The following is a 263,810-nucleotide window of genomic DNA, read 5'->3' as shown; positions in this document are numbered from 1 at the left end:
CTTTTGCCTGCTTTGTTATATGGAAGTGACAGTTTGGTATGTCAGGAGAAATATAAAAATTGAATGCAATGCACTTCAATGGTACTTAAGAAGTGTTTGTGGACAAAGAACAAGGAATAGGGCCAAGAAGGAGTGAGTGCTGAATGAGTGCTCACTAGTGCAAAATAAATACTCTGACAAAATTTAGTCATGTAGAATGAATGACGAGTGAATCATGACCCAAATGTACGAAGGAAGAGTGAATGAGTCAAGAGGAAAGGTAAGGCAAAGAAAATTGTGGTTAGATGGAATTCATGAGATCCTGAAAAAGAGAGAGGAGAGAAGCTTGAAGAACAGAAGGCAATCTAACGTATGAACATTGGCTTCAATGTCTGAAGAAAAAAAGTAATGAGAATGGACATGTGGAAGCAAGGATGGTCTGCAAGCATGGAGAGGTATTCCGAATAGTTCAGAGTAAATTAGTTTTACCTAAATTTCCTTCTCCTTTTCTTATGTCATAATTTCTTTGTCTTACTGTTTCTTATTTTTTTTCCCATTTGCATAGAATGGCTTACTCCAGAAAGGAATATTGTGGCGTATAGGAATGAACATATGTGTACAATTAGGCTTTCCACAGTTGTGAATATTTCTTGATCGTTAATCCTCTGACTTTGCTACTCTTTACATAATAAAATGAATTCTAAAACCAAAGCATTAGAATAATGCTAATGGAGAAAATAAAGGAGAAATTAGAGAAAGCACAAAACCTAACTAGCCCAGAGAAAAACAGTTTTGTAAGGCAAGAATCTAGAATATGAGTAGTAATCCTTCAAATAGACAACAATCCATAATCATAGGACCAGATGGTGTCTGTCAGCCATCATAGATTCCTGCCTTAAAGCTAGACCATTTCAATCAGTAGTAAATCCAGCCACACCCAGTTGATCCTTCAAACTATACATTGTGAACACTGAAAGCAAACTAGTGGAAACCCCATTATGAGAAAATGGAATAACTGCTGCTTCTTTTGATTATCTCTATCCTGACCTTTCTTTCAGCCTCTTAAGGTATTATTTATCTGAGACAAATATCATCTATATTGAATTTGGACACAGCAACCAACTAGCTTTGCCTTTTTTTTTTTTTTGCTGCTATAGTTCATGGCATTCCTCCCTCCTTTCTCGTTTAATCTTCTTTTCCTCTTCAGTAAAGGCCACTAGATTTGCCTCCTGCTGCCAGTTGAATAAATAAGTTCCAGCTGTCATAGTCAATCATAAAAGTTGCTTGACTTCCTTTCTTTACATTATTCAGCCAGTGTAATTCAAATTAGTCTGAAAAGAGTGTGCATAAGATATAGTGCTTTCTTCTTGTACACAGGGAAATGATTCTGTAAAAAGCAGCAGCGGTCATTCTTTTGATCAGATGCTTCATTCACTTCTCTCCCATCTACAAAGATAATTGATAAAAAGTTCACATTGTGCAGAATTTGCAGAAGAGACAGTAATGAAAAACATGTGGCATCTGGTCTGGGGCTTCAATTAAATAACCGTTTCTCTCTAATCTGGCAAAATGATATTCTTACTACAACACTCAAAAATTAGCCATTCATTGAAGAAAATGTGTTCAGTGTAAGATTGTCCTCCATAGCCACATAAATATATCCTTTCTTAAATTATCAGATTTCCAATCCAGATAGCAGGATTGACATAGTAGTCAGTGGCAAGAGAAACAAGTCATCCTTGTGGATCCTTATTACTGACTGAAGCTACTATTCATCTGGGGACCAGCTGAACTAAATGAAGTTTGCAGTCTTTTTACATACAATTCCAGTTATTCCAGCATTCTTCTTTTCAGCAATATAATTTGTAGTAGAACTAAAACTCTTTGCTGATGTACTGCAAATTCTTCAGTAGGAGAATCATGTTAGTCTACGGCAGCAAAGAATCAGAAGGAGGTGCTACCAGACTCACTCATAAACCTACTAAAAGATTCATACATTTCTTCTGTCTCTCCCTGCTCTATCTAAAAGCTATGCTTGAAGGCATCTTCTGTTTTTGTTTGTTTGGGGGGGGGGTTGCTTTTTGTTTTGGTCAAAGTCTTTTTTTTAGAGAGAAGACATCCAAAGTCTAGTTTAATATTAGAAATGATCAGGTGGATTGATATTTTTCCATCCTCCAGTTCTCATGCATTCCTGTTTCCTAGGCCATTGCAGTGGAAGAAAGGGATGCCGCAGGGCTCAAATATACAGAGAATTATAAAAAGACCCCCCCCTTAGGAGTGATCTCTGGCAATATACATGATGTCTGAAGCAAACAGTGGGTGAACCTGAACCTAGAGTGGGAAGTTTTCTGTATGATGCTCCCTTCTTTCCATCTTGCAGACACTCTTTTAAGCAGTAAGTTACAAAAAAAGGACAAATAGTTCTTCCAAGAGTACTATCATGTATAGGCCCCAATAGGTTGCCCACCCATCCTATGCTTCAAGAGCTGACTGATGTCTGTTTTAGAGGTAAATAATTACAGGTCAGGGCCTTACAGTTGCCTGTCAATAGTTAGCAAGACAGAGTGAGAAGACCCACAGAAAGACTGCAAACCACAATGGAAAAACAAGATATAGTTACACATATTCTTTGTCCACCGTGATATTTATACACCCACCCACACAAGTAGAGAAGTTTAGTATAGTGGTTAAGGACATGGGCTGTAAAAGGGGTTAAAACAATTTGGTAGAAATGGAAAGAGTGCAAGGAGAATTGCCCAGATGGAGCAGCTGAATTCATTTTCTATAGCAACTTGTATGCTGGGCCACCAGAAAGTAGAACTGCAACTAGCACATTGCCCCAGCAACTATAGATTTTGACTGCTGAATAATTATACTTATCTGGCCTGTAAATCCCATGTACAACTAGATAGAAGAAATCGGTTTTTTTATATCTCTTTGCTAATATCTAGAGACCATCTGGATTTTTATAGTATAGACATCGTAGCCCTACTATTGAAGAATGAGAAATGAAAGCTGGCATGGGAAAAGATTGGGGGTGGGAGCGTAAGGATTTGAGAAGAAGGGAGAACAAACAGTGGTGCAAGTAGAGACAGTATGGGAGCTCACGTAAAGGAAAGGTTAAAAAGCTGTTGACAGAACAGAGAAAAAGGGGAGGGCCAGACTATATGTCCCATTAAACATATATCAAATAAACAACCTGGTTGTTTTTATTTGGAAGAAAAGCATTTCAAAGGCTCCAAACTGGAATATGCCCGTAATACAGACTGGGGGACCTGTCCAGGCGTGTACAATATTGCCAACTTGCTAACAAAGGGTTATCAAGCCACAGATGGCAGGGTGGGGTGAGAAAGTCCATACTTAGTGCCCCCCAAAAAACAAAGACATCCTCTTCCTCTACCTTTCTCATTCCTACTGTTTGTCTATAACCAAATTAGTTGAGAGGGATCAGAATGATTAATGCGGTCAGGTAACAGTGCATCAGCCCATCCTTTCTCAGTTCTTCCTCAAGCGTCTTCTGTCCAGCATCCCTAACACAAATTGAGCTGCAACGCTTGCAGAGTCTACCTTATCCCTTTCCTCCAGTGGATGTGACACAGCTGCTGTCAGTGGATCCTTCCCTGGTGACTCCCTCCATGTTATCTCCCTACCCTCCATGATTGCAATGTCAAATTTTATCAACCTTATTTTTTTAATAAGGAATTCTGATAATCCCTCCAAATTTAACAAGAGGCTCCTGCAAACCCCCTCCAGCAGACCCTCAAACTGTCCCAACATTCTGCTGAAAATCACCCTCTACCAGGCTGCTGTTTTTGTGAGGAGGGGACTTGATAGATGACATCAGGATATACAAGGAAAAAAGAACTTGGGAAGGAAACATTTTCAGTAGAAAAGCACCAAGATCACTTTGATTCAGATCAGGACTCCGCAGCTGTTTTTCTTTCAAAATAAAACCATTTTCTTTGATTGCTTCTTTACATGTGCGTTTAACAGGCTCTGTAATTTGGGCCTGGGAAGTTGAATGGAAACTTGGAAGTAAAACCCAAACTGTTTGAAGAAAGTCAGGCTGGATTAGACAATAGATAGAAAAAATAGTGTAGACTGGTCAAAGAAAACAGGAAATCAAAGAATAACTTTACAAAAAGAGCTAAACACCCTCAATATTTAATCTAGTGCTGCCCAGAAAAATTCTCCTTCAATCTTTTCTACCATTCAGTCTGGTGGGGCAAAGTGCTTTTAAATTCTCTTTCAAAGGAGATGGGGACATTGGTGAAATTCTTGTATTAATCTTTTTTTCTTGCACATATCTGTTATCTTGCACATAACAAATGCTGATGAATGAATGTCTTGACTTTCATTGTACAGGTAGTCCTCGCTTAGCGACTGCCTCGGATAGTGACCATTCACAGTTACAACAGTGATGAAAAAGTAACTTTGCGTCCAATCCTCACATTTACAACCTTCGCAGTTCTGTAAAGCAAAGGAAAGCTGCTGAAAGACAATAAGCACAGTCGTGGTTTCACTTAGCAACTGCTTCACTTAACAACTGAGTTGCTGGTCCCAATTGTGGTCGCTAAACAAGAACTACCTGTATTACTTCCCATGCTTCAACTAAATCCTGCGGGAAGCCAATGTGAGGGAATTCCTTCCAGGGGCTTCTTCCAGACAGAGAAATATAAGCAGCAGGGGAGGCCTCACACAGTAGAAAAATAGGTATCAACAAGCAACAAAGTAAGTTTCACAAGGTTGAGGAAGGTTGTTCTAATCACTATACCAGTTCGCAAATAAACGATACTGCCAAAACAGAAGAACCAGATAGGGGAGTTTGGGAGAGTGCTTATATAAAAGAGGCCAGAGGAAATATTGATTGCAGGTGTCTTTCAGTAGCTATAGGTCTGCATTATGTAGAGTTCCTTTTAAGTTTTTGATTGTAGACCCCACCACCACCTTATCTGCAAAGGAACTGATTAAATATTTAATTAATCTTACATATATGCAAATAGCTGCAGAATTCTCCAACAGTCCCAGCATTCCTTTTGCCAAAATGTAATTGCTTGCCAGAGGGCTGGAGTAGGGAAGATCAGATACGCAATTAAAGAAACAACCGAAAATTCTCTCTGCATAGAAGATAAAGGAAGCACACATGGGCTAGGAGTTTTTCACCCCATCATAGGCATTCAAGCACCGCATATACAGGGGGAATCAGAAGGTCAAGATGGTGGCCACATGTGAAAAAAGGAGCAGGTCTTTGATTGTGTGGCTGCCATTTTGACTTTTTGGACCTCCCTGTGAACGTTTCTGCATTCAGGTTTGAATAACCACATAATGGATGATTTTTTGTTAAACATTCAAAACAAGGCTACTCAAAAACTAATTGAGAAAAAACATCTGCATAAATGATTGCATCGAAGCAAATATAAAAGCAGAAGACAAATGTCTAACTCAGTGTTTCTCAACCTTGGCAGCTTTAAGATGTGTGAACTTCAATTCCCAGAATTCCCCAGCCAGCATGCTGGCTGGGGAATTCTGGGAGTTGAAGTCCACGCATCTTAAAACTGCCAAGGCTGAGAAACACTGGTCTAAATAGTAAAAAAAGGCAAAACTAATCACTGCAACATCTCAGAAAGTATTCAGAAAACACATTTTACGTGGCTATTCCTAGCCAGAGCGATCATCTAATACAGAAGAGAAATCAACATTCACTTTTTATGTAATTGTCACTAGGTATCTTCAAACATAGCCATAACCATTTAGATATAAAGGGATTATGAAGAAACACTCCAAAGCTGAAAACAGAGGAGACAATGTTGTCTAAGCTTGTCATTATAGTAGTACTAATAAATGCAATTTCTTTTACTTACCGTTAGAAACCTGATCTGGCTATCACCGACCATACCAAGCGGAGCTAAAATGTAAACTAAATGAATTTTACTTGGTTAAGGTAATTTTAAAATGTTAATGGTTGTATTTCTAGAAGAAAGGAAATCCAAATATATTTACTATGGAGTGATAGAGGGCAATGACTGAAACGGCTGTCCAATGGGCTCAGAGAATAAGTTGCTATTACGATGGGTTGACCTAAATTTAAATATGCTAGTAGACCGAGTGAAACCAACTGGGCCAAAGAAGTCAAACCTAGCTGAAATCCCACCGTTTACATTGTCAGCCCCAAGCATGAGTAAGCCTGGACCGAACTCGACCCACTGATTATTGTTCATCTAGTTATATCTTGCTTGCTGACCAGTCCATGCATTTCCCTGCAATAAAATATGTAAAAACCAAGTATAATAAAATAGTGACAATGGAAATTTTGCAGTGAACTGACTGGACCCACATCTCCCAACTGAATAAATGAATCAAAATGAAATTGTTCTTCAGATTTCATGCATCAAGTTATGATATGCTACTAACTCCAGACATATTTAATGTGTCTTAAATGGCACATTTTAGGGTACAATATTTTAAAGGTTCAAACACTAAAATAAATTGCCATTGTGAATTTTATGAAGCAATAGGTTCAAAACTAGGCATTTAAGGGTGTATATGTATGCATGAGGCGGATTTTTTAAAACTGCAAATTCATACAGAAATACCACAAAATAAATGTATGAACACATGTGAAATTTAACATTAATCTGAAACAGACTCATACATCTCTATAGCTAAAAACCTCACAATTTAAGAAGTATAAAAAGAGATTCTACAATCCAACCTTCTCCAATATAATTTTCTCTAGATCTTTTGGACTTGAATGTATATAATCCTCTAAGCAGCATGGCCAAAAAGCCTTATATAGACATGGAGGCTTCCTATATTTATAATCATTACATTAGAATCTTATGCTTCATAAATTAAATTAAATTAAATTAAATTAAATTAAATTAAATTCTATTTCATAAATCTTATTCCCCACAGAATTGCCCCAATTTTGGGGTGGGGGGCTTATACGAGGTTTAATAAAATATAAGCATTTCTAAGATACTTGTGTCAGTTAATGTCTTAGGATGTTTTTTAGATAGATATAGTTGGTAAGAGAAAATATCTATAATTAAGATTATGTTATAGTGTTTCTTACCAGTTAATATTAGCCAATTAAGATAGTCATTTAGACAATATTATTAAGCAGACAATGCATCACTCAAGGATTTGCATAAACTTGTGGTTTATAAATCATGGCTTATTGCTTACTTTGTTGTATGATCTCAGCCAACTGTGGTTAATCAATCATGGTACAATGTGAACCCGGCCACTCATGCTTCTTTACATTTCAGCCAGAACTAGACAAGATATTTCTTTAATGTAAGATGTCTTTAAATTAAGACTGTACTCCATAAAGCAGCTTATGTCTATCTTTTTAGCCAATGTTCATGAACATTTCCTTTCATGGACAGATAATGTTATTATGTTATTCTCTTCTATTGGTATAATGTTATTAGTACATCTCTCTCCTTCATAAACGGATAGAAGATATTTCGGTCCTTCCTTTTAACTGAAAGTAATTTGCTACAAAAAAATCAAGGAATACCCCAGAGTTCTTATTCAATATAGTACAACTTGTGGCCATAGATCTTTCTTCCCATTAAAAATAGGAAAAGTAGGCTGTTCCATGTTACTTTCTAGGTGATTCAGCTCTCTCCCTCTCTAGCTTATGGAATTTTAAAAATTATCTTGCACATCTTGGTCACACTCATAAATGTAATTACATTCACATCTGGTTTAGCTTTAGTGTACATCCATTGGTAATAAATAAATGCAAAAAGAACAAGAAAGGCAATTTATTATTTAGAAAGTCAAGTCTGGAATGCATGTGTTTCATAAACACAAAAGCATTTAAAGGTGTTCTAAAGGACATCAAATATATGTTTACTAGGTAATGACCCTCCATATTTTCATTGTTCACCAAGTGGTTATAATGCAACTGCTCTTAATGCAGTTGGCTGATAACAGTTCTTCTTATCTGTTGTCTAGAATCATGGCATCCTTACTGCCATTGTTGTCTGTAGTGACTTATAGGTCCTTACACAGGGTAGAAGTTACAGATTAGAAGCCAGTGAACATGAGCAACTTTTGCTGTAGTCATCCACAGAATATCATATTTGATCTTAGTAGATTGTGCTTCCACATACATAGAATTTCAGTCTAAACCTGGAAATCCCTAAGAGTGAAAGAACCCCAAGTGAGGTGACCCTCAGCAGTATTAAAAAGATATCTACAAGTCAGGCAAGAACTCTTGGGAACTCCTTCCCAGAACAGCTGCCTTAGAGAGGTCCTGATCAAGTTTTTCCTTTCATCTGAAAGGTGTTTTTTTTCCTTTCTCTTATTCTCTCTGTAATATTGCAAACTTTAGGTTGTTTAATTACTTCCAACAAGGGGGAGGCCGCTATCTCCTGAAGCAATCTCTTTCATTGTTGAACAGCTCTTATTATTAGAAAATTTGTCCAGCCAAAAACTTCTTTATTGTCATTTAAACCCATTGGTTCTTATCCTGTATTCTGAAATAACTCTCAACATTTTTCTCCCATCACTTGCATGATAGTCTTTCAGATACTTGAAGACAGCTATCATGTCTTCCCACAGTCTTCCTTCTGGAGGTTAAACATATTCAGTGAATCTGACCGTTTCAATAAATTGTCCTAACCAGGCGCTCTTTTTATCTTGGCTGCTGTCCTCTGGACATGCTCCAGTTTGTCAGTCTCCTTCCTAAAATGTGGTACACAGCATTGGACACAATATTCAAGGTGAGGGGCAACAGAGAGAGGTGCAGGACAGAGAGGAACAGAAACACCCTGCACTTCTCTGCTATAGTGAGAAAATGTAAGCCCTTCTGACTGAAAGGTAACTCTCCAAGCTTTAGGGGAGAGACTCTTACCTGGTCCACTGATCCCTTTTTCTGTGTGCTGTGATCTGGGCACTGATAGGAGGTGGGTAGCTGAGGTTGCTGTTTTCAATATCAAAATGCAGGCACAATTAATAAAGTATACAGTTAACCTAAGATACCATTTAACTTTAAACTCTGCTGCCCAAAACCCTCTTTTAATTTTTTTAGAGATGCTATATCATTTTTTGGAAAGGGCCCTGACATTTGAATGTTCAGCTGCAATCACACTGTCATAGCCACCTTTTTGACTTACCTTACCTTGAACATGCCCCTGTCCTGACAGAATGATAATACCACCTAAACCAAACTGCTTTATATCAGCTTATAAAGTACAGTACCATAATTTATAGTTTATAATTCTGATGGTGATCATATGTAATTAATTTGATTTTTTATTAAAAAGTAGAAAATATATGCACAAATATTTAGCAGATTAGCTCCAGATAAGCTGATCTGATGATGATCATCATCATCATCATCATGAAGAAGAAGAAAAAGAATGGTTGAGGGAAAAAGAGAAAAAAAGCAAAGTTTCACAGCACACTCTTCACCTATACTGCCAACCCAGATTCTCATGATAGATCTACCTTACTCTTTAACTGAATACTTGTTCGGCCATCAGTCTTGTTCCCCACTACCATCCACCATATTTCAGGAACATTTTACTCTTTCAGCATATAAGAGTTGTCTAGTCCAAGCATGGTTCATGGTTAAACAAATGTAAGAAGTAAGAACTGAGATCTTGAACATACGCTCTATTTCACATCCAATTTGAGCTTGAAGGGTTATCCCATCCAAGTCCAATTTAAGAACAGTAAACCATTAATAAGGAGAATCCGAAAGACCTCGAAATCAACTGTGAACACCTGAACAGCCACACAAGCCATCTTGTGTTACTGCATTTTCATTTATATGAATTATTTCCAGATTAAATAGAAATATATAAATGAGTGAAATATATTTTAATTTTTTGTTCTTTTTATTTGTTCTCTTTTTCGGTGATGTGGTCATCCTAAAAACCATATCTTTAGATATGATTCTTGACTTGTTTCTTGGCTTCTAAAATGGCTTCAATATAATGCCAGGTTTTCTTGTCTCCTTTCTCATAGCGGCATATTGCTCAGACCTTACATTCATCCACCTTCACAGAATGTAGCTCTTACACAAAGCTTGTACTTAAAAAGCAAGAAAAATGATATTAAATATGAATTCTGTGTCTGCTTTCATTTGACAAAGAAAAATAGATGCTTAATAAGTGGTCTTCCAAGCCCCCCGGCAATTTTTCTGTGGTCAGGGTGGGAGGAAAGAAATCAAGAACCGTTGTTTTGGGAGATTTATGGCCCAACCTGAGAGGGCAGGACATCTGATTGTTGTATTTAATCACCTGCCTCCCTTTCTCAAAATGTAGAGAAGAAAAATCTTATTCAGAGCAAAACTTGCTCACAGGCCAGATGTCAAGGGAACCACCTAGATGACCTGAGGTCAACATATTTAAGATGGTAAACAGCAGGAGAAGAAAGGCCTTTTCTAACAGAACAGAAGGGGAGCATTTAATACTGTGAAGGATCTAACATCTGCTCCTTTCCTTGAAATATTGACTGAAAGGGTAAGATAATAGCAGGAGAAGCCTGATTGTGCAGCTCCCGCTAAAGAATCTAGTTCAATGCCTACGGAGAGGAAAATATACTTGATCTTCATAGAATTATAGCTCCCGAATAAAAGAAAAGAGTTGAATGAATTGGAGCAAACGTTGATTGAAACCTATGCTCTGTATTTGTGTCTCTGTCTGTGTGTGTGTGAGAGAGAGATGCTTTTCAAGTGATTTTGTTTTGTTTTTGCCTTAATTATATTTCTTCACATGTAACTGTAACAAAACTCAATAAACATAATGTGCTTTGGCTGCTGCTTTTAAAGGTTATTCAATTCTCTCAAGCTGATCCATTAAAACAGATATTTTAACATGATACATTGAACATTTTTATATGACAAAGGAGAAAATGATTAAATGTATGATAGAGAACAATCTTATTAACTATATTTAATTAAACATAAATCAAATCAAATCAAATTTCATTTTTGTCCTGGCTCTGTTCACTGTTTTTTGAAATATAGCCTCCAACGCACAACTTTGGAGTGTAGCCCTTGTTCCAGAAATAGTTTCATAATTCAGGTCTAAAGTTACCCAGATTGACAGAATTTGAGTAGTCAGGTCTTGTGAAATAAAACATATGGGACCCATGACTAATTGGATGTCATTTGTGCAATTAGCAGGTGTATGAATTTTGCTTTTTAATTGGATTAAATATCAAGTTCAGAGGCGATCTAGATACTGCCTTAGTAGGGAAGAAGGTTACAGGCTTCAATCATTTTCTTTCCTCTACTCTGATTCCAGTCCAGATTGTTCCACTGTAATATTTATTTGCATTCGGGAAAAAATCTATTGGTATATAAATTGGTATATAAATATATAAAAACAGCACGCACACTCATAGACACACTGCATTTATGTGAGAAACACAAAGAGCAGCCTAGCAAATAGAATTCAGGAACAGCAATCAATACAGCATAACTTCATAATGAGGTAGTAAGAAAATGTTAACATTTGGTAACACCAAAATGGTTCTCAAAATGCATGGGAAATGAAAAAGTGTGAATTAATTAAATGTAAGAAATTTATATGGGTGTTCAACTTGAACATTGCAACTCTGGGTCGCTTATTTAAAAAAACTCAGAAAAAAACAAAAATGGATCAACAACTCCATTAAAATAAAAACAAATCCTTCACAGGCACTTGATAAGGAACTTGTTGAACAGGTGATCTGGAAAAGCCCTTATTGTCTGCACCAGGCAAATCTGCCTGGGCACAGCCTTCCAAAGAAAGGACATCACCATCAATAAGTCCTTTTTTCTGGTAGCCACTTTGCCTCCTTCAGTGGGGGTACCTAAAGAAGACCCTCGGGTGAAGACCTTTGGATCCTAATAAGCAATTATAGAAAAAGATTCTCCTTTGGATACTTTGCAATCATGAGTTAGATGTTATCTTCCTGTCCCCCAGGGTAGCACTGCAGAAATTTCGTAGCAAAATGGCCAAATATTAGCAGTATGATGTTCTAGTATTTCATTGAGAAGTCTGGGATTGGAAGCAGGCAGCCTTCAGATCAAAAAATGGCCGTTTTTTAGGATGCGGGGTTAAGGGTAGGGAGCAGTTAGTCTCACATAGGCTTTCTACTCCTATCTCTGTCCTTAAAACATGAAAAATATGAAACAAAATAAGAAATGCCCCTTCTGGTGACTCTACCACAACACTGGAGAGTCTCCCGCAGCTCTCTGAAAACTCACAAAATTGAGATGAAGCTCCAACCTCTCATGACAGTATTGCCCATTTCCTGCTTTATAGCTTAAGGCTAAGACTTTGAATCAAGTTCAGAACCTGTATATCAGTGTTGTCCAAACTTGGCCACTTTAAGATGAGTGGACTTCAACTCCCAGAATTCCCCAGCCAGCCATGCTGGCTGGGGAATTCTGGGAGTTGAAGTCCACTCATCTTAAAGTGGCCAAGTTTGGACAACACTGCTGTATATTAAACTACATTGTCCACCAGTGACTTTGCTATTTTTCCAGATATTGCCCATATTCAGGCATTACGGAAGGAAGCCGCATTGCTGGGCTAATCCACCATGGCTTTGGGTAGACTTACCCATTAGCTCTTCCCCCCGATATCTGCACGCCAAGACAGGAATCATTCTGCATTTGCATAATCAGAAGGGGGCTATTCATTCAACACAGCCCAACTCCCCGGCTGCCCAGCCAGGAGCCTTAATGTCTGCGGGTTCAGATGTTATAGATCAGTGTTTCTTACCCTCAGAGCCTTTAAGATGTGTGGACTTCAACTCCCAGAATTCCCCAGCCAGCAGGCTGGCTGCGGACTTCTGGGAGTTCAAGTCCACACATCTTAAAGCCACTGAGTTTGAGAAACACTGTTATAGAAGTTACAGATAAACCAGGGTTAAAATAGTAAGCAATAGAAAGCCACTTGTACATTGATGGTCTCTTTAAGGCAACTCCCCCTCCCCTTCTATCTTAAGTGCAAAGCTTTCTTTCTTTCTTTCTTTCTTTCTTTCTTTCTTTCTTTCTTTCTTTCTTTCTTTCTTTCTTTCTTTCTTTCTTTTTTTCATTTCCTTCCTGTAGTGGCCTGGGTTTTATACTCGAACATAATGTATAACCACAAAAAGCAGCAATGAATGGCAATGAACTTTTTTTTCACAAGTGTTTCTCACAAGGGTTAGCAATGGAATAGTGATTTTGCTTCTCGACTTTAGAAGCAAACCATTTTTTAAAAAAAGATGGGATTATATATTTATGTATGGAGAGAAAACAAGACATGGAAAGTTCTCATTCTTTCGTCAGCTTTTTGAAAGCCAAATCCATCCTGATTAAGTTGCAAAACTGCTTCAGAAAAGGAGCTGGAGTGGGCGGGGGGGGGGGGACAGATGGGTGCAGTTTTGTGACACATCCACCCTGGCCAGTCAGTGCTATGCAAAGCTGTCTTGCTACTCAAAACTACACAACTAGTTTCAAGTTGAGGAATCTAAAAGATAATGTTCATCTACTGGAACAGTGTTACTCAACCTTGGCAACTTTAAGAAATCTGGACTTCCACTCCCATAATTCCCCAGCCAGAATGGTAGCTGGGGAATTCTGGGAGTTGAAGTCCAGACAACTTAAAGTTGTTAAGGTTGAGAAACACTTCAGTAGAATAATCTTCAGTATTTTATTCCTACCCAGCCAGAAAACCAGATCTAACCAAACCTATCACTAAACACAGAAGTGCACATTTTGTGAGAAGCTGGCTTCTAGATTGTATAGCTTGTGACTGAGGTTGCTTATTTTCTAGGTCAGTTGAGTAGGAACCAAAATGTTGGGTGTCTGAACACTATGGTTCCCCACAAATGGCCTCAAGGCAAGTCTAATTAACAAATCTAGGTCACTTGCCTGAAGCATGAGATCTCCAGGGATTTCAAATTTGACCAACACTCTGCTAATGAAATTTGGTGTTTTTACTACACGCACACACACATCCATGTCCTCATGGAATTGAGGACAAATTCCATGCTGAGTTTGTTTTTTGTATCTTTAAAATATACTATAGAGTATCTGTAAGCTTTCTTCCAATATACAGTATAATGTTAATTTTATCACCACATATAATAAATACATGACATTAATCCTGAAATCAAAAATCCTTGCTTGTATGCAAGGAAGATGATGTCCTTTTGTCTTATTTAATGTCTCTTAAAAATACACAAATGAGTAAAGCATTTATACCTGAAAGAGTTCAATCTTCCAATTACTGGAGTACAGTGTAGTACTGTAGTACTGTCATGGCACCATTCCTCCTGGACCCCACCCTGTCATCCTTAAATAAGCACTTAAAACCTGGCTCTATCCCCTGGCTTTGGGTTGTAGTTGATCAGTGTTTCTCAACCTCAGCAACTTTTAAGATGTGTGGACTAACTCCCAGAATTCCCCAGCCATGCTGGCTAGGGAATTCTGGGAGCTGAAGTCCACACAACCTAAAGTTGCTGAGGTTGAGAAACCCTGGAGTAGATGATGGTTTTTGTGATGTTGCCATAACAGATTGGGTGGCCTATACCCTTCATAAATAAATATAAATAAATGCATTGCCCATTTCACTACAGAATGGACATGTTGGCATGGCACACCAAAACCCAGACTTGCCCATTGCATTTTAACCTATTATGTTGAACAACGTCAGCTTGTGTGGGGAGTTTATGGTTCAGTGTATTGTGTGAATTAGGACATTTCATTAATTGAATAAGCCACAGTTCAGTAATTTTGTGGCTGGGTCAAGAGCATACATATGAAACTGGTGTATGTATTTATATGGCACAATTTATATTCTGCTCTCAGCTGCCCTTTAATTTATTCACCCTGAATTAACTGACCTGATGAAAAACTGGTCATGCATTCTCTATCAGATCAAGTAGGGCATTTCATGAATCACTATCTAGCTGCTATCTGCACCAAAGCTCACCTTGCTGATTGTGTTACCTAAAATGGATAAACTGGATCTTGCCACTGTTGTTTTATTTCTGTCTTATAGAACAAGCCAAGAAGTCAAACTGACTACAGTAGAGAGAGATGAATTCATTGTCATTTAGTTATTTGTCTTATTCCTAAGCAGGTACATAAATATTATAAGAGGCAAATTCACAAAGGGCAATACCGAAGAGATCAAATGTTTAGATGAGTTACATTCTGCCATATGAAACATGACTGAACTGCCTAACATAGTCACATATAAGACTGAAAACCTCGGTCCATCTTGCTCAACAGCAGTAACAAATCTCCAGGGTTTCAAATGGGAAACATTTGCAGCACTACCCAGAGATACTAGTATAGGAATGTTGAAATTGTACATGCAAATGTAGTCTATGAATGAGCTACAGCCCTTGCGGCATCTTCTGAGGAGGAACAGACATTTATTCTGAAATAAGCACCAAAAGGTTTACACCCCCTGCCCAAAAAATCCAACACCCAACCTGACCGCATGGCAATAGGAACTAGTAAGGGTAACTTTAATCTGTGAAATGGAATGATTTGAAGATAGAGAATGAACATGATGTAGGCCTTGGGGAAGAGATCCCAGAATTAGAGGGCTTTGAAAAGATGGGAGAGCAGGGAAGTCATAATGTTGCAGCAGAACCTAGAGAGAGGCTCCAAGAGCTACCTAGCCATGTAGAACACTACCCAGAAGAGATGGCCTGTCCTTCTTTTTCATGCTTCTTTACTTTTAAAGCTGCTCCATGAAGCATACCAACCTGTGAGTGAGCTGTATGGCCTATAGCAAGATTTATTTCTAGGTAGGTAAGTAAAGAATCCATGCCCAGCTTGCTTTGTGAGCAGGTATATAGGCCATAAATTCCATGCCAGGGAAATGCCATTGTTCTCACACTTCTAAAATAAATTTGTATCCCCATTTATTCTTCTGGGAGTGGCTGTGAAAAAAACTCTCCAATCTTTTGGGTCTTCCGTGCTACAGTACGTTCAAAGCTGCCTTCTGCCTTCCTTTGTGCATCTTCCAATGCAATCAGCTTTCAACTCATGCCTTCAAGAATGACACTCAGAATTCAGCACTTTCAAAAGTGAAAGTGCAATTTGCAAGCCCAGCTATTATTGTGAAAAGCAGCCATTTAGAAATAAATGTTCCTTCAGGCATTGTGTCCATTTCTCTGTGTGAGAGGGTTGCTTTCAGAAAGACTAGGACTAGAAAGTCTCTTTCCTGCCTTCCAGTGGTGCAAAGGGTTTTGCAGCCCAGATCTTGTAGCTGTAGAAAAGTGCCTCAAGGCTGAATGTTTAGATTAGATGAGGTTTTACATGGAAATCAGTATTTGCTTGCCTAATACTTGTGGCTGTATTTGCACAAACACTCGTTACTGAATTAAACCATTTTCTACACAATGGGTTGCAATGAACCATGAACAACCAAATAGACTGGGTTCACCGAGTACCAAACTAACCTAGGTTAATACTACCCAAATTTAGTGTGTTGTTGTGTAAATATATGTGCTAGGACTTGACCTGATTAAGCACATTGTGTGAATACAGCCTATTAGTAAAAGATGGAATAAAAAGTATGCAAACACCCTGTGCAATTTAATGCTAACGTTGTGATTAGGACTAGTTAATTGGTCAGAAGATACTTCCAGAAAGGATATTTAAAGTCTCCTTTTAATGTCAGGCTATGTGTAGTTTTGAAATGCTACCAATGGTGAATTAAGTCCATCTTACACAACACCAGGTTTATTTTAGACTCATTACCAAAATGATTTTAATAATTCAGTTTGGTAAAAGATGGTGAAGTCCAATCATTCCAAATTATGAGTGTAACAAAGAAACTGGTTGCTGTTGACATCATCCCACAAGCACTAGCAGAGTCTTCTTTCAATGTTCAGCCTTGTCAATCATTCAAGCTAGAAGAGCAATCTTCCAGAAGAGCTTCCACAGCCTGTTTGACAGCAAGCCCTGACTGCAGACGCTTCCCATGCACATCAAAGTCCTTCCTGTTAATATGACAATGACACAGTACTACTTCGGAGCTTTTAAGTGTCATCACAGCAGAGTCGTTACTTAGTTAAGTGTACAACATGCAGGGATCTGTTCTCAAGGTCATATTCTGTTTTGAAGAAATAGCTTTCCTTAACACAAAGGATGCATAAAATTATTTAGCATACTGTTATTGTGCTTTTTTCCCAAAGAGCGTAAGGCAGCATAAGTCTCCTCTTCTACTACATATCCTCACAACAGGTCTTTGATGTAAATAGGTCAGAGAAACCATGACTATGTTTGCATGACACTTACCTGTGGTTAATATAACAATACCTTACGCAATCACAATTTTCTGGACTTGCATGATGTTCTAAAACATAAGCTATTATTTATTTATTTATTTTATTTATTTTTTTATTATTTATTTATAATAATAATAATAATTATTATTATTTAGCTATTAGGCTAAATTCACACAATATGTTGGGTTATGTCTAGTTGATTAGTTTGTGTCTAAATGTGTTGCGTGAACGTTAGTGACAAGTACAATACTATCTGGTAGACTAACTAGGAATCTGAACCTCAAAATTCATAGTCACCCCAATCTAAGCACTATACTAGAGGTGGGAAATCTGTGGTCTTTGGGCTCTATCTAACCCTCCAGCCTCCTCCCTGCTTTCTTGTGGTCCCTGGGGCTTTCCAAGACCCCATGGTCAAAATCTGGCAGCAACCATCAAAATGTAGAAGCATCCTTTTTCAGACTTTTTAAAAGAGGTAGATGACATGAAATAGATTTAGGCATCTGCTGTGTTTATTTAAAAGGAGAAAAAATGAGAAACAAAAAGAGAGTGAAAATTTCAACCTGCTCTTCTGGTCTCTTTGCCTGAGGCCCTTGAAGGACAATGTACAGTATCACCCAGCTAGTTTCTTCCCCCCCCCCCAAGTTCCAAGTTAGTATGTCTACCGCTCTTGCTGCAGTTAGTAGAATTTGCTGCTTGTGGAGTTAATCTGTGCTGAATTCATCTGTACTCATCTTGTTGATTTCTAAATAACTCAGATGCCAAAGAAATGCCATACGTTGCCTCCAGATATTTCATTCTTCCAAAAGAAACCAAAACTATGCAATCACTTTGGGAAGGGTCAAAAGGTGTTTCCCCACCCCTGAAGCTATGCTGCCCATTTGATTTCTCAAATCTGTGGACATTGGTCAGCTTCTGGAATCAACACACCTTGCTGGTATTTGGGATGGGAAAGACCAGCAGGGAATTCATACTGATTAGCTCCTAACTGATATTCTCCGTGGGCTTATCTGGGAATGCGTTGAATGCTATCAGGGCAAGACTTGGGGGCAGAAATTCAGATCTTGATTGTACAGCATCTTTGCTTACTTAAGTGGAGTGACATACAGTATATAATTGGTATAATTGAAGTGACATATAAGCCTAGTTAATAAATATCACATTTTGATATTAATGAAGAAGCAGTTCCAAGGAGCACAGGGGCATTCAGAGTCTAAAATTGTTGAATGTACAACTACAAAGAACAAAATCGGGGGCTTAAGGGCCTGTGTGATTTCTTCTGATAGAACATCGGATAAGTTAAAACAGGAAGTGCTAGTAGAGGTGCTGTTCTCTGCTGCCGTAGCAAGTCCATCAGAGGTAGATCCAGTTCAGTTCCGTCTTACCTAATCGTCACTCAGTCTCCCTCTTGGCTTACCTAGATTGTTTTCCACACTGAAAGTTGATTTTTATAAAAGAAACTACCCAAGCCTAATCATACTCTTTGTTCCCTGGGGAAAAACAAATAAACAATGTACATTATGAAGATCTAAGTTATATCTCATCAAGTATGAAATCATTTCAGGAATATGGGTTACTTTGGCAACTTGCCCCCCATCTTGTTCCCATGGGATGATAATATTATCACCCACCTTCACATAATTTTCAGAATCCCCTCTGGAGATTGCACCCCCAAAATCTCTATCATTTACCAAATATGTCAAAAAGATGGGATCATCCTCTTGCTAAACTAAAAGGCGTGGCCTCTAAACCTTTTCAAAACCTCCCTGTTTTTCTAAAAGTTCCAGGGAAAAAAATAGTTCAAATACAGGTGAACAATCATGTCAAATGTATTTAATTTACTTATCAGTTCATTTAAATGAAATTAAAACATTTATTAATTAAAAATGAATTGGTTGAATTAATTAATTAATTAATTAAACCTCCTACTTTTTAGAGGACTGCCCCAAGTATTCCATTCTAAGGCTGTGTGGCCAATAAGGGCCTTGGAAAAAGTTGTCAATGTCTCTGATAAATCGTAGCAATGAGACTCCCTGTTTTCCTCACAATCTGATATACTTTCTGTATCATCAAAGCTGACATAATGTAGGACTGCCAGAAATCCAAAACATGCTACGTTTGAAGCATAGCCTTCACTTAGCCAAGCAGCAAAACCAGAGTCCAATAAAGAGCATCACTGCAACCCCCATATTCACAAAAATTCAACCTTTATTTCAGGCATAACTGGTTGTACACCAAGGATCATCAAGCAGTATCCTATCTGAGCTGAGTGTAGCCCCAGCACCCCATTTGCAGTGCTCAACCACCCTAAGATTATGCCACCAAAATTCAATTTCAAAATTTCAGCAGCAGAGATTTGGGATTCTTGTTGTTATTCTTGTTGTTGTTTTGGTCTAAAATGTAAGGGTGAAAGTGGTAGTAGTATGCCTCTGGGAGGCAAACTATCCTATCACCCTCTTTAAAGCTCCCAGGCCCCCTCAATATGGGCCCAAATTGGTTTGAAATTTTGTGATTTGGGACCATTTGGGAGACGAGTTGAGGTGGTTTTATTAGGGAGATGGCAGTGATTTGCTTTCCAGAGGCCTCCCATTCTCCTTACCTGGAAGCCCCCCAAGTCAATAAAAGGTCCAAGATGTTGGTCCTATCCTTTCCAGTGGTATCACCACTTTACCACCTCTCACAGCCCAGATCTTTGGAAGATCAAAGGGGCAAATTGTTATCTCAGCCCCTCAAGCATTGCTCACCTCTGCCCTGTCTAGACTCATGGATCTAGACTACCAACAACAAAATATTGGCCTCTTTATGGGTACCACGGAGTGTAACTCAGTAGAAGTTGCAGAGTAAGAATAATGTCATGGGAAATGGTTCTGCTAAATACCGTTCTGGTGTTTTGTAAACAGGTGCCCACAACAGCAAGGAAGGATTTTGGAGTACTGTCTGGATCTCCAATTACAAAGACAAACTATAGACTCAAACAAGCACTATTGCTGGGTTTTCTTACCAGTTCTAACTTAATTTGATAAAGGGAATTGTCTTAAAAATTATTTCACAAGAAATTATAATTTTGGAGGAATTCTCATGAGCTATGTGGCAGCCTTGCATTTATTTCTTGTTTAACTGATTGATTTGTTCCCCCTTTTTTATACTCTGGCAAGCACTCAGGGCAACTAACCAAATTTAAGCCAAAATAAAAAAGATTAAAAATAAAGATTACCCCTTCATTTCCAAAGACCAATCTGCTGGCAGAAGAAGCAAGGGGCAACTGAAATAAGAATGTTTTCCCTCTCCTCATAGTTCCTTGCAGGTTATCACTCACTAAAATAGATTTCCAGCAGCATCAGTGAATTGGAAACACTATCAAGATCAGTCCTGTGTAGCTGTGAAGAAGGAATTCCATGCTGGGGATTATTAGGAAAGGGATAAAAAATAAGACAACTAAATTACAAAGCCTTTGGGTAAATCTGTTTGCTTAGGACATTGTTGGAACTGGTCAACAGAAGCAAGGTCCAAGGGTCAAGACTGACAAGGAAACAGGCAGCTGAGTAAGCAAGGTCAACCAAACTGAAAACTGGTAAACAAGCATTGTTTCAGGAACTGGCCTTTTGATGCCCAGCACTTTTAAAGCTGAGCTTGGAGAACCCCAGTCAACACTCAGCTGCAGACTATTGCCTAGGTTCATTTCAATTCCTGCAAAGGACCTAATAGCTTGTTACATATGAGACATTCTGCTTTTCAAAGTGATGTCCCTTCACCTGGCCATGAGTCAGCTTGTATCCTCCTCTGCGACTTCTGCTCCTTAGTTCTCAGTGGGCAATTTGTAATCCAGAATCAGTCTGGTCCTTTAGTACCCTCTAGTGTCCATTTGCAACCTTCATCAAGCCCCAGTTCCTAATATGGGTTTAGTTCTGTTTCAGTCGTTTCCCACGAGTATATTATTTAATTATATACTTGTTTTTCAAATCTTACAGCAAAAATAACCAATAATCCAAATCTCTCTGGACTCCCAATCCATTTAAAACTTTCTTAAATCAAAATCCTTTTTTTTTTTTTTTTGCTTTTTGCCTATTGTATATTATTTTAAATTCTTACGCCTCTGTTTAAAATTTCTTAAATCCAAAGAAGGTAAAACTCACCAGATGTCAAATTAAGCTTGCCATTTTGAAGGTCTCTAATATCCATAAAATAGTTAGACTGAACATTCCAAACAAGATGAGAAAGTGAGTTCAGCTGTCTTAGTGTTCTTGGCTTGGCGGCTGTTAAGAGCAAAGATGTTGGCTCCCTTGGCTTGTGGTGCTCAAACCTGCAGGAGACCACTATTTTACAGTCTCCTTGAGAGGAGCTGCCATTCAGAGCACTCGTGGGCGATATCCCTCTCTCTCCTTCTCCAGAGAGATTCGAAGGACCAGTCTAGTTGCTGGTCTAGACCACAGTGGTCATTATCAGTGACAGAACTCTGTATCTTGAGGAAAGAAGTCTGAGAGTGTTTTCCCTAGTTGTCTGCAGGAGTAACATACTGCTTGCAATCTGTTGTTAACTCTGGGAGTCTAAGCCTTTCTCCTAAAAGAAATCCTCTAGAGGGCATGTAGTAACATCTATAGTACAATTACTTATGGAGTAATGTTTATGGTGATACCCAGTGTGGTCCAGATGTTGGACTAGATTGAAGGAGATCCAGGTCCAACTTCATCTTCGGCCATGAAAACTCACTAAGTGACTTTGGGCCTGCTCTGATTTCTGTTCTACCCATAGGATTTTATTATGGGGAAAACTCGAGACTCTTAGAGAAAAGGTAGGATATAACTCTAAATAAGGAGAGCATAATGGTTCTGTGTTTCAAAAAACTACAGCATAGAGCAGAGCGAGAAAAGAACCATAATAATAAAAATTATAATCACAATAATGAAAAATGTATAGCAGAATAGGGGAGGGTAATGTTTGGAGGGATCTACAGCTGAGCATTTTAACCATAAGGAGGCTGCAAAGCCTGCTTGGCAAAATACCTGCTACTCACTAGCTACTTTGGACTCCCAATTTCCCAACTGATCTCCATGAGCCAATGCTGGTTGGGATTGATGGGAATTACTCCAAAATAAGGGCATCAGGGCGCCTCTTCCCAAGAGAGCACAGTGATGGATCCTATACTGTTCTCATGCTGCCATAGATGTGAGGCCACTAATAATATACAATGTCAATATGGACACTTGATCATCACAGACTGAAACTGATTCATTTCACATTGCAACACAGCCCACTGTTGATATAGTTTGATTTGTGGCCTTATCCAAAATTGCTCCCAGGGAATGGATTATGGGTGTATATGTCAATCATTCTCCTACATTTTGCACTGAAATTTGTATTATTTTAAACGCACTTCTCTCCAAATGTGGATTTTTTTCAGTTCTGCCTAAGATGCCCCCCCCTTTTACCTTAATGTATATTTTGAAACATAAACTAATTCCAGATTGTGTATTAGTTCATAAATGCAAAAGTTCACAAGCTGACATTCATATACAACTTTCCTCCATCCCTAAAACAAATGCTCCAAATCTGGCATTGTTTTTGACAACTGCTAGCATGTTACTGAGTTATGTGAGATATTATGCTACTATAAATAAATATACATAATTTTTATTTCATTTTGCTTCCACTTAATTTGAATAGTCTAAATTCACCTAATAGTTTGCACAGGACAATGATCCAAAAACACACTGGAGTCAATGGCTGTGTACAACTTCATTCAGCAGAATCAAGAATATTCTGTTGGAAAAAATCATAAACTGGGATTGATTGATGATTGATTATATGCAATCAAGTTGTTTTCATCTCCTAGTGACCGCATAGATACATTTTATGCATGACAATCTATCCCTAAACTGTTCTTTCAAATCTCCCAACAGTGCACTCATCAGCACCGTAACTAAGTTCATCCACCTTGCTGCTGGTCTCCCTCTTCTCTTTTTTTCCACCTTTCCCAGCTGGGTCTTCACATAAAGTGTCTGCAGCAAGATAATTTGAGCCTGGTCATTTGTGCCTCAAGTGAGAACTCTGGGTTGATTTGTTTGATGATCCATCAGTTTGTTTTTTTGACTGTCCACAGTATTCTCAGGACTCTTCTCCAACGCCAAAGTTCAAAGGCATCAATACTCTTCCCATCCTGCTTCTTTATAGTCCAACTTTCACTTCCATAGAGTGTTACGGGGAATACTGTGGCTTGCACAATTCTGATCTTTGTAGGTGTAGACACATCACAGCATTTGAATATCTTTTTCAAGGGCTTCGTGGCTGCTCTATCAAGAGCTAGTCATGTAAAAATATGTCACATGCACAATTTAATATGTGTGTGTGTGTGTGTCTTTAGGATTGGTTTCAGTTGGAGTTGGTAACTTTAGGTTGACAAAATGAGAAGCTAAGACTCCGCAGGATTTTTGTTTGTGTTATTTTTCTACATTTTTAAGGTCTTGGGTCAATGAACCTAGATGATTAGAAAGATGCGACCCTAGATGAGGAAGATGAACAGTACAACTACTGTTTATTTACAACTGCTGTCATATTCAAGTAAAAAGATGCTAGTCTACCAACAATGGAGTTCTCTTGATATTTGGCATTCTTTTTTATATCTTCTGATGTGCAAAGGACAATGAAACAATGTCTGTTCTTTTCATTCACTCTGTTTTAACATTTTGTTTCACCTGGAGTTTTGCATATATATCTCTTTGTCTGAATGTGTTAATGCTTTGCCTGAATGTGTTAATGCTTGTTCTTTGCCTCTAAGATTGTCATCTCTGGTATCCCACCCAAAAGCTAAATATGGCCCTTGGGTTGACAAAAATTGTCCACCCTATTTTAAACTTACATACAAATCATGCAACTACATCTATAACCTTTACATTACACTAGTGCATGTGGATGCCATGAAACAGCAATGAACCATCAGTATTCTATGATATAATTTCTTAGAACAGTTATACAAAGCAGATAAAGTTATTGCTTGTCAAGGAACTAATTCAATGTGATTGGCATTCAATTAATTGCACAGCTAAGGTCATTTGGCCAATACAATTATTTCCCAAATAGCTGCACAATTTTTCCCAGAGACAAGAATCCTGTAAAACCCTTAGACCATGGCTGAGCATGTTGAATTCATCTATTTTAGGACAGAGATTTAATGGGAAAAGCAAAATGCAAAGTTTTCACCTAATGAAAGTAATGGAAATTGTATGCTGAGTGAATGCAGTATTGAGTTTATATATAGATTTTTTTATAGACATGGTCATCAAGAGTAGGAAGAACAATTTTAGAGGGCACATAATAAACAAATGCCATTGTCAAGAACGTACTTTTCACATTTCTGGGCTTTCTTCATAGACATGCCAATCCTTTTGCAGCAGAACCATGTCAGAACAATATCATCAGTAAGAATTTATTTCAGATTTTCCAGTGTGATGTCCTCTAGAGATGTGGGTTTACAATTCCAGGAATGAGAAACTGAGGAAAGGTAAAACAGTTGCAGACATAAGAACCAAAGTGCTTTGAAGAATTTTTAGGTCTATATTTAAAGCTAGAGTAAGCTCAGAATGTTAGAAAACTACCCTGCAATGTTTAGCAATTAAGGTCAGTAGGGCTTCAGGGCTCCCATATACCCCTTGGGTTGCAGGTTACCCATCCCTGCATTCTAAAATGCAGAAACATGCTATGGATATGAAATAATTCCGTTATGAATTTCCCCCAGAGTGATTGGGGGAGGTTCAGCTATGACAACAATCCCTGTGGAACAGCATTTGCTACATAACAAACAGGCACCCCTAAGCTAATCGGCTTATAGTCATACATAATTGTCTGGCACAATTACTAGAGACCTTGTGGTTCAAGCAATGAGCCGCAATCTAGTCTTTTTTTTTATACTCCCAAAGAAATAGACCAGCTGTACTGGGAAAATACCACCAACAAAATTCTTTTCAGCTACAAAATCAACAGATTCTATTTCCAGAAAGAATGTCAGAGACTGTTTCAAATCTACAGCTCAGAGAAAAATAATACATCCATTTCTCAAGCTGGTCTTCCAGCCCAAGCAGAATCAATTGGCCGGAACGCATAAAGTCATTTAAGAACTGAAGCTGTAGAAAAGAAAAATGCATCCTGCCTTGAAACCAGGCAGATTTAGATTTCACGCTTTGCAAAAAACCAATAATATTTGCACTGCAAAAACACAGCAATTCAGTAAAGACAATATATTGTTCAAGAGTTGGTTTTATAAAGAGACCTGTCAAGTCTTGAATACTATCTAAGCAGAGCTTTCTTTCGCTCTATATAAGCATCATATGCGCAACTGGATTTGTAAAATCTTGAGCAGCAACTGGCCACAATGGAAGCTCCTAGACATAAGAAAAATTAAAAGCAGGGATTTGGCAGGTAGAAAAACAGTGAAGAAGAGACCACGATTGTCCTCCAACAATACATCATGCCACATGGAATGAACTCCAAGACATTTCAACAGTTAGCTATCACAGGCAAAAGAAAGACAAAGAATCAACTGAACCCCACTGAACCCAACCTTTTGGTCATCAAGAGTTCATCAATTAGATTTTATGGATGACTAAAGAGCAAAGACTCCAAAATGCAACAGGATTAAATGTTATATCATGTTCAACTCTCTTGTTGGGGAAAAAAGCACCCCAAAAAACTATTCATTTATGAAATTTATACTCTGCCCCAATTCAGTTGGACTATAGGCAGTTTACAATATACATAATAAAATACAACTGTAGAAATATAGTACAATTAAATCTCTAGAAGCAATTCCCAAAAGAGCCTCTGGAAAAGGCAGGTCTTTATAACTTTCCAGAAGAATATAAAAGTGGGGACCATCTTTGCCTCAGAGGGTAAACTATTCCATAGGAGGGAAGCCCTTACACCCACCTCTGGGACCCCCTTGTACCTCCATGTAGGTGAGGGCCCTGAGCAGACATTTTGTGATTGTCTAGGATGGAAAGGAAGATTTTACCAGGGAAAGGGGTCTCTTAGATATTGTTCAATATATGCACTTTGGTCCCAGATTACTTTCCCAAAAGATAGCGCTTGGATACTAATGGTGGACCACATCATTTGTTAGCAGCTTTCATTCACCTTACTAGCAGCTGATGCTTGCCCAGCTATGAAAGCAATACATTTTCATAGCTGTACCAAAATAATCTAATTAATTTGACAAAATGCTCTGGAAATAACAGAAAGGAAATTGCTCTACTCTATGATTCATCAAGTGCTGCCAGTGAAAATAATAATACAATGATATTATTTCAGGTGAAAACTTCAGATGAAAGTATATCAGTAAAGAACTGACAGAATGCAGATGTTAATATACAGATTTGGGCCATTTTAGCAGCTTCTTTCTTTTTAGGAACTTTCAGAAAACTGGATCTTGGTGGGTAACACACTGATGATTTTAAGATAAAGATGCCCTCAAGTAAAACATGACATGGCGACTATACAACAAATTGACATTGTTTTCGTTGACAACAGTATTTCACTGATTTCTTCCATGATGTTGTCTACCTTACAATCCTGGAACACCATGGTGGTTTCCCATATGAGTCTGCTTAGCATGGCTTAGCATGGCTGGCTGGGGAATTCTGGGAGTTGAAGTCCACCTGTCTTAAAGTTGCCAAGGTTGAGAAACACTGTAATAGACATTATTTTAAATTAGCCCATTTGTTTTTGTGGTGAGTTCTTTCAGCTGTTTAGTAAAGCCAGTGGTTTTGACAAAAAGATTTTTAAAGTAAAATCTAGACCAAATAATGGAGGAAGATAAATCAGAACAATAGGATTGCTATAATGAATGAGACTGTGAAGGTCACATTCAACACAGTGGCACACCAATAGAGCAAGTGCAGTGTAACTGTTTTTTGGTTTTTTGTTGTGTGTTTTTTTTGTGCCTTCAAATCAGTGTTGAGTCTTGGTGACTGCCTGGACTAGTCCCTGCAGTTTTTTTGGCAAGACCTCAGAAGTGGTTTGCCCTTGCCTTCTTCCTAGAGCTGAGAGAGAGTGACTGGTCCAAGGTCACCCAGCTGGCTTTGTGCCTAAGGCTGGACTAGAACTCACAGTCTCCCAGTTACTAGTCTGATGCCTTAGCCACTACACCAAACTGGCTCTCTAATGTAACTATTAACGGTGCTGAAATGCAGTTCACTTGGAGGTTTTGGATTTGTTTGTTCATCCTATGCATTGTTTACTTAACTTTAATATGCATTTTTCTCAAAACACAGACTCCATTGGAGGCTTGTTCCCAAGTAAATGCCCATAGGATTGCATTATAAAGTCACTTTAAGAATTCTGCAGCCCTTTCCTAAGATATTCAGATTGTCGTGAACTGGAGTATTGAAATTCAACAGCCAGCTTAATTTATGCAGAGAAGTTTTATATATATATATATACACATACATACATACATACACACACACACACACATACATACACACACACATCACAATCATGTGCCCTACATTATTTGCACTGCTGAACTGCACATGGCAACTGAAGAAATGCTTGCATAACTGAAAGTTGTAGGTGGAAGCATAATGTGAATTGTACACTGGAAAGCACTTGAGTCAAAGATACCCCACTTACAAAATCACAAGTTTGCTTTCATCAGGCTACAATGTTCTTCCCCTTAGTTACTCATTGACAATTACCATATTGATCACTTAGTTTAGAGAGGTGTTACAAGCAGTGTTCAAAGTGGGCAAAATGGGATGAAGTGGGTATCTTCCAAAGTGGGAGGGTAAAAAACAAAAATGTAGAAGAACAGACTTAGTTATATCAATTTATGAAGTGGGGACATAAATATTCCTGAAAATAAATGGGCCTCATTCAGCTGGCAGCACAGACAAAATGGATTACTGAAAAAACTGGAGGTCAATACTGAGACTATACTATCCTTGGAGTAGCTCCTTTTTTGTCCACATTTTGTTTTTGTTTTTCCTTATTTTCAGTCTCTCGAGATGACCAGGGGCCATGGTAACATGGTGATATCATAGGAGTGGGTGGAGTTGGATCTGCTGGAGGTAGCACTGAGGATATGCAAAACTGCCATCTGGGGAACTACAGCGCTGGGTCTTTCTGCCATTACACTCTTCTACATAACAAGAGCTCGGCATTGAGGTAATTCAAGCTCCTGAGTGGTTCTTTGCTTTGATTGTTGACTTTTGCCTCTTGTCTATGCTCAGCTTTCTGGATCTGGCTCAGAACTGTTCATGACTTCCATGTGATATTGGAATATCACACGGGAAAGTGACTGGAAAACATCAAGACTTCAAATCACGTTTTGCTGAAAGACAGACTAATATCAACAGGCCAACAGTTTTGTTTTCTATTCAGGGCATCTCAGCATAGTTGGAAGACTATAACTTGGTTCACATGTCTCATCAGCATTGTTTGTTAAGCCATGGTTTCTTGACTATGCCACAGTGAGTTGGATTCACACATAATGCTAAACCATACACCAGAATAGACAAACCAGAATAGCCTGGAGCTTGGTTAACTCTAGGTCACATCTAAACACACCACAAGCAGTAAATTCTGAGAGGGTAATGGTTACTGTCCAGGGCTAAGTGTGAAGAGGCGTCTATCCTCCCTTCTCAGAAATGGTTACCTGTGAGCAGGACATGTTGTCCAATTCATTGTTTATAGGATACCATCCAGGAAAGTTTGTCACCTGCCAGCCCTTCTGAGTACTGTAAAGTGGGATTATGTGGCCACCATAAGCCGCATGAGTGAAATATTTCCATTTAAAATTAGTGGATTTAAATGAAATTAATTTAGGGCTGATTTCTGCCCGGAGTTTGTACAGTTTTCATGGTACAGTACTACCAATAGAAGCCAACACTTAGGCATGTTTAACTGAGATCCAGAGCACATTTTTAATTCTACAACTCTACAAATCTAAAAAAATAATTTAAAACTCTCTGAAAAAAACATAATTAAAGTCTACATGCAATAATGATAAATTGTCCCTTTCAACAGCTTTCCTACCAATTCAACAAATTGGGTATTTAAACTTCAGAAAGTCTGAGCATGCCAGATAATTCCTGGGTGGGAGTTCTGAGAGCTGCAGTCCCAGAACCTGGTGAGTGCCAGGCTGGGGAAAATGGCCTTACAGAATCCCTTCTTCAGTTTGTAATTATTAGATTTCTATCAGTAGTGCTATTAGTATGGCTGCCCACAAGCAAAGCCTTTGCATGACTTGAGAGAGATTAGCCAGTCTTATTTTTATACCACCCACAAAGACCTCAGGGAAAGGATATTGCAGAAACAAAACAAATTTAAATCCACATACCTCCATACACATTTTCCTATCAATGCTAAGTACCATATTTTAAGAAGGTTTCAGAGAACCTGGAAAGAAATCAGAGAAGTAAATAAGCAAATAAATTTATTGTTATAAATGCAGGTCATAACAATGATGTATAGCATAACATATAATAAAACAAAATAACAATAAAATAAAAAATAATTTAAAAATATGGATGCAAATTGGTTGAAACAAAATAAAGCCAGGGCTTAAACATTTATTTTTAAGTTTAAATGACAACAAAACCAAAGTAGGAACCTAACTTCTAACAGTGGGAAACACCTGCAAGACAATAATTCAATTGTTTGAGTTCCGAGCCCTTGAACTTGGCCTTGAGCTCATCGTAAATGGGGCAGTGGAAGACATAGTGAATAATGTCATTTCAGAGGTGAGGAATGTAGATGATTTGTGGACTGTAAACTTCTACTAAGAGAGACTGAGGGAGCCTTGGAGTGCTTAGTCTTGAGAAAAGATCAGTCTTCCTCAACTGCTTGAAGGGTGGTCACACAAAAAAGGGCCGTGACCATTCTCTATCAGTCTAGAATACTGGATACAAAATAATACTGAACCTGGTCTTGAGTTATAGAAAAAAGTGAGCAGCACATATGCAAATGTGAATGGAAATAAAAGCCAGAAAAATGACCCTACTTTGTTCTCAGTTATTCATTTTTAACGGAAATTTGTAGGGTAATAATTAATGTGGGTTGTTGTTTTTTTTATTTATTCTGACTGTGAGCCACCAAGAGTCACCCTCTGGGGGAGATGGGCGGCATACAAATTTAATAAATAAATAAATAAATCATACATAATCCTTTAGATATGTTATCCTCTTCCCAACTATTCAGCCTATGTATCAGACATCTAAATATCCAATTTGTAAGAGATGTATTAGTTCAACATCTATTTAACCAATATCTCAAATTGAATTTTACCAGTCAAAAAGACTTTTAAAAAGATAAGAAACCAGGCAAATTGTTAGCTTATCAATTATGGAATGAACAGAATAAAAGATTGATTACTTCTATTGAAGATGGAATTGATTATGTTTTTACAATGCAAGATGTTACACAGCAATTTATTAGTTATTTTTCAAAATCGTACAATAAACAGCAGTCTGATCCAGTAAAAATTGAAGAATATTTGAATGGAATATTACTTACAAAATTTACTGGCCGACAAAAAGAGGTTCTTAATCAACCCATAACAGAAGATGAAACTAGAGAAGCAATTAAAGGATTAAAAATGAATAAAATTCCAGGACCTGATGATATTTCTGCAATATATTACATGGCTTTTCAAGAAATCCTGTCTAAACCTTTAACCTAAGTAATGAATGAGATTTAGGTACATGAAAAACTCCTGCCATCATGGAAAGAGGCTTTTATCTCCTTGAGTTATAAAGAAGGAAAGGATTTGACCCATTCTGAACCATATAGAACTATTTCATTACGGAATGTGGATTATAAGTTCTTCACAGCAATTCTTGCTAAGAGGCTAAATTAAAAAAAAAACAACAACACGGAGATAATACATCCTGACCAAACTGGCTTTGTCCCAAAGAGATAAATGAGAGATAGTATCAGATATATTTTAAATGCTATTGATAAAATAAACCAAAAAGACCAAAGATTGGCCATGATTTTTCTTGATGCTGAAAAAGCCTTTGACAGTCTCGAACAACTCCTTTTGCTGGCAGTTCTTGAAAAAAATGGACTGTGGCCTAATTTTTTTTTTTTTTTTTAACATGGATACAGAGTAGTTATAAAAAACAGGAAGCTAAAATTATCTTGAATGGTCTTATTTCATAGAAATGCACTATACAGAATGGAACAAGGTGTCCTGTCTCCTTTTTTACTTTTATTAGCATTAGAACTATTGGAAATAATGTCAAAAAATATGTCAGGCGGATAGAATCCTAGGTGTTAAATTAGCTGCACAAGGACATAAATTGAAATTATTTGCTGATGATATTATACTAACAGTTGCTCAGTCTAGAGCCTCTTTAACAACATTGGTGGAATATATACAATAATATGGTTTGGTATCAGACTACCACATCAATAAAGAGAAGACTCAGATGTTGATATCGAACTTGGCAGAAGATGAAAAGCAACTTGTGTATCAACTAACAGACTTTATATTACTGCTTTAAAAAGTCAAATATCTATGAATCATTTTGATAAAAAAAAATAAGAAAAAATATTTAACAATCTGGAAACATATAACAATAGATATCTCTGGATGGTAGAAATTAAATTTACCTTGGTTAGGAAGAATTGCAGCAGTTAAAATGAGTATTTTGTCAATACAAAATTTTCTATTTCAAATTATTCCAATTTCCATTGAAAATAAGGTATTAAAAGACTGGCCCAGACAAGTAATGAATTATGTATAGTCTAACAAAAGGGTAACTATTAAATTTAAGAATTTGCAAGATTCAGAAGAATGAGATAGCCTAGTGGCTCCAAATCTCTTGCCAGTTGCCTGAGATGGATCTCAGGAGGGATTATATTTTCTTATATTTCCATCACCTCAATGGAAGTGTGGCAGGCCTTTTACAGGGGCTACATAGATATATCTCAGTTGGCACACAGAGAAATAAAAATGTTCAAAAGACTTCATAATATTAAGTAACTTATTAAAGGTTTGGGATATATATAGGAAAAGAGTACATTGAGATTTTTTCCCCCTCCTGCTTCTTTTATTGAATATCTGTTTTTATGATGAGGAAAGTACCAAGAAATGTGTTCAGTGGAGGGATAAAAAAATGTTTAGATTACAAGCTTTTATTATTAACAGGACAAAATTAAGACCTTTTGAGTCTTCTTCAACCCAGTGCTCTTCCACTCTTAATTGTTTTCAGTACTCTCAAATAAGCAGTGTAGAAACAAAAGAATTAGGAAAACAAGGGAGAATAGTGAGAAATGTGAACGAATCTGAAAATCTTACAACTCATAATACTGAACTTTTACTGGATGCAATTTATAATTTATTAATAAATACAACTCAGAAGGTGAACAAGTCAAAGATCATATGATAAAATGGACGCAAAGTTTGAATACAGTCACAGAGATAGAACAGTGGGAATTTCAATGGAAAAAAATATTATTAAATTTACCCCTAACATTATACTTAGAGAGAATTACATATAAGATGTTTTACCATTGGTACATAACTCTAGTCATGATTGCTAAAATGAGTAATTCCTTCTCTATGAAATGCTGGAAACGCAATGAATAGATTGGATCCTTCTTCCATATGTTACGGCAATGCTGCAGAGCTCAACAATATTGGAAAATGATTCATTGTAAAATGGAACAAATCTTGAAAGTCATAATTCCATTTTGTGCTGAGATATTTTTGTTAAACTTACTTTTAAAAGTATGGTTAAACCATACTTTTCTTCAAAATATACTGAACTGGCCTTATATATGTTATACAGCTGCAAGGATTTTATATGCTTCTTACTGGGAAAGATATTCTACCCCTTCTATGGAAGAATGGTTAAGTAAAGTATGGTAATATGGATATCTAGAATAACCTCATATTTGAAAAATAAATCTGATATATAATTCAGTCTTATTTGGAAACCATTTCTAGGCTAGAGTTCAGTAAAGGGAATTGTGCCACATTGAAAATTTGGGTTCTAGAGCTGATATTTTAATTTGACATATAGTCTATATATTCCAGTATTATTTGAATGTTCTGATTATTATTTTATAGCTTTTATTTTTCCTGCTGTGTATTAACCAAATGCTCTTACAATTCAACAGAGACATGTTTTGACTAGAACTGAGTATGAAATGTTTTGAGTACTCTAAGTTTTTAATGGTGTATTGCAATATATTGCCCACATGATGTTTTAGATTAGCTTGAGATTTGTTGCTTGTCCACCTGTATTTTATTGCTTATACTGGGTATATATTCCCTAACACAGTATGTATATTTCTATCAGTATTGTTTCCTTCTCCTTTTTCTTTGAAAATTCTTATAAAAACTCATTAAAAGTTAATTTAAAAACCAGTTTTCCAGAACCATCTAGATCGGAGGCTAAAAAAAAATCTCACTGAAATTAAAAACAGAGGGTCACATTTTGATCTAGACCAATGTGAAAATTAAGTCTGCAATATAGCAGCTGGGCAGCAAAATGAAGCCTACTCCCTCCCAGCATTAATAGCTACACACTCTAGATGCAGCAATTTCCATACATTGGCTGGGTTCACACAATGTACTAAATTCAGGTTAACAAAGCATAACTGCTGTGTTTTTGTAGCATACTATGACCAAATAAAGAAACTATGTTATGGCTTAATGTGACAACCTGGTTCACACAATATATGAAGACAGTGAGCTGCACAAGTTGAGCATAAATGGCCCATGCCTTGCCACCATTCATCCAAGATACAGCACATTTAAGTCTCACCACTTTCGGTGGATGAGATGAACACATGCTTGAGCTTTTCGTATTAAAATGAATGGGAACCAGAGTTGACTTTAGCTAAAATATTGGTTAAAATACATTTAAAAGATAATTAGACAACCCTTGGCCAAAAAAAAAAAAAAAAAATCCACCTCTTCCTGTGATTCTCGATTCGTGAAAATCACTTTCATTGTCTGAGGATATATACTCATTGCAAGCAAGGGAAAAAAACTCCACTTCTTGGTAATTATCTTGCCTTAACACTGTCAATCACTGGAGTTTATGCAGCTCCAGTTTTAACTGCACAACTATAAAAATCCACATAGCATATTGGATATCTTTTTTTCCTTATCAACACACACCCCATTTTCATAGACTACTCTTTATGTTAAATCCTTTCAATTACACTGAAAAGCTTAACTAGGTCGACTTTGCAGGAAGACAGATGAAAGAAACAACCCCTTCAGATACACAGAGAGCAGAGAAAGAGAGAGGTACAAACCAGCTTTTGCGTCATCTAGTAGGTGAAGTAGCATATCTGATTTCCACCAAAAATGTGATTGTGGCTGCCTTCTCTTCTGCTCTGTTTCAGAAATGACTTCAAGCTTGAGGACACCCTGGCAAAAGCAATATTATTTGGGGGGGAGGGCAGATCTTGATGGCCTTCCCTGGTCAAGAGCACCAACAGCAGCAGTTGGAGGACTACCTTTAAAAATCCCCAGGATGCCTCAGAGTGATGCTCCATTGTGAAAAAAATCTAAACATCAGCTAGATTCAGCTGACCACTGCTGTCTGGAGTCCTGAATGAGCAAAACTAATAATGATTATTTGAAGGGTGGATGTGAACAGTGAGCCCTACTCACTCTCTGCTAGGGCTCAAAGAAAGTGACATCCTCTGTTTTTCTTCTTTACTGTAAATAAATGCAAACTGACTCTAGTGATCTTTCCTCCAAATGATGTAAACCAGGTAAATGCCATCTTTTGAAATTCCTGAAGCAAAGACGGGTGGGGTAAACTGCACTGCATAATGTCAATAGTAACTAAGCATCTTATAGACCTGGCAGGTTCTGTCTTTGCTGTTTTAAGACTGCACTGCATTGCAACATTGCAGTCCTGAAATCCATCTACTGTTCAGTCTACTTTGCTGTAGGGCAGTATTGTCCAAACTTGGCCACTTTAAGATGAGTGGACTTCAACTCCCAGAATTCCCCAGCCAGCATGGGGAATTCTGGGAGTTGAAGTCCACTCATCTTAAAGTGGCCAAGTTTGGACAACACTCCTGTAGGGTTTTTGCTTTATTTTTGATTTTGGAGGTTACATTTGTAGTCTGACAGATTTTTATTTAAACATTCCCAAGGCAGTTTGTGAACCGTTCATAAAATAGTGGCTATCCGAATGGTATGTACAGTCCAGAGAGATAACGGATGTTATATTATGTCAATGATATTTTGCCTTTCCTCAATTTCTCATTCTGGGAATTGTAGGCCCATACCTGTAGAGGGCATCCTACTGGAAAATTACCAGTTTCATCCTTATTGGAAATCATCAGACATGGGCAGCCAAATGGTATTCTATGGGGTACAAACCCTCTCCTGGAAATTGAACTCATAGACTCATTAGCTTTAGGGCCTATCCAGATCCTGGTGCTCAGTACTGTTGTGGGAAGGGATATATAGAGGCTATCTGAATCGTCTATGCCAGTGTTTCTCAACCTTGGCCACTTGAAGATGTGTGGACTTCAACTCCCAGAATTCCCCAGCCACCATGGTGGTTTCCCATAGGAGTCTGCTTAGCATGGCTGGCTGGGGAATTCTGGGAGTTGAAGTCCACACATCTTCAAGTGGCCAAGGTTGAGAAACACTGGTATAGACAGTCCACCTTCCCCTAAGCATTCACAGCAGAGAGATAATAGATGTTACATTATGCCATGCCCCCGTGTACAGGGTTTTATGATGTTATTGTTTATTATTATTGTTGTTGTTGTTGTTGTTGTTGTTATTATTATTATTATTATTATTATTATACTTGTATGCTGCCCAGCAACTCTGGGAGACATACAAGTTTAATAAATTATTATTAATTTATTAATAATGCCACTCCTTTCAGATAGTGTCAAAGAAAGAAAGCTATTTTTGTATTGCCCAATATGATAACATGGAGGACTGATTTAAAGAAATGAAAAGCAAAAGGTATTTTTTATTTTTGGGCATGGGCAAATAATAAAAAACAAGGGAACAAGAAAAAATGTTAGAGAAACAAACATATATATTTATACCCATAAATTATTTGGAAGTAATATTCACAAATTTTCCACCTTAAATGGTTTCTGGCAGTTTATATCAATTTGCAATCCTGAGGTTCAGGACTACAATTCCCACTAATATTCCAGCAGAGAATTATGGAAATTGTAATCCAACAAACTGGGACCTCATCAAGCTGGGAGGCATGGGTATGTACATTAGAGTTTTTCCATTTATTTTTTGTATTAACCAGAATAACAACACTGGAATTTTTATCGTTTTTCTTTTTAAAAATAAAATGAGACATTTTCTTGAAGGTCATGTTGATAATTATTGCCAAGATGCCAAAACAGCATGTAATTATTGCAAAATGCCACCTGGAAGAAAAATGGCTTCTGCTCAAACATTTCAAGTACAGATAAGAAGCTGTAATTCTCATTTCTGAATGAAAAATTAGGAGCAAGGCGGTGGCATCTGCAAGGGTTTTTCCTACAAGAGTTTTGTTGTCTTCCAAAACAGTGTAATTTAATTCTGCAAATGAATTCCTCCGTCCTCAGGTCCTCTAGTTAAACATCATTACAAAGTTGCTTGCTATAAAGGTACATTCTGCCTTTTTCAATTAGATTTCACACTGAGACAATTACTGCATCTCCTTTCAAAAAGTACTTTAGCATTTGTCAAAAAGGTTAACAATATTGGATTAAAGAGTGTATTTACGCCCTTTACGCATGCAGAGACCTAGCAACTTGGTAGGAAGCTACATTCATCTGGGGCATGTGGATTATAATCCTAATTCAGTCCTCCTAGAATGGCCAGAGATCTCAAATTACACCAGACAGTCCACATTTTTAGAAATTTGCCATCTGTCCCACCTGCATCCCTGGTGGGCTCATTTTTCATCCACTTGCTCATCTGGTCTTTGATCCCCTTTCTCATAGTTATAATACCAGGACAACCACTAGATCAGTGTTGTCCAAACGTGGCCACTTTAAGATGAGTGGACTTCAACTCCCAGAATTCTCCATGCTGGCTGGGGAATTCTGGGAGTTGAAGTCCACTCATCTTAAAGTGGCCAAGTTTGGACAACACTGCACTAGATGATAGGAAAGAGTTACATTTTTCTGTATTTCTAAACTACCATGTGATGTCCATCCATATTTTTGCAGCTGAAATATGGTAACCCTAGCTAAAACAAACCTGGGTTAACATGAGGGGTGAACCCAGCTACTACTTCTATCATGCCAACTTACAGCTGGCTGCCACTGGCTCCCTTGTAGGTGCTCATCCTGGGATCAGGCTACAGAATGGTATCATTCCAACCTGTCTTATTTCAGTGGTAATGAATTCAAGGGTTACAAAGATCTGCAAGGAGTATTTGCACAACTTTTACCACTACATCATTTAAAAAAATCAACACCTCACCCTCAGTGATGTTGCAATTGTAGATTATAGCATGCTGCCATTAAAACCTTGCCTGCTTTTACCCTCTTTTCTCCTGCATAATCTCCTGTTTCTGATTTCTAGCCTAAAACTGTTCTGGAAGCATGACAACCTGAGATTCAGACAGGAAAAGAAAATGCATTTTCAACAACATGATCTCACAGCTCTGTAGGACCAGAAGTAAATATGAGTGCACCAACTATAATTTCCTGGTAGAATCATGCTATTTGCAAATAGCCATAGCAAAAGCCTACCAATACTTTTTTTGTGGGGGGATTTATAAGTGACTTTCAAAAGCAATGGGAATATTAAACAAGAAGGGCATCTTACGAATGTCTTGGATGACCAGAGAACTGCAGTGTGCAATATGGGGGGAGAAAGAAAAGGCAGGAACAGAAGTGAAGAATGTTATGTGCAGAAAAAAATGCCATCCCTTCGGATCCACTGCTGTGAAACTACAGAAGAGATATAATTACACTCATTTGTTCTTCTTTGGGCAATCAGCCATCCTTGCATAACAGCTCCAACAAGTCATCTACAGAATCTGCTATGGCAATAAACAGGAATGACTAAGGAACACCTAACATCTCCTATGTCCAAAGAGACAACTAAACAGAAGTAAATTCCTAAACAGAAATAGGCAATGTATTGTTTTCATTATAGGGTAAACAGGGGCAGATTTCTGTATGCTTGAAACGAGATGAGAGATCTATCATTAACCAAGGGCTAAAACATTGTTGATAAACAGAGCCCAGGGAGTAAAATGTAGGCTTTGCATGCAAGAAGGTTGGAGCAGCCAGAGAACAATAGGCACACTTCTAAAATATACTGAGGTTTGGGGTTTTCTTTTGTTCTGGCATAGAGTTAGTTAGAAAAGATATCCTGGGTTCGGTTCTGCTCACAGTGCTATGGTGAAGGTGCCAAAAAATGAAAACAGCTCAAAGCTTGTGAGATTTCAGGATATGCATATGATCTTACATGAAAAAAAAAATCTTAGAAGTTCTCAGGGTACTTGCTGATATCTCATCAGAATTCTGGTGAGAATATAGAACTCTCATGAGATTTGGCACTCTCATAAGATTTTGCCCATTTTTATTTCCATTTTTGTGGACATTTTGTTTAATGTTGAGGTTTAATGTAGTGTTTAAGTGATTTGGTACCCACAGAATCATGTGACTGATCTGTCTGTATAATTATGTCACTCAGTGCCCTTTTCTGCCATAAGTATTTCTGTCAATGAAAGGAGCTCTGATTCAGTGATACCCAGTATCAGGACAGAAAAATGCTTCCTTTCCCTGCCCCTTAATGTGCCATTCCTAATGCTATTTGGCAGGCCAGGGGTCCAAAGCATTTTTCCTTTGAAGAAAGGGACTATTCCCTGACTCATGATTAAATTTCAAGATTGGTAGGAATCATGAACCAATCAATGTGCACCCTCTCTTCACTCAGCCAACCAGTAGGGAATACAAAGAACGTCATCCAATCAAAGTCCCATTCTCTGAACTACCACAATAACAAGGTTCCCCTCACAAAAAATACTGAAAAGGAAATAAATAGCTAGTGTCCTTCTCAATCCATATTTTCATGGAGGTTGCTACAATGGGAATCTTAATAAGAGAAGGATGATTTTAAAAACCCAGAATGTAAACAGAAGTATTGATATTCTCTAAGGGTATTGTGAATATAAATGATACCATGTTAGCACATTTGCAACCAGTCACTTTTTCCAATGTCTGTGACAGTGGTTGCTTTTTGCTATAGCAACTGGCCTGGGGGAATGAATCCAGGACACTGAACTTTTAAATGGGAAGGAGATGGTCATGGTTGACTTGAGCCCAGGAACCAGATGAAGCAAAGGTTTCTGCCAATGGGAAAACGGACCGCCCACCAAATCTGCAGAGCCACTGAGATTAAAACAACAATTATTTAACTTTTATTTTCTGATAAACTGAAGAAGTTAGAAAAGAAGCATCAACAGCATGAAATTAAACAAATCCAGATCACAAATTGGTGCAAAATATTGATATAGTTTGCCCTGGGTCAAATAGGAAAACCACCAGATTGCTATCACCGCAGCTCTGCTGTTGGTTAAAGTGATGGCCACATTGGATACCATATCTAAATACAAATCTGTATCTTTTTTGTCCTTTTTCATTTGATAGTGGCATTGCTCTATGCCAAATTTAAGTGAGAAAAACAATTTGGTTAGAGCTATTGTTTTTTATGAGCCAGAAATTGCTGCCAGTCTTCTGAAAATCACCGAAGATATATCAGCAAGTCCTGAACTGAATTGGGTCAACTCCTGAATCAGTCACTGAGCAGGACAGAATTTGAGTCAGTTCTAGAACCTGCCAGACCTCATCCTGGCAATAGGAAGAGGACTTATACGTATCAGATAAGGACTGCAGTAGATTGGTGTCAGGGACTGCATGACAGAATGGCGAAGGTAAACATCATTTGCCATCCTGTCATGTGACATCCCAGACATAAAACGATACATGTGAATGATAACCTAAGTCTGGGAATCTAAGGGGGATTTATACACACAGAAATTTACACAGGGAGAGGAGTAGAAATGGACTAAGAGACTGCAGGAAATTGGCTGTGAGGAAGTTGGAGAGGAACAGGAAGAAAGAATATGGCTAGCAAGCAAAGGGGGAATTATAGAGTTTCAGGCTGATTAAGAAACGCAAGTTCCAAGGTGACTCAAAACCATCAGAGGAATCGGCATAAGGATTGCTAGGCAAGGAGGACAATGCAGTGTAGGATCTACCTCCCCTGCACAGATATCTAGAGAGAGAAGAGGATCTGAAGACATGAGAAAAAAGATCCAGGTTTTGCTAGCATGAGCTATTTTAACTGGAGCCCTTGATTAACTCTTTGGGGAATTTAGTAGCAGCTACATTTGGGGACAGGTAAATTGTCATTTTCTCAGAGGCCTTATGGGAGATAGTTAATCTCAGAATGGTAGAGCAATCAGGCTATCAAGAAAATGCCTACATGCCAACCTCCTTTGAAGGGGGGAAGCAAAGAAGAACTGTAGGTCTGTTTGTATATTTTGGTTGCTTGCTTAAGTATCTTACTGGATAAGTCAATAAGTCAATGTAAAGAAACAGATGTCTTTCTACCCATGTTGTGCTAAGAATAAAGGAAAAGGTGATATGGTACCCAAGAAGGCTCTTGTGTTTTGCAAGAGTGTTTGTGTGTGTGTGTGTGTGTGTGTGTGTTTTGTGTGCATTTATCAATCTTGAGAACTCACAACCAGCATGTCTTACTGAGACTCAAATTTGATGTGATGTTAAATGTGTCTTTGTACTTAAATTTGCATGTAGCATCACTTTGAAAGTACTTCCATATCACTCCCTGATGGTGTCAAATAAAAGGAACAACCAAAATAAAACTGTCAGATCATCTTGTGAAGATGTGTGACTTCAGAACATGGAGGCTTAACGCTACAGCTAGAGAAAGGAGCCAAGAAATGGGTGTACAATAAGAGTTCCCATCACTGGGAAATCAGAGGCGGAAGCAGGTAGGAAATCCTGCCAGTGAGGAAAGGGACTGTCCTGAATGTCTGGAGAGCTCAAGCACTTCAAGAAAAAGGAAGAGCTGTGCTGCAGCTTCATACTTCACAGCAGAGCTGGTCATTAAATGGTGATCACTTCTTTCCATCATGATGAGAATCAGCAGGTTCAGAGCTGACTTCAGACTGTCACTATCTGAAAGCACCCTGGTTCAATCTTTGGTCACGTATTCTTTTAAATGAAATTAGCATCACTGGAAGATGGCAGATAAGTAATGGGTTACAGCCAGGATGGAAGGGGAGTTTAGTGTTTTCATCAGAAGAAATCCTGCCTTTTGAAGTTCTGTTTGCTTTGGGCTATAATAATAAAATTTCATATGCATTTCACATCACTGAGATGAAAAAAAAAATTTGCATCTCTATGGCAACACACTGTGAACAGTATATAAACTATCTCCATTGATAGAAAGCTGTGTCCTTCTAGCATAATTTTGATTTTTTTTTTTTTTACAATCAGCTTATACATACATTTTAAATATTTCTTGGTAAGGAAAAAGGAAGAATGTTAAATTTTATGACAATTCAGTTCTGCATATTCCCACTGGTGGACATAACATTCAAATCCTTTTCAAAAGCTATTGTTTTGTTTAAATGAAGAATCCTAATTTTGTCCTCACACCCATCCTTTTCAGTGCTCTTACATGCTTCATGGTTTGCAGTCACAAACAGCTGCACAGCATTCAGTGCTCATTTTTGTGAATTTAGAATAACAAAGAAATGTTTTTATGGCCAAATCAATCACATCACGTAATGTACATATACTTTCCCTGTAGAGCAGATAGTAATTTTGGACAATGGAGCAACTCAAGGTGAGCCTCAGTCTGGAAAACAAGGGCTGTCCCCATAGTCTGCCAGTGAAGATGACCAAGGAACAGCTGATGATAGAGGAAGCAGCAAATGTGACCAACATCAGCAGCTAAACCAATAACCACCACGGGCTGTTAAGGCTAGTGCTAATTGGTCAACATTCTTTTTTCTTATTTTAAAAAAAAATTACATCAGGCTTGATTGGCTGATTTTGGATACCCATTTGGATATTCATTTATTTATTTTCTTCAAAAAGATATGCTTTTCTACAAAAAACTAGTAGTTTTAGCCATATGGATCCATAGAAAATAATTCAAACTGTGTAGGTGGCAATACCTTTTGTTAGGATTAACCAAAACCACTTTCCATTTCTTCAGAACTCTTCATCAGATAGTAAGAAGGGAAGAAAAGTCATCAGATGACGCTAGATGTTATTAAGGCTTGAGGTTTGGAGATCCAAGTCAATCTCTAGACAAAGTTCATGGAACAAACTGCATTTTTTTAACAACAAAATAATGCTTAATTCCAAATTAGCTCTGTGATTTACAAATGAAGTAATAACATTTAAAAGGAGCCCCTATTAAGTCTATTAAATGGAAAGCCTAAAATGATCTACGCTCTGGAAGTTTGGGGAGATTTAAATTGGAAAAAAGAAAAAAGGGGCAAACAGAATTAGTGTCCTCTCTCCACCACTGTGATAGCCATCTATTCAACTTCCTTGCTTGACTTCTCAAAAAATATGTAGACTAGGCATGTGGGAGAAATGGAGAACCAACCTGGGGAAAAATGTTTTTTGTTAGGGTTTTTTTGCACAAAAATTGCAAGCAAAGGTGAATATAGAAGCACAAAACCCTTGATTACAAAAGTTCCCAGTGCAGGTCTGGTGGAAAAAGCTAATGATAATATTCATAATTTGGAGATGGACAGGTTTCAGCCATGTGAGAGTCTACTTACAGCTGCAATCCTACAGGTTCAAAACTGGGGTTCAGGCCAATGGATATATGTGAAAATTTAAGGAAGAGATTATCTCTGAGTACATGTTTAGCACAACAATTTGTGTCTGGTACCAGAACCAAAATTATAGGCCCTTTTACTCATTCAGTCCATCCATCCATTCGTCCCTCCCCCTTCCGCAAGTGATTGTTTTTAGCAACCTGATTAAGTTGGGGCTCCCTTATTTGGTTCTGCAACATTCCATGTGACCACAAGATGACAGAAAAGAGTTAACATTTTTTGTCTTTGTTGCCAACAGGGCTTGTGGAAGGAACTTGGGGGCCCAGTGTGACACTCTACACAAAGCCTTAGATTAACACTGCAGCGAATTCCTGTAAACTGAGGAGGAAGAGAAGAAGCAGATATGTGCTTTAAAGCAAATAGCCTTTTGCACTGACAAAATGACCTGACCAAGAATAGTATCATTCCCACTTTGCAAAATCCTCCTTAGGAGATAGGTTCCACCATCCTGATCTTCCTGTTTGCTAACACCAACCAGAGGCAAACACAAGGTGCTCTTCAATAGTGATATTGAGTGATAAAGCCATGGCCTCTTCATTTGCACATTTCCAGATTACTTTCTTATAGCCTAGTTCTGCCTGCCAGTTTTGGGGGGCCTACTTTTTAGGGTCCCAATGGAGCTGCTTATGTTGCAGGCCTGTTAGAACCAGCCCTGGTTCCGCTCAAGCAAACTCAGGAACAAGAACCACTTGGATTTCTGAAAGATCTTCATGCTTGTTGTCTTCAAAATGAAAGGAACATGTTGTGATCACCATAAGCCAATCACTACTCCCTCCACCTGGCCAAAAGGAGAGTGCATAAAATATCAGTCAGTGCCCTACCTGCGAGCTTTCACGAGAAACAAAAATCCTTCCTCCTCCATCCATCAACCCTAATGCCCAAGAGAACTGCCTGTACAGTAATGTATTCATGCTGTAGCTTAGGGGTGAGGAACCTTTTCTGGTCAACAGCCACATTAGAAAAACAAAGTCTCTTTAAGAGTTTCCAGAAGACATGCTAATGGCTTAGTAATGTAACTAATGTGGTAAGGACAAAAAGTTTTGATCCATTTTTTTTCTTTTTTGGAGGTTTGTGGAGGATTAAACCACCAATATCAACTGGGCTTTATGTGAAAAATGATTTTAGAAGTATTCCGCTAAAATTCCCTGTTTTCTGCTGAAGTTTTACAGACAGTTGAGAAGCTCCAGGACTCACACAACCCTTCTATGGGTACCACAGTCTGTGTATTGCCTATCCCTGTGTATTGCTACAACAATATATAAAGCAATCTTGTCTTGCAACCTCTGAGCCAATTACTGTAGCTATCAGTCCACATTGGCATTTGGATGACATATTATGTGGAAAAAACTTGGCCAAACTTTATATGCCCAATCTGATTTAAAAATTTGCTATCATTATTCCAACTAGAAGAATAATAACCATTCTGCTACAGCCAAAGAATATCTCCAGTAAGATAAGAGTATTAATATTAATTAATTAATAATGTAGTCATTCACCAATCATTTGGTTGGAAGTCCATGATGCCTACAACCCAGAGAAAATAACAACAACTTGCTATTAAACTTCTGTTTAAAGTAAACTCAGGGAAATATCTTTGGAATTATGGTTCAAAACATTATTTAGTGAATGATCCATAATTAATTTGCTCATGAAGCTAATCAGACACCTTAGGCATTTCCAGGCTACTAACCTTTCCATCACCCAGCTTCTCTCATTCCACAATTAAATAGCATCCAGGACTGACTGAACTGTCGACTATTTCTACATACCAGGACACAATGGAATTGGGCATATTTATTATTATTATTGTGTTGGAAAATATATTTTGCACACAGAGAACCAATAGCTAATCAGAACTTGCTGCTCCTGAACAACAGATGAGCATAAAGATATCTCCTCTGTTAGCCAATAACTGGACCTCATTTTGCTCCCTCAGCTTTGTGATAAAATCCCTTCGTTCACTGTAAGAAAAGAAAGAGAAGTGTTTGATCTGCTGAAAAATGGGTGGCACACCACTAAGCTATGTACCCTGTTGTATCTGGGCCCTGTTCTGATATCCTACCACTATTATGTATGGACAGGAGCTACAAGATGAGACGAGGCAGGCACCCCCTCCTATGGGACACAGGATCAATGGGTCAACATTGCATGAGGCAGAGCAATCGTAAAAGTTTGGGAGGTCCTGTTATAGAGGTTGCAGTGCAACGCTCTCCAAATAAGATAAATACCCCACACACATGTTAGACAAAGATTCTTGTGCAAGATCTCATCCTTGTCAGAACTGCTTCTATCACCCCATCCATGGCATATTCTGCTAGCACTGATGTAGATAAGACGATATCATACCTGACCATATAGGATTTTTTAACTTACTTAATTTGTTCATAGGGTTAGGCAGTAAATGAAAAACATTATTATTCAGAAGATCCTGCAAGACAAATGGGAGAACCAGGGAAAGATGCAACATTTCAGAACAGGTTCAATGAGCAGAGCATCTTCTAGGCTTAGGGTTTTGTTTAAAAGGACTAATGTGGCTGTTTATTGTTATCATCCTTCCACCAACTCATGTCAGCTGCTTTGGGCTCTACATAAAAGAGGGGTGGGAATTAGATTCAACTTCAAAAGCATATAACAGAGTATCCTGTGAATCTGCTTTAAAGCAACCAGATAGTACAGTGTTGGAGCGCAGAGTCTAATAAGACAAGGCAAAATGTGGCTGAAAACAACTCTACCCAACTAATGAGCCATTAAGTTGAACACGGTTCTTCAATCATATTGGCTCACCTAGGAAGAGAAAACAGAGGTCAGGGAAAGTGCTGAACCCCTGAATGACAATTAGATATGAGTGATAGCCTATATTCAGTATGGTGGCAAGGCATTGCATTGATCCACAGAGGCTTTTCATAAGCTCAGTTCTGCCTTCTTCTCAGCGACAGAGTCCCATAACAAGTTGAAGGAAAAAAGTTTCTCAAAAAAATTTTTTTTGTATGCCTATCTAACATAGAAGAACCATAATTCAATGTGTACAACACTAGCAATCTCTGCTTTATTAATCGAATTTACCAACAGAAAAAAGGTTTAAAAATTCAGGAGTCCAGCAAGGTTTTAAATTGCCACCTTCTCCTTTGAGATTTGTAACAGCTCATTAATTGCTAAGTCCTGATACCTGGAGGCATATCACACAGCATATGGCCTCATTGATTTGTTTTTCCCCAAACAGATCCCACCAAAATCCAATAATACTCCCATCATATTGCTCTTTCATCTCCACAAATGTGATTTAAAAGAGATTTAAAAGAGGGACGAAGAGAAGCAGACACAACATAAAAGGCATCCTGTACCTTTTATGTATTAATGAGAACATTAATTAGTTCCTTCAACTGTTAATTGTTTTAGTTACGGTAGATTGACTAGGTAATATATGGTTCTACCAATTTCCTTCTTCAACAGAGCACAAAATTAGACAAGTTGAAGCAAGAGACTAATCAATGTGGAAAATTATTATTTTCAGAAAGAAGCCTGGCACCAGGAGAATTAAATGTGTGTGACATCAAGAGGGAATATTAAAGTCATCATCTCAGCTAAATCCATTTGTATGCCTGACAGTAGCCATCACAAGGTGATTCATTGTGTCCCTCATGATTTTTCAGGTGGCAGCAAAACAGACAAAGGCAGGCCTCACACTGTGTGTGTGTGTGTGTTGTCTATGTGTGTGTGTGCACGCACATGCAGAGGCATCCATAAGGAGCAGTAGAAAATAGATATAATAATGTTTCAGCTCCCCAAAGAGAACGACTGTGTGAAGCAGGTTGAGTCAATTAGATAAGTTCTTTTGTGATTTAAGTTTTATTCATATGTTCAGACAAAACTAACTTAGCATTTAAAAAAAAAAAGACCAGGATACACTGATAAATTTACATAAATTACATACTTGTAGCAGAGTCACCAAAGTGACATAAACAGAATTCTGCTATTCAGCAATGAGGATCCATCAAGAACACTGCATCTTCATTCAACTCAGGATGATTTACACAAAAGGTTTAAGGTTTGGTTACGATGGTTTTACTTGCTCTCATTGTTTGTTATCTAAGTAGTTTATTTACTTCATTTGCAATCTCTTAGTACATCCCAGTCTAAGTTCTGGCATACTGTTGTTTATCTCGCTAAGCCTGTCTTCTTAAAAATGAATATTGATGCATTTTATTGTGGGCACTGCTACATTTCAGAGGATTTTTGAGTGAAAAAAAGAGAGAGGAGCAATCTGTCAAAAATGATAGGAATAAACCTCAACACCACATCTGTTCTTCTTGTAATATTCTACAACAAGAGGTCATCATTTCTTGTAATTCAGCTGCTCTCAAGGAAATACAGATCGTCATACCTGCACTGTTAGAACAGCAACTCTGGCAAATTGTTGTCAGTTGAACAATTCGTCTCTGGGTTGCCTGCAGAGATGTACCAGAAACGGTTGTCACAATTTTCAAATTATCAGAAAAACTGACACAAGAAGGGTTCATATGGCAATAGCTACAATCTTCTGAATCAGCCTTTTGCAATGTAGATCCTCCAGATGTGTAATCCCACAATCCTCAAGATAGATATTCCTCAGAATCTTGAGAATAATGCCTTTCCAATATTTGATTTATCCAGCCAAATACAATCTTCTAGCCATACATGTGCAAAGAAAGGACTCCTTGGAAAAACCCTGATGCTGGGAAAGATTGAAGGCAAAAGGAGAAGAGGACGGCAGAGGATGAGATGGTTAGATAGCATCACTGAAGCAGTGAGCATGAAACTGAGCAAACTCAGGGAGGCAGTGAAGGACAGGAAGGCCTGGCGCAATATGGTTCATGGGGTCACGAAGAGTCGGACACAACTTAACGACTGAACAACAAAAAGCCATACATGATCGTTCAACAAACATTTGATAAATTCACCTGATTTTTCTGCTTATTTGAGACTAAAAACATTATATAATATTGAGCGGTAGATTGCACTCAGCTTGGTAGTTTAAATAGTGTGCAGGTCTGTTTTAAAACAAGAGATTTCAAAGGACCAGTTAACATACTATCAAACAGATAGCTACACCATGAATAGACTAGCATGAATAGAAAATGACTAAAATCATATATCAAGCTAAGCCAGAATTCCCTAACTCTGGGGGGGACTGGTGGACATATTTTGCATGTTGAGAACATGTCGTGAGCACTCTCACCAAATGACTGTTGGAAGATACAAACAGGTAGAAAATATCAATCTATCACTATGCTACTTTCCACCATTCTAGACCACCCTCCACACGGTGTTTCCTACGACTCCTACTAACCTTTACTCTTTTTCATGGCACATGAACATACTTCCAAGCTAAACATTGGGCTACAGCTGTTCATCATTTTTATTGTTCTGAAATAGCTTCTGGGGGGTTCCAGAGGGATTCTTGAAAAGCAGTTTATGCTGGAGGTTGGCCCCTTGCTTTGCAGGATGTCTTTTCCCATTTTTATTCTTTCCAACCCAAGATCAGGTTTGAAAGATTATGACACAGGCTTCAGCACTCTGCCCATCTGTGTGATAATCAGTTTATCCTACAAACTAATGTCCAGCAGCCAATGAAGAAATTGAAGCTGAAAAGAGATTGGATATTTCAGCAAGACTAACAATCTAAAATATACCTTCAAATTAGCAGTGAAGCAGTTACAGGAAAGAAAGATAAATGTTATGGAATTTATAAGCCCCAAGACTAGAATATCACTGAAAATTTGTGGGGAAATCTCAGACATGCAGGGCATGCAAGGAGATCCAAGAATACTACTGAGCTAGAAGAGTTCTGTAAGGAAAAACGGGAAAAAATCCAAAAGCAAGAATAAAAGAACTGTTAGCTGGCTGCAGGAAATCTTTGAAAGCTGTTATTTCTGCCAAGCGACGTTTTACGAAGTACTAAATAAAAAGATATCAAAACTTCTGTACCTTCCAGATTCACTGTTTTCTTATTTATATTTTTCAAACAATTGCACTTAAATAGTAAGTGTACATTCAAATTTGCAGAAAGATGTCATGTTTAACTTTGTACCATATAGAGAATATATCATCTTCTGTTCACTCAAATATTCACTGAAACTTACAATTTGACCAGGGATGCCTTTTCGCATGCAACTTTACACAGAAGCCAGCTGGTGGAGTTTTTCACAGTATAGAATTAAATATGTCAATTCATCTGCTGATTAATGCAGCTCAAAACACTCTTAAAAGATCTGGGTCAAAAGTTAGAAACCATATTTGAAAAAAATAATAGACTACAGTATATTATGTGAATTGAAACCAGATTCATATTTTAATGTAGATGGGAGGGATTGTTCAAAAGTACAAGTGTGCAGTTTCTCTAAACGCTCTGCTATAAATCTATACCATTCTTCATTTTTAAGGGCCACAAGCACATATTGTGTTCTCATTCAACCCATTCACGCAATGCTGCCTGACCATTAAAACAGCACCATGCTGCGTTAGACAGGCTCTTAGGGAAAGTAATATTGCTCTGCTCAAAAGCAGCATGCAGAGAAAAGAAAGGAATCAGAGAGCTTGATGAAAAGAGGAAGGAAAAAAAACCTTTCTGGTTCATAAAGCAAAAATTAGGAGAGAAAAAGATAAATATTTTACTTAATGCCGAAGAAACAATGATTTTACTAATCAGTCCAGTAATTGGTAGGTTATTCTGGGCCAAATGGAAGAGTTCTGAAATTGGCCAATACCGCAAAGGGTATACGTTTTGGCACAGCTGCCTATGATTGGCTGTCTAGTTAGATCACTCACTGCATATGGATCATAAAATTCAGTGACCAGATTCTCTGCACGCACAAAAAAACCCATCCCATTATCTTCAATGCATTCAGTCAGCTTGATAGTCCAATCAAGACAACTAGGTTATCACATCCTCCTGTTATGGGGCAGCATATGGAAGTAACTCATCAGTATGCAAGTGATATATGTACTTCACATACAGTATCATTTTAAATTAATTCCTGATGTCTTCTGTCTCATCATGCTTAGATGGGAGTCTTGAAGCAGAAATATTACACACACCTCCCTTAAACCAACCCTCACCTAGTTGAACAGTGGAAGTGTTCAGTTGTCTTCAGAAGCCATAGAATGCAGAAGGTTAGAAGTCAATAATTTGTAGAGGGTTAGAAAGGAAAAATGGAAGCATGATTTAGCTTATAATTTTTCAGAAAAGAACATGCTCTAAATTTGAACTGTCTTGGTATAGTGCATTGTTTTGATGGAAATTTCACATGCATAGAATATTATTATCCAACTCTTTAGTCTATAGAATGTTAAGCTCATTTGGGGGAATATTTAATTAACCCCTTTAAAAAGTCTATGCAGTGATACAAATAATTCTGACAAGAATCCTTTATTTTCTACTATAGGAATACAGTGAAGTATTAATTTGGGGCTATCTAATTAAGATAGGTAGGTAGCATTAGGTGAAAAATGTCATGCTCCTATTTGAAAGTCCCTTTTATTTATTAAAGTGCCTGGTTCCACTGTGTACCTTAGGTTAGAAGTAGCTGAGACTGAGAAAGCCAGAATAGAAAAACAAAAGAAGTGTCTATGTTTTCAGAGAAAGAGCAATATGTAAATGTATAAAGTTTATAAATTGGAAAGAAGTTACAATACAGAAATATCTTTGCAGTGACTTTGTAACATGTGGAATCAACCTGGATAAATGTGTCGTCTTTTAAAAGAAACCTGTGTTTTGCTTTATATAGGGCCTTCAGGTGGATGGCTCAACATTTATAGTGATTGGATTGATATATCTCTCCATGAAATGACAGGAATCTCTATTTCATCCATAAATCGTAACTGTGCGCATCAAGTTCTATTAAAAACGAACCAATGGAAGTTAAATTCTGCATTAAATGCTAATGCCCCAGTATTTTCAATACAATTAGAACAGCTAACTCCAAAACTCATATTCTTCCTACTCTCCCTAGAGAAGCTGGTTGTCCAGAAAGCCTAGAGCACGGTTCTGTCAGGTCTATGGCTTTGTCCATGCTCCACCAGATACATTCTGGGCTTACCTTCTTGTTTTGCCTGGACAAGGAGGACAATGGTGAGGTTCTGGGTTTATGGCACTGATGTGCGCAAACCCATGTTCACCAACTAGACCGAACCAGTTAATAACAACCCTGTACATGGAAGTGTTTAGAGCTGTTCCACTGTTGCCACATCATGATAATGGAATATTTAACCCAAAGAAAGGTACCTTATAAGGAATTATCAAAAGGGAGAAGGTTAAATCACCAGGGAATTCCAAGGCAGGAGACCAAACCAGGAAATCAAGAAAATGTTTATGGAAGCACCAGAGCTGAGTTCAGTTTTAGGTCAACTTTATATTTTTAGTCCCAATACATCCAGAAGACAACAGACTGAGGAAGGCTGAGCTAAGACACAGAGAGTTTAAAATTTCATGTGTGTGGCTGAAACTATTCATCTTCATCTGTCGTCAGTCCAGCTCAGTCGATGTTCTTCCAGAAATGTTCTCTCAATTAGAGTCAACAAACTACTGAAAACTACTTTACGGATGATATATTAAAATTTCATGTTATCCACTGATTTTATGAATATGTTATGTTGTACGTGCTCCTAATACTTGGATAGTTTTATTCTACAGGATTTAACTTCATGGTGATTCTGTCATGTAGGCAAATCTTCCTTGGCTAATAATCCCTTGCTTTTTAAAAAGTATCCTAATTCTTACAGATATTCCAAAATATTACATTTATTTTATCTTATACGGCTGCTTGAAGGTAAAATAGCTGTAATAGCTTTTCTCAACTTGTCGCCCTCCAGAGGAGTCAGAACTAGCATTCTGAGAATTTCTAGCCAATACTGCCATTGTGGATTTTTGAAGCTCCAACTAAGCGGTAGCCCCTAGCTAATCTTGGCTGATGCTAAGTGGGATTTTGCCTAATTAGTACCTGGATGGAAGAGCATCAAGAAATAGCAGGACTGTAGGCTGGTTTGGGAAATGATAAAAAACATTCTGAAAGCAGGGGATGACCTATTTCTTTTGCAATGCTTAATTCTCAGATCATCTGCCATACCAGTCATGCTGCAGTGCTGGTTTTATTCCTTTTTCTCTATTAGTTGTTCTCCCAAGCCTATTCTGGTAGAAGACATTTTTTACTAATGGACTAAAAATGAGCTTTTTCTCAATGGAAGTAACTTTTGTGAGCTTTCTGGTGTTATCAGTAGCTAGACCATAATATAGAGCTTACACTTCAGTTTCTTCGAAAATTTCTACACTGCTGCTGGACGTTCTTGCACAATCCAAGTTAATGTACAAGTCTGAACCTGCCTTTTATTTATTCTAAATTAGAAGTAAGTAGTAGTGACAGAATCACTTCCGAGCCCATGAAAAATAGAGTTAGCATGTCAAGTTAGCTACTTAGTTCATTTTCTTCTGTGAGCCAGTTTGGGATTATTTAAACCTGTGCTCACGTGCTCAAATATATGCCAATATCACAAATTCACATATAACTCATTGACTCAATTCATGTACCACAGTGAACCATGGTTTGCTTTAACTTTGGCTTATTAAACAAACTTCATTGGTATTGTCGAAGGCTTTCATGGCCGGAATACGATGGCTGGTGTGGGTCTTCCGGGCTGTGTGGCCGTGTTCTGGAAGTTTTGTTTCCTAACGTTTCTCCAGCATCTGTGACCGGCATCTTCAGAGAGCAGGAGCACAGACAGGAGCAGTTCTCTCTGTGCCCAGGATGATGTGACCCTTTTGTGGGTATTTATAGAGATCTGAGGGGGGATTGGGGTGTGTGGTGGGGGGTTAGGGTATGTGTGTGGGGGATGTGGGGTTTGGGTTAACGAGTGGCTGCTTGTTTTGGTGTCAAAATATGTGTATCTTCCTGGGGATTAGGCAGGGTTTTTTCAACTCAATAGAAGAAAAAACCCAGCCTAATCCCCAGGAAGATACACACATATTTTGATACCAAAACAAGCAGCCACTCGTTAACCCAAACCCCACATCCCCCCACACACACACCCTAACCCCCCCACCACACACCCCCAATCCCCCCCCCAGATCTCTATAAATACCCACAACAGGGTCACATCATCCTGGGCACAGAGAGAACTGCTCCTGTCTGTGCTCCTGCTCTCTGAAGATGCCGGTCACAGATGCTGGAGAAACGTTAGGAAACAAAACTTCCAGAACACAGCCACACAGCCCGGAAGACCCACACCAGCCAAACTACACTGGCTTGATTCATATACAATAATGCTCACCCTTAAAGCTGGCCAGTTAATATTTGTCCCTCATCTGCAGTATAGATCCCCCATCTGTGCATATAGAGATGGCACTGACCCCCTCCCCCAAAAAATCATCTTTCACATGCCTGCCATAGAGTGCCCTAAAAACATCTTGCCCCTATTGCTAAATATACCTATAACTATCATAATACCCATTATGTGGGATTAGATTGCTAAGTATGTCTAGGAAGGTGTTTGGCAGAATGCTGATTGAAAGGGTATAAGAGGTAGCAATGAGCAAAATTTGGGAAGTGCAATGTGATTAGTTGCCAGGAAGGGGGTGTCCAGATTAGGATATGAATGTATGTACGTATTTTACTTTTCAAGAGGTCACAGAGAAATATATGAATATGAGGAAATTCATGAACATTTGTTGATTCAGATAAAGTGAATGATAACATTGAATAGGCCTCAATTAGGAAATGTTTTGCACAAATATTGGTTGCCGAATGCACTAAGTTGTGTCAACACTTGTGAGGTTTGTATGAGTAAAAATGGAATGCTTAGCAAATTATTCAGCACTCAGCAGGGAGAAAGACAAGGATGTGTGATGTTTCCTTGGTTGTGTGATGTGTTTATGTATACGGAATGTTTGTGGGGACACCAGAGGAAGGCTGGTTAGAGACTGGAATATATTTTTACATGAAGATGATTCCATGTTGTTGGTTGACGACCCAACAAATTATTTGCAGTGAAGGTTAGACAGATTGTATGATGCAACAAGGAATATGGATCTGAGAAAGACCTATGCTGTTATTCTTGAAAGAGACATGAAGCGAATGATTTAAAGTTTTACGTAAATGGTGAAAAATTAGAGCCAAGAGATGAGAGGATGAGTGATGATGACGATGACGATGATGATGATTTAGAGGCTGTCCAATTCCAGAAAGACTCCAGGAGGCTTACACTTAAAATAGAAAAACAATTTAAAAACAACCTAGAACAACAAAAAAGAACCTAAGTGTCCAGACAAACAGTGCATCAAACTTTGGTGCCTTGGCAAAATAAAAAGGTGGTGAAGTGGGTGGAGATATTTTAACATGTGCAAATGCTGGCAGAAGGATAGTAACCTGTTGCAAGAAATGTTTGCTGAAAGAAGCTACAAGGGCAGTGTATAAGAGTGTGCTTTTGCCTACTTTGTTACACAGAAATGAGACCTGGGCGTGCAGGAAAAAATACTGCATTGAGTTGATTGCAGTGTGACGACGTTGCTTTTATGGTAAAGAAGATAGGGTCAGGAATGAGCGGCTGCTGACTGAACGTTGATTCAATGCCAAATGAAGAAACCCGTATGAAATAAACTCTTATTCATAGTGGTTTTGGTAATACAGAGAGAATGAATGAGAAATTAATTGCAAAACAAATACATGAAGGAAGAATGAATGAGTTGGGAGGAAGGGAATGATTGAGGCAGGATGGAGTTGATGAGATCCTCAGAGAGAGAGAACTGAGAAGTTGAAAGAACAAATTGGAAATACATGAAGTAGTGTATGGAAGTGGTTGGAGTTAGGATGGTTTGCAAGGATAGAAAGGTTTGGAGAAGTATAAATGATAATAGTGTAAACCTCACCCTAGGAAAATGTCACAAATTTGGAAAATGTGTGCATTAACTCATTTCTGACTTTATGAGAGAGGTTTTTAAAAGATCAAAATCAGCATAAGGCTGTTTAAAACATGGCCCGGAAATTAGTGTCATGTAATCCAAGAGGAACATCAGGATCGTATATCAGGAAGGAGGGTGGAACATCAGGAAGAAGGAAGGCGCTTGCCAGAAAGCAGCCTTTGCTCTCACAAAATGATCTGGAAAGAGATTATCACCTTCTACCACAGAGTCATATCCTGCTTTGGCCCAATCTGCCTGTTGGTTAACATGCAGCCGTGTTAACTTACGGGTGGACCTAGACTGCTGAAGACCCCCCTCAGCCCAACTTCTCCATTAGCAAATGCAGAGCTGCGTTTGGTAGACCGGCCCACTTCAAAACCCTGTTGATGTGATCTACCCATTGTCAAGGACTGACCTACCCACTTGAAAACCCTGTCAGTTACAGGTGAATCTGAGCCAGTCACTCCTGGAGGTGGAGCAACAGATGCAGGCAGCCACAGCCTCAGATCACTCACTATTGTCTTACCTGCCTGGCATTCTGCCTGGGAGGAGAAGCCATTTTCTGTGGCCCAATGCAGCTATACGTGCTGGGAACCTTTTAACTTGGACTGTATATATTCTGCAGAAGAACTGATGCCATTCATCACTAGAAAGAGCCACATTAGTCCTTTTCCAATGGATTCCTTCTCCACATAAGCAGTTGCTACGTTGCAGTTGCCATAGGGATGTTGGGTGCTTGCTAAGTGTTGAAGGAAGCCATCTACACCGTGGGGGAAAAAAGACAGGGGAAATGTCGTCAAGAAAACGTCTCTAGAAGGACATGTCTTTGAAACCACCTGGCAAATCTGACCTGTCTGCAGCTAATTGAAGTCTATAGTAAATTGCCTCTTTGTTTTTCACAAATAAGGATGGAAAGTTATAGTCTGACAAAGCCCTTGAAGGAAGAGGGCACAGAGTTTAAAAAAAAGATGCAAAGTTCATATTAGTCTGATCAAAGAAAGCCTTAAAGCAGAGATTTTGGTTTGGAGAAGGGACAATTTTCAGTAGTCACCAATATCATGTCCATATAGGTAGAATGCCTACAAACTATATCCAGTGGTATAATGGCGAGGGCTTCCAAATCTCTAATTTTTTCTTCATGACTGCTTCACAAGTTCCAAGAACATCTGTTTTCCAGATGTAATTTAAGCTGGCTTCTGCTTCATCATGGAAGTTTACCAGAAACCCTATGACTAAACATGCATGCAGACCATAATCCATCTAAGGTTTTGAACTTCTTTCTTGCCACATTAGCTTGTCAATCAATCATTGTTTTATTCATCAACTTCAACTTTCCATCACCAATTAGAAATTGAATTTACCAGACCCATATTAATCCATATTGTCAAACAAGGATAATTATGTAAGAAGAAGATGGAGATGGATAGTTGTGCAATATTGTTTCACCTGCAGGGTGAATGCAGGTATAGAAAGCAACCTGTTTGAACAAGCTTGTTTCCCACAAGACATGCATTTCATAGTTCTGTAAAGAAAATTCCCCAACCACCATCTCAGTCATACCAAATTGGAGATGTTTGCCATATGTGTTCAAACATACATGTGTAAACTCTGTCCATGTATTCAACTGAAAGAAGGAATACCATTTGAGAATAAGGAAAGGCGGTGGGGTGGGGGGGCTGATTTTGAAAAGCTAAGTAGAGTCATTTGTGATTAGTACTTGGATAGAAGACCACTAGGAAATCACAGGGGCACAGATTAAGAAGTCAAAAGAAATTCCTGGAACAAGGCAGTAACCAACCACTTCCTATTGTTGCCCAGAAAACAGTATAAACATGTCCATGAAGTAACTAGATATTGACTTCAATTTGAAGGAGACTTTATCTTTAAGAGAGGGGAAGCAACAGACATACTCTTATACAGCATATTAGAAACCAACTGGGACCATTTATTGTCCCGTGCAAATCTTGACTGAAAATATGCTAGACTTGCAATGGGAGTTTTAAAAATGGTTTCCAACCTATACCACCTTTTAGGGCAGAAGACTGTAGCTATTTAGCCAAAACATCATTTGCATCTCAAGAAGAAATGAGCACTGTACTTAAATTGTGGCAAGTGGAAAATAAACACTGTTCATTGGTGTATAAATCCCTCCTGAACTCAAACGTTCTGACATTCCAAACCGCAAACTCTAAGTCCTGCTACTGGATATTATTCCTTTCACTCATTTTTTTTTTTCCTTGCGGTACTCGGGGAACTGGATTTGGCCTTGGGAATGGCAGAACACCATTCTGGTGCATGCGGGGGGAGAGTTTATATTAAAATGCACCATATTTTCAAGTTGCCTCACCAAGGTCGTCTTTTCTTTCGGCTTTTAACAAAGGGTCATTTCCTCTCTTCTCTGACCGTTCTAGTTCTTGCAACATCACATCCTATTTCAGAGCCTCCAAATATACTTCAGTCTAATCCCCAAGTGTTACCAACATAAATGAATGCCCAATCCAAGTCAACATTAAGGCTCTTCCTTATCAGCTTTACCATTTCAGCTGCATTTGTATTTTTATCCAAAGTGGGCTGCTTTGAGCTTGAAACTAAAAGCAAACCAGAATGTAGCTGCAGGAACTCTCAGGAATTTATCCGCTATAAAATGAGCCTCTGGGCAAGAGAGTTGCTTCCTCACGATGGAAAGTGTGCAGGTGCCTAGCAACAGCCTAGAGCATCCAGTGCTCAACTGGCATTGATTATAAAGAGTCTGTCAAATATGGTAATCTCTTGTCAGAGAAGTGGAGGTGGGTTCAATTAACAAACAATTCCAGGCTTGTTGAAAACACAGCATATCCAAAAATAGCCTTCCCAGAGAAGATCAAAAGTCCCGTAAAATAATTACCTCCAGTGTTCCTTTGCAGTTCTGGATAGCCCCTTTTTCAACAGTTTATAATCTAACTGTAAATAGCTCCTGAATCCATCTCGAATACCTTCGCCATCCTTCAGGCAATTCTAATTCTCTCCTTTCCCTCTGCAGCTCTGCAAACACTTCTGGTCTGAATTCATCTCGAGGAACTCTTGTGGCACCGACTGCGTTAAGGGAAAAGGCAAAAGGCAGATTGGGGTTTGACAGCAATTTTCTTCAGCTGGGAGAGCACTGAAGTACAATGCCCAGAATTCCCAGCCACTGTACTTGTAGATCAACAAGAGTTTATCACCCCATTAATAGCTTGACTAGCAAGCTCAAAAAAGCCTTCCCCCCTCTTTAAATTAAGCAACTGTAGTCACAGAATTGCAGATGTAATTCCAGAATATGATTTTGTGGCTGTGTTCACAAGAGGTATCTGAGTCCAAGGTGGAGCAAATGTTGTAACCCAGTTTGATAAATTAGAGAGCGTTCAGTCTAAACCAGTGTTTTTCAAACTTGGCAATCTTAAGATGTGTGGACTTCAACTCCCAGAATTCCTCAGCCAGCATGGGTTTCAAACTTGCAAGATTGATGTTAGCCTTGTGAGGTAGTCCAGACAAGAAGCACACCAAGGAGTCCTAGCTCTAACTTTATTGTCCCTCCTGAGACTCTTTCGCCTCCTCTCCTCCTTCAGACTCACATTGCGTTTATCCAACCATTGTCTCTTCTTCCTCTCCCAAGATCATTCCCACAAACCATTACAGATTGTAAAAAATGTTGCCTGTTATTATGAGTGTTGTAGCACGTAGTTGCACACGTATCATAATACGTATTAGACAGGCCCACAGTGTCACTGATAATGCAACCTCCATATGTACTGTATATTTTCCCATTGTTCAAAACTTTCTACAACCTTTCAAATGCTTTTTTCTTTCAACAAGAATTTTAGATTTTAAAAAGCCAAGCTCTCTTCTTCAGCCAGTTGTTGACAGCCATAATGACATTTGCTTAATGATCTTTTATTCATTCCAATATACTTGGCAGCTGAAAGAGTGTGCTCTTTTGCAAATGCAGGTACTGTGGGGGGAAAAAACAAGCACAATAAATCCAAGCTGCAAAACTGATGATGAACTGTCACTTGTTTGCTTTAGAGGATTTAGGAAACCCTGGAAAACATGAATCTTGTTTGAAGGGCTGCAACATCAGGCTGAACTGTATTTTCAGATGTTGCTGTACTGTATAGTATTGTGTGTGTCTTCCTCCTACTGTATTACGATGTCTGTCGTATGGGAAAGACCATGATCAGTTTCACCCACCTTTGGGCAACAATCATACATATTGTCCAGCGGGGTGAGAGTGGTTGACTTGGTCTTCATGCCCTTGGCTTGGTGCAATGAAGATTAGTGTAATGAAGACCTCTTGGAAATATGAATCCAGGAAATTTCACAGCAACTGGGTTTATTGAATAAACCACAGTTGGTTGTGTTTATGGCAAACTAAGCCTTTCATGATGGCTTTAAAAAGCTTATTGTTTGAGTTCACGCCCTTTGTCAGAACTATACAATGTACATGTTACATGAACTTGGCCAGAGAGCATTACCAACCAATGTACCAAGCTGCCATTTAAAAGTCTACCCCATGACTCCATGCATAGATGGGCAAATGTTCTGCTCTAACCCCATCAGTTTTTTGCAACACTTTCCAATGATGCACATATGAGAATCAAACTAAACCATAGTTAATTTTCACTATGGTCTGTTGAATAAGCCATTATGTCTGAGTTCACGCAATGCACTAAAACATAAGTAACAATTGGCTGGATTTACAAAACATGCTAAGATGAAAATAAACCAACCATATAGTATCTTAGCATGACATGTGAATCTGACGTATTTTTAAGCAAGATCTCTGAAATTACCTGTAATCTGTACATTAAATGCTATAAAATACATATCCTAATGCTGGCAAAATGTTAGGAAACAAAACTTCCAGAACACGGTCACACAGCCCGGAAGACCCACACCAGCCAACATATCCTAATGGTTTACCATAAATATAAAGTTAATAAATTCTAGACAATAAATTAATGTTTTAGAAGTTACAGTACATATCCATAATCTAAGGAGTGGTAAGGGAAGACATATCTTTTCAAGTAGACATATAGTCTACAATTATTAAAGGTAGAAACCCTTTGTTGGAAAGAAAGTCAGAAATTGTCTTACTACAGTTAATATCCCCTTCATGGATCACTGCCTTGTCGTGGCGAAGGGGCTTGCGTAACTCAGTGAAGCCATGAGCTATACCGTGCAGGGCCACCCAAGACGGACAGGTCATGACAGAGAGTTCTGACAAAATGTGGTCCACTGGAGAAGGAAATGGCAACCCACTCCAGTATCCTTGCCAAGAAAACCCCATGGACAATGTTAAAAGGCTAAAAGATATGATGCCGGAAGATGAGCCCCTCAGGTCGGAAGGTGTCCAATATGCTACTGGGGAAGAGCGGAGGGCATTTCCAAGTAGCTCCAGAAAGAGTGAAGCGGCTGGGCCAAAGCCGAAAGGACGTTCAGCTGTGGATGTATCTGGAAGCGAAAAGAAGGTCCGATGCTGTAAAGAACAATATTATATAGGTACCTGGAATGTAAGATCTATGAACCAAGGCAAGCTGGATGTGGTCAAACATGAGATGACAAGATTGAACGTCGACATCTTGGGAATCAGCGAACTGAAATGGATGGGAATGGGTGAATTTAATTCGGGTGACCATTATATCTACTACTGTGGGCAAGAAACCCTTAGAAGAAATGGAGTTGCACTCATAGTGAATAAGAGAGTGGGAAAGGCAGTAATGGGGTACAACCTCAAAAACGACAGAATGATCTCAGTGTGTATCCAAGGCAAACCATTCAATATCACAGTCATCCAAGTCTATGCCCCAACCACTGATGCTGAAGAAGCTGACGTTGACCGCTTCTATGAAGACCTACAACACCTTCTAGAACTAGCACCAAAAAAAGATGTCCTTTTCATTATAGGGGATTGGAATGCTAAAGTAGGAAGTCAAGGAGTAATCGGAATAACAGGCAAGTTTGGCCTTGGAGTACAAAATGAAGCAGGGCAAAGGCTAATAGAGTTCTGTCAAGAGAACAAGCTAGTCATAGCAAACACTCTTTTCCAACAACACAAGAGACGACTCTACACATGGACATCACCAGATGGTCAATACCGAAACCAGATTGATTATATACTTTGCAGCCAAAGATGGAGAAGCTCTATACAGACAGCAAAAACAAGACCAGGAGCTGACTGTGGCTCAGATCATGAGCTTCTTACTGCAAAATTTAGGCTTAAATTGAAGAATGTAGGGAAAACCACTAGACCACTCAGGTATGACTTAGATCATATTCCTTGTGAGTACACAGTGAAGGTGATGAATAGATTTAGAGGATTAGATTTGGTAGACAGAGTGCCTGAAGAACTATGGACAGAGGTCCGTAACATTGTACAGGAGGCAGCAACTAAAACCATCCCAAAGAAAAAGAAATGCAAGAAAGCAAAATGGCTGTCTGATGAGGCTTTACAAATAGCTGTGGAAAGAAGGAATGCGAAAAGCAAGGGTGAAAGGGAAAGATATAAGCAACTGAATGCAGATTTCCAGAGAATAGCCAGGAGAGATAAGAAGGCCTTCTTAAATGAACAATGCAAAGAAATTGAGGAAAACAATAGAATGGGGAAGACTAGAGATCTCTACAAGAAAATTGGAGATATGAAAGGAACCTTTAGTGCAAAGATGGGCATGATAAAGGACAAAAAAGGCAGGGACCTAACAGAAGCAGAAGAGATTAAGAAGAGGTGGCAAGAATACACAGAAGAACTATACAAGAAAGATCTTAATGTCCCTGATGTCCACGCTGGTGTGATCACTGACCTTGAGCCAGACATCCTAGAGAGGATGTCTTCATTCCAAAGAAGGGCAACGCCAAAGAATGCTCAAACTATCGCACAATTGCACTCATTTCACATGCTAGCAAGGTTATGCTCAAAATCCTACAAGCTAGGCTTCAGCAATACATGAACCGAGAACTACCGGATGTACAAGCTGGGTTTCGAAGAGGCAGAGGAACTAGAGATCAAATCGCCAACATTCGCTGGATCATGGAGAAAGCACGAGAGTTCCAGAAAAATATCTACTTCTGCTTCATTGACTATGCAAAAGCCTTTGATTGTGTGGATCACAACAAACTGTGGCAAATTCTTAAAGAGATGGGAATACCAGACCACCTTACCTGTCTCCTGAGAAATCTGTATGCGGGCCAAGAAGCAACAGTTAGAACCGGTCATGGAACAACCGATTGGTTCAAAATAGGGAAAGGTGTACGACAAGGCTGTATACTGTCACCCTGCTTATTTAACCTATATGCAGAGTACATCATGAGAAATGCCAGGCTGGAAGAATCACAAGCCGGAATTAAGATTGCAGGGAGAATCATCAACAACCTCAGATATGCGGACGATACCACCCTAATGGCAGAAAGTGAAGAAGAACTAAAGAGCCTCTTGATGAGGGTGAAAGAGGAGAGTGCAAAAGCTGGCTTGAAACTCAACATTAAAAAAACTAAGATCATGGCATCTGGACCCATCAATTCCTGGCAAATAGAAGGGGTAGAAATGGAAGCAGTAACAGACTTCATTTATTTGGGCTCCAAGATCACCGCAGATGGAGACTGCAGCCATGAAATTAAAAGATGCTTGCTCCTTGGGAGGAAAGCTATGGCAAGCCTAGATAGCATATTAAAAAGCAGAGACGTCACCTTGCCGACAAAGATCCGCATAGTCAAAGCTATGGTTTTTCCAGTAGTAATGTATGGCTGTGAGAGCTGGACCATAAAAAGGCCGAGCGCCGAAGAATTGATGCCTTTGAACTGTGGTGCTGGAGAAGACTCTTGAGAGTCCCCTGGACTGCTAGGAGGTCAAACCAGTCAATCTTAAAGGAAATCAACCCTGATTGCTCATTGGAAGGATCAATAATGAAGCTCAAGCTCAGATATTTTGGTCACCTAATGCGAAGAGAGATCTCTTTGGAGAAGACCCTGATGCTGGGAAAGATTGAAGGCAAAAGGAGAAGAGGACGGCAGAGGATGAGATGGTTAGATAGCATCACTGAAGCAATGAGCATGAAACTGAGCAAACTCAGGGAGGCAGTGAAGGACAGGAAGGCCTGGCGCAATATGGTTCATGGGGTCACGAAGAGTCGGACACGACTTAATGACTAAACAACAACAACAGTTAATATCTTCAGAAGAAGAAGTTATTTTGGTAGGTTTCTTCTTAATTGGTGGATATAACACATAACCAAGAAGTTTAAATTTGAAGGGATCTTGCAGATCATCTAACTATATTTTGGGGACTGCAAAACCTATAGCAGGTTTTGGGCTGATGTGTGGGGAGACATACTGCCAAACAGTTGGGAGATGAGATAAAAATATATATTTTAAAATGTGTTTAATTTAATTACATGAATTAATATGGTTTCTTCCCATATATTTAATAATTTCTCCATCATGCTGAAAATTGCAATTTGATGATAACCTCTGGATGGATTCTAAGGGCCACATTCAAATAGCTTAGGGTTTGGTTCTAGTAGTAGTCAATGATCATGTCCACCAGCATTCAACCAACAATTTCAAAAGGAAAACAGCTTTCCAAAATGAGCTTCAAGAATTCCTCATTTTAATGGAAAAGATTGTCATGACGGGTCTGCCATGCAAAACTGCTCACTAATATTGCTTAATACATGACATGAAAACACACAAAAAAAGCATGTAAGAGAATCCCTCCTGATGATTTTGGGCTCCAGTTCTTCTCAGCTACAGCCAAGTTGGCCAACGGTCATGGAATGGTGGAAGCTCAAGTCTATCAAGGGCACTGTAGGGCATACCAAGAAAAGCTTTAATAAGGACAGGAAACTAATATGGATAACATATGCTAAGAAAGATGTTAAAAAGTTTGACTGACTCCCCCTTACCCCCAAGGCAGGTAGCAAGTGCAATCAGCATTAATTTCTTAATTAAATTAAATTAAAAGAAAGTTGTCGCTGGATTTGTGGTAGCTTAGGCTGACAATTTCTCAGCAAGTGACAGAACCTGGTGAACCGTGTCTGGGCTTGGAAGCCAGCCAGCGTCATGCCTGGTTAATCCTTGGTTTGGGAGACTGGAAGAAGGCAGTGGCAAACCACTTCTGTACAGCAGCCAGAAAAATGGCATAGGAGTGTCTACATAGCCAGCAGTCAAGCTATTTTTTTAAACTGACATCATCATCAAGGCCTCACCTGGTTAGGCAATTACCTAGTCCTACAAGACGTCCTGCCTCACTGACTCCAAAATTTTAGTTGGTACAATCATACTAGTCTGTGCATCATGCTTAAACATGTTTGTAATTATGGTTTGTTTAAAAAGCTGTAGGTGCTTGGTTTCCATTTAATGCTAAACCATGAACCACAATAGCTGAGGCCACCCAGCACATTAGGCCACAGTATGGCTTGCTTGAGTTTTCTTAGTGAATCAACAAAGCATGGTTAAAAATCATGACATTGTGTGATCCCAGGGTAAGTGTCAATGCAATCCACAAGCTGAACATGTACTCTTGTGCACAAGTTTGCATTAGTGTATAATTCAAAAAGTAATCTTTTCATTTGTGCACATTACTGTTTTCTACATTTATTCTGCCCTTCCTTCAGAGAGATCAAAAAAGTCTAAAGGAGACAAAGTTTGCCCTGTGCTGAGATAGAGTTGCACTTTATGCCCTCAAGCAGTCTTTGATTATGCCACATTTCTAAGAAAAAACTGTCAGGCCACCCAGATTTTGAAAATACCACATCTTTTGATGAGCTCCCCCTGTGTATATTACTGTATATATATTTTAATATATAATGCATTGAGCCTGAGTCTATTCAGAAGCCATCCATGATCTTACCTTAACCAGCTGTTTCAGTAGCTTTTAGTCATCAGCAAAACTTCACCTTGAAAAATGAACAAGGAGGAAGTTCTGTATGATATACAGGAAATGCCTTCATTTGGTGCTACTAAAATTACTTCCAAGTGAGCATCTGCAAATGACTTTTCCAGCTGCACTTTCTCTGCTAGCTGATGAGTCCTGTCCCCTTGAGTGTGAATTCTAAATGAATGCTGTCTCCATGCCTGAGGAATTTGTCTTATAGCATCTCCACTATGACTAGTCCTTAAGGCTATAAGGCTTCTGTTATTCATATTAGTATAAATTAATAAGAGGGATTTATTTACTAACCACAGTAAGTTAAAATGTGACTTCCTCCTCCATCCTTCCAAGGTTCAGCCGTATCCCCACTAAACTAACTATACTGGTATTAAATGCAAGATTTTTTTTAAAGCCATCTCACCAAAAAAAACCTCAACCGGAGTTGACATTTAATAAATTTTTCTATACTACTTGACTGACCTAGAAATGCTGGCCTGACACACAACTTATGGCCTGACACACAACTACTCCAAGGAACAATTTTAACTAGTATAACTTTTATTCTGCTCAGAACAGTCATCTTTCCAAAGGGTTTATATTTCAAATGGCATTCCCCTTGGCTAACATCTGAGCGCTGTGGAAGAATATTGTTGCTTAATGATGGAGTTGGAGAAGTTCCAACTTGACATACCTCACTAAGCCATTGTGGGCAATAGATGCTCCCAGCCCCCAGAGCAGCTGGTTTCTTTTTTTTCCCAAAAAGCTAACGGCATCTTCCAAGTTTGGGGGTTTTTTTAGGAGCCCCTGTAAAGTTTAATCCACCAACTTGACCCTGAATAGTTCCCAAATCCAAAAACAAAACTAAAAAAGGGCCTGAAGATTCTGCCCTCATCCTCTGATGATGTCACAACTCACTGGCCATGCCCTCTGCAGCCCTCCTCCCCAAAGACAGGAAGTCATAGTTGTGGCTCCAAGCAGAACAAGTTCACCTACTGCATGGTTTGACCTAGCCAGGATTTAACATGATTTGGTTTTGTCTTGGTTGTACCCTTGCTATATGTGAACAGACAAAAATTCATTAATTTTTAAAACAGCCTTCCCCTAACCCATCGTCCTCCAGATGAGTAGAAAGCTAACATCGTACAGCTGAAAATCTCAGCTGATGGAAACCAGACACAAGCAATATGTTTACCAGCATCCTGATGCCATTGCGAGAGATTCCTGAGAATTTCTTTGAGAGCCCACTCATATGCCATGTTAAGCCACAAAGTTTGGTTAATGGGAATGCACACGCTGCCTGTTTAATCCCATTGTACGCAGTTCCCTAGCCATTACTGGGAGTGTCCCTGAAGTTTAGTAGGCCAGCTGACAGTAAGCACTAACTGGAAATGGTGGCCACGCCAAGCTGGGATGATATACTAAACCTCAAGGAAACCATCCATGAAGATTAAGGATCCATGGAGGATGGATCTAAAAAGGCAATGCACACTTTCATGTTAGCCATCTGCTGAGATGTGTGTATTGAATGTATATGCTCTGAATGCAGCTAGTATAAAACTGGTACAAACCCTGCTTGCCAATCATCTAGAAATAAAACAAAGCAATTTCTTAAGCACTTTTACCATCCCTTTACCCCTGCCCCTTGATGGCTGGATTCACAAAAGCTGCTAAGCCATATGTTTTTGGCTTATCATTGTGTATGAACTTAATCATTGAGGGTATTCAACTAACCATATTCCACAACTCTTGATTGCGACAACCAAAATCTCAACTAGCCTATAGAGGTTTTCTACCTTGCTCTTTATGGCCAGAGCTGAGTAACTTGCGCCCCTATGAATTTTGCTAGACTGTGATCCCATCACTCACTCATCATGTTAACTAAGTTGATTGGAATTGAGTTCTCAAAATACCTGGAGGACCACAAGTTCCCCATTCCTGTCCGAAGCAGCACTGAAATGACATGGCCCCTAATGCAATATTATAGTTGATTAGGATTCACCCATGAAGATCACTAGGTAAACATAAGCCAGGCATCGTCTCTCACCTTAATCTATCTCACTGGATTGTTTGGAGGGTAAAATAGTGGCAGATAAAAATGTATACTGTCTCATGACCAATGGAAAAATTGAATTAAAATTTAAGAATAGCAGTCAGCCGAAGAAATTTCAACACTTGAAGATGGACTGTTGGAACCTGACAGCTGAATGATTAGGTTCAGGGATAAAACATTCCCCAGAGAAGGTTCAGGAATCTGAAAATATGCAACTATTTGGAGACACTTTGTCCTAAATGGCAGATGTTTAAAAGAACAAAAAGTTGTGATGCTATCTTTATCTCAGAGAATCTTTAAACCACTTACTTGCCTAAAGTTAATTGGGTTCTTTGTCTTGCTTTGAAAAGGCAGAGGAGACTCTTAATGAATCAGATTCTTCATTAAGCTTCCAGTCCAGCTATACTGTTTGTTATCTCACTCCTGCCACTTAAATGTTTTTCCCTTTTCCTACCAAAACATTCCATCATTCCATGGCATTTTAATTAGATCTATCTTACACATCAAATTAATATTTTGTTCCTCCCCGCTCGACCTCCAAAAAAAGTGCGGGTTTCAATATTTCACAGTATATTAGTGTATTTTTTATATTTACAAATTACTTCTTAGCCTTTGTTCCAAAAATCAATATTTTCTAACTGGTAACTCATTTAAACACTACTGGCTAGCAATATGATGCATAGTAATAATTTAAACTGGTCTCAAAATATGAGATCCCTTCATTATTCCTGGGTTTCCAAACACCCAACATCCATGCCAAAACATTAGTCATTCCATCTTCTTGCGTTCAGTGTCACTGGATCAGTCAATGTATCAATGGACCTCCTTCCATATCAGCAGTGCAGACTGATCATAGCAGCTCAGCTGGAACTTAGTTGGATGAATACATTGAGTATTCTGTAGATCTGTACCAACTACATGCAGACTTATTAAGTAAGTTCACACATTGTGCTAAACCCACATTGTCTCATGCTTTATAAATGCCTTACATCATTCTATTTACAGATGATGACAAATTTCACACATGCTGCTTAGAAAAGACGTGGAGTATTCAGTCTCACATATTTCACTAAGCCAAAATGCAGTTCCTTTGGGTTTTGACTTAACGTGCTTTCTGAGCCTAATGGTATATAAACTATGATTTGTACCTTCACACAATGTGTGAACTCCACCTCTGTGGTTTACATAATACGCCACATAATAAATCATGGATTTTTTTTTTTAATAGTATTTTATTGAAATTTTAAAGTTACAAAGTTAAAAGTTAGAAATGAAAAAGAAAATTGAAAATACAAATTATAAAGAAAAGGAAAAGGAAAAGTGAGATAAAGTAAAAGAAAAAGAAAAAAGATATGAAAAATAGATAACTTCCAATCTATCTCTGGTCTTAGGAATAATAAGAGTATCATACTGTAAGTGCTAGTTTTTAATGCATTAACTAGGAATAATTCTTTGTCAAAACATATCCCATTACATTTATAATCTAATCTTCAAATCCCCATGTAAGCTTCACCCCACCTGCATTTTACAAATAGTTCATCAATGGTTTCCATTCTTTAAGGTAATAATTATTTGAGTTTTCTTTTAATAAGCAAGTCAGTTTATCATTTTCTGCCATTTCCATCAGTTTTAACAACCATTCTTGTATTGATGGTAGTGTCTGGGTTTTCCAAAATTGTGCATAAAGAAGTCTTGCTGCGGTAATCATGTATTGAGTAATTCTAATAAGATGTTTTTCTATTTGAAAATCCATTATCCCTAGCAGGAATAATTCTGGTTTAAATGGAATCTGTATTTGTAGTATGCTCTGCATCAAGGTTTATATTTGAATCCAGAATTTCTTTGCAATTTTGCATGTCCACCACATATGGTAAAATGACCCTTCTTGTTGGTTACATTTCCAACAAACGTTGGAAATTGTCCCATGCCTCTTTGATAGTCTTTGGGGTGTCATATACCATCAATACAGCATTTTATAAAAATTTTCTTTCAAATTATAACAAAGTAAATTTTAATCCTTTAGACCTCATATAAATCATGGATTGATGTGATATGCCAGCCCAGCCACACCAGGCTCTGCAAAATGAAAGCAATAGTTTTCTTCCTCTGAATATTCAGCGTAATGCTTCTGTGATGACCACTGGCAGGGCGTGAAGAATATCCCCCTCATGTCATTGCCGTTCCCTCTGCTCTCAGAAATTGCATATGGCCATCACAGGGCACGCTGCCCAGAGTCGCTTTGTGTGAGATGGGCGGCTATATAAATGTGATATGTAAATAAATAAAAATAAAAACCTTCGTCATAAATTCATCAGATTTCTCATCTCAGGTGAAACTCATACAATAGCTGAATCCACAGATCACTCAAAGCTAAAATGTGGTTTAGTGTGTTCTATGAATCTAGCCATTATGATTTGTTAGCAATCCTCTATGGCAGTGTTTCTCAACCTTAGCAACTTTAAGATATGTGGACTTCAACTCAGCCGGCTGGGGAATTCTGGGAGTTGAAGTCCACATATCTTAAAGTTGCTAAAGTTGTGAAACACCATAAAGCATAGTTTTGTATATTGCAGCTGTGGGACTCACATTGAAAGCTACAGTTTCCAGAGCAAGAATGCTGGTTAGGTCAGCTGTCAGCTGCCTCCTAGCACCAACTCTGAGAAGCAGAAAGCGAGGTGTCCCTTATGCCATGGAAAGGCAGAGAAAGAGAAGCTTTAAACTCTAGAGAGCAGTCAATTGCTTAAAGTAACTTCATCCTCATATGTAATAAAGATTATTTTCCAGTCATGCTGTGTTGAGTGTCCGGGTAGCTTTTGCTGAAATTTGAGCCCAAGAACCAGGAAACAGCCACTTGCTGGTTTTCTTAGTGGACCCCAGAGGCATTCTCACACATAAGGAGGATATTAGAGATTGGGGCTTGGCTTGGTAGTATTGCACCACAAAACATGTCTGAGCTTGGCATCCAAGCCAAAAGACATCCCAACACAAGGTGCAGAAAAATTTGCTTTTATTAAGGTACCAGAACAAAAGGACTCCAGCCTGTAAGCCAGCTAGGGCCCTGAACACAGTTTGGTTACAGTTTTTATACTTCCCCAATCCTCTTCTCCAGCCCCCATTGGCCAGATGCTAAGGGACTTTTAACCTGTCAGATACACCAAATACAATCCCTGGATGTCCCACCTTAGTTTACATCTCCCACTCCTCTGTTTTAAAGCCCCCTCGCCCCTATTTACAATTGCCCGTATTTGGTTTTCCCTCCTCCCTTCTTACGTGCCATCCCAAAAGTTGCTGTCCGCTGCAGTTCCCCAGATAGCCATAGTCTTGCGGTTAGACTATCTATCTTCTTCCCCTTTCCTATGGGTGTAAGCTGGTTCAAGCTTATCGCTGAATTTCACACACCCTGTTTTTCCCAGGTTGTGGGCCTTCTTGCAAGCATTTCAGCATGTCGCCCCCCCCCCTTTCCTTACCAGCTGCCTCAGCGACTTATGTCTCCCCTCGGTATGGTCTCATATCCACATAGGAGCCTGTATTGGGGTTACCCCCCCCTTTGCTGACCCTTCATTAGCTTGCCAATTCCTATTTTTCTAATACTGAAATAAATTAAAAATAACAAATGTACAAGATGCAAAGAGGCTGATGAGCAGCAGAAGAGATGCGCAAAGGCATCAGGATGCAAAGCAATAAATGCGGCCTTCGTCTCTACAGTTCCAAGTCGCCTGACAGTTGTTTCCTCCAGCCAGAAAACTGGAGCCAGCTCTTTGCAGTTGTTCCTTCTCTGGCCAGTGGGTAGATCCACTGGACTCCCGCTTGGGATGCAGGAACTGCGGTCTCCCCAGGACTTCTGATATGATAGAAATTAAACACAGGGCTGTAATTGCATTAACATGTAACATTTACACTAGTAAAAAGGAAAAGTTTAAGATATTACAAGTTTGGGGGGGAAAGTTGGAATTAACAAAGTCAAGCAACCATTTTAGTGACGAAGAGTTCTGCTTGATGACTAGACTTATGTAAGCACGCTTCCCATGCTGGTGGGCTGACAGCAATGAATTGTATACAGTATAATCCTGTCTCCAATGTCAAAAGTGTAAATCTGAATAGTGTGTAGGATGAAGTGTGATAGAAAGTTCTGTATTGGTTTGGACTGAAGAAATCTCACAGCTGTGGGGGTGCAAATCTATGCAAGCAACAAAATGCTTTATGCATTTCTACGATTACTGTAGAAATGTGATTTCTATAACTTCCCGCAGTGCATTAATGAAGAGAACTTGAAAATGGCGCTTTCCCCTGTAATAACTTTAGCGCTTCTTAACAACGGCTGTCCTCACTGAGTTGCAAACATCCTCTGAGAATGAAAGAAAAGCAACATGTCAAGCCATTGTCCTCAATATACACAAGTGACAATGTTAGATAAGAGCAAACGGTTTTGTAAAAATGAGTATAAAATGAAATATATAGAATGGCCTTTATAATTAATCTAAGGTAGTTGCCCCATTCTCAAAATCAACGTATTTCCTTCTACATCAAATTCTCACTTTATTTTTCTTGCTTTGACAAATTATAAAGATTTTCTCCCTTTGAAACCATGTTTGCCTGATTAATATTGATTGACAAATGCTGAGTTTCTCATCTAGACAAAAATGCTGCCTTTGCCTGTGTTTCTTGGTTTATCTGTATAGTTTTCACATATACAGTAATCTAAAAATGGGTTGTCCACTGTTCTTCAAGCTTCAAGTTAACCTTCTGCAACGTGGTCCCCACTGCATATGTCCAGACTGCAGTTCCCAGAATTCTGAGTCAAAATACTGGTTGGGAATTTCCAGTATTTGTTGACTAAAAGACTGTTCAGAGTCACATATTATACTAAGCCTTAAACCATGGCTAGCTTCATATAACAGGCTGAGTGATGGTTACCAAACATACTGAGTTCATTCAACATGCTAACTCAAAACTAAACATAGTGACTTGCTTTTTAGTCAAAACACATCTTGAAAACCCAAATGTACAGCATCTGTCAACTTATCCACAATGATCAGTGTCAGCTCTTAATGTAGATCCACTAAATCTTCCAAGCCTAAGCTATGAATTGCCTGCCTTTCTGATTGCTCAAAATAAAGGTCAAATCTCCTTCAGCTTGAGCTCAACTCCTTGTGAATTCATGGACTTGCCCAGGCAATTTCTTGACAATAGTATGGAAGTGATTTGTCCTTGCTTTCTTTCAGGATGCTTTTCAATTTCCCAATGCAGCCTCCAGACCTATTTTCTCTTGGCAGTTTTTCCAAGTACCAACAAGGCCTGACCCTGGTTAACTTCCAAGCTGAAATTGGCCACCTACTGCCATCTGCTATGACCCGCAAGGAGCAGGTTGTATGGATCCCTTTTTCCCTTTGAACATACAAGATGTACCTGGGTAGAAAGGGTTACTGGCAGCAATAGGTGGATAAAAAGTTAGCATGTTTTGTGGATGCCGCTATAAATCACTCTCACCTGTGAGCCTTTTAGCTGCATCCCTACTTGTAACAATTAAGATAAAGACAACACAATCTCCCTAATGTAACATCTGCTAAGGGGACAGGAGCAATGTTTCCCATAGAAATACTCTCAGCAAAGGGTCACTTATCTAAGTTCCTAAGTTATTGCCCAAATACAACTTCTGACCTTCTCCGGATGTTGTCTGCTATAAACAGTGTATTATCTTTGGCAGAGGGTCAATGGTCTGAGTTCCTAGTTTAGTGACCACAGATGTCATCAGACCATCCCCAGGTGGTATCTACTAAGGATCCTAAAAATATCCCTAGCTCACTGTTTCAAGTTATAACCAAGTCACTGATAAGATGTGCTACCAAACCATCTTCAGGAGTAAGTGTTCATATTTCCCATCTCTTAAGAAAAGTATAAAAAGGTGGCAGGAGCCTGTAGATATTTCAAATTTCAGGGTAGACTTAAAGTCCAGGGAAGAAGAGGTGCTGCACAACCATTTCTAGGGAAAGCTGAAGACATGGGAATGAGTACACTTTCCCCCATGACTCTCTTAATATTTATTTAATAAACTCCTTCTTGGGATTTCACCCTGGTCTGAACCTATTGTCTTGGAGTCTTAAAGAATCTGTTGTCTCCTGGGTAGCAACACAATCTGTCCCACACAAGTATTTTAATTTGGTTATTGAAGTTACCATGTTTTGGATTTGCATATTACATTAATCATAAATTAACAAATAGGCTGGATTTGTTCAATACATTAATTCATTTTATTTGTTAATTTTATATCCTGCCTTTCCTTCAGGAGCTCAAGATCTATATGAACACTCCCACCTATTTTTCCCACAAAACTTCTCTGTGAGGTAGATTGGGCCAAGAGAGAATGATTGGCCCAAAGTTACTCAGGAAGCTTCTATGGCTGAGGATGGACTTAAACCTGGGTCTTTCTGTTCCAATCTAACCACTATATAATGCTGGCTCTCACTGATCACCCCCTACAAAATAATCTAAGTTTAAAACTAAGCAAGCTTAACAAGCCACATAACTATGTTTTATCTGGCTGAGCATGTTGTATAAACACAGAGGATACTTCAGCATCTAATTAACTATTAGATGCTGAATAATTTCCCTTACATTTCAGATCTCCTTAACAATTTACCTATGCATTAATTCAGTTTTCCTTATTTTCAGTGATGAAAACCTACAATTGTATAGCTTCCTGCAGAAGTTCATCAACATACTCAATCTTCTCTTAAATTGTAACTCCAGCTTTATATGGCTAAACCAACCAGTTCATGGAGGTTATATATGGGTTTGTTTATGAGTGTATATGTATGTGCGTTCATATGTATTTGACAAAGGAACTCCGAACAATTTCCTGGTAAAAACAGAAGAAACCAGAGGTTAATCAAATAATTGAAGCGATTGCAACTAAACATTGTGAAAGAGCAGCCTCAGTGGACATGTCCTGTACCTCCAACAATGGTTGCACACAGGTGGCTTCTGCAAAGTATTTGCATTTGAGAGATGTGGCCTCTCACGGTCTTCTGACTTGACACAAGCAGCTTCAACATAAGAAAAATAGCAGTTGTATCCCAGGCAATAGAACTCAGTTTTGTGGCTACTGAGATTTTTCTTTTCTTTTTTCAGAGGAATAACAACAGGACAAATTTGAGTTTATTCGACTCTTACCTTTAGGTGGTTTGCTCCAAAGATTCCTCTTTCCCATGCAAGCCTTTTTTTTTTTTTTTAAGTGCCTACAAAACTTATGTGGTTATTTACAATGATATTACAATTGGTATATTTCTGTTTATACCAACTTCAAAGCTAAGCTTCTCCTTCACCCTCTTGGGCCTGCATCTTATCTCTTCTTCAACTTCTGTATCTGGGATCAGATGACATGCAGACTGGGGTTCCCAATAGTCCTTCCAGAAAGAAATTCATTTTGTGGAACCCTTGATCCCCGGTCTGGAGTATCTTCCCCAAATGCAGTTTGCACAGGAAAAACTAGCTCTGTCAGGAACCATCTGACATGATCTCTAATGCTAAACTGAGGGGGATCTTATACCCACACCTGGTCCTTTTCCTATAGGAGAGAAGAGTTGAATATGAGCAAAGTGGGCCAGATACATCTGCACTCCTTGAAGGTCATTGAGATCAATGGGGAAGGGAAATGGAGGGCACAGGGCAGAGCCTCATTCAGGACCCCTGCAGACTAGTTGGGCCAGACTGGTGAGCTGGGTTATGTCTGCTGATTGGAGATCCCTGCTCTAGGACACCTTAAAAAGGAATGCAGCCTTACAAAATACTTAATACAGTACTTATTGATTTCAGGATTCATAAGCAATGCCTTTAGAGTTGGTTTACAGCTGTATGTGATGGAGGAATCTGCTTTTACTTCCATGTGTGCAATTGCTTTCAGCCAGAAAATGAAGGCATTGCTCCTCCTCTTCAGGTTCAAGCTAATATTAATTGTTTATACTGCCGTCAAAATCCTCCAATAAGCAGATAAGATCCCATAATAACCAAATGCACAGAACACAATTACAGTGACAAAAAAGCAAGAACTGAGCCTGGGAAAAGGATTTATTGTTGGCTGATCAATTCAAATAGATGCAATTGTGTACAGTGCTCATTTCAAAGTGATGCATTTTCCTGCACTTAATTTACTTACATTTGTTTTCACTCCGCAAAGGAGCCGCTGGCAGACAAGCCACAGCAGTAACTAACAATGATGTATCTTATGAGCATCTTCCAGCATATAAAAATTTGATCAATGCCTGAGTTGAACTAATCCAATTCTTCTTATTACAGAGTCAAGAAAATAAATCAGGAATGCGATAGTCTATTTATGACAGGTATTCAAGCACAACATATGTAAGAATCAACCACTGAACTGCAGTTTAACAGACCATTTCATCATATCCTGAAGCCAATGAAATGTTCACGTAAAAGAGCACAAATCAAGGACTGTAACATGGACAGATCCATATATTTCAACCACTTTCTCATTTGCTGCCTCCTTTTTTTGGAGTTGCACTTAATTGGCCCCAATTCTGTTGGGATGGAAGCAACTACTCTGCATTGGCTGCCAGTTTGCTTCCAGGTCCAATTCAAGGTGCTGGTTTTGACCTTTAAAGCCCTCCATGGCATGGGGATGCATTATCTGAGGGACTGCCTCTCCCCGATCACATCAGCCCGTCCCATTAGATTCAGCAGGGAAGGTATGTTAGGTGTTCCATCGGCCAGGGACTTGCATTTGGTGGGTCCCAAGAGGTGGGCTTTCTCTGCCGTGGTTCCCTCCTTGTGGAACATTCTCCCCCCTGAAGTGAGGCTTGCCCCTTCCCTGCTCTCCTTTAGGAAGTCCCTCAAGACCTGGTTGTGTCATCAGGCCTGGGGGTCTTTGGGAACCGGAGACATTCTTAGATGGCTCCACTGTAACTGATATTCTGCTCTCTTCATGGGGTTTGTATATTTTAAAATGTAAAAATATTAAACTTTTGGATGACGTATTTTAATAATCACTTTTTTATCTTTTGTCATGATTGTTTTTATCTATTTGTTATTTTATTTAATTGTTGTACGCCATCCAGAGTCACTTTGTGCGAGATGGGTGGCTATATAAATGTTACATATAAATAAATAAATAAAATAAAGTACTCAAAACCTGGCTTTCATGGTGGATATGGTATGATACTGGTCTTTTTTGTGGTGGGACCTTCTGTTGAATGGAATTCTAATTGTTCTTGGTGTAATGTGGGTGCTTGTAATTTGTTATGATCTGGTTGTTATTTTTTTAATCTTATTTATGGATGTTGGGTATATAAGCTGCTTAGAGTCAATAACAACTATAACAGCATAGAAGGCCAGGAAATATATAAATATCTCTAAAAGTCTCTTCTTTCTCTCCCCGCCAAAAAAACCCCACAGCCTCAATCTCCCTGGGCCAGGCAGCACCGTGATGTTTATTAAATACTCCTGTTGCTGATCAGCCTGCTTCTTCTCAAAACAGTATGATTTATTAGTACAGACTCCAGATTGCAAGACCAAATGACTGAGCAACTAAGCCAACTAGGTAATACCCTTGGCCTGTTCTCCTATGTTTATGTCAACTAATCTTCAATGTATCATTACACAGCTTTGCCAACAGTCTTATTGACATAAGGGTAAAACAGTTCATGAAATAATCAGCTGGTTAAAGAGCCCTCCTATGAGAAGAGACAAAGAACAAAAGACCATCCACCCCTCTCCATTTCAGATACAGAAGTCAAAGGGTTTTGCTGCTGGAACTTCCTTCAACACTGAGAGTGGAGTGGATATGATTCTATCTGGATGTAGGTGCTCTACAGTGCAGGAAAATATATTTATTTTACTTATTTTATTTTATTAATCAAATTTATACCCTTCCCATCTCAGTAAACAAGTAACTCCAGGCAGCTTACAAGTAAATATATTAGGAAAGCTACATGCAAAATAGGAATATTAATAAAAAATTCACATAAGCGAATTATACATAAAAATACTTCTCATTTATAAGAAGACTTTTACAAAAATCCAGAAACAGGAGTTTAAGACTGGAAAAATTACAACTTAGCAAAACTGAAGTTGTCCAATTCATCCATTTTTAAGCTTATATAGTATTCCAGTATGATAGCCTGTCAACTTTATGATAACCTCAGTTGGACTTCCGGGGAAGAAATGGTGGGTTGAAGATGGCTCCGCTAAAAGCAGAGCTGACGACTGCAGTGGAATGAAGACCTGACGAGTAAACCAGCAATTCAATAATTCCTCTCCGGACAAGGAGAGGACTTGAGATTGCCCACAAGTGCTCCAGACAGTTGCTCCTCACGAGGAGACCACACGATAGCAGTCTCCACTGGGTTTAGTGCTCTGGAAGATGAGGGAATAACCATCTTGCTTAAACTGTGGTCAGTGCCTTTGAAAGGACACTACTGTAAGTTCACTTACTTCCTTTTCTAATCACCTTCAGATGAAAGTTAATTGTTTATTAACTGCTTTTCAGGTATTAGGAACCTCTGGATCAACAAGTTTTAGAGTATTGGTTGAGTTTCCTTCAATCCTTAGTGAAAGACTTTTTAAGTACAAGTTTAAGAACTTAAAAAAATTTTTGGGGGGGAATAATGGCAAAACGATGATTAAAACTTTGATTTTAGAAAGTTACAAATGGACTAAGGGTCCAGATAAATTTGAAATAAGATTTTGGAATTAATTATAAAGAATTGTTCCTGTGGGAAAATGCTTTCGTTTTGAATTTAAAAAAAAAAATAATAAGATTTTAAAAATTGGACACTAGACAGAACTAGAGGGAACTAAAGATTACAATTAAAGGAGCAGAACATTCAAATTCGACTTAGAATTACATAATGAAGCAAAATATTTTAACACTGGACATACTGAAGGATATTTTTGAACAACGGACCCAGAAGTTAATTTTAATAGTGTCAGCCTCTATGGATAAACTGTATCTTGAAGATTTTATGAAAGAGGAACAAGGAATAACAACATCCTCAAAGGAATAAAATTCACTACAGAAGAAGAAAACAACAACACACTATCCTTCCTGGGTATCCACATCAGCAGAGGAAATGACAGCAAATTAGAAACACAAGTCTATCAAAAAACAACCCACACTAACTAAACACTCCATTACCAAAGTAACAACCCTACCTCCCATAAAAAGAGCTGTGTAAGAACATTATTCAAATGAGTGCAAATGCACTGCAGCAACCCAGAACAGCAGAAAAAGGAAACAGACCACCTATATAATATTTTCCAACAAAATAGATATCCATGCAATTTTATCAAGAAGTGCCTGACCACTCAACCTACTATAGCACAACCAACACAAGCTATGAAAAGAATAACACTGCCATACATCAGAAACATCTCAGAAACAACCAAAAGACTATTACAACCACATGGCATCTCTGTAGCACACAAACCAACTAAAGCTCTCCAAAACATCTTAAGTAAACCAAAAGACCAAATAGCCCAAGAAGAAAAAATAGGAGTCATCTACAACATACAGTGTAAGGACTGTAACAACCACTATGTAGGACTGACAGGCAGACAAATAGCAGAGCACATCCATTAACACCAACTAGCAGTCAGAAGACACAATGAAAACTCCTTAACCTCACAACACATGGACAGACTTAACCATAGTTTCAACTGGGATACTGTCAGCATCTTAGACCAAGCTAAATCCAAAACTGTGAGGGAATTCCTGGAAGCTTGGCATTCAGACAAGTCAGGCACATAGAGATAAATAACATCTACACACTATTCAAAAGAGACAATAAAAAGGAAACAAAAAGAGCAGAACACCTCCTCACCAGCAATCAACATCCAAAGAAGCAGAGATTAACACCAGGATTACCATCAGACAAACAATCAAGCAGTAAACAACAGCCTAATCAAGGGACTACCAAGGAGAAAACAACACCCCCACCAACACCGACAGGGCAAGCTACTGTATATAAACAGAGAGTAAAACCCACTCCCTTCTAGAATTGAAGATGTTACCTAGCCAGGTAATGAAACGTCTGCAAGAAAACAACCAAGCTCAAAGAGCCCCAAGGACTCCACAAGAGGAACAAGTTCTACCTGACAAGATTGAGTTGAAAGTGGATTTAAAACTTTATCCAGTTATGTCCCTGGTTAATCAGCCTATTAATGGCATGCTTTATAAACCTGATCTAATAATCTTCAGAAGATCAATTTCATGAAAGACTTGCTTCTCAAAGCAATCTTGAGCATGCTTACTTGGGAATAAAACCTGAAGAACAGAAAGAGATTTTCTTCTGCATAAATGAGCACAATCTATAAATGACATCATTACTAGCATACAGAAACAGAGTATAAGTTGTGTTGCCTTCTTTAAATATGCTGATGTAGTGAGACACACCTTTCTCTATTTATATTTTACATTTATAGCATGCCTTTCATCCAGGACCTCAAGGCAACATATATGCCATTCCCTTTCTTCTCCAACTTTTCTCCACAGAAGCAAACCTGGGAGGTCGATTGTGCTGAGAGAGAGCAATTGGCCCAAAATTAAACAGTTTCAATGGCTGAAGGTAAGGTGAACCTGGATTTCACCAATACTAGCCCAACACACAATATCAATTGGGGCAGGTATTCATAAGCAAATGCATATGAATTTAGTGGTAAGACAATTACTCTTATTGTTTGAGTATGTTTATGCAAAGTAGGAATAAAGAGGTCAAAAGAAATCAACTTTTTATTCTTTCAGGAAATAAACCCCCAAAGCACTCAGTTTAGACAAAGGAAAAGTAATCAAAATCAAAACAATTACTGACTAGCTGTAACATCTCATGAAGCCCAAGCTTCATTTGTTTGGTTAAGAAAACCATGACCCAACACAATGTATGAACCAGCCGGTCTGTTTATTTAGCTCATCTCATCTCTGTTCTGCTGGTATCCCACCATAGTAGGATACTGGCATGTTTAGGAAAGGAACCCAAATACAAAAATGTTAATATGCCAGCATTAAGAATCCAGAAGGCAATAGAACTTTGGGGTCTCAGAAGCAGAGAGGAACAGTAAACATTTATGCTCATCTATTTTTGTAAAGGAGAAAATTGTGCTTAGCCATGGACCTGAGAGGGAGGGACAAGCACTCTGTCTGTGACTGGCAGGTGAACACTGAATGACTTGGAGTTCTCTGTGCTCGGCCAAAAATATCAGCAAGTGTTGACTGGATGATAGTTCTCTGTGTGTTCCTTACTTGTGAACATATGACCGTGCTTACAGCATCCCGATGTCTGAATAGATCAGAAAATAGTCAAATATCCCACATTAATCTGGGGTGCATTTTACAGTGGATTCAGAAGGATTGGGAGATGGACAGACTGTCAAAAGGAGAGAATATGTAGCTCCAGCCATTCTAGACTTTGATCCTTTCAGCCCACCCAAAAATTGGCATGGAGCCTCCACAAGAAGCGATTCCTAAGAGAATGAGGATTGCAAAAAAAAAAAAAAAGGTTGCCCATGCCTGTAACATAGGGGAGACAGGAGACATTACACATTTGGAAGATGGGCAGAATACTTTAGATAATATTCATTTCTATGCTTATACAAAAAAGTTTTAGTACACCTTTTCATATACAGGGAGACAGATCCAACATGACTAAAAAAGCTGGGAAACATTCTAATTTGCATATGAACTCCAAAAAGAAACATCATAAGACATACCATTTGCAGAAACACCTACTTTGCATTTAGATGTGTTTTTCCTTTAGTGCAGTATGGTGTACAAACAGTTCTTTACAATTCATTAAAGATGCACAAATCACTTCCAGAAGAAAGGGACAACAATATCTGGAATATCTCAGAAGTGTTTTAAATACCTCAGTATCATTTTCTCCCTGGGGAAAGGCTACAGCTGAGTGACAGAGAACAATCTTGGCTCATAGAAACAATGTATTTTCCCAGGAACACAATGTTGCTCTGCTATGCAGTCCTGGAAAAGATAAGAAGTTGCAGACTGGTCTCTCATCCAAGTGATGACCAGGCCCAATCCTACTTAGCTTTTGAACCTAGACAGGACTGGGCAGATGCAACAACATGTTGAGTGCCTTTTCAAATAAGATTATGGAATTCTTGGATAAATCAAATTCTCTTTTACAGTGGATTAACATTTGGGTGCTGAGAAGAGGGGAAAGGAAAGGAAAATAATAGCATGTTGCTATCAGGTATTTGTGCATCCTTTAGAAGTGAGAGACTGCATTTAAAAAACTGACAATTCACAACCTTGAAGACAATAATCCTTTCAGTATTCTGTGTAACTTTACCTCTGCTCCGTCCATGTGGATTCCTGTGGATGAAATGATTTCCTATAACTAAGTCAACATGACACATTTACTTATGGTTAACTGAATGCAACCCAATGTTCTAGTTTTGAATGACACACAGAGAACATCACTGAGCCACAATTTAGTCAATGCATTTTAGCTGAACAGCTATGCAAATTCAGTGTCCATGATAGCTGGAAGTGTGATCAAGAAATAAGTCAGGAATGCTCACAAAAGTGATAACAAAAAGAGGAAAAACAAACACAGCTCTCAGATCCAGAAGTCAAATAGCCATTATCTAACACAAAAACAAACTCAAACATTAATCCATCAATGACTACTAAAAACTGAGGGGTTTGAAGCCAGAGAAACTCCAGAACCACACCCAGGTTCCAGCTGCATATAGTCAAGACAATTCCTTCACTGAAGAGGGCCTTATCTCATGTAGGTCTTTATTCATCAGATGGTCTGAGTCTCAACCAAGTACTTCTCCAGGGGGTCTAAAATTTCACCTGCCCTGTACTTTCTGTGGCTAATTAGTGCTCTTCTATTTTTATCCTCTGAATCAAAAATGGGGTCCTTGGTCACGTGAAGATCTGAGCTCAGAATAATGGCTTTTAGAGTCCTGAATCTCCAGGATGTAGTTCAGAATTTGCCCTCCCAAAGAAGAGACTTCGTCATTTCTAGCAGAGTCATAACACTATGTTATATACTATACAATAGCTCCATAAAACAACAGCAACCTGAAGCTTGAAACCTTTCCAAGACTTTTGGGAAACATTTGGAAGGGACACAATTCAAACATTGTCTAACTAGGGGAAAAAATTGAAGAATTGGGAGCCAAAATGTAAGAAGAGGAAATGGTAGCTGCTTCTGTGCAGAACATAAAAAGGAACAGCTGCAGGGAAGGCATCAAGTTCCATGCCACTCTGAATTTTCAAAAGAAAGAAAAACTATTCTGAAACATTCATGGAAGTGTGCTATTTCTTTTAAAAGAATAGAACCTGTTGGAAACAGGTTGCTATTTTACCTCAAGTCAAGTTTTCAAAGGGAAATCAGCCAGTTATTCTAAACCTTGCTTCAATCTCTAGCAGAGAAACTGAAATGTAATGACATTTTTCCCTGCACCATCTGCGCCTTTAGAGAGAAGGAGGCTGATGCCGGGGCCTTCCAACTGGAGGAGGCAGATTTGATTTATTAAATCTCTGGATAAAAGGCAAGATAATAGGAAATGATCTGAAGCTAAAAGCTGCCCAAAATAAACACAAAAACACCACAAAAGTGTGAGATTTGATTAGTTGCCATAGGCCCCTTACTTTTGTAAAAATCAGATATATGATAGGTTTTACTGCCATCTCGTGGGTAGTATTGAAACATCTGGTCTACTAAAACCAAATCTGTTATTTAATCTTCTGGGCATTAGAGTTTGTTTTGTTTTAGCCATATTCAAGATCAAGGTTTGGAGAGTGTTATCTGTGTGCTGTTGCAGATTGTGTAGGAATTGTGCATTCCTTTGCATGCTGGCTGAGGAATTCTGGGAGTTGAAGTCCACACATTTTAAAGCTGCAGAGGTTGAGACTAGCAAAATCAGGAACGATCTAGTGTCAGAAGCTGAAGACTCTATTTACCCTATTTCACTTGCATGGCTTTCCCCTTTACTTCTGGTCTAGCACTACTGCCCTAACCTGGCACAGGAGGCACCATGACTTTTACACATTCTTGGGGTATCCAGGAGTCTGTCTGTGACAAATCCTCTTCACTGTAACATATCTAATCAATCGTTAAAAGGAGTCCTTTGGTGCATGCCACAAAATACTGACAGCTTCCAGCCACCCTATAAAATGAACCTTCTCTGTAGTGGTGCCAGAAGTCTGGAAGGGTCTCTATCCTGACCTTAGAAAAGTACCTAGTCAGTTTTAAGCGACTGTTGAAGGCCACCCAGCCTTTCCAGTGAAAACAGTATGAAGTTTTATTTTTCTTGTCTCTCACCCCCTCCATATTAACATGTTTCTAAACTTTTTAAATTCTGTATTAATAATTTTGAGATCAGATTTGTATGGAAAGAAATTGAGAACTGTAGCTCTACTTCACAAGCTGCATTGATTACCAGTCAGTTTCCAGGTGCTCCTTTGTGGCATCCTCTGGGACATCTTTCTCCAACCATTTCTGCCCAACCCGTAAGATCTGGAAGACACGTGTGCTCTGGGTCCTTTCAACAAACCACCATCTTGCGAGCCTCTGGGAGTGTGCCCTCACTGCTCCTGCTGGTCCTGCTTTCTGGAATAACATTTCCTGCAAGGCCCTTTAGGCCCAACCTGTTAGCTTCTAGGAAAGCATTACAACTTGGCTTTTCTGCCAGGCTCTGGGTCAGACAATTTGTGAACTCACTTGAAGGGTTGTTAACTAAATTTTGAGTGAATTCACAAATGTGCTATCATTGTATTTGATCCTGCACTATTTAATTACGTCTTTAACAAGTATGCTGCAGAAATTAGCCAACCGTATTTTAGGCATGAGTGTAGTTAAACCCAGGCAGTGTACTTAGGCTGTGTTCGGAGCATCATGTGAACTTAAGCAGCCAGGTTAATTCAGTAAGCATGCTAGACTAAAAAAATGGTTGGATAATTTCTGCCTCAGTGTTAATAGGGTGTGTAAATAATTTCAAATGCATGTTCAGAGTGCCCCATTTGAGTGCAAAACAGCTATTTTGGGCATCAGATGGACTGTATCACTTCGGAAATGTTTTGTACTTCAACAGCTGTTTCATTTTCAAAATGCTCTGTTTTGATCCTGGAACGTTTCCAAAATGATTAAACCAGCCCATCTGACACTCAAAACAGCTGTTTCACTCTTGCAAACTTGAAACAGGACATTCCAAGGTCAACATGGACTGAATTTGAGACGTTCTGCATAAGCCTAATTCTTCTACTGTCTCTGGCATCTTGGGAATTGAATCTGGGCTTGGGGCATATGTTTCCACACTCAGCTTTAGAGTGTGGCTAAGAGCTTTGTGCAAATTGTGGCATGCTATCTACTCAATGGGTACAAACAGAAAACTCACAAATGAAGACCATAGAGTTTGTTCTCTCAATTTTTATTTAAATAATCTTGTATTTTTCTAAAAAGTATGAGTAACAAACTAAGAAGCATTCTTTACGTTATCCATTCTAGTTCATATTTATGACATTTTACTGGTGAAAAAAATAAATAATAAACTCAACAACTGAAAAGATTTTACAAGGCTTAATGTAAGTTTTATAAGGCAACTGGGCAAATTCATTAATAAAACAACTAAATCAGAGTCTTATGCATGAAAGAAGCTATCTTTGAAAAAACTTTAAAATACACCGAACAAAATATCTCATCATGTACTTCCCTGTCTTGGTTCAAAAGGCCTGTTTCCTTCACTTCAATGTAGACAGCATTCAAGACCAAATACATTTGCACATACCAAGAAAGAGAAAGCTTTATAAACTTCAAATCTTTAACATGTAGTGTTTAAGGAGTCACACTGACAGTACAATCGTAGACATATTTACCTTAATGTAAAACTTGCTGAGTTTAGTGGTAACTGACTTTCTAACATTTTTTTTTTCATATTCCAGTTTTTGGAAAAGGAATATTGCAGCTATTTCAGATTCAAAGCTACAGTAGGTTCAAATAATACACTATTCAGTAACCCACAATTAACTGTGATCAAACATCACAAACACACCTTATAATAGCTTAGCACAATGTGTCAAAACCCATCAATTCCTAACAATATTAGGGTGTGATTTATTTCATCCTTGTGATATGTTTCACCCTCAAATTGTGATTCCATTTGGACTGGAACAGTTATGAATAACAATCTATAACCTGAGGATTAAGGGAACTGAAGTCCAAGATATCTGGAGGTTACTAGGTATAAACCTCCAGTAGAAGACACAATGATATCCTGAGCCCCATTACATTATCTCTGCCTCCCACCCACCCCATTTACTGGATGTCCATACACCAAGCTCGACCAAATTGGGTTTTCCAATTCATCTGTTTTTCATTGCTTACATGCTAAATAAGGAACAGAAGCTTAAACTTTATCCTACTATATACATTGTAGCTAAGTTCATATGACATCATTATGCATGAATTATTAAATTACCCCAGTTTTCTAGGTTCATATGACACACTAAACCAAAAACTAATGGTAAGGTCTGGGTTTGTGCAATACACTAACTTAAAATGCCCTGGATAGTTTTTGAATCAGTGTGTCATATAAACACAGATACCGTTCACACATTACATCAAGGAATGATTTGCTGACTAAATCAAAACAGCTACATTTGCATAACAAAAACAAGCTATATTGGTTCATCATGCTGAATAAGCCAAACCTTTACATAAAGGAATCAGTTCTATGCTATGTGAGTTGCTGCAGTCACGTTTATAGCCAAAAGTATTCAGGCCAAATGAAAAATCCCTCCAAAACATTTTATGTCAGATGTTGTGCTATTTTGACTAACCAAAATGAATGATGGTATAAAGTGCTAGTGTCATCTTATTCATTATCCCAAGCACAGATTGTTCTTACGTAAAAAAAAAGTCTCTCTCAAGTCAACTTCGATACCTGCTGATTACATGGTTGTGTCTACGTCGCTGTCTTTGAAACAATACAGAAGTAGTTTGCCACTGCCTAGGATGTTTTCCAAATCTAGTTTACAGTCTTAAGCTTCTCTGGTGGCCTCCCATCCAAGCTTTAACCAAGTCTTATGCTGGAACATCCCTTTAAGTACAAAGGAATATGTCCTTCAACTCAGTTCAATTCAAGAACTAAGCTAGGAAGAAACCTTATAGTGTAATCATTCTCCTCATCATAAAACCTTTCCACTCTAATAATGGGATTGGATTTTAACAAAATGATCAGCAGCCGAACTTTGTTCTACGTCACAATATAGTTTTATAAAAGTTGCATGATTTTACAGAACAAATTGTTGTTAAGACGGTATGCACACAACTTGTAATATATTTATAGAAACTTTTCTATCAACCATCAATAGTTAAGATATTCCTAGAATACCCTACTTGGATTACAAGAAGCAGAAGCTTCTTGTAGTAATTGATGGTGAATGTGTAGGTTGGCTTTGTCAGTCTTCCAAGAAGGCAGCATCAGAAGTCAGCATCTAAAGTAAATACCTTATTATTTGCTTTAGCCATAACTGCAAAACGTTGATACTCTGAAACCCTCCTCTCAAAGAAATTGGTTTTTCCTTCCAGTGAAATGTTCTCCATGAAGTCAAAAGGGTTTTCTGCTTGAAAGACCTAAGAAAACCAAACTTATTATTAAAACACAGCTACTGAATGAGGCACTCCAAGGACAAATCAGTCTTTGGTGATTGCTAGAGAGCATTTCCACTTAACCTCCCTCAAAAGTTTGGTTTCTTCATCTTTGACTGATAAGGATGACCAGGAACAAGCCAAGATTTTTCAAGTTTTTTACAAGCCTTCAATCTGTAAGGATTGACAGATCTTTCTACTTTGCCTTCTATATTCACATTTTTTCAAGCACCACTTGTTCTATCACATTTCCATGTCAGTTTGCATTTTTAAAAAAATACATGAAAATTCATAATGTTTTTAAATGCACAAACATTTGTATACTTTTGTGTGCATTTATCTCTACTAAGCATTTGTATATTATCTTTGTCTTCAATTCTCTTTCATTCCTTGTATTGTATTGTATTCAGTTTTGAACAAAGAATACTGTGAAATTCAAAGAAATGCAAATTAAGTTGGTTGGTATTAAACTGCAAACAAAACAAATTTTGCCCCACCTCTACTTATCTGTCTCTATGGTTGCTCCTTAATCAATATTATTTCCCCTGCACAGTTGCTGCCTATCTATTTTCAAAACTTTTATAAAACATATGAAAAACCTGGAATCAAAATCCCAATATAGTACTGGATTTTATATAATACCGTATTCATAATGTAGACATAACACCAAACCCCACATTAGCTGTCAATCTCTCTTTCTCCTGCATTGCAATTTTCCTTTTATTTCTGCTGCTTCCCAAAAAACGCTCATTTGCATTAGACAAACCAGATGGGAACAAACTCTACAATGCCAACAAGAATTGTCAATCACTTCAAGCCTGCTTTGGATGAAACAGTAAATAATTGTTTGCCAAGAGCATGGAAGTAAAAGTAGGATATGGAAGGAGTTAATATGTGAGCCCAAGTTTTCTAACGGCTCGCTGACATAGTGCCAATATTGACTTCTTTCTACCGTTGTTTCAAACAAGCTTATATTGTACCACACGTGTTCTGAAGGATGAACATGGATGTGTCATAGCCACTAACATTTACCCAGTTCAACATATTAAAATTATTATTATTAATAATATACTGCCTGATTCCCAACAACTCCTGGCAGTTACAAGTAAAAACATTAAAAACGAGAGAAAAGTACAATCTTTTACATCTCTATGTAACAATTAACATCTCTATGGCATTTTTCTGTGATCACAACCGAGTTGTGGGGTATCTATCTTCTGAAAGCCTCTTTGGTACCTTCTCTAACTTTTATTCTATAGCTAAGCTTTGTTTAAATCAGACAAGGTACTAATTTATATGATAAGCTTTAATGATCAATATTTTGTTCGGTTTTTATTTATTGCTGTTATTTTTCAAAATTTATCTTTGCCCGTTTTGTTCTTTCCAATTCAACAGAATGATGCAAAAGTAATTATGTAAAGGGGGCGGGGGCTTGTTCATTAGCCCATCAGCTCCAAAACTGGACAGAATAGGACCAAATTTGCTATGGAAGGGAGCAATCAGTCCAAATACTGGCTGTACCTGGACAGGGTCAGCACGGAAAAAATCCCCCCCCCATTGTTCTAAGCCCCCTTCCCTCTTCCCTCCTGGTCACGTGGAACAGAATAGATCCTATGCCCATCCCGTGCTTCCTAGCACACACGTATACACTGCCACCACATGAGGGGAGAAAAGAGACACACACAGATGCAACAAGTTCCTTCACTACAGTACACAAAATAAAATACAGATGCCTGTTATGGCTATAAATGGAAAGGCACTGGAGAAAACTCCAGACGCTGTGCTTTGCACCCTTTCCCTATCACGATAAAACTACTTTTAAATTACTTAGGCCAGCCTTCCCAAAAAAAAGTGCCTTTCAGATGCCCTTCAACTCAGAATTCCCGTGAAAAGTCATGTTGGTTGAGAATTCCAAGCCGATGTCTTAGATAGAGGCAGTCCTCGGGTTAAGAACGTCTGATTTACAAACAGCTCGTAACAGGCTGCCTATCGCTGCCGATGAACCACTGAAGGCATGTAATGTTTTCATGAACCGCTGAAGCCGCACATTTTTAATATACAGCCTGTTTACAGCGGCTTTCAGTGGTTTGTGAAAACATTGTGTGGCTTCAGTGGTTCATCGGCTTAAGGAAGGAGAACACTGTCTGTCATTTTTAGTAATTGGCAACCTGTTCGTAAGTACGAGTTCCGATTTACATACAAATTCAAGTTAAAGACAAACTTAGGAACAGATCTTGTTCTTAACCTGCGGACTGCCTGTACCTCAAGATACCAAGCTTGATATAGGCCATTGTGAAGTTTGGCTTTTCCACCTGTGGAAAATCGGGATGTAAGCGTTTTAAAATAAAATGGTGTTAAGCTTGTAAGTATGCAGTAAATTGCAAGAAAATATGATAAATGAAATAGGCATTAGCTTTACTTACAGATACACATACTACTCATACACAAATGCAGAACAAATATTATTTTTGTTGCAAGACAAAGTTCAGACACTACCTTGAAACAGATTTAGGCAAAGTTCTCTTCACAGACCAAAGTTCAGTGCAAATACTTTCCTGAGTTACTTTACCTTAGGGAAACCCAGTTCCAGGAGTAACCTATCAGCCACAAATTCAATGTATTGTTTCATCAGAGTGCAATTCATTCCAATCAATCTGACAGGCAAAGCCTCTGTCAAGAACTCCTGCAATATTAGGAAAAAGTGAAATTATTTCAGAGGAATACAAGAATAATTTCCTAGTTTGATTCACATGTGTAACATAAAATAGAAGCTATTATACCATCAGAATTCTGGAACTGTGAGTCATTGTGATGTAGTGCTTAATGTTGAACAAGGACCAGTGAGATCTGGGTTCTACTTCCATAAAGCCACAAATTTTATTTGGCCATTATGAAAAGTTTCCACCAGGGAAACCTACATATATCCTACCAAAGCCTTAGGAGCAGCCCCAGAAACCTCTAAAAGTTGCCACAAATTATAATTAAAATTAATTACAAATTATTGTTAAAATTAAAAATTAATCACTTTAATTGTGGCTTATAAACCATGGTTTACGGTTTAGGATATTGTGTGAACTCAGCCAATTGTGCCTTATTCATCAACCAGTGGCTTGACCTTTATACAGTGCACTTTGGAATAATCACAGCAGCAAACCACAATGGATATAAAACTTCAGCAGGGCTGTTGTTTGCATAACACACTAAATCACAACTAGTCCACCACATTTTAACCTATAGGATTTGTCACATTATGGTGTATGTTGTGCAAATTCAGATTTGTACATCATATTTAAGTTCATCATGGGGCAAATGATTTTGCAAACACAGCCTACATTATTTTGAGGTTGACCACAACTTTGTCCTGGCACAGATGTCTGATCTCCTCACCTTTTCAATTTCGACTGCATTGACAATTATCTCTTTCACCCTTCCCTCCAAAGGTTTATTCACTAAATACTGAAAAATCAGGCAAGCAAAGTCACAGTGAAGCCCCTTAAAGAAATAAACAGGACAGAAACATAAGAAATTGACTTATCTCTTTTGAAAAAAGAGAGCCACAGTTTTCATGTGAGAACTCCTTTAAGGGTTTAGAGCTTATTTTTAAAAGTTAAAATAATCCATCAACAATGCACATTAACAGCAATGATTTAAAATGTTTTTTTAAACTTAACATAAAATAAGATATACATTAATTAATCTTATCTACATCTAAGATGTCTCAAGATTGACATCCCTTGCCTAATTCACAAATATGCTTTTCACACCCATGGAAATCTACTCCTTGTAACTACAGTTTATACCATTTCTGATTCAGAAGTCATATTTATTCCCCACCCAATATCTTAAATACAAGAGCAATATGTTCTAGACTGGGAAAACTCAATTCCCATCCTACCAAAAATATTAGTAGGATTGGGAAGTACGTGTTTTCCCAGTCTAGAATATATTGCTGTTCTAAAAAATATTGGTAGGATTAACAATATTCTTGTTAAGCAGCATCCTACTGTGGTTTTCATTTTAGATTTCAATGATGTATGAATCATCATCATCATGGTAATAATAAATTACACTTGCAGGCTGTCCGACTCTCAACAAATAAGAGAGTCTATGGGTAATACTGCTTCTCTGAAAGCATCAGATTTAATCTTACTTAAAACATTTTTGCCCCACACCTTACTTCATCTCTGCTAATAAGTTCATTGGAGAAAGTAAGGCCTGGCATTAACCCTCTCTTCTTGAGCCAAAATATTGCTGCAAAAGCACCAGAAAAGAAGATTCCTTCGACAGCAGCAAACGCAACCACTCTTTCACCTGTTTCAAAAAGATAAGAAATTTTCTAGTTATCAGACAATGAATGAACCTTCTCCAAATTGTAGAAAAGAAGAAAACAGTCTTCTTGAACATATGAATGAACATTTGCAGGTGTCAGGATTCAGTCTGGGATGGAAGTCAAACTCCCTGACTTACAACGCTTGTTGTCTGTCGCTAAATGCGTGTTCGTTGATTATACTTGTTCCTGGGGTAGGACATATTCATATGCTTAGAGGAACTGTCTGTAGCTTCAGGGAGAAAGATACAGGAAACAACAGTTTCTAACAACAGCATGGGACCATCTTTTGAAGGGGTGTATGTGTGTGTGTAAGTCAAAGTCCAGCAATCAACAGCTGGCTTCTCATCTACTGAATCTGACCTTTTGCAGATTACAATAAGAGCAGGATCCTTCCAGTTATTATGGCATCCTTGACTTTTCAAACAAGGACAGCAAAGAGGGAAACGAAGCCTCTGTTCACACAACACACATACCCACAATTAACTGAACTACTGTTTAGTCAATTAACCCAACTTCATGGGTTCACATAACACACTGAACTATGAACTAATCACAGAGGCTGAGTCAACATAATGCACTAGAATTATAGTTTGTGGTTCAATGTGTGTCATATGGATACAGTTCATACTTATTAACATGTTCCAGTCTTTCCTCTTTCTTCAAATGAGAGGGGACTGGGGGAAGTAAAAAAATTCAAGATGGTGGCCACGACTGCACAATCAGAGCCCTACCTCTTTTATATTTATGTGTGACGTTGCTGCATGTACAAAAAGGGCAGAGCTCTGAGTACACAGGCAAGGCCACCATCTTGACTTTTCTGAATCCCTTCCTATGGACGCTTCTGCTCTGCTCTCCTCAAGTCTGGAAGGCAAGGAAAGTAAACATAGCAGATGAGAAAATATAGATGCTTTCCTCCAGTCTTTCTTTTCCAGCAGAAAGTCTAAGATTAAAATCATCCTGGAAAAGGGAATTGTCCTCTTCAATTGCACTCTTAGCCTTTTCCACTTAGCATATGACTGGGTTCCTGCAGTCCACTTTCCTATCGCTAGAATATCCATTCCTCAGAATTTCCCAAAGCTAATGTTCAAAGCCCAGTGAATCCCATTCTGATCCACAGCAGCTTCCCCCACCCCCACCTCATGAAGAACACATACAACAGAGGCACCTACCAAAAGTGGCCTCCCTGTCTGTTATCCACCTGAGTGCCCAGTCTGCTTTCTTCCTGACACACGGCATTGTTTCAATAGCATTAAATAAAAAGTCCCTGGGGAGGGGGAGGGAATGGGGGGAAACCAAAAGATAACAAATCTGAGCAGTGAGACTGACACAAAAGCATATACCAATTGCTCTGAAGAATTAGGTTACATCCAAGGGTAGCAAGAGTGCTTTCAACACAGCACCTGCATTTCCCACAGATACATGATACAATGATCTTCTGAAACTACACAAGCATATGGTAGAAATCTCTTCTGCAGTTTGAGCAAAGGTTAAAAACCAAACATTTTCCAGGAATTGCTATTGCTGTCTAAACACAAGAAGATCTCTATATACTTCACCGTGGAAGTGACTCACCACATGAGTGACACGACTATTTTAGTTCTGAACGTTAAAGCGATTTTTCCATTTGCTTCTTTTCCATTTCTCCAGAAGAAATTAAAAGCATCTGCTTCCACTTCTAATGACAGCAGTTGGGCCCATTATAATTAGTAAGAATAAGCCAAGATCTGAAACTGCAATTTACTATTCATAATTTAATTTTGATTTCTTGAATTTGGATGTTACAGGAAATACTGGTTTGCTTAAAATCAAGTAGAGACTCTCCTTCTCATAAGTGTAAAAAATACAAGTTTCCAGTGATATAAGTTCTTGCAGTGGTAAACCATGGCCTCCCATTATACCTGGACCAGACCATACATGAAAATTTCACAAAGAAACAAATATATAAGTCCTCTACATAGTGGCAATACTTACAGTAATTACCTTTTCTCGGGATCTTTGATGTAAGTGTCTATTAGCAAACTATACATCTCGGAGTGAACATTTTCTATTGCTATCTGGAAGCCATAGAAACAGCGAGCTTCTGGGATCTGTACTTCTTGGCTAAAACGTTCTACCTGCCAATGAAAGAAGGTCAGATCTCTAAATGTTCTTCCGGGACCAGGTTCACACCCTGCACTAGGCCATGATGTCTTATATAAACCACTGTTCTCCCCCAAAGCTTCCAGAAGAGCATCTCTGGATAAACTGAATATGCTATATACCTGTATGAGAATCCCAGTGTGATTAGTACAAACTTCATGAAAGGTAAGTACTCACAGGAGTATACACGAATGCTCCCCGTGACAGACAACAGGTATGTCTGCTGTGTTCTGCAATGGCACGTCAGTACCATGGACTAGTTTATAAAGCTTTTATAACCATCATGCTAAGCATTTATTAATCTTATGGGCAAACATTTGTCAGCTAAACTATGTGAAAAACAGGTTTATCAGTGGAATACCTTTCCTGTGAAATCTGCAGTGTGTGTACAGGCATTATCTCATCATGCATACCTAGATAACAGTTTGTGCTTTGATTTCCTACTTTTTACACTAAAGTTCATGTAGTGATTAAACATGGCTTCAGCCTGATTCAGTGTATACAACCATGCATCATGCTAAACCAAAATCACAATTTATAAACCACAATAATGGGATTCACAGAACAAGCTAAGCCCAAACCTCCTCAAAACTGAAATGAAAGTCAGTATGGCTGGAACAGTTAAAAGAATATTCTGCACTTCCATCTGTTATCTATAATAATATCTCCCAAGCTTTCCTATGTTCTAATTCCTCTAGGTTGTTGCTTCTTAAACTTTTTTCTCTCAGGACCCCTTCCCACATTTAAGAATTATGGAGGACCCCAAAAGAGCTTTTGTTTGTATGGGTTATATTTATCAATATTTACCATATTAAAAATTAAAATTGATGCATTTGCTGCCACTACTGCTTCTCATGATTGTTTGATGGGATTTTAATATTGTATTATTTTTCAGCATAGGCTGGCAAATAATTTTGATTTCGAGGGAGGATCCCCAGGAGTCCTAGGACCACACTTTAAGAAACACTGCTCTAGATGTTCAACAAGCACATGCAAAGCACAATTACAAACAGATGTTTGATTGCATGCAATGAAAAAGAACCACAGCATCAAAGTATTACAAAATACATCACAGGAAGCATCTCACCAAGTTTTCATTTACAATTCCATCACTGGCAGCAAAAAAAGCCAGGATATGTGAAATAAAGTATTTCTCTTCTGGTTTTAGGTTGTCCCAGTGAGGAAGATCCTTTGACAAGTCAACCTTTACAAGAAAGAAGAAACATAGATTACATACTTGATATTGTCATTGTTCACTGATCACTCTGAAACACAAAATAAATGCCTATGGGAATGTAATCCCTATAGCTTCAAACAGGGGCATCCACAGGGGGAGCGGTTTTGATAAAGTTGGCAGCTGTGACCTCATCATCAAAGCCCCACCCCTTTTTACACATCTCAAAATGCAGATTAAAAAGGGGCGGGGCATCAGCCACACACTCTTGCTGCCATCTTGACTTGCTTTTAATTCCCTTTGCAGATTCCCCTGGCTTCTAGCCGCCTTCCCCCATGGGGCATCTCCTAAATGTAATGGATTAGTATCCTCATCATCCTCTGCCAGGACGGTCTGGGGATAACTGGAGTTGCATCCTAATCATCCGGTGGGCGTACACTAGTTTACTAGAGACTTCTCTGCCTAAGTTTACAGATGACCTACTACTACCAGAGAGGGAAAGGCAGTGAACAGACACACTACTCATTGTACGATTTATTTCAGGAATCCCTTCTACCCCTGAACAATATCGCTGCCCTGCTACAAAACAAAAACAAGTAAACACAACCCTCATACATTTCACTCCTCGTGCAAGCAGGTGGTGTAGTTGGTTGTTTGCATGCAATGGTGGCTGCCAATTTATAATGGGAAGTGACTCGTCCTTGAAAGCATGTTACACTGAATGCAAAGGAACTGTGTGTACTAGAATACCAGGCCAGTGAACAGAATTGCTTCTGCGCCTTTGCTTCTGCTGCTTGGCTGCCTTACAGGCTAAATAGCCAAGGGCTGGCAGTCTTTAAGGCTTGAAGGATCTACTGTAGGGTTTGAGTTTCGCCACATGGACCAAGGCGCAAAGTACTTTTTCCGCCAAGATGGAAATAAAGGAATGGACTACTTATGCTCTGGCTAGAAACCTGTGATCGCTACTAGATATTGATCACACTCCTTGCACAAAAAAACTTTTTCACTCCGGTATTCAAGCCCTTTTCCTGTTGCTAGTGTTAGGCTAGGGGTGGGCGATCCACATGCAGCTTCCAGCATCCCATCCGCAACCCCCATAAAAGTTACGGTTGAACATTTCAAGCCTTTACTTTTAAGGTTAGGGGCTAAGGAACAAACTGAATGTTTAAGTCTTGCAGACATCATGGTATCATTGTTCACACCCTGATGGCCCCAAGATAGGACAGAAAGAGGAAATGGAGCCCCCAGACTGACAATGTGGCCCACCCTTGTGTTAGGCCACTGGTCACCTGCTGCAGCTAGCCGTCCATACAACTCACCTCTTCTGCTGTCCAGAAGGAAGCCTGAGCCTGCTTGTACATTTTCCATATATCAGGGTACTGGATTGGGAAGATGACAAATCGATGGGGGTTTTTTCTTAAGAGAGGTTCCTCATTCGATTTTAAGCTATTTTCATCTGAGGACAATTGCTAAAGAAAAAGCAAGAAATCATATATGTGCCATTTTCAACAATACCACAGACCTTCTTTAGCTTTCATCTAAGGAAAACAAGTGGATCCTATCATTCTAAACTTCATAATGATATTAATCTTTCCTTTCTCAATCCAGAAGCTATCCCTGCATGGACTTTCTGAGCTGGTCACATATGGATTCGCTGCAAGACTGTCTTCATGGGGACAATTTAGAACGAGTACTGGAATACAGCTTTCAGGAATTCACTGAGTGTATGCATTGCAGACAAGGATAACAATACCAACAACACTCACCCACAGACTCTGTTGTACGCTTTTAGCATGAGCTTTCTTGTAGCACACTTTGAGGGGACCCTCTTATGTTGCACTGTTAATCCAGGCTTTGCAATCACAACTACCACAGCTTAAAGCATTTGGGGAAATCAAGTCAAACCCAGGTATCTTTGATGCCAGGCTGTCCCATCTAAAAGTTGGAAGCCAGTAATATAGATATACAGAAGATAGCAGCTCTTCTTGGCCATCCAGCTTAGAACAATGTTAACAATCTAAAGCCTAAATAAGCCTCAAACCCCTCAGAGATCATTTCCAGGCTACAGATCTGTAATGTCTTTTATATTCATCCAACCATTGTTGTGCAAAATAACAGTAATGTGGAGAAGCTTTTATGTCATTTCAGTGAAGGCTGGGTGATGCTCTGAAGACATGGGAAGTTGCTACTGCCTGTTGACTTTATACTACTTGTATACCTAACTGTACTGTGTTTTACTTGCAGGCTTACAAATTGCCTACCCACCACAGAATCAGAATTTAAGATTCAGGTGCCTAGCTTTGGGCTAGGCTGGTTGGAGCTCCTTGTTGGGTGTATGATATGTTTGTTATTAGATGGATTTGCCATTTTTCTTACTGTTATCTATATACTACTAAAACTCTCTTTGTGTTTATCTGTTTGCCTGTTTGTACCCTCAAGTTAGCCCAACAGTGCATTATACCACAACAATTTTTGAATCAAGGTACCTAAAATCCGCTAACTTAAAAAAGGTGTAAAAATTCTGGGACCCATTACCCTTGTGGAATTGAAATGTCCACAATGTTCAGAGCAGTTTTATTCACAAAATTTTGTCCGTTGCAGCTTCCTTGGGGTTACGTGATCGTGATTTCTGATGCTCCCTGCCAGCTTCCCACAAGCAAAGTCAATGGGGAAGCCAGCAGAAATCAGAAGTCACTCCTGCTCCCACTGTTTTGCCTGCCCGTGGTCATTCTGTTCATCTGTTGACTTATAATATTGACTTACTACTGAGGTTCACGGGATTGTCCAGCATTGTGCTAAAAAAAATAGGGTCAACATAATATTTAATGTTCATTCTGGTCACATGGTTGCACCACCTTTCTCTCCAAGGAGGACTCATTGGGTCACAAGGCTGTCTAGTTTGCTCTATTTTTTATTGTGTGTTTTGTTTTACACTGTGAGCTGCCCACAGTCAATTTGAGTCAGGTGGTGTCTAAATAAATAAATAAAATATTTCCGATGCCCTTTTTAAATAAAATATGGGACAAATGCATAGCCAATCTCTGACAACGGTGGTATCACACAGCATACCAAAAGACAGGGGAAAAAAACACAATTTGGGCAAAGTTCAGCTGCTTCGACTTGGTCAAACATTTTAATTTTTATGCCACCTCTGTAACAATGAAGGAGCATACAGAGATTTGCCAAGTACCTATACAATAACGATGCCTGTTGAAGCAAGATCAATAACCGCTAAATGCTTGACAAACTATAAAAAGTAAGTCTTGACAGCTTTTGTGAACCCGAGCGGATGGAGGCCGCGCAACGTCAGGAAACCATCTTCCCACGAATTGCGCACAGAGGCTCTCAAGGAGGGAGCGGGAATCCCACGCACGCCGGCCACTTTCTCCAACGTGGAGCCCGCCCCACGTGTGGCTGGCCCGATCCCACGCGCTGCATTCAGAAGCGCCACAATGAGCCGATCCCGCCGCAGCTTTGGCCCCGCCTGATCCGACGCGCCTTTACGCCTCGCAAGTTTGTGCCGAAGGAGGCGCCCTCCAAAGGACCTCCGCCGGGCTGCGGGGCTCCCGCTTACCTCGCTGCCTCCCGGCCCAGCTGGCCCGCACGACCCAGGGAAGCAGCCGCGGCGCTCGCCCATGGCGTCCGGCCCGGCTCCTTCCGGCGCCCAGAAGCCAGCGGCGGAGAGGGGCGGGCGCGGAGAGCTCGCCGTTCCTCCGCCTCTTCTCCGCCTCCTCCCGGGGCGAGACTGTGGGCGGCTGCGGAGAGCACGGCGGGAACTGCGCAGTAGATCCAAATTAGAGCCGAGCGAGGCCTATTCCCCAGCCAACTTCCTTGCTTCGGCCTTGCTTCGGAACTTGGTCTCGTTCTTCCCCGCGCGGGCGCTGTGCTGCGTCTCGACGCGACAGCGCATCTGGCGCGTGCCTGGGGGTGTGTGTGTGGCACGAGGATGTCTGCGGGGCTGAGCCTGCTGTTGATGTAGTAGTGGGGGCGGCCTTGCAAGATGGGGTGGGGTGGAGGTGGGAGTTGCCCATTCATAAAATGGCTGCCAGAGACCCATAACCAGATACAGAACAGTGCTTTATCAGCATCCTGCTTGATGCTCCGTCAGGCCCCCTGCCCTGGACTCTCCCACTATCCTCTTCCAGGACACCAGCTTCTAAACCAAGCTGTGGTTTGCAATTACCCAGAATTTTACTTTTTTTAAAGAAGGGGTATCAGGCCCATTTGTGGCCCAGAGCTGCTGTTCTTGGAAATCACCATACTAGTGGAATCTCGTGCTTTGCTTGCACTATGCCAGCTTTCTCTTTTGTTTTATTTTGAATTAAAACTTGTTCAATGTAAAAAGTAAGATGGGGCAGGGACTTTAGTGGGAGCTGAGTGTCAGAAAACGACAGACACGGGTTCGGTTATCCAGTAGACAGAAGTTTTTATTGGGCACGTTTGCAAAGGTGGGTCCCTCCCGCAGCAATGGAGGAACCCCGAAGCAAGGTCTGACAGGTTTTTATACCCCCTATCTGTCCTCCCCCTCCTACGAGGGCTTGGCTCACAATCTCACCTTTTTTACCGCCCCGGAGCGCTGCTAATTAACCGCAAAACCGCAGACATTCCACTTTCCGAATCCAATCAGCGCAATACACATTCCAATCCCCACTTGACCCGACAGCCGCCCCCTGCCGTTTCTCTTCACTCTGGTGCGAACGTGCCTCTTGCCTGCAGTCTTTCCTCCCTCCTGCCGTCCCTCTCCACTCTGGTGCGAGTGTGCCTTCTGCCCATCCTCCCTCCTGCCACCCCCCCAAGGCTGCCCCATGGTGCACAGCGCTCTCCCCTAGCAAACATGGTTCGTTTGAGGCCCTCACTTCTCCCTGCCTTCTCACAATCCCCCCTTTTTCTTTTCACGCCTCTGTTGGGCCTCAAACCTGGCTAACAGGTTTGCTCCCTCGTCCTGGACCCGGGGCTTCACACACTGGGACAGGTAATTCCCACAAGCAGGGAGGCATTGCATTAAGCAACATACTAGGACCAGTAAGGCAATGAAGCCAATGGCTAGTACAGAAAGTTGTTTTAACCAAGCAAAGTTAGGTAACCAACTAGTGAGCCACGACCAATTCCATCCCTCTGGATCCTCGGATATGCGAGAGGCTAAGGTCTTCAACTTGGCTAGTTTTGCTTCAATATAATTCTCATTGTTGGTTAGGTTAAAGCAACAAAGACCTTGAAAAGATTCACAGCCTTGTCCTGCCCTTAATAGGAGATAGTCTATAGCTATCCGATTTTGAATGACCGCCCTCCTGATCTCAGTGACTTCTTCAGTGAGGGCTGCAATGAGAGAGGATGTAAGGTTGACACTTTTAGCCAGGAGGCAGGCCACCTTCCTTAGGTCCAGATAAGTTCTTCCGCTCAGTGCAGGAACCCCTACTAAGGAGAGGGCCAGAGCCATGGCTTCTGTTTTGGACAAGAGTCACATCACTCTCACAATCAGATGGCAGCTCCCTTTTTCTTTTTTTCTTTTGATGGGTGCGCTTGCATTGGAGGCAGGGCATATAGAGAGGTCAGGCGCCCTATGGCACAAGGGCCCCCTGAACTATAGGCTGGAACATAGGTGCAAGCTTCATGTCCACATAACAAAAAGAAACCTTTAGGTAGGTATAGAGGGGTTGAGGCGTAAGGGATATTATAGACCCCTCCACAAGTGAAAGCAGGACCTTTTGAGGGCAATGGGGGGTACGGTTCTGGGTATTGTTGAAATATACACATTGAGTTGCATTGGTTATCCCCAAGAGATTTAGAGCCATTTGCCTTTGATTAGTCCAGGGTCTTGGTATGGGAGAAGACCCAAAATGATAGAACATCCCCCCCCGGGGATCATCCCCAGTGATCAAAGCTGTCTGTGCCAATTCTACGCCTTTATGTTGGTCATCTCCTCCCCTGCCTTAGTTCAGTTCCTTTTAAGTTTTACTTTGAGTCCGTCTCCCGGTTGGGCAGTCCATGGTCGGGGGTCGGGAGCTCGCTTAACCCGATGGTAGTGGGTCCAACCCCCTGTCAGGTCCGAACCGCTGATTCAGTTGTCAGGAGAACTTGGTATGGTCCCTCCCAAGACGGCTTCAGCTTCTCATCCTTCCACGTCTTTATCAGGACCCAATCCTTTGGCTTGTGGGGGTGTTGGTCTTTCAGCAAGCGGGTCCATTGAGCGAGGAGTCCCTGTTTTCTTAGAGACAAGAGAGATTGTGACAGTACCAAGAGATACTTTCTCAGGAAGGCATCCTTTAGCTCGGGGATAGGCTCTCCCATTGGAGCCAGGAAAGGTCTTCCCATCATCAGCTCGAATGGGGAGACCCCCACATCCTTGCGAGGGGCTGTCCGCATTCGAAGCAGGGCAACCGGAAGTGTCTTTGTCCAAGGTAGCCCTGTTTCCAATCCCAGTTTGGTGAGATGTTGCTTCAACACCCCGTTGGCCCTTCCCACTTTCCCACTGGAGTCAGGATGCCAAGGGGTGTGGAGTTCCCATCGAACCCCCAGGCTCCAGTACCACGGCTTTACAGTGTCTATCAAAGCCTGCACCCCCAGTGAGACCCTTCGTGCAGTTTCTCCACCATCCCCCTCATGTCAGCACGGCTCACTACTGGGGTCCCCTCAATTGTAACCCAATGACCTGCTTCCTCCCTGCAACCTTCCCTTTCCAGCAGCTGTGAGTAAACCCCGTTCCAGCCAAATTTTCCCGAAAGTGTGCACTACTCCCCAGGCGTATCGCGAGTCTGTGTACACAGTGAGGGACACTCCCTTTCCCAACTCTAGTGCCCGTTTCAAAGCGTGCACTTCACACAGCTGAGCCGACCAGTCCGCTGGTAGTGCCCCCTTCTCTATTGTCTCTCCCTCCGCCGTCACTATCGCATATCCTGACTTCCTTTGTCCCTGCTCTACTCGGCTAGACCCATCCACAAACCAGACCTCACCCTCCTCCAGCGGGACCTCCTGCAGGTCCTCCCGGGTCTTTGTTTGCAGCTGCAACAGGGTGGAGCACTCGTGCTCCGCCGGCTCCCATTCTTTCCGCTCCCCCGCAAGAAATTCCGCTGGGTTCAAATTCCTGTCTGTTCCTACCACCACATCAGGACTTATCCGGAGAACTGTCTCATATTTCAACATCCTTCCTTCTGTCATCCAAGCAGCCGCCTGCTGACTAAGCACACTTAAGATCTGATGGGTTGAATGGACAATCACGGGGCTCCCAAAAGTGAGTTTTTTCCCTTCTGTCACTAGCACAGCAGCGGCAGCCACTGCCTGCACACAAGTCGGCCATCCCCTCACCACTGGTTCTAGGGCTTTGCTCAGGAAGGCCACTGGTTGATATTTCCCAGCCCGTCTCTGAGTCAGCACTCCAATGGCAGTTCCCCCATGGGCTGTAACGTATAGGTGAAAGGGGGGGCCAAGTTCGGTAGAGCCAGAGCCGGGGCCGTCACCAGGCTCCTTCGTAATTCTCCCCACTTCTCTGTGTCCCCGTCTGTCCATTCTACCCTGTCAGATGATCCTTTCAACTTCTCATACAGAAACTGAGCCTTGCTCATGTACTCATCTATCCATAGCCGGCAATATCCTACTAGACCCAGAAACCGCCGCACCTCCGTTTTAGTATGAGGGGGCTTCAACTGCATTATCCCCTGTATCCGAGAAGGATCAATCAACTTCTCGCCCTTCCGGAGTACATGTTCTAAATACTTGACCTCCCTTTCCACAAATTGGACCTTCCCTTTTGACACCTTCAATCCTTCCTCAGCCAACCAGTTCAATAAAGCCACTGAGTCTTCTCTCACCTTTACTTCCTTCTCTCCAGACACCAACAAATCATCCACATACTGCAGCACCCGAGAACCCCCAGGGGCCCGGAACCCCTGGAGTTTCTCTTCCAATGCCTGTCCAAACAAGAGGGGCTCTCGGTGTACCTCTGGGGCAGCACCGTCCATCTCAGTTGTTGCTTCAGCCCACGCCTCCCATCCCGGGACAGCGGGTATTGGGCTTGCCACAAACCCGTCACCCCTGGTTTCAAGGGGATGCTAATTGGGGCGATGCGAAACCGACCCGCCCCCCCCTCCCCTGCCCATACCTCAGGGTTCACAACCTCCACGTCCGCCTCTCGCAACAAACACATCCTTTCTGCCTGTTCCACATTCCACAGCTCCACTACTAGACTACCCATTAGATCCCTTCCCAGCAAGTTCACTCTCGCCTGTGGGATCAGTAACACATCTGCAGTTACCTCCTTCCCATTCCACTCCAGTCTCACTCCCTCCAGTACGTCTGCCTTGACCGGAGAGCCTCCCACCCCCATCACCGATACCGACGTGCCCCGGGATTTTCGCAATCCCTGGGATCGGTTGGCACAGCGATGTTCGAGAGGCTCCGGTGTCCACGAGGAACTGCTGTTCCTCGCCAGTGGGACCCACCGTGATGTTTACCAAGGGTTCCCCGTGGGTCCCGGTTGGGGAACCATGACCCCCTAGTCGTACAGGGGGAAACTCCTCTCATGTTCTCCCGATGTTCAGCATTATTGGGATCCCAATTTGGGTCTGCCAGAGGGAATTTAGTATCTGCGGCCGGGGCATTTGGGACATTTGCATTCCTTTGCTCCCAAGCCCCGAGCGCAGCTCGCCAAATCTGGCCCCTCTCTTCTGGCGTATAGAGGTGGGCTAAAATGTAATTCAGTTCCCCCAGGAGTATTCCACCGGGCCGAGAAAAAGTTCCAATTGTTCGGCGGCGGTATGGGCGTTCTCTTGCATACGAGGGAGGGTCTTTTTTTTTTTTAATTCCCTCAACTCACTGGGTTTGATGGGAACCGTTACGTAACTGGTGACGGTCACCCCCTGTGCGTTCGTTCCGTTCGGGACTTCCCGGACAGGGAAGGCACTGGCCGACCTTAGAATAAAGGGCAAGTTCTGAATGTCTTGGTTCAGCTGGTCCAGCTCTTTCCGCAGCCCGGGATAGGGTGGGGGTGCCGGAGGGGGAGCGGTAGGAAGAGGAGGAGGAGGAGGAGGTGGCGGCCCCCATTGAGGTCCAGTCAGCCAGAGGTCCTCCTCATCTTCCTGTTCTTTTTGGACAAAAATTTTGGCTAACTTGGGTCGAGGCCCCTCCCAATGAACATGGAACCAGACTTCCACATAGGGTTCCTGTGTTAACATTTTATGCTCCACAATGTAGTTTTTTTTTTTTTTTTTTTAGTTGGGTCACCCAGTAATTACTGGGGATTCCAAGAGTATCCCAATGGTAGGGGAATTCGGGGTCCACTAGTGGATATTTTGGCCATTCTTTAGTGCACAAAGTTATCATGGTCGGTTTTTCCAGACCCCTGGTGAATGGACACAACCAGGGTGTCTCCCATTGTTGCAACAATTGTCCTAATGGAGAATCCGTGGGGATTCCCCCTACTGCGTTTTTCCCACTGGCCCCTGGCCTTACACTCTTACTCTGCGCCTTACCCATCCTTCCTGACTACGTTTCCCACCTTACAGAAGGTCCCGGACTCTTCTGTCCCCTTGCGGCGTCCAACGCCTCGTAACCACGCTAATCTCCCCGAGATTATGGGTAGGCTGTACTCACCAGACCTCCCGGAGGTCCCCTCGTCGGCCGACTTCCTCTTTACTTCTGTCTGACTGGCGATTGGAGTCCCGTCCTGGACCCGACTCCGGGGAAAACGGGAGACACCTCAACGGGGTGTTACGGCCGATTACTCACCGGTTCCCCACAGTCCGGTCCACGTCGAGGACTCCTGGCTGGCTCGCCAATTTTGTCAGAAAACGACAGACACGGGTTCGGTTATCCAGTAGACAGAAGTTTTTATTGGGCACGTTTGCAAAGGTGGGTCCCTCCCGCAGCAATGGAGGAACCCCGAAGCAAGGTCTGACAGGTTTTTATACCCCCTATCTGTCCTCCCCCTCCTACGAGGGCTTGGCTCACAATCTCACCTTTTTACCGCCCCGGAGCGCTGCTAATTAACCGCAAAACCGCAGACATTCCACTTTCCGAATCCAATCAGCGCAATACACATTCCAATCCCCACTTGACCCAACAGCCGCCCCCTGCCGTTTCTCTTCACTCTGGAGCGAACGTGCCTCTTGCCTGCAGTCTTTCCTCCCTCCTGCCGTCCCTCTCCACTCTGGTGCGAGTGTGCCTTCTGCCCATCCTCCCTCCTGCCACCCCCCCAAGGCTGCCCCATGGTGCACAGCGCTCTCCCCTAGCAAACATGGTTCGTTTGAGGCCCTCACTTCTCCCTGCCTTCTCACATGAGGGAGGCAGTGGTGGGCATGTTGATGCCCGGGAGTGTTGCGCTGTAGGGCTTCACTACCAGCATCAATTGAGATTGAGTCACCAGTCCCACTGCAAAGCCTTAATCTTCATATCAGGCAGCAGAAAGTCTTGGCTTGACTAGGGGGCTCAGACAGCTGATTTAGGGTGTTGAGAAATGATAGAAGATGGTTCTTTAATTTATTCTTGTATTTTGACAGAAAGCATCTGGGATTTACTGCTTCAACTATACAGTAGCTCTAAGAAGCAGTGTGCCTCTGAATACTATTTACTGGGGAACATAGTGCCTGCTTGTTACATCCCATAGGCTTTGTGATGGTTTATTCAGCTTTTCCATTGCAGATGTCTGTTATGAAATTTCCACTGGATCTGGGATAGTCTGAGTTCTTGGGTCATGAATTGTATCTATTATCCAACACATGTAAAGTGGTGCTTGCAAGCATTTAAGAATCAGTCAACAGTTTCACTAAAATTCAAATCCTTTATTTAAACCAGATTACTTTTACCACTACATTCTCTATGTCTTGACACATCTGACTATATACTGTTGTAGTGAGAACTATTGTCTGTTGTGTTCTAACCCTTCTAACCCTTCTCTAGAGTTCATCATGTACAAGACTACCCTAGACTTCAGCACTACCTACCTTCAGGTAGGTACCTTCAGCACCTACCCTACCCTAGACTTCAGCACTCTCTATGGAAAGCATGTCTGCCACTGCATTAATTCCCTTCCCTATCATTCATTTACCTGATAATGTCTCATATTTTTACAAAAAGTAGACAAAGTAGCTGTAGAGGGCAGAGGGAACAACCTTCAAGATCAGGAGGAAAAGCCACTACCGAGGCAAAAATCATACAAGCGTAGCATGAGCCCATTCCAAGAAATTTATTTGAGCAAACGTCTCAGATGGACCCCTCCCTAAGTCACATGAAGATGAAGTGAGGGATGAGGGAAGCACATTCAGACTTGAAAGATTATATTACTATGGTGGTTACAATAAAAGTACCTCTAGTCCTGTATGGCATTGGTTTTTTAGTCTGGTCTACCTTATAGGTAGCTCATCATGAAATCATCAGCTCATCATGAAATCCATGCACATAATATAAGATTTAAATATAACATAAATTTTAAAAAGCAATTAAAAATAAACAGTAATGCACCAGATTAAGGTTTTATAAAGGCATGTTGTTGTTTATTAAAACAAAACTAGAGAGTAAGGAGGATGGCCTTGACACAGAGAGGGGAGATTCCAGAGCAATGAGAAGTAAAACTGCTTAAGTCCAAACAAAGGAGGAATGTGAAAATGTCCCAGGCAGGTTTCTTGCTCTGATACACATCTTAGGGCTCACATAAGCATAGAATATGGTCCTGGATCTATTTCAGTGGAAGGCCCTGGAAAAGAAAGAGTTTTCAAAGGAAGCATATCAAGATGTGCAGACCTTCCCTTCAATTAGATATGGCAGTTGGTATGATGGGGTTGAGAGCCAGTTTGATGTAGAGGTTAAGACACCAGGCTAGAAACGTGAGTTCTTGTTCCACGTTAGGCATGAAGCCACCTGGGTGACCGCATCAGTCACACTCTCAGCCCTAGGAAGCAGGCAATGGCAAGCCTCTTCTGCAATCTTGCCAAAGAAACTGCAGGGACTTGTCCAGGTGGTCACCAGGAGTCACACTGACTTGAAGGCACCAAAAAAAAATAAATGATGAGGTTGGTTAGATGTTCCTTCTCAGATGGAGGTTATAGTGCAATCCTGTGGGTATTTACTCTGGTCAATTCCTGCTTTTCTTGCTAAGGCTCGCTTCCTAAAAGTGCATCTGGAATTTGCTCCTATCAGATAGTGATACCCAGCCATTTAGATGGTTTTAAAGGGAAATTGGACAAGTTAATGGACAACTGGGCCATCAGTTATTAATCTTGATGACTGTTTACCTGACCTCAAAAGGCCTTTAAATACCAGCTACTAGAGAGCAATAATAGGGGGGGGGGAGATAATCTCTGCTTCTTAAATTTCCAGAATGCATTTTGTTGACTACTATTGGATACAAAGTACTGACAGACTCTTGGCCTGATCTAGAATAGCTCTTTTTATGTGCTTAGATTCATTAGGACAACAAATAAATTGTCCAAACAATGTATTTCAAGGATATGCCAAATTACTTAGAATCATATTGTTGGAAGGGACTTTAGAGGGCATCCAGGTTCTGGTTGAAAACTTCCAGTGAAAGAGGACTCTCCACTTCATGTGATGGCAGCTTGTACAGCCAGGAAGCTCCACCTGAACTAGCTTTCTGGTAGTTTTAATACATATATTCTAGTCTTACCATCTGGAGTGGTAGAGAATAAGACAACTCCCACTTCTGTGTGACAACCCTTCTGTGTAGATTGCTATCATAACTCTCTTCAGTCTTCTTTTCTGAGGCTAAATATACCCAAATCCTTTAGTTCTTCCTCGAGCTTGGTTTTCAGGCTCTTCACAATCTTGGTAACATTCCTCTGAAGTTTCTCCAATTTGTCACTGTCCTTTTTGAAGAACGCTGCCCCAAACTCCACAGAATAATCCAAATGGAGCCTGTCTAGGGCAGAATAGAGTGGAACAATTACTTCCTGAGCTCTAGACTTCATGTTTTTTTATGCTGGCTTTGTTTTCTGAGCTGCCCAAGATTGTGGTTCATAATATGGGTGGCTTTATATGTCCTTTAAAATAAAGTTACATTCCTGTTAACTGCCCATAGTTGCTGGCAGCTGGGTGGCATATCAATTTAATATATTATTATTGTTGGGCACACAGTTGTTGGACCCAAAACAGGGTTCTTGCCTGAAGACGACTGCCAATAACTTTGCCAGACACAAGAAACCTTTAGAAGTTTCCTTTATTGTTGTGCAGCAGTAAAGGGGCTACCTCTGTCAAAAGAGGCACACCGAACACAAGGAACTTGGATTTTTTATACACTGAGTTCAAGAAAACAGAGTCAAAAGGAAGGACAATGATTGGTTAGGAGCCTCTTTATGACCTTGTGCATCTGGCATCCCGTTATCAGGGAAGGGTCTCTAAGTTAGTTTGCATATATCTCTTTCTCACTAAAGGGAAGGGTACCGATTCTCTCTCTCCTAGCAAAGGGAGAGGCAAAAGAAAAGGGAAATTACAAGCTAATTCCTTTGTGCCTTGGGAGGTTTTAGATATGGGCTGCCACATGCCTGCCCTAAAGACAGATGGGTCACTAAGATCAAAAGATCCATTATAGGTTATGGCTGGGAGGTTCTTGCTTTTCCACAAGAATCACACGTACAGTACTTCCCCATTTTGTGCCCCTCACAGCCAAATGTTTAGACTGGATTTGGCATTTTTATCCACCTATCGAGTCCTTCCCAAGGACCTGGGATAGGCAGATGTTGTTTGATGGTGTTAAAGGTATCGTCGCAGGATATAAGCTGTTCCAAATAAAGCTGCCGTTTGCAATTGACTAATGGTGATTTTGTCAGTGCCGATGGTCTTCAAGTGGCAGTTCTTTGCTTTCTTTTGCCATAGTTGTTCTATTTCTATTTGCAGGTCTTTGTATTTTGTGATTTTCTCCAGTTCTTTCTCTTCTATTCTGCTGTCTCCAGGTATTGCAATGTCCACTATCCAGACTTTTTTGTCTCTCTTATCAACAATTGTTAATTCTGGGGTGTTGTGTGGCAGGTGCTTGTCTGTTTGAATTCTAAAGTCCCAGAGCATTTTAGCTTCTTCCTTTTTTATTACTTTATCTGTTTTGTGGTTCCACCAGTTCTTGCTTGCAGGCAAATGGTGTTTCTTGCAGATATTCCAATGCGCCATTGTTGCTACTTTGTTATGCCATTGTTTGTAATCAGTCTTTGCAATCTTCTTGCAGCAGCTAACTAGGTGGTCCACTGTTTCTTCAGCTTCTTTGCAGAGGTGGCATTTGCTGTCTCTTGCTGTCTTCTCAATGCTGTCTTTGTATGCATTTGTTCTTAAGGCTTGGTCTTGTGCAGCCAGAATTACCCCCTCTGTCTGTTTCTTCAACTTTCCTGCTCTTAGCCATTCCCAGGTCGTCTTGTTATCTGCTTTGCCTGCTAGGTTTGTGTGTGTGTGTGTGTAATACTTTGCCTTGCCATGTCTCTCTTTATTCTTCATTTGGTCTTTCTTGTAGGCCAGTTTGGTCTCTTCAGTATTCAGTAAGCCTTCATGGTGTACTAGCTTCAGTGCATCTTCTTCACTGTCCTTCAGATATTCTTCTAATGCCCTTTTTTCTTCTTCAACTGTGTGGTGTACTTGCAACATTCCATGCCCACCTATGCTCTTTGGTAAGTAGGGTCTGTCAACATCGCTGCATAGAAAAAGGGCATGATTCATTGTCATTTTTCTGGTCTTCTTATCCAGGTCTTCTAGTTCTGCTTGAGTCCAGTTCACTATTTCAGCTGTGCATCATTAGACTGGAATTGCCCAAGTGTTAATTGCCTTGCTGGTATTTCCTCCACTGAGTTTGGACTTTAAGATCTTCTTCATTCTCATGATGTATTCACTACTAACCTTCTTCTTGGCTTCAATGTATTGTCGTTGGTCACACAGTCAGCCAGTTTCGACTGGATTTGGCATTTTTATCCACCTATCAGGTCCTTCCCAAGGAGCTGGGATAGGCTGATGTTGTTTGATGGTGTTAAAGGATTATTATTATTATTATTATTATTATTATTATTATTATTATTATTATTATTCACACAGTCAACCAGATGTTTAGACTGGATTTGGCATTTTTATCCTATTATTATTATTATTATTATTATTATTATTATTATTATTAAACCAGGTTTCCCCTACCCTATACCTGTGCCCTGCATTTTTCTTACCCACATGCAGAACTTTACATTTCTCCCTGATAAATTCTATCTCATTAATTTTAGTCTACTACTCAAGCTTTTCTAGATCTTTTTGAATATTCTTTCATCTGTATCTGCAAAGTTTGTCAGTGTCCCCTCAACTCTTTCACCCGTGTCATTGATAAAATACTGAACAGCATTGGGCCAGGCAGAACCCAATGGTACTCCACTTGATTATATCCCTCCAAATTGAAAACAGTCATTAATGAGAACTGGTTGAGTGCAGTCATTCAGCCAACTGTGGGTCCATCTAACAGTATCATCTAACCTATATTTTACCCTTTTATTAAGGAAAATATGATAGGGCACTCAGTTGAAGGCTTTGCTGAGGTACAGGTACACTACGTCTATGGTATTCTTACTAAGGAAGTAAGCCTATCAAAGGAAGGAGGTAGTTAATCCAACACAGTTTGTGTTCAATCCATACTGTCTCCTTTAATTGTAACATGCTTATCCAAGTCTACAAACATGCTGCATAATAATCTTTGAGGCTCTTGCCCAGCAAAGATGTCAAGCTGAAATGTCTGTAGTTTTCTGGATCTTTTCCTTCTTTTTGAAGATGGAAATGACAGCTGCTCTCTTCCATCTTCTAGGAGTTTTCCAAGATTCCTGAAAAGGTTTCTACAATCAGTCCCGTTCATTCCTTCAGTACCCTGGGATGTAATCCATCTGGCCCTAGAAATATGAATTTGTTTAAATTAGCCAAATTCTCTCCTTGTCTAACCTAAGATGCAGTTTCCTGTTTACCCAGTGGCATAACAATAACCACCTAGGGCTTCATTTCTCTTCTGAGAGAAGACAGATGTAAAATAAGAATGAAGAAGTTAGATTTGTTCTCACCACCCTCCATTACAGCTTCACCACTTCCTTCTTGCAATGGATTTAAGCCTTTTTCGGCTTTTCTTTTATTTCCAACATACCTTTTAATTTATTTATTGTTGTTTTTGTTATCTTTTGCAAGACTCTGTTCTTTCTGAACTTCAGCCTCGTTACAATTTAGCTTGGTTTAATAGACAGCTGGACTTTTTTGATTTCCTGTATTGATACAATACAATTTCTTGCTGGGAATTACCAACTCCACATATCTGGAGGGCATCAGCTTGGAAAAATCCTGGTAAGTAAGGTGTTTTGTTTTGTTTTTAAGCCAGATAGAGAACAAAGGTAAACTTTAGAACTAAAGATCAACAGCAGGCAGTTGTCCTTGCTGTAATGCCCAAATCTCTTTTCTGGGTGATATGCCTAAGTAAGTAGTTATAGAAAAATAGTTGATGGTAGATGTTATAGTAGCCAGTTTTCTAAGATATTAAAACTGGAATAGTGTTCTCAAATTAGGATTTGCTAAATCTTATTAAATAACTCTCCAGCAGTGAGGCAACTAACTTGTAAAAGTGCTGGCAAATTAATCCTGTTTATATCTTCTTATATATGGATGTACGATGCTGTAGCATATCGTTTTTCAAATGACTATCATACAAGTAACTTGTGCTGTGTGCTCAAGGAAGTTTTAGAAATCTCCAAAACCTGTTTGTGCTATCTAAAACTGATTACTATATGTGGGTTGATTTTCTGAGAAGCACAGGTATTTATTAAAAATGCTTCCAACCTACAGAATATTCTGTTAACAAGTGCCACCATGCTATGAATTCCCACTGAGATAATTAACTATTAAACTAAGAAAGGAAGGATTAGTACAGTGTCTCTTGGGTGTGCTCTGAAGTCTGGTTCTATTCCTTGATGCTTCAGTAGTAAGTAACTGTGCCAGAAGCATCAATCTGTATCACCCATGTTTTTTCCTAGTGGTGCCCATTCTTGAGAAGCACTCTGAACACTTCGATATACGGCCCAATGGTTACTTCTGGATTTGACTGTTACAATCTCCTTTATGTGAGTCTGTCTCAGCATTGGACTCACCCACTTTTCCGTCTGGGAGGGGCATCCTTTAATTTTTTTTAAAAAACATGCACATTTGGCCTTGAGGGACATAGCCTATGATGTACAGTCATCACAACAGGGCGCAGGGCTGAAATGTTATACCCATTTTACAATTTTTCTAATGCAAATCGTGGTATTCATCCCAATTTACCTAAAAGAAAAAGCTATTGGATTTTAAATTATTTAATTAAAATTAATTTTAAATCTAAAAAATCCTGTGCAATTGTCCTTTACCTTCCACACTTTGGCGACTCAAATCTCCTTGGAGATTTCTCTTCCCCTCAAAATGTGTGCGTGTGAGACATTGTATACATGTGCCAGAAGCCACTCTCCAAAAAAGATTGAAGCTAGATTAAAAATCACCATTGAGTAATTGCAGATTAAATTTGTCTGTAAGATAATGTACATCTTCTATAAAATGTATTGATCCCTGGCTCACAGTCAGTCAGGGAGCTTCCATGATTGAGGGTGGACTAGAACCTCAGTCTGCTCCAGGTCCAGTATCTTCACCATTACACACAGGGGCTCATATAGAATTGTGCTAAATATTTGAAGATAGTGCTTTGCAAAAGCTTTTATGGCACTAAACTGAGTTGGTGGTCGTTAATGCACTAGCACTAGTAAGTGGTATTACTTGCCTCAGGAGACAGCCTATGATTTGGAGACCTGTAGGCTAGACTAGATACTTTGGGCACCTAATGAGAAGAGAGGACTCTTTGGAAAAGACCCTGATGCTGGGAAAGATGGAAGGCAAAAGGAAAAGGGGATGGCAGAGGATAAGTTGGTTAGATAGCATCACTGAAGCAATGAACATGAAACTGAGCAAACTCTGGGAGCAATGAAGGACAGGAAGGCCTGGCGTGATATGGTTCATGGGGTCACAAAGAGTCAGACACGACTTAACGACTGAACAACAACAGGCTAGACTGGGAGGTTAAAAAAAAGAGATTGAAAAGGCAATGGCAAAGCACTTCTGTATTGTTGCCAAGAAAATTACATGGATGTGTTCATGAAGTTCACCAGGAGCCAAACTTGACTTGAAAGGGACTTAACTTAGTTCAACATGTTTCTGCGTGAGATGTTGTATGAAGAAGTTCTCCAAAGATATGCTACTGATCCTAAGTTTTTTAAAAAAGTTTTTTACAAAGGTAAAAAAGCTTAACCACTTTAAATGCATGTTATTAGTTTCACTGCTTTTGCAATAGAGTATCTAAACAGAATAAACAGATTGTTTCAAATTGAGAATTACAAGAAATTTTCAATTGAAGATGACCACATTTTAGGGTTTGCAATAAAAGTTGTACAATATCAAAATGCTGCACAATTGCCAACAGGTCCTAGAAATGTTAGTGGTAAGGCTTCAATGTAGAACTTACATCTCTCAAATCCATTTCTCCATGTTTATCTTTAAAAACACTTTATGACTTTGTGGTTGCTAATGTTTAATGGTCCTTGAGTAAAACCTGAGGCATTTAAGTCTGGGTAGTAACCACACTGAAAGCCACCAGAAAAAAAATGAAATTGCAGAATTACCATCACTGCAAAACGTTCAGTCCCTCTCTGCCCTTGAGTAGACGTTCTGCATGATTTCTGACAATTCATTTTTATTCCATTAGACGTTTCTCCTGCCTTTCTAGGAGCCCAAGGCAGCTTGCAGGACTGTCTCTATTTTATCCCCATAGGATCCTGTGAGGTTGGTTGGGTTGAGCAAGAGTGACCGGCGCAGTTATCCAGTGAATTTCCACGGGGGATTTAAACCTAGATATCTCCAGTCTTAGCCCGACACTTTAATCACTACATCATGCTGGCTGAGAGCCCAGACAGGCACTTTTAAAAAAAATTCAATAATAAGTTTAAAGTATAAGAACATAGAACAGCTATCAACCCTGATACAGGTCTGCAGTGTAGATGTCTTAGATATACAGTGGTACTTCGGGTTACGAACGCCTCTGTTAACGAACTTTTCGGGTTACGACCAGCTCCAGCTGCAAAAATGTACCTCGGTTTGCGAACTCCGCCTCGGGGTACGAGCAGGATACATGGCCATTTTCCCTCCCGTGACACGGTCCGCGGCCATTTTCCGCCCGACATGTGGTCTGCGGCCATTTTTCCGCCCGACATGTGGTCCACAGCCATTTTTCCACCGACACGTGTCCGCGGCCATTTTCCGCCCGACACATGGTCGTAGGGAGGGGGACTCTCCCTCCAAGCAATAGCCGCCTCCCTGTCCTCCACGCCAGAACGGATTAATGGTAATTACATTGAACCTTATGGGGAAATTTCCTTCGGGTTGCGACCAATTCGGGTTGCAGCCAGAATCACAGAACGAATTAAGTTCATAAACCGAGGTTCCACTGTACTCCTGCCTGCAAGCTCTAAAGTTACAACTGATCAGACCAATGTTTCTCAACCTTGGCGGCTTTCAGATGGGTGGACTTCCAACTCCCAGAATTCTCCAGCCAGCCTTTCTGGGAGAATTCTGGGAGTTGCAACTCCACCCATCTGAAAGCTGCCAAGGTTGAGAAACACTGTATCAGACAGTTCTTGCAACTTTTATTCCCTATCTCACTCATAATATATTCACCTTTTCCTTTTTTTTAAACAAAACCCTTTTCTTATTGTAATGAAACACAGAATATAGAAATTCCAAATTATAACTGTAGAAGATATGAGTCTCTTGCTACGATTAAGTGCTTTCAAAGGCTTAAACACCTTATTCTGCTAATCTGGTCAGTCTATTTCTATTTGGATTCCTTAGAAAACTGGGAGTAAAACATTTATTTTTATCCATGCTCTCTCTACGGGTATTGATATCACTTAGGGGAAAATGATAAAGAAATCCAACAGACTAAAAGAACTAGTTGGACTAAGTAAATTAGATAGGCTACTGATGAATAAGTACAGTTCAACTAGCATACAACCACTAAACTGTTTGACTAGGAATTGGAAGATAACACAAATTTCTTCAGCAATAACATGCTTTATTGGTGCCTGGCCTGCTGCTTTGAACAATTCAAGTATTGATTTATCTATAAAGCATAACAAAACTTAGGATATAGTATCTAAAGGATTACCCACACACTAGCTTGATGGTTGATCTTCAGCTGCCTCCATCTTCTGAACTGCACATGTGACAGGAACTGAATGGCAGCGCTCATGCTATCCCTGACAGGTAGTAATATTGACACACATGCTCAGTTATACATACATAGCGCTAGCAACCAGATTAAATGAGGCTTCTTAATTGTTTACAGATCTGCATAGGTTTCACCATTTCATATTTTGTTTATCTGATTCTTGCAAAAACAAAAAGCTGGTCTGATCAAAAGACAGTGGCCCTAATTAACAGATGTACAGACTAACTTGACTTTGCCTCAAATTAACATTAGTCTGAAATGCTAAAATGTGGGCAACATACAGTAAAACATTCTGAATGTGCAACAGTTCATTGGGACACATAAGCGGTAGTGCTTAATCATTTCTTGTGCTTTCTGTTTGCATTGGTTTCAGAAGGAATGACTTCCAGCTACTAAAGTACATCTTGTTACAAAACCAAGGATCCATGGATCAAGAGAGTCCCAAAGGACTTCACAGGGTTATCATGTCAACTCAATTGTCATAATTTCACCAAGCCCAATTGGCTCAGTAGCGTCTGAGGGAAAAAAGTAAACCAAATTCTAGCTGTTAAAAAGAACAGGATTATCAAAAGTGAGGTGAAATTCAACACAATATTGGAAAGCTTTCCTATCACTTTTCTTGCCATATATTTAAAATAAACTAATTTAAGCCACACAGTAATGCGGTGTACAATTTTAATAAGCATTTCTTATTAAAAGCTTGATAATGTTCAAATATACAGAGAAAAGCTATTTATATAGCTACATATACATCTTGAGTCAAAGACTACAACATAAATCATTCTAGCTTTCCCCTTGGCATTAGAGTATCAGCAAAGTGTTGTATGTGTGTGTTTGTGTGTAGATATATATATAGATATATATAGAGAGATATATGTGTAGCTATATCTACACACACACACACAGACATATATATAAGCTACTGTATAGGCCTTGTGAACTTCTGTAATTTATTCTGCTGTGACTGTTGTAAAACAATTGTGTTATATACAGAGCTATACATATAACATAGGGATATGCTAGATATACACAGGTTATATATAACAATATTTTACAATATACACAGCCTTTCCTAAAAGGGCTTTGGAGAATATTAACTTTATTATGCCTCAACTCTTCTGTGAGGTAGGTAGCTCTTTTCTTTTTTTTTTAATTACAGAATGCAAGAGGCTCAGACATTAAGAAACGTGTTATAAGCCACTAGCAAATTCAAAAACAGAACCTGAATTCTATGCCAAACATGAAAAACTCCATCCTTATCCTTAAAAGGGCTGTCATTGGGGAATAATGATTTCATCAAAATGTGCAAGGGGAAAAATGGAAGCACCTGCTGTTTAATTTTTTAAATTGAGTAAGCCTGGCACAGTCAGCTTTTAAGAGAACAGTCTTCAGTCTCTCTACTACAGTGTTGTCCAAACTTGGCCACTTTAAGATGAGTGGACATGGCTGGCTGGGGAATTCTGGGAGTTGAAGTCCACTCATCTTAAAATGGCCAAGTTTGGACAACACTGCTCTACTACAAGGAGGTTTCAGTCGGGATTTTCACTGCCAAAACGATAGATGCTCTATAGAAGCAGGGTGCTGTTTTCAAGCTAAGGCAGAAAGAGGCATGAAAGTTGTTGGCATAGAGAAGAGGTGGTCCACTTTGGCAGAAATTCAGGCAAGTTCTTAATGATGTGCAATTTCCCCCCTGCCAAAACCCCACAGAAAAAAATACTTAAATTAACAAATCATTATAAAGAATTCCTGACTAATATCTAGTATGAGATGGAAAGTGTGAAATAACAAAGAATCTTCCTCTTTCCTACAATATGTTAGTACTCAACGAAATTGGATCTTAATATACTGAAATATTATTCACTAAAAATGCTTTAATAAAAAAAGCATTCTGTATGTGCACCACAATGCATTTGGCAAACTTTTTTATGCTAACTGAACAAGCTATATCTGATGAAAAGATTATATTTTGTGGGACCAGGCCATCTTAAATTTTCTGCTAACTGTAAAATGCAGGCTGAACTGCTTCTGTTTTAACTGAAGAGGAAGAGAAGTTTTATTCACTTACAAGGAACTTAATTGATAACTGTGGTGTGCAGTGGCAACTAAAAATATACAGGTCACATAAATAAAAACTATTTTTTCAGTATGACTTTGTAATTTATTAAAAACTGTAACAAGATACTTAAAAAAGGCTAGATACAAAAGTAGTTAAGCTGCTCACGAACATTAAATTTCTTCAAAATGTACCTTCAAATAATCATGATCTTATAAACATTTTACAGTTACCTGGTAGTGCCCAGGCTGAAAATTTAACCAGCTTGAGACACAGCAGAACAAGTGTCCAGATTTGAGCTGGAGGTGTAAACCTCCTGACTGACTGCTCAAAGAAAGAGGGATACAAAATGTTGATTGTAAACGATTAAATACTGTGCATTGGCTTCCTTCTTACGTACAAAAAAATTCTCACTAAGGTTATACAGACTACATGCAAAACATTAATGGTGGTATTTATTGTGCCAGAGTCCAGTGCAAGCAGACAAAATTGCAATGGCAGTGGTTTTTGTAAGCAAATGTGAATGATTTCAACTCTTAGCTCTAACTGGCAAGAACTTTTTACAAGTTCAATATACATGATGCACAACTGCAGCCAACCACAAACTTAAACACCATTAAAAAAAAAAAGTTAAAATAAACCACAGAACATACTTCATCTTTTATTTTGAAATTTCCTATTCCCTCTATACAAGCACCTTTGCTGAAACACTTTCCACAAAGGCAGCAGTGAATTTTTTAAAAAGAACATTTGACATATTTTCACCCCTTTTGCAAAAAGCTAAATCACAGTGTAATTTTCATATTGTTCTGCTGTCATCTTTGGCTGGGATTTGGCCAAGACGTTCATGACTAGCAAACGATCACAATCTAACATTGCCAGCGCTTCTTCAGCCCTTGGGTTGCAAACTTTGCTTGGGAATGTTGCATTTCATCATTGCAGTACCAGCAACAGGGAGCATGACAGCATTAACTTTCATAAACTTTTATAGACAAATGGAAACTCTACAAAAAATCTAGCTAGTAATAATTATACAGCAATACACACTTTTTTTAATAGTCTACACAAAACCAAAATTTTTGGTCTTAATGGCGAGTAGCAACTTCTGTTTAAGAATCTGTTTAGAAGAATAAAGTGGAACATAAAGGCGAGATATACATGTGTTTGCTGTAGGAAGGTGTTGATCATCTGGTGGTCTTATTGTGATGGATGGCATTGGCTGAAATCCTTCTTCACTAGCAGGTAATGATGGGCTAGATGTCCAAAAGTAAACCTAAGGGCCATAAAAAAACCCTGTTAACCCTTGAACAAACAAACTCATACACACTTCTGATATTAATCATGCTACACCCTGTAACAAATATAAAAAGAAAGAGAGCATCTTGAAAACAGCACTCAGATTTTTATATGGACAGCTTTTCATCTATCTCACTTTCTGTCCATATGATTTCCTTCCTAAGTGTCTGTAACTCCAAAATCTGTATACAGTGACATTAAAATGAATACCTATCAATTTCTTAAAGTGCTTAATTTTTAACAAAGATTTATGTCAATTAAATCTTTGTCTTAAAGAAAACTCCTTTGCTGGTGAACATTCAACTCAATTACACAGGTAATATTCAGGTGAAAACGCCACAGTTGCGCTGGGTGTGTTCTTCCCATTGTGTTTTTTATGTTGATTAGAGGTTTCATGGGTATTTAGGACTCTTACCAGCCTTACACATTTCCATAATTTAAGTTAAATGTACTTCAGATTGGAACTATAGGAACTATATTAGGAATGAGACACATCATTTCAACAAAGCTCCTTAGGATCTGATTCTTAACATTACTTTTGATTTCCACAAATAAGGGAATTTGTGTTCATATGGTGAATGCAGCACACTCTAGCAAATTTATTGCCATACTCTACTATTAATTTTATGTGAGCAACAAAAAGTAATCATCTCTAGAGACTTGGCCTGGGCTAAATACAAAAATGGGAATCAAAATACCTCCTTTCTAAGTATTTTCAAGGACTAGATGATTGTTCTGTATACTTTTTTCATTTTCCATGGAAAATTCCATGTCATATCACAAAGTGCTTTTCAAATTCCCTCATTTTGAAAAGAATTTGTAATGCCTCATATTGAAGAAATCCCAAATCTAAAGTCATTTGAGTGTATGGGATACAGGCCAAAATAAGAAAAAAATCTGGATAATAATAAGTGGGGATTGTATTTTTTTTAATTTTTCAAAGGATTTAAGGAATTTAACAATTAGATACTCAAAAGGTATGAATTATCCCCAAGGAAAATAAGTAATACTTACTAGATCTTGCCTTTCAGTCATACTCATCTTCTCTACTATGGACCAAAACCAACGTTTAAACTGCAAAAGTTTCTCAGCATTTTCTCCTATTAAAAATGAAATAAACTAATATTAAAAGCAGATAGCGCGTAGCATTACTTTAAAAAGTGAACTTATGGAAATACTTGAAATATACTAACCATGTATTAAATGCTACAGAAATAGTTTGATTCAATAGCAGTACTTTTTAGTTGGTTAGTAATACAATGTTCACTATAAAATTACATTTTTGCATTAAGCAAGTGATCAAGTCTCAATTAATTTTTAAAAAATCCAAAAATCATACCTGAAAAAAATAACCTGAACTATCATTTTTTAATTTGTGAAGAAGCTTCTTAGTAGGCACAGGATAAATACAACCAAGAAGCACTGGTGTATGGATTATACACAACTGTTTCCATTTCCCAGAAGAACAGACACTACTGACAGAACATGTTCCCACTAGGTCCCTTTCACATCTGCTCCAGAGGAATGAGATAAGCCTGCTTATGCAATATTGGATAACCCTACATACCTTATAAAACATTTTATTTTTTAATCAGTATGCAAATAAGCTGATAGGAATTTTATTATGGGGCAACTTGTAATCAAAACTACATTATACCTGACTCATCATTGAAAGAAGTAAAGCTGATTAGCATTTGCACGTTAACTTCACCACAGCCATTGACTAGAAGCCTGAAATCTTCTGCTGTCAAGTCTTCTAATGAATTCTTTGGGAGTACATCCAAAAGCCCCTTCCTCATTGCCTGAAAAAGCCACAATAAATACAACTTTAGCACTCAAATGCAAACTGGCGGGTTACAACACAACTGAAGATTTCTTGCTGTGATGCACAAGTCTTGCCATGTTCTTGCCATGTTCCAAGAACTGGAGCAACATCATCCCAGAACAATCCCTTGCTTCATCTCATCCAAACCTGGAGGTAAAATGGATGGGGTGACTTCCTCTGCATACTTATATAAAGATATTATTTTATGTTTCTGAATCAAGGGAACAAACTTGAAATTGTCCCGAGCCTTGGCAGAGCTACTCTGTGAAGTTTGGCTCATAAGAGAACCAGAATATTAGCTATCACAAGCTTTGGTTCAGCAATAAAAATTTAACTAAAAATGGATACATTTTTTGGTGCAAACTTTTTGCAGAAACAGAACAGCACAAAAATTAAGCAGAATCAAATGAGAAACTGAGTGAAACCAAAACTGATTGATAGATTTGCTCACCCTTATTCATAACCAGATCAGGAGGAACAACAGTGTTTGCTAATTCTAAATTTCACACAGGGCTAATGATTCTGATCCTGAGAAAAGTATTTCTGTCAAACATTTTCTGAATATACTACGAAACGTAGTATTTCATGGATGGCTTGAAAGTTGTTATCTATCCATTCCACAAGATATTTCTTTACAGATTATAGAACAGTACTAAGAAAACATTGTAAAAGCTCAGTGTCTTTCCAATGTAGCAAATTCCAAGAAGAATTTCACACCACTTACATGTAGAGGTTGTTCTGCAACTACTAACATTCTGTGTTCTGCATATTTACGGACATATTCATATACATTTTGAGGAGTGACTGGTATATTTACACCGTTGGAAATAAGTTCAACCTAGAAAAATGATGCAACACAGAATTATTTTTTAAATCTTATTAAAGGCTTCACAACCATCTCTTAACAATGACTCCTCTTATTCTTGCTTTTCATTACATTTACCACTGAAATTACTGAAGTATCTACTGATGTTCAGTTCACATTAAAAGAGATTCTGAGTAAGCAACATTGAACACAGCAATCTGCGCCTACCTGTCCTCCACCTTCCTCTTTGCACAAGTCTATTGCAAAAGCCAAGTCCATTGCTGCAAAAACAGCATCAGCATCTGTACTTTGGGAAGCGAGGATGAGTTGCCGTAAACTCTCATACATAACCGGATCAAAAAAGGCAAAATCATGCCAATTAACCTGAAAATAAAAAACAATCATGAAACTTTTACACGTGTTTCACTGTACAGGTAGTACAGTGAAGTTTATTGTTGGGAATTTTACAAGATTCTACAACTAGCATTCTTATATCTATTTTACGAGCAATAGTGTGCTCACATTTCCACTATTTGATCAAGAAAAGTTTGGCCTAGTTCACACACTATAATCTATAGTTAATATTCATGATTTAATGGACATTACAATGAGTATTATGCTTGCACAATCCATATTTGGCCTTCATAATGGTTTAAATTATAAATTCCTGTTACATCCCAACTAAAAAAAACATGTTTTAAATAAACCACAATATGAGCACAGAAGTTGACGGGAGTATACAAGCACGGGTGGGTTCTCAGGCTGATCCTTACATCTGATCTGGGCTTATGTCCAAAGTTTGTGACTTCCAGCAAACCAAAATAGGAATTCTAGTTTGTTTTGAAGATAGCGGCTTATTTTAGTTATTTGATGAAATTGCTGTTTAGAGGATTAGGAATGAAAGGATTAGGAGACAGCCTACAATGATCACACAAAAAATCACTTGATAACTTATTTGTAGGCTAGCATTATACCCAGAATGGAGCTTTTTGAAATATTCTTACCTTTTCTGGATAGATCTGACAATAAAGAAGGGACCAAACATTTTAAACAGAAGAGTGGAGGCCATGGGGGCAATGCCCATTTTGGCAGGCCCTACATTTTTAACTGAGCACAAATTTCATCAAATAATGCAGCAGCCCTATGCTTAATCACTAACATGTGCTTACCTTTCTGCCAAGAAGAACTTTTATTACATGTCGATTTAATGTGATCGGACATAGTTCATTTTGCAGCAAGCACAACCCTAGAATTCTGAAATCAGTAGAAAGCAGTTAATAGTTTAACTAATATTTTTAATATTAATATTTTAACAATATCAAAATAGGAGTATTAAGAAACAAAAGAACCATAACATTTTCAACATTTGGTTGAAAATCCCAATCTTCTTACAGTTATTGTTATATATACATTCTAAATTGTTTTTCTCTCACAAAACAATTCACTTATCTAGAGGACATTTTTACCTGCCAATATTTCTGAAACAATTCAGCCTGGCTTCTGTATTTTTGCCTGGCCTTGGTGTATAAAAACCACGTTTTCCAGGTTGATAAAAGAGTGGTGCATTGTCATCACCATCATCTGTATCATCTAATTCCATGTCCACAACGCTACGACTGGAACCATGTCGTTTTCTATTTTCCTTTTTTAAAAAGAAACACACAATACAGATAAAAACATTGTTTGCTATTTCCCTGTTAACAACTGACTTCTTTAGTACTGAACTGTGTATTAAAAATGTACCATTCAAAAAAGTGATGTAAACAAAGGCTAATGCTAATTTAATAACATACATCTATGCAATTGTCTAACAGTTTCTAAAACACGGACTCTGCTTTAGCTTTGTGTGTGTCATCCCTTAAAGCAAATAAAATAAAAAGTTGAAAAAATAATCTCTAACTAGATATCCAGATGTGCAAAGAAGAGTTTAGGCTTATGTGCTCTTATCAATCCAAAAGAAGGAAAGAACAAATGAACCAACAATAATTTGTAAGGAGGCAGCATACAAAATATTCTCTGGAATGAAACTAAGAAGAAAAATATTGTCTGAATGAGTTCACTACATGTCAACCCACAGACTTCATCGTAACACAGAATAGAGTTAATCTTATACCACCTCTTTCTTAGGTATAAAACTAAGATGAGTAAATGCTCGGGACAGAGACCATTTCTGGGCACAGGAACTTGTTACAGGTACCCCTCATTTAGTGACCACAATTGGGACCAGCAACTCAATTGTTAAGTGAAGTAGTCACTAAGTGAAACTGTGACTGTGCTTATAATCTTATTTCAGCTTTCCTTTGCTTTACAGACCTGTGAAGGTTATAAATGGGAGGACTGGTCGTAAAGTTACTTCTTCATCACTGTTGTAACTGTGAATGGTTGCTAAATGAGGCAGTTGCTAAACAAGGACTACATGTATGATCAATTTCCAGGGCAAAATTGAGACTGTAAATTACAAGAGCAAGTTGCAACAAGTGTGAAGGAATGGTTGGATGAAGGCCGCACTCAAGGAGATAAGCATTCCCTTAGCCCTCAACAGGAGCGTGGGAAGTTTAAGAAGATGAGACTGGCACCACCCTAAGGAATTCACGGTGTTTTGGCTTGCTGGCTTGGGAAGTTAGATTCAGTCTGGAGAGGTTTCTGTCTTGAGGTAGAAGCTAATAAATGCAACAGAACTGTATCTGCACTGTCTCAGGGAGTTCTTTGGGCTGAATCTGACAACAAGATGCTGCAATGTAGTGTCTCCTGTTCAGAATTCCAACTGCCATGCCCTCATGGAATTTGAGAGATTCTTTTATTGTTGTTAATTAATTTGTTAACTATGGGGATCCATATGATTTGTGGTCTCATGTATGTTACTAAAGGAATCTTTTTGGTAAATCGATTTCTCTATTTTAGATATTTCAGACATTTTTAAACAGTAAACTAATAAAGGCATTGTCTATAGAAGTTTCTTACTTGTACTTTATCAGAAGAATCCAACAAGCCAAGGTCTAGAATGCTGTCAGCTCCATTTTCCCTTTGAAAAAAACAAAAACCAATCACATTGAGCCAATATAATTTTTACAAATAGAGGACAGATGCTGCTGCTGCTGCTGCTGAAAAGCAGCAATCAGTGGAAGCTGCACTATTCATATTCCACCTAGAATGCATTGAGATCTCTTGGATTCCAACCCATTACTTATCACATCTACAGTATATTCTCCATTTCTTGCAGAAATTTCAAAGACCATACTTAGAATCTCTAAACACAGCACCACTATACAAACTGGTGGGCATAGGCACTGGGGGAAGGCAGGAGGACAATAAAACATATATTGGGAACAAATGTTGCTCTTTCTGTACTTGTGTTATAACACTGCACCAAGTACATAATGGAAAGAGCTTGTGTCATAATGTCACAACACACATTTCATCATTTTTGCTTGCTGTGGACTCTCCTTATGACAGAATAAGAGAGCCCCCTCCACCATCAAAAAAAGATTCAAAATTTTGAGTAATATCAGATGTCTTGTCCAAAATTTAGGGTGAGTTTTCATCCATTTGTTTATAAATAAGGGGGCGGCAGTCTAGATACCTTGGCTCCTATAGGTGTTCTGGAGCCAATCGTTACCATAGCTGAAATTAAAATGCACACTTTAATTCTCATTAATATTAATTTACCTTCCATGTGCAATGATGAGTTCCATAGCCTCATCCACTCTTGCTCGAAGAGAATCTTCACTTGCTAATAACAAAAGCAGCTGTGCAGGTGACAATTCCAATAGCATGCCTGTAATCTTGCTTGCAAATGCCTGAAAATATATAGGCTTTATCTTATTTTCCAACGTTTACATTCTTTTCCTTCTACCTAATTATTATCCTAGATAGGCAGAAAAAAATTCTGCTATCTGTGTGCTTCCCAATATATTAAAATTATGGGTAGAGAACCAGAGGTAAATGGGATGGATCTGGGTCCTGGAAACTTCTCTTCCAGACAAAGAGAAGGGCAAATCCAGATAGTGAAATATAATAGTGAAATCATGTGGAAATTGTGGAAAGATTCTTTTTCAGGGGTGCATTCCAATCACCAAGAGCACTCCAGTAAGTAAATCAGATTGGACTCAGAACAAATTCTATTCCAGCCTTAGATTTTTTTCTGGTTATTATTTTTTCTATCAGTGCTTCTATGTTTAGATTTGTTTTGTTTCCAGTTTCAGTTCACAGCCATCCTTCTCAGCCCTTCTGAATTTTTGTGCAGCAATAATTAAACAATTCCCTTCAACTTTCCAACCAGAGCCTTTCTGAGTATACATGCCACAAAGAGTGACAATGCTAGTTAAGATCCTACCTAAGGCAGGCCATTTTCTCTTCTTATGCACTGCAATGTTTACAAGATCCATGCTAACCCAGAAATTAGCTTTAATAGGAGGCTTTTTCAAGCCTAATGGCCATTAACTTGGCATACAAAAGAAAGAATAGCAGGTAAGTTGTGTGGGTGTGAGTGTGCCTAATCACTGTGGTTGGGCCTTGCCCAGAGGAAGCATGCGATCCCTGGATGTAACTTATACGATAACATAGTCATTGCACTGAATGCTGTACTCATCATTAATAGATGAGGCTCCTCCAAATGTAGATCTTTTTTTCATACATAGAAATTGCTTTGTTTAGCAGAAAGAGTAGGTCTAGAATGTATTATTTATATTGCAGCTATATGCATTAAATAAATAAATAAATTCTGCTGCAAATTGTGGCATGAAAGTAACATCTTCAAGACCGATGGCAGTAAATAGATTACAAAATATTCAAGGAAAAAGCAAGACAAAGAGTATAAAATCCCCAAATAGAGCATGTTAGAGTATTTTGTAGAAGAAAAACAATGTCCTCCCCGCCCCCAAGTAAAGAAACCCATAGACTAGGCTCACAGGTTGCATTGCTTGTACACGGGGGTAAAGTCTTTCACCGAGGGCCTGTCGATGTGCTGGAAGAGGATCAGGATCGTCACTAGGATTCCCTTCAGATGCAGGTCGAAAAGGTCTGGTGTCAATAGACAGCTGCCTTCTGAAATCCCTTTTAAAAGACACACACACTTTATCAGAAGTTATTGTTGTTCTGTATATGACCAAGACAGCATTTTGTGGGACTGTGTTGCAGAATAAAAAAAGGGACTTCTGTTCTATTAAAGCATACTGGCTAGGGAATTCTGGGAGTTGAAGTCCACACATCTTCAAGATGCTAAGGTTGAGAAACACTGTATTAGAGGGATAGGAAGTCAGCCTCTGTTACACCTTTTGTTTGTATCCCAATATAAGGCAGTACTTCCTGTTTATTTTTTTTCTTTAAATTGTTTTGAGTCCTTGATTCTGTAAAATATCTTAGAGATGTACATCCTGTTCTCAAGTATGATTCCCTATAACTAGACATTTGCACCAGAAAATTCTCTGAATAAAATTTGTATATTAGTGGAACAACTTACCTGTCTCTGTCTCTTCGAGAACCAGTTCGCAATCCACTACTGTTTCTCCTCATTTCTCTCTCCCGCTCCCTTTCCCGATCCCTCTCCCCTCTGTTCCGTAATCTCTGCATTAGACCTGAAGAGACAGTCAACGTTTGCACAAAATTTTTCAGATAACTATTACAAAGAGTCATGAATTGTGAGCTATATCAGTGAGGAAGCAGAATACAAAATTTAAGTTTGGAATCTCACTTTTACAAAAGATTTAAGAACTGATGCAACCACACTTTTTCATCCAATTTTACCTCCCCACTCCAACCAACATTTTAGAGTCCTCATTCAAAAAATATAATATACTGCAGGAACAAAATGTGAAGTTATGCCAACCCTATTCATGAATCCTTCTGTGCTTCAAACTGGTATGGAGTCTCAGGCCTTTACAATAGGACCAAATACATGTAATTGAAATAAAATATTCATCACCTAAATTCATCACCTCTTTTTTCCTTATTCTTCCTCTGGTGTTTCCTCTATGCTGAATTTTACTAATAAATCTCTTAATAGCAGACATGCACCCCTTTTATTCCATAACAATACATATGAAAGTGAAGAAAAATTCTGACAATTTCTTCTTATTTTCTCTATTTAGTAACTATCTTCTATAACTGGTTGTGCAGAAATCTGCATTCCATTCTATAATGTTCTATGCAGGTTTCTGTTTTCTTGTGCATACAGAACAATTACATCAAGCGTGCAAAACAATATTGCTTACATAATTTAGCATCCTTAATTTGACCATTAAAAAGGCAAAATTATTGTCTTTTTAGATTACAGCATAACCTCTTGTCCTTCTCTTTGCCAAATGCTTAAATCTTTAACACTATACAAAACACGTTCTTTCGGATACGTACTTGTATGTGTCCCCTTGTTGGCATTTTGAATACAATCTAGATTTGGCAGTTTCTCATTTGACAAAAAGGCCTGTGCAATAGCAGTGTAAAAGCTTCGTGCCACACCACTGCCTTCTCCTGGTTCATCCTTAAATGTCACCTTTACCCTGTGGACAGCCATTGGAGTGGTAGCACATCTTCGACCAAAGTGATTGTTGAGCTGTCTCATTGTTTGCTGAATTAGAAGGTCTCTATCCCGATCAACCTAGCAGACATATCAGAACAAGAGCTTAAACTTCTGAAGAAAAAGGCAAACAAACATTAGTGTTATATGGCTACACTGCCTCTCAAAGTCTGCCCAATAATATATCTTAGCAGAAGCTTTTAACCAGTTATTCAGAAAGCTGATATGAGTCTGACTATAGTTAGAATGACCAGCTGTCTATGAGCTGTATCAGTAAAAAGATCACAGGAACATGGGCTGGAAGACTCCTAAGGTAATATCAGATTCAAAATGATATTAAAACTGTAACATTAGTACTGTTTCATTATTCTTCCTTAACATAAAAAAGTCATATAGTGTAATAATAAACAAACATCATCATGTCAAGAAATTATATTTTAAAAGAATAGAAATCAGCACTGTTAAGGCTGAACAACAGATTTCCTTAGCCTAGTATCTTCCAGAGATAACATTTTAGCAAAATCAATAAAGGAAATATAATGAAAAAGGACCATAAAAACTCCATTTTGAAATACCCCAAATCCATCTAACTTACTCTCAGCTGAGACCATCATATATTGATTAAGTTACTCTGAGTTACTATGTACATGTAGTTTGAACTCTTTGGTTGGCCTGGTCCTTCCAGCATCTATAACTGAGAATCAATTACAATTCTCAGCAGATCTGAAATCTGCAAGTAGCATAGAATAAAGTGGCTCAGCTACTATAGAGAATACCATACAGAAAATATGTTACACTAGTTTTACCTAAACTATTCTGGTTTCCAATAGAATACTGGTCCATTCCAAGGTGTTAGCAATGACATTTAAAGTTCTAAATAATTTGGGATCTTGATATTCAAGGGAGCAATATATATAGAGAATATTCTCTCTATATATAGAGACAATATACCTGACTCAGTAGGTGGTCAAGTTAAGCTCTCCTTTGCTTCTCACTATTGGGAGTTATATGTATTATATGGAAATGGGAGAGAGCGACTTCTTAACTGTGGCATTCTTGTTCTAGAAGGTCCAGCCTAGTCCTGATATTGGCTGTGTTACACCACCTGGCAACTTAGCCAGTCTTTGGGTATCACTGATGGTAGCTTAATGATGTTTTGATGTTGTTGTTGACTGGTGTTTCTTCACACTTCATACAGTCTGATGAATTGCAGAATATGGTTTGATAACTTTCTGCTGATTTGTTTTATTTCCTGTCCAGCTTCCTCAGACTTTCCTATTTAATTAACATCCCAGCCAATTGTTAGTACTGTGCAGAATACACACACATATATACACACACACATCTCAACAAAACCAGAACTCAGCTAGTCTCAGTGGCATTACCATCAGCAGCTTATCAATCCACTGATTTAAACTGGCTTTCAGCTTTATTTCTGATGACTGGATAACTGGTTTACTATCCTCTATTATAGAACAGTATTTTAGTCCATCAAGTTTTTATTTTAATTTTTTTTTAATCTGCAGCTGTTTTTATTGGTAACTTTTCCTGACATACAGAACTTTTGTATATCTGTGTAATTCGCATTGTAAATTCCCCCAAATTCTTCTTTTGAATACAATGTTTCCTTTCGTTAGTTTGTTTTAATGTTGACTCTGTGTGTGCATGTGCAGATTATTTACTGCAAAAAAGTACGTTTGTGGACTCCATTCAGTACCACTTTCCATAATGTGGCAGTATCTGTTTTGGCTGATCCTGCTAATCAACTCATAGAGAACTCTGTGGCTTTTACCTCCCTAGTATCCTGAAATCTATTTTGTCACTTGCTCTGGAACAATTTCTAATGGTTAGGCCAATTTTATATCCTAAATGCTGAAATGAAAAACAGGATATTCCACTACATGCCATCTTTTAAATTAAACTAAAATAAGAAAGATCAATTTCATTACCTCTAATGTTAAATCCCTAGACTGCTGATTTCTCAGCTTTTCCATTTCTCTGCGGAATTTTGATTCCTTCACTTCAAAACCACCTAATTCAGTCAAGATCTACAAAGATAATGTATGCATTAATAGAAGGAAAAATCCCGCAATACAACCAAGTGGTCCTTCAATTAACAAAACAAAAACATACCGATCCAGGTTCTGCTCCTACATCTTCCATGAATACTCTCCCAAATAACTCTAGAGAAAGACGCCAACGTCCAAGCAGCATATCATGAGAAATTACCATTCCCATGAAGCTACATTGTGGCCTGTGAAACAAACATACAAACAAATTGAGGCGGCAATCACTTTTATATACCAAAGAAGTCTTGCCTTTCTAGCACAATAATGAAACACCTTCCTGCAATCCAGATCAAGGAGTGTTTTAACCCAGACAAGAAACTGAGTAATATTCAAGAAATTAGTATCCCTGCTACCCAATTCCATGGCAAACTGTAAGCAAAGCAGCCGCAACTCAAAACTGCTTGCAAATCAAACCCAAACTGCGAGGAGTCTCTTGCTGAAAATTCAGCCAGTTCTTTCAACTTTTGCTGCTGATGCCCATTCTAACTACTGCGTTCTGAGCACTACCTCTGACCAAGGAAGAGAAATGACTAATCACGTAGACAGGAAAGAGAGCAAACTGGGCAGGGAGTCTGTTTTATATTGATGATTATCTGTTGGCAGCTGATAATAAAGCAGCTGCCTCTCTTCCTCTCACGCAATCTTTCCTTCCTTTCCATACACCCACAGATATACAATATGCGTATGCATCCCACGGCTTCTCTCAATCTCAAGATTCCGCTATCCTCATATTTGCCATAAGTCTCAAATTCCCTGATGCTGGGGGAGGTCTTTTTTTCTTTTGAAATGCCTCATTTCAGCTGGGAAGAAAACTTATTGTTTTCTATTCCTCCCAAGCCCAGACTGTGTGCTGCGGCAGAAAGATATGAGCCTCTTCTCCGTGCAGGATCTACAACTTGCCAACAGGCACAGAGAGACGTCTCTATTATCATCCTGAAACTACACACTGGACTGTATAGGGACACCCAGAAGCAGTAGCTGCCACTTGTTCGTTCCTTCTTTTCTTGTTATCTAACTCAGACTTCAACTCCCGGAATTCCCCAGCCAGCAATTCTGGGAGTTGGAAGTCCACACAGCTTAAAGTTGCTGAGGCTGAGAAACACTGATCTAAATGAAAGATGGAGCAAGCAATCAAAGAATAAGCAAGTAATCAGAAATGCAGTAAGATAGTTACAGTGGAAGGAAATATGGCAATGAACTGCAGGATGCCCTAGAAAGTGTAAGGAAAAGTATAGAGAATTCCAGTAACCCCACTGAAAGTCACATGCATCTTGCCCACTTTGGGAATTACTTTTTCTTTAAACAATGGTACCTGAAGGATGTTAGAGGAGGTCCTTCACTTTCAGTTAGCCCAATCTCTGCCAGTAAACTGCTTTTCAGTTGTGCTGCAAGATCATGTGCTGACGGACCTGGCTTTGAACCCTCTGATTCTTCTGATGGCACATTTTGTTCTTCTTCTTTCTTCTGCCGATACTGCATGCTCATCACATTTTTTAAATTGGCTGCATAGGACATCTTGGTTGGAAGAACCTAAATGAAAAGGACATTAAAGTACTTTTGAAATAATATCAGATACTTTCAGGACACATTCTTCAATGTGGTTCTGAGAAGTCCAATTTAGCCAGAGTACTGAATTTCCAAAGAAATCTACGGGATCAGAAAAACGTTTTGCCTATACAGGTAGTCCTCGCTTACCAATCACAACTGGAACCAGCAATTCCATCACTAAGTGACGCAGTCATAAAGTGAAACATCATGTGACCACGCCCACCTTACGACACCAGTTCAGCAGTTCCAGCTGTAGTCGTTAAGCACAACATCCCAAGACAGAGACTTGTGACTTCCTGATGGCTTCCCCACTGACTTTGCTAGTTGGAAGCCAGCTGTAAAGATTGCAAATGGCAATCGTGTGACTGCGGGATGCTGCAACCATTGTAAATGCGCGCCAGTTGCCAAGGACTCGAATCATGGTCATGTGACCACTGGGATACTTTGATGGCCAACTTCAAGGACCACTTGTAAATCGCCTTTTTCGACACCATCATAACTTTGAACGGTCATTGAATGAGCAGTCAGTAAGCAAGGACAACCTGTACATTTTCACTGAAAAAGCAGCAAGCTTTTTTTCAGCAAAAAACCCCAAAAAAACAAATGGATCATTGATCAAATCAACCCAGAGTTCTCACTCGAGGCACAAATCACCAGGCTCAAATTATCTTACTTTGGACACATTATGCAAAGACCTAGCTCTCTGGAAAAGATTCTAATGCTAGGAAAGATAGAAGGAAATAGAAGAGGATGACCAGCAGCGAGGTGGATGAACTCAGTTACAGTGGCAATGAGTGCACCATTAGAAGACATGAAAGACCAGGTTAGGGACAGATCATTATGGAGAAAATCTATCTATGTGATCACTAAGAGTCGACAACAACTTGATGATACGTAATCAATCACAATGGCATATTTCAAAATAGCATTTTGGAACCTACCGAAACTAATGTTGGATGATGGAAAGCATTTTTTTCTTTTGCAAATCTCATGTCACCACATATATTTTGTACATACAGATGACTCTGAATTCACAGAAATATTCTAAAAGTTGTGAAAGTATTTTAACAGCCCCATTTCTAAAACACCAAAGCATTTTTATTCACAGATATATTTTAAAAATTGTTAATGTATTTTAAAATCACCCATTTCTAAAATACCAAAGCATTTTTTAATCATTCACATCATTCAGTATTTGGAATCAAAATCCGGAGGAAGAAATGGCAAACTACAGCTTGCAGAGCCGATGACCATGATGAAGAACAAAGAGCCAGTGAGTAGACCAGCTCTTCGAACCTCTCTGGACAAAGAGAGGGCAGGGGATCGGCCACAAGTGCTCCTTGTTTTTCCTCACGAGGAGACCATAAAATAGCGGTCTCCAGCAGGTTTTGAGCACTGGGAGATGAGGAAATAGCCATCCTACTCAAACTGCGGTTGGCACCTTTAAAATGACACTAAGTTCACATACTTCCTTTTCTAATCACATTTGGAAATTGCTTATTAACTACTTTTCAGCTATTAGAAACCTTTAGATTGACAAGTCTGAAAACACCGGGTAAGTCTGCCTTCAATCCTTAATGAATGAAAATTTTAACTACAAGCCTAAGAACTTAATTTTTTTTTTAAATAAACAGCAAAAAAGCTAATTAAGACTTTGATTTTAGAAAGTTATAAATGGATTAAGGGCCCAGATAAATCTGAAATGAGATTTTGGAATTAATTACAAAGAATCCTTCTTGTGGGAAAGTCGACTTGTTTTGAATTTTTTTAAGACGTAAAAGAGATTTTAAAAAATTTAAATTCAACACTAGAGGGAACTAAAGATTTTAATTAAAGGAAAATACATAAACCTGATTAACTGCTACAGAATGATGCAAAATATTATAACATTGGAAATACTGAAGGATACTTTTGAAAAATGGAACCAGAAGTTAATATCAACATTGTCAATAGTGATGTTTGCTTCTATGGATAGACTTCCAAAAGATGCTTTGGAAGAAATTGCAAAAGAGGAACAAGTTTTATCTGACAAGACAGAGACTGAGTTGGCACTGAAAGTGGATCTACAAATGACAGGCTATGACATGGAAAAAGATATTGCATTGGACATACAAAAGAAATTGGTTGATGCTTTAAAAATCAAAAAGGAATCACATATAATAAACCAAGAGAGTGACCTGGATAATTCTTTTGTAAAGTAATTACAAAAGAGGTTTGTTAAAGCTTGGAGGAATCTTGTGAGAAGGGGTAAAAAAGAAATGAAAAGAAGTTCTACGACATTATTTGAATGGACTAAAGATTAAGATGCTTACAAGTAAAAGGAAGGAATATAAACTTGGTTTATTTGATCAAGGTTAAAGTAGATATGTTGTTATTTCTGGCAATCCTTAATGGACTTTTGCTGACACCAGGAGTGAAATGACAATGTTTTATGGATTTGTTTATAGTTAAGACATGGGACATGGGATCAACAGATTATTGGTTGTAAATTAAGAGGTGAAAAGCTACTAAAATTGTTTATACTTGTGATGAAAGTTGGAAGTCACTTCTTTATGTACTTTTCTTTTTCTTTCTCTACTTTTTTTCTTTGCACTTTTTACTCTTCTTTCTTTCTTTTAGTTTGCATTAGTTTTTACTATTGCAATTATAATCTTTAACAAAAATTATTTTTTTTAAAAAAGGAATCAAAATCAACAAGGTAAAAACAAGACAGTGGCAACTACATAAGAGTAACAATTTTGTCTTCCAATCCCATAAATCAAAGCAAGAGTCTCACAAGCTCAGGAAGTTCACAGAGAGTGGAGGATAGAGGAAAGCATAGGCACTGTTATATTTACCTTTCTGACAGAATAGCAATGGTAAGAGGAAATAGAGGAAAGGAAAGGAAGGAAGGTTATGGATTATAATGCAAGTAACAAATTCATACCTCAAGGCAGTTTCTATCCATGGTCACTTCTAGTAAACACTTCCCACTATTGGCAGATGATGAATAGAGACCTTGACTTGGCCGACCAAACAAATCTTCTTTTCTAGCATTTGGCTGAAAAAACAATTTATCCAGGAATAGCAATATTAGTGCTAACAGTGAGACAAATGTAATGTTGATCACTTAAACATGTGGGGTACGGACATATCTATCTTCCTTCTATTAAGAATTTCCCCTATACTATTCTGCTTTGCTCCATGGCTGAGGCATAAATCAGAACCAATATTAAGGACAAATAAGTTGGATTTCAAACTACAGTTTGAGGCCAGCTTCATAGCCCTAGTTAATTATAAGTTCTGGTTGACATTAATCACAAGTAATGTGAGACATGCAATTGTAGTCTGGATTCCCTATATATCTGAATGCTTCCCAGAAAGTAGGGGAATAAATTAGATGGAAGATATTACAACCACTAAATGAAACTCAATCTGGAAGATACTCCACACGGGTTTATTCAATCCCTGTACAGTTAGTCCTTGACTTACGACCACAATTGGGACCAGAATTTCCATCACTAAGCAATGCAGTCGTAAAGTGTGACATCACATAATCGCTTCACTTAGTGATGGCAATCCTGGACAGCCCCGGTTGCTGTTCTAACTCCAAGACACACGGGTTGTTAAGCTGGAAGAGGTTGGAGTCCCAGGTAAGTAGCATGGGGGTGCCATGGGGAGGTTGGTGGAGGCCTGGGAGGGCTGGCACAGGCTGCTCACAAGTTGGAGGAAGGGATGCTGCAGTGCAGCGCGAGCTCAGGAAGGCCAGGGAAAGAATACGCTGTGGCTCAGGGGCTTCTTGGGGAGCCGCGGCTCTGGGGCTACAAGCTTTTCGCAGTCCCAGAGCTGCAGCACACCAGAAGCCCCTTTGCACTGTGCTGCTGGGCTAGGCTTGGCTAGGCTGCGCTTCCCGCAATGCAAAGGGGTTTCCTAGCATGCTGCGGCTCTGGGGCTTTTTGTAGCCCCAGAGCCGCAGCATGCCAGGAAGCCCCTTTGCACCACATGAAGTGCAGCCCCAGCCCCAGCCCAGCCCAGCCACGTGGTGCCAAGGGGCTTCCTGGCACACCGCAGCTCTGGGGATTTTTGCAGCCCCAGAGCCACAATGCACCAGGAAGTCCCTTTGCACCATGCAAAGCGCAGCCCAGCCCAGCCCAGCAATGCGGTGCAAAGGGGCTTCCTGGCGCACCATAGCTCTGGGGCTTTTTGCAGCCCCAGAGCTGTGACATGTCAGGAAGCTGCTTTGCACCACATGAAGCCCAGTCCTAGTCTGGCCCAGCAGCACAGCACAAAGCCAGGCCAGGCATGCTTGGTCAGCAGCAGGAGCAAGAAAACGGTAAAGGTCAGCTAGGGCAGCAGGGGCTGTGGAGTACAGGGGGCCAAATGGGCATAGATGGGGCAGGAGATAGGTGGGTGGGGGGAATTGAAACGCCCCTGTGGTACTAAGTGTGGGCAGGCTGCCAAGTGCCCAAATTTTGATCACATGACTGTGGGGGCACTGCAAACAGCCATAACTTCAGGGACCAGTCATAAGTTCCTTTGTTCAACACTGTCGTAACTTCAAACAGTCACTGAATGAATGGTCATAAGTCGAGGACTACCTGTATCATCTGAGTTGCAGTGGGATTCTGCCACCATTCTTTTATGACTCCCCCATTCTCCTTCAATCATACCACCATGGCCTAATTATCTTCAGACATGACCAGTTATGAGGTTGCTGGGTCCCAGGTCTTGACCAAGCTGGATTAAACAGGATGTGTTGGCTCTGAAGCTGCAGGTATACACTGCACACAAACATTTTGTGTGGAAATGATGCTCTGGCTAGCCACAGATCACAAAACCCAGATACAAGGGGAAAAAACACCATTCTTCCCCACTCATGTCATTGCCTAACTGCCTGGAAGATAAGCTGCCAATATTTCTTGCAAAGATTTTTGTAAAGTTGGATGCAGATGGGTTAATGTGTGTGACCTCCAAAAGGAACGTAGACAGAATGCTGGAGATAGCATTAAAAATGTGATTGTGCACACACATAACTATTCTACTTACATTCACACAGAAGTGATGTAAATTTAAAAAGCACTGTACGTTGGTTTGTTTGGCCTGCTGCTGAGATATCTGTGTATGCTTGATTTCTGTTGCTTTTGAGAACACCTGAGTGGTGTTCCATGCTTCAACAAAAATACTACTGAAATGATAGAAGACCTCTGTTGACTGGTGTGGGTCTTCCAGGCTGCGTGGCCGTGTTCTGGAAGTTTTGTTTCCTAACGTTTCGCCAGCACCTGTGACCGGCATCTTCAGAGAACTGCTCCTGTCTGTGCTCCTGCACTCTGAAGATGCCTGTCACAGGTGCTGGCGAAACGTTAGGAAACAAAACTTCCAGAACACGGCCACACAGCCCGGAAGACCCACACCAGTCATCGTATGCCGGCCATGAAAGCCTTCAACAATACATAGAAGACCTCTACTTGGAAAAAAAATAGGACGTTTTTAAGTCACCTGATATGGTCCTGATCTCTCAACCTGAAGGGGCCAGAATAGCGATACACACGCCAAATAAATGTTCTTAGTCAATGTCACCTGTAACAAATGCGGCTGGTCTGCCAGAGGGATGGCCTCTGCTAGAGGAACTTCAAAAGGATTAGGTGGAATACAGCCCAAGAATGTCATAGAATCTGATCGCCGGAAGAATGGATGATTTTGGCCTGTTTCAGCTGGAAGGGAGTCATCATCCTTGTCATTAAGTGTAGTGCCTGGAAGGCAGAAATGTGAAGGAGGGAAATCAGGAAACCATTCAATTTTGGAATACCTGGAAATATCTAATTATTAATATTATGTAATCACCTATCAATGATAATATATTACTATTTTGATACAAATATTATACAAATATATTATCACTGATAGATTGCTTTGCCAATAACGTCAGTTCTTTAATTGTCTTCCTATCAAATAAATTGGTAATGAGAATTAAATCATAGTAAATGAAGGCTGAATTCATTCACACTGCATGCCACACTTGCTAACATTTAATATTCAGAAAAGGATAGTATTGCCATTTATTAATGGCTGGAGAAAATAAACTGATTAAAATCCCACTAAAATTCATTGTGAGAGAAAAGAAAAATAAGCTCAGGCATTTGGAATTGGTTGAAGTTGTTTCTTTTATATATATCATATTATGGAAGGCATCCTTCTATCTATACAAACCATAATGATAATGATAGTGAACTTTATAAATAGCAAATACCATTATCCCAAATTAAAAATGCAAAAATAAGCAGACATGTTTATCTATCTGCAATCTTTAACATTACTGAGTTCAATTATAGAGATTGCTACAGTTCAGTTCTTCCTTTCTCCTCTGTCTTCTCCAAGTTCTCTTTCTTCTTGCATTTCCTTACCATTTCCCCCCAAAGGAACTTCGGTTATCCATAAATTCCTTCCAGTTAATTTCCAAGGGAGGTTTGAACACACAACAGCATCACCAGCAGGCATAGCTATGAAGATCTCATTTCTTTTCATACTGAATACTTATCTCTCAGGTGACAATCTTAATAATATTATTATTTCTAGCAACTGAGCTCCTCAAATTCTGTGTCCCTAAAAGGTGAGAGGCTGCATTAAGAATATGAAGGTAGTTCACATAGGAAGACCTTGGAATTCACATAAAGCTGTGAACATTGGAGTCTGGGAAATTGAATTTCCAAAGCCTTCTGACTTAATCCACCAGAAATTCCATTTCCCAGTATTTTTAGGTGAAGAAACACTTTGCATGAGCAACCAGAACTTAACCCTAAGGTTGTTCCCATCCTGCTCTGCAAAATTAATTTTCTGAAAGAGGGACAAGTGAAGGAGCACAGTAAGCCACTCATCCCTGCACACTAATATTATTCTTTCCAAGAGGGAAAAATCCAAACAAATAAGTGAGGATGTAGGAGACAACAATCCTTCATTACTACTATAAAGCCAAATATCTGGAAGTTACTAAGTGATGAACGGGGTAGTTTGCATTTGCTTAAAACGTCCCATATAGAATTGCTTAATGTACTCTTTCACTAAAAAGTGTTTTATTTTCCTTTACTGAAATACCATAGTTTGCTTCATTAGATCAGTTATACTATGTCTCAGTAATTATGCAAAAATGACAATACATTACGAGATGACTGATTTTATTTTTGAACTGTAATTCTACTATGCTAAATTGAATACTTAAATGATTTCTTAAAATATCTATTAATAAAAAGATTCTTAATCCCCAAAACCCATATTAGGCATATGAGGCATAATTAGGTTTCCATTCAGTTTCATTTCTCCCCAAGCCATATTAATACTAACTTTGATTTGTGTCATCATCATTTTCATGTTCTGAATCCTCATTGTCCAGACCAAGTTCCAAGAGTTCTCGAGTCCTCAAAAAAATGAACAAAGATTCCATTTTAGATACCCAACTGTAAAACTCAGCAAGACTTCTCTTGTAGCAACTTAGAACGGGAGCAATTAATCCAAAAATCAGAAATTTTAGAGCTGTGATTAATCATAGTTATTAGAAAATGGATTACAGTTACCACCTAAGAATCCCAGCAAGTATTCTACTTTCAAATGAAAAACCTATATGTAGGCAATTTAAGATGGTACGGTTCTGATTGGTTTTCTCAAGCTTTTTTGATATAAAGGGAAAGAGACTTGCCTTATTTGTGAAGGTGGCTGTCTGCTGCACCTGTTAATTTTCTGAGAAATGTCTACTAGACTTCCTGTTGTGAAAATCAGCTCTCAGAGTAACCTCTAAGAAAATTTAATTTTAAAAACTGCATTGCTTATTCCACTTTCTCACATGAAATAATCAAATACTTGGCTATATAATCCTTTAACGATACCATACAGCCGGCTTCCAGGGGAGGTATGGCAAACTGAAGACATCTCAGCGAAAGCAGAGCCAATGACCATGGCAAAGATAGAGGAACCAGTAGTAGACCAGTTCCTCGGAACTTCTCCAGACAAGGAGAGGATGGGAGATCACCCACATGTGCTTTGGATGGCTGCTCCTCACGAGGACACTGCAGGACAGCGGTTTTCCAAGGGTTTGAGTGCCAGGAGACGAACTGATCAGCCATCTTGCTTGCAACTGCACTGGAGCCTTTTAAAGGATATTAATTTCTCAAGCCTCCCTTTCTAATCATGTTTGGAAATTGCCTATTAACCATCTTAAAGCTATTAGAGACCTTCGGAATGACAAATTTGAAAATGCTATAAAGTCAGAATGCTTTCAAAGATATATATTGTAATTGGCTGGTGTGGGTCTTCCGGGCTGTGTGGCCGTGTTCTGGAAGTTTTGTTTCCTAACGTTTCGCCAGCACCTGTGACCGGCATCTTCAGAGAGTAGGAGCACAGACATACCCACCCATAATCACCCCCAGCAGCCCCTCGTTAACAATTCAATAGAAGAAAAAACCCTGCCTAATCCCCAGGAAGATACACACATATTCTGACACCAAAACAAGCAGCCACTCAGTAACCCCCCCAATCCCCCCCTTCCCCCCCGCAGATCTCTATAAATACCCACAAAAGGGTCACATCACCCTGGGCACAGAGAGAACTGCTCCTGTCTGTGCTCCTGCACTCTGAAGATGCCGGTCACAGGTGCTGGGGAAACGTTAGGAAACAAAACTTCCAGAACACGGCCACACAGCCCGGAAGACCCACACCAGCCATCGTATGCCAGCCATGAAAGCCTTCGACAATATATATATTGTAATTGTTTATGTTTATCAATTTACAAAATGCAAAGTGAGTGAACAGAAGAAAAATCTAAATCAAATCATTATTTGGTGTGACTACCCTTTGGCTTCAAACCAGCATCAATTCTTACACTTGCACACTTTGTACACTTGCACAAAGTCAAGGATCTTGTACGATTAGAGTCAGGTGTATGATTAATCAATTATACCAAGCACGTGCTAATGATCATCAATTTCATATGCAAGTTGAAACACAGTCATGTTCTTCTTCAGTCATTAACTGAAACAGAAACAGCTGTGTAGGCGGCTTAAAACTCGGTGAGGAACAACCAAACTCTGCTATTACGGTGAGATTGTGGAAGACAGTTTCATGTCACAGGTCATACACCATGGTGAGATTGAGTACAGCAACAAGACACAAGGTAGTCAGACTGCATCAGCAAGGTCTCTCCCAGGCAAAAATTTCAAAGCAGACTGGGGTTTCAAGATGTGCTGTTCAAGCTCTTTTGAAGAAGCACAAAGAAACGGACAACCTTGAGGACCGCAGATGCAGTGATCAGCCAAGGAAACGTAATGCAGCAGATGAAAGACACATCATGCTTACTTCCCTTTGACATTGGGAGATGTCCAGCAGTGCCATCAGCACAGAACTGGCAGAAACCAGTGGGACCCAGGTACACCCATCTACTGTCTGGAGAAGTCTGGCCAGAAGTGGTCTTCATGAAAGAACTGCAGCCAAAAAGCCATACCTCCGACGTGGAAACAAGGCTAAGTGACTCAACTATGCACAAAAACATAGGAACTGGGGTGCAGAAAAATGACAGCAGGTGCTCTGGACTGGTGAGTCAAAATTGGAAATCTTTGGCTATAGCAGGAGGCAGTTTGTTTGCTGAAGGGCCGGAGAGCGGTACGATAATGAGTGTCTGCAGGCAACAGTGAAGCATGGTGGAGGTTCCTTGCAAGTTTGGGGCTGCATTTCTGCAAATAGAGTTGAGATTTGGTCAGGATCAGTGGTGTCCTCAGTGCTGAGAAATACAAGCAGATACTTATCCATCATGCCATACCATCAGGGAGGTGTGTGATTGACCCCAAATTTATTCTGCAGCAGGATGACCCCAAACATACAGCCAATGTCATTAAGACCTATCTTCAGCATAAAGAACAAGGAGTCCTGGAAGTGATGGTTTGGCCCCCACAGAGCCCTGATCTCAACATCATTGAGTCTGTCTGGGATTACATGAACAGACAGAAGGATATGAGGCAGCCTACATCCACAGGAGATCTGTGGTTAGCTCTCCAAGATGTTTGGAACAACCTACCTGCCGAGTTCCTTCAAAAACTGTGTGCAAGTGTACCTAGAAGAAGTGATGCTGTTTTGAAGGCAAAGGGTGGTCACACCAAATATTGATTTGATTTGGATTTCTCTTCTGTTTACTCACTTTGCATTTTGTAAATTGATAACATAAACAATTACAATATATATTTTTGAAAGCATTCTTACTTTAAAGCATTTTTTCACACCTGCCTAAAACTTTTGCACAGTACTGTATCTGTCTGCCACAAATGCATGATGTACCCTAAAACACATTTAATCTTAGGAAAGACAGAGGAAAAAATACATCTTGCTGCTCAACCAGCTAGTAGTCTATCATGGATCTGATTTCTCTACCTCTTCCGTTCCAGCTGAGGCGTGTCCAAAGTTGTTTGTTGGTTCATTGCTTTAATCCAATAAATGAGAGCTTGAAAGACATATGCTACATGTTTCAATGAGCAGACATCCAAAACTGGAAGAACATCAGAATGCTCATCATTGTGAGAACGCATCAAGGAGAGGGCGTAATTCAAGAAATCTCCCCTTGCAGACATCATCCCCTGTCGAGCACTGAGCAGTGTAGCACGCCTGCAATTATAACAGAGTATCACACATACTACAATCGCTGAACTAAAAAAAATTCATGGTTAACTAAGTCTAAGATATTATCACTTGATTTGTATAATATGACTGTACTTACTATAATAAAAGTTATACTTCTGAATGCAGATTGCTGCACTGAATTTTTTGGCACAAGCATATTACTTATGGGAGATATTTTTAACATACAATTGTTAACATACCTTCTACCCTCCAAAGTCCTTAGACTAGCTTCTTCACGTGCTGTCATCCTCTCTCTTCTGGTTGAGTTCTGTGATGCATGAAGAGGATGGTTTGGATGGCCAGGATCTCCAGCAGAGGCAAGTGCAGAACCATAACGCAGCTGAGCTTCAGTGGAGTCCATAATGCTCACCATCCAATTCCAAGTGGGAATCAGTTTATCCTCAACATAATTCTAAATAAAATATTATCAGCCATTTGTGACATGCAAACAATACAGAGATGAATTATGATAGTTCATAAATTTTCCTAATATACATACAATCTTTTACATTTCTGGAAGCACTGGACCTCTTTTCAAATTTTCCTTTGACTAACATTCTGATTTACAAGGAGCCATTTATCTTATTTTGGTCAATCAAGAACACAGAGATTGGAGATGAGTGTAAGGAATCCCTAGCTGCAGTCTAAATCTGGACCGCAGAACCATCCTGAAATCCACTCCAGGTTTTCAGTTCCCTTACTCCATCCCAGGCAAACACAAATGTAAGCCCTCCTGCTATAATTTGCAGCTTTACCCTTTGGAATGCATCAATGAATGCAAAGTAGCAAAAGGAGAACAATGGCTAGAAATGTTTACCAAGCATTCTTTGTTATGTTATTGACTGAATGATCTTAAGGCTTAAGCTTCCAAAGAAGTTTTCAAAATAGGCTTGCAAATCTGTCTGGAGAATGAGGGAGACTGAAATAAACTGAGTAAATTTCAGCTGCTAGAGAGCAGAGCCTGGTGCAAAGAATGTCTTTTGTTAATTATGAGAAGCATCTTTAGCAGGCTGCCTGATGGTCTCCCTATCAGCATCTCTATTTTCCTCAGCACAGTACAAGACTGTGGAGTCCTGCAATTATTTATATCAGTCTGCCTTTGATTTCTCTCATCCTGTGCCCTTTTGCAGAGCTGAAAAGTGGGAGACAGAGAAACCTTGTGGTTATTTGAACAAGACAAATGAATAGGTATGTGGGAAGGGTTAGGTTTATCCACTGTGCGCATGTCTGGATTTGGCCGTATCCATTGCTGGTATATGGATCCAATATATTTTGGCAAAGCTTGAGAGCACCTTAAAAAAAACTTCAGGAATTTCTGTTATAATGCAGGGAGGAAATTCCTCCCATTAGATCAGAAGAAAGCAGATGCATATAGAGCAAATAAGGAAAAAAAAAAAGAATAGGCAAGTAAATAGATACTGACCAAATAGGTAATCATTTATTGTGACGAAAGGAGTGATGAGTTTGAATGGGGAAAGGGCAGATTTTCATTTTTTAAAAAATATAGCTGGAAATCAGCACACTGCATTGTACCTGTAAATTTACAGCATCTTGATATGTCAGCTTCACTGCAGCTGGGATCTGGGAGTATACTAAATGATTGTACTTGGGAATTAATCCCATCAGATCAGATATTTGTCGTATCACAATGCTGTAGGCCCTTGCCAAACTGCTTGCTGATGTTAGATAGCTGCTAGCATTGCTCGCCTCAAGAGCTGCGGCCGCGGCAGCTGCGCTTGTACTGATGGTTCCACTCCGACGCAGGTTGGATGGATCGATATAAATTAAGCCTGCTGAACTTGCTAAAGGGAGGAAAAGAAGAGCATTCTGAGAAGAGGAGATAGACAAAAGCAAGCTCAAGAATTTATCCCAAAGCACAACCTCCATCTTTGTCCCGCTCATAAGTGGCTGTTAAACAACAGAAAGTACCACATGACAGGTAAAAGACAATTCTGCAGGATCAGGCTGTGTACAAATTTGCATCTACTTTGACCAAAAAAAAAATAAAAATCTAGTAAATCAGAAAACGTGAGACTGGGAATAAAAAAAAAATCACTTTTGAAATACCTGCTGGAGCAGAGGTACTAGATGGTGCAGTGCTGGTGGTCCTCTGATTCTGGGTGTTACGTACAGCCCACTGCATTGAGCGGGGTGCCTGGGCTGCACCATTTGCATGAGAGCTGCTTGTTGTCCGCTCCAGTGGCTCATCCAGCATAAAGGTCTCTTGTTCTATATCATCGCTCTGACTGCTACTGCTGTCTGAATCACTGGTGTCGTTTGATTGAGAGTCATCCTCAGAAAAAAAAGCTGGTACGCTACTAGCTCCTATGAAAAAAAAAATATACCAAAACGGTGATTGTTTCAGATTTTTTTGAAGGAGCAAATCTACTAAGGGCAATTTAATGGCTCTTTAAAGCAAAGATGGGCAACTTGTGGCCTTCCAATTGAACTTCAACCCCCATTAGCCATATTAGGTATTTTCAGTGTTGAGAGATCACTGGAGTTACAATCCAACATCAGGAGAATTACACATTGCCCAACCTGGTTTAAACTGTTGTAGCCCCACTTGTTTCAATTAGATTAGCCTTGTTTAGAAATTCCTATTTCCAGCATATATAATGAAGTCTTTTATTTTAAAAAATGTTAACAGACAAAACTCCATTTTTACATACCTTACAATGTATGTCATTCACAAAATTTATTTTTCCATTTATATTCAATTTTCTAGTATAAGGAATCCTCAAGTCATCCCTAGATAATAGGCAGACAAAATATCTCTCCACTTTTCAAACGATCTCTCAAACTTAAAGCAATTCTCATCCCGATTTTTTTTATTGCACCGTATTGGGCTATCCCAGGAAAAGGAAGGCTGACAAAAAGCACATTACCTGCTTCTGATCCTGCTGTAGCTGCAGTGACAACACTTCTGCGTCCACTAGCATTATCCTGGTTGCTATGGTTACTCTCACTATCACTCTCAGTTTCTGCTGCTGCTAGTAAATCCAACTCCATATCGCTTCCTAATGGTAAGTATAATGAAATGTATGCAACTATTTTTACACTGTATTTTAGATTACAGAATATTTCAGGTTCTTCACAAAACTAGTTTAAATCTCACCCACTAATTACCATTACAGTGGAAATCTGTATAATTCTTTCATTATGTTCCTGCTTGTAACAAAAAGCCCTTCTTAGCTCTTCCTGAACAGGCTGGGGATGTGCTGTATGGTAAATATGATCCTTTTCAATGCTTTTGATAGCTATACAAGTTGCATTAATACTATTTTTACCACTTTTGTGGAGAAATAAGCTGAGTTATGGATTTTGTTGCATTAAAATAAAGGATATACATTTTGCAATCCTTTATTGAAGAACTGAAATCAATATGGGAGGTCAGTTGTTATTAACTTATAATGGGACTGATGTAAGGATAATTTATGCTGCAATTTAATACACAGACTTGCTAGAAAGTAAAACTCAATGAAAAATTTAGGGCATTCTTTGAATAAGCGTGCGTAGGGCTATATCTAGGCCCAGTCCCAACCATAGGCAGTGATAAAGCATACCATCTTCATCATGTTCATCATGCTGGCCTTCTGCTTCTGCATTTTCCTCACCATGTTCTTCTTGTTCATCATGGTGATCTTCTTCTCCTGCAACTCCTTCAACTACTTCAACCTGACATGAAAGATTATTATATCAAGTCACATATACTATGACCTTCAACGACTTACTGTATATATAAAACTGAACTTTATGGATATTTTTACATGGGCTTTTTATTATGTTCAAGAATTGCCAAAGCAGAATTCCCCAAACAAAGGGAAATGAAACTAAGAAAATAGGCCAATAGGCCAAGAAAAGAGCCCAGGATACTTAGAGGTCAACATGATATTATTTCTAGTATTTTATATTGCTCTCTACAAATTTAGAAAATGTGTTTCTGCAGCATAGTTTTAACTTTACAGGCAAAAGTATACATGCTTACAATATTCACTTTATTTTAAACCTATATCTATTTCGAAATACATGCAACACACTGTGTATTGAAAACAATTATAATAACCTCTTCCACATCTGCTGACACAATATCATCTTGTTCTTCGTCTCTGCCACGAACTGGCTGAGACTGACTGATCCGTCTTTGCTGTGGATTCCTAATGATATAGGAGGACTGTGACTGACTGGAACTGAAAAGAAAAAGGAGAAAAATGCCTTTTAAAAATACAAAGGTAAACCAATATTCATAAAAATATTTTTAATCTCAAAAATGAAACAGATCAATTGATAGATTTTCTATATTTATTACCTAATTGACTTTATATGCCTGCCCACTTTACACACAACTCTTGGCAGTTAACAAACAACAGGAAAACAAATAGTAAAACAAATTTTAAAAAATTAAAACCAACCCAGCGCTCTTGGAATCACTCAGCAAACATCTAATCAAAAACAAGATGGGCTCACCCCACAATTTTGCTCAAAGGGGAAGCACCCAGGTCTTCAGTGACTTAGCAAAGGCCAGAAAGATAAGAGTCATCCAAACCTCAGAGGGGTATAATCATTTAATCTCCAAAAAGTCTGCTTCTTCAGTTTAGTATTAGATTACAGTAGTTCACTGGTTCTCAAACTGGATTAGGGATCATGAGCAACTTTGATGGGGGAGAGGGTTGCAAATTATTTTTGGTAGTCTGACAGTGTTCAATCTGATGATGCCACCCTGTGTCCAACAACTAGTGACTGCTCATTCATCCCTCCCAGTGCCCTCACAGTGAAGCCACAATGAGAGAGCCAGCATTGGAGCACTGCCCCAGTCCTGGGTTGGAAGCAGGGCATCCCAACATATGGTAAACATGAGTCACCCAAGCTGCATGCTTCTCTTTGGTCCTCCTCTTTTGCAAACAAGAACTAGGAAGAGAATTGAAGAGCGCTGCTCTTTGGTTTTCTCTCCTTTGTACGTCTCACACTTGGACTGTAGGAAAACAAAGCTGTGCTCTCCTTCCTCAAAAGACAATAAAAAAGAACAAATGGAGAAGGAAACCTGTGGCACTTTCCTAAGCATTGGGCCTTTGGAAGGGGTAAGTGGGGCCTTATCTTGGTGAAATGAATCCCAACGTAGCTTGGAGGAGTGTGAGGGGTCAATTAGGTTGGCAGGTTGTTCCTACAAGGCAAGTTCTGGAAAGCCTCTTAGAAACCACTTTTGGAGCTAAGGAAGCAGCACAAGTGAGCAGCATCAACCACAGCTGGGGTTCCTGTCAAAGGACTGGAGGGAGGGGGATCCTGTGCTTGTTCCCATTTTGCTTACAGTAGCAAGAGGCTTAGAAGGAGGTAGGAATACAGTGGTGCTTAAAAGTTTGTGAACTCTTTTGAATTTTCAATATTTCTGCATAAATATGCCTAAACATGATCTGTGGTCCACACAAGTCCTAAAACTATATAAAGAGAACCCATCTAATCAAATGAGTCAAACATTTATACTTGTTCATTTATTTATTGAGAAAAATTATCCAGAGCTACTTACAGTGGTGCTGAACTACCCTACCCAGCATCCCTCACCCTTGGCCAGACTGGCTCAGGCTGCTTGAAGTTGCAAATTCAGATTAACATTAAATTATTAAAAGTGGCATATCTATTTCTTGCCCAATGCTAACCTCAGTGAAATTGTTAACATTATTCATGGGGAAAGGGGGTGTGTCACACGAATTTGTTTTTCATTTGAGAGGGTCATGGGATCACACAGCTTGGGATTTCCTGTAAGCATCAGTTTTACTGAATATCAATTTTAATTTTCATCTATCCCTCTGGCTCACTTATTATTCATAAATATTATGCTGTGATCCTTAGACAATGCTGAACACTATTCTTCCCTTCTAAAATATATGGAAACTCCATATCATTCTGGAATATCTTCATTTATATCACACTGGTGAACCAAGTCTTTTAATGTTTGCTTGTATGTGATTACACTTTTCTGCTGTTATTTGTCACTTCGAAGTAAACTTACCTGCCCCAGAGATAACCTGGCAAAGAGCATATGGATCGCATTTAGAAGAATGTAATCATAATAAGCTACATGCTGGACATTACCTGCTGGACTGGTCAGAAGATGGCCGTGGAGGAAGAGGTTCTACTGAGAACAGCTCTTCACTGCCTTGCATGGCATCTATACTTGTGCTTGCCAGTGTAAAAGGTGCTGTAGGGCGTGCAATACCCATCCTAACCGGGATAATGAGGGACTCTGCTACATTGCATAATTCCTCTACAGCATAAGGTAATAAAGCTTGGAATACACGCTTACATTTTCCAATTGGCTGCGGAATAAAGTTGCTGGAAAAGAGATGGGAAAGGGAAAATGAAAGAATCTATGAATTCAAAAGGAGTCAAAATACACAAAACATACAAATCAAGACTGTTCTCATTTAATGCTTTCACTATCCATGTAATTACACTATTTCCTCTTCTCCTTACATTCAGTCCATGGTCAAGCTGTATCTCCTCCCACAATGAAGCAAAAAAAAAAATCCTTTTGAAGAAAAAGTGTGTCAATGTCCTGATCATCTCTCACACTGATTATTGTACTGTTCTCACATAAACTAATTACTACCCAAATTATTCACTTCTCTCATTGCTCTGATTAAATAAAACTCTCCCTCCTTAAATTCTGGCTTCCTGCTTACTCCAGTGTAACCTCCTCATCCTTAAGATGTTTACCTGATTACCTTTGCTCTATTTTACTTCAGTAGTAAACTTTCAATTGTAAAGTCCCAGGAACCGATCTGTCCTACTATGCTCTTTAAAATACTATGCATAATGATATCACTACAATACAGAAATAGCAAGAATAGCAAAACATTTAAATAGAATGTGCCTTCCTTTCTTAATTCAACCCTATGGAGCAGCTGGTTCAGCTCTTGTGAGAAGATGGATAGTTCCTCTAATGCCCACAGAACTGATAAATATTAAAAGTACTATTATATTGTTTTAACTTAGAAATTAATTAAATGTAAATAGGAACCAACAAGGCAACATATGTCATTAGACATGATGCCAAACTATTTCTGTAAATAAACACTTCAATACGCAGTCTTTAGAACAGTAAGAATCAGAGGCATAGTACGCTACATTTCCATCTAATTTATCCAACCAGAAGAGCAGTCAGGCTGACAGCTTAAAACTGATATGAATTATTATTTTATTTTCTTAATTGCTCCCATTTTCAGAACAGCATAGTGAGTCACTCTGTTTTCCATGTGGAAGGGACATTTATTCACAAAACAGAGATGGTCATTATCTGTTCTTTTATACTGAACTGAAGCCTGAAGTTCATATTAAAAAAACTATGTGGATGTATACGTAATTTAAAAATACAGTGGCAGTATTCTCCACCATATTCCCAATGTTACTTTAAGTAAAGATAAAAAAAAACTTACTTTTTCTTTTTTGAGGAAGCCATTTCCACACTAAGAATTACAAAAACTCTAGCTACAGAACGTAGAAACCGCATTGTAACAGAAATTGCTTCTTCTCTGCGACCCGGAGTGTATTTGTTTTGCAATTCCTTTACAAGAGTCCCCAGCAAAGTATCTAAAAGCTGAAGAAAACAATTGTCACACTACAGCTTAGATTTGCAAATTATAATATGAGCTTCTAACTGAAAAAAAAATTGGCATATTTACTGAAAAAAGAAACACATGCCTTACCAAAATATCTGCTGTACATTTCACAATGAGACAATGTGTAAAACAATCCAGTCGAATAGTACCACTTTGCTGATTAAGATAAACTTGTTCTTCAGGCAAAAGATGACCAATCCTACTGCTTGCACTAAGACTTGGAAAAAAGCAAAAGGAGGAAGAAGAAAATAAAATGTAGTTGCATGTCTATGCTTCAAAACAAATTTTCAAAGGTAAATAACTGAAACATGCTAATCTATACACACGGGTCTTTGTTCTCCTGTGAACCGAACATGATCATAGATTTCAATGCATTCCAGTCTTGTAAAACACGTTCCAAGGCAAGCTGTGCAAATCGCGGTGGTTCTAAATCATGATCAGGCATATCTGAATCTAAAATACAAGTAAAGGAAGATTTCAACCATTTTTTCAGAATGGAATATTGATTATTTGCCATAATCAGACGTGGCTAAATCAACAGGCTTGGGGATCTCAGGGAAATGGAAACTTGTTGACATGGCTATGTTGTTTGTAACATTGGAGATGCTCTCTCCTAGTCTTTTTTAATAATATTGCTGCTTTTATTATGATTTTTTAAAATTGTTCACTTTTTATGGTTCATTTTTATTGTATGCCGCCCAGAGTCACATTTGTGGGATAGGCAGTGATATTAATGTGAGGAATAAAGGTTCTTTCAGTTTGGTAAACAGAAGCATGCAAGTATGAGTTGAACTGCTCAAACAGTCAGGAAAGTTAGATTACTAAATCTGCTGCTACATCCTCTCACTCCCTTCTCTTCTATTTTTACCCACTGTTAGGTTGAAAGAGAGTCTGGAGAAGCCACTATAAAGTAATCTGAGAAACAACAAAAATACTATCCTATTATAGAAATAGGAGAAGATGACAAAAACACTGAATTAATGGAAATAGGGTGTTTTTGATGCCTCCCCTACCTCAAACCAGAAGGAACCTTCCCAGCAAGTGACCAACATTCTGGGACTTAGAGACATCTAAGTGCAGGATATGCACATACTCATCTAAGATGGGAGCAAGCTGCTGAATCTTTTAAACAAGCACAAAAACCTCTGATATGGTGCTTTGTTATATAAAAGCTGAGAAGTTATTATGAAAGAATTCCAGTGACTGCTGTGTATAAAATATTGCTATTCCTAGCAATCAAAATTCTATTTCTTGCACTTCTTTCTCTTGCCAGCTCTACATAAAAGGCTAGAAGCAATTCCCTTTTGGCCAGGAAATAGAAATTCCATCTGTTTCTGATTTAGTATTAGATTGTTGACTTCTGACTGTGTTAAGAATCAACCTTTAGTAGGCCTTAAGAAATTTACGGATATCATAAAGTATAAGCCATTCTGATGAAGACACTTTAGAGTATAACTGCCTCTTCCCAATTAGAATGTGCCGGGCCTCTGGCTGTGGCTGAAGAACCAACAGCTGAGTTGCTTGCTCTTTGTCAGCCCAGTGTGATATGGTGACTGGTGTGGTCTGTAGAAGGTCTTAGGATAGACTGTTTCTCCATTTAATCATCAGGAAAGAATGCAGGACTATGACAGAGGGGCAAACATGTAGCAGGAAGGTCACATGCCACCCACGAGCATCTCTTTTGTGGCTCCCAAAAAATTAAACTCTTTTGCATTTTGAGGGTTAGGGGGTTAAAGAACAAAACGGATGCCTTAAGCAATGCAGATAATTAGGCTTTCCATTTCACATCTTAAAATTCCTTCAACCTCTCCAAATTGGAGGCTGATCCTATCAATTTGGAGTGGGGCCCTCAAAAAAACTGATTCAGCTTACAGAAGCTGTGTACTCGTAGACTAGAAAGATGATGGAAGGAGGAAATATTAAGATTAGAAAGGGAAGAAAAGTGTGGAAATACAGCATAAAGAACAGCTAAGGTTCATCCTAACCAAGGCAGGAAAAGAATGGAAAGAAAAGCTTGGGACAGCTAATATAACAGTATTTATATAATATATTATTCCTCCTCTTATATGTGCTGGGAGGGCTTAACAGGGAAGATTCAAACTATAACAAAAAATCCTGTAAACGATTTAAGGGACTACCTTCAGGGTTTGCAGTTTTACGATTACGATCTTCTCTAATTCTTGGTGGTCGGTACTGGCAGTGTTCTACTGTTTGTCGTGCAACTGTCTGTACTAAGAACAACAGAAGATGTTCCCCCCTAGAACACAGAGAGAGGTGTAAAAAAGACTGCTCTGGATTTCTCAGATCTCTTTTACCCATTTGCAACAAACAGACACTTGCCTACTATTTGGCATGGTGACAAGGTTTGTAGTAGTAAGCAGCCGGAAAAGCAGATCAAGACGAGCAGATTTCTGTCCTGCAATTAATGTTTTGCACTTGCACTTCTCCCAGCAGTCACAGTATGCTGTAGGTGATGTGCGTTTAAGCCTGAAAGAGAGGTAATTTATAATTATGTAACATCAATTTTCATATCAATATGAAATACAGGCAATTCTAGAAATGTGAACTTCATGACTGCTGCTTCCCAAATGCTCATTTATAAAAGACTGTATTAATTTAAGAATAACAACTTTGAAAAAGCTTCCTCCTAAGAGAGTAAATTGTCCCTTGACTATTTGCTTGTGAGTAGTAAATGTTGCTGAGAAGGAAAACTTTCACATCCCCATGCCATGGCATCTAGCCAACCACGGCTCATCTCAAAAAAACCCCAACCAAGCAGGATCAGTTGATACTTGGATGGAAGACTGTCTAGTTATACCATGCTGTAGTCTTGACTGGGAAGTTGGAAAAACATCCCAGGAAGTGGCCGTGGCAAGCTACCATGCTGTTGCCAAGAAAAATAAACAGCAAAGGCCATGTAGTCATTTGGAGTCAAACTTGACTTGAGTGAATCTTCATCTTCTCACTCCAACGGAACTAGGCCCCACAACTTCAATTTTAACTTTTCTGTATTATGTCTCCATATATTAACCATGTAGGTACGTAAGAACAATTTAAGTATCATTCTCAAATAACATTTTTTAACAACAGACCACTAAACCTCCTTCGTTGCAGTAAATATAAACATACTTGCAGTCATGGCCTTTATGGCACACTCGTGCACATTCTGTGCAACAGCACAGAGATTCCAGTAAACCACATGTTCGGCATTCAAATATATCCTAAAAATGGGGGGAAAAACACATTTTAGAAAAAGTCAAATCAATCAATCAATCAATCAATCAATCTATCTATCTATCTATCTATCTATCTATCTCTATTTATCTATCTAGGATGTATACTGGATGTTTGGCATAAATCATGGCTTCCTTTTTTTCACTTTGTAGAATGAACCATAATAGCCAACCACTGGAAAAAGTACATTTACAGCAATGACTATCTTAAGGATTTAGAAATAATTATTATTAAGACTTGTGTGACCACTTCCAGACACATTTTCTAAAACTATGCTAATTTTCAGCACTGTTCACTTTCTCAGTGTTATCCAAGATTAAAGTTTCAAAAGCATTCCAAAGCAGATCCAGATATATGCAGGATTAAACATTCTCGGGTGCATATTCACATCAATATTTATAGGCAAAAGTATCTCAAAGGATATGGTGACTGTGGGACACATCCTTTCAAATGTAGGAGTTCCTTATCCTTCTTTAAGTAACCACCATTCATTAACAATTTCTGAATATGGTGTTCAACTGTTATGTACAACTAATTTTCCTGGATTTAATATTAAACTTATCCTTCCCCAGAAAATATATAAATTGCTCAAATCAGTTCTTTCAGAAAATGAACTTGCTGAAGAGAGGATCACTGAATTAAAATTGACAAGATAGTAATATATGAATGTTTACTTTGAAATCAATCCTAACCTATTGCTAATCTGTTAAAATAAATTGTTCAAGTTCAAGCTAAATGTTTGTAAATCATAATTAACACTACAGTCCTGTACATGTCTATCCAAAAGTAACAACCACTGAATAGCTGCATTCTAAAAAATTGAAGTTCAGTCTCATACACACTTACCTTATTCTCAGTTAAATGTATGTAAGGTTACACTCTAAATTGTTTTATCTAAAAAAATTTACTCATTACTTTTCAGTGATGATTTCTAAAGATAACAGGAAATTAAACATACAAGCATTAAGACAGAGTAACATCTAAGTTAAAACTTTTCCCTTGAAATCAATGGCTGAATCCTGAATTAATCATAACTCTAACTTAACTGAAATAAATAAAAAGTAATCAATGGGTTTATTGTAAGAATAATTACATATGGATTTAGCCACTGAGTTTTCAATTCTAATTAACTTAGTTCCATTGATTTCAAAAGGAACCAACCTCAATTGATTTAGTTTGCATGGAAAAGTTAAAAGGCTAAAAGAAACATAGCAATAATAAAACAACTGTGGAATTTTTAAAATAAATTATAAATCTGGGAAAGTAAATATAGTTTAATCTGGCACCAAAAAGCAAATGCCAACCAAGACTCCCTAAATTTACCTGATTTATATGTTCTGCACCAGTCCATGTAAAACTACAAGTATCGTTACAACACAAAACATACAAAGGAGAGTCATCTGGATTTGTGCCAGTTGGACAAACCATTCCCATAAACACATCTTCTTCTTTTTCACTTGACATTGCCTCTGCTTTAAAAAGAAGGAGGATGAAGAGGAGGGAAAGTTCCAAATTAAACATCAGAGCTAGTAATTTAAAATAAAAAACACAGGAAAGCTTAACACTCAGAAGCTCTGCAAAAGTGAAAAGGAAACATCACTGTATTTCAGTTATGTATTATACATACTAAATTCCTCCTAGATGCAGTTGTACTGTGATTATTTTTGTCTTTATTGAGAGCAACTGCTATAAATTCTCCTTCTTTAATAACTATCTGAAACTGTTTTAAACTAACAGGATAAATCCTCAATAAATAATGAAAATATAACCCACTGCATAAAGAGAAGGTGGGAAAAATAAATTATCTAAGGAAATTCCTTCAACTGAATCACCCCAATTACAGAGAAGGGAATAATCCAAGTTATGGACAAGTAGCAAGGAAACTGCAATTTTCTATTAATTCCATACTTTAAAACAACATGCCAAACCCCCAAGGAAGAAAACTTAAAAACAACTGTCCATACCTTTGGCAACTTTCTGTGCAGTTTCTAAAATAGTAATTGCAGCAGGATATGCTCTGCCACTAACTGCAGACATAAATGGTGTCATGCCTCTTGCATCCCTACAAGCAATAATGTATCCATATCATTTTCAAATTAAAATAACAATTTCAGGAAAGATTAAAAAATCAATGTAAAGTCATTAAAAAACAGCATACATTTTATCTGAATCCTGACTTTCAAAAATGCATAGGAATATGAGGACGAGTAGCTTCAACTTAGTGGCTTGCTTGAAAAATCAGGAATAAAGCCAAATACTGACCATCTGGAGGAGGCAAGTTAGTCTACCTGCTTCCCAAGAGCGTGAAGCCAGTGCATGAGATTTAACAAGAGGACCCTTACTTGGCTGACAGCAGTTCCCGGAGATACGGCTGTAAAACAACACTGTCACACAACAGTTTCAGTATGAAGTGAGCATTGGCCTTCCTGTCTTTTGATTCCACTACAGAGGGTTCTGTAGAAGGACCTACAAATCAGAAAGCACTGATGAAAAACGAAATGTAAAAGCTGCTTTCTTGCTGTGACAATCATGACTGATATTGCAGCTATATCTGAAATGTGATTTGACAAAATTATGAATATTAGTGGAAAGGAAAGGGCTGGAAATTTTATATCCCAAAGCTGCATTTCAACAGACAATATATTTTAAGGCATGCAAACTATTACAGAACAATATAATACTTATACACTTACAGAAACACTTGCATATGACAGAATCTAGTACACTGATGGAGTTCTTTAGATAAATACATCTACACAATTTGTTTGCAAAGGTTCAGGCATATCAAATAATGTTCTCTCACCTGGTATGGTAGAAGTGCTTGGTCCTTGGCCAGTGCCAGTTGTTGCTGTGGTAAGAGATCCCACAGCAGGAGCCAGGATAAAATCAATGTCACCATCTTTTAGCAAACAGAATAGGAGGAGGTACATCAACAAACAAAACACATATCTGGCAACATGAACCCCCCATATTAACTAAAAAATATCATGCTTAAGCTTTCTCCTAGCCAAAGGTTATTCAGTAAGTCTAAGGATAACTAGCAAACTGCAAGCGACAAACCTAAAATGAGCAACAATTGCTAAAAACGTGCGGGTGGTAATTTACCGCTTCATTAAATACTTCATGCAGTCAAACAGGTATATTATATGACTCTTATTACAGGCTCATCTGATATACCACTAACATTTGTTTGGATTTTGCAATTATGCAGAGAAACATCTCAAGATCTTACCAGGATCCATTGCTGGAGGATCAGGAACCCAGCTTGGAGGAGCTATGGGAGGAGAAACAGGATCCTGATGATCACTAGATGAAGCTCCAGCTTCATGTCTGCCCAAACCTGCCGCTCTCAAAGATCTTCTCATCATTTCTCTCAGTCGCAAACTAAGAGTAAAAAAGAAAGTCATGAATAATGATGCATTTTTAGGGGGAAAAAAATACCAAGATTTTCTGTCAGTGAGCTCTTCTAAGTTCACACTTCTGTCATCAAGCAAAAGTAACTAGCTACCTTGCCTTCCATTAGCCTGTTCTTCAACTGCTTTTGATTTTTCCAAATATCAGGGTCTCCTCCAGTGAAACCTGCCTTCACATTACATGTCCAAAATATATAAGCTTTACTTTCATTAGGGCTTCCAGTAAGCAATCTGGCTTTATTTCACCTAATCTGAAATGATACGGTCTTCTTATGGTCCACATTATATCACATTATAATAATGTTAATTAGTAAAATCAACAATTTTCTCCAGCATTACAATTCAAAGGCATTGCTTTTTCTCAGTTCAGCCTTTCTGATAACCCAGCTTTTACAGTCAAATATCAAAACTGAGAAAACCATGGCCTTGATAATATGTACCTTTGTTGTCAATGTGATGTTCCTTAACTTTGAATCATCAGTACATTTGAGGTTGTTGCTTTCTGAGCAATTTTATCTCCAATTTCTCTTTTTTCCCAGACCAGTATTTTTCATTATATATTCTGTACATTATTTTAAAAAGGTGACAATATACAACCTTGTGACACCCCTCCCTGAGTTTGAACCATTCCAGTGCTCCACATTCCATTTTAACTGTTATTTCCTGATCATCACAAACTCTTTAACAGAAAGATGAGGTGGTTCAGTTCAACCATATTTTAAGGGCTATCCACTATTTGCTGTGATCTACTGTACACAGTATAAAAAACGTTAGTGTAATTAATAAAGCAAAACTAGATGTCTTTTTGGAATTCCCTTGCTTTTTTCATTATTCGTCAGATGTTAGTAATGTTATTTTGGGTGCCCTTCCCTTTTCTGAATACAGCTTCTAAATCTGGCAATTCTTGTACAATGTATTGTTGAAATCTGGAGTACCAACACTTGTACATTATCTCCTTATCATAATACATTTAGTTGTTCAGTAGTCTAAGCATTCTTTATCACTTCCCTTTTGCTACTGGAATGTACATTCACATTTTCCAAACCCTTGGCCTACGCTGTATTTTCCATACTTGCTAACTAACTGCAAATAGCACTAACTGCATAATCTTGTAAGATTTGAACAGCTCAACTGGTATGTCATCAACTCCTACAGCTTTGTTGTTAGCAATACTTTCTACAATCTGTTTAACTTTATTTTCAGAATGTATGGCTGTCACTTAATGATCAATCTGCATAACCAATTTTTGGTGTTTTAGGGAGATGGGGGCATGGGGTGTGTGTAAAATTCTTCCATACATTTGCACCATCTTTTATTTCTCTGGGAGATGCTGTCTTGTTTTTCATCATGTCTATCTTTTCATAAAAGTTTCTCTTGATTACTTTTCTTAAATAAATCTCTTGTCTTTCCCAATTCTCAGTTTCTTCACACTGCTTATTTATTACTTATCTCTTCTAGCTTTTCTTATTAAGTTTGTCAAGTTTTCTTCCATTTCTGTTGCCTTTTGGTTTCCATCTTTCTTTAGCTATTTTCAAAGCAGCAACAGACATTTTATCTTCTCTTGCCCTTTGTGCTTTAGGTTACTTCCGTTTGCCTAATCTTTAATGATATCACATATTTCAGAATTTTTCAGAAACTATATTTGCCAAATCTAATCCATTAAACATGTGGAATATTGCTGAAATCATATCTTGTTGGTCTGATGGTTTTGTTTTCTTTAGCTGAAGATGTAATTTTGCAAAAAGAAGTTCATGATCAGAGCCACAGGCAGCATCAAATCTTGTTTTTGCTGACTGAATAGAACTTCTCCACTTTTTCTTGCAGAATATATACAGGTAATCCTTGTTTAGCGACTACCTCATTTAGTGACCATTCACAGTTATGACTGTGATAAAAGTAATTTTACAACCAATCCTCACATTTATGACCTTTACAGGTCTATAAAGCAAGGGAAAGCTGAAGTAAGATCATGAGTACAGTCATGGTTTTACTTAGTGACCGCTTCGCTTAACAACTGAGTTGGCGGTTCCAATTATGATCACTAAACAAGGACTACCTGTAGTCAATTTGATTTCAGTGTTATGTATCTAGTTGTGTCCATGTGTTAAATCATCTACACTGTTGGAAGAAAATATTTATTATAAACATTGAATTATCTTAGCATATCTCTATTAGTCTATCTCTTGCTTCATTTTGTACACTGTTCTTAATATTTCAGATACCATTTCACTTCAACCTTTTGCATTACAGTCTCCTATAATCAGTAAGATATATTTTCTGTTGTTTTGTCAATAAGATGTTGCAAGTTGTCATGCTTCCTCTGCCTCTGTGGTTGACTTGATTCATTCTAATATTGGCTTGCCTTGGACTTGAACTGAGATCATTCTCTCATTTTTCTGTTCTATCCAAACGCTAATTTGACACCCCTTCATTAGCAATGACAGCTACCCCATTTCTTCTATTATTTCTTTTACCAATAGTAGAAGCACTGATGCTCCTCAATGGCAAATTGAAAACCATTTGGATCTATCCTTTTATGGGCAGATTCTAGAAATGTGTAAAATTTCTTTGTAGGCTATGTAAATCTTCCTCCCAGTCCATGACATTCAAGAGTCAACCTGGCAGTTTCTGAAAGCCTCATCAAGAACATTTAGCTTTCAATTGTTCATCCAGATCCTCATGTCTTCTTTACACTTTAATCATGTTTGTAACACCTCAAACTACTTCCAGTGCAAAGAATTAAGTTTTGGAAACCACTGAACACTCCCCAGAACAGCATGGTGCAGAGGAGGTTTGGTATAGTCTGAAGGGAATTAATATATTTATATTGGTATTTTCACTAAAATCATACAACAGATCTCTTCATAATTAATAAGAGCCATTTTTAAATAATTAGAAAATTCTTTACTTAATATTGAACTATATTTAATTGATATGTGTTTAATGTAATTTTAGCAAGTACACTGGTACCTCGGGTTACGAATTTAATCCGTTCTGTGACTCTGGTCACAACCCGATTTGTTTGCAACCCGAAGCAAATTTTCCCATAAGGTTCAGTGTAATTACCGTTAATCCGTTCCAGCGTCTGCGGACCACGCGTCAAGGGCGGAAAAACGGCCGCGGACCGCGCGCCAGGGCGGAAAAACAGCTGCGGACCGCGCGCCAGGGCAGAAAAACGGCTGCGGACCACGTGGCACGGGCGGAAAATGGCCGCGGACCATGTGGCACAGCGGAAAATGGCTGCGGATCCGGTTCATACCTCGAGGCGGAGTTCGCAAACCGAGGTAAATTTTTGCGGCCGGAGCTGGTCGCAGCCCGAAAAGTTCGTAAGCAGAGGCGTTCGTAACCCAAGGTACCACTGTAAATAATAACCTGATTTCTGTTTCTTTTCTCCATTTTCTCTCTCATAGCTTCTTGATAGCCTAATGAATCTAGAGTTAAATATGGAAGTCAAAACTATATAATTTAATGTGTACCATTTTCTTGGTTTCTGCCCGCATTCCTGGAATGTGATTATCAATATAGTCTATGTTTTGATATTTAAGGAAGGAAAGAATAAAAAGAAAGTGGTTTGTTACCACTAACCTACCTTCTACTGCTGGAGGACCCTGCACGATTTCCTGGTCCATTACTTGACACCACTGAAATAGCATTTGCAATAGCTTCAACTGCAGATAACCTTTCAGCAAACGTATTCCTTTCTGAGCGCTCTGCTTCTGAAACATAAATAAGAACCTTGACAAAACTGTTGATTTTGTTGCTAAAAAGTTTCTCTCTGACATGTATTTGTCATTTTTATAAAAAAAATCCTATTTGAAATCAACATAGCATATTATAATCAAGTATTTATTCAAATGCAAAACAATGAGGAATAAAAGTTCATTTAATAATTAAATTTTCAAGGGGTCAGAAGGTAATTTACACCACAGAAGATATATGCATGTTAAATGGTATGACAGTCAGCTAATGGCCAGCAAGGCAACTTAAGCTCTTTACTACAACTTTCAGTAAATGTGGATGTTAATCTCTTAGCAATGTAATAATGCATTTGCAGGACACAATGTTCACAGGCTCAAAAATAGCTTACAGTACATTTAAAGGAGGGCTGGGTAACTTTTGCAGCAAGTGGCTGAACTTTTTTTTTTTTTTTTAGCCTCAAATAACATTACCAGAATGGATGGAGACAAATATATTTGAGCCTGTTTTAACATGAAAGTTTAAGGAATGAAATGGATGCCTGCAGCCTTGCAGAGACTTAAGGCATCCATTTTACGCCTCATTTTCCCCAAATAATAGGAGGAAAAACTAGCTTTTTAAAATTTAGGTTTGGGGAAAGGCATTAAAGTGTAAATGGATGTTTTAAATCTCCTAGCAGCTTAAAGCAGCCATTTTGTTCATTATTTTTCCAAAAAAACCAAAGGATACCATTGGAAATCAGAAGTTGTGCCACTAAATGTTGGTGGTGCAGTTAAGGGTCACAAACAACTCATAAGTTGCCCATCCTTGATTCAGAGAGTGGGCACCAAAATTAGCTTTCTTTCCCCTTTACATCTTTTTCTCAGTGACCCAGTTCATACATTGTTCTAATCCATAATGTGATTAGCTTGGTTTTGGTTTAGGGTACAGGTGGTCCTTGTTTAACGATGACTCATACAGCAACCATTCAAACTTACTGTGGCACTGAACAAGTGGTAGTTATGACCAGACCTCATACTTTTGGCTGTCACAAGATCCCATGGTCACATGATCACAATTTGCGACCTTCCCTGCTGGTTTCCCACAAGCAAAGTCAATGAGGAAGCCAGCAGGAAGTTGAAAGTCATGGTCACGTGAGGTCCTCGCTTAACGACCCACAGAGTTCTCATTTAATCACGGCAACCAGGGCTGCCTGAACTGCCATCACTAAGCAAAACAGTCATGCAGTTTTTCAACTTACAACCACATTGCTTAACAACAGTTTCCAGCCCCAATTAGCATCATTAAACGAAGACTACCTGTACCAAGTTAATCCAAATATTCTTGTTTGTAAACCATAATTTACAACCTACTGTATCGTCCGAACCTAGCCCTCACATAGAAACAGCCTTCTTCCAAGCCCAGTCTTATTTCAAAGAGAAACTGAAATCTCTGTAAATAGGCATATTCTGTGTTCTGGGGCTATTAACGATTTTTAGATCCAAAACAGAAAAGGTGCTTCAGAGTGGATAGGAGTACACACACTGCACCAGCTGGCACCTCCCTAAAAAAGCTCTTTTTCTGAGCAACAGTTGTCCTCTGTATTTCCAGGAAATTACATGCTTGAGTTAAGGAGGTGCTGACAGCACTCCCATGCCTGCTCTAAAGGACTCTAAGGCAGCCAAGAAAATAATGTAGCTTAAGTAGACATCAACAATTGTGGCATGCATGTCCACGCTGCTCTGAAACATATTTCTGACTTAAAAACTGAAGTGATGCATGTCACTGTTATTTTTGTCACCTTTTTCTCCCTAGGTAGCCATGCTGGTCATGGATATAATGCTTGAATCATGTACAAAGACTCTCACAGTGACTAATTTGCCTATGTATATACAAAACTGTTTCAAATTGATTTCTGAATAACAGTGGACCTTTCTTTCTACAATGTGCAGAAGAATTTGCATCAGATTGCTGAACTTACCCTCTTCCTCTTTAGTTTCTTTATTACTGGTTGGAAAGCACACAGACACACAAGCATGCAGAATATTTCTATTTCCATCACATCGATGGCCAAGAAATGTCTGTAGCATTTGTGGATTCTGATCCAAGACAACAGCTTGCTCAAGGTTCATAAGATACTGTCTGCAGGACTCATAGTCACATCTCAGAATATGTTGCATTAAAGTCTGCTTCTGCACTCAGAAAATAAAACAGGCACATATAACCATTAACTAGTTTGTGCTACTGTATGCAGTTTATTTTTTAACCATTTTGCTACTCTGAATTCCATGAAAAGGGATAAGCCAGAAATATGATAAATAAATATGTGATCATGAGGCATTAATGTTGTACTTTATAAATTAATCAATTTTACCAGTAATGATTTCAGTCAAAAGTACAGGATCTATAAAGTAATGTGAAAGCTGGCAAATTTTGGTCTTTTGAAATCTATCCGCCTGAAATGGTAACAATAACATTTAAGATCTCTGAGTCTCATGAAAAAGCTATAACCAAATGCTTGCTGACAAGAAAGGAGATAAAATGTCTGTTTTAATCTTCAGTACATTTAACATGAAACCAGAACAATCCATAATTACAGGACTACATTTTTGAGGATTCCAGTTCTAGCATTATGAAGGTAACAGTTTAATATCCAAATATTTTGTCACTTAAATTGCACAACTCTTCAGAAATCAACTATGTAACTTTGAAAAAGAGCTTCAGCTTAATCAAAGTATTCGTAGTACAGCAGTAAATCTATATAAGTCCCAGAATTCTCACATTAAAATCACTATTTAGGAACATTTGTAAAAGACTGAATACAAATCAAGAGAGTGAATTACTAAAAGACACAGTGCCTCTAAGAATAACTTTGTTCAATATATCAGTTACCTCAACAGCCATTATGATTATAGCAGCTTTCTTTTTAATGGTTGAATTAGCAGGAATATTCGTTAAGGAATGTACTCCCATTCCCAGACTACTAATAGGAGGAAGATCAAGCCAATCAGGATCTCTTATTCCACCCATACAGTCTTTTGCCATTGGATATATAGTGCCATTTCCATCTCTAAGAATGATTGGTGATTCCTATGCAAGAAGCAGAATGTTATGCAATACAAACTCATTGTTTCAGTTAGTACTTTACAAAGAAGTTTACATTCCTCATCTGCCGGTTAATCTTCATTCTTGCTTGAACATTCTATGTGCCATCTTGTCCTATTTTAAAAACAGGACAACATGGCCTCCAGCAGTACATCATCTCTTGAAGTAAAGCCCAGCTCAACCCATCTTAGAAACATCCTCTTTGTCCTCAAAGCAATCACAAGCTAAGGGCAATTGTTAGTGGTGTGCAAAATGTTTTAAATGAAAAATATTTGAAGCTTGAAATACTCTGTTCTGAGGTCAAAATAGGCTGTTCCAACCACTCCAGAAATGTTTCTAGTTTGCAACAATCCTGTTCAAAACACTTCCAGAATGATCAAAACATCCCATTATAATGCCAAGACAGCTATTTTTAGCTCAAGCCATTTCAAATTAGAGCCATTTGTGCAGAACTCCTGGCAATAATGAACCTATTCTGGTTACTGATAAATTATCTCTCTATCTCTATCTTTGGGATCATTAAGAGCTATGGTGGAGAACAAAAACTGCATCCAGGAACTGAGATAACAATGTCTGAGTGATTGGGCCATGCAAGGCTAGTAATCTGATCTATATCCCATAAAAAGTCAAATCGACAGAGCTAAAAGCAGGGGGTCATCTGCAAAGTATGTGGAGAAAGGCATCTGGTTGACTGAAGAATTTTTATTTGTTGGCTTATACCTAGCAAGGAAAGTGAGAAAGACTCATCTTAGAATATTTTACTTGAGGTTCTGAAGAGGTTTCAGACCTAGGGGTGGTCTTTTAATTTAACAGTGATTCTATCAACTCCAAAAAGTATCTGCCCTGGAATCTCAGCTCTCAGTGCTAAGTGTATAAGAACAGATGATGATGATGATGGTGGTGGTGGTGGTGGTGGTGGTGGTGATAACAGAGGAGAAGGAGGAAAGACACTCTGCCCGTGCACTGATACTATTCTTAATTATCACCCTCATACTCTGATTCCATCTAAAACATTCTGAACTCGATAAGTACATTTTATGCCTTTTCTTTTCTTCCACTGCCCTGCCCTTTCATATAGGAATGGGAAAAAAATCTAAAATTCTTCCCATACCCCACTAAATAAGGCTGCAAAATAGATGGTCAATCTGCAGCCTACTTAAGTGGGCAACAGGTTGAGTGGGAAAAGACAGAGGAAAACAATGAAAACTCAGTTCAGTTTTCAAAATCTGCTGTTGTTGGCTAAATATAAGCTAATATTGTCAAGAAAAACTAAGTTTTTATGCAGTTAGTGGAACGTAGTGGAACACAGAAAGTGGATGTATCTGGATCAGATACATTCTTTATACATACCCTCACAGAGGTCTACCCTGCTAATTAATATTGTACTGTATAAATTATTAAGAACACCTTCAAGCAGATCAGCTTTTTTATGAATGTTAATACTATTTGTTATTTTATTTGTGATAGCATTCACTTATTATATTTATCTGATTTATTTATATAACATTCTTTCACCAAGGAAACTCATATTGTTAAACAAAAATCTGAGACTTCTCTAGAATTATTTAAGTGGATAACCCCATTTGTATAAAAGACTATATGCACACATTTTACTGTTTCTCCCAATATCACAAATGTTATGTCAAGGATGATGGGAATTGATCATTCCTATTTTGTGTAGGGATTGAATATTCACCACTGGAACACTTCCAAATGTCACAGAAGGGGAGAACCCAACATTCTCCTCAACCATTAAACTGTGTCATAAACTTAGATCAGGGTTTCTCAACCTTAGCAACTTTTAAGACGTGTGGACTTCAACACCCAGAATTCCCCAGCCAGCATGCTTAAAAGTTGCCAAGGTTGAGAAACCCTGACTTAGATAATTCCTCTCTATAATATTAGATCTGTGTTACTTTCTTTTCTTTCCCATTCCTTGCACCCCAAATACAGAGAAAGATTATGTACACACTGTATATGGATCAAGAATACTGACAGCTCTCCTATAAAGACATAATTTAAAATATTTCTAATTTGCATTGAAGCCCATTTTTAAATGTTTAAAATGAATAACAAACAAACCTGTCCGGCAGTGAAAATAGCAACACTTCTCTCATTCTGCCCAAGGAAAGCAAGGCTGCTAGTGGGAAAATTATTTTCCTGTTCTGCTTTTCCAGTTGCTAGATCAAAGATGCAATATCTAACCCAATTTCCAGTCTTGAGGACAGCATGGACTCCTAAAAAGTGAGAAAGACCAATGCTAATATTTTTAAAAAAATACTAACCCAAACTTCTAAATATATATTTATTGATTGAATACAATTGAGTAAAGTTTAACATATACTACTCTATAGATAAGCAGACAAACTGAGGAAGAAAAAAGTTCACGCTTACCTTTCGAATCTACATTAACTGCCAGAATTTCTGTTTTTTCAGGAATACATAGTTTTTTAGGAGTTCTCTGAAAACAATCTGGAACTTTTGGTGTCCCACCAGTTTTTACAACCTGTAACAAACAGGAGAGTTCTGTATCTCTAATTCAGTTACTGTATCTAATCATTCCTCTTATTAAGTATGTAAAATTTACAAGAAAGAACTAAAGATTCTTCTACAGTACCAGCCAAGCTAATATTTCTCGCATGGTGACAAACAGGGCATCATGATGCTGAAAATAAATTTCTCCCTTCCATTCTTTGTCCCCGGCATTTACCCAACAAAATGGGGATTCCTTGAAGCTGTTCCGGCTAAAAATATTTACTAATTTATCATTCAACACTAGATGTATTTGTTTTAATGTAATCTAACAAATGTCCATCATTGTATCCTACAGTTATACTTCTTTGCAAAATACATTTTTGATGAAGTATAAGAGTTCACATTATCTTCTTAAATTCTCCAGTTCTCTATATTATCTGCTCATTTTGGTATCTTCTATAGTGGCATCCTTTTTAAGATGTTTAGCAGATGCATATATGAATTGTAACTTGTAGTCCTTAACAGCAAACTGCTAACCATTTAAACTGTCCTGTTTTGTCATTAATACACATACTTGTAATTCATCTATTCGAAGCAATCGGCAATCTTGAAGAAGAGAAGAGGGATCAGGATCCAAACCAGTGCTGCTTGCACAATTTGCATTAGTAGACGTCCCTGGAAATTTTACAGCAACATAAGCACCATCCACTTTTAGTACCTAGAAAAAAGTACATATAGCATAGAAGTAAATGAAAGACAAGATGAAGTTGAAAACCTAAGTTTTAAAATGTACTACAGATTTTAACATTTCAAGAAACATTACAGCTAAAAAAAACCCTTGATTCAGTACCTTCAGTGCCAGAAATGCTGGCTACTTTATTTTCAGGACATTACTGAAGGTCCCAGACAACAGTTGCGGCACCACAGGGGTACCACAATATTGCAATGTGCGTATTTTTTGCTAAAGAGCGTGCACTCAAAATATCAACATGGCACAGTGGCATCCTAATCGATGTTTCTGAAGAGGCCCAAGTTCAGCTTGCAACAAATCTTCCAGCCTCACTAGAAGTCTCTACACTCCCAGGATTGCTCTGAGCCACCATTTCAGTATCTTATCAAAACAGAATAAAAAAAATCTAACATCTTACTTCACACAAAGAATCTTTCTTCTTCATTTGTAACACAGCATTTCCTGTATATTATCCAATATATCACTTACAGAATACTAAAGTACTTCGAAAGTTGACAAGCAGTTGCCTAGACATTTCAATTAAATATTTTAAATTTAGTTTATTTGTATGCTGCCTTTAAAGAAGCATTAAACTGGAAAGGGTTTCCCAATCCCAACACATTACAAACTGCGGTTTCCTAATATTGTTTGTCGCATTGAAAATAATATATGCTCAAAATGCATCAGCAATTTTGAAGTGATATATTCTAATCAAGTGGCTTATGGTAGCTAAATCGCTTATAACTTCAGTCTGCATATGGGGATATCCATTCAAAACTAACCAAGAGCTCTACTTTAGCAGCATAACTAGAGAAAAAAACAACATTGACCTATTTGAGACAATATCCTGCAGCACAGAAGCAGTTTGTAATATATCTTGTTTTGATTAAACCCATACAAAGCAGGCAGCATCTAGTTCAAAAACATTTGTACAAATTAATCTATTTCAAGAGTGAAGTAATTACTATGACAAGTTTTGATGTAATTAAAAAAATAGAAAATCAGTATACAAAAGGAGAACAAAAATGGAATCTCTTTTCTACAAACCTTCCCAACAGGAACATTTTTAACATCTTCCACAAATACAACTTCTCTAAGAGACCACTGTTCCTCATTCACCTTCTCTTCTTCTTTAGGAGCTGGTGTAGATCTTCGCCGTTCTTAGATAAGTACAAAGAATGAAAAAAATTAAAATGGGTTTGACTGTAGAAAATCTGCATAGAGCTGCAATACAACTTTTTCATTAAAAATGCTTTCATCTATTAGATTAATATTAATCTCAGCCTGAATCTATTCTTAATAGGATGGCTGCATTTGGACATAATGATAAACCAGAACTGCTGAGAATGTTGGCTTATTGTTTACAAGAGGCATAGACCTGACCCTTGATATTCACAGAGGTTCCATTTCAAATTAACAACCACAGATAAAGAAACCACAGATAAAAAAAAAAAAAAACTTTATACATGTGTAAAAGCTCACACCCCATTTTGCACATGTGTGAAATACCTCCCCCCAACGAAGTCCTCCAAGTGGAATAACATGCCAACAACTCTTTATTGCAGATAAAGAGGTCTCTATATTTACCAACCACAAATCTGCAAGACCATTGGTAATGAAACCATAGGCAACGAGGGCCATCTGTACATGCATGTGTTACTCAACTGCCACTGCTCAAATCTTCCCACCAGTGGAAACAATTAAAGTAATTAGAAACAACTGAAGAACAAAAGCTTCCTGTATAGCTAAGTGGTCTGACACTATCCTAATATTCTATAAGTCTGATGTGGAGTTCACACTGCTGGGGTGGATTAACCGGTGTCAAGATTGAACTGTAACAGGAAATGTTTACTTGTTAGATTAGCAATTCTCACTGGCTGGAGAATGTAGCATGAGCAATTGGGTTATGTGCTACCTATAAGCAACAGGCAGAATTAAGAGCAATTTCATCTTGATATTATATTCAAACATGGTCAATATAATGAAGTAAATATGAAAACATCAGTGATTAAAAGGAATTTTTAAAAAAGATAAATTGATCGAAAATGTCATTTCCCAAGTGACTGTATTAAGATTTTGAATATTCAGAAACTAATTATGGATAAATTATTACAGGTGGAAAATTAGTGACAATGCAATTTTCAACAATTTCTTTCCATGCAACTTACTATATGGCATTGATGCACTGCTTGCTATTGAAGATGCATCACTACAGGTAGAGGCTGGAGAAGGCGGTGGGCCCATTTCAGTTTTCACTGGTTCCTGCTTACTTTCAGGCCTAAGATTTTAAGGAAGAAGTAATTTATGTAGTTTGAGTCACTTAGGCTTAGAATTCATATGTTTATTCTGGAATTGCCATTTCATTGTTTCTTATTACATTCATGCTGTTTCTAATTTTGTTAATTTATATTTAAACTGCTTTCAAGTTAATTTATTATAAGAAATCTCTCTCTTATGGGATAGCACACAAAAGTCATAAATAAATAAATCTGCTTTCTCACAAATGCATTATAAAGATTGGTGAACACTTTGGATATAGCTACTCATTTTCTGGCATCTTCAGGTATAAGCATTTTTAATATAAACTTATTTTTAAAAACTGTTTAAAATGTACTCTTCCAGTTAAAAGTATTGTCCTTAGAGTAAATTAGAACTAAAATAAAAATTCAAAAACCCTGAAAATTATGCATTATTAAGGTTGCCTACCTAATGGCTTCTCTCCATTATTTGCTATAGATTTCAGAAAAATATTTTAATAGTTTAAATTTACAGCTCTATATTATAATCAAACAGAATTGCATTTAGGTCAAAAATGTTAGAAGATTGAGATACATAATTCATTGCTTCTTAAATATATTTTTACTCATGACCAACTGTATTAAACAAGTTCCTCACAATGTTTTAAAGCACTTACTTTGCCTCTGTAGTCTTATTAGCTTTCTCCATGTTCTTTAAACTTTCTGGTGACCGGAGCTGAAATCTACAGCTATCATTCATATTCCAAACAGATTCCATTAAAACACCAACTTTAGGAATTCCAGCACTAATTGAAAAGGCCACTGCACCAGCATGATAGAGGGGATTGTTCCTCAAACATACCTGAAATAAAAAGAGATAATGAACTATTTATAGTAAATGAAGCATCAACAATCAGAATGAAAAACAGTATTTTATAGATAAAACAAATCTGATACTGAAATACACATGAATGTATAGGTGCAAAATACCCAGAACACAGTTTCCTAACAGTAAGACCATCAGTATGCTTAAAACTATAGCTAAAACAGTGATAAAGGAGAAAAGAAACGCAGGGAGACAAATATAATTTTATCAGGCACAACCCATACTATGGATACCTGAAATTCTGTCAGTTCAGAAAACAAGTGCTCCAACTTAAGAATTCCATCTACAGATATTGTTATTTCTAGCAGCTCACTAGTAGTAGTAAACATTTTTTTTAATCAAAATAATCTTGTACGTACCTGAGTACCAACAGTGATATTTGGCATTGAAGATATACCAGCACTAGACTTGGGCTTTTTATTTTTGGCTCTAGCCTTTTCCAGCATCTTCTTCCTTTGACTAAAAGGAACTACACCCCTAGGAAGAAAAACACTAATGTTAATATGAAATGAATGGCATATAAAGTAATAAACTAGTAAGTAACTAAACAAAAACAGAGACAATAAATGACAATAAATCATAAAATAGTTTTAAGATTTGAGAAGGTAATATCATATTAGGCAATTCCTAAAATTGTGATTCTTGCTTACAGTTAACATTCACTATTCGTCAAGAATATGTATTGTGAAACATATGGAAAATATGCCATTGGAGGCCAATATTAGAAAACTAGTCATGCAAGTTCCATTTCACATACAAAAAGAAGGCAGACAGAACATTTTTCCACCCAGTTTCATCTACCAATCTCTGTAGTATGTACAGCCAAGGACCCACTTATGATGTGGGTGAATAAGTTCCAGTCTCAAAATGGAGACCTATTACTGCACCAAATCTCTACTCCAAATGCAAGCCCCTTAAAAATAAACATTAACCATAATATTCTGGAAAGCAATAAACCCAGAATTCAAAGGATTGTACAAATATAAATGCTTATTCTGAACTCTGGTTTTAAACTGTTTGTAAGAAGAGTTTTAAAAAACTCTTATTAAAAGAGTTTTAATAAAAAGACAATATGGTTATTCAAAATGCTTAGAGCCATTTTTTAAAAAAAAAATATTTATAAGAAATGGAAAGGCAAAAGATGAGTAAAAATGCATTACCAAAATGTATATGTCATAAAAGCAAAAGATAATATCAGAAAGCAAGCTGAGGTTGGCAAGGAATACTAAGAACATTAAATAAGGAGCATATTTTAAATAAAGACAAAAATGCAATCTGACACTCAGTAAGGATGGAAAAATCTTAATGCTCAATGCCTATTTTATCTTCATCCTCTCCTAAAAGGAAAATAAAGTCTCATAGCAAAATGCACAACTGAGAAAGGAATCCATATTGCAAATAAAGAATGAAACAGAATTGTGTGCCAATCTTCAAAAGGAGAGATATGGGGAAAAATTCAGGAATATGGAATAGATTGATAGTAAAGTATGATATGGATCTTAGGTTTGCATTGCATTCACTGTACATTTAAAAATTTACTCATGTCCCTTTAGTTAGAAACATTAATATTATTAAGTGTCAGAACACTGTGGTCCTGTGATCCCTTCTGGCAGCCACAAGGGACCAACACAGAGGGTATGCCAACATCTTGAGCACCTTGGATGTTGTGAAGATTATCATCAAAAAAGATGTGGGGCTGGATCTTGGAGAGGATAGGACCTTTTGGAGCTCCAGCCATGAAGAAGGCTTCATCAGTTGGCAGTCCCCATTCCCTAAGAGTTTTGATGGCCTGGATACCCATATCACGGCCACTGCGGGCAGTTACCAAATAGATGCGGATGGGAGAGTCCTCTTGGCCAAATTTTTTGCGCATCTTCCCAAGATGCAATGCAAAGGCTTTCAGTGGACCCATATTGTTTCACACTGTTGATTATTCGCACACCACTCTCTGGACTGTTATTGGAGAGAACAATGACATCAAAGAGGCCCTTTTCCTCGGGGTCTCTTTCAAGAAGTTTCTTGTTCACAAATTGCACTGCCTGAATGAAAGCAAAAGCTGTTCCTTGCTCCAAGGGGCTGTTCTCATTTGTTTGCTGGTGTTTCACATACTCATCTTTGCCCTTCGTTAAGAAGATTTCGTGCTCCCTCTCCAAACTGAAAATGGCCCTTGTTGTCACAGCGATAACCAACGCTTCCTTTGGATCTTTCTGGTTTATGCTGGTGTTTATGATGGTGCTATCAGGGTCTGCCATCTTCTATTCTAACCGTCTTTTATTCATCAAGACAACTTGTCTCAACAACAGCGGCACGCGAGGCACCGATCTTAGGTTTGAAGTTCAGTTAGAGTATGACTGCCCACAATTTTTTTTTTTAAAAGCCTAATGTAATTTTAGGCAGCAGCATTAGAACCACTGTTTCCTAGTAATATTTCTTCTTTATTCTACATAAGTCAGACCTGACTGTTCAGCACTGTGTTGCATTATCAATAGTGCAATTTAAGAAGCCTGCAGACAATCTGATAAAGATTCAGAGAATAGTAACAAAGTCCATCAGATGGATGGAAAATAAATCCTCTTAGAAAGAAGGAACTATGTATTCTAGGCCTAAACAAAAGAATAGTAAATGGAGAGACATAGTGCCCTTCAAATACTTGAAGAGCCGTCCTACAAGGGAGCACAAAAACCTGTCTTTCTGTGGTCTGAAAGGCTGGGAATGGATATAATAAACTTAAGTTACAGGAGGATAAATTTCAGTCAAACGTTAGTAGACATTTGTTGAAGTAAAAGCAGTTAGACAACAGAACCCATTATATAAAGTGAGGTGAGCTCTCTCTTACTAAAAATCTTTAAACAGAGGTTGGACAGATATTTTGGAGATGTTCAAACATACATACATATACCTCTCAAAAGTCACATTCCAAAAAAAGGACAGGGCCAGAACCAAAAATGAAGTTATATTAATTAAATAATTACTAATTAAAATTAATTCTCTGTAAAGTAAGGGACGCCATTTATAAAATTAATGGATCCCCTTCTGCATCTACCAATTATTCTCTTAACCAACACACAAATGTATACACACACCTCCCTCCTTCCAGCAAAAAGCACAAAATGAAAACATAAGGATGAAGATGAGAGGAGGAGAAGGAGTAACTGGGCATGGAAGAAAAGAAGAAAGAAAGAAGGCTACTCTTCAGAGGTATTTCAGCAGTAATGTCTGTAGTAATATTTGTATGTCCACCCACTTGCTTCTTTGAACCCCCTCAGCCCAATCCATCACAGGGAGAAGGGAAACCTTGACGACAAGGCCTGAAAACAAAAAGGAAAGCAATTCCAAATAGATAATATAAAGTAAAAATAAGCAAATGGATCTGAAAAGTTCATTTTCTATGTTCAGGTAGCCACCTATTTTCCAATGTGCTGATCCAAGGTCTGCAAGCTGTGAGGTCTGGATGGGGAGGAACTGGCTCTGACACAACCCTAGCAAAATGGAACGGCTTTGGGTATTTGGCTCCCTTGGATCAGTTGATATGTTATATTTGACTCTTGATGAGGTAGCAATTCCCCAGATAGATCTAGTGCACAATATCTGGGGGTCCTCCTGGACAAGGGGCTCCTACTCAAGCAACAGGTGGCAGCCATGGCTAGCTGTTCTTTGCAGAGATTCATCTTATGTCCTAATTACGTCTATTCCTAGACCAGGAAGACTCATGGTCCCTCCTGCCTTGGTCACTTCTCAGTTAGATTACTGCAATGTGCTATACATGGGCTACCCTTGAGGACCATTCAGAAGTTACAACTGGTGCAGAATGCAGCCACATGCAGTCTCAGTGCTCCTTAGTTTGCCCATATTACACCACTGCTGCACAAACTGCACTGGCTTCCAGTGTTTTCCCAGGGGCAATTGAAGGTGTTGGTTATCACCTGTAAAGCCCTGAATGGCACAGGACCAGGTTATTTGCAGGACTCTCTCCCTGAGGATATCTGTCCGTTCCATCAGATAAGGTGGACATGCTCCAGGCCCCTTCCCTTAAATACTGTCAGCAAGCAGGATCTAGGAAGCATGCCTTTTCTGTAGCAGCCCCTGCCCTATGGAACACCCTGCTCATGGGATCCAGCAGACCCATCTTCCAGCCTTCTGGAAGGCCTTAAGAAGCTGGCTTTTCCTCCAAGCATTGGGATAGAGTGAGGTTATAACCCAATGATTGTAACCCTCAATGTACTGCGGAGTGTTGTTTAGGGCACCAGGATTAGGGGGGGAACGGGGACTTGGCATTCAGGCAAATCAGCCATCAATAGACATATAGAGATAAACCACATTTACACATAATTCAAAAGAGACAATAAAAAAGCTAAGAAGGAAACAAAAAGACCAGAACACATCCTTTCCAGCAGCCAACACCCAGATAAGCAGGAATTAACACCAGACAAACAATCAAGCAGAAAACAATACCCTAATCAAGGAACTACCAAGGAGAAAACCACACTCCCACCAACACTGGCAGGGCAAGTTACTGTATATAAACAGGGAGCAAATCCCACACCCACTAGCACTGATGAAGTTACCTAGTTGGGTAATGAAACGTCTGCAAGCAAATAACCAAACTCAGAGAGCACCAAGTACTTCATAAATACATAAGCTGATAGTTTTTTTTTCTTTGAAAATATATAAATATATTTAAAGCTTTGAACTGAAATATGCACTTACCACCAATATAAATTATTCTCCAACTGCGCACAGGTATAAAGGGCACAACAATGCAGTGAAACTATTCGTTCTCCTTGAAGTTCTGAGTAGGTCTGTGCAGTATGTTCTAATTTAGAAGCTACAGAACTCAAAGTTTCATCTACCCAGGTAGCCACCTAAAAGGAAAAAAGTATTTAGTGATCAGATAGTTTCATTTCAGAAATCTTATTTTAGCCAACCATTGCTGATAACTCTTTTTACACAACATGAATAAACTGTTACTACTCAAGTCCAAATTTCAAGTGTGAGATGAAATTTTTAAAAATTCTTTTTTTAAGAGAGTTTTCTTTTTCTAAACAATTTTAAGATGCAAGGTCAAGACAGAGCTTTAGGGCTATATTCAAGGCAGAAAAAGCCCAATTTGGTTATTTATTAATTTTCTATGGCTGCTTTTCCTCCATCTTTTCCTTTGTTAAGAAAGTTTATCTAATTTTATTTAACTATTTCTATGCCAATTATACAACTCTGGGTAGTTGACAACAATTAAAACCCATAAAACATATACTTGCAATAAAGGGATAAAATTTATTAACTAAAAATTAATAATAATTTTATTGAAAATTACAACTACAACGATAAAAAACTAATACAAATTAAAAAAGAAAAAAATAAGAATATAGTAAATTTATAAAGAAAGTATATATTTATACTTAGTATAAATAAGTATACTTAGTATAGTAAAAGTATACTAAGTATATAGTTTACTAAGTATAGCAAATATATAAAGAAAGTATATATTTATACTTCATCACAAGTATAAACAATTTTAGTAATTTATCACCTTCTCTTAAAATATAACAAATGATCTCTTCTTCCCATACCCCATTCCTTATCTATAAAATGCTTAAAATCCTCATCATTTCAGTCCTGATCAGCAACAGTCCATTAAGGGTTACAGAGATATCTATTTTAACCTGGATCAAATAAACCAACTTTATATTCTTTCCCTTTACTCTCTTGGTTTGTTATTTGTATATCCCTTTTAATCATTAAGACATCAGCCGGTTTCTTTTGTATGTCCTATGTAGCATCTTTTTCCATATCAATCTTGTAGCTTGTCATTTTTAAATTCACTTTGAGATCAGTCTCAGTCTTGTCCGGTAAAACTTGCTCCTCTTCCATAACATCTTTTAAACACAGTCTATCTATAGAGGCAAACACTCTTAAAATTAACTTCTGGGTCCACTGTTCAAAAATGTCCTTCAATATGTCGAAAGTTAAAATATTTTGCTCCATTCTGCATTAGTAAGTCAAATGTAAGTGTTCTTCTCATTTAAATGTAATCTTTAGTTCCTTCTACTTCCCTCTAGTGTCCAACTTTCAAAGTCCCATCCTATCATTAAAAAAAAAAAATTCAAAACAAAAGCATTTTCCCACGGGAAGGATTCTTATAATTAATTCCAAAATCTTATTTCAAATTTATCTGGACTCTTTGTCCATTTGTACTTTCTAAAATCAAAGTCTTAATCATCCTTTTGCTGTTTATTCTAGAAAAAAAAAATTAAGTCCTTAAACTTGTATTTAAAACTTCCTTCATTAAGGATTGAAGGAAACTCACCTGGTGGTATAAAAATTGTCAACCCAAAGGTTCCTAATGGCTGAAAAGCAGTTAACAAGCAATTTCCAGAAGTGATTAGAAAAGGAATTTAGTGTCCTTTCAAAAGCACCAACCATAGGTTGAGCAAGATAGCTATTCCCTTATCTCCCGGAGCCCTAAACCCATCAGAGACTGCTGTCTTGCAGTCTCCTCGCAAGGAACAATGGTATGGTGCACTTTTGGGCTATCTCAAGTTCTCTCCTTGTCCAGAGAGGAATTACGAAGAGTGGTTCTACTCACCAGCTCTTCATTCCACCGCAATTGTCAGCTCCGCTAATCTTCCTCAGAAGTCCAATAATAATTTATTAAAATTAATAAAATGTAAAACCAGTAAACTCCCAATAGATCAAAATACAAAAGTCTAGTGGAATATTTCTAAGTTCCCTCCTTAATGTCAACAGGGAAAGGGCCCTCCTTAACTTGGGGTGGGGGGAAACTATTCTACTCCACTGGGGGAGCAACAGAAATTACCAGTACAAGGAGGGGATAGAAGTTGCTTTCCTCAATCAGTTTTCACCAGTCATTCTGTATCAACTCATCTGTTTCCAGTAGAAGAGAATATATGTAGCTCAGAGTTGAACTGTGGAGTCCTTGGTGTTCTCTGAGCTTGGTTGTTTTCTTGCAGATGTTTCGTTACCCGACTAGGTAACAACTTCAGTGTTAGAAGAGAGTGGGGTTTGCTTTCTGTTTACATACAGCAGCTTGCCCTGTTGATGGGGTTGTTGCTTTCTCCTTGGTAGGTTCCTTGATTAGGCTTTTGTTTACTTGATTGTTTGTCTGGTGTTAATCCTGTTGTTAATCCATGTTTAACTGGGTGTTGATTGCTGGTGAGGAGGTGTTCTGGTCTTTTTGTTTCCTTTTTAGCTTTTTTATTGTCTCTTTTGAATGGTGTGTAAATGTTGTTTATCTCTATGTGCCTATTGATGGCTGACTTGTCTGAATACAGGTAGTCCCCAGGTTAAGAACACTCAGTTTAAGGATGACCCATAGTTAAGAATGGAGCCTAATGTAGCAAAGTTTGAGTTAAATAGACAATGATTCAAGGTAATTACAAAATTCTCTCTCTCTCTCTCTCTCTCTCTCTCAAATTTAGGTACTGCCCATCTCACAAAAAGTGACTCTTAATAATACTGTTCTGGCTTACATGCAATTTTGACTGAAGCACAGACCTTGGGAACGGAACTCGTTCTTAAACTGGGGACTACCTGTGCCAAGCTTCCAGGAATTCCCTTGCATTTTTGGATTTAGCTTGGTCTAAGATGCTGACAGTTTCCCAATTGAAACCATGGTTGAGTCTGTCCATGTGTTGTAAGATTAAGGAGTTTTCATCATGACTTCTGTCTGCTAGTTGGTGTTCATGGATGCACTCTGCTAGTCTTCTGCTGATGTTTTGAAGGGCTTTAGTTGGCTTGTATGTTACGGTAATGCCATGTGGTTGTAATAGTCTATTGGTTGTTTCTGAGATGTTTCTGATGTATGGCAGTGTTATGCTTTTTGTAAATTGTGCTGGTTGTGCTGTAGTGGGTTGAGTGGTCAGGCACTTTGTGATAAAGTTGTGTGGGTATCCATTTTGTTGAAAGATGCTGTATAGGTGGTCTGTTTCCTTTTTCTGGTGTTCTGGGTTGCTGCAGTTCATTTGTGCTTGTCTGAATAATGTTCTTACATAGCTCCTCTTGTGGGAGGTTGGGTTGTTACTTTGGTAATGAACACTTGGTTAGCGTGGGTATCATCTGCTTCCAAATATTCTTCAACAGCAGCTGCAAGTAGAGTGTATTATTGTAGTCCAGGAGCAAAGTGATTACTGCAGGAGTGACTATAGCTAACAGATCCAGTTCCAGATCTGAACACGCTTCCACCTGTTCTTCCAGTGACTCCCATGAATCAAAGAGAACCTCCTGATTGCAAACTAGTCTAGAACCAAAGATAGAATTTCCAAGGATCTAATCAACTTCTGGACAAACAGTCATGCTGTCTCACAGGGATTCATCTTGAATCTGTTTTAACCCTCCAATCCCTGACAGTCTCCAGGCACCAGGGCAGAACATGGACTGCATCTCCTCTTCAGCCCTGGACTGAGATACAGCTGAACATCATCAGTATGCTAATGATACATTACCCCAAATGGGTGGATAATCTTTCCTTGTGATTTCATGTAGAAATTAAACAGGATGGCAGAGAGAATCAAGCACTGAGGGCACTGTCAGCCCTTCAAGGCAGACCAGATAAAGAAACATACTCCACAGGAAGACCAGAACTGTTATTTATTGAGATGGGCTATAACAGAATCTTGCAAGTCTGTTCATTCTTTTCCTCCCTCCCTCTCAAACTCCAGTGAGTCAAAAAAAAGAGTCATTCTGAAGATCTTCTTAATGTTATCTCCCTTCCCAGGACTTAAGGAATACTACTGTCCTCTTTGTTTACATAAGAGTTTCTGAATATTTGCTTCATGGCCATCTCCTTGGCACTTTACAAACATCCCATATCAGTGTTCACAGATTTGATTTTTCCTCCCCTGTTACTATCAACTAGAACTTTCTGCTTAGGAAGGAACAGAACCATTGTCAAGCTGTGCTTTGATCATAAACCCTTACAGGAAGCCCCAAAAGATACTACAATCAATGATATCAAAAGTTGTTGAAGGATCTAACAGAACCATAAGGACTATCACCCCCTACAGTTTCTGTCTCATGCCCATGTCTGAAACCAGACTGACAAAGACCTAGATAATCCATAACTTTCAAGGACCACCTCTCCCTGAGAGTATCTGCACAACCTACCAAATTGGATAAGGTAGGCATGCTCCAGGTCCCTTCCCTGAAATATTGCCATCTAGTGGGACCTCAGAAGACTGCCTTTTCCATGGCTGCCCCTGCCTTATGGAACACCCTTTCAAGCAGGTCCCACCCGGAAGGGCATCAAGACCTGGCTTTTTACCCAGGCACTGGGGTAGAGCGAAGATGTTTTGGGTTGGTGGTTGGGACATCCCAAAGGGATGACTGAGGCACTGGATTCTGATTATGTTTTATGGCTTTTATAGTTCGGGGGGGGGATTGCTGTTGTGAGCCACCCAGAGTTGTGTTTTAAGATGGGCAGCCATATCAATCTTTTAAATAAAATAAAATAAAATAAACTGAGCCCCTAACCATTTTCTACAAAACCTTTCACCCAAAAAGAAAATTAGAGGTAGGTTGACAGTTGTCCAAACTTGCCTAATTTAGACAAGTTCCCTGCAGGAGGAGTTGCACCACATCTCTTTCAAGGCAGATAGCACCACCCCTTTTCTTAAAGAGGCATTCACAATCTCCCTAAGCTAACTCTCAATCTTCTCACTAGCAGCCTGAATAAGCTAGGAAGGAATCCACCTATACTGTACATGGCAGAAGTTATGCTGCTGAGAACCTTGTCCACTTCCTCAGTGTCCAATGGAACAAATGAAGTGGTGGGACATCACTTCAGTCAACTCATTAACTCTGCATAGGAGGCATCAAGCTCTGAAAAAATATGAACAATTTTATCTTTGAAATACCTCCCAAAAATTACACTAAACCTGCAATGAAGTCTTCCTGACTTCCAATTGCCAAAGGTGAGTATGTCACCCTAAACAGGGATGCTGGGCATCTGAAGACACAATAAGGGCACAAAAGAATACATCTTTCATCACCCTTTATCACCGTAGTGTAGGCTCAGACATAGGCTCATATGCATAATCAGTGTAGTTCATTGCTCAGTTTTCATCACTGCCACTCTAGGTGGATATCTCTTCTGCTGCATTTTTGTTAAAAAACAAATCTTTCAAATAAATAAGTAGTTTCAGTTCTACCCTATATCCTTACTGGCACATCCTAGCCCCTGTTTTTGCAAAGAGATTTTGGGAATCAGTGGTGGATCAAGTTTATGAATAAAAATATGAAATAAAGGTATGCTATCTACAAATATGTTAAGGAACTTAAAACCTCTGCAAAAATTACTTGAAACCATACTTCAGGTTTTTTTTCCATAGGATGGCAGGGGGGAAAAATAATTCTCAAATGTTTCATACCTTATTGTTTTCAGTGGCGACAGTTGCTCTAATGCTATTTGCAGAAAGGAGAACTATCTTCTCATTGGTCAATCCCAATGATCCTGCACGCGGATGATGTATTGATGGATTCTTTAGAAACAAAACAAATCAGACAATATGTTATAAACTTGTCAATGAAACATCCGCCATAATGATGGAAAGGAACAGAATACTACTTTCCTGCCAAGTCTCAACTAAAAAGCAGGCTTTGTCCCATCCCAATTTTATCTTCAAGAACAGGAGTACACTTTTTTGCCATGAAAGTGATTTTTTCCTATTCAAGTAAGACAGAGAATTACAGTCAGAAAAAACCAAGCAACACAGCAAAGAGTAAAAACTCTTTGCTATGACTCATCTTGTCTAGCTATGGTGGATTCCAAGTCATGTTGCTGCTGTGGAGAGGCAGGAAATATGCACCATTACAAAATGTAGCTGGGCACATCAGTGTTGGTTAACTCTCCTAGCCATTGCACCATCAGCTAAATTAACAATATATTAAATATTTTTCTTTATCAGATTGTTAATTTTAGCTGATGGTGCAGTGGCTAGGAGAGTTAATCAAGACTGATGTGCCTGTCTATTCACAACAGATCTCCAAAACCAGACTTGGAAAACAAACTATTTGGCTTAGTGCCCAGCACTGGCCAGATTTTGGTCACACTCTGATGTAATCACAGTGCATTAGTTTTTATTAAATATATTTAAGATTGCATTAAATAGAATTGTTAGCCAATAAAATAAACAAATGGATCATTGAATAAATCACTCAAGGCACAAATGACCAGACTAAAATTACTATATCAGGGACACATTATGCAAAGACCCAGCTCTTGGGAGAAGTCTATAATGCTGGAAAAGGTGGAAGGAAAGAGAAGAAGAGGACAATCACCAGCAAGGTGAGTGAACTGAGTTTCAGTGGCAATGGGTGCACCTTGGATCACCTGAAATACCAGGCTGGGGACAGATCATCATGGAGAAAATCTATCTATGGATCACTAAGAGTCAACACCAACTTGATGGCAAATAATCAATCAATCAACCAATGAAACATATCTGTACACACCTGTGTATTTCTGTATGGTTCAGATTCACTCCACTTCCACTGATAGAGCTCTCCTTTACTGCTCACTGCCACCAACTCAGAATAGAGAGCACCAATAGAAATAAATTTCATTCCATCCTATAAAATCAGATAAGTTTAAATGTTCAACATTATAATCATTATACCTTTTAATATACTATTAATTCATTGCAGTATGGGTTCTCAAACTTTACAGAACTGCAACTACCTAAAATGGAAAATGAAATTGTGTGACAGCCCTGCCACAATAAATAAAACTAATAATTTCATTGGGATTATTTGGACAAAATAAACGTAATACTTTTAATAATTATGTTTTAATGTATTTATCTCAGGGATTTTCAAACTTTGTGGTACTACAAGGTTTATCTATGGGCTTAGCAAAGCAAAAGATGAGTTTTTGGCAGTGCTCCCACTTTGTCTGCACAAGTCTGTTTTTTTTTAATTTTGATTCTCCTAAATTGTTTGTGACTCCTCAAAATGTCCTAATCAATAGATTGAGAACCCCTGCTTTAACAAGAAAAAACTGCTGCTCATTTCTAATAGTCCCACTGAACTATCCACTAAATTTATATAAAATATATTACTTGTTATTATATTAAATTTTTACACCACCCGACTCCAGGCAGTTGTTCAATCACTATGCTCTGCAGCTGAACTACATTCACATTTCTGCTTCCTAACATAACTGAATTTCCATTCAAAATTAAGACATTTAAAACAAACCCATTAGTTGAAAGTTTATGATAAAATAGATAGGCAATTTGCTATGACAAGGTACTAGTCTTTTCTCAATTAATCCAGGAAGTCCTTAATTAATGGTAGTTTTACATTTCATCCAAACCAGGAATCTATTATTGTTGGATTCAGAACAACCTAGGATCTTACTCAAATTTCAAACTGCGGTTTCAGATACTGGCTTCTTCCAAACTGTAGCTTCTGGGTTTGAACAAAATACGTTTAACTAAAAAGTTCTTAATGTAACTGTAGCAAATTGAAAAGGGAAAAAGGAGGGGATTGATGCAGGAGCCCCTGGCTTGTTTGCATTTTGACTTACTTACTTATTTATTTATAAAATTTATATGGCCACCTATCTCACAAAAAGTGACTCTGGGCGACGTACAACAAGCCAATAAACAATAAATATATAAAACAAACATTGCCTAAAAACATTATATAATTATTAAAAAGCATTAAAAACTATAAAAGCAGAACTAAAGCAGAACTTATTAATTCAAAATACCAACTATTGAACCATTACCTTCTTTTGATATTTCAGATTAACCTGTCCTATTCTTCCTTTTCTGAAGTGCTAAAAAGCCAGCATTTCCTACCATGAACAATAATTACACTGAGATCTGCACCATCAAAAGAAAATGTGGTAATATTTTTAAAGCTTACAGCCAAAATATTATAGTTCGTGGTGATAGTGTATTTACAACCTAAAGAACAGAGTTAATGCTAACAGTAAATAATCAACAAAAAGGAAAGACAGCAAAGACTAATGAGTACATTTGAACAAAGAAGTTACTGTACTTTCTAACATTCCCTTATCCTGATGTGATTAAGCGCTATGACCATTCACTAGTCTACTGACCATAAAAAAATAATGAAGTATTCTGATAATTGACAAAAGCCATCCATTTTGTTTTGTTTCCCTATCCTGACAGGGCTATTTAACAAGTACTCCAACATGGCTGAAGATCTGAGAATGAAGCAAACTACAAAGTTTGATGACACATGCCATACCGAACACAAGAGAAGACAAATCCAAAAAAGGTAAGTCATGTAAATAAGCAGGTCCACAACTTGATGTTATCATACAAGGACATCAAGATAGGAGAAATATGTATTTGATTAAATAAAAAATTGTCAATCAGCAAGGACTGAAGCTGACTGATAAAAATCATGCTTTGCCTTTGTCTTTTCCTGTGTAAAATCAGGAAAGACTTTTGTCAAAAATCCTGTGCAGCTTTTTATTTGCTCAGTTGAACTTCATCACTGTTTGCTCATGTACATCACCAGTGTCATGTAGACTGAGGGGGTTTATAAGTATTGTTAGTTAATATACTGTATAATACAATTTTACCAAACTGCCTCCTTCCTGATAAGGTCATTTTACAGTGGGTATTCCAGAATTTCTGAAAATGCCAAACAGATATAATGCGCTACATTGTTTGACATCTGCATGATACTAATACATGAGGCATTCAGTCATCTGAAAATCAAGGAACATATATAGAAACTAAGGACTTTTTAAAAAAAAGTTATCATGTCCATTCAAATAGGCTACAATCATCCTCTAAAATAATTATGCTTCTTTAAGCAAAGAATGTATGTGGCTCCCCATTTTCATTACATTTTCCTGAGTGAGTTAGAAGAGAAAACAGAAGCCAGTTAACTAAACACTTTCAGTTAAGCAGGGAGATAAAACAACAAACTGAATTTAAGCACTTTTAGCAAAAAGATTACATACAGAGAGAATATAAACAAATTGTTGAAAGGTAAGGCAATCAGTCTCAAGGAAAAATAATTCCATGCTGCCAAAGAAAAGAAAAACTGAAAAATGTTAAGAAAGAGAAATTAATACTAGCTAAGGTTCCCAGAAGAACTACTATACCAGATGCCAAAATTAATTGTCTAGCCCAAACTAGTAGCATGTTTCTTTAACCTATTAAAGGCAGTAGATCCACGTGAATAGTCCTGCCATTAAGATCAACAATGGTTTAAACTTAATGAATTTAAGGTTAAGCAACACCAACCTCATGCAGGCAACACAAGCAAGCAGGGTAATTTTCAGACTGTTGGCGAGAGAAGAGATGCAAATATATAGTTCACATATCTCACACATTAGAATTTTTTTAAAAAATCAGTACCTTATCTGGCCACCACTGCAAATCTTCTCCTAACGAGACTGGGCTTTGGACAGGTGTATTCTTCTTGTCAAGGTTTGGCTCTCCTTCTTTGCTTGTAGAGCCTCTTTCATTATCAAATGAGGCTCCATCAAGCCACCTTCGTTCACGCAAACGTAAAACGGACTCACGTTCACGCAACAGCTCAGAGTCTCTCTCTAAGGGAAGAAGGAGAACTGGTATGCAATTGGGTCACACCAGTGGGATAAAAGTAAGCCACTCTCTAGTAAAGACCCTTCAGGATGCAACTAACAGCAATTAAAATCTATTATAAAATGTAAATATCAAAAAAGCATGCAGCACTCAAAATATTAACCCTTTCAAGCATATGTACTTTATTATTGCCAAAACCATTCAGAATGTAAGAATGATACTCAAAATCTATTTCAAACCCAGGAAGCTTCAAGCTACCTAAAACGAATTAACTTTTTTTTAATTACGTCATTGGGTATATAGAACAAGATAAAAGGTGATTTTAAAAATTTGTAGTACCATATGCAAAGAGTATATTATGGGTGATGTATCAAATAGTACAAACAAAACAAAACCAAGTTTCAGCTAACAAGGATTTGAAGAAACTTTTAATCTAGCAAAAAAGGAGTGTTTATTAGAGAGTCTCAGCAGTTCCCCCACCACCACCTGAAAAGTTTAACACAGAATCTTACACTCTTGTAATTTTGCTAATCCAACCCCTTAGTTTAAACAAAATATATAGCACTAGATGTGATTTTTTTAAAAAAAAGGTTAAGAGAAAAGTTGATTAAAGGAAAATTTTGAAGTCGGAGAAGTTCTAAAAAGATTTTTTTAAGGAAAATGTTCCTTACCAAAACGCTTTCCCTTCAATTGGCCTACAAATTGTCTAAAGCCAGTACGCCAGTTCTCTCATACAATTAAAATGTTAAGTCAGGTAATCAAACTAAATATCCAAGAGAATATATACATGGAAAATAAGGATTTTTCATCTTAACATAGAAATAACCTTAGAAAGGAAAAGGGGAGGGATTTAAGAAAAATCAGAGGATGAATATTTATACATGCACATAATGCATTTAAACTACATTATTCCTTATTTGTGTTAATAACATTCTTAAACGAATCAAGCCTCTTCTCTCTTGCCTTACATCTTTGCTTTCTCTTCTGTCATCTCATTCTCCACCTCCTTCAACAACTGATTTAAAAACAAATTTCCATCTAGCTTTCTCCTAACACCTCTATAACCAATGTTTTGACAACTTTTTCTTTTCCCTCTTATTCAGACCTCATAGTTTAGTTCACTTCTAATGAGACTATAAAGAGGAGGGCTAGGAGAATGTGCATTAAAAAGAGGTAGTGGGATGTATATAATTCTACAGCTTGTCCCCAAGAGCTATGCATAGTTTCATATGTATGGATAAGGCCTTTGGTTTTAATCTTTGCTAGCATGAGTAAGCAATCCATTCCCTTAAAGATATTTTGGATTGTGACTTTCATAATTTCTGATTATTGGCCATACTGGCTAGATTTTATGGGAATTAATCCAAAACAAACTAACAGACTTTAAGCTGTCTACCATTTTAGAAGCTTCATAAATAACACAGTGAAGCCATATTTGATAACTAGGGAAGATCACATCATGTTCACAATGTACAGCAACCATTCTAAAAACCTTTAACTTACAATGATACACTAAGATATTTATGCATGTGAATACTAAGAGAAATATTAAATGGTTAGAGTGATATTCAAGAAAGATTTGTAACAGAGGTTGGATTAACAACTGGTAAAATGCTCTGGATGATATAGTAGTTCTTTTGAAATAAAAACTATGAAGGAAGCAACAGATCCAGTATTGGATTTCATACATTTTTCAAACCATACTTATAATTTGATGTTATGCAAAATATTCTGTAGCTGCTATTTCTAAATCTAAATACAAAAAAAAGAATGACTGGGTTTAAAGCTGAGCAAATATATTTTGAAGTATCACTGACATTTTATCTTGCAAAGGAATTGTTAACTATCTGAGTGGTACATAATGAGCTGCGAAGGAGCTTTCATTGCTACCCATCTGAACACAGGTAGGATTTCTACATTTGCTATAAAATTATACCTCCATATCAAAGAAGGCAGAAAATTCCCTGTGTACCAACTAACCTTAACTTAATCTAAAGTAAACAAGCTATCTTTTAGGATGTTTCAGAAGAGAATAATTGAGTTTTTAGGTCAATCCTCCATAAGTCATTGGGTTTTTAAAAAAAAAACTGGCTTCAGGCAGACAATTTTAAAAGCCTCATGCACATTTCACCTGTCAAAACATTTCAAACATACTACTAGCAATTATTTTGTAAACTTACTATAATATTTTTTTTAAATGTTACAACTTAGCAGAGTTTTTAATTGTCTATATTTAGAATAGAAAGTGCACACACAAATCTAAGACAGAAATCACCAGCATGTGCTATAACTAGTGTACTGCACAGCAATACTACTTATTTACAAAGAAAAAAGGTGCAAAATTACCTCGGGACGAGCTTAGCCTGGAAAGTGATGAGCGCCGAAAGGATGGATAACCAAAGTAACTAATATCTTCTGAAAACATAGCATCAGCATCAATAATGACACTTGGGTGAGCAGAATGTATGTCAGCATCCAGAAGAGACATAAGATCCTCTATAAGAGGAGACAAGGATCTGAGGTAAATTATCAGCTACTTGAAAATAATCTAGAAAGACCATCACCAAACAAGACAAATCCACCAACAAAACTGATCTTTTCTTCCAATTCCCTAACGTATGAATATTTTGCCTACTGCTCACATTTCAATCAAGCAAAATATCCTAGAATGCGAATCCAATGTTATCTGTATCAACTGCCTGCTTGCTGCTTCAAGCCATTAAGTCTAACCTCATCCTAAGAACTCAAATATTAGACAAAGCTAGGAACAGTTAAGCAATATAAAAAGATTGAGGCTAAATAGTTCCAGAAGACAGCAAGTGAAAATGCTTCCTTCAAAAGAAAAGAAAAAAAAGGAAGAAACCTCTAATTTTATCTGCAACTAAGACAATCGTTTCCTAAGCTGAAAATATGTCATTTTAATAGAATCTACAGGTAACTATGCAAAAATGCATACACATAGCTCCTGAAGAAAATATTTTATAAGACTACATTTATGATATCAAGTTAACTGAAGTGTTGATATGGCAATAGAGTGCCCCACTTTTGAATCACAATCTGGACATAAAATCTCAGCTGCTTATAGAAGAAACAAATGCCCTTCTGATAATAGCTTTTTTCCTGCCACTTTCTATTAAATTTAATTTCCAGCAGAGAGTAAGAAATGCTGCCCAAACTGACAGCAGACACATTTAAGTTTATCCAGTAAGTCTCAAACTTTATAAATCAACACCTTGCATTTTAAGAGACTCCTAACACCAACAACTTGCTGCATGTAATCCAGCTCCAACAGACACTCACCTGTCTCTTAAATCCCCTGACCCCACTATGAAGTCATGTACAATTCTTGTATGTTCCCATTTCTTTTCTACCATAAGATAACTGAATTCTCAGCAGTCAAGGACCATCAGCCTGACTCCTGCTACAAGTAATCCCGGTGAGATCATAATTCAATTTGAATAACCTGACCTTGATTTTTACAGATCAATACAAAATATAAATGTTTTTATACCCCCTATTTCCCCATGCCCATCATTACTGTATTTCTTCCCAGGAACCCATGGCCTATTTTCCTATTTTAAGAAAACACTGGTTTATGCAATCCTTTCAGCGTCCATCCAAGAATTACATCACAATGGATCAGTACCTCAGTATCAGTAACTTTCCACTTCTTCACCTATGGCATCCTCTAGGAAATGTATTACATTTCTGAATTACAAACTACAATAACAATTAAGAGTGGGAAGATTTGCTGTTAAATGAATCTTACCTACTTTTCCACATCATATTAATTATGTAATCCTGAAAGAATCAATCACTTTTTAAAAACAGGTTAGAGGTGCATGAAGTTTCACAAAAGAAGCTCCAACCATCCTGCGTTTGATTCAAAAATTCTCCTACACATTAACTAAATGAAAAAAATTGGGATAATCTTCAACACCTTAGTTTCCTCTTTCCTAATTTAAGCTTCTGGTATGAGAAAAGCTGAGTACTAAATAACATATAACCCCCTTTCTACTGACCCTCCAAGAAGTATTGACTGTTGCCTCCCCCCCACAAATGCTTTCCAGTAACTATTTAAAATGTTCAGTGTCTCAAACAGATACAGGTTATGATTCATAAACTCTTTACATAAGAAGAGTAACTAAAGTCTTTCACAGCTATTAATTTTCATATCAGGCTCACAGAGTCTGATGTATTCATTTTGAAACTTCTGGAAAAATACTACAGCAATACAGTAATCCTATCATCTTAACTGCTTTCCTCCATTAGACCATCCAAATGGGATGATGTAAAAAAATCACAAGTAATTTCTGTCGGCTGATCTCAAAAAGCTAAGCAGGATCAGATTTAGTTAGCTGAATGAGTGACCGAGAGGAAGTAACAGAGTTGTAGGTTAGACTAAGAAGTTGGGGGTGGAAAAATCCCAGAAGGCAGCAATGACAAACCACTCTGCATTGTTGCCAAGATAATTACATGGACATATCCATGCAGTTGCCAGGAATCAAACGTGACTTGGAGCCTTTACTTTTACAGGCATACAGAAAGGCAACCCACCAAATGTCAAAAAGCTGTCATCAATACTGTTGATGATATTTATAAGTTATAATTATAATCTATAATTCTTTCTTGTGAACTCAGCACTAGACACCTCCAGAGCTGTTGTGTCTCCAGACTGTAAAGCCCTGGATATGACAGAATAAGGTAACTCAAACAAGATGGTGTTGTTATTGGTTCTGTGAGTTGGATTCAAGATCCAGATTATAAACTGTTATTGATAGGCCTCTACTCTCTTGAAAACAAGTTTTCAGTACAGGGGTCCTTCTAAATCCAGCACTGATGCTGGGCAGCCATTTAACAACTGTGACAAGAAGGTTTTTCATCATCAACTTCAGTTGATAAATCCTGAAGGAAAAAACCCTAGTTCTGGTGACTTGTGTGTTGATAAGCTCAAGACTGGACTATCACAGTACACTTTTTGTAGAACTCTTAAGATACTGCAGAAATTTCAACTGGCCTGCAATATAGAACCAAATATGCTAAAGGCTACCTATATATGTTTCCACATCACTCCAACACTGAAACAGCTTTACTGTTTGCTAGTTGCCTATGGGGTATACAGCTTAGAATGCCTGTTTCCATAGGGCCATGTGTGCATTATTTGGTCTTGTCAGGCTCTGCAAGACCAGCAAGCTTAGGAAACAAGTACCACGTGGATTTCTGAAAAGATTTTATTGCTAGTAGGCTAACATCTCAAAAAGAGAGAATCCTGAAAGCTAAACCAAGTGTTTCTCTCACACAATTTATACATAGTGTAATTAAGGCAGAGTTACTCCTAAGTCTCTTTCTCACACTTCCCCATTCTCCTGGACTCAAGAAACTTTTCTCTAATGGCCTTGTTTCCTCCCTTATCTGTCTTGCTGCCTCCTCTGCCTGTTAGGCATTCCATCACAGATATCAGTGGGTACTTCTTGCAGGTCCCACCACACACACTTGACAATAGCAATCAATTGTTTTGTCTATGGCAGACCCATATTATGGAACTGACATTCAGGCTGAAGCACACCCTCTCCTTATTACATTTTAGAGTGGTGTTTAAAATGTACTTAGACATCTTATATATTAATGAGTTTTTAATATTGTTTTAATGTATATATTTTCTGTGTCTTAATGCCCAGAGCCATTAAGAAGGTAAGCAGCATATAACTCTTTTAAATAAGCAAATAAAATTCAAATTATTAGCATTAATCAAAGCCAGCCTATCACTCATATTATATATTATATATATATATATATTCACTATAATCTGAACATATTTATTCTAATTTAACAAATAAAATAAACTCTTTACCGCTTTCCTTTGTAATCTTAACATATCTGGGCAAGAAATTTCACTCTACCATTAAAAAAAGGTTGCAATCCTATACAAACTTATGTTGAGAACCTAACAGCGATCCTATATTCTTATACAGCTTTTACAAGCATGTATTCTTATACAGCTCCCTTGAATGGCTAGCAAATTGGCCCCTCACCAAGAACCTGAATAAGCCATAAATACTCTTTTTTTACATCCATCCAAAATTTAAGCTCTTTGGTATAATAGCTTGTTCAGACAGAACTGGCTATATCTATCATTCAAGTACAGGATTGTTAAGAATGTGGTTCCAGCCACCAGATAATTTTCTCATTTCAACAGAAGAGAATATATGTAGCTCAGAGTTGAACTGTGGAGTCCTTGGTGCTCTCTGGGCTTGGTTGTTTGCTTGCAGACGTTTCATTACCCAACTAGGTAGCATCATCAGTGCTTGTAGGTGTGGGATTTGCTCCGTTTATATACAGTAGCTTGCCCTGTCAGTGTTGGTGGGGGTGTGGTTTTCTCCTTGGTAGTTCCTTGATTAGGGTATTGTTTTCTGCTTGATTGTTTGTTTGGTGTTAGTACCTGCTTATCTGGATGTTGGCTGCTGGAGAGGATGTGTTCTGGTCTTTTTGTTTAATTTTTTAAAATTTTCTTAACTGTTTAATTTTCTTAAATTTTCTCATTTCCTAACAATGCCTCAAAACTCCAAACATTTGATTACTGTTCTACTGAACAAAACAACAATCATCTCTAAAAGGTTAGCTTTCTCTTGATCTCAGTTACTATAAAAATGTGAAAAATTATTAGTCTTCCTTATAACATCAAACTGAGACCAAGAATTCCCTCTTTACAACAAATTCTGTCCATGCTCAGAAGCCCCAGACTCTGTCAAGCAGGAAATATACAATTAGCTAACTTAGAATGAGTTCACAGTTTTACTTGGAATTCTCTGCATGACTTTTACGCTCCATTTTTCTTCTTCCAAATCAAATTCCTCATTGTACCTTTATATGTGGCATTACCATTAAAAATATAATTAAAATTTGCAGAACTGTATGATGACATAGCTGCTCAGCTATCCCTGTGTTTTTAGGATTTCAGAAGTTTTTTTTTTTTCTAATTACATTTGGGTTGAAGGGGAGAGTCATTGGCAAAGAAACTCAGAACTAAGAAAAGTAATTTTCTCTCCCAGATCTGTAACAAGAAGCAATTCTAAATCTAATAAAGCGTACTGAAATTAAATCTTTCTTCATGACATATCTGAATGGTATTTCCTCTGAATTCTACTTAGCTAAAACTAAAGAGAAAAGAACTGTAGGATACAGAAAATAAGCCTACCATCTCTGCCCTATGCATAATTTAACACATTCTCTTCTGATAAAAATCGTATTAATACCTCTCCATCGTTGCTAAAGTGGTATGATTTTGAAAGCCATATTGGAACAAATAGTGCTATAGTATAGTCTATAAGTATAAAATGTTGTGGAAAAGAGAACTGGTCAATACAGCAGGAACAGAATTAAAATAACACTGTGTAAGAGCTACATGCTAGTTTAGTCTTACATTGCCCATAAATATTGGCCCCCACTGGGGGGTCAAATACAAGCAGTCAACAGTCAAATAGTACTACTGCATTTAACAGCATTTTTTTAAATGATAGTAATATAGATCCCATTACACCAAAATTCCTTCTTAAATTACTATGATGCCTCAGATGTCATACACATTTGCTAATGAGTATTGCAATCAGAATGCAAACGTTTTGTGTAAGCCAAGCAAAATTACAGCTTGGCATAATCATGAAGCAGAATTGTGGAAGTGCTTATGAGAATCAGGAAAACCTCAGCAGTCAGCCTTTACTTTTGAAAGAGCAATTTATTTCATGTAACTTTATAGCTATATCACATGAATATTTTCTCACATTGATGCAACTTTGACAATTACCTTATAGTAGGAAAGCTTTTAAATATAAAAGTGATTTTAATTTCCGATTCTGACTATACTGATTTTAAATGTTCCGTTTTAAATTCTGTATTTTGTTTTATTATAGAAGGTGTCATATATAAGCAGAAAGGTAGGGTATAATTTAATCATCATAATCTCCACTGACAGCATTCTTGCATTATATTAAGGCTTTAGGCTGACTTGGCTGCAGATTTTTTGTGAGCAAGCATCTCTGACAAACTGTCTGTGACTTGGCTAGCCAAGCCTAGTGTGATATGCAAGTGTAGAACTTTACTTTCATCTACAAGGAAGAAACTACAGAAGGAAGATATGGGCTGATATTAGTTTGTTAATAGCTTCATTCTCTGGCTTCTCCCAAAACCAGAATCCAGTGTTGACATGTCATGCTATCACTGAGTAACAAGACATAGATGTTTCTTTACCCACAACTGTTTGCAGACAGTCAGCAGGTAAGGATGTATTTATCACTACAGCAGATTTATTCATGTAAGCATTTTTATTCCAATCTTCTAATTTTATGCCCTTATAGTTTAGCAGAATATGTGAGGTGACCTTGTAAAAACCACCCTGATTTTTTTTTTAAATTAACAAAAACAGACTGAAAAGAAAAACAGCACTGCCAATGTAAGCATATAATGTTTTTTTAATACTTCCTTTTTAAAACCTTTTAACTTTTAAAAGTATATAAAATTTCATAAATAAATCATGTCTGCAACTGAGGCATTAAATTATGTATTTCTAGCATGAAAATAATAATTATCTTAAATTAAGATTTCTTCTACCATTCAACTTGCTCAACTGCAAGCCACCATACACATCATACTCTAACTGGCCTTAAAGACAGCTTTCAAAAAAATAACCTCAACAACTTACATTTGGAAGAGGTCATAATTACAATAGATTTAAAGTCATCTCTCTCCTTTTGTTTGTCATTGGATGAGCTAAGGGTATCATGAATCAATTGCAAGCATTTTAGCTGATTAAAAAGAGGTGGGGAATAACAGTATCAATAAGCTATATATGGAATGCATGGATTTGGAAATTAAACTCCTTATTATAATGGCATTAATAAACTAAGGAAACAGGCATTTCAACAAACACAGAGATGGAAACATAAGAAATTGATTGTCTTCTAGAAAAGCCAGAAATAGCTATAATTAATATAAAATAATTGATCAAAAGTAATATATTAATCAACTAGAAAACCATTACTTAAAAAATCAGTAGTAGAATAGTAATGTTCTAAACATCACAGTGGCAATTCATACATTTAGATGCTTATTTTTTTATTCTATTTAATCAATGGGAATCCCAAGGCAAGTCTTATATGGCTAAATGTTACACCACAGAAATAGGCCTTTGTCTAACAGTCACCACATTAATTTCTTTCCCAGGCATTTCTTACACTTAGGAATTACTATTCTGCTCCCTTCCAGTCAAACACAATACTTAAAACAGTAATACATTCATTCTCAGAATATTAACATTAAACTAATCTCTGGTTATGAAAAGTTATATACAACTGCCTTGTAGCTGTCTTGCTTTAGAGCTTTCCAGTATAAATTTTTTGTTCAACAAGGTGTCTGCTTTAGAAAATAACTGTGAAGAAACAAACAGGATACAAAAATCTTTTTGTGTGTGCAGTGTGCTTTGTTAAAGTATTTATTTCTAAGTCATATGGTAATATGTGGCACAAAAAGAAACATTAATTGTAGGTTTATTTATTACATCTCGATGCTGCCTTACTCCCAAACATTAAGTAATCTATTCAACAGTTACATGTTTTTGAACAGAGTTACTCTACTTTGGCTATCTCTTGACCTTTTTTATTTTTAAACATTAGAAACTTATTTCAGTATGAATTGTTTAACAGAAATCTTTCAAATTATACTTTAACTGGGTCAGTTAAGATGTCCAAAGTATGTACAATCTTCCATATAATGCAGAACTTCAAATCAGAAAACTGAAAAACAATGACACAGATGATCTCCAGCGTCCCTTATATTCCATGATTCTGTGTGGCATCTTCCTGCACTGGGCAGTATGTTGGACTACATGATTTCTAAGGTTACTTCCAACCCTCATATTTTACATATTCACTCCAACAGTAAAAGTAATAAAAAGCTGGCCTGATTTTGCCTTACCTATTCTTTTTCTTTCTTTCTTCCAAAACACCAATACTTTTTTAGGAGAAAAGATAATGCTAATTATTTATAAGTACTGCAGAATGAAAACCTATTGAACTCTTATAAGAGCTTAAAATGATTTTTTGAGAAGGAGTAAGAAAACATTTCCCACACAAACCTCCAGGAAGGTAAGATTCACTTGCTGTATCATCACCATCATCACCATCCTCATCGTCACGACTCAGCAAGTTGTTCACCGCAAGATTAACATCAAGATTTGTCCGTTGAAGTTCTCTGATAATTACGCTTCTAGATTTTCCTTGTAAAACAACTTGTGCCTATGCAAAACAGAATGCACACATTAAGCTGAATAATGATTCTCAAGGGGATTCTGATTTACAAAAATAAAATCTTCCCAAGAAATTAAATTGAATACTATAAATAGGTTAAAAAGTAAATACTAGTAATCAGTGCAAGTAAAATTGTGCAACAGAAAATGCATGTGAACTGTGGCAAGGAGGAGCATAAATCTGTCAGATCCCTTCCTAAGAGCTGCACCTGTCCCCATCCGCTCTGCCTAAATTCCAATATGTCTGGGTGTGGTTATTCCTCCAGATGAATGAGTGCTACCCAGCCACATGGCAGTTATTCTGCCACCAGCATGGGGATGGAGATTATTCAGACGAGATTCTCCTACTCCTTTTCATCTAGAATCTGGACAGGTCACAAGAACCAAAAATCACCCTTTTCTAGGTCTAGTCCTTTAAACAAATGCTGCAGCTTTTCATTTTTATCTCTTACTTCATTTTCAGTTTTACTAGGGTTACTAGACCCAAGCAGTTTTGGAATGCACGGTGCTAGTATAAACCCAACACTAGAGGAAAAAGAAATAAAGGATTTCTATTTTTAATTAAGGTACCAGAGTAATAGTTTGAGAAAATAGTTTAGCTGCACTGAATTACATCAGGCTGAAATCTGCATATCAAAGCTAGAAATCATTTAACTTGTAAAACACACAGCAAACAAAGAGATAAAATGGTCAGAGAATGGGAGAAGACATAAAACTACACACTCTGCATAAAGTAGCACTGAAAAGAAATAAAGGGCTCTTTACACATCTACCTGTACCTTTCCTGCCAATTTTGTCTCACAGGTTCCAGGTCTCCCAGAGTTTTACAGGAAGAGAACCTGAATCCCAGGCTACTCAAGAAAATGTGTTCCCACAGCTATTTGTTGTTTTCAAGACTTAACAGCCTACCAGACTCTATGGGGACAACAAAAATTCTCACTTCCCATCTTCCTGAATCCCACCCCTCTCCCTCTCAATGGAAGAGGAGAGTGGCCTTAGATATACATCAGAATCAACTGCAGGTCCCTAGATCTATAACATGAAACACACCCAGTGGTTTGGGATAAGACTTAGATTGCACAAAGGATCTATTTGGCCACAGAACAACATAGTTTGTTTCAACAAACTGTTGGGCATGAAATTACTTTCATCAACATATCAATCTTTCATCAGCTTTAGTTTCTGCTTTTAAGTGTAGCCTTTTGCACTTTTAAGCATATCCTAGTCTCACGTAACTTTAAAAATTATCATTGCCTTTCCTACTACCGTTTGCAATTCAACTTCTATTTATTCTTTCTAGTCTTTACTGTTTAAGATTTTTATTTATTTTATACTGCCAACTTTTGCGGAAGTTCATTTTCATGGCAAATTGACTATTCAAGATGAATTACAGCTACAGGGTAAGGATGCTGGCTGCTGAAAACCAACAAGCTTTTGGAAAGATGAAGGATGCATTCCAGTTCTATAAGAGGAGTCAAAATAGACAATTATGTGAACTAATCAGGATTCCTATCCAAGGAGCTGACAAGAGTGGTACTCCCCCTTCTGCAAAGCTAACATCATTCAATTACTTCCACATCATCTCCAACAGCATGGATACACCAACATTTCAAGAAAATGTTTATTCTCTTGTGCCAATTAACTTTAAAAAATGTTGAAAGCTAGTTAGTTCAAAACTGTTGTGTCACCTACCATAAGAACCTGCCTCTTTCTTCAGTCCTTTGGTATATTCATCTGACTTAGAGGTAAAAGTAGTTGGGAGACATGAGAATGCCTGCCCCACAGAGGAATCCTGGATATAAACCTCTTTGTCCTACAAGATTTGCCGTACACTCTCCTTGATAGAGTCTGAGTGCAGCCTGAAACTGCTACTCCAACTGCTTTTTCAAAATGGAATTTTATCTAATATTTTTAATGTTCTGTATTTAAATGTGTTAAATAGTTATTTTAATATTTTATAATGCTTTATATTTAATAATGAATATATATACTTCAGAGATAAGGAAAGACATATGTAACCTCATCAATATGAGTTCTTGTGACTACTGTTAACCTATATTCCCTATCTATATTCTGTACATCCATATGTAAAATAATTGATTTACAAGATGTACTTGCATGTTCAGTTTATCAACAGAAAATTAGCAACAAAATGGACAAATAATATTTAATTGTTCCATTTTGGAAACCAAAACAGAAAGGAAGAAGAAAAATGCATAGCCCTGGAGGAGAAAAAATAAAAATATAAGCAAAGAAGTCAGCAAGATCTGAAGAAATATTTCCAACAGCATTACAAGAATGAATAGTTAATCTCATAACAATTACCTCTGAGAATCCTGCAGTAAGAAGATACTTTCAAAAGCCTGAGTGACAAGTTCTGCTATTGTCAAGCAAAACTAGTAAACATAACCTGAGAAATACTCAGTAACTAGCCAATTTTTAAATTCTTTTCAAATCTGTCAATGGAAATTGCTTTTTTCAAAAGTGTGTATTTTATGTTCTTTAGAAAATGGTTAAAGTTCATAGATATCTAAGTTTAGATTGTTATCTATTGAGGTTTTAATTTACCTAATAAATGCAGTTATTTGGACAGAATTACTTCTAGGTGATATGCTGTTTATTTCTAATGGAATTGTCAAGTAACTAAATTGATTTAAATATTTCAGTCCATACTAGCTATCAATTCTTAAACTTGCAGCTCCAGTGCTATTAGAAGGTGTCAGGTTGAGGGAGAACAGCTGGTGTGCATATACTGTATATCAAGATAAGGGAAAATGGCAGGCAGGCAGGCAAGAGATTTGATCATGTGTGTGTATGAAATAGTAGAAAATTTTTTAAACTACTCAATGATACATCCAATTTCTTTGCCACAGAAATTTAAAAATATTCATCATAAGGGAGACTCATACCTGTGAAATGAGTTCTTCTGGGATAACAGACGCTGGAATCACCGGTTGTGGTTGACTACCTAATAGGCCAGATCCTCTATCACGTCCAGTTCGAATAACTCGGGTTTGCCTTCGCGAATCTCTAGCTCCAGCTGATGATCTACCTGATGATCCTCCTCCACTTCCTCCCACACCAGAGCTCCATCGACTTCTGAAAAAAAAAAAATTAAAAGCAGAGCATCAATGTTTCTGAATTATTTTTAAAGCTATCATGTCTCTGAACTGCTGTCTACAACATACTATCCACATGATGCTATTTGTTAACTAAAGTTAATTCTACAGTTTTGCAAAAGATTAGAAACACTTCTGAAACTTCACAGTCTGTGTTAAGATTAAGTATGCACAAAACATACCATCTCAGAAACAAAATATATTAAGTATTCTTTTTAAACTGTAAGCTGCCCAGAGTCTTTTTAGAGGCGGGTGGCCTCGAAATCTAAGAAAATAAATAAATATGTTTCAAAGAATTCTGGAATGTTCCATTTCCTATTTCAGACATAGTCTGACAATATTCTAGAAGCTAACCTTCCAAACTGAAAGCTGTGCACTTTGAAAGATTAACTTCCCAAAACTGCCAACCACCCCTAGTACAGCTGGTAGAGTGGTAGATTCATATATAACTTGTCAATATGGGCACTTCTTGGTATTTATTTTAGATTATACATAATAAAGTAATTCTGGTGGCAAAACTGTATCTACTACTGGAACAAATTGTCCTTTTCCTTTTCTATCCCCTATTATCTGCTCTGAGCATTGAGGGCCCCGTTTAGTGGGGAACGTCCTCTGTTTCAGCCAGTTCTGGAAATTGTTCAAAGCAACACTATACAACGTACATACATACATACGTATATGGCAATATGCTTAAGTTTTCACATGTGGATGCGGCACTGACTTTCATAATATAGATTATCAGTGTACAAATAATTAAAAATGAATTTAAACATAGCATATGCTTAAACTGTTACCATATTAAATATCTTCTTAGGCACAGATATTAAGAAATCACACATTATCTCAGGAATATTCATTTTTTTCTAGAAAATCAGTGATTGTTTTAAAATGTTTTCTTAGTGAAAATGTAAAAACCATTGATGTTAGCCAAGATCATTTTAAATCATTTTTATGAGCAGAGCACATGCAAAATAATCTATTCTAGCAGCTGCTCATATATTTTAACAACTATATTGAAATTGAGCGAACTATTCTAAAGCAACACAACAACAGAAGTTAAACATGTTTCAAATGATTCTAGTTACAATCTTAACTAGAAATGCCTATCATTGATTATTTATAAATCATGCTAGCTTTATTTAACAAGAAAAAGCAACAATAAATTAGAATGCAAAACAAAACATACCTTCAAACATTTCTCCTAAAAGGTTTTCTAGGTGTATTTTTTAATACTAGTATTGCATGGAAAAATATGAGGACATTTTAAATAAACTATTTACCTAAAACACTTATCACTATTGAAGAAAAAATCTAAACTACCTATAACAGCAGCAGTCTTGTCTGATTATTAAAGTAGATTAAATATTTCTTCAAAATCTAGGTTTAATTGATGAAATATAAAATCTTGCTCAACAGCATTCAAAAAAACCTAGCTAAACCACTGCTGCATTTGAATGGTCTTCATACATATGGAGATGATGTTATGCGTCTTCACACATAACCAAGTATGGTATACAAACAGGTTGCAGCCTCAACCCTATCAAAACTTACCCAAGGGTGTTGCCTGCCAGTCTGCCCAGAGTTTCAGAACCAGACAGAAACCATGGGGAATCACTAGTCCTGCCTGGCCTGGATGTCCTTCCTGCCCCTGAGCCACTGCTCAACTTTGAACTGAAAGTAAAAGATGGTAGATCAGTCACAATACAATCCCAAATGGGTTAAAAACAAACCCTGGAATCCCAGGTTTAAATTCTCAGGGACTTAGTCTGGTAACACACCAGCTTAAGCAACACCCTTGGGGAATCTTCAAAGCTTAGCTAAAGGATATGACAATCTAAAATGAAAAAAGAAAAAGCACGCAAAGCATGCCAATACAGTTATTTTATGAGAAAATGTTTTATTACAAAAATAATTAATATTAACACTTATGGTGAAACTATTGTGTATGTGTTCAAATGAATTACTATGCATTAGATCATAAATTAATACAGTCAAACTTCAAACCCCTGCTTAAACCCAGACTTGAACTAATGTAATACTTCTATAGCCTTTTAAAAACTATGTTGAGCCAGATAAAAACGTGGATCCAGAAAACATATCCTGGCATATGGTAATATTGTAAATGAAAATATAACTTCAATTCAGTTCAATTAAGACTATTCAATTCAGCAACCAGTGTTGGTTAGAACATCTAAATTCTTTTTAATATTTAAGATTCAGCTCTTATTTAATATACAAATAGATTAAAACTAATTTTTGACTAGCATCTATAGAAGCATCTGAAAAGTACATCAAAATATTCAAAATATTTTTCTCCCATCTCCCATGTTCATTTTCAATTTTGTTAACAATCCAAACCAGTAACTTTAAAAACAAAGTGGATTAAAATATTTGATACCTGTTATAAAAACAGAACAGAAGTAGTTCTTACCCATCATTGTTATCAGGTTTACCCAATTCCAATCTGTCTGGTTGAACTAAAAAGCCAATTCTGCAGACTCTACCATCCTAAATTTGAGAAAGAAAGTGTCTATTAAACCAACATTATACTTAAATTGCAGTATTAACACTAAGCAATTACTAAGTTGCTCTAAGCTTGGAAAACCAAATTTAGTTATATGATCAGGATATTTTAACTGCAGCCTAATTTGTGCAATTTACCTCAAGAAGAAATGCAGCATGATTTGGTCCCACTACACACTGTTTAATTGTTGCCTGTTCCAATACATTCAAAGGAGGATGGCTGAAAAAAAAGAGAAAAAAATCCCATGAGTGAAACACTCTTAAGAAATAAAAGAAAATAAGTGGCTTTTGACATAACATGAACTGCTACCTCAAAATTTATTTTCAATTGCTACATTTAAAAAAACAAAGAAAAACTTCTGGAAACCCTTTATAGGCTTTTTGCTGGAAATGGATAAAAATGAACTGCTGATTTCAGGATTTATTGATTAAAAAGGTTTGTTTATGGGAAGAAGGGAACTATGATAGGCAATATGGGAGGGTGGGAATAGTAATTGCTATGTTTGGTAACTGCTGCAAAGAAGTTCGGAAGTCACTTCTTTAAATAGCTTTTCCTTGCTTTTTTGTTATTCTTCATTTTTTCTTTTACTCTTTTATAATCTTTTTTCTTTTTCTATTTCGTCTACGTTTCTGTAGTTCTTTTTAAATCTTTCTAAGATCTTCTGTTAATAAAAATTATTTAAAAAACGAAGAAAAAGTTCAAAGCAAACAAGGAACTTTATTTAGTACTTCAATTAGATATTTTCAACTTTAATAAGGAAATACCTACTTTTAAATAAAGGGATATCGTTATCATCCTGTGTTCAGTCGTACTTATTTTTCACAAATCTCTGTCCATTTGTTACAGAGGAACTCAAAGTATCACAGATCTGAGGATTTTTCCATATACAGAACAAAAAAGATTTCAAGACATAGTGGCTACAAGCCATATTATGGCAGTCCATTTTTAGTTCCATCCAAACCAGTCAAACCAAACCTTCCCGTTCCAGTTGTAATCAACTTGGATTCCAATGAACAGTTCAGCACAAACATACAGCCACCTGGATACAGACACCTGCTTCTCCTTCATCCCCCAGCTGCCCACCCAATTAGATAGCTGGGTAGAAAAATAAGTTTGAAAATCTTTAAGACACCAAAATTATAAATTCAGAATTGCAACAGTAAAGATTCCGCACCTATTTAAGTTGTACTTGTTGAGCTTTTCTGAAACTTCTCTTAACCTGTAAGAGGAAACAACGCATATTTTAGCAAATATAAGCATGCATCAATCAGCACAATGTGCTTTCTGAAACCTTATAAGGCAGAACTGTAGCTGAACAGGAATCCTAGTAACAATGTCAGAACAAATCACATGTATTAAGTAACATTCATATACATAAATATATACACATCCTTTCAGGGCAAGGAACTTTCTGCAAAGCGTAAAAAAGGATTAAGAAGTAACAAGCCAAATAAATTAAGGCATAAGAAAAAGAAACAGTTAAAATTAGTTTACACAAACAACTTTTACTATACCTCTCTATACCAGTTTATCCTGGCAAATATCCTTGCTTTTATTGTGTCCATACATTGCTTCACACGCTGCTTGTATCCTTTAAACTTCTGTTTAAGGGCCTCAAAATTCTACCTGACCATGACTTTCTTGGTCATCCTCTTCCTCCTCATTCATTTGCTACTGCTTCATGTATCTGTTTTGCCACCTGATCCTCATTCATTTTCTCTATAATGTATGTCCAAACCACTTCAGCATAGTTCTTTCATACTGGTCACACATTTTGGTATTCAGTCTACATTCATTCAGCATCCATGTTTTATTGATCCTACCTTTTTTTTTTTTTTAACTAAACACACTTCTTAAATACTTTATTCCCACTGCATTCAACTTACCCTATATACTTGCAGTAAGCCAAGAATTTTAGGTGCTAAAATGCACCCAAAAATTGTGTTTGGCTTATCTGCAGATTGGTTTATCCGTGAATATATATAGTACAGTGGTACCTTGGTTCACGAACTTAATTCGTTCCGCGACTCTGGTCGCGACCCAAATTGGTCGCAACCCGAATCAAATTTCCCCATAAGGTTCAATGTAAATATGGTTAATCAGTTCTGACCCCTCCAAATTTGGTCACCAACCGAATTTGGTCGTGTCCCGAATCAAATTTCCCCATAAGGTTCAATGTAATTACAGTTAATCCGTTCTGAACCATATGTTTGTTTGTTTTTTAAACCACAAAAATATGACACAAAGTACAGCACGAAGAGAGAGAATGCTAACCTTGCTCGACGCGACTTCTGGTGTGGAGGACAGGAAGGCGGGTGGGGAGGCGGTTATTGCTTGGAGGGAGAGTCCCCCTCCATACAGGAAGCCACGACCACGTGTCACGGGAGGGAAAATGGCCGCGGATCCTGTTCGTCACCCGTTCCAGCGTTCGTGAACGGAGGCAAAATTTTGTGAACGGAGCTGTTCGTGACCCGAATTGGTCGTGAACAGAAGCGTTCGTGACCCGAGGTACCACTGTAATACATTTTTAAAGTAACCATATATCCTGTATATACTTGCAGATAAGCAAACCCTTGAATTTTTAACAAAAATACCATGAAAAATATGGGTCAGTTTATCCACAGGTGGCACATTTTTCATGGTATTTTCATTAAGAATTCAAGCGTCAGTTTATCCACGGATGGGCTAACATGCGAATCAACTAAGAATCTTTTATATTTCTCTTAAAATACTTGATTCTTACTTCCATGTAATAAAGTGAGCAAAAGCATGTTTTTATATGCAGCCATTTTTAGCTTCTTTTGACATTAACTAATTACCCACCACAGATCACATACTATCTAACATACTTCTTGCCAGCATTTGCACATCCTAAAATTTCTCCATCTATTTTTCTAACTTTATGTAAACACTATTGAAATTCATGTTTGTGAAAAACTAGAAAAAAAAATACACACACACACACACACACACTCCATTTTCCTTGTCAAGCACAATTACTATGGTCTTCAATAAATTATTTTCTAAGCACATGCTCTGTATTGCATCATACAATCTAATATTGTTTACAAGTCATTCAGATTCTCAGCCAACAGTACAGCATCATCCACAATTCAAAGTTAATATATATTCATGTCCCCGACTAAAACACCTCAAATGTCACAAGCATTTTTCATATATTTATCCCTACAATTATTAAAAAGTCAAGGGGACATTGCAGAATCATGTCTTACTTCCTGCTCAATGCTGAACCATCTGCTAAGCATTCCATTTATTAATAAGCATTCTCTAGTTCCGTATCACTCTTACTGCATTCAGCAACCAATCTTCAACACCCCATATGCACAAAACATGGGAACAACTGTATTTATTGTATGTTTGTTGATTTATAGAAAGTATTGATTTAAAGAAAGTGAACAGACTTGAGATTCCATAAGCAAACCACTTTTCTATTTTTGCAGATTTCTAGTGATATCATATACATCTGGAGCTTTACCATTTTTCAACATTCACCTAGAATTTTAAAATAATTTTCTATTCATTGATTTGTACTTGGACACTATCATTTACAGGTAATCCTCAGGTTACAACAGCAATTGGGACCAAGACTGCTGTCGCTAAGTGATGCAGTTGTAAATGAACTGACTGCATTGCTTAGTGACAGCAATCCCGGCAATCCTGGCTGCTGTCATAAGCCCAGGACTGGGCAGGTTGCTAAGCAGGAAGAGGAGGGAGTCCCAGGTAAGGGGTGCATGGGTGCCATGGGGGAGGTGCCACGGGAGGCCAGCAGGGGTGCAAGTGAACATTGGGGAGTACAAGTGAGCTGGCGAGGGTCATGGGTGGGTGCATGGGCAGGCAGGGGGGTTCTATAGGTGTGCACACACACACTATGGAATGCAGGCAGGCAGGGGGCTGCTATGGAGTATGAGATCCCTGGGATTTTTCAACATTCACCTAGCATTTTTAAAGAATTTTTCTATTCATTGATTTTTACTTTCTATTCATTTACTTTACTATCATTTACAGGTAGTCCTCGGGTTATGATGGCAATTGGGACCGAGACTGCCATCGCTAAATGATGCAGTTGTAAAACACGATGTCACATGACTGCATCGCTTAGTGACAGCAATCCTGGCAGTCCTGGTTGCTATCATATACTGATTCCTTTGCCTTAAATACATATACAAGGACTTATTCTTAAATCATGTAGTAGAAACAGACCTTTTGCTAAACAGATACCTTCCAAGCCACAATTCTCAGTCTTGTGAATGATCCATCACTTTTTCTGTATACTCTTATCTTCTTGCCACCCAACCATTCATGTCACTCACCGTAAGAATTTTTTTCCTAGATTGCATTCATTCTGAGCGTTGACCAAGTTTTCCAAAATTTATCTTTAAGATATCCATTACCACCATTCCCTGGAGCATAACACACAACTATCACCAGTGTATGGATTCCAACTTTCACTTGCACCTATAACCTACATGTCACCAATTCAATGATACACAGTTTAGCCATTTCATTCATTATTAAACTTACACATTTACTTTCCTTAATGTATTCTTCAGCTGCACAAATCAGACTACCTTCATTCAGATCTATACATACAATGTATTTTTATTTCATTTGTTAATTCATCTTTTTATCATTTATTCCACTTACATTCTACAACACAAACTTTTAAATTTATTATTAGATTTATATCCCAACTCAAGAAGTGTACATAATGCTCCTGCCTCCTATTTTCCCCACAGCAATAACCCTATGAGTTGGGTTGGGCTGAGAGAATGTGACTGGTCCAAACTCACCCAGTCCAGTTTTGTGCCTAGGAGAGGACTAGAACTCAACATCTCCCAGTTTCTAGTCAGTACCTTAACCATCACTTCAATCTGGTTCTCAGAAAAAACTTTTAAAAAATATGTTTACCTTATGTGGTAGACATATAAAAAAGCTCAAAAGTACTGGAAAGAAATACATAGCACTACTCAGAGAATTTTAGAAATCAAATTTGTAATGAAACCACAATTCTTCTTACTAGGCATAATTTCAAAACATATTAACAAAAACAAAAAATTACTAAGATACATGTTCAGGGCCACAAATTTAGTACACTGGAAAAGAGAGATGTTACCAAAGATATCAGACTGGGAATTCAAATTTGGAGAATATGTACTAATGGCAAAATTAACGCATATATTCACAATAGAAGTTTAATCAAATTTAAGCAAGAATGTTTTCCATACATACTATATATTACCCAGCAAGGCAAATACAGGTAGTCCTCGGGTTACAACCATTTGTTCAGCAACTATTTAAAGTTACAATGGCACTAAACAAATGGTACTTACGATGGGTCCTCACAGTTCTGGCCACTGCAGTGTTCTTGCAGTCACGTGATCATGATTTCCAACATTTCCTGCCAGCTTCCCATAAGCAAAGTCAATGGGGAAGCCAGCAGGAAGTCGGAAGTCGCAGTCACGTGAGGTTTTCACGTAAAGACCTATGCAGTCCTCGTTTAATGATGGCAACCAGGACTGCCAGAATTGCCATCACTAAGCAACACGGTCACATGATGTCGTACTTTACAACTGTGTTGCTCAGTGATGGCAATTACAGTCCCAATTGTCGTCATAAGCTGAGAACTACCTGTATAAACATTTATAGTTTTTTTGGGGGGGGAGGACTAAAGAATTGAAATCAGAAACATAAATGTTTGAGCAAATTTACTTAGAATTGAAGTAAATACATTTTGCAAGAACATTCTACAGATAAATGTAGCACCCATTGGGGGAGAGGCTGCTGAAGGTAACACCAGCTTCTAGCTCTCCCTGCAGGACTAGGTTGCTGAAAAACTTCCCTAGATGGTACATCTCTGTCCAAAGATTTCAACATCCTGCTCCCTGGGCTACAAGATCTACTGCCCTGAAGCAGAGAGTTGCTAACAAAGGGGACCCCTTTAGGAAGGGAAAATCTAGTGCTATGCATGCTAGCTGAGGACCACCTAGCAAAGAACCTATGCATCTCATCCAAGGAACTGAATTTGATATTTTCAATCTCTTTTTGTTTCTTCCTTCCAACAGCCCTTTTTGCAACCACAGATTTAACTTAATTTTTGTTTTCACTAACTTTCTATCCTAAGGTTTAGCATGCAAAATTTGTGACTTAATACAAATTACTCTCTTCCCTCCTCCCCTTCAGTTTACTTTTATATCATCTTGCTGGATGAAGAGCTTTTGAGTTCTTAAAAGCTTACACATTTTTATGACCTCTGAATCAATCTAAATAAAAGCATTTTCCAAAATGACTGTTAGAAGCGTATTACCACTCAACTGAGGAAAAAATAAACTTATGAGATATTGGAATTTAACTACACTTTATAGTGGATTTATGTACTTATATTTTATGCCATTTATATGGCTGTCTACTTGCCATGTGACTCTGGGGAGCTAACAATCAATTACAAACAACCATAAATAATCAGAAACAATTAAAACAATACATCACACCTGGATGATTCATAGGCTACACAATCTAGCTGCCACCAGCAGGCTAGTCCACTGGCTAGGGGAAGAACCAGGTTTTAGCACCTTACAAAAGACCAGAAGGCTCAGCATCATCTGAATCTCAGGGGAGATGCTATTCCATAGGACGGATGCTGTGACAGAGAAGGCATGTTTCCTGAGTCTCATCAGATTATGTTGTTTGATAGAAGGGACCCAGAGCATGCCCACCTTATCAGACCTCATATAACAGGTAGAAATAACTGGAGACAAGCTATCTTGCAAATAACTTAGCGCTGTTCCATGAAGGGCTTTGTAAGAGGCAACCAGCACCTTGAATTGCACCCAGAAGCCCAATGGGAACCAGTGAATCTTGCAAAGTAGAAGTGTTACATGGATCTACCAAGGAACCCCCGTAACTACTTACACCACTTCATTCTGGACCAGCTGTAGCTTCAAGGGCAGCCATAGAGTGCATTGCAATAATTCAGATGGAAGACAACAAAAACTGAGTGACCATAAGACTTCCTGATCTAGGAATGGGTGCAACTGGCACACAAGATGGACATGTGCAGCGGCCCTCCTAGCCAAGGCTGCTACCTGCACTTTGAGAAAGAGCCCAGAGTCTAAAGGGACCCCATGTGGGCAAGTGCTACCCTATTCAAAAACAAAGATGGTAAACCCACAGATTTGGAAGTCCCAAGACTGACAGCCATTCAGTCTTACTAGTTTAAGCCTGTTCCTCCCCATCCAGACCCAAAGAGCGCCCTGAGCAAGGCACTGTGGAAGAATCTTGATGGCATCATTTGGTTGGTCTGGGGTCGATATGGATAATTAGGTATCATCAGCATACTGATGACAGAATTTTGTACCAATGGTGATTTCTGAATGGCCCATCCGCTAAGTGGTACTAGATGCCGTGTACATATTACCCTCATCCTTGGGGCCCAGCATCGGTTGTCAACAAGTTTCTAGGCACAATTTTAAGTGCTTATATGACTTGGCAACAGGATATCCTTCAACCAGAATTGACCAATTAACAGTATGGGAAAAATTGCTGACAGGCCACTACAACCACTTATAAAACTTTTGGGGAGGGGGGCAAGTATAGAAGGAGATAATTCTCTGTTGTGGCCCCCATTTTGTGGAACAGCTTTCCAGAGGAAGTTTGTCTTGCCCCAACCCTGCTGACCTTCCAGAAGCTGATTAAAATAGAGCTGTTCTGGAGGGTTTTTAATGAATGCAGAGCCACTGAAATATTAACTGTAATTGGGATACAATTTTAAATTAAATTAATAATAATAATGTTTTTATGGTTTCACTCTTAGTTTATATTGTTGTACTTTGGATGTTTTTATATTGCAGCAGTTCAAACATCTAATAAATATATAAATGCTAATAGAATGGAGACCACTTTTAGGCTTTCTCTGGACTTAAGACATATCACAAAATTTAAAGAAGCTACTATGAAAGAACCACCAATACCAAAATTTAACCAAAGTTTGTGAGCTTCTCTCAAATTTCTGACAGGCCACTGTCAAGGCCACTCAGTCAAGGAATGCAATTCCCAGCATCCATTCCTTGATTCAGCTGATAAGCTAAATGGGAATATGAAATAAACACAAACTTTTCTGAATACCTCACAACAGCCTAGTATATTACTGTAACTGAACAGAAGTTAGAAAACAGGAATACAAGAGCTGCTGAGTTGCAATAGACTGAATCAAATCTATTTGGTCTTTTATGAATGAGAAAATCTAACATAGTCCAAATCAATACTTGTTGCTTGAAAATAATTGCCTGGAAAAATATCTCAGTACTAACTGCTCAAATTTTAGCCTTACAGGCTTATTAATTTTAGAATAAAAGTGTGCAAAAAGCAAGTGAGTAATATGCAACAGGCAAGCATTTAGCACAGCCACATGAAAAATGCAATTTCTCTAACCAAATTAGCAAGAACTTAGAAAAGATTCTAAAAGAACAGCATGTATTCATATATGAGTGCTCTGCTTTTTTTACATAAGACAAAATAGTATTTCAGGATTCCTGTGAAGTGCCTTTCCCAGTATCCCTTAACCACTCAGTCTTATAACATAAAAGAACATATTATAAGTTTTGAAAATGTCTGAATTAAGATATTTTTAATTCCTTGAACTTTTTTTTAAGTACAGCCAATTCACAATGAAGAAAAACATTTACTGAGTTGATGAAACAAAAGGGGTGCTGTCTCTTGCTATAATGAAGATTCAAAAAGAAATGTTCTTTTTATTATTCACTTCCAGTGCACTCTGGTATGACAAACACCATTACCAAGGCAGTCTCCTATTTTTAATATTCAAATATCCCCCCTGCTCACATAGCTACTTAATGTAAGATATGGGGGGAAAAAGAAGTGAAGCAGTAGTGAGCTTCTGAAAATGATTCAGAATAATTTTTGAAGCATACACATTGCTAATATTAATTTTAATATGCCAATAAAAATTAATAAATACAGTGTCTAAAGTTTCTAAAAGCCTATTGTATGAAGGCTAGGTTAAGAAACACAACAGTCAAGAAGAATTTAGAGCATGCTGATGAAAAACCTTATAACTCCACAGGCCTTGAGCAATTCCAAAGTTCTGTTCCAAAGTTCAACAAGTTAGCCACTCAGGAGCAGACTGTTCTATGGTAGCTCCAACTGGGAAACACTCCTAGGAAAGTCCACTTGGTGCTTTCCTGGTTATTTTCAGCACTGTGCAAAAACCTTTTTTATTGTCTTACACCTTTTAGTTCCCCACTTGTACTGCATGTTTTTGAGCAGTTTTACCACTAAGCCAGACTGAGTTACATTTTCTTTTTTTTAATCCTTATTTTAAACCTCTATCAGCTATTTTATTTTATTTTATTTTAACGGTAACTGTGTTTTACTTAGAGAACTTGTTTTGGGGCAGTGGTAGTCAATTATGTCCTTCATAACCTCCACCAGTGGCTATCCTGGCTGGGGCTGAGGTGAGGGTCAGGAAACTGCAACAATACTGCCTTCTGCTATCATGGAATTAGTAAAATTTAGGGAAAAACAGTACAATTTCAGTTATTTATATTAGTCACACCTGGCATGTCAATAGTTTAAAAAGACAAGGAAGAAGGAACCAAGATTTCTCACTTCATAAAACTTTTTCAGGAATTCACCATTTTCAAGCAATAATGCATATTAAGCTCCTTACAAAAGCTAATTATTGCTATTTTATGTAGCTTCAACAAAACATCATATCCACAAGTCTAAAATTTGTTATGCTACATTAAATATTTTGCTCTAGTCTTCTCCCATTTAGAAGGGATACTCATGACACTTGGGTTGTAAGGAAAATTCAAAGATTCTTTTTTCACTGCATTTCTGAAATATTTTATGCATTTCCAAAATACATCAACAGAACAAGCACAGCCTTTATTACCAAACAGAGAGTTGTATTTGAAGCATGATTTCTATAATAAAAAGGGCAGCAATAAATCCTGATTCCTTGATTCTTGAGTTGGGGGAAGGAAATTGTACATTTTTTAATGGCTACAAAGCCACTGAAAATTAATGGATCATAGTCATATCTAAAGTCTTGAAAACAGCAACAAAATACTGCAAGACCTTATTTTAAAGTGCTGGCCGGGTTCACACAACACACTAAGTTATAAAATAAACAAACCACATCATCACTTAGCATTATGTGTTAACCCAGCCATTTCTGTTTTTTAGTTTTGGATGTCACAATGAAAGAAAAATGTTGGCAAAATATAACAGTTCAGAAGGGAACTATATGAAATAAAGGATGAAGATTAATCATATAGTAAACAAGAATAGAAATTTTCCAAGTCAATGTGGTTCCCATTTGCTCATCTGTCAAATGCACACTCTCAAGCCATATCCATGCATTGCTTAAAACACACAAATGTCAGCTAGAGTACAGACACAGAAGAAAATTTATATGAAAGATTTTCACTGTACTTTCAGCACTTTTATTACACTTTTTAAAATAACAATGGTTCATCAAATTAATTAGTGATGTAATAAATCAATCCATACCAATCAAGCTGGGTAATTCCAAAGTTATATTTTTTGTTAGATGACTATTCTTAAAACTGTATTATGTGTCTATATATTGAATTCACAATTTCTTTATAAGTAGGGTAAGAAAGTAAATGGGGTAGATTAAACTTAAATTTGGACCAATGTATCTGCCTATTTGGGGAGAGAGGAAGAAACATATACCAGTATAACAACTGCACTCTCCATACATTTCAGGGGGATTGCAGCAGCAATCCTCCAAAAGTAACAGTAACATAAACATTCAATGTGAACTGCATCCATTTATTTTATTTATTTATTTATTTAAAACATTTGTATAACCACCCATCTTAAAACCAAACTCTGAGCACCTTACAACTCAGCAATGAAAACAATACATGCAACTATAAAAACAAAAACAAATACGGCAGTGCGGGCAGTTATGTGTGCTCCTAGAAGAGCACATATTACACCTCGGCTTCGCAAGTTGCTTTGGCTGCCAGTTTGCTTCCGGGTCCAATTCAAGGTGCTGGTTTTGACCTTTAAAGCCCTTCATGGCATGGGGCCAGGTTATCTGAGGGACCACCTCTCCCCGATCACATCAGCTCATCCCATGAGATCCAGCAGGGAAGGTATGCAACTCATTCCAACGGCCAGGGACTTGCATTTGGTGGGTCCCAGGAGGCGGGCCTTCTCTGCCTTGGCTCCCTCCTTGTGGAACATTCTCCCCCCCCCCCGAAGTGAGGCTCGAACCTTCCCTGCTGTCCTTTAGGAAGTCCCTCAAGACCTGGTTGTGTCATCAGGCCTGGGGGTCTTTGGGAACCGGAGACATTCTTAGATGGCTCCACTGTAACTGATATTCTGCTCTCTCTATGGGGTTTGTATATTTTAAAATCTAATTTTTAAAATGTTTGAAGTTTTTATTTTAATAATAACTTTTTATCTTTTTATAATGCCTGTTTTTATTCACTTGTTATTTTAATTGTTGTACGCTGCCCAGTCACTTTGTGTGAGATGGGCACACGGATGTGTTTATATACTTAAACATTATATAAATGTGATATATAAATAAACAAACAAGAAAACAGAAAAACCTGGCACTGCAACCAGACTCCACTGATGCCACCTATCACATTCTCATCCTGCTCTGATCTCACCCTAATCCCAGCACCTGGGGGAAGAGCCAGTATTCATTTAGTATGGGATACTTTGGGATCCATACTAAATGAATACTCTTGAATGCTCACCAGAAGGTTAAAAGGGTGGGGGCTCTTCGAATCTCAAGGGGGAGAGTGTTCTATAGGGCAGGGGCTGCAGTGGAAAAGGCACACTTCTGAGGACCCACAAGGTGACAAAGTTTAAGGGAAGACACCTGGAGCATGCCTACCCTATCCACTCCGGTGGGACAGGCAGATGCCCTCAGGGAGAAGCAGTCCCACAGATAACCTGGTCCCATGCCATGTAGGGCTTTACATGTTTTGTTATACACTTTTTAAAGTTCAGAAGACACAGATTCCATTAACTATTTTCCTTAAAAACCACTGACAGGGAATTTTTTTTCATTTAATATGTTGTATCTTTAAAACAAAGTCTAACATAACATACACATTTTTATACAGTACTTCAAATTTTGTAAAAGCAATACATATCAAGATTAGATTTCATTAAAGTCAATGGAACACTAACCATGACTTGTATTTCCGCTAATTTCAGTGGAAACTAAATTCAGTTAATCTGGATTTAATCCATTGTCTCTAAATGTCAATGGAATATTGTGAACAAGCTAAGCATAAAGCTTTTCATGTTCACATACCATAATTTATACAATTTACCAGATTCACATGATACACTGATCTATAAACTGATCGCCCAGACCAAGTTCACATGACATGCTAAAACTCAGTTCACTAATTTGTGGATCCATGTATCATCAAACTAAGCCAGTGTCAAGACATATTAGAAGTATGTATAGAATTAAAAATCAGAGGAAACTCAAGGATGTTGCTGTAAAGTATCCCATACTAAATGAATACTCTCACCCCATGAAGTGTTGTATCACTTGTCATTTCTTGTGACATCATGACAATGTATTTTACTGCATCTGCTATATGTCATTACCAACTACCCCTGAAAAAAACAGGAAAACCTACAATGTTTTAATATTACAATGGCAAATAACTTTTATTACATATTCTTTGCATTTATATAACCCAATCAGCTACACCAGTACAAACTACTGGTAAGTTACTTACCCAGTGACCAACAATACACTATCCAGCAACCCAAGAACTGCCTTGGTTTAAAAGCGAAGACCACTGACTACCTGCTTAAGGATTAAAAGATTTTAAAAGATTTGTAGAAGTGAAGAGAGAAATGAAAAGAAGAAACAATAATGTCATTATGCCTGAAGTACTGGTATTTGAGTGGGATCTCTCTAGCTCCCTGTCGCTGTGCTAGATGCCATAATAGAGACTTCATCTCAAATTAATCCTCCCATCTGAATCCAGATAACACAGAAAATCAGATGTAAGGTAAGGTATCCAAATATGTGTGGGCATAAGAGGGATAAAATGTCCCCTTAACCAGAATTGCTTACGTTTCTGGCTTCACACAACTGACTGGGGCCACCACTGACCCAGTGAAGCATGCTGTATAAGTGCTGCTATTGACTGGATTCATGTTCTATGATAAAACATTGTTTGCTAACTTCTGGTTTATTGAATAAATAAATGATATTTAAGAAGCTTGTTAAGAGCTGATTTTTTTTGTTAGTGCCTTTGAGCGCTGAAAAAAACTACATAAAAATGTTGTACTGGGTGTTGAAAGAAAGCACAATGGGTACAATTATGAGATGTATTGTGTGTTATACAGTATGTAATGCTTTATTTTGGTTGCATTGTTGAATTTGTAAGCCACTCAATCAGACTGAAGTGGCACAGAAGTCATCATATAAATACTTAATATAGTAAACATATTTTAAAAGATTAATATATCTTAACTGGAGGGACAAATATCAAGATACTGTTAAGAAAGCTATAGTTGTAAAAAATAAAGTCTTAAGAGCACACTACAAAGATATAAGAAAAGTATAATACAAAAAAAAAATCCTTTTCATCTAATTACTATATTTTAGAGTATAAAAAAGCCTTTTAGGAAATACAATGAACCCTAGAATGGCAATCAAATCCCCATGTGTTAAGAAATTCTCACAGAACCCAATGGGTCCTTTTTAAGTATGAACAGTTTTATAATCAAATAGCTGCTTAACGACATCTCATGTAACTACCTCACACCATCAAATTCTTATCTCCACTACTCCACAAGTCTGTGTTAGAAACAATATGCCAGTTCAAAGCAATACTGAAGCTGTAGCCAATCCCTGAAGTATTCTTCTCAGTAAATGGCACTGCAGTGCAAAATGTGTCAGTAGGTCATTCAAGAAGAAACCACACCCAACCAAGACATGTTAAACTGTAGACCCTCTTTCTAATCTATAGTCAGTCATACTGTAGTTTGGATGAGATGCAATTCCTACACTAATCTATGCTTCTCATTCAGCATTCATTCATTTCATTTTGTTTTAGTCATGTTGCGGGGAGGCAAATTCATCTTGAAATAATCCCAGTTTAATCATAGCTGGTATCCTTTTTTATGTTATCACAAGCCAGTAGGCATAGAAATGTGTTGCACAACACCAACATAGACTTGAACTACATTCAATTACAGCAACATAATTATAGTTAACTCTATAAATTATGATATAAAATATAACCCTTTTGGAACTGCACTATAGAAGACTAAGTATTAGACCGGAAAGACAAAAAGCATCCCAGAACATTCTAAACAAGGTCAAGAAAGACTGGACGCTACACGTTTTCGATCCCATCTGCAAGTAAAAGGTCCATTATGGCCAAAGAGCCCTACAGCGTCCGACTGCAAATGCATACATTCATGGCATCCAAGGCAACAGGAGGGTACTCACATCCACACCCGAACAAAACGTGCAACCGCCCGAGCCCCAGCCACCTATTTAGCACTGGCGAGAGGATCTGGAAGGACTCAGTCCAGCCCATCTTTTCCAGATCCCCCCACCAAAACCAGTCGACGCGCTTCCCGCTGGATCCCAACCACAACCCTCTCGACGTGCTGGGTTCAGCGGGGCGCGCGCCCCAAATAAGCCAGCCCAGCGCTGCAACTTTTCGTCCGCCATCTGCCGTGCGAAGCGACGTCTCCGGGAGGGTAGCTCGGGCAGCTACACCCACGCGGCGCTCGCTCTCAACGCTCCCAGCGGGAGAGAGGAAACGAAGCGGGGTTAAATCCGAGTCCGCGGGGAAAGGCTCCCCCTCCAAAGCCCCCTCCCGGCGCTTCACCTCCAGCCCGCCGCGCTCGCCACCCAAGTACCGGGGCTCCTCCCCTCACGCACGGGGGCTCCTCCCTCTTCTTCCTCTCCTCCCCCCGGGGGGCACTGACCGGCCTCCCCTCCCGCCTCACCTGTCATTGAGCTGGTCCTCGGTGCCCGGCAGCGGGTGCACTACGAAGTGGATCGATGTCATGTTTTGCTCCCCCTCCCTGGAGGGAGGCGGGCAGGGGCCGGGCGCACAAGGAGGAAATGGAGGGGGGGCGGGAGGAAGGACGGGCGAGGGGGAGCTTGGCGTCTCCTTCAGGGTGTCGCGGTCACACTCGGGAGCCTTCGCTCCGCACGAGGGAAGTGAGAAAGACGTGGCAGCGCGGGGCGCAGGAACGGCAGGAAAGGGTTCGGTCAGCACCCCGCTCTCACACGAGCCGCCATCTTAACTTCCAAGCTGCCCCTCGCTTCCCTCCCTCCCTGCGCTACGCCGGGAACAGAGAGGAAGGTGGGACGTCACCCGAGCAACAGCAAATAGGAAGTCCTCACTCACTAGCGAACCGGCAATATCCTTGTAAAGTCAGCAAAGATTGGCTGATGGACTGGGATCGGCGCGCTTACGTCAGACGTAAGGGTTTTAAGGGGAGGGAGGGCCGGGCGAGTGAGAGCCGCTTTCTTTCTGGAGGGGGGAAGTCGGGGAGGGTACGCGCAGCCTCCCGCGATGGGCGGCGCTTTGATTGCTCGGAGCCCGCGAGGAGGGGAAGAGGAAGCTTGCTTTCTTCGCGCCGAGGCGTCGGCGTCGGGGCCTGTTTCTGCGCTCTGTGAAATCCAGAGGAAGGGCCTACCTGGACACTTCCATGATGGGACGGAGGGGGAGGAGAGTGCACTGTTTCGTCCGAAAAAGGGACTTCGCGTAGTTAGTTGCTTTCTCTGTGTGGATTTTGTGGTGTTTTTGAGGATGGGAGAGAGTCCAGATTTGTGACTATCCAGACAGCCAGTTTGTGTAGTGTTTAAGGAGGTGGCCTAGAAAACAGGAGACAATGAGTTCTAGGCCTCCCTTTGGCACGAAAGCCGGCTGGGTGACTTTGGGCCTGTCCCCCTCTCTCAGGCCATCTCACCTCTCAGGGTGGTTGTTGTGGGGAAAATAAGAGGCAAGAATATTACGTGTGTTTGCCTCCTTGAGTTATATATTAAAAAGGCTGGATAACAATATAATACCTGAGGTAATTGGGTCCAGGAATTATGTCCTTTACTGTTAAACTGCTGCTGACTTTAGTGTGACTCCTAGTACCGCTGTGATAGGGTGAAGCATCTTTCCCCAAGCTGGTGCTCTATAGATAAGTTGAACTCCAGCTCCTATCATCCCCAAATTGAATGGCTGCACTGCATGAAGGTAATGGGTGCTGTAGAGGGCATCTGATTGTAGAAAACTGGGTATATAGCACCTACCTCCTCCAATCCTTCCCAAAGAGATCTAACCTGAAACGATGAAGAAAGCACAAGTAAAAGTGAAGTTTTTGTTTTTGAATGTGATGGGCAAAATTCTGACAAGGGGATTTTTTCCCCCACCTGTTTAACTCTGCAAGATTTATTGAGTTCATGGGCAAGCAAAATCCAGTACTTTGCTGGAGAAAAGCAATTAAATATTAATGTGCATTAGGATTTATTAATTACACCTAATGCTTGTTAATTAGGATCAATAAAAATGACAAGTGCTGGGAGGCCATGCGATAAAGTGCAGACTGTCCCAGCAGTGTGCTAACCCACTTGTCATTCTGGGGGGTAAACCTTTGTTAAAAAACCTGCCCCCCAGTTCACTTGCAAATTTGGCAGCCTGAGGATCAGTTACCAGGTTGAGTGAAGTGACAGGCAAAGTGAGGGGGGTGCAGACTCGTTAGCTGCTAAGTCTTCAATTGTACAAAGCTGATCCTTGAGAGTGGAAACAGTCCTGACAGTTAAAGAGGCTTGCCACTGTCTCTCCTCCTACCTGCCTAGCCCTGGCAGCTATCACATCAGTTGCTGGGTGAGGTGGGCAGAGGGAAGTTTCCCACTTGGTCTCCAATCCCATGGATCAGTTCTATAGATGGGGGGGGAACCCCACTTTGAAAAAACAGGCTATCTCACTGCCAAAACAGAATGGCCTTGGAGAATTTCCAGGAATTAAAGGAGGTCCCCTGTGGCCATTTTAGGCATCATAATCCATTCTACAAGATTTGTGTCAGGAGAAGAGAGGAAAGGCTACCTTTAAATAGAAACCAGTAAAGTTGAATTAAAGCTGCCTCTGCAATGGACTAGAGATGAGATGGAGGCAATGTGATAAGGATATATCCTTTAAAAATATGTAGCATATTTATGCTGTGGTTAGGAGATCATAAGAATGAGCCCTAAGCTTAAAAGTCTTAAGTTTGCAAAAAGTATTTGAAAATTTAAAATGGTATATTTATTTTTCTGTTAAAAAGAATACCAAATATAGGCTCTGTGGTTTATATCTGGGAAACAAGATTTTGTGATTAATTTGGAAAAATACATATATGAAGCAGTAATTTTTTTTTTACCACAAATAGATGATATTGTATACTGTACTTCCTCTTTCGGCTTAAGTAGCTTTTTAATGGAATAAAGTGAGAGCAGATTGCCTTCAGTTCTGAAAGGGTCAGCTTACCTGAAATAATCTTGGCTGCTTCTATAAGAATGTTTTCTTCCTGGTGAGCAGCTTTCAAAGGAGCCATCAGTGCTTCTCTTAAGCAGCAATTCATTTTCTTTTCATCTATATTAAAATTGATTGACTGTGCTATCAAGGTGATGTTGACTCTTAATGACCATATAGATATTCTCCAGGAGGATGTGTCCCCAACCTGGTCTTTCATATTTTCCAATAGTGTACCCATTACAGCTGTAACTGAGTCCATGTACCTTGCTACTGGATGTCCTCTTCTCTTTCCTTCCATTTTTCCCAACATTATAGACTTCTTCAGACAGCCAGGTCTTCATATAATGTGTCTGAAGTATGGTAATTTGAATCTAGTCATTTGTGCCTCCCTGTGAGAACTCTGGGTTGATTTGTTTGATGATCCATTTGATTAGGGTTTCTTTGGCTATCCACAGTATTCTCACCGTGTCAAAATGTCAAATACTCTTTCTACCCTTCTTCTCCAAATTCCAGCTTTCGCTTCATGAAGTGTCACAAAGAAAACCTTTTTTGCACAATTCTGATCTTTTTAGGTATAGACATGTCATCGCATCTGAATATCATTTCTAAGGCTTTCATTGTGACTCTACCAAGTGCTGGTCTGTAGTATATTTCTTGACTGCCCGTTCCTTTACTGTTGATAGTTAATCTTAAAAGGCGGAAGCTATCCACCATTTCAATATCTTCCTTGTCAGTTCTAAGGCTGGGTGCTATACCTGTTATTAGTTTGGTCCTCCTTATGTTTAGTCTGGCTCCCATTTTTTCACTGTACTCTTGACTTTCATTATTAGACCTTGCAGATCATTTGTATTTTCATCTGTCAGATGAGATCTAATAACGTGTGGTTTTCTTGGTAAAATACAGGAGTAGTTTACCATTGCCTTCCCCCATGCAGTATGAATTGATACCTTTGCTATTGTCACTAAAGTGATATCTCCAGCATCTTCTTAGGGGGATCTATTAAAATAGCACATCAAAGTTACATAATTTCATGGAATGCTTTGATATTACATAACCAACTTCTAGATTTAAATTCTATAGCAAAAAATGGAATAGAATGGTATTGCAGAGGCTGGAAATATATAGCTAGCCTGCTTCTAAGTCTGACTGAGAAATGTACACATTACATTACATGAAGTGCAATGAGGGCCTTAGAAATCTTAGCATGTCTGCAACAATCACTGTTCAGAAAGCTTTAGGGCAGGCTTTCCTTTCCAGGGATTGGAAGCAGATGAGGAAGAAAAGACCCAACTACAAAAGGGAGAGGAAAGTTCCTAAAGAAATGTTGGAGAACCTAGCAGCTGATCCAGTAATGAGTGTGAGAGATACATACAAACTTTCAAAATGTGCAAAACAAACTCATTTTTTAAATAAGCTTAACAGACCTGGAATCCAGTAGCACCTTTTGTCGTTCACAGATTAACACACTCTTCTTCCCTACTTAGACCGTTTTCTGAAGAACCACAGTAAAAATAACAATGTTTTGGGTATACTTTTTTTCTTTTCAAGGATGTTAGGCTCTCTTTAAAGTCCAGTCTTATTTTTACAGGATTATAGGGCAGAGAGGCCCTTTTCTTTACATTGTTGAGTGAGTTACAGGTGAGGTGAATTTATTGCTGGTAGCTGAACCTTATTGCTATACAGTACAACAATCTTGTAAAGGCTCTTTCATGATGGATCAGTTCACCCTAAAACTCAGTTGGGACTCCTTTGGCCTTTGTGTGATAAGATAAAATTATTTTAGATGTAGTTCCTAAGTATAGCATTCCCTCAGTTGTTGATTCCTTTATAATAATTCTCCCTAGTTATTGGTATAGTATCTTCCAAGGCAGTACTATAAATGCCTAAAGATTCTCTGTTGTCATATTGCATTTCTGTATCCAACTACTTATTTTTGATGCTTCTGAATTGTGGCTTTTATCTGTTCTGGCACTCTACTAGGGTCCCTGAGATTGACATAGTACCGCAGGTAGGTCTGAACCAAATTCTTCGGTAAAGCTAAAAAGTACAGCCCCAAGTAAGATTGGAACAGAAGCAGCACTGATCAGCAAGAAGGGCATGGAGAAGAGCAAGAGCCCCTTTCCAAGAAGAAACAGGCAGCTCATCCATCAGGAAAACTTATAGAAGGCCTTTGAAGTGGCATCCTCATTTCAGCTGATATCCTATCTCTGTAGTTCTGGCAGGAAATTCAAAGTGACCCTCAAAATTAACATAAAAATACCCAAATTACAGTCATTATTATACCAATATATATCTTAACAACAAATATTCTATAGTAGTTCTATATAATGTCAAATTCATAATGACAAAAATGTACTAATTTGAAAGAAAAGTTCCCAGATACACGACCAAATAACTTTATTAGAATCAGCCAAATAGGCAGAAAAATTGGGGCGAACTTTCCACGTCTCTAGAACTTTCATCAGGCAAGTTATTTCAAACAAAAAACTGGGCAGGAAGGATTTCAAAGAACAGGCTTAGTAAAGACATATTCATGGACAGAATCAAGAAGAGGTTGTATAGAGGAGGTAACACAAACCTGAATACACTAGGTTAAGGTGCCATGCTGTTTTCAAGTGGCAACTAAACCTGTTAGAACAACCATAATGGGAGATCCCTCCATTTTTAAAAATACACAGTTCAGTTGTTAACTTCAATTTGTCTCCAACCTTTGGCAAAAATGCACATGATAATTCAAATTGTGTCTCTGCTGCCATCTGTTGGCCAGTCAATAAACATTCCAGTGTCAAGTTGCTGAAACTGGTGGGTGAGGGCTGGCATGTCCACCACCAGTCTACTGCTTGTCTGAATAATCAGACACAAGATTCTGTTCTTATAGCCAATCTCAATAACAATGGTCTTAGTCTTCCTGTGGACTTGATTTCCTTGTCTGGTTTACCTAGGCTAGGTCTGCAACCCTATTCTATAGATTTAGGCTAATTACAATATAGTATACATTTTATCAGTAGAACCGATTAATTGATTGGTCTAAGCAGCATGTCCAGAGATGAGGTAAGTATAGTGAGGGAGATACTATGAAACGGTAGCTGGCTGAATGAAGACTACCTTCTTTGAGAAAGGGTTACCATCCAGAAGCTATATTCTCTAGGTATTATGGAGCAGTTTTGCTTCCCAGCATTAATGCCATCTTTTAGTGTCCTAATTTACATTCTTGTGTCTAAATGTTTTATAACTGAGCTAGCATTTGGGGAGGGAGTAAACAGTTTCTCTGTTTAAGCAGTTCTGTTTCTGACAAAAACAGAAATGTCCACAATATTGTTTTTGCTTCCTGGACATGTTTAATCTCATGATATTTATTACACAGTGGCAAAACATACTTATTCAGAGTTTATCATCATAGTTCCCAAACAAGAAACTACAAAGTTTTTTTTAATCCATGGAGAGGGACTCTAGCAGCCACTTGTGAAAAATGGCACTGCTACACTGGGAAGACACCACTGTGTGTTATTGATTGATATTTGACTGTAGCCAAGAAAAGGATGAGAGTGTGCACACAGGATTCACTACTAATAACAGTCCTATAACAGATCTCCAAGCACACTCAGGGCTCTAAATGTGATGTTTAAAGTCCTGTATCTTGAAGAACTGGCTCTTTTCATTAAATTTTTAGATTCTGTGTACTTCCTCATGCACAACAAGAACGTTCTGGGTTTTGGCAAAATTTCCCGGCACTGATTTCCTTATCTGTGGTGGTTTAACAATGCAACCATATGTATGTCTACGCAGAAATAAATCCTGTTGACAATAATTAGGGTGACCATAGTCTTGCTATTAGTTTTGTTATTAAATAACTTGGCTTGTTTGAGTAGTATGTACCAGAATGCAGTGAAAGAACACCTACTGCTGTGTCTCAAATTCCAGAACAGAAGGAATAAGATAGTTAATGGCTGGATTCATACATAGCAGTCTGCCACTATTGTAAAAAATTCTAGTATCTTAGGAGCCAGTTTTATATCAGATGCAGGCTGTAAAGCTCTGTAATTTTTTATTACGCACAAATCAGGAACCCTAGCTTGTTCCTCTTTTTGAAAACCTATTTCAACAACCATAATTTTTCTTGACATTTTTCTAGATTCATTGGACAACACTAAGGCCTGATTTGCAGGTATTGATAAATTGCTCCTGGCAAAAGGAGCCAAATGGATATGATCGATCAATGTGCATTGACATTGCTGTTTACATTTTGTAAGTTGTCAGTGAATAATTGATATTACTGACTTTAATAATTTTACACTGTAGATTATAACACATTTTGGAACCGTCTATGGTGGGTGCTTTCCCTTTTGGGGAATAGGATGATGTTAAAGTAATGCAAGGTAGACTCTATTTGCACATCCAAAAATATCAGTTATATTTATTCTCCAATAAAATCATCTCCATCTGATGTACAAAACTAGCTGCTGCCTATAGACTTGCATTTAACAGAAGTTAACATTGCATTAATACTAGTATTCTGTGGTGGCATGTAAGATTCCATCAATTGTTGGATATATGTAGCTGTCATATTAGGAACATCTAGTATTTTGAATATGTACTTCAGTTTAGAGTTAATGACATCTGTGTTCTAACCATTTACTAACAATAGCTCAGTATTATATTGGTAATAAGGGATAACTGAGCAATCTTTGATAATATTTTCTATTTTATTACGCAATTTTATTATATTTACAATTATATTAGAGCTTCAATCACCAAACCCTCACCCCATCAGAATTTGGTACTTCAATAGCTCTTAGTCTCCTGATTGCTGCAAAAGTGTAAAAACTCAACCTTTTGTTAGCCCTTCAAGGTAGATCAGACTATGAATCCAATGTCATATAGGACAGTACTACTATTATTGTAAAGATTCTATTATAAAAGAATCTTGCAAGTCTGAATGCGCTTTCCCCCTCCCTCCCTCCCTCCCTCCCTCCATCATCACAAGAACTAGGGAGAGCCTTGTCTGAGACCTTTACTCAGACTACATTCCTACCCTGAACTCTGACTGTTGTCTTGATAGCAGCTCTTCCTCCTGTGCCTCAAGGCCATTCTTTCTTCCCTCTACACTTTTTTACTTCTCATCCAGGCTTATGATATCTAAGCTTGTCCATCTAATAATAGCAGGAAAAGTATAGACTGTAAAAACCACTGGGTTAAACAGCAATTCTAATCATATTGAATCCAAATGCTTTCAAATAAAGGATTCTTATTTTGAAAAAACTTTCTATTTGCTGTGAAACTGGACATGTTGTTTCAATCTAAAGGTATGAGAGCCAATTTGGAACTGAAGGTTATCAATAATTCAATATTATAATTAGCCCCAAACTATAATTTTATGGCCCTACATTGTCAATTCATTTCAGTTTTCAGGATAAACCAGTTTCCTTTCCTTAAATATTTTTTTATGAGGTTAGATGATGCCTTCTTGTGACTATTATACAACTTTGAATTATTGTATAAATATTCAGGTCCTTCCCAGCCATTAACACAAGCACAAAGTGCACACTCCTTGTTAAGAGGGACTCAGCGTAAAATATACAAAACAAAATTGTAACCATAATGTAAGCTACTAAATAATAGCATTTAATAAAAACCACAAGCTTGACACTTTCTGATAATGAGTTTGTATTTAGTACTCTCTGGGATATAGTCACTGCTTGCCGTTTCCATGGAAATGGTCAGATTGTGACATATTTACACAGTAATGATGTCATAAACAGCATGCTGAAATACAACTAAAGCATCAGGAGCTTGCTCCTTAATGCAAACTTCTGGCCAGGGCTTGCAAGACCAATTTTTTTTTCTGACGGGTGCCCTTTTTCAAAGGCTGTACTCGTAGGTGAATATGGTGTAACGCTTTCTAATGGCAACGCTCTGTAACGCTTTGGAAACTGTGAGGCGAGATTTAAGGCGAACTGACAGAGAAATAAAAAGGCGTTTAAGGATTATAGACATGCATTGCTGCCCAAAATACTGTGATGTGCAAACCCACTGCCTCTGTGATATCAGTCTCCATCCCCACTGTTGCTGCCTTCTCCATCCTTACCCCCACTGCCTGTGTGACATCCTGTGCTGTCGGCCATGTCGGCCGCTCTGCCTCACAGCCTTGGAGCGGAAAGCTATTAGAGCTAAAATAGAAGCGGAGCAAGAACTGGCCAGGTAAGCCTGTTTCCTCTTTCTTCCTTTGCCAGATCAAAAACCAGCAGGAATGAAATAAGCGTTGATGATCCAAGTTCCATTGGTCTTTGAAACAGAGCCATGATTTGTCTTACTTGCCTCGTATTTTCATTTGGAATGAAGTAGAGTCTCTTCTTGAGAAAGACGCTGCAAGTTCAGTGAAGGGAGCAGCAACTGCTGGTGGGGGCAAGGAGGATCAGAATGACATAGCATCATGGCATCACAACACAAACCCTGCCCCTTCTTTATATGTGTCATGACATCACACGCAAGCCCCAAAGGGCCAGAGTTTGCTTTATCATGCCATGAACCTGCAGCGAGAACCTGCAAACACCACTGGTCATTGGGTTTTCAAAGTTTCTCAGAACTATTTGACCGTTGTAGTACAGAAATAGAGTATGTCGCATTGCAAGTTTGTGTAAACTACCCAGCTGGGTATAACTGTTAGCTCTCCCAGTTTCACAAATGGAGATGTATCCCTCACATGCTGTTACGCTAGAGATTTAAAGCCACAGCGTGAAAGATAGGGAATATATTCCTTTGTTTTCCTTCTCAGGGTCTTTGCATTTCTCAATTGATATATTCTTTGATCTTCATGTATCTATCTTTAGTGTACTGCTAGGAGGCTTTTAACCAATATTGTGCAGGAGACACTGAACCATAAATTAGCCACATGACTAGGTTTGTACAACTAACTAAAATGCTACTTTATGGTTCATGGTAGGGTGATCCTATTTGAAAGATGCCCTACAGTGCTCACCAGTGGGGACTTTGTCACCAATGGGAAGGGAAATGGTGCCTTCATATGGAGAGAAATGTTGATCAGGACTGCAGTATGGGAGGAATCAGATTCTGTAGTTCTGATCCATACTGAGGCCTCAACAGAAGCCATTTATCAAGTAGATGTGCATAATTGTATAAAAATGTTACACAGAGTCTGGATTATGCAAAGATAGTGTCCATTACCAAAAAAGAGTAAATGAATTGCTAAAAAATGTTAGCATAAACATTGGGTGATTATATTTGGAAATTTTAAATAGAAATGCTATAAATCTTATTAAATACAGATAATTATGATTTGCTAAACTGAATGCCTCAATCTGCTATCTGCTAAATTTTGATGGACAATTTCAAGAATTCTTCAATTTTCAAGACTCCTTTCTCACGACTCTTCGTGTTTAAACTGAAGAGCCTTGCAAATAAATGAAGGCTCACCACCTTAGTTGGCTGAGATTCACACTTCACTTACTTACCAGAACTGCATTCCAAAACAGAGCTGGAGCCAGGCCAAAAATAATGGGCAGAAATAAGACAAAATTAACTTGATTTAAATTCAGTCAATTTAATACTGTTAATATGATTATTAACATTTATTTTATTATTTACCTTCTATCATATAAAAATAAAAGTGGCTGTTGAAGCTGCACCCAAGGTTTTGAGGAGCATCTTCAAAGAGAGAACTAAAAGCCCTATATTAAATAGGAAAGGAGTACACAAACTTTACACCAGTGTAAAGACTGACATTCTACTATAAGTATTAGGGCAAGAGTGAGCAAACTTCTAGTCTGATCTAGTCTGGCCCAAATTACATAAGTAAAACACTTCTTTGATGACCAAGGTTAAGCTGAAGTATCCAAAGAGTTGCCCTGCTTAAATCAGGCTGGCAGACTTTCTTTGGGATTGTTACTTTCTTTGTTGTTTGGGTAATGTTTTAGAACAAAAAATAATGGTTTGATTGGCTTGAGAAAAGACTTGACTGCCCCAATCATTTTTTTTTTCCGTTTCATTTCCAACACACCTGAGAGTTGAAGAGGAAAAGATAAAAGAAATGAGTGGTAATTAACTCTCAAATCTGGAAAACATAGCACAACCAGATTAATATAGGGTACCTAATGAGTAAAAAAGGGGTAAAATGGCTTCTTTTTTAACCTAGAATAGAATTGCCTAGGGTTCATACATTTGGTCCACATTGAACTTGTTAAGACTATTGTGTGAAATGACCATAATAGAATCCTGTAAATGCTTCTACGAAACCCTATATCATAATGAAAACAACTTGCCCCAATATGATCCCCTCTAAATAATATTATGGGCAATTGAGGTTCAATGCATACCTTTTCTAATCTCTTAATTCATGGCATGTATTAATCCTGTATCTTATGGGATTTTGAACTATTGTGAGGAAAAATACTTCAAGAATATCTACTGGAAGAAGGTGAGGCAATTTTCTACATAAAATACAAGACATGGCTACTTTATTAATATATTTTTGTTTGTATTAAATCTTGGGGCAAGTGACAAGGCAAGAAGTGGGATGCTTGGGAACAGAAGAGGCTGTTTTGTAAATAGTCTGCAAGCGTCCATAACAAAAAGCTTGAGAAAAGGGTATCTACCAATCCCTTTGCCTGCAAAGATGGGAGAAAGAAATGCAATGTTTAAAACGGGACATAATATAGAGTAAGGATGAGTTCCCTGGACTTTCTAGAAGATTATCTTTCTCATTAAGATTAATGGTATCTGTAATAAGCTTCACCATTCTATCCATGCCTCATCCTTGGCTTCACGTGAAAGCTTTTTGCGGGGAGGGGGTTGTAGGTAGAGATTGATTGTAGTGTCCTGGGTGAAGGCCTGACAATGACCTGCTTATTTGCAGCCCCAAACACTGCCCTTGACCAGACTCTTCATAAAGAGCCTTTCAGCATAATGAGATCTATTTTTGATGCCAGGAAACACTCAGTTTTGAAATCAACGTTTCCCAAATGTATGAAGTACTCTATTTTAGCCACAACATTTTAAAGGATTTTTTTGGTTAACATTCCTCCTAAATTAGGAGGTACTGTTTTTTATTTAATTTTAAAACAAGTGAATCTGCCTTTCTTAGACACCCTCTATTTCTCAGCCCTCTCATCTTCTCCAATGGTGCCTAATTTCAAGACCCATCATCCCCAAGCAGCATGGTCAAGGGTTAATTAGTAAAAAATAAATGTAATTTTATGCAATTCACAATACCCAAGGTTCATCCATACCTGTACAGGTGGTGCTAAAATAAGTAAAAGGAAGGGGGTGGTATAGGATTGTCAGGTTTTCAAGGGTGGCATAAATGCAAAGGAAATAACCTATTCTATGGTACAATCCTAAATATGGAAAGAACTCTGTAAAAAGGTTTGCCTGCTGTTATGTCACTTCTGTACCAGGCAAATAGCTTATTTTTTTCATGCTTTTTAGTTTTCTACACACCATTACTGGTTCATTATGCTGTTTAAAGTTTATTTTAATTGCATGAGTGGTTTTATAATTGTTTTTAAGTGATTGCCTTACAGTACAATCCAAATGGTGTATAGAATTGCAGCCTTCATATTGTTTTAATGTTTTGTTGTAGTTTGTTTTAATGTCATTTTGGCATTGTGAAAGCTAAGCAAAATCAGACCCAGGGTTAATAGTTGAATGGAGCAGTACAGGACACACCAGGGCTATCAGCTGGACAATTGAAAAACAGCCTGACGAAGGCAACAGTAAGCTATTTTCATATTGTAGCCTAGAAAACTATATGCACCTGTCCAAGGGTTGAACGTAGGAGGCTTTGCCTTAAATTACTAATGAATACACTTTTGAAACAGTTTCAGTAACTATCTAGGAGAAGACACTAGTTTTATTTATTTTGGGCTAAGGATTCTAAAGTCACTTCAAGCTCAGTAGTGAGCAGCAAATCATATCGTTTTATGCCTAATAGAGTGCATCGTCATCCTGTATATCCAGTGAGAATAAAGGTGGTTCCAGACCACTTTATCTAGGACCATACATGGTAGGGTAGCAGAGCAGAGTAAGATTTGTGACCATGCCAAATTTTGTCCTGACTTAATTAAAATCTAGGAAAATTCACTAGAGTGGACCCCAAAAGTTCTAGGTTTCCCTGGGAGAAAAAGTTACTGAGTATGATCAGGAATTCCTAATGAAGAGTCAAACCTACAGTTTGGTCTCTGTCTTCCTCCTAATTAGTTTTCTGCAGAAAAACCCCACTTTTTTTCAAGAGTAACATTTCATTGCTTAGTAGTCATATGCTCAAATGTTTCTTGGAAAGTTAGAGATAAAGAACTCCAAAACAAGGGGATGTGCTATTTTTCTTCCTATTGAGGAGCAACAAGAATTATCAAGCCTTTTTGATTAAAACCCAGCAAGAGCAAGTTTATTTTTAAAATGCTTTTAAATTAACACATCAGGAGCTACATTTCTCTCAGGGAGACTCTGGCCATGTTGAATGTGGAGGACAAAAGTGATTTTCTAACCTTTGTGAAGAGCATCAGGTTGCAGAAAGTTGAACTACCCTGGGAAAACAGTGGCAAATATTGCTACTGGTTAAAGTGGTGTAACATGATGCAACCATCTGTTTGCAGCAAGGATTCAAGTGGCTGCCTTCTATAGCAGCTGAAGTTTGAGTTACTTAAAAGGCAGCCTCATATAGAACACATTATGGTCAGGCAGTCTGAATATAGCTGAGCCATACATAGCCAAGGTTCTTTTCCTATATTTAGGTCTGTATTTTATTTATTACAAAGATTTGATTGCTGATTGATTCAAAATGGATTTAATTAAAGGCTGTTTTTAAACACTGATTCCGAGCTAGTGAGAAAAAGGCAGAATTTTACTGATATATTTTAAAGGTAGATCATTCTGTTCTATCCTGATGTGGCCATTTTCTCCGGGTTAACATATTGCACTAAGCCAATTGGTATGGCAAAAGTGTTGTATTGGGTATGGCTTAGTGTGATGTGTGAACCCAGACAATTATATATTCAGCAAGCCATTTTGATCTATTAGGCATTTGAAACCCGCATACCAACCAGATGGAAATAATTAGTTTGAGGTCATGCATGGCTATATAATTGGATAGCCCAATGGAAATACACGCGCGTATACATACATACATACATATATATATATATATATATACACACACACACATATATATGTACACGCACACACATAAAGTTTTCTTGGCAAAATATGGAAATGATTTATGAGTACCTTTTCCAAGATGCATGTATAGTTATTAGGGTTTTTTTTTTAACTTCCCCATTTAGCCTATATTCCCCTGATACTTATGAACAAGGTCTCACCTTCTCTGAGCTAAGGGCCAGTTTATCCTGTTTAAGGTACCCAATCCACAAATCATACTAAGTTATAATGCTGCTTGTTTAACATGAACAAACTCCAGTAGATAGGTTCACATCACATTCAGCATTGTGTGAATCACAGTCTAGGAAAAAAGTATTCTGAAACATGATTGGCATCATACATTTTTCCAAATTTTTTATAGCATCCTTTGGGAACCTTTTGGCATTTCCTAGCTGGTGCATCCCATTTTTCCCCCCGAGCAGTATGGATGTGTCTGTATAATCATGTCAGTAATGCCAACACTGATAGGAATTTCACTAATCTGTCATTGCTAACATTAGTAGGATATAGATGAATTCAGTCCTGAACCATTTCTTTTAATCTGTACAGTTTAGTTTCCACTGACATTTGAGATGTATTAACTTCTGCTAAGTGTTGAACTATGTATATCATCAGATTTGTATATGGGATTCTAATATTTAGAGTAGTATGTTGTACTCTTATCCTCTTCTTTGTTATAATTGCAGGATTCGAAGAAGGGTTACTAAAATGCTGGCAACGTGTAGTCGCCCAAAGCTTTTAGCTTTAATGGATGTTAAGGGTTTTGACCCAGAGGACATTACAGTGAAAGTGCAAGACGGGAAGGTTAAGGTTTCTGCTGAACATGAAGAAGAATTTAAGACTTGTAGAGGGAAGGAGTACAACTATTCAACTGTCACCAAGGAGATCTGTTTACCACCAGGAATATGTGAGAATGAAGTAACGTACAGCATAGGACCGACCAGTCTTGTGAGGATAGAATCACCTGCCTGTGTGCCCTGTGTGCCCTGTGTGCCTCCTTGTCTCCTTAGTCTTCTTTAAACACACTGGGCAACCAGCTCTGGCAGCTGTACAGTGTAAGGATGGACACCACTGGGACCTCAGGGAAACAGCGTTTTTTCGGCATCGCCCTTTCATCGCGTGTTAGGAAATGTGTAAACTTCTTCCAACAATGACAGTGTTGCACATCAGTTGGTTTGACTGTATATTTTTGGGGGGGTTAGTTGTGTTTTGAAGAAGGTCTGCTTAGTTGGCAGTTGAAACAGGGATAGAAAATACTATTTTAATTTTTCTTATGAAGCTATACTTTTAGGGAAGGGAAATAGCTCAGTAACAGAACACATGCTTTGGCACTTCCATTTAAAAAGGGGCTAAGTAGCAGAGAGCAAGAAAGACTATAGACCTAAGCAGCTGGACAGTGGCTGCTAATTAGAACAGAAGGTACTGGGCTTAAGGGACAAATGGTCTGACTTAAGGCAACTTACTTTATTCTTACTTCTTAAATTTGTAGTGTAATAAAAAGAAGCCTGTGCCAAAGCAGCTTTCAATGAAGCATGGATACTAGGTGTTCCAACCTAGTATTAGATCCCTACAACCTTTCATGATGATAGCCCTTTAAACCATTAGAAGGTTAGGGGATATATTTGTGTTTCTAGTTCACTGGCTACCTCCTATGCAGGGCCAGATAGTGTGAAACAACAACCTCAGACAGTGGACACTGAGGGTTGGCATGATGGTGGGGGATGCAGCTGTGTACGTCCCCTGACTTGCCCTGTACCCTCCACAAGGTATCCTGCTGTCTTAAATGTGGTAGAAGGGATAGTCTGTCACTAGTGTGAAGTAGAATTTAGCTGATGATGTGCCCAGTTTCTCTATGGGTTTTCCACCATAGTTTCCCCCATCATCTTGTCTTTTGCTTCAAGCCACAAAATGTCCTGGGCTGATATTGCCTTTCTGCCTTTGATTTGGTCACATTCTTCCTAGAGTAATTTGCCTCATTCCAAGGGCACATGGCCATATGGTACAATATCACATGTAGCACAGTTGTACATATACCCCTTCAGAAGTCAATCCCATTGATATCAATGGAGTACTGCGGTAAGTAGTTCAGATTACAGCCTGTTTTGTCTTATATCCAGGGGAAATGTCAGGACTGGAAAAAAAAACTTTGAATCCAAAGTGAGCACATTGTTGAACTCCAACAAAGGAATGAAGAGTGAGTTGGAAGGAATCTTATTCCAGCAGCCATCATGATCCATATAAATTAGGGTTGATCTATCTGGACTAGAAGCACCACTGAGACAAAGAGCCTTTCTAAACAAATAATTTATCTCAATACCAGATAATATACAATTTATAGGATGTCCACATATATCGTGTTGTAGTTAGTCAAATATCATGGAGGAGATAGCCTTGTCCTGCGATTTTCTACACCAAGATAAATTCAGTTTAAACAAAAAAAAACCTGCCGCATTTCTACCACTCTTCCAAGGTATGGGTTTTCCTGGTGTTTCTCTCATATATTTTTAGTGGTATATTTTTTCCCTATACAGTATCCCACTCTTCTGATTTCTCCAGCTTTGTCACCTCTCATCATGGAGATGAGAAGTGTACATCCTGAGGCCTCAGAGCTGGGCCAAATCCTTGAATGGCCCCAGGGGCCTCTAAAATGTTTGCCAAACTCTGATTATTGTCTACAACAGAAATTAATATAGATGTGTTTGACAAGGAAAATAGATCAACTGCAAATAATAAATTATTTAAAAAAACAACCCAGATCAAATAGATAAAGTTGTGTACCTTGACAGACTGTTCGCTGAAGATGGGAAATTGGCTGAGAATAGGAGTGCGCCTCTACCCACTTTTTCTTTGGCAGGGAGAGCTGCACATGTCAGGAGAAACAAAAGTTCATTCAATGAAGTGGGAATGGGGCCCATAAGAACAGTGTGTAGTAAAACAATAGGAAGGGTCAAGAATGAACAGATGCTGAATGAATAGGGAGTGAATAAAAAAGTGAATAGTATGAAAGTATGTTGAGTTGGTCTAATATAGAGAAAATGAATGAGGATCAAACTGCAAAATAAATGTATGAAGGAAGAGTGAATGGTCAAGAGAAAGGGAAAGAAAGTTGTGGTTGGTATTAGATCCTCAAATACAGATGAGAGGTTTAAAGAACAAAAAGCAATATATGAAGCAGTATGTAGAGATGAGGGAAATATGGATAGTTTGCAAAGATATAACAGGTACAGTAATTGTGTTGGTGTAAACTAAATTGAACTATACAGTATTTCTTTGGCTCACTATTACTCCCTCTACACTTTGCATAATGTTGATTAATCTAAAACGGATAGCATGATTGTGAGGAATGTGAAAGTAGGAGAAAATGATTACTAGACAGTAATATTAACTATATTTAACTATATGTAAATGAAATGAAGCCAAGTTTAATTTTTGTCCTGGATTTGTTCAGATACAAAGTGTGACCCTCAAGCCAAAAAGCATTGTGTACTCCTGATATGGATGCTTTTACAGTATTTTAAAATAGCAAAGGTCACTTTCTATTAGTCATCTTTTGGGGATGGTGTACTGTAGTGAATTCTGCAGCATGCAGGGAATTGGATTTGATGACTTCTTCAGTCTCTTCCAATTCTGTGTGGCAAGAAATTGCCACACTGGTCAAGGATTTCCTGAAGTTTCCAAGGAAATTTAGATCTGTTTGAGATCAACATGTGTTGGTGGGATGTGGGCTCGGCTCCTGGTTTTCAGACATTCCTTTTCACTGCTGTACATGTTGATACAATATCCCCACAATCCCCTTTGTACTTAGACCATCTTCATGTTTTCCCTGTTAACTTCAGTCAACATGTCTTGGAACACCTCAACAGTGTATGCCGTTTTGCAATCCCACATGGCAAGGTCACATATTGACTGAGAAGTGAGCAGCAGAATGGGGCAAAGAATGATATTGTGAACATGTTACCCTTCCACTACATTAAAGACATTCTACTCAGATCTGCACAGATAATTACATTTAGTGGAGGAAGGACCTGTGAAGAGCCGATGGGGGCTAAAGTGACTTAACTCTCCAATAGTCACTCATGGGATGTAGATCAAGACAGTAGCTACAGTATAGGTATCTGATTACAAATCTCATGGGTGTTGTATCAGAAGAATAAAGTCTGGATGGTGCTAATATCCATTTGTCAGGACTAATTTTGTAAGGGTGTTCTACCTGTGTCTTTTATGACTTGTAAATGTAAACACATCTTGTGTACTGATATGTGCACATACCATGTGCATGTGGAGGTATGCAATTCCCTTCATAAAGAAAATTTGTGGGGAGGGAGGAAGGAAGGAGGGAGGCAGGCAGGCAGGCAGGCAGGCAGGCCGGCCAATAAGGGTTTATACCTTAAAAGAGATTAATTTCCTTGCATGGCAAATAGGACTTGGGCCACATTTATAAGCAAGCTCTATGTATTAAATATTGGCTCCTCTAGGAGTAAGAGCATATCATCCCTGATTACTTTTCCCAGTTTTCACTTTTTTTTACTCTGAAGAATAGACTACATTGTATGTCTGTAACATCATGAGAGATGGTTAAACTATTTCTATCTATACACATGGTGATTCATTGTGGACTATCCTGAATCAGTTGCACTATTTTTTTCAACCTTTGGAAGGTGCACAGATGCTTTGTTTACTACCAGCAACTGTTTCTGCTCAGAAAATTGTGATTTAATTATAGATACCTTAAACTTCAGCTGATCTTCCAATCTTTACAAAATGAAAGAAGACATTGAGAGAAACTTGATAATGTTGCCACTAGGTGGCACGTATTTGTATAAATTAAGCACCACTCTATTTATATTTTCAGACAGGTGAAGTTTTCCCAGCCAAAACAAGCATGGCCTGAAGTGCTCTTTGCTCATTCCCATTTTAGGCTAACCTTAGGGCGTGGATATTGATTTTCCTTAGGTGGACCAGTGGTATTCCTGAAACAGAAACCTAGTAAAAACTTTTGTGCAATTCCTGCTTCAATTAGCACAATGTTATTTTATCTTCTGTAATCATATACATGAACCGATTTGGTGGTGTGGTTAAAGGCATTAAGCTAGAAACCAGGAAACCTTGAGTTCTGGTCCTGCCATAGGCAAGAAGCCAACTGAGTGATCTTGGACCATCACTCTCTCAGCCCTAGGAAGAAGGCAAGGGCAAACCACTTCTGAAAATCTTTCCAAGAAAACTGCAGGGACTTGTTGAAACTGACTCAAAGGCATGTACACACACACACACACACACACACACACATATACATATGTGTGCAGGTATGTGTAGATGCAGATGTGTGGATGTCCCAACTCAACCACTGTCTGGCTGCCTTAATGGACTCTTTCTTTCTCTCAGAGTGAGTGGGGACAAAAAAGAGGGGAAATGCCAATGTACACCCCCTTGAGCTCTTGGAGAAAAGGCAGGATGGAGATACAATAAAAAATAAATTAGGTCATGATAATAGATTTTCTTTAAGTATGGATCCTTTCGTAGCCAAAACAGCACCATCCACACAAAAAGAAGATATTGTGGCAGGCTTCTCCAGTTTTGCAGGGCTAAACACAGTGTTTAAAAGGGAAAATGGGATTTCCAAACAGCTTAATGAATGTTGGGTCTTCTCAGGTGTCAGGCAAAGCTAACAAGTGCAGTGGGGGTTGGAGTGTACGGAAGATGGCATAGAATATCCCAGGAAAGAAGATCATGAATCTCAAGTGGGAGTGAGTGAGAAGGAGACAGGAACTGGAGCAAGAGCCCAGATGCAATTACGGACAGTGACCATCTGAAATTCAACCATTCTGCTGCCATCTTATTTAAACTTGCTTTTGAGGCAGAGAGCAGACCTGGATTGCCTTTTGGGGGGAGCGGTTCTGTAGGGTCATGGGATGGCTTAGATTGATCGACTTACAGAGGCTGGTGGATCCTGTTGGATTCCAGTGAGATCTAGGGGATATTTGAGAAAAGACAGTCCACTCTGTCAGTGACCTAGCTGATACATGGAATAAGAAAAAACTTGATAGAGTGGCTCCTGAACACACTATCTCACACTGGAGCACTGCATGATGTATATATAGAGTAGTTGTGGACAATCAGACAGCAGGGTAGAGAGCTATTATAGCACAGGTTAGGGAAATAATGGAGATATCATTATAATGCAGCATGATAATGTGGGAGAAATTTTGGATTTTGTTCCTAGGGAGAACAAGGGAGAATCATCCCAGAACCATCCAAGGGGAACATTTCAGGACTGTCAGCTGGATGACCAATGTCCAGTGGTTTCAGTCAGCACTCTGATGCCCTTTGAGGACTTTGGGCAGTTATTCACAGACAAGAACTGTTTGTGCTGAACTTAATGTACCTTGGGTAACCACTGCATTGGCTATTAACATCTGTTTATATCAGTTTTGATGCTTGTATTTTGAGAAAGTAGTTAAAGTTCACGGATCTCTTTGTACTACTGCTTTCATGTTAGATTTTTCTCCAGACTGGTTTATGACCTCCATAGATTCTGTCTTGCCAGTGATCTCTTGTATTATTAACACCTCTGCAGATAGATTTCCTTTCCACCTCAAAGGAGGCAGTAATGCTGTCAATGCAAGAAAATTCTTGGAAGCTTGGTATTCAGATAAGGTAGCCATCAACAGGCACATAGAGATAAACAGCGTCTGCATACTATTCAAAGGAGACAAAAGACCAGAAGATCGCCTCATCAGCAATCATCACCCAGATAAGCAAAGGTTACCACCAGGCACACAATCAAGCAGCAAACATATGCTAATCAAAGAACTACCAGAGGAGCAAAACAGAACCCCCACCCCCACCAGCACTGGCAAGGCAGGCCACAGTATATAAGGAGAGAGCAAACCCCATCCCATTTTAGCACTGAAGATGTTATCTAGCCAGGTAATGAAACGTTTGCAAGAAAAGAACCAAGCTCAGAGAACCCCAAGGACTCCACAGTAATCTCTTAGCTGGTGCCCAGCATTCCATATTTACCCAACCTGGTGAACAGAATAGTAATGCTGCAGCTCCAGACAAGGTCTGCCTCAGCCCCATAACAGCAATATTGCTAATCACCAAAAATATGGCCTTTCCCCCATGATGAATATACTGGATATTACACCATTCTGTTTGTCATGTGGCTACTAAGAGCAATTGCTCTTGAAAAACTATCAGCCCTGTGCTGCCTCATTTACAGAAGGGATTCCAAGGTGGATCCTATCTAGGGCTAGTAATCTAGTGGTAACTAGATCCTTTTCAGTCTGTGAACAACTTCATATGAATAGTCTTCCACACCAAACTTCACCCCTCAACGTTTCACAGAAGTCAGCCTTTTCTGCATTCAACCTCATGAACCATTTCTTCTCTGGCCAGCTGTTTTGCATAGTTGCTGTAAAGATCTTTCAAGAAGCATGACACACAGGCAGGTAAGTTTCAAATTAAAAATTCCTTCCTTTTGATTCACATTCACAATAAAAACTCCCAAGCATTTAAAGATTAACTAAATTTCATATTGAAAATGTTTCCCCTTGCAATTCATTATATTGTTTTTGTGTATTGTAATTGATGTGTAATAATCTAATAAAACAATAACATCATAACAGAGCAAACAAAAATTGCTAGTATCAAATTCATCTTTCAACTTATACAAATAGTGAGAAACTCTCCAGCTCCCTCAAGTTGTCTGCCTTTTTTGCTCCACAAATTTCCCCCACTCTCTGGACCATTAAGCAATGTTTTTTTCTTTGATATTTGTCCAGCATTATAATGGTGCACTGCTGGACACATGTCAAAAACCTGTCCCACAGTCTTAAGTAATAGCTTGTGAAGAAGAATACAGCCATAGTGGAGAGACAAATGACAAAGAGACAGGTTTTAGAAAAGGCAGAGGGACCAAAACATGAGATAATACAGAGAAATTTATTAAATGCTGCAAGGCTTTGGCTGTATAGATCATTCCAAAATGGGGAACATATTGATAATGGGTGTGTATAGAAGAGTATGGAGCTAATCTTGAAGAACGAATGCAAGAAGAGTTTGGTAAACATCTGCTTAGGGCAGGGAAGGAAGAGGGGGTGAAAAAGAAACTCAAGATAATGACTCCTTGATAATCTGTGGTGTAAGACCGGGTAGAGGGAAACTCTGTCAGGCTATCAAAACTCTGTTATTATACCCTACAACCAAAAAATACCATTCCTGAATCCCTCTTGTGTCTGTTTCCTGACCTGGCCTACCTGAAAGGGTTAACAGTGTGCCAGAAAGCTTGCTTATTCTTCTACTGCACTTTGCAATGAACAATGGTAAGAACTGAAGTTGGAGAAACAGACTGGTTCAGAATGGGGAAGAAAGTGAGAAAAAGATGCATATTGTCCCTTCACCTGTTTAACTTACAGTCAATGTATTACAAAAAAAATGCCAAGATTGGAAAAAATTGCGGCTGGAATCAAAATTGGAGGTTGTTTGAGATTGCCAGATGCTACGACATGGTTAACTAGAATTTTAAAAGATAGGAGAATTAATTATAAAAGTGAAAATGGAATGTTAAAAAGTTAAAGCAAAGATAAAATAAACCTGCACACTTAGTGAATTTGACAGTGAAGAAATTAAAGTGATAGATAATTTCCTGGGCTCCAGAATAAAGATGGAAAATGTGTTGGCAAAGTAAAAAATTTAATTGTAGGGAGAAGATAGCAATAAATTTATATAATATCATGAAGGAGAAGATTATTTTGATGACAACAATGATCAGAATAATAAAAACAAAAGTCTTTCCAATGATAAGGTATGGCTATGGAAGCTAAACCTTAAAACAGAAAGAGAGAAAGAAGATAGCTGCTTTCAGATAATGGATTTTTGAATTGCTACTTTTTTTTAGAAGTAATTTTTATTATAAGCAAATTTTACATAGGTTTAAAAAACTCCAGAAACATAAAAGATAAGGTAGGGAAAAATGACAATACAAAAGAGTAAAATAAAAAGTGAAAGATAACAAAAAGAAAGAAAAAGAAAAAGAACGTTATCTAAAGAAACAACTTCTGATCTTTGCAGCAGTTACAAACATAGTAATTACCATCTCCACCCACCCAAATTATATATCATTGTTCCCTTCTTCCTAAAAACAAATCTTTTTAATCTATAAATCCTGAAATTACCAGTTAATTTTTATCCATTTTCAGCAAAAAGTCCATAAAGGGTTTCCAGTCTTTTATAAAAGCAATTGTAGTTCCCTCCTTAATCAGGCAAGTCAATTTAGTCATTTCTGTAAACTCAGCCATCTTCACGATCCACTCCTCCATTATGGATATTTCTGTAGTTTTCCATCGCCGTGCATATAATAGCCTCGCTGCAGTTACCATATATAAAACCAATCACCCATGAGCCTTTTCTAGTTGACTGTCCGTAAGTTCTAATAAGAAAAGTTCCAGTTTCATCTGAATGTTAATTTTTAAAACTCTCTGCATCACCGTATGTCTTTGTATTCAGTATTGTTTAACTTTTTCAGAAGTCCACCATGCATGATAAAATGTCCCTTCATGTTTTTCACATTTCCAACAGTGATTAGAAATGCCTTTACACATCTTAGACAATTTCTCTGGTGTCATATACCAACAGCACATCATTTTTTAAAAAGTTCTCTTTTAAATTGTAAGACAATGTGAATTTCAAACCTTTTAACCATATTCTCTCCCATTGATCCATTTGAGTATTATAACCCAAGTTCTTGGCCCATTTTACCATACATTTTTTAATTTACTCTTTTTCCATTTCAAACCTCAGCAAAAGTTTATACATTTTAGCAATCATATGTTCATCATTTGTACGTAATTCATTTTCAGTTTTGGTTTTATCATATTCTACTCCTGGTACTTTATATTTAGTTTTTATTAAATCTTCCTCTTAATTGTGCATATGAAAACCATTGAAAATTACATCCCTCTGCAGTCAGTTGTTCTCTTGATTTAATCTTAAGCTCCCCATTTTTCTGTACTAGCAAATCTTTATATGTTAACCATTTGTCTTTGCCTACTGTTTCTTTTCTGTAAAACGCTTCTTGAGCTGAAGCCAATAGAAGTATTTCTGAGCATAGCCTGGGTTTGTATCTATTCCATATTTGTAATATGGCATTCCTGATGTAATGAGTTTTAAAATCTACATTTACTTTAACTTTATCATACCATAAATAACCTTGCCACCCAAACCTTGGTAAAAACTATTTTTAAATTGTTACTAAGAATACCATGAATTGCAAGAAGACCCAGTTAATCCTGGGCCACATAAAGTTTTGACTGCTTCTGTAAGATGATGGTCAGGAAGAGAAACATGCATAAATTGGGCATGTGATGCAAATGGATGATAAAATTAAAAAAAAGATTGAGGAAAAAATAATGTATAAAATGAATAGATTGGATCAAAGAATTATTGTTATATCCTCAGAAGACTGATGAGTTATTACTACAGACAGATCAAGATGGCAGGCAAACATTCATACAGTCACCAAGAGTCAAACTCAATTTGATGATAACTAATTAACAAAGATATTCAATATGAGACCAGTTGAAACATTGTTGATAATGTTTAAAAATTGTTCACAATCTTTTAAGGATACTGTCTTAGGTAGTCTCAAATTTCATTTATCCATTTATAATCTATTGTAATGCCATTACTGAGACAGCAGTAGAAGCAATGTAATTACTGATCATTTTTATTAAAAAATAATTTGTATAGTTTAGACTTCAATAGCTATTTTAAAATGAGTATAGGTGTCATGCTCTGCTTTGCAACTTAATGTTGCAATAATTTTCTCTATCATTTGTTAAGCAAATGGGAACCTAATAGAAAGCAATGAGCTGAGCACTATACTAGTCCTCATTAATCTGCAAAACAACAAAGAAAAATCACAGATAACAAACATTATTTCATGTCAGTTTTACGGAATATCTTTACTGAATAAACCACAATTTGGTAGGTTCATATAATACACTATTTCATTAAGCTTGGTTTACAAACTGTAATGACTGGATTTGCACAAGACAGAATTGCCCATTGTTCTATGATTTATTGAACAAACCACAATTATATGGGTTTACACCCTAGCCATAGATCATGATTTAGAACAAATTGTGAATCCATGGAATTTGGTGGAGTATGTGGAAACTTGTCATTTCTGCTTTAGACTATAATTATCAATTTGAGAAGAACTGAAAACATTTTAAAAATAAAAATTTGAGAAAAAAAGAAGTCATATATTGCAGGGTGGAAAGGAAAGGTATCATCCACAAGCTGAATATTTGGCTATGACAGCTAGGGATTGATTCTGGAAAATATAAGGTTTCAGGAGAATTTGTAACTGGCTGGATCGCTTGTGATTCTTGCCAATTCCCTGTCACTTATGAACCTCATGGCCACATAAAATGCAGGACTGCGGTTGCAAGAGATTTATACTTGTCATTGGTCAACATGTCTGAACATTGTAAAAATAGCCCTACAAGCTGGCTGCTGGTGTATTTGATACCTGACTCTCTCAGTTTTCCAATGTTCATGTATTTGGAATATTTAAAATATGAGATTCCTGATTCAGAAGCAGCACAATGGCACCGCCCAGGAGCTTGTGACCCAAAGAGAAAAACATTTGATGTTGATTTATGGTTCTCCTTTCTGAAGGAGTGGTTCCAGGAAGTGATGGTGGGAGAGGAGAGATCTACCCTGAGAGTTTTACTCTCTACTTCTTTTTAACATCTACATAAAGCCACTGGGGGAAATTTGTCAGAACAGGATTCAATGAAATCCATATGCTAATGATCCCAGTTCTATATCTCATTCCCAGGCTGAACAGGAGATGAGGTGGAAGTGGTGACCCAATTCCTGGAGCTATCAGGAACTGGATGGGGAGGAACAGACTGTGACTGAATCACTCCAAGACAGAGTGGTGTTGGGTTTCTGGGCCTACCAATTCTAGGGAAATTCCATCTCTGACTCTGTAATCCCTGCTGAGAGATGATCTACAGTCTGGGAGTTCTCCTAGACTTATACTCCTATTTGAAGAGCAGGTGGCAGCTGTGGCTAGGTTAAATCTTGTGTGCCAGTTGTGACCGTTCCTGGACTGGGAAACCCTGCTTATAGCCACTCATGCCCAAGTCACTTCCCATTTGGACTACCTAAACATACTATACATGGGACTGCCCTTGAAGAATATTTGTAAGGTACAGCCAGTGCAGAATGTGGCAACCTGGCCAGTGATGGGTGTGTCCTGATCTATTTGGCTGACCTCACTTCTTTGGGAGATCCATGAATTGCTTCTGGATACAATTCAAGGTGCAACCTGGTTTTCACCTTAAGGATGTGACTATCTGAGAAGCTGCCTTCTCCTCTATTCATTAGCCCATCCAACCTGATCAGAAGACCAACTCTCTCAAGGTCCCAATCCTACAGAACAGTTCCAAAGTGGGTGTTTTCAGTAGCTGCCCCTATTCTTTGGAACTCTTCTGGCAGAGATTTGGTCAGCTTCAGCCCTCTTAGGCTTTAGGAAAATTGTAAAGATCCATCTGTTCCATCTTGCATAGGAGGAGGGTGAAGGGGGCTTCCAGGCACATGGTATTTGTATTTTTTGGCTTTTAACTTTCATTTTTTAATATCTGGGTTTTGGAGGACCTATATTTAGATTTATAGAGCTTTCAACATATATGCAAAATAAACAAACAATAATACAAGGAGATAATTTAGATAGCTAATAATGTATTACTTTTCTCCATCAATAAGTTTGCTAACTTGTTTTTATTTGGTTCAAGACTGCATAGTTTTGTACTAATGGCAACAAATGTCCAGTGTATCCAGAAGTTTGCTCTCAACCTTCAATCCAATGCTATTTAAAAGATGTTTAAGTATGGTTCCTTCTGTGAAAAAAAAGTGCCCCTAGGCTACAAAACTCTCCATCTCTGCTCAAAAATAATAAACCAGGCATTGTTTGCATACGTGTGGCAACTACTATACATCCTTACTATATATAATGTGTTGTATAGGATTTAAAATCAGTTTGCAAATGAATGTTTGTTTCTTTATAAAACTATGGATGTTTCCAGACAAGATGCAACTTCCCTCCCTTTTCCATAGAATTTTATGAGGAAACAGGTGATCTCTTTTCATCATTCTATTATCCCACACCATCTGTTATTTGCCGCTAGATATCTTTATTATTACATTTATATCCCATTATTCTAAAATCTCAAGGCACAAAGAGAAATTTAGAGATATTGTTAGAAGCGATCGTGTGAACATTCATTGTATACCATCTTCTTAGTGATCTACAGTGAGGTCACTAAGTTCAGCACATTTCAAATAGATCTTAAAGAACAGTCACACTGGATTTTAATGTCAATTTTTAAATAAATCACAAACAAGTGAGAGAACACATTTTATATTAAAGAAAACTACATTTATTGTAAACAAGTATAAAGTACATAAGAAATACTGTGCAAAATCTTAAGTAGTCACAAAATAGATATTACAACACTCTTTATAATTTTATATTTATTCAGTATAGTAAGACAATTGAAAAAATGATGGCAAAATCATTGTGTACACATCTAGGATTGATGACTTGACTTTCTTTGCTTCATAAGCAATCCATCATTTTCCAATTTATTTCAGTTTAAATTATATCTATAACATATAAAGGTCAATCATACTTCTATTGTAATCTATTTTACAGAAATTTCAGAAAGTAACATAGCATACTGCTTTTGTTCTTCCTTGAGGAATAAAGCTTTGTAACTCTTAAATTATACTTTAAACAAAGTGCACTGTATCAAGGTTTTGAACGTTTCAGTGATATAGAAATTTAAATGTATAAAAGAAACAAGCAACTTAAATGCACAAATAACCAAAAAACGCTGAAGTACAGCTAATAGCACTAATTGTGATGTTTTCAAAAGAAATACTAAAAAGATTATTTGATTTGCACCTTAGAATAATCCACCATATGATACCTCTTTCTCAGTGATATGCTTAAGTTATATATAATTGCTAAATTAGCTATACTTTATATACCAGGAAATGGAGATACATACACTTGATCTCAGGGAGTTGATAACCAAATTTCCATTATCATTCACAACGGAGAACAAAGCAAGTATTTCTACTTAAAAGTTTCAGCACTCTAATATTACTGAAGTTTACCCCTGATTCTGTACCATAAACTGAGATTCTGTATTTTGTCTGCAACAGCGTTGAAAACATTCCCACATCCTAATGTCTGCAGCTCTCTTTCGCTTATACCCAGCTACAGAATGCACAGGAATAGCTCTTTCCAGAACTGGTGCTGACATTTCCATTTCTCCTTCCTCAAAGCACAAAAATGCCGGCTATCCTATATGTTACGCACCCAGGAATACAGGTAGCCACTGCCTCTGTTTCAATGCCATGCCAATCTGATAGTGTAGAACCACAGATTTATTCTGCAAGCTTTTTTCACATTACCATTGGCACCCAGTTATACATTGAAAAAATAATTTAAACAGCCTCTTTAGACTGAATTATTTCATTGTGCAGCCACAGAAGTATGTGGTGCAACAATATCATTTAGCTTGCTCACTTCCATCTGCCAGTTTGGTAATTTTTTGGCTGACAAGTGGCGACGTGCATGTTTTGTTAAATGGTCACTCCTCATGAATCGTCGATTACACATTGGGCAGGCAAATTTTTTCTCTCCTGTATGTGTTCTGCGATGGCGAGATAGTTCATCAGAACGTGCAAATCTCCTCTCGCAGCCTTTCCAACTGCAGCTGAATGGCTTTTCTCCTAAAATACAAAATGTCAAGAATTAATGGTATAAGTGGGGTTTTTTTTAATTAACAGCAGAGGATAGACCTTTAACAGAGGATAGATTCTTCCTGTATCCATTTATAAACAAAGAATAGAAAAAAAAACTTAGGAAAGTAATAATGGCAGTTGTACCATAATCTAGTCAAAATCTTACATAGTCTTATAGTTCCATATAATCAGAATACAAATTATAATTTCTGTCTCCAAGTCACATCTGCACATCTTCTTGTCATATTAAATCACACTTTAATAACAACCTGTGAAGGTTGATATTAGCTGTTCTATCTTGAGCAGAAGTAAAGAATTTAACTTTCAAATTAAACTGTGAAGCTGACCTGCTCCTTCTTTTCAAGTGATTCTTTCCTTCCTTATTTGTTAGCACTGCTTCACACAAAAAAGCATAGACCAAAACATTTGGAGAGAGTTGCATAGGTGACTAACTGCATAAAATCTTTTTTATTATGCAAGAGATTTATAAAAACAGAGATCAAAAGATGTTGGATTATACTACTAGTGAATGACTCTTATATTGGTTAAATAATTCGGGTGGGGAAGGAACACTGGATTTGCTGTTACATTTTTTCACTGTTCCTAGCCCATTTGAGCAAAGGGGAAATCTCCCCATCATGTGAATGTCACTAAAAATTTAATTTAGAATTTTTCACAGTAGACAATTCCATAATAACTTACCTGTATGTGTTCTAACATGCGCCTTTAAATGGGAGCTTTTGAAATATGTTTTTCCACATCCTGGGTAGTTACAGACATGACTTCTTGTTCTGAGAGAGTCAACAGATGGAGTGATCTTTGTTGCAGGAGGGGCCAAACCAGGAGCAGGAGCAATAGGTGACAGTCTGGTGCCGTGAGGACTGATCACCGGAGCCTTGGTATTCTGAACAACAGTCTGTGGCACTACAAACATAACTGCTGCTTTGGGAACTTGAGCTCCCATGAGGACCATTGGTTGGCAAAGGTTGGATGGCAACTGACCACAAGGAGTGTTGGATACTATTGCTGTCACAACAGAGTTATTAGCAGACAATGGAACCATCTGGCAAATAAATGGCATAGAAGAGACTCCTCCTACTTGCACAGAAGGTGGAGGGGTTACCTGTGAAGACCGAGGGACAGATGGAGAGGTACCAAGTACAGTCTGTTGAAAAGGCACTGGGCTGATGGCCTGTAATGGACTTTTGGGTTCTTGCATGCCTGACAGCTTATCTTCAGAAAATGCAGTATTCAGTAAGATGCTTTTACAAGATAAACGTTGTTTTTCTTCTGTATTGTCTTCTGAATGTGCTTTTGTACTGCCATTCTGATTTGCTTCCTTCATGTTATCATCATGATACTTCCTAACATAGTCTGTTCTTGCTGGACAGGTTACGCTATTGCAAAGCTGAGCATCTGCTGTATGGCGAATGACGCTTGTTGCCTGAGCTCTCAGTATTCTCGGCACTGGAACATTTTGGGCCTCTTTAGGAGATGCTGTAAAGACTCGCTCAGAAATGTCTGGACATGGCTTGTTCTGTACACAAGATGGTGCTGGTGTTGCTGGATGGACTGACTGAGACATTTCAAGGTCAGAAGGGCTGTAGGGCGGAGTTAAACACTGAACAAAACAAAGCAAAGAGTAGTGAGCTATTTATGAGGATTTGAATGTTTGCAGATTTCAGCTTTTATCCTATAGATGCTTATTTTAGAATAATAGCCAATAAATTAAGCAGGACACAGCACTGAGCTGTAAATTAGTACTTTATAACAGAATAGTACTTACAAAAGCTGGTATTGTACGAAAATCAGCAGGAGGTAGCAGGTTGTCTTCAAAGTCCTCAGACGTATCTGAAGCTGGTGTCATTGGTCTCCGTTCAGCATACTTCTTAAAGTCTGATTTCCAGCTGCAGCTCATTGACATCAGAGCTTCCACTGCTTCAAAATCACTCTTTTCATTGGCATGATTCCAAAAACACCTCCTGAGGCACTGCTTTTCAGTAATCATCTCCATGCCCTCTTCCTAAGGGGGGAAAATGGAACATTCTTCAGTTATTCAAGTAACACACAGGTGTGGGTGTTGATCGTCTAAGCTGATTAAAAATGCAAAATCTGCCAAAAAGCCACAAAAATGAATTATATAAAGAACAACAGTAAGTTCCAATTTTCTTTTTTATCCTTACACAAGATTTATTTTTAGGATGTATAAACACAGTAATCACAATGTAACAATTATCTCTCTACTTTCTTTAAAATCAACACTATCAGGAAGCCAAATAAATCCCTTTGATTGCAAAATATTTAGAAGCTCAATTAACAAGGCAGTTAAGCTAAAATTCTTAAAGTTCAACCAAGGTAGGCCACTGTTTAAAAATCCTGTTTAAACACATCAGCGTTGGCCTTATAAGTCTTGTTCTATTTTTATAACCTTTGTCAGAAAGGGTGTAATATTTCTGTTCAGCTATGATGTAAACATCAAAATACGAGTGCTTCACCATCTTACTAGAGATGCTTCAGTAAGACTCAATTCATAGATGAGAAAAATTGAACCCAGAAACATAAACTAAACATATGGGCTGGGTTTGCGTAACATCCTGCTGGGCAAAATGCCATGGCCAAAATGGAATATGGCTAGTTTAGCTGAATCTTAGCTTATTATGGAAATCCTGCTCAGCAGAACCAACAAAGTGGATGTGCTCTGGGTCCCCTCTATTATGTCACTCAGGAGTCATGCTTTCCTCTCGCTTGCCCTGTGGAACAGCATCCTCCTGACGTCTTGGTTGTTCCCTTGGGCCGGGATGCTAAGTGAGCCCACTGGTTGATTTGTTTGGTTATGGCTTATGGTTTTGCTACTGAGTGTGAATGTGGAAGGTTTTATCTGTTTTCAGTTGTTTAACAAATTCAGTTCAGTTGTGATTTAGTCTTAATCTTCTGTATGCCACCTAGAGGCACTGCTGTCAGATGAGCAGCCATATAAATTGCTTAAATAAATACAAATAAATTGGAGGTGCAAAAATCCAAAGAACCAGCAGAGGACGCAACATGATAGCGACATTTCTTAATTCTCTGCTACCCTCTTATGGTGATCTGAATTTTTGCAGTCTACACTGGTTAGCCCTACCGCTGTTTGTGCTGTAGTGTAATTGTGGGTTAGTCAAGCCCAGGCTTTTGCACGGGCAAGAGCAACCACAAGCATGCTGACTGGGGGATTCTGAGAGTTGAAGTCCACACGTTTTAAGGTTGCTAAGGTTGAGAAACACGGTCTTAAATGCAGGTTACTAGGATTTGATTTGCACGATTTGTTAACTGCTTTCTTTTCCAGGAACTGAAAAAGTGTGCGTAAGCAAGATCGCTCCGAAAGTGGTTTTGTTTCCTGAGACCGAGTGACCCCGACGCCCCGGCTTCTGCAAAGCTGCAGCGTCTACGCGGGCGGGCGGAAAGGCTGTTCTCATGGGAATCTCCGAGAGGAACCAGATTGCCAGAAGAGGCCGCTGAGCAAGTTGGGCGCCAGGACGGGGCGGGGTAAAAACGGGGGCAGGGAGTTCCTCGCTGGCATCCGGATCTTGGAAGCGAGCCACGCTCACCTCACAGCGCCTCCGCCGTGACTCACTCCGGCCCCCGAAGAGCTCGCCCCCTCGTTCGAGAGCGGCTCCATCCTTCTCCCATTGGCTCCCCGGGTCAGCCAGCGCGGGCTCTGATTGGCCGGCCCCGCTGAGAAAGGGGGTGGAGACATGTGAACAAAGCGTGATCGGGCGCTGCTCCGCAGCCGTCGGGAAACGTGAACTGGGCTTTGCCGCGCCGCGACCTTTCACCCACTTCCGCGCGGCCTCCTCCCCGCTCTGCTGCTCCTCCCCTCCCCCCGCGCCGTTCACAGCTCGCTCCCACGCCTGGAAGCAACGCCGGGCAGTGGGCGTGCGAGCGGGCAGGCTCGCCGGGCGGGGCGGCATCCCGCCTTCCGAGAAAGGCTCCGATACCCGGGCGTGGCGCGACGGGCAGACCTTGGCCTCCGCGACCCGCCGCCCACCTCCCCGCGCCAGCCCGATTGGCTCCACAGCCGCGGGCTCGCCCCGTCCACAGCGCGGCGGAGGCGCTTCTCGGACGCGAAAGGCGCTGGACGGCTGAAGATGCACGTGGGCAGGACCCGCGGCTGCTGTGGGAGGGGTCGCTTTTGGGGCGGAAATTCCCGCCAAGGCCGGTCGCAAGAGGTGGCGGAAAGGCGGCGAGGGAGGGGAAGCTGCCGGGCGGGCGTCGCGCTCCCCCGCAGGTGCCTCCCGCCGGCTCTCGCCCTGCCTCTCCCCGCCTTCGTCACGTCTCCCGCTGGCCCCGCTGGAGGCGCCTCTCGGCCACCCCGGAGTGGCGCTTCCTGACCCGCTCCGACCTCCCCGGCTAAAGCCAAAGCCGCCCCCGCCCTCCCCTTCGGCTTTCCGGTTTCCCGCTCGGCCTCGCCACCCGCGCTGACTTCACGGCCCTTCCCTCCCTCTCGCCGGGGCTATTTTGAGCGGCCGTCCGCCCTTGTCACGCCTCGGCCTTCCGAGGCTGCCGCCCTGCCCGCCTTCGCTTCCCGAAGCAGCCCCTGCGGCTACCAGCCCTAGCTGCCCTCTCGTCTCGCCCCCCACCCCGTCCATGGCTAGCTGAACTCAACCAAGCGCCTTCCCCTTCTCCCCATCGTCGTTCCTCAAGAGTCTCCCGGCCCGCCAGACCCCGAGCTGCCCGCCTCCGGTGCAAGGCACCGATCCGTTCTCCCTCGTGCCCTCCCAGGGCTCTCCATTCGCCCCTTGGGGGCTCTCTCTGTCTCCCGGACCCCCAGTTTCCAGCAAAGTTCGCTTTTAATCCCTTTGCCAATTCCAGCGGGTTGCCTAGCAACGTTTGTGCTCGTCCCCACTGCACCCCATTTTGCGGCGCACCCCCCTTTGTCAGAAATAGATCGCTCTACTTGTCCCGCGGCCATCCTGGAGCTCTAACCCCGCAGGCTCCCCACCGTGGCCCGGCGTGCGAGCCGCCTCCCGTCTCCCTCCGAGGGGCTTCTTACGCTCTCCCCAAAAGCCCGTTTTTTACACGCTTCGCAGGGAGGTATGTATAAGACCTCCTTCTGCGCCGCCTTTCTGAACAGATTGGCCTTGTGCACCTCCTTCCGTCCCGAAAACAAGATTCTCCCAGCTGTTTGTTTATCCTGCTCCGAAAAGCGATTTTTTCCCAACCAGCTCAGAGCAGTACTTACGGCGTGCTGGAAAGCAGACTCCCCAAAATTTAGCATGACTCCGGCGGAAAGCCTGCAGCGTCAGGCGGCGGACGGATGCTGAACGAGCGGGCTGCAGCTATTGACAAGCACCGTCCCCTCCCCGCCCCGGGCGCTCTCAGCTCGGTGCCGCTTTTATTTTTCTCTTTTTGTTCGCGGGCAGCTCCCCATTCAGGTGGTGTCTCCCCAGCTTAGCGTAGGCGAAGGCGGGCGCAGAACCGGCCAATCACCTACAAAGGTGTGTGAGGCTCGGGCCAATGGGCGAGCGGGGGTCACGCGTGATCAGCGGCTGCCCGGCAGCGTGGAGAGGGAGTCATCCCGGCGTGTACAAAAACCGGCGGCGTGTCCCAGCGCAGCTCTTGGGTAAGTCCCTCTTGCTGGCTGAGTCAGTGTCACGTCTCCTTCCCACCCCTTCTCCTCCTCCTCCTCCTCCTCCTCCTCCTCCTCCGGATCCCTGCGGGAGAGGCGAGGTGGGCAGCGCGGATCGTTTGCTTAATAGCCAAAGAGCCGTGATGGGACTCTTCCGGCAGGCACCTACATCTCTTACAGACAAATAGGCCCATAACGTCGGAGAAAATCCTTATTGCGCGCAGTTTTAAAACGCTACTTCTTTGGAGGTGGACAGTGTCTTGCGGCGTCTCAAACGCAATGCGTCTTGTATTTTGCAGCTTAGGTTTTCACTGGCTAAAATGAATGATCCGTGTGCGTAAGATTCTCGCAGGAGTCCCAGCTAATTAGTAGCTTTTTTTGAAAGAAGGGTGTGCTGTTTGCTGAAGAACGTGGATATGACCTTGGTAATTTTGTGCACTGGCGATGGGATGGGAGAGATGGATGGAAGGTAGGTAGGTAAGTATTCAGTTCTGGGCCATTCTCTTTTTCTGTGTTGAGATTGGCCTTTGTTCTAGAGAAAGAGGCCAAGTCTGGATGGAGAACTCTGGGTGAAAAGAAATGCCACCATTAAGAAGAACCTGAAAAGGTGCAAAAAAGGCCCATGGCAGGTCTCTCATAAGGCAGTAGTGAAAATATAGCAACAGAGAGTTCAGTTAGCCTTATTTATTGATTTATATTTACATCCCATCTTTCTTCCAGGCACTCCAGGCAGCATACATAGCATTACCGTATGTCATTATCTCATTCCTATCTGTGCTTATTCCTCTTACGTGGAATTCGTTGGAAACAACTCCTGCATGAGTTGAATGCTTTGGATTATATCGTTTTACTGTATGGGTTACTTTTTTTGGTACTAGCTTTAATAGAGCCAATTAGGTTTCTGTTAAAGGCTTTGCTTTTATTTAATTGTAACTGTATCACCTCTTTTCTGATAATTGTGCAAAATCAAACAGCATGGGCCTGCTTCACCCTTTGTGTTTAATATCTTTTCTGATCTTGGTTTCTGAACTGCAGTCCAAGGCCCACTGCCATCTGCCTATTTAAGCCTTCCTAAACCACACTTCAGAAAGTCAGGGTGTTGCTTTAACAGTTCCATTGCAGTAAGTGAGTCTGGTCAATTTAGGAATGACTTGTAACATCATGCAACCTATATTTTGCACACAAATTAGTATAATAGTGTTCTGCTGCTATGTATGTATGCACATATGTATTGGAATTGTTCTTCATTTCCTAGGCTTGTAATAAAGTGTTCCTATTTGGCCGTTAGTGTGGTGTATTCTAAGGAGTGTTATGACTGTTCTGCCTAGAAGACAAACATTCTTGCATTCCAAAATGGAAACTGTTGATTCTACATTTTGGTTATACTCAATGCTTTTAGTGAACTCTGTCTTATGTTAGTATATTTTAAAATAAAAGACTTCAAAAGTGTTGCTTATGTTCATTCACTATTTCTGGGCATTTCAAGAAGAAGCAATCAATTATTACTATTTCAAAGGGAAATTAAGCCTTTGCTCTTAGTTGTATTTTGCAGTAAAAGAGCATTTGAGAATGACCCATTCATGTTCTGCATGACAGCTATTTCTTAGTTACATTTAGTTAGTGTGAGAAAATTAAAATTTAATTGGGGATGGTTCTTGATTTAATCATCCTTAAAGCAGAAGTAATTCAAAGCAGTTGACTTAAAACAGTCCTAACTCATGTTTGTTCACATGATACACAAAACTATTGACTAGCAAATTATATTTTAACCAGGCATGTTGTATGAAATTCAGTGTGTTATGTGTATCTAAAAAATTGAATTAATTTAGATAGGATTAAATTGTTTAGTTAACCATATGTAAGTGTGCTATAAGAGTATAGTATCATTTCAGTCAGTCTTTACTCTTAATTACACCAAAATATGGATCCAACTTTTTGTATCCACATAGGTTGCTTAACTATAGACATATTTCTGTTTCTGTCATACTGTCATAATTTGATCAATAGTATGTGTGGCTTTTTAAAGTGACACCTTGTGTTTAATTACGTACACATTCTTAAACCTCCATCTTTATATATAAAGATGATGGTTGCATAGAAAGTGCAAGAAAAGAAAATTCCAGTGCAGTCACTTGTATGTAATTTCTTGCAATACCTAAAGCTGCCCATACTCTCGCTCTTTTATATTCCAGTCACATGGTAATTATCTTGGACTTTCACTGGTGGTGTCTAACTGTTGGAGTGGAATGGGTTTGAAGATAAATGTCCATAATCCACAGGTACTTAATTTGTGTGATAATGTGACCCCTAAAAATGCATATGGGTGACCCCTCAATAAATAAAACTGAATAATAAATGAAACTACTGTGATTGCTGTATTTTTTTTAGTGGATCCCTATACCCAGAGGTTTGGTTAACTCCCCCGTCTCTTGGGGCTTTGCTCCCTGCTTTGCCTGTTCCAGTTTAATCAGCTTTAAAAAATATCATACTTTTCCCAAGTTCATCAAGATCTCTGGGAAGTTGTAACCCACAGTCTGAGAGCTTCTGTTGCAATCCATTGTGGGAAAAGTATGTTTTCTCGCCCCCATGCACCAGAAAGTTTGAGTACCATCAACCCATAAGTAATCAGCAAAATTAGAAAAGAAGGTATCGCTTCCAGAGATTGTTGCACAAATCAAAAGAACATCCCTTCTTGTTCCAGTGCAAACTATTCCATATTATTTCCGTTCTACTATTTTTTCTTGAAAGAAGCAAGTGCTGTGTTTGCACAACACTGTAGGTTCAAATGAGTTTGACTGATTTGTTATGTAAATACAGGCAGTTGAGTTAATTCAGTTGTTTGGATTAACAAACCAACTGTAGATCTAAGAATGTTATTGATTGTGTATCTAGTAAGGTTTGATTTTATTTTTGTGAAGATAACAAGTATTGAAATCTAAAATTAGCATGGACATTTAAAAAAAACAGACTGGAAAATTCATACCACCAAGGTTCAGGTCAAAATAATATATTTCAGGTAATAAACAAGTCTAACCTGGGATTGCTAAATTTGGATATGGAAGATACTATTTAGATTGTACTCGGCCTAGGATTTATTAGCGGCCTTGCATCAGTCCCTCAGCTAAGAGCCTGATTTGTGCAAGGCCACTCAGTCCTAATGTAAGAAATTTAACCTGTTTTCCCCATATTTGATTAACACTTTTGTTTGAAGTGGCTGCTTTTTGGCTGTCTGCCATTGATTCTGTACTCTGGAGCCACCTGTCAAAAGTTCATTAAATGGGCTTAATTCTTATTATAGCTTTAACATTACCTAAATTAATATATATCTGGAACTTATTCTTATACAAAAGCCACAGCTTCACAGCATTACAGTCTTACATCACTATGGAATTGTTAACATATCCAAAGACTAAAAAGCTGTTAGGTCTACCTGTTGGATATATGGACTTTTTTTTAAAGGCAAGCACTTCTTGCATGTAGGGGATCCCTGATTTACATGAGGATTTTGAAAAAAATCCTGGTTGTGTCCTCCCCCAACCAATATACACAAATATATCTGCATTGGCAATAATTTTTCCAAAAAACCTTCTTGAAGATATATTTAAGTCACAGCAGGAAGTAGGCATTGCTTAAACAGGCCATTTTAGTAGCAAATGGGAAGAAGTGAGAAGATATTTTCTCATACCAGGCTAGTATTGCTGAGGAACAAATGAAGACAGATGTTGGCAGTAGGACCCTACAAAGAGGACTTTTTTTTCCAGTGATGGTAGGGCTAACAATGATATGTTTGGGACACTACAGATAACTACATCTGTTTTATTATGGCCAAACTAAGAGTGACATTTATATTTTATATTTAACAAACATATTTTAAAAATGCAAAGTTGTAGGGAATGGAGAAAAGAAGAGGCTGATTGTGGGAAATGAAGAAGGATCAATGAGACTAAAACCCTTTCTTCATTAGTGTAAGTGGGATATTTTCTACCAGTACAAGGAATGACTTCAAAAAATGGTTTTCACCATGACCACAAAAGGAAAGAATTGGACTCTCACCTCCATGCCTACTAAAAACTTGATAATTATCAGGCCTTACACTTGTGATCACTATTTTTCATATATACCAAGGAGATGTATCTCACAACACATGGACAGACTTAACCATAGTTTCCACTGGGAAACTGTCGGCATCTTAGACCAAGCTAAATCCAAAAATGTGAGGGAATTCTTGGAAGCTTGGTATTCAGACAAGGCAGCCATCAACAGGCACATAGAGATAAACAACATCTACACACTCTTCAAGAGAGACAATAGAAAGGAAAACAAAAGACCAGAACATCGCCTCACCACCAATCATCACCCAGATAAGCAGAGATTACCACCAAGATTACCACCAGACAATCAAGCAGTAAACAATACCCTAATCAAGGAACTATCAGAGGGAAAAAATAAAACAAAAACCACACCCCTACCAACACTGGCAGGGCATGCCACAGTATATATACAGAGAGCAAACCCCATTCCATTCTGGCACTGACAATGTTACCTAGCCAGGTAATGAAACGTTTGCAAGGAAGGAACCAAGCTCAGAGAACCCCAAGGACTCCAAAGGAGTCTGACCTGAGATTAGGAAAGGGGTTGTGGATTTGTGGTAGATAGCTCGATCAGAACATAAATCTAGGCTATAAAAGAATTCTGAGTTGGGGATTGTTAGGAAAGCAAAATTATAATGCTGTTACTCCAGTGTATGTCTGACTATGCTTAAATATTGGGTATAGATCTTGTGACTGTACTTCAAACACTGTACTATGAAACTGGAAAAAAATGAGTGAAGTAATTCTTCAAAGGAACCTCCTCATGAAGAAAGATTACAACATTTGGATTTCTAGCTTAGAAAAAAGGCTGAGTAAGCAAGGGCATGACGGAGGACCATAAAGTTATGTTATGCAGAAAAATGGACGAACTCATTCATTAAAAGAATAGTGCTTGCAATCATCCAGTTAAATAAAACTATGTTGGAAGATTTAGGAGAGAGGACAGGAAATACAACTCTCATAAGAATCAGTCTTGCTTTCTATGAATTTGTCTAACACTAGTTACCAGTCCTGATGGTTACATTAGCTCCAGAAGGAAATACAATACTGTATGCTTTTAAATACCAGTTTCTGGAGAATGGGAATGGGTTTGTGGTGTCCATCATTTGGCTTTCCGCAGGGCATCTGGCTGGTTTTAAGAACAGAATGCTGGATTAGAATTTTGTGCTGCTTGGGCATGTTATTTTTTTCTTGAACATCAAGTTGTCAGACTATTTGTATGAGAGGAGGCATGAACAAATATTCTGTCAACTCCCCACTACAGTGCCTACAGAAAATCAAAGACCTAAAAGTAGATGAAGATGAAATTATGGTTTCATTCAATGTTACAGCACTTTTCACATCCATAGTCCCAGAATCCATGGCAGCAGTACTACACAACATAGTGAAGCAGTACTTCACATCCATAGTGAAAGAATCCATGGAAGCAGTACTACACAACACACCTGACCTAGCCAGATACACTAGGATCGAAATACCCAGAATCATGGACCTCATCAACCTCTGCCTCACTACCTACTTTTCAGTTTGATGGACAAATGTACCAACAAATCAGAGGAACACCCATGGGATCACCACTCTCAGGACTTATAGCAGAGACCATAATGCAGCATCCAGAAACTATAGTGCTCCCACACATACAACCAAAAGAATGGATCTGGTATGTAGATGACGCCTTCTTCATAATAAAAAAAGGAACAACTAGAGAAGACACATGAATCCACAACATCTTCAAAGGAATGAAATTCACAAGGAAGAAGAAAACAACAACACGCTATCCTTCCTGGATATCCTCATCAGCAGAGGAAATGACAGCAAATTAGAAACACAAGTCTATCAAAAAACAACCCACTAACCAAGTCTTCCATTACCAAAATAGCAGCCCAATCTTCCACAAGAGGAACTGTGTAAGAACATTATTTAGATGAGCATAAATGCACTGCACCATCCCAGAACTCCAGAAAAAGGAAACAGATCACCTATACAATATCTTCCAACAAAATAGATACCCATGCAACTTTATCAAAAAGGGCCTGACCACACAACCACTACAGCACAACCAACACAATCTGCGAAAAGGATAACACTGCCATACATCAGAAACATTTCAGAAACAAGCAACAGACTATTACAACCACATGGTATCACCATAGCACACAAGCCAACTAAAGCCCTCCAAAACATCTTAAGTAAACCAAAAGACTCAGTAGCCCAAGAAGAAAAAACAGGAGTCATCTACAATATACAGTGTAAGAACTGTAACAGCCACCATGTAGGACAGATAGGCAGAAGACTAGCAGGGTGCATCCATGAACACTAACTAGCAGAAGACACAACAAAAATTCCTTAAACTCATAACCCATGGACACACTCAACCATACTTTCAACTGGGGAACTGTGAGCATCCTGGACCAAGCTAAATCCAAAAAGTGCTAGGGAATTCCTAGAAGCTTGGCATTCAGACAAATCAGCCATCAATAGACACATAAACCACATTTATACACCATTCAAAAGAGACAATAAGAAAGCTAAGGAAAAGAAAACAAAAAGACCAGAACACATCCTCTCCAGCAGCCTACACACAGATAAGCAGGGATTAATACCAGACACACAATTAAGTAGAAAACAATACCCTAATCAAGGCACTACCAAGGAGAAAACCACACCCCCACCAACACTGGCAGGGCAAGCTACTGCATATAAACAGGGAGCAAACCCCACACCCACTAGCACTGATGATGTTACCTAGTCGGGTAATGAAATATCTGCAATCAAACAACCAAGCTCAGAGAGCACCAAGGGCTCCATGGTTCAACCATGAGCTACATATATTCTCTTCTATCAGTATCATCCTATCTCTGGCACATAGGGCTTTCAATGTTTGTATTCCCTGTAGAGGAGATTAAACTGGAAATAAAAATTAGAAACCATTAATTAAAATGTTATGTGAATTTGAAAAAAATAATATATGTTCATTTCAGTGTCATGATACATGTCAAGAAAAAGAGCTTGTCTGCTCTTTTTCCATACACAATAATTCTCAAATGAAATGCTAGGTCAATTATCTCCTCACTTGCTATTGTTCACCTGTTCTGACATCTTCTCAGCTTGACTAATATGGCTATTTATGTATTGCCCAAGATGAAGAATACATTCTCCCCAAAAACAAAAGTCAAAGATTTGTATAAATGTGCTAAGTTTGAAGAAGATATTGGGAGGGACAATGAGTTCCCTCAGAGCAATCATACTTGAAAATGGCTGTTTTCCATCACAATGAAACTGATAATTTTAAGCAGGGTCGCGCAGATGGGGCAGGATTTAATTATTTTCTTTCCTGGTGGTCTTGAGAGGGATCTTAGGAGGTAATAGAAAGCAGTAAGCTTCTTATTTCTTCCCAGTGGCTCTGTGTTAAATCTCTGGTTTCGCATAATCAATAACAGTAGGAATTAGTAGTATATTCCCTGCTATGCAGCTTATTCACCTGACCAGCTGGCAAGTGTGAAAAATGAGTGAGGCTTTCTGTGATGATTCATGCTGTACTTTTTGTGGATAGGGTAGGGCAAGAACAAGTGGGAGATCTTCCCTTCTGTTCACTACAGTGTGATCATGAGATTCTTTCTTGTTCACATTTGCTCAGTGCTGAATGTTACTTGTCAGAGCTTAGCAAGAACGCTACAGCACTATCTTGTGACATTATCCATGTTTTTTTGACTTGTTGAGTCTGGAAAAAAATGGATAGGGTTCCTGTTAGTATGAGTTCTGGACTTTCTGTGAGACTTGGGAGTGTGAAGCACTATTCTGTGGTGGTTCAATTCTGTCCTGACCATGTGCTCTCAGTTCATTGTTGGGGGGGAAGAGCAGTCTAACCACCACATCTAGGTGAAATCCCTGGAATAGGTCATCCAACAGTTTGAGGTGAAGTACCATCAGTTTGTCATTGATATTCAGTTTTATCTTGCCAGCCACCAAGGCCTGGCCAGAGATGTAGCAGAGGTTGTTAACCGTTCCTGGAAGCTGTGAGGAGCTGAATGGGGCACAACAGGCTTAAATTAAACCTTAGCAGGATGGAGTTACAATTCATATGGACATATCTGAAACAAATTTCTCTTTAGCTTCAATGTTAGCTCTGGATGGGATTGCATTCTACACATGGGGGTTCTTCTGAACTCATGGCTCTTGCTTGAGCAGCAGATGAAGGCCCTGGCCAAGGGACCTTTCAGTAAACTTTGGTTGTTGTGCCAGTTGATGGCTTGATTTCTGGATGCTTTTGAGACCATCTTCAAACTGAATCCCTCCACCCAGTCCCAACCTGAAGAAAGGTAAAAGGGTAACGAACCTGAAGACGAGCCCTTTCTGTTTTAGCCCTTTTGGGGCATCTTATCCTTGTGGAGAAGGGCCCTCACTATATTGACCTTCCAGGAGGCTGTGAAAACAATGTTATTTCTTGATTCAATAACTTGTTAAGAATTCCACCTTTTGAGAGGAAGGAGCTGACTGTGACCGTGTGCAACAGCGCTTCAGAATTTGTGTCTGGCTTTCTGTCAAATCAGCTGCCTTTTCTCATGGCACTTCCTCGTATTTCAGAGCTACCCTGTGTCAGGCAAGTGAAGCTAACTGTAACTATTTTTTACATTGACTTTTGTCCATGATTTTTCTAGGCACAATTCTTCCCTGAATAGCCTTTGAAAACACTAGACTGGAGTGTTGCATTTTATTGCTGCCTGCAAAGTTTAATGAATACAGTGTTGTCCCCAGAATAAACAATACTGCCAACATTTTGACATTCAAACCTATCAGATTTTAATGAAAATGTGATAAAAATATGGCTGTAGTTAGGCATAAGAAAGTTATTTTTGACGCTGTATGAGAGAGAGCAATTCTGCACTTTGGTATTTACCCATATCCAGAATAACTATTGAAAGTTTATGTTTTCTGATTCTTTGCTATGCAAATGCAACTGCTGTCCGGGCAAATGTGAACTCACTCTGCACTGCCAAGATCAGCACGTGCACAGAAGTAGGGACTATTATGAAAAAGAGGAAAAAAAAGAGAAGTGGAAATATTTATAAAGGGTTATGTAGGTAAAAAGCCAGGAGTCTCTGTTTATAACCCTTATCTTTATTTTTCAGCATTGCCTGTGGTATCATCCGTTCCCTAATTTTCTAAGGGGGATGAAGAATTATAATCTACCTTTATTATGACTGAAAATGACTGTCCCAATAAGAATTTTAAATATCACATTTAATTATGTTTGTACCATGTCTTTAATTTATCTGTTGTTAGCTCCTTTGAATACCATCTGTTGGAAATATAGGATATAAATAAAGGAAGGAAAGAAGTCGAACACCAGTGTCCCTACAGATACCAGCATGACTACCAGGCTTCCTACACCACTTGAATATAACCTAGCATAGTGCAAAGCAAAGTGTCATTATTAGTATCATTACTAATAAATATTATTAGTATCATTATTACAAATACAGCAATAATGATTACTATCATTATTTACAAATAAGATGAATGCCATTGGGATGTTTTTAAATGATTGATAATTTCAGTCCATACATCCATCTCCCTGAAAAAGGTAAGTTGGTATGGTTGAGATCCTGTGGAGCTAGAAAGGATGACAGTAACAGTATAATAAGACCCTGCTAGACACAGTATACTCCCATGTAATCAAGCATTCTGTGTCCAATAGTGTTTTATTAATTTATTATTAAATATATACGTATGTGACCGCCCTCTCGCGGTGCCTGGAGGCTGTGAGGGTCTGGATGGGGAACAACAGGCTCCAGCTGAACCCTGCTAAGATGGAGTGGCTGTGGGTTAATGGCTCCTCAGTATCCGGGACGTTGTCATTGTTGGTGCTGGATGAGGTAGCACTGCCCCAGACAGACCCAGTGCGTAATTTGGGGGTCCTCCTGGTCTGATGGCTCCTGCTCGAAGAGCAGGTGGCAGCCGCGGCCAGGAGGCCTTTTGCACAGCTCCGGGTTGTGCGCCAGTTACGCCCTTTTCTGGATCGGGATCCCCTTCGAATGGTCACTCATGCTCTTGTTATCTCCCACATAGACTACATGGGGTTACCTTGAAGAATATCCAGAAGCTTCAGCTGGTCCAAAATGCAGCCATGCGAGCTATTTTTGGGGTCCGAAGAAGGACCCATATAACACCATTGATCCATGAGCTGCACTGAGTACCAGTTTGCTTCCGGGTCCAATTCAAGGTGTTGGTTATCACCTTTAAAGCCTTACATGGCATGGGGCCAGGCTACCTGAGGGACCGCCTCTCCCCCACAATTTCAACCCATCCCACCCGATCACACAGAGAGGGCATGCTCTGGACCCCCTCGGCAAAAGAACTCTGACTAGTGGGGTCCAGAAGATGGGCCTTTTCTGCTGTAGCCCCCGCCCTTTGGAACATGTTGCCCCTGGAGGTGAGACAGACCCTCTCACTCCCAGCCTTTCGGAGGGACTTGAAGACCTGGCTCTGCCATCTGGCCTGGGGTGGGGAAGGAGGTCATCAGATATGGGGTTGGCTAGCCCCCTAGAGGCCTGGTGTTGCTTCCATCGGCTTCCTGGATTTTTCCTCTTCCTTTTATTCTGTGTAAATGTGTTTTTTAATAAATTTTAACTATGTATTTATTGTTTTAATCTGTTGTAAGCCACCCAGAGTCCCCCATAAGGGGGAGATGGGTGGGGATAAGTTTGATAAATAAATAAATATAAATAAATAAATATCCTGCTTTTATTTTATACAACTCAAGGTGGCATACATAGTGTTCCCACTTCCTATTTTCCCCACAACAACAACCCTGTGACATAGGTTGAGCTGAGAGACAGTGACTGGCCCAAAATTATCCAGCCAGCTTTCATGTCTAAGGGAAAACTAGAACTTGTGGTCTCCTGGTTTCTAGTCTAGCACCTTAACCACTACACCATATTGGCGTTCTCTGTTCAACTGGATGAATTTGGGAACCTTGCAACCTTGGATGGAGGGTAATAGCACCTTTCAACTGTCACTTCCCAGCAACCAGTATATAATGCATGCATGCTGCTTATGATGCAAAAGGTGTTAAACAGCCATTGTTACTCTGATGCATCATGAACCTATCCAGCTCCTTTTTAAAATCATTCAAATTGGTTACCATTTATTGAAATGGTGGCAGTGAATTCCACAGTTTAGTTATGTGCTGTATGAAAAAGTATGTCCCTTCCTTCTGTTGGCTCTGAATCTTTGGTTATTTAGCATAGTAGATCATCCTAACATAGTGTTTGTGTGTGAGAGATTTTTAAAAATTATGTGTCTTCATGTGATCAATTGCCATTCACATGATGATTTTTATACTTCTGTCATGCCTTTTTTTATGCTCCATTCCAACCTGAAGAGCCCCAGTTGCTATAGTCTCACTTCAAAGGGGAACTGCTCCAGCCCCCTAATAATTTTGGTTGGCCTGTTTTTGCACCTTTTCCAATTCTGTAATATTTTTCTAAGGTACAATGGCAAAAATTATACATAATCTTCCAAGTGTGGTCTTACCATATTTTATATTATATTAGTATGTTCTGTTTTCAATTTCCTTCTCATTTATTCCAAGAATGGAATTTGCTTTTTTTATAGCAGTTGCACATTAGATTCACATATCCATCAAATCATATCCTATCACTCCTTTTCCTGGTTTGTCACTATAGAGCCGATCTCCTAATGTATAGGTTTGCAGTTTTTGTGCCAGCAAGGTTCCTTTTACATACATTTAACAGTGAATTATGTTTGTCATTTTGAAATCCATTAATCCAGTCTGAAGAGATTCTTTGGAGCACTTCACAGACGTGTTTTGATTTTACCTTCCTGAGCAGTTTGATATCATTTCAAAGCATTTGTTCCTGGCACGCCACTCAGAGAATAAGTGGAGATCTTGGACAAGAAAATGTATGCACTCTTGTCATAATTGATTACTTGCCAGAAGATACCTACAGTGGTATTTTCATGATTTATATTTGTAAAAAGTTGCAATAATAATAAAAGTTAAAAAATAAAAATATAAATGTTCTAGATAGAACTTTATAAAAAAGTGAAAGGAAGATCTGTAGTGTCTGTCTTTGTTCTGTCTCACTTTCCTTTGGTTTTCTTTCTTTTTTTTTAATACTGTCCATAAAAAATGGTAAAAGTGCCCTCAAGTTGGCTTCTATTTCTGGTGATCACGTGGAGACATCTGTGATGTTTTCTTGGCAACAATAGGAAAATGGCTCCCATTATCACCTTCTGTGATGTGTTTCTGGCTTCCCAGTCTAACCATGGATTTCTCTAGAATTCAACTAATTGACAGTATTAAAAGAACAGGAAAGAGAGTTAAAGATGTGCACAAATGGGAAAATCTGTAATGCAAAGCAGAATACCTTACATTGTTCTAACCCAACCATAAAGCTAGAATTAATTTTTAAGATATGGCTGTAACTTTTGTAATATTTTGAGAGCAATTTTGTCCTTTTGCTTCAGGGGTATAGAAGAATCCATATCAATTGATCTGAGGTTTCTGGAAAGTGCCATCATTCTTTGATCTGTGAATATAAGAATAAATTAATGTTTAGATCAGGCTTTGTTTGCAGCCATTAAAGATAATACCAGTTCCAGGCCTAGCATCATGTATGAGAGCCCTGGGCAAGGGGTCTTTTGGAAACCCAAATAGAATATCATTAGAGAAATCTCCTCAATCACTTTCTGGCCAAGATGCACAATTTCTGGGCAACATGAATGCAAAATAGTTAGTATTTGTTGGCTTGGAAGATAGTCTCTAGAGCAGAGATTCTAGCTTGCATAGTATAATGTGACCATGTTTAGGGTAAAATAGGACTTTGATTGGATTTGTGGCATACTAGCCAAAATGTGTGCCAAAACTGACCAGTATTGTATCCTTCCCATTAGCATGTAATGTAGGTGGCATGGCTATGACTAAAAGCTGGTGACCTGATTTCCTCTTTATCTTATAAAAAGCATTATGTGAAAGTGTTACTTAACCAAAGCCATGATGGCTGGTGAATACACCTGTTTGAAGAATTGGGCAGATGAAGCATATCCTTGTATTGTTTTGGTTTTGTCTTTTAATCTTATTATCATTTTGTTCTATTGTTTTAAAGCATCAGTTGTTTTAGGGGACCTGGTGAACAGAGAAGGAAAGCAATCTATAAATACAGTTTATAAATACTGTACACATTTTGAATCCCAGTGACAGTTTAAAATAATTTAATCCTTGTAGGTTAAGACACTTGGTAGTCTAGCCAAAATTCTGTCAGCATTAATTCTAGTCATAATAGTGAAAGATTCAACAGATTGGGGTATATGTTTGCCCTATCTGTTTGTTCATTTGCAATTTATCTAACCATGGTTCTTAAAAAAAAAGATTTACTTCAAATTCAACTGGATGTGAATGTATTTATGATTGCTGTCTTAATCCTCAATTTTTTTTTTCAATGAAAAGAGAAGAAAGCAATGCCTGGCTTTAATAGTTATATTTGTTTTTCTCCTGCCTCTTAATTCAGTCATGGAATGTGTGCATGCTTTGTTTCATAAACAGAAGCAATTAATACTGACCTTTATTTCTAATATAAATTGTAGAAGTAAGATGCAAAACAATTTGCACTAGAATTGATACAAACTGGCTGTTTGCTGTCATGCTAGATAATGTTACTAGGAGGAAAGTGCATGATTTACATGTTTTCTGAACAGGTTCAAGGCAAATTGGAGCAGAAATACTTGAGTTTTTCATCTGTGTTTTTGTATTTTAATATGACTTTCCCTTTTCTCTGGTTTTGATCTTCATGTGGAGTCCTTGGTGCTCTCTGAGCTTGGTTGTTCGCTTGCAGACGTTTCATTACCCAACTAGGTAATATCATCAGTGGAGTGAGTGTGGGGTTCACATGAAGATCAAAACCAGCAAAACGTTTTTGAACCTTTTTCAGCCTTTTCAACCACAGTTTCAACTGGGAAACTGTGAGCATCCTAGACCAAGCCAAATCCAAAAATGCTAGGAAATTCCTGGAAGCTTGGCATTCAGACAAATCAACATCCATAGAAATAAACCATATTTACATACCATTCAAAAGAGACAATAAAAAAGCTAAGAAGGAAACAAAAAGACCAGAAAACCTCCTCTCCAGCAGTCTACACCCAGATAAGCAAGGATTAACACCAGACAAACAATCAAGCAGAAAACAGTACCCTAATCAAGGCACTACCAAGGAGAAAACTGGCAGGCTAAGCTAGTTACAGTATAAACAGGAGCAAACCCCACACACACTAGCACTGATGATGTTACCTAGTCAGATAATGAAATGTCTACAAGCAAACAACCAAGCTCAGAGAGCACCAAGGACTCCACTGTTCAATCCTGAGCTACATATATTCTCTTCTATTCAATCTTCTTCCCTCTAGTAAAGATGGAGGGGGGATTCCATCTTTACTGAATGCTGTGATGTCCTTTGGTTGTATGGAAAAGTCAACATGAAAATTGTAAATGATGTAGCAGGATCTTAGCCAGCTAAGTAATCTCCTGATTGATTGATTGATTGATTGATTTGATTTGATTTACATAACAACTTAGTACAGTGGTACCTCTAGTTACGAACTTAATTCGTTCCGTGACTCTGGTTGCAACTTGAGTTGGTCTCAAGTCGAGGTAAAGTTTCCCATAAGGTTCAATGTAAATCCGGTTAATCCGTTCCGCCCTCCGAATTTGGTCGCACCACGAGGCAAATTTCCCCATAAGGTTCAATGTAAATACGGCTAAAACAGTTCTGAAACATATGCATTTTATTTTTAAACCTCAAAAACCTTCCAAACACTACAAAAACCTTCCAAACGCCACAAAACATACCACAAGCCTCACCGAACGTCTCCTTGCTACCGCGATCTCGCCCACAGGAAGCTGCGACCGCGTGGCAGCAGGGAAAATGGCCGCGGATCCGGTTCGTAAGTAGAGGCGAGTTCGTAAGTAGAGGTAAATTTTTGGGGCCGGAGCTGGTCGTATTTCGAAAAATTCGTAAGTAGGGGCGTTCGTAAGTAGAGGTACCACTGTATACTGTTGCAACTCTGGAATGATAAAGGGTTGAATCATCCAGAAGTCATATTGAATGTATACTAAGAATGAGGGGGGAGGAGCAAGAGGACAGAGTGTGAGCAAGCCTGATCTTAAGCTTTTCAATATTTTACTTCTTTTATCTCCTTTATCTCTTAAGAGTGTATAAATAATTAACAATGTCTTAGAGAAAAAAATACAAAAATGAGAGAGGACTAACTCAGATTTGTTCAGCCATTTGTTTGACCTTAACCCTGTGTAATTTAAATTTTAGGTGATCCTAATCATACTGTATGCTTCTGTGATCCCCAAATACTGTGCAGTAGTCCTCGAATTACAACCACAGTAGGCACCGGAAAATTTATTGTTAATCAGTGCAGTCATTAAGTGAGGTATCATGTGACTGCACCAGATTTTACAACATTTTTTGCTGCAATCGTTAAGCATTTCACCATGGCCGTTAAATGAATCATGCGGTTCCCCACTGATTT

General features: G+C 38.7%; 4 protein-coding genes across 12 annotated transcripts; 1 reads left to right on the top strand and 3 right to left on the bottom strand.

Moving 5' to 3' along the window:
• Positions 1-84,327: 84,327 nt before the first annotated feature.
• RRM2B (ribonucleotide reductase regulatory TP53 inducible subunit M2B) lies at positions 84,328-98,167 on the bottom strand. Of its 2 annotated transcripts, XM_007443571.4 has the most exons (9): positions 97,772-98,167; positions 95,517-95,666; positions 94,111-94,227; positions 92,865-92,998; positions 92,054-92,148; positions 90,732-90,865; positions 89,942-90,046; positions 89,124-89,237; positions 84,328-86,539 (listed from the first exon to the last, which is right to left on the bottom strand). In XM_007443571.4, the coding sequence occupies exons 1-9, from the start codon at positions 97,832-97,834 to the stop codon at positions 86,387-86,389; spliced, it is 1,065 nt and encodes a 354-aa protein (XP_007443633.1). In that variant the 5' UTR covers positions 97,835-98,167; the 3' UTR covers positions 84,328-86,386. The 2 variants fall into 2 exon arrangements, with proteins under 2 accessions (XP_007443633.1, XP_025032270.1); XM_025176502.2 differs by lacking the exon at positions 89,942-90,046.
• A 16,112-nt stretch (positions 98,168-114,279) lies between these two features.
• On the bottom strand, positions 114,280-214,390 carry UBR5 (ubiquitin protein ligase E3 component n-recognin 5). Of its 8 annotated transcripts, none has more exons than XM_088149063.1 (59): positions 214,054-214,390; positions 200,201-200,245; positions 199,164-199,245; positions 198,934-199,010; positions 198,054-198,173; positions 196,293-196,482; positions 193,213-193,372; positions 185,433-185,582; positions 182,898-183,109; positions 180,004-180,120; positions 178,920-179,030; positions 173,245-173,399; positions 168,897-169,014; positions 168,329-168,513; positions 167,583-167,692; positions 166,462-166,574; positions 165,259-165,402; positions 164,604-164,715; positions 164,292-164,446; positions 161,997-162,194; positions 161,086-161,296; positions 159,019-159,145; positions 155,249-155,400; positions 154,820-154,915; positions 154,359-154,482; positions 153,981-154,078; positions 153,340-153,488; positions 151,912-152,003; positions 151,123-151,269; positions 150,921-151,039; positions 149,109-149,235; positions 148,870-148,999; positions 148,600-148,760; positions 147,257-147,496; positions 145,236-145,359; positions 144,736-144,847; positions 144,058-144,189; positions 143,237-143,494; positions 142,703-142,971; positions 141,370-141,581; positions 140,924-141,154; positions 137,855-137,928; positions 136,097-136,269; positions 133,467-133,580; positions 130,305-130,522; positions 129,057-129,177; positions 128,873-128,971; positions 126,761-127,004; positions 125,871-125,985; positions 125,320-125,464; positions 124,079-124,209; positions 123,374-123,434; positions 121,879-122,054; positions 121,582-121,666; positions 120,641-120,796; positions 120,332-120,445; positions 119,440-119,584; positions 118,797-118,882; positions 114,280-117,759 (listed from the first exon to the last, which is right to left on the bottom strand). In XM_088149063.1, the coding sequence occupies exons 1-59, from the start codon at positions 214,113-214,115 to the stop codon at positions 117,547-117,549; spliced, it is 8,397 nt and encodes a 2,798-aa protein (XP_088005189.1). In that variant the 5' UTR covers positions 214,116-214,390; the 3' UTR covers positions 114,280-117,546. The 8 variants fall into 8 exon arrangements, with proteins under 8 accessions (XP_088005189.1, XP_088005192.1, XP_088005191.1 ...); XM_088149066.1 differs by having other exon boundaries at positions 148,870-148,993; XM_088149065.1 differs by having other exon boundaries at positions 153,340-153,485.
• Positions 214,391-214,600: 210 nt separating this feature from the next.
• Positions 214,601-231,888, top strand: ODF1 (outer dense fiber of sperm tails 1). Its single transcript, XM_088149062.1, has 2 exons — positions 214,601-222,755; positions 228,413-231,888. Exons 1-2 carry the CDS (start codon positions 222,460-222,462, stop codon positions 228,744-228,746), a joined length of 630 nt encoding a protein of 209 aa, XP_088005188.1. The 5' UTR covers positions 214,601-222,459; the 3' UTR covers positions 228,747-231,888.
• A 9,294-nt stretch (positions 231,889-241,182) lies between these two features.
• KLF10 (KLF transcription factor 10) lies at positions 241,183-247,961 on the bottom strand. The gene is made up of 4 exons (XM_007427595.3): positions 247,774-247,961; positions 244,342-244,578; positions 243,258-244,176; positions 241,183-242,543 (listed from the first exon to the last, which is right to left on the bottom strand). The coding sequence occupies exons 1-4, from the start codon at positions 247,807-247,809 to the stop codon at positions 242,284-242,286; spliced, it is 1,452 nt and encodes a 483-aa protein (XP_007427657.2). The 5' UTR covers positions 247,810-247,961; the 3' UTR covers positions 241,183-242,283.
• Positions 247,962-263,810: the final 15,849 nt, after the last annotated feature.

This window comes from Python bivittatus, unplaced genomic scaffold, assembly GCF_059951505.1.
Source record: "Python bivittatus isolate LINGU-HERP-01145 unplaced genomic scaffold, Pbiv_v1 ctg000590_np1212, whole genome shotgun sequence".
NCBI lineage: Eukaryota > Metazoa > Chordata > Lepidosauria > Squamata > Pythonidae > Python > Python bivittatus.
This window is presented reverse-complemented; position numbering and strand designations above follow the sequence as displayed.

Bases quoted from the DNA above. Each gene is read 5' to 3' on its own strand.
- RRM2B (XM_007443571.4), bottom strand. From the start codon at position 97,834: ATGGGCGAGCGCCGCGGCTGCTTCCCTGGGTCGTGCGGGCCAGCTGGG. The intron at 92,149-92,864 runs GTAATTACTGTA...CCCCCTCCCCAG, and splicing joins ATCAAAGATCCCGAGAAAAG to GGACTTTTTATTTAATGCTA. The intron at 89,238-89,941 runs GTGAGGAGATCA...CTAATATTGCAG, and splicing joins ATGCAGTCGAAATTGAAAAG to GAGTTCTTGACAGAGGCTTT.
- UBR5 (XM_088149063.1), bottom strand. From the start codon at position 214,115: ATGACATCGATCCACTTCGTAGTGCACCCGCTGCCGGGCACCGAGGAC. The intron at 143,495-144,057 runs GTAATGTGCTTT...TTTTTTTCATAG, and splicing joins TACAGCAGGATCAGAAGCAG to GAGCTAGTAGCGTACCAGCT. The intron at 127,005-128,872 runs GTAATGAAATTG...TATGTCTGCTAG, and splicing joins CTAGGGATTTAACATTAGAG to GTTGATCGGGATAGAGACCT.
- ODF1 (XM_088149062.1), top strand. From the start codon at position 222,460: ATGGCAACGCTCTGTAACGCTTTGGAAACTGTGAGGCGAGATTTAAGG. The intron at 222,756-228,412 runs GTAAGCCTGTTT...TTATAATTGCAG, and splicing joins GCGGAGCAAGAACTGGCCAG to GATTCGAAGAAGGGTTACTA.
- KLF10 (XM_007427595.3), bottom strand. From the start codon at position 247,809: ATGCTAAATTTTGGGGAGTCTGCTTTCCAGCACGCC. The intron at 244,579-247,773 runs GTAAGTACTGCT...TTCCCCCCTTAG, and splicing joins AGTCTGCTTTCCAGCACGCC to GAAGAGGGCATGGAGATGAT. The intron at 242,544-243,257 runs GTAAGTTATTAT...TTTGTATTTTAG, and splicing joins GCATGTTAGAACACATACAG to GAGAAAAGCCATTCAGCTGC.